Consider the following 285,450-nt stretch of genomic DNA (forward strand, 5'->3'; position numbering starts at 1 on the left):
GCTCTAATTCATACTCTTTCATGTTATATATTCTATATCCAATGGAAAAGGCCATTAATAAATAATAGACTTGGAGTAATTTTTAGGGTATTAAAAATCTCACGAATCACTCATTTAAAGATGACACAAACCTCTAAAAAATCATGATAATGTTACTAAATATTCACTTTCCATACTTATGGGCAAAACTGGCTTTAAATGATGAATTCAATAACAAAGTAAAGCAAGGCTTTCCCACGATTACAAATTGCATATGTGTACTTTTTTTTACTGTGAACTAAGTGCAAGTGTGTACGGAAGCCCTTAACCATGTTCAAATTCGACAGTAGTCGAGAGTTATATTTTCTCTAAGAAAAACCAACTAATATACTAACGAGTTGATCCACAGCTCATGTGCACCACAGAAAGGAAAATTAAGTTGTTTAATTAAACAACTTTTTGCCCTAACTGATATGGAATAAAGTACAAACATTTAAAAATATTTATCTATTAGCTAATAGAAACGCGAATGTATGGTACATTCCTGTAGCACAGAGGTGTTGCAGTTCAGTCCCTTAGCTTCAACTAGGATGACACGTATTTCTATGGCCACTAAGACAAAGTTCTTAAGATTTCTGTTTGAAAATAAACTGTCTTTTATATCTCACATTAACTAGCCTAAAATTAAGTGGTCAAAAATACTGGCCAACTGCTATGTTTTTTATCCTACCTCTTGAGAGAATACGGATATATTATGTTCAAGATCTAGTATGCTATCATTCATTGTAAGTTTCAATGTAGATCTTGTGTCTACACCTTAGTCAAAAATTCTGCAATTGAAGTTTAGACACAGTTCATAATTAGATGGTTTATTTCTGTACAGCAGCTTCCTGCTCTTTACCAACGTTTTAGATGTTTTTGCAGTGTGCTATAAATATTCAATAATTGTTTAAGCATCTGATCTTATACTGTATCTTCATGCCCCGAATGATTCTGATTTTGCAAACAGATAGTCTGCTATCTCATATTTTGCTCTTCATATCGGGGCATAGGTGACTGTCAGGGGTTTAAAATTGGGTGACATTTTTGAGTTTGATGGTCAGCTCATTACAACATACATTGTTTGCATCTCCACCTGTAATCTTTTTAGCATCACCTGAAGAGTATGATTATCTTCACTAAAAGTAATGACTTATCTTTTATTAAATTGTTCGAGCCACTCCTGGTTTGGTGCAGCTCTGTATTTGCTCTAAGGATTCTCTCTACGAATTTTGTCTTTACTCCTGAGATATAGACTATGCAATCTCAGTTGTTGTGCGTCATATGATAGCTATGAAATACATTAATTGTACTACCTATGCTATCTCAGTTGGCTGTTTGATGCTTTGAAACTACTTAGTATCAGTTCTCGTCTAGTTCAATTGTATATTAAGAAATTTTATGTTATCATATTTTTGTATTCAGTTTTCAGACTCCTCTCTATTACAATATTTGGTGAAATAAGTTAGTTGACAAAACGGTTAGATAGGTCTCTAATGATGACACGTAGACCCTTTTCTAGTGCATATATGGATTTATAGACTGTCATAAAGATAAAGTTTCGTGTTCATTGTCATGCGACTTTGGAAAAGTAACTCTGGACATATTTTTCCAGATCAGAAGCTATAACCTATAACTGGAAATCTAGTTTGTTTAGCAGTTGGAGGTTGGAAGGTATTTTAGTAGGCTCCAACATTACCTACAGTCCTTTGACCAATCGTTTGCCCCTGCAAGGTGGTTATTTGGTAATACATGAACGGTGTTACAATGAAGTCGCAATTACCTACATCCTACTCTTGTACCATTGATATAATATTCAGTGAGGACATTATTATAGACATTGACATTTGAAAATGTCATTGGCAAAGATAGTATCATCTACAATGAACACATATTAGTGTTTTATTACAAGCTATAGCTTCTTTATCCTATTTAATTCTTTAAACTTCTCTAATTATTGTTGTTTGTTGTTGTTTTGAATTAAGCACAAAGTTCACAATGGGTTATCTGTGCTCTGCCTACAATGGGTATCGAAACCCGTATTTTAGCGTTGTAAGTTCGCAGACATACCGCTGAGCCACTGGGGGTAACTTGTTTAAAAATACATTAACTGTACAGGTTTTGTTATCTGTACGTCTAGCTAATCTAATAGCTTACTTCATTTCATCCCGATTTTTTATTATTTGGTCCAGATTGCTCTGGTTCATTCCACCATAAACCCTTCAAAAACAAACTTCCTATAGCAACTTCCATGTCTCAGACAGGATGTTTATGCTTGAGAGCTCTTAAGTAGTCAATCATCATGTTTAATCTTATTGTGTGTATAACTAATGAGTATTAAAAGTTTAGAGAGTTTCTTCCTCTAAACATCCCTAGACCCATGCAGCGAATTTTCTACATATTTCCAAGAATTAATAAATGGGCCGTGATGGCGTTTTCATTGACTTAAGTTTCAAGGTTCCATGCGCCTTTTAAACGAAGGCCCATAATGATGACCTTAGTGTACTCAGATTTAGACATCCTACATAGCACTAAGAGGAGAGTATGGATGATGTTTTCGACGAGCCTTTAAAGATCACACACAGTTATTAACAAATGATTTGTAATGGTGTTCTTAATAAACTAAAATTTAAATACTTTACATAATTATTAATAGAAGATTCATGATAATGTTCATATTGAGTTCAGACTTAAATATTACACATAATTATTAATAAAAAACCTATAGCGGTGTTCTTATTGAACTCAGATTTAAATGTTATACTTAATTATTAATAGAAGGTCTGTGGTGGTGTTCTCATTGAACTCAGATTTAAACGTTGTACCTAATTATTGATAGATGATCCTTGATGATGTTCTTATTGAACAAAGATGTGAAAATTCAACATAGATGTTATTAAAAGACCCATTATGGTTTTATTATTCCGATTGGGTGTAAAGATTCCACATAATTATTAACAGAAGATCCGTAATACCATCACGGATCTTCTTTCTAATCTCGCAAAATTACTAAAATATCTGTTGTGTTGCTTTTACTAGCTCACAGATCCAGATCCTTGCGATCTACTTATCCGAGAAGTTTAAATATGAAAGTTTCATGCCTTCAGTGTCTGAAATCTATCCTGAATATTAAATAATTAATTATTCAGATTCTCATGAGAGACTGTCTGCTCAGTTCATGGGTTGTTTCGGATATTTATATTTTTATATAACGTTGTAAATATTTGAAAGATCAAATTCATAGTGAATGGCTATTATTGGAAAGATGTTTGAATCTTCCAAAAAATAATCAGTTTTCAAACCAGAACAAAGTGAGTTAATATTGAACTTATTTCTAGTCCTAAAAGAAGGATTTTATTAATTTTTTACGATTTGTTGATAAACACCAAGGAAGTGGTAACTAAAGGAGAGAAACAAACAGAAGAGGATATACTCGTCTTTACGATCAGCTTATATATTGGGTATCACTTTTAATCAAAGTGAGCTATTAAATAAAATACATTCCTTATAAATAGGTTCCTGTTTATTCCGACAAGTGTAAGGGTGGTTATACTGATGATTTTAGAAATTATTTAGTAATTTTTGATGAAAGTAAACGTAAAAGAGATGAAATCTTAGTTAATAACTGTGTATATGCCTTATAGAAAATGTGTTCTCGTATTTTTTACACAAACTAATTATGACATTAAAATTTCAGTCTTTATACTTTACACTTTATAATTACAGTCTGACTATTTGTTACATTGTCAGAGAATTTGTTTGTTGTTTTTTTAATTTTGCGCAGAGCTACTCGAGGGCTATCTGCGCTACCCGTCCCTAATTTAGCAGTGTAAGACTAGAGGGAAGGCAGCTAGTCATCACCACCCACCGCCAATCTTGGGCTACTCTTTTACCAACGAATAGTGGGATTGAACGTCACATTATAACGCCCCCACGGCTGAAAGGGCGAGCATGTTTGGTGGGACGGGGATTCGAACCCGCGACCCTCAGATTACGAATCAAACGCCTTAACCCATATGGCCATGTCGGGCCTTGTCAGAGAAACCAGTGAAATTTTGAAACTTAATTCATTTATTACAAGGTTAAAGATAGATTTTTTTTAACCTAAAGGTAGCATAAATAAACATCTTAATTGCAGATTATGGACATTATAGCACCAATATTACATGTCATGCTGTTTTAATCAACTTAGTGCTACTTTAGGAGCTCTTACCGTAATTTATAAATACCTCTTTTTGATCATTGGTTAGGTGATTACCTGATAAAGTGGTTAGGACGCTTGACTCATAATATAAAGGTCGAGGGTTTGAATCCCCTCCAACAAAACATTCTCACCCTTTCAGCCATGGAGGCATTATAATGTACGGTCAATCTTACTATATGTTGGTAAAAGAGTAGTCCAAGAGTTGGCAGTGGGTGGTGATGACAAGCAGCCTTTCTTCTAGTCTTACATTTCTAAATTATGGACGACTAGCACATATAATTCTCGTGTAGATTTGAGCGAAATTAAAAAATAATAGGTCATTCGCTGACTAGGTCTCTAACGTCAACAAGAAATGGAACATCCTTTTCTGAATGGTCACCTCCTAGTCTTTCATTCCTCCATCGTTTGAATCATAAGTCATCTTCTCATCCTTTAGATAAACCAAGTTTATCATTCTCCTGAGGCAGGGTAAAAATTTAAACATCAAAGTTACAGTTATGGGATGTGTAGTTGTGTTTTTTGTAGAACGTGAAAGGACAATAGCAAGTGTCAGCAAGCTCATTATTGTTGAAATGATTAATAAACAACATAAACTTCTTAGAATAATTCAAATTATCAGACGTACACAGCATAACGCAAAGCAAATCAAGCTATTTTACATTTGTGAACAATGCTGTATCCATCGTTAATGAAATTTAAGAATATTCTTTGTTTTCTGAACTTAGAGGACAAATAAATACCAATACATAGAGAATATCTTCAAAACAATTTAAAATTAATTTCTGAAAATGTGACAAAGATTAGCTATAGCAATGCTTAACAAAAAGGGATAAAAAAACAACTGTAAAAGCCAACTCTGCTTAAAATATCCAAGATAAAATTAGCACAATATTTTCAAAAAAGCAAACAAACTATTATTTCGCATGAACTAAGTAAGATCCTGAAAAATATGTTAGTTCAGACACAAATGAACTACCAACGTTCCATGCAGCACACAGTGTTTGAAATGTTTACGCTGAAGGTGACTAGCATGAGTGCAATAGTAGGATCCATTTCTATTGGCATAATAGTAATAAACTCTTATTGAAGTTCAGCATTATTCGTCTCTACTGTTGCCTTATGTGCATAAGAGAAATCGGCTGTAAGCCAGCAGAACGAGCACTTGGATGCCTTTATAAGATCCAAAATTGTAATGTAGTTATGCTGGTGATGCAATATTTCAACCGTAAAACCACAAAAGCACCAAACCTGCACACGAGTTTTCCCGATACAAATATCAACAAGAAGCAAAAATGAAACGGAACAAAACGGAAATTTGGTACTGCCCTTTTGAAGGGAATAAATTGAAGATTTTGTTATTACTTACATGTTTTTTACCACTACTTCCAGTTTTATTGGTTTTTAAACAACGTTTTGAGTTCTATGTTGACTACTTTGTCATATTTAACATACTGGCTAAACCTAATTTAAAAGACAAAATGCCGTATTTCTTTAGAATCTTGTCTTGTTGATGTTTATTTATTTTATGTTTTTTATTTTATTTCAATTTAATTTATGTTAATTTTGTTTATAATTTTATAATTGTAATATTAATCACCAGAGAACCACCTTAAGACCATTTTGTTACTTAATGATGCACTCACTTTACTTCGGTTATCCTTTCTGTAGAGCATTATTAATATTAGTAATAGAAAATACCCCTTCTCTAATGAGGAGTTCAAGAGATCCCTCATGTTTTGCAGAGGATTCAGTATACTGCTCAAGCTCTTCCATTATCTATAATTATTTCTATAATTCCCTTATGTGGTTAGTTCTCAAAAACAAAACCTGTTAGGACAGTCTAAACATATGTGACGACACCGAGATCCTAGAAAGCCTAAAAAACAAATTTTAATGACGAATTCTCTTTTTATGACCCTGAAAACGTACTCTTAGACTTATGTCATGCGTGGGTGACCTTGCAAGCGCGTTTTGGTCCCCTTAGTTGTGAATGAAGCCAAGAACACAAATTATATAGTCAGAATTTATTTCTGTGACTCTGAAATCGTACTCTTAAACCCACATCGTAAATGGGTGATTCTGAAGACGCGCTATTGTCCCCAGATTGCCTTTCAAGTTGAGTCTTGCAAGCTTCAGAACTGTAGTATGTGATAAACATATATAAGTTTGTATTGTTAAATCAAATTTAAGATTTGTAAGCGATACGTAGGTTGAGTTCCAGTTTAAACACTTTTAGTTTTCTGACAAGATGATTGACTTATGGCATGAGTTGACATCGGCAGTAAACTTTGCAATAGTTTACGAAATAAATCGATGATTATTGACAAATAAAGGCTGGTTTAGTTTTTACTTTTTCTCGAATAATCTCTTATTGATAAAATGTGCTTCTAGTAAACCTTCTGAGGCTGTATGTTGCTTCTCTTTATCTGGAACTGCCACAAGGAAAGCAATCTACATGCAGCTCCTACGCTAACTATTGGATTATTCGTTTACCAATGAATAGTGGGATTGATTGTCACGTTATAATACCCCAATGACTAAAAGAGTAAACATGTTCTGTGCCAGGTCTACATCTCGCAACCCACAGATTACAAGTCAAGAGCCCTAAACACCAGGATATGGAAGGCCTCGTTTAAGCTCTTTATTTTGTTTTATTATTTTTATACTACGTTAGTTCACGATATTTGAATTTCTCGTTCCACTATGGTTTAGGTACATTTTCGAAGTTGTGTGTTGGTAATCTTACTAGTAAATAAAGTAGTTTCCAAATGAAATGTTAAGAACCTAAACAAATTTAACAGATATCTCTTAAATAACTATATATGAGACTAGTGTAAATTATGTCAAAATCATTTCAATCATAGTTTAAATTCATGGATTTCAAAAACTATTGTTACCTATGTTTTCTGATGGGTTGTCAAGCAAAGAGACAAAAGTATTTTTGATACTTTTGCAAAGAAAACATGAATAAAATTTTCGGCAGTAAAGTGATAGGTAAATCGTAATTTGCATGCTCATTGTACTGTATTCTTTACGTAATGTTAAAGTAACTGTAGTACTTTTCAGTGACAAATGAAGTTTTTTTTTTAATTAGGCCCAAAGCTACAAAATGAGCTAGCTGGGTTCTGTCAACCACGTGTATTCAAACCTAGTTTCTAGTGTTGTAAGTCCGAACACATACCTTTGAGGTCTTCCAGTGCCTCTATGTACTCAGTAATTGAATGTAGCCTAACTGAGGATTTAGGCTTTAATGTCACGAATAGCATCTCTAGTGTCAAGAAGGTTTGGTTAAATTTGATACTTCTGAAACATTGCTTCAAACAATAACAGATCTTTGTGTTAAGGAATTCAACAGATTCGGTTAATATATACTTGTATTTTATTACATGTATACTAGTTAGGATATTATTTGAGGCAGCAGAAATAAGAAAAATATAGTATAGGAGTAAAAATAAAGGGAGGCATGGATTTTGTTTTAATTTCTAGGTAAATCATGGAGCCAATGATCATCCTTGAAAGGTCTACATACATTATTTTCTTACAGCGCGTGTCATAGTCAAATATTAATAAGGGAAAAATGCGTGAAGTTTGTAAACAAGATATAGAAATACTAAATCAAGCAGCAGCCAGAAGAAAATCCTCGACATGACAAATATAGGTAAGCTACTTGCAGAAGATAATCCATCTTTGTTTATAACATTCAACAACGTTGCTATGACACAAATATTACGAAGTCCAATTCAAGAATAAAAGCAAAATACAGAAACAGTAAATGACCAGAATATATATATATATGCTTATCAGGGCTGGCAAATTGTATTAAGTACCACAATTAAGGTATTACGATTAGTATAGTTCTGTGAAGTCTGAGGATTGGCAATGCTGCAATTATTGGTGCAACTCAAAACCTGGTCTATGGAATGAATGGTGAAAAGAAGGCAACACCAAAATCTGTTGACCTCCATAGCACACTCTATGAAGTTAGGTAGTTTGCTCAGAATTTTTTATTGAGTTGGCTACTGCCTTAGTAAAGAGCAAATAATGTCATTGGATATCTTTCTGGCTGTAAAATCTCTATACGCTTTGAATATTGAAAATGCATTGTTACTTTTTCTAATCTGATTCATGGAAAGTGTGTTCAGTGTGCAGTTGACGACATAGACATTAATGACGGTACACTGAAAGACAGGAAACATTCTTGGCAAAATGCATCACCGTCTGACTCATGCTGAATTATCTGAAACCATTGATGAACATTATGTTAAGTCTTTCTAAAGAAAAGGATAACATCATACCAGTCAATGTAACATTTGGTCAGACCAGCCAAGTATGAGGAAGTGTACGAATCTGCTGTTACGTTATATGAAGCTGAAAGAACTGAAGATCTTTAGCAGATTTTTAAGTATAAATTGTTGGTAAATCTTTTGATTTTGTCAGAGAAAGATGTAAGCGTAAGTACAGAAACAAAGTCATTGCTAGCTGCTGTGCTGACAGGTTATGCCTACGAACTGTCGGCCTTGCTTGTAGTAGATGTTTTTTATAGATACACAAGTTATAGTAGAACCTATAGATAAGTTATCTGGAGACAAAACGTATTTAGAACTTGTATACTTAGTTTCTACATGAATTCTTAGAACAAGATCAGACAACCAATGAGCAGATAGTGCATTTGAGTGGTAATATATAGATTATATTAAAGAAAGTACAAATTAGAAATTATTAATTGACAAAGGATCAATAAAAATAATTATAAAAGACAGATATGTACACTTTTCAAGTAATTGGATATATGTTGTCTGACTCCCTCAAAATAAAAACAAACGTGCAAGACTTCTATCTGGAAAAGTATGGAAAATGTTTCTCGTAATAGGACCTTAGTTGTAACTGGTGGCTTTTAGGTTTGTTTGTTTGTTTACAGTTAAGCACAAAGCTACACAATAGACTGTCAGTTTTCTGCCTACTGTGGGTGTTGAAACCCAATTTCTAGTGTTGTAAGTCTACAGAAATACCGCTGAGCCACTGGCGGGCAGCTGGTAGCTTCCAGGATGATATACACCCTAATACTAAACAACATTTGTTAACACAAGTTACTAGCGATTCCATCATCAGGTGGCAGACACTGATTTTACAACGTATTCACAGCAGTATTGAAAGCGTAGTTACTACACTCAAGGACACTGATGTACGTATTATCTTGCTGGCTCAGTATAGAAAATAACATGTAAGCAGCTCTAAATACTAACTAAATAATCAAAAGATTCAAAGAATATACCAATTTTTGCAAACTGTAAGAAGTTACAAAATAAACATGAACCTTCTGTTCTGAAAACTTTACTTCAATTTACTGCAATGACTGGTGGTGACAAAACTCTTACTCAGCTGAACTCAGCAAAAGGAAAGCGTTGAAATCCCAAGAACGTAGGGAATAGTGGTCTGTAGCCAAAAGAGGTGAAAACTGCAGAATGATTAATTTGTAAATTAAATAGCATATCTATATATGTACTGCAAGCAAAAAGCAAACATTCGTCTAGTAGAAGGCTAATCAGATGCTTTTAGCATAGTGTATGACGAGATTGCATACTTTTGCCAAAGCTTTTGAACCTTTGTACATAACAAGTACGTACGAAGATGGATGAAGGTTAATACAGCGACACTGAAATACGCTGACCACACAGTGCTGTGGCGGAGTTGGGGAAGCATTACAAATGGACTTAATGAATAGGGTAAATTCACAGTACGCACTAAGGATGAATATAAAGAAGACAAAATAAGCATGCTTTTGAGGAGAGGTGTAAAATAAATAGTTAGAGTCAACATCAAAGTGGTTAGTCACGCAATAGAACTAGAGAACAAGTTTGTCTACTTGGGACAACAGATAACTGAAGATGGTAAATGCGACGCAGAAGCCAAAAGAAGTATGGAAATGACAAGAGCAAATTTCATTTTTATGAAAGATATATTAACAAGAATAAACATTAGGTAAATGATAAAGGAAAAACTTATAAAATCTTATATATTACAGAGACTTGAACACTAACCAAAGGACTCCAAAACAAAATAAAAACGATGGAAATCTGCTTTGAAGAATATTGAAAATATTATATACAGAGTGTAAAACTAATGAGGAAATACTAAAAATGACCAAAACAAAACAGACATCCAAGAAAGAAAGTGTCAATATTTTGGACATATTATCAATACCACTGAGAGTGATTGAATGTAGAGAAAACGAGTCGCAGATGTGACAGAACAGTTGCCTGTCTAGCTAACGTAATTGTGTGAGGACACACGGACACGGCGATCGTTGACAGCTAATCTTCTGGGTGGAGCAACAAGAAGCAGGTGACGATAACATCCCAGAGATTCAAACACTGAAAATATATGTAAGATTACTAGAAAAATCGTTTCCAAAAAATAATACCCACATCTTACACATCGAAATAGCTCATTATCAAATTAAAGTGTAAGGACTAGAACTGTTTTACTTTTTCCCACGACTCTCTAATAACAGAAAGGTTTGGTTGTTTTTTTTAATTTTGTGTACAACTATACGAGAACTATCTGCGCTAGCCGTCCCTAGTTTAGTAGTGTAAGACTAGAGGGAAGACAGCTAGTCATCACCTACCACCCCAACTCTTGGACTGCTATTTTACCAACAAATTGTGGGATTAACCGTAACATTATAACGAGTCGAGCACTCTAACCACCTATCCATGCCGAACTTAAAATAAAAGGAAGGAAAATTAGTATCACAACGTATGTTTTTGCCAGCGATACTAGAAGGGTGCTTTAAAGCAGAACAAGTAAACTTGACAAACTTTTGTTTTATTACAAACACGTGGCTTTGGAAAACTTCTTTAGCATTCTTTGAATAGTTAGGAATGTAATTCAACGTGTAATAACTTTTTATAGTTTCAACAATAGGTATATTAGCTCTTGTAAGCTCCTTTATTTAACCTTTTAACATCACTGTAATAAAGGGTTTGTTTGAAGAGCTACTGATGTTTACATCCTAACTTCATGTCCTTTTCTTAATACATCAATTCTGTAATAAATCTATCAGAAGAGCTGCTAAAATCTTACAGTAATAAATACAATCAATAAACAAAAGTCTTAATTTTGACTAACATACAAATCACAAATAGCACATATGACCACTTTACTCGCGGTCATTAGTCGAGTACTTCGTCGTTAGTGGAGTTTCTGATCCTTAATCTGACAGCCCTTGACGAGATTAGGTCATCTTAACGATTTTACTAAACATCTAAGTAGAACTGTGACATGTATGGCTTCATGTACTGTGCCCGTAACATTTGGCCAGTGCAGCTATTGCTCTTTAAAAAAAATCACATCATATATTCACCTAGCTAATAAAAGATATATCGGCAGTCTTTTAAGAAAACACTGTAAATTATTAGAGACTGCAATATATATATATATATATATATACAAACTTACTTGTTATTTAGTTATGTAGTACGTTCCAGGTAGAAGTCCACAGAGTAATAACGCAGCCTGTGTAAACATATAACCTAGTTCTACAATTTTCGGTCATTATAGCATCCAAGGATGACATCGCGAAAGAAAGCCCGCTCAACAGCCAGGACTGCAATAAGGGGAGAAGGTATCTTATAAAGGAAACAAATCAAAGGTGAAGAGGAGAATACTTTAAGAAAAGTTAGAATAAAATCTGAGGAAAATCGGATATAGAGGAAACAGTTTTCAGTCGCTATAGTATGATAAGACCCGTGAAACATTTGCACTCGGATTAGTATTCCTATTGCAACTCGTCAGACCTGGAATGGCCAGGTGGTGAGGGCTCTCTACTCGTAATCTGAGGGTTGCGGGTTCGAATCGCCGTCATACCAAACATACTTGTCCTTTCAGCCGTGGGGGCGTTATAATGTGACTATCAATCCCAACAATTTGTTGGTAAAAAGAGTAGCCCAAGAGCTGGCGGTGGGTAGGGATAAATAGCTGCCTTTTCTCTAGTCTTACACTGCTAATTTAGGGATAGCTAGCGCAGAGAGCTCTCATGTTGTGCGCGAAATTAAGAAAAAAACAAAGAAACTTGCAACTGTACTTCTTTAAACACGGAGTTAATAGGATGGTACAAAATCGCAGACACTAAAATATATAAGACCGCTTGTCTTAGGCCTAACTTCAGATAAGCCTTTATTAAGTTCAACTTCCAATTAGATAATGAGATAAATTACCTACATACTTTTGATTTAGTATGCTTAGGACTAAGCCTTACCTTACTTAATAACATCAATAAACAAGCTTATAATGTTATTCTACGACCTAATGTTAGCCCTTTTTAAAAACTTTGATAGGCTTTTAACACGTTATTGTACAAAACGTCTACTGAAGTACATTTACATTCACCTTTTATTTCCATTCGTTGAAATGAAGTGTGCATTCACACGCATTTAAATAGTTAGATGCACGCGCATTTTCAAGACAAAAATTAGAACAAAACTGAGTATAATTAGAGTTTGTAACATCCATATAAAAAAAGGCTTGAACAGAATCAATAACCACACCATGGTAAATAAGTGACCAAACATAACTTTTGGTGGAATTAAATTCTGAAACTTGTATTAAAGTACGTATGTTAGAGTTGAATAAAACTGCAGCTTTGAAAGATGGAATGGTTAGGTTTGAGTTAGATTATGTAAATCAAGAATAAAGATAGGTCTGTATAACTTACAACTATTGTGTTAATTTATAAAAGCAGTTTTTATAATATTTCTATCAAATATTATTTGAAGGGTCAACGTTACACACTTTAGTTAAAAATTGTATTTACAACAAGTACCTTGTTGTAAATCTTGTCATATCACAGTAATCCAAGGCATGTCTTGAAGAGTTGTTTTTAATTTTATTTTAAAAAGTGTGTACATACGTGTTTTTATAACAAAGCCACATCGAGCTATCTGCTGAGTCAACCGAGTTCTCTTCAAAATCGAACTCCTAATTTTAGCGTTGATTTTAAAGAGAACAAATCAAAGGTAAAACGTTCTTAAATGCAAAAAGATAATTTATGCATTATTTGTAATATTTTAACATAGAACTGGGGGAAGTTTAGAAATATTGTTTTATATCGTTTTGATGTGATAAACTCTAAGATTTATGAGTTGGAGGATATATTGTTATGATAAAAGATATGTTAATATCTTGTGGCAAATGTGTTAATAATATGATCTATGCTGAGTCAAAGACTACACAGTGGGAAATATCGGTTCAGAAATGCCTTGGCGGAGGCTAATGAAAAACTAGATGTGGAAGGTTAAATGTTATGTGATGGAGTACAGACATCTAGGATACATAAATTTATATTATTTGGTGTGCTAATCATGAGATCTATTATCATTTTTTGACTCATGCGATTTAAAGTATTTTAGTACACAACGAATATAATTTTATTGTTTTATTTCAAATGATGAAGTGTGGGTGATTGCGTTTTATGTGCGTTTATGCTGCAATAAATAAATATCTTACGACAGATATTCCATATTATCTGAAAATATTCACGTGAGATTATCGTAAGTTACGTGATGTTACTAAAATTATAATTTAGTTTAATTGTAATCTTCTGTACTTAACACTAAATATAAAATTAGACTGTTGGTAAGTGCAACGTGTATTAGATAATCAGATCGTGGTGTAGTTATTATGCCTTGCCTTCAGGAAAACCCACATACACACATGATATATACATAAATATGTCAGAAATTCAAACGGTAGTGTGGTTAACAGCACACATATAAACAAGTAATCAATGAGCAGTGCGATTAGATATCCTGCTTCTTGGGAATTCTGTATAAAACGTAAAATAACTTGATTAATAGAAAGTAAAATCAGCAGATATCAATCTCTACAGAAAAGACTGATCTATCTCGCTATTATCAAATAATATGTATTCTCTGATGTTCGTTGTATCAACAACTGGATAGTTGCTGATTGTTGTGTTTATTTTTAACTGCAGTGTTGTTTCTATATCAACCAATGGCACCACTTGTTCCTGTTAAGTGAGAAAAGCAATGAAATTGAAAACAGTAATTTTATTTTTGATAAAAAAGATGTTTTAAGCGGAATATTAATGACAAGTAAGCTAATGTGCACCCATGAAACAGGTAAATAATTGTAAACACAACACCACCGAAAGAAGTACAAGACATGAAAGAAAAGTAAGAGAAGAAAATGCTCTTTCAGCAAGTGCACTGAATACATGTTAGACAGGTTATCACGTTTCAGAGATGATTGAGTTGTTCGATATCTCTTCAGAGTCATTCTGTAAACAAAAATTCAACTATTCTCAAAATAAAGTCAAACTTTACACAAACAAGTTTCTCTCACTAATTATGTTATCTTGTTTATTTCTTTTAATGACTTCATTTCCGTTTGTAAAAGCCATGAAGAATAAAAATCACACCAGATGGCACGTTTTACTTTTATGATTTCTGTCAGTTATCACATTACAGATTTTGTATCAGGGATGTGTAAGGAAATAGCATGATATAGCTGGTTCTGAACATAATATGCACCTTCTTTTATATGAGGGACGTTTAGCTAATTGATATTTTTAACATTTTCAAAATTTTGCGTGAACATACGATTGTTAGGATATTGTTTTAAAAGTTATTGTTTTTTAGGCACTTTTATAATAATCTCGGAAGGGTTACATTTTCAGTGTTGGCTTTTGATAATAACTTACTTAATATAATTTAAAGAAAAATTTACCGCTGAAAAAATTTGGTTGATAAACTTTATATGGGATAGCTTTTATCAGATACTTCGTTTTTACTATCAGTGGCTTAGCGGTAAGTCTAAGACATACGACACTAAAGATCAAATTTCGTTACTTGTTGTGTGACTTTGTGTTTAACAAAAACCATATCAAATTTCGTTACTTGTTGTGTGACTTTGTGTTTAACAAAAACCATATCAAATTTATCTTGGAGACAACAGCTATAGTGTATCGGTTTGTTAATATTATAGGACTTTGAAACCTTCTGACACATATAACCGTATGTGTTATATCCGTTAAAATCGCTGCCAGTGTAGTGTGGAGCATCGGAGAAACATAATAAGACTAAAAAGAGATGTAAGTCATACAGTTGAAGGCTTCCAAAAATATAATGTAACTCTGCATTGCCAGTTTACATTCCTTGTATACTAAGAAACGTATACTAACCTATATATATATAAGATATACAACAGAAAATTAAGCTGGTATTTGACTGAGTAGCTTGGCAGTAAGTATACTGAGAAATGCATACTAAGCTATATATGTATAAGACATACGATAGGAAGCTGGTATTTGACTGGACAGCGAAAGACATGACAGCTACTAAAGCTGAATTTTTCTCGTCATTTACAACTTAACGATGTGTTAATGAAAGAAACCACTAGTAAAGCCAAAGTTCAGTGCATTATTTTCATCATTTGAAAGTTGCAATCCGCCGCGTGGTGGCGTGAGTGGGGAAGCAAGGATTTAAATCTAGTTGTGTGCACGCTCCTCGAGTCTGTAGCTCAAAATAGCAGAACTGATGTAACAAGTTTCTCTGTAATGTCATAGAAAATGTACTTTGTACACTAGTGCAACTTATAAAGATTAACATCTTGAATAGAAACTCGATTAGTTAACACTTCTACCACAGTTAGGGCTTAGTTGACAGTTTCAGTATCATGAGTCGGTCACGAGTAGAAGTTCCACCGGAACTAACAAGCCTGCTTCTCGAATTCACAGTGAGCATTCTTACCGAGAAGCCTGAGGATATTGTAGACTTTGCCGTGAACTACTTTACAAAGATTCGCGATGAAAAGCGGAAAACGAGCTCGGGTTTTGTTCAGCCTTCCTCGTCAATTTCTGTAACAACTCCACTCATCGTAGAAGATGTAACAGAAGGAAATCAGCTTCAAGGTAAGAATGAGAAAAATAACTACAGTTTTACTAATAACAACTATTTGTAGTACTCGTATTGTATGGAATAATGTCGTAAGCTAGTATTAACAATAAAATGATGTTAGCATTTTGCTTTTATGCAATATTAAACTCAGTTTAATAAGCAGCAATAATAATATGTAGAATATAAAGGTCTTTATTTAAATATTATAAAAATATTAAACAATCGCTAAAAATATTAATTGCGATTAGCCAAGAGATATTAGCCAACTTAAAGTGGTGTTTATTAATGAAATATTGTTGTTTTGAATTAAGCACAAAGCTAAATAATGGGCTATCTGTGCTCTGCCCACCACGGGTATCAAAACCCGGTTTTTAACGTTGTAAGTCCGCAGACATACCGCTGAGCCAAAGGAGGGCATATTAATGAAATAATCAGTACAGTAGTCAAAAAATAGTTTACACAAGTTTTACAAAATAAAACATTTTATTTTACCAAAAAGAAAAAAAAAGTCAATTATTTTTCAATAATCACTTAATTTATCGTGTGAAATTATTAAACATACATGTGAAGTAGATAATAAATGTTAAGTTATTAATCACAAGGCAATAAACCTTTATAGGAAATTATTGAATTAAGTAAACTCGAGTTTATAGACTGTACGTCGTATTAGTATTCCACTGACGAAAATAACACTGCAGTTGGTATTTCACCGATCACAAGTAAAATTTGATAATATTCCACTTGTCACAGGTAAAACTAACTAGATAGTATTCTGTAGTAGTCATAAGTAAAATAAGAAATATTCTACTGGACAAAAGTAAAGCTTAATAATATTTCACTAGCTATAAATAAAAGTAGGTAGTATTCCACTAGCTACAAATAAGTCCTGGTAGTTTATTCTTGGACATTAGAAAATCCTTTTAGTAATCTAATGACTACAAGTATATTTTGGTAGTGTTCCAGTGGCCGTAAAGAGATCTTGACAGTATTCCATTGAAGACAAGCACACACTGTTACTATTTTACTGGCCAGCTTCATAGTATTCTATAATTTTAGAAACGTCTCAGAAGTATTCCACTGGCCATAAATAAAACTTGCTATTTTAAGACTAGCCTTAAATGAATGCTTATATTATTACACTGACTACAAGTCAAGCTTTTTTCTCTGATCATGAGTGAAACTTGGTGATAATCCACTGGCTACAATTACAGCTTAGTTGTATTCCACTGACCACCAGTAACGATTTGTAGTATTTCTCTGACCACAACTAAAACGTAGTAGTATTCCAGTGACCACAAATAAAACCAAGTGGTGTTCTACTGGCTATAAGTAAGAGAAGGTGGCCACTAGCCCCTAATAACGTTTTGTAAAATTTCCTTGAACATTATGAAAGCTTCACAATGACTACAGGTACATATTGTTAGTACTAAGCTCGTCACAGTGAAATATTGACTATATTCTACCAAGAGCAAGTACATTTTGATAATATTTCACTGACCACTAGGAAAGCCTGGCAGTATTACATCAATCATGACTTAATCTTATTTAGTTTTTATCCTTTATATGGGTAGCTGATATTATTCCACTAAAAATAAAGCTTGGTATTATTCGGATTGACCACAAGTAACGCTAGATAATGTTTCATTGATTGCAAGTAAAACTTATTAGTAGAAATGTTTCGTCAAATAAAACTTATTATTATTATACCTGTCACAAGTTAGGCTTGGCAATATTCTATTCGTTTCAAGTTCATCGAAGTAGAATCATACTGAAGGCATATTATTCTCGGTAATATTCCACTGACCATGAATACATCTTGATAGTATTCCACTGATCAAATTACGTGATTTTAGTATTCTGTTGTTACAAACACATGTGATAATGTTTCCCTGGCCGCAAGAAAAGCCTAATAATATTGCAATGATGTCAAATATATGTTATTATTATTCCGCTAACTGAAAGAATATGCTGCTAGTATAACACTAATTGCAGATACCTCTTTTAAATATTCTAGTAACCCATATTATTTGAATAAAGCATAAGTAGAAAAATATATATTAATTCATTGTTTATATTGTGCATTATAGAATAAATAATTTTATCTTGAACGCACATGGTGATTATGAAACTTCAGAACGTGAAAAAAACAACCTTCTTCGTGTCATGTGTTTATGCTCTGGATTCTAAACAAAAATTCAGCAGTCTGTATTCTGTGGCTGGGTTCTAACTTATAATAAAGTAATAAGGAAGTAACTGAAAAACAATAGAAACTTAAAGCTATATTAATTGACACGCATCTCGATTACAAACGTGGAATGAGGCGCCATCTTTAGTTTGGGGTTGAACATACCATCTGTGGGAGTAACTGTATATTTGTTTGAAGGACTGTGATAAATTGCTGACATGATGTATTTTCACCAGCTTCCAAGTGAGTGGCGTGTCGTAATTCACGAAATTATTATAACTGCACATGGTTGTGTGTCTTAATAGTGATTAGCGTGTCAATTTATCTTTAAAGATGCATATTAAAGGTCTAGAGTACAGCGGGATTTAGATTTGTGAATAGTTTTTCTTAGGAGTCTTAAGGTATCAAAACGTTTGATGTTTCTGTTGAAAATAAATGTTTTCATTCGAATAGTGTGAGCTATTCTTGTTTGAGTATTTTGCATCCTAGGAAAACCTTACTTTTAAGCACCACTCTTAAAATATACCAGCAATCATAATTTGAAAGGCTGTATTAATTTTAAAAAAATCTAAACTATTATTTGACGAAGGCTTCTGTGTGTGTCCACTTAAAACAAATGAACCTGACTTATATGATTAGGCCCTCACTGGTACTGACGTATGAGAGTTAGAGTTTAGATCTAATCCAAGGTTCCAACTGTCTTCCCAATGCACTGAACTGTCTCGTAACTTACACTTTCGTAGCTGTTTAATTAGTTTTCATTCGTGAAAAGAAGTTTTTAGACCTTATTCTAAAGACAGCTGGTATTGATATTTAAACTTTATTCAAAATAAAGTACAAAACAACGTTTTGACCTTCTTAGGTCATCTTCAGATTAACAAAGGAGATGACCTAAGAAGGTCGAAATATCGCCCTGTACTTCATTTTAATTAAAGTTTTAATACACATTCTAGTCGTCTTTAGAATACATTTTTACTTCAAGTGGGTTTCTTGTCATCATGAGTTGTTGGACCAGACTGTACTGCGTAAAGCGTTGTGTATAATTACACTGATGTCAAGTTTTTTTATGGAGTAAACCCAAAGTGTTTATGAAAGTTATGCACAGTTCTTTCTCTAATGCTATTTTCGTTAACGATGTTGGTTTGGATATTTAACATATTTAATTCTGTTCTTTAATTTTTTTATTATTGTATCTTTTATTATGAAGATTATTATGTATTGTTTACTTAGTACATAGTTTTATTACTGATCCAAACTTCCTAAGTTAGATAAACATTGTGAGATTTTATGGGATTACAGTTAAAGTATCATTAACCGCGAGGGTATATATAGTAATTAAAACAATGTATTATAACTTTTAGAAGTAAGAACAGTATATCTAATTAACTAAATTCATTAATGTGATATTTTTTTAGTTATCGTCCATGTAACTAGTTAGATTTGAACAAGATAACGTTAATTTCTAACCTTATTACAAAATATTTTCTTTAGTTATTTTCATCTCCTGTTCCTCATTATCTTCTCGAGTTAAGCTCTCCCATTTATAAATATACATTTCTTTAACATTTAACTGCAGAAAATTACAATATATGAATACTTAATCAAATAGAACGCCTCCTCTTTACGCTGTTTCATTGCTAAAGCTAGTACGAATAAACAACATCCAATGACATTTCTTATTTAATTGTAATCTAAGGGAAGAGTGGAATTTTATTATCATTCTTATGGCACACCCGTTGTTTAAAAACTGCGGAGAGCGTTTCTGAGGCAACAGGACATGAACCACGACTTCTAGGATTAACAGTTCAGACATGATTATCTTAGTACACGCCTAGCCCACTCTAAATCATTATTGTAAACACTACATTTCCCCTGTAGAAGGAAGGTCTACCTTTCGAAAGCGCTCGGGTTATAGTATTTTGATTCATTTCTATAAACACTACCGTTATTGACGAAAATGAACCGTAATCCATGTAAGATTTTTTATCATGTTCCTCATTTTATCTCGGCTCATTTAACCGTTGACAGGAGCTTTAAGTAAATGACGTATTTTGAATCCACTAATTTTGTACCTCGAGCAATACAGCAGCTAACCGAACGTATGTCAGTTACCTTGAAGCTGGACTGTATGGCGTTGCAGTTGCCATGGGTTACAATGCGTAGGTTGGCTTCTCGCATACCTCACGCGTGCGGAGATTTGATTGAAAACAGAGAATCCCTTATCAGTTTGCGTCTTCTGAGATCTGTATTACATACCTGTGTTACAGGAATTATTATAAGAAGTAGTTCAGATATTCTACTTCTGAGATCCATGTCAAATGCTTCTATTACAAGTGTATTTTACGAAGCCATAAAATATGCGACTTACGAAACATAGTTTACATACTTCTTTTACAAGAGTATTTTACATAATACTAAAATGAGAATTACAAAGTTCAGTTACGTAAAATATAGTGTACCATGTAAAAATATCAAGACGTAGGTTAGTAAGCACAATTGACGCTCTAGAAACATCACAGGAATTTAGAGACACAAAATTAGTTAAGGTTTTAGGAATATCAGGTTCTGTAATACTGGCCACATTGTGCTGTGCAAAATCTCCAATATCTACGTCAATAAAGACAATCAATATTGTAGAAAGGTCAGGGTCTGTAAGAGCGGGCCGTATAAAGAATTTAAGGCACGAGTTAGTTAAGATGGCCCCTTCTTATCTCACGAATTAATGTCAAAAACACTCCCAAAAGATATTTCTTGTATATTTTTCTTTTTCAATTTCTGCCTTTGTTTCTAATAGAACAGGCCCGGCATGGCCAGGTGGGTTAAGGCGTGCGACTCGTAATCTGAGGGACGCGGATTCGCATCCCCGTAGCATCAAACATGCTCGCTTTTCCAGCCGTGAAGACGTTATAATGTAAAAGACTAGCCCAAAAGTTGGCAGTGGGTGGTGATGACTAGCTGCTTTCCCTCTAGTCTTACACTGCTAAATTAGGGACGGCTAGCGCAGATAGCCCTCGAGTAGCTTTGCGCGAAATTAAAAAATAAACAAACAAACAATCTAATAGTAAACTCAGAAATCATGCCATCTGTTAATACGAATCTTTAACGTTCATTAAAAATTACCCGCGTTTTTGAAAGTTGGCTTTCAGTCTAATAGAAAACTTATTTAAAAATGTTTTAAGAAGCTATATGATAAATCTGAGCTAGTCACCATAAATTCTGTTTTACTGAAAAATATCGTGATAGCATTTGACGTTTTCCTGCAATGTGAAATCATTTTAAATGTGTGGGAGTAAGGGGTTGGATATATAGATATATCGTTTTGTTTATTATCTTTACACAGATTCCAGATAGCAACAACTGCTTGGCTGTTTATACGTTTCTTTACTAACCGCTCCAAGTTCTCCTCTTTTATTCTTGTGATATCTCTACATTGGAGTAAAAGTAGAGACTAGCAATAAGATGAGTTCATAAGTTCTTGTTTGTCTCATCAGAGAGGTAGATGTTTTGTGATTTTTAAATGAAATAGACGGTACCAATTTTAGAAAATTCCTAACAGAAGCATAAGTAATATTGTGAAATCTAAATATGGAAGGTTAAAGTGCTGAAACTACTTATGTATGATTAAGTGAATAAATGTTACTGATTTATTTCATATCCTGTATTTTAATATACACAGCCTCCATACTTGATACAGCTGGTAAAGGAACAATATGATCTAGCCTTTTAATTCAGTTGAAATATGATTTTCTTTTCACTTCTCCAAATTTTAATTTGTATTTCTGAAGTCAGCATTAAGAACTACGTTCATTTTTTTTTTTTTTTTGTATTTGAACGTACGTGGTGCATGAAAAGGAAAAGATCCGAACATTGTGAAAGAGAAACACAACCTACTCATTTTTATGTAGTTTAAGATATTTCAATAAGAAATGCTATCTACTCTTTTGACGTAGTCCAATACCCGTGGTGAAGAAATGTTAACCATCCTGTTTATGCAGTTTAGTACTCGAGAAGAAGAAATATTACCTGACCTTCTGTTGTAGTTCAAGGCTCGTGAAGCAGATATGTTATCTACCATTTTGATATAATCCAAGGCTCTTGTAGAAAATGTTATCCAGCCTTTTGATGTAGTTCGAGAGTGTAAAGAAGAAATTTAACTTTCCAATTTTATTGACTAAGTTAACGTAATGAACATGGTAAATGTTCACATTAAGCGCATTTAAATTATTACTTTACTAATGAAAGTATATTTAACGACGTGTATCTGTTTTAAAAGTATAACGATATACTTGCTATTTTTGTCTCGTACAGATTAACTTGCATCTTAGCTAGGAAATATTTTTCAAAGATAATAACGAAACGATAGGCACTGTATGTGTACTGACTGCTCTTAAATAAATGAAAATGTAAAAACAAAGGCTTTTCTTTTGATAGTAGCAGGAAGAACCTTAATTGTTGTGCTTCAACAAATACAAATCGTTGCTGGTAACGTATAAAAAATATTATAGTTCCAATAGTATTCCTCATACCAATATGCACAAAATATAGAGGTCCAGTTGAGTACGTCTTAGCAACTAATGGAAAATATAGTAGTCCTAATGAAAATTATCTTAGAAACAGACAAGGATTATAGTATTTTGACGAAAGTACCTGCTGTGCACAAATAGAAAAAAGGTAATATGGTAGCTCAACTGGACAGCCCTCAAAAGAAAATAATCTAGTAGTTTTACTGAAAAAGCCCGCAACAGTAAATAACGAATATGGCAATTCTACAACAGCAGTCCTTAACAATAGGTAAGGAACATGATAGTTCTACGAGAGCAGTCATTAACAACAAACAAGGATGTGTTAGTTCCATCAGCTCATAAAAACGAATTAACAATACAGTAGTTCTACTGTAGCAACCTTTATCAACAAATAAATAACATGGCAGTTATACTGGAGCACCACTTTACAACAAATAATGATAACGGTAATATTAATGGAGCAGCTTTTAACCGTAAGTAATGAATATACTAATTATACTGGAGCAGTCTTTAACAGTAAATAAAGAATATGGTAAATGTATTAGAACAGCATATAACAATAGATATGTAATATGGTAGTTCTACTGGACCAGCCATTAACAATAGAAAAGTAATATACTAGTCCTACAGAAACAGCCCTTAAGGATAACTAATGAATATAGTAGTTCTATTGGAGCAATCCTTAACATAAATAATGAATACAATAGCTCAACTGGAATAGCCTTTAACAACAAATCAGGAATAGAATAATTTTCCTGGTGCAATCCTGAACAATCACTAAGATAGATGGTAGTTCTACTGGAAAACTCATTCACAACAAACAAGGAATATGATAGTTCTACGGAAACAACATTTAAAAACAAATTAATAATATAGTAGTTCTATTGAGGCAAACCTTATCAACAATAAAGAACATGTTAGTTATGCTGGAGTACCTCTCAAAAACAAATAATGAATATGGTAATTGTTCCGAAACTGTTCTTTACAAAATGTAAGGAAAATGATAATTCTACCGAAGCAGCCCTTAAGAACACATAATAAATATGGTAATTTACTTAAGCACCCTTTAACAAGTAACAAACATAATAATTGTACTCGATGACTCATTAACAACAAATAAGAACTAAAGTAGTCCTACTAGAAAAGCTCTTAAAAACAATGTTGTAGTTCTGCTAAATAACAAATATAGTAGTTCTATGATTAGTCATACTTGCAAATAACGAATTTCTCTGGAACATCTCTTATCAATATATATTAATTGTACTGGAGCAGCCCTTAACAACAAATTATGCATACATTAGATGTACTGAAACTGCACATAACAATAAATAAGGAATATAGTAGTTTTATTGAAGCAGCTATTAACAACAAGTAAGAAGTATGGAAGCTGTACTGGTGTACCCCTTAGCAACAAGTAAGGAATATTATAGCTTTACTGAAGCAGGCTTTAAGGAAAAGTAACAAATATCGTAATTTTACCGGAGTCGCCATTAACTGCAAAAAACGAATATGGTAATTCTACTCGAACTTACTTTAGCAACAACGTAAGGAAACGGTATTCTATCCTATCAACAAAAAAGAACCATTATAGTTAAAGAATATGTGATTTGTTGAGATAAAAAGCAATTATCTAGCTTGTAAACCTTCTATTTCGCTTAATATTCCATTTACTTTCTTTGTTTTTCTGTTTGTTTAAAAGGAATGACTTCTACAAGTGACTCCAGAAATTTAATACTTAAATTTTGGTCGTTATTTGTTTTGGCATTCATATTTCTTCCTATGTTTTAGTTTCACATCAGGCTTAGTGGTTGGAGCGTTCGATTCACAATCTGTAGGCCGCGGGTGTGATTTTTGTCATCGAACATGCTCACTATTTCTACTGTTGTGCCGTTATAATGTGACAACCAATCCCACTTTTAGTTCTTAAGAATAGCCCAAGAGCTGGTGGTGAGATATATTTACTAGTTATCTTCTCTCTAGTTCATCACTTTTAAAATAAGGATGCCTTGCGCAAGGTTCAACAAAACAAACAAACTTCAGTTGTAGGACGGTGCACTCTCACTCACTTCTCACACTCGTATTTCACTAGAACACTTTTTAAGATATCTTCATTGTAGGTTGTGTTCTATTGATCATCCTTTATGTACGACGCCGTTATATTTTTCCTCTAGTTTGAAATCTATGTTCGTTTACTTTTTTGCTATGCAATGAATTATTTGTGCTTACAACAGGTGCTGAAACCCGAATTTTAGTGTCGTAAGCAGAATGAGCTTCTTGGGGTGGGCTTTAAATTTAGAATAATGATTTAGGTTTGGAAGATAATGTTATGGTACGTTTACCTTTCCTTAGGTATTAAATTAAATTGTGTTATTCCCATAAAATATAAACAAGTGTGCAGAATTAATGTGAACATATCCACGTATTTAAGATGATTATACCTTAAAAACTACTTATACTAGTGGGACATAATGTTTACAGTTGGCATGTTGAAATCACCAGTTTTAACGGAATTAAGTACAAGTTTAACGTACTATATACCTAACCCGTATTTTTTTTCACACGGTTTTGCTTTTGATTATGATATTTTTGAGCAACAGAAGGTTGGTAATAATTTGAATATAACACGTTTTGGTTTTAGAGTTGCGATATTTTATGTGTATAAACTGTGTTGAGTCCTTTAGGTAAGCAACTCCAAACGGTTTCAAATAGTTAAAAGATAAAGTTAGCATTTAATGCAAGAAAACATTTTCGATTATATTTTGTATTTGAGTGAAATATCACGAATCATTATATTTTTATTATTGTAATTATCCAATAACTTCTTTGTATCTGTCATATACTCTGTTAATTTACAGCTAACATAAGATTACGACATTCAATGTTTATCATATTCTACAGTATTTCATACCTAATACGATATATATTACCATACTATAACAATATGGCTTATACCATACAAACGTGACAATCATACAGTTTGCAGAGTATTGCGGAGATCAAAGAATGCTGTCCAGAACAGATGATACTTGCATTACCTTCAAGCTCGACATACTCAGTAAGAATGTCGGAGAGCATATTGAACACAAACTATGACAGTTTTGAAACCCTGTCCAAACTTTACTTGATAAAACTACACTTCTCAAAGTGTTTTTGATAGGCGTTTGTTTCCTTAAGACAAATAGTTATTGAGATATATTTATTGTGAGTTTGGAATATTCGCTATAATCACTCTGTATGTATAAAGGCAGACATTCTTATTTATAAATTTTTGTTATAGCTTCACCAGAGCACCGTGAATATGTTTCATAATTCTTACTTCAAACTATTTAGGTGGTCGCCGAGTCAATGCTGAACCTTTCAGTGCCCTATGGTTGCTATGGGAACAGACGTTAGTTCATCACTAACGACATTTTCACATAGTAAACAGAAATATATGACTCATACTTTGTTATATTTGAAGTTTTGTGTTGTAAAATATGTCAACAAATAAGCGATTAATCCAAGTACTTCACATTCCAACTTTTAAATAAATGACGAGGTAGTACAATCGTTTTCACTGGTGTTGAAAAGTAAAAAAAAAATATGTAGCTTTCAAAACCTTGAATGTTAGTTTCACTTTTTATTTCATCTTTGTATGAGCTGAAGGAAGAGACGAGCCCACAAAGTCAAAACTTTAATTATTGCGTGTTACAGACCTGCAACAGCTATTGTTAAAATTACCTGTTTAAGCAGAACGGGTATTGTTACAACTGTTACTATTTTTGGTAATACTCGTTTGGATTATTTGATAAAAGAATAATGAAAAATCAGTCCATTAAATGATAACGAAAACGTTTTATTTCTTCAACTACAAGTCCTATAAACTATGTTGCTATTGTTCATTGAATGATTTAATTCACAATAGATGGTCATACATCATTTCCCATCTTGCAAATTTTCCACGGAAATATATTCACCTGTGACGAAACCCAAACTCGGTAACAATGGCACCTAATCAATGAAGAGAATAACAAGTTCAATAAATAATAACTCAAAGCTTTAGACTCAAAGCAACTAACTAACAAACTCGAATATCAATACTCATCTACTCTATCCTAAATCGTGTATTATACTATTCAAACTGTTCTAAAGCTTAGGAGAATACTCTAGATGTTGGACTATACGCTCATCAGGTTACAACAAACCTCCCTCTAGCTGAAAAACAACGAAGACTCCTAAATTGGAGACGAAACCTACAAGAGTACACTGACTGTGAATATTCAAAAATCTTCCACAGAAAATATCTTTTAGATTGATGTACAGAAATGTTGAAGGAAATACATACTTGAACTTCTTATTAAAACTGTGCTAAGAGGTTTTGCAATTCAATATGCAATGTTTGGGACAATAACGGTAAATTATTATAATTTGAATATATGTTTGAAAAGGTTGTTGTTGTTTTGAAGTAAGCACAAAGCTACACAAGTGGCTATCTGTGCTCTGCCAACCGCAGGTATCGAAACCCGGTTTTCAGCGTCCACAGACGTACCGCTGAGCAACTGGGGAGCATGTTTGAAAAACAATAAATATTTAAATGTGTTAAAATTAGTAACTATCGTTCGGTCAGAAGTATAACACGTAAAAATATAGGTCTTCAAGCTCCTTTGTATAATGACAAAAATAAGACGTGAAAAGGATTGTATATTTTTAAGTTCTTTGTGCTTGCTAAAATAGAGTAACATGAGAAAACGATTACAGACCTGAAGTTCCTTGCGTTTTGTGACAAAAATAACACATGAAATGCATTGTAAGTACACAAGCTCTTTTGTGTTTGAATAATAATAGCAACGTATATTTAGATATATTTATTTAAAATGTATGAACTATCTTCTAGTTTGGTTATTTTTGTATCCATATACTCTTATAAACGCTCATGTTATTATAATTTAAGAACAATAGCCATCAAACATTTTAAAAGTAAATTCTACAAATCATCTTATGAATTTCAAATTAAATGTCATCTTGTTATGAGAACTCAAGATCTGCCAATGAATGTTGTTATAATGCAAGATAGAGATGAAAGGTGTAGCTGATATGTCAGTTGCAAAAATGAGATTTTTTTCTGTTATATATATGCAAGTCATCTGTAGGTAATTAGCAAAAACAGTATTTAAGGAAAGGTTTAAAAAAAGACTAACATCTAAATGAATAATAAGAATTACACATTATCGAGTTAGTCAACGTCACTTTTTCTGATGCTAAATCCTTGTCATCCCTTTACAAGACACATCAGGTCAATGACTTTTAACTACAGCTACAATGGCATTATTGGACGAGAATAGTGGTCGTTTCACCCTGGATGGGATGCCAGTAAATCGTAATGGTAAATCAGAATGGTTGAGTTGGTTAGCGTCACTTTTCTAAGAACACTGTTTCAAATAAAAACGTGAGTAAGTTTGTCAGCGTCAATTTTCTAATGAAACTGTTAAGCAAAAACACTGTTGTGTTGGCTAACGTTACTCTTGTAGCAATGCTGGTTAAGAAACGAATTTCTAAAACTTTAACAAGTTAATATGTACTACGTTTAAGAAACTAAACTGTTCTTATGTCTATCTGTTTGTAATCAAAGAGTCGTCTGAAACCTTCTCTTGTCTCTGTGAAGCGTATCACAGTAGTCTAATTCTATAACATAGAAAGCATTCTAATGTTTGTTTGTTTTGAATTTCGCGCAAAGCTATACGAGGACTATCTGCACTAGCCGTCCCTAATTTAGCTGTGTAAGACTAGAGGGAAGGCAATTAGTCATCACCACCCACCGACAACTCTTGGGCTACTCTTTTACCAACATTATAACGTCCCCACGGCTAAAAGGGCGAGCATGTTTGGTGCGACGGGGATTCGAGCCCCCGACCCTCAGATTAAGAGTCGAACCTCTTAACCCACCTGGCCATGGCGGGTCACTTCCTAATGTCAGATACAAAATAAATGGAAAATAATAGTATCATGTAAATGATGATTATCCATTTATCTTGTGGATTTATTGCCTGGCCAGTGTAATTCTGAATAATCTTAGGATTAGTGGAAGAAATATCCTGAAACATCTACCTAATTCATGAGTAATTTGGACACTACTTGGTGTAAAATTCTGGCTTTGTGAAATTCCATTAGGGAAGAATGAGAGAAATGTTGACGGAAGACAGTTAAGCATTATTCTAACTTGCTTGTTGTCTGGACTCATTGATCAATATTAATTAGTAGACTGGTTAGCTGGAATAATGAATAGATGTATTGATTTATTACTGACTAATTTTGGGCTACACTGATCAATGCAAAAATTAGTGACTGGCTCGATTGATGGATAGACAGACCGGTTATTGGCTTGATTGTTGGATGTACATAAAAATTGATAGATTAGTATCCAAGGTTAACATATGTTTCATATTTTGCGGTAGCAAATATGCACTAAATAGAGTCTCTATAAATACTAGAATTTCACAGCTTTACTTATCCTTATAAAATATTCATCTTCAGCTTTTGTGTGATATCTTCTTTCAGCAACTAATATATGTTTCTAAAACTATAGATATTTACTCCTTAGTTTCACGTTTGAAGGAGACATTAAATAAGGTCCACCACAGCCTCATCACACTGAAGATACAACATTATTTCTTATTATGTTTTTATTGTGCTGTATTCCAAGTAATTCGGCACCAGATTATTAGAATTATTTTCACGATCGTCCTTTCGATTTCCACAGAAAAAGAGCAGCCAAGCAAGGTATTAACTTTTTGTGTTTTTATAACTTAGTTTTGCATATCACTAACACGATTGCTTATACTTTATTGGGTCATATGACTAAGTTCTAGACAATGTTGTTGTTTTTTTAAATTTCGCACAAAGCTACTCGAGGGCTATCTGTGCTAGCCGTCCTAATTTAGCAATGTAAGACTAGAGGGAAGGCAGCTAGTCATCACCACCCACCGCCAACTCTTGGGCTACTCTTTCGCCAACGAATAGTGGGATTGACCGTGACATTATAACGCCCCCACGGCTAAAAGGGCGAGCATGTTTGGCGCGACCGGGATGCGAACCCGCGACCCTCAGATTACGAGTCGCACACCTTAACACGCTTGGCCATGCCGTTTGTTTTTTGAATTTCGCACAAAGCTACTCGAGGGCTATCTGTGCTAGCCGTCTCTAATTTAGCAGTGTAAGACTAGAGGGAAGGCAGCTACTCATCACCACCCACCGCCAACTCTTGGGCTACTCTTTTACCAACGAATAGTGGGAATGACCGTCACATTATAACGCCCCCACGGCTGAAAGGGCGAGCATGTTTGGCGCAACGGAGATGCGAACCCGCGACCCTCGGATTACGAATCGCACGCCTTAACACGCTTGGCCATGACGGGCCTCTAGACAATGACATCAGAATTACTATAATTCATACACATTAAAAGTTATAAGAGATGATATTAAAATAATGTTAAGAAATAATTAGCTATGCGCTAGTAGAAACATTTCTTTAATACGAATTTCCAAACGAAGTGATTGTGTGAGGAGATTTTTTTCAATTTTTATTCAGAGTTTTGTTTTAACCATAATTAGTCCCGAAAAAGAAATACTCAAACGCTATGCTTACTTAGTAATAATTCTACCAACAAACATAAGTATTTGTTACTTAAACAAAACCAGTTTTAAGTATTGTGTTTTATATGAAACCGATTGTTACTACGTTCACTATAATGGTGGATGAATACACTGGTTTACAAAATAGGTCACGTGGCGAGAATATACTTTTTCTAATTAAAATGCATGTGCGAGAATGTATGTTATATTAATTTAAAGGATTAGGAAAAATGGAAAGACTGAATTCAGTTAATTTAGAAACAAATTCAGCTGAAACCTAAGAATCGTTAGCTGCTACTCGCCCTCAGTTCCACTAAATATATTGAAGTTGTTGTTTGTGACATGCGAAGCTATATATACTTTAAGACGTGTCAAAGTTGATTACTGTTTTCGGCTGTGTTCTGTCGTTCGGTAACATATCTGCACCAAGAAACTCCACTGCTTCAAAGACATACAGAGTGGGAGATATTTTACATAGGTAAACAACTGTCTACTTGAATTTGTAGACAAGAACCAAACTTTTACTAAAAGTTGATAGCCTTAGAATTTCGTATAAGAATAAAGTTTTAAATGATAACGTATCCTTAAAACTATAGGTTTCTGATATAACTCAATCTAGTAAGTTTATTGCTGAGTTTGTACTAACGCACTGAAAAAAATGAAGTTTAACAGGAGTTGCAGTGAACTGTTAATTTTATATTTAGGTATTTGTTGAGCAAGTACTTCAGAAATTCATTAATATATATTTTTTTAGAATTGAAAAAAGTGGCAAATGTTTTGAAAGAATTTCACCAATAATAAAATGGTTAAAAAAGAACAAGATATGTTTTCTTATCATCATTTCCCACGAGAACGTATTAGCCACAGGAAGCGAAAGGTTTGATCCCATTTTGACGTCAATAATAAAGCTAACTAAAGCTGATAACATAAAACGCAATCCTTTAGCTGGAAACGGAATCAAACTTAAAAAAAGCAAAAACTAAACAATTCACTCTGGCTGAAGACGAACAAATTAATTCTGAGCACGCGCCAATATTTTCTGGATCATTGAGACATAGGAACTCCCCATTAGATATGAATATGGAAGTTCAAGTTTTTTACGTAATCAGAAAATTCACAACTGCCTTTAAGAGAAAGATGGTCACCTCAGAAATCCGAAGCTTTCTTACTGAGCTGCTCGACAAATGATCATACGTAGCCTGTTTGTTAAGTAACGAATAATTAATTGTGACGGCATGTCACAATTACCTACACAACCAAGTTTTTTCAGGTTTCTATTGGTGTGTATAAGACAACATATCCAAACCAACCAAACTGCTTACATTCTATTATTGTAGAAGGCGTACTTTATTTATTTATTTCGCTCTACCAATCATCGCAAATGAACCCTGAATTAAACGAAACTAGTCTGTTCCAGCGGGAGTAGCGAACCGAATAATATATTAGGTCTGTACATAATACTTTTATATTCACTGAAATTTGTGATTTGGTAAAATAACTAAATTCACAAATGTTTAATGTTATTGACCTTGCACATCGATCTAGTTTACCTATTTTGAAAAAAGCTATATTATTCTAGCATAAAAACAAACCGGTCTAAATGAATTTCGTTTTATACACTTCCTGATACAGCATGTATTTCTATAACTGTAAATATTTGTAAGTTTACTTGTCTTAAATATGTTGCGTCTTGTTTTACATCACTATTTTTGTCAGGCTGTTGCACATGAAATGTCGGATTTTTAAAAGGAAAATGTAAAACATCTTTTTGTTGTTTAATCAAATAAGCTCATTTAGATTCAATATACTTATGTCAACGGATTGTAAGTTTGTAAATGCCATTTTTAAAGAACTGGACGTCGTTTAATGCAATGAGATGTTCGAGGAGACTTTCAATTAACCTTTGGTCTGCAAACGTTTTTTCCTTTAAAAATGTTTAAAAAGTGATAATCTGTAGGGGAAAGATCTAGTGAATATGGCGGATGAGGTAAAGTTTTATATTAAAATTAATTTAGGTTTTGAACAGTAACGTGTGAGACACGAGGCCGAGTGTTGTCATGAATCAGTATATGTCCGCTGATTGACTGTTGCTGGATGTTTCCATGACAAGTTTTATTGCATAATTTCAAGTTCACAATAATATTTCTCTGCTGGGTTTAAGAATAAATAATGGATCACACCTGCTAGCAACCACCAAACACTGACCATAAGCTTCTTAGGGTGAATACCTGGTCTTGGCATGTTTTGGTGCTTCTTTATAGTCAAGTCACTGTTCGCATTGTTATCTATTGTCGTAAAGAATCAATTTTTTATCACTGGTCACAATTCTATGAAGAAACGGGTCGTTTTTGTTGCGAGTAAGGAGTGAGTAACAAATTTCAACTCGTCTTATTTGATGGGTTTTTTAGTCAATTTGTGAGGTTCCATTTATCTAGCTTTTTCACTTAACCTGTTGCTTCAGGATGTCGCAAAACTGTTGAATAACGAACATTAAGTTTGTATGCAAGTCCTTTCTCGGTTTGCCTGGTATCTTATTCATATAAAACTTTCAATTCTTTCTCATTAATGTCTCTCTGAGAGCGGCTTCGAGGTTCATTTTCAAGGTTTGTGTCACAAGAGCGAGATCTCCTGAATCAACGTTGTGTGCTATGTGCTCATTAGTTACACCATCACCAAGTGCATGATTGATATCACGAACTGCTTTCGCCGTATTATGACCAAGCTTGAACTCGTACAAAAATTACATGAATATCAATTTAACCATGGTGACAAACATCAATATAAATATGATTTAGTTTTTAAAATAAGAAAAATAAAGTGAGTTTGAAATGAACCAGATAATATATTATATTATTATGATAAATTTACAATTGTGCTTCTCTTTCAGCCACTGAAAATCGAGTTTCAAATTTGCGCATGAAAATCCGATATTTCACATGTAACAACCTGTTCTAATTTACAATTAATTTTGCTGAAATGATTCTTTTGTTTAAAATTGCAATTTACAATAATTATAAGCTTTTATTATATTAATAAAAGAATATTTTCCTCAATAAGAGTATTACTTTCTGAATTATACGTTTAAATGTTATTTCTAATGTATAGTAACGGCCAGAAACCAAAGCAGGTCTGTCTGTATGGATCCTCAATAAACGAAAAGTCTATTCAGTTTAAAAAACTACAAAACATTTTAGCTGCCTCAACAAAGCTGCAAAAATCAACCAAACATCAACTGCAGTGTTTTCGGCTAAAGAGTATCTAATACCCTAATAATATGTTATTAAAATCATTAGGTTGATAAGACAAAAAGCAATAGCATAATCTGTTTAGCTGAGGAACGAATTCTCCTCCATTCTGACAGAAAGAATCCGATTCAATTCAAGAGATAATTCGCTCGATATTACAAAAGAAAACTGTTATTTTCAGTAAAACATTATAACAATTTTTCTTACCGATAAAACATTATTTCAGTTATTATTGAAAGCATTTTATTATAAATTCTGGACCAAACATTATTATTTTTATTATAGATAAAATATTATTACAACTTATTCTCGTTAGAACTTTATAACAAGTAGTTTTTGACATATTTTTAATTAATGAAATTTGATTTAGCCTTTCCATGTTGTTAAAGTTTTTTGACTGCAGACACAGAGATATAAAATCCTGTGTTTCGGATAAATTTTATCTTTCATGATCTGTATTTACATTTCATTATACAATCTCTGTTGACAAATTATATATGAATAAACTTTAACATTTTAAAAATAAAGAATATATTTGAAAATTTATGGATAAAATATCATAAATAATGAAGATTTTCTTGTAAACAGTGAGATGTTTGTTTTGTTTCAAAGGTCAACAAAGCTTGTAAACGAAGGTTAACAAAGCTTGTGAACGAAGGTTAACAAATTTTGTGTCACGTATATTTTATTTAAGCCCATAGAATAATGATTTATTTTAAAGAAACCTCAAGCAAGATAGAAGTCGAAAATTTGAAAATTCATCGTAAAATATGACTAATTGAGTAAAACTGGTAACCATAAACATACAAAACCAATTAATATTTTCCTCGCTTTTTATACACTCTGTTGTTGACCTTTTGGTATAAAAAATATTAGACGAACAAAAGGATAGCAAGTGTGCTGTTAAAAACCTTGTCTGCAGTTTAGTAAAACCCATTAAATATGAATGTAAACTATTATCACATATAGTTATCAAATATAACTCAACATCATTTCATGAAGAGCTCCTTCCTCCTTCAACAGCTTACCTAATCCGTTTTTGCTGCTATTAAGCACTAAGTGCGATATTGTCGTCGTTGTCATAACTTAGCTTTGAATGGCTTTAGAGTTATGTTTTTTAGCTTCATTGTCCGACTCAGGATGTGACTTGAAACAGCTGATCTATGTGTAATAGGACAATTTAATAAGGAGTAATCTTCTTTGGTAACTCACTATTAGAGCAGATGCATAACAAGCTGGTTTTTAACTCGTTTTATAATAATTTTATCAATAATGAGAGAAATAAAAATTTAGTTTTGTTAACTTTAACTCTTTATAGTATAAACTACAAATATAAATTAGGACATACAAGAGTCTAAGTTTATTCATAAAAATGTTACTTGCAGAATTTGTACCACAAAATGTATTTACACATTCCACTACATGTCAAAAACGAATAGTCAACTGTACACTTTTCAAATGTGAGTTAACATATTGTAATAAGACTTCTCGTAAACATCTATCACTGCATGAAAATGTTTTTGTACAACACACACAATACTTCATTGTCGTTTTGCACTTTCTATTTCATTCCAATCATTTTCAACAACTTTTCAAATACTGTAGTGAGAAATTGGTTTTCCATTTGTCATATTAAAATACCGTAGGACCTATAAAATACATCATTTTAAAGCGCCATTGGTATATTAACTTCATAAATTACATGTAGCACAGCTTTTTTTTTATCTCTTTCTTTCTACACATAACTTCGAAAGTGTTTCGTTTATTGCATAGGGAACATAGGACATATGTCCAGGTTTTCAATATCAGATGTGGCCCGGCATAGCTAGGTGGTTAGGGCGCTCGATTCGTAATCTGTGGGTTCGAATCCCGTCGCATCAAACATGCTTGCCCTTTCAGCCGAGGGGGCGTTATAATGTAACGGTTAATCCCACTTTTCGTAAAAGAGTAGCTCAAGAGTTGGCGGTGGGTAGTGATGACTAGCTGCCTTTCCTCTAGTTTTAGACCCTTAAGATAGGGACGGCCAGCACAGATGGCTCTCGTATAGTTTTGATCGAAATTCGAATACAAACAATCAATGTCAAAAGTGTTAGACAACATACTACCAGACAAAATTAAACATACAGCGAATAACGAATTAGAAATTGATTCATACAGTCAAATAATCATGGAGTGCCTTCTAAAAGCAGCTACGGACACGGTACCAAAACAACAACATATAAACGCAAACAATATATGGAAATCAACCAAACAACTATTAACAATGATAAAAGAACGAAGACAATTAAGAAGATTATTCATGGCAACAAGAGAACAAGAAATAAAAACTCAAATTAACAACATTAGAAATAAAATTGGAGCAGAAATTAAACAACTAAAACAAGAAAAATGTGACAACTTCTGCTCCCAACTAAACGAACAAACCAACTCCAGTAAGTTCTGGCTACACTTGAAAAGATTCACAAATGAACCTACGATAAAAAATAACCAACATTGAATATAACAACATCTTTGCACAAACCAACAAAGAAAAAGCAGAAGCCTTCAAGCATCAATTACAAAACACATTTAAAACATATAATGACATGGACATGAACAACTATTACTACAATAAAATAAACAACCACGTAACAAATAACATAGAATTATATAAACCACACTTTCCAGTCAACATTATGAACAGCAACACTAATTATACATATGACTACAATACACAACTTCTCATCAAAAAAATCAAACTAAATTAACTTGAACAAGCAATCAAAAATACAAAAACAAAGCATCGGGAAATGATGGAATACAAACAATTCTTCTCAAAAAAGGCACTCCAAAATTATTTGACCACCTATTAAACATATTTAATTTATCTCTATACTCTAGATACATCCCAGTTTCTTGGAAGCAAGCTAATATTTTAATGTTCCACAAAGACGGAAAACCAGCCAATAAACCAAACAGTTATCGATCGATCAGCCTGATCAGCTGTGTAGGCAAAATTTTTGAAAGAATAATAAGCAATAGACTCTCCAAATTTTTGGAGATTAATTCAAAATTACCAGAAAAGCAAAACGAATTTAAAAAATATAGACAAACAACAGATCATTTAATTAGATTAACTGAAACAATAATAAACAGCTTTAATAAAAAAGAATGCACTGTTGCCTGCTTCCTTGATATCGAGAAAGCATTCGGCACTGTATGGCACAATGGTCTTCGGTTCCGTATGTATGAAATGGAACTACCGCGTGAAATTATTGGCTGGTTATCCAACTTTTGGGAAAATAAAAAATGTAGAATAAACGTAGAGGGAACTTTCTCGGAGTTCTTCACTTCAGAAGCTGGCGTCCCTCAAAGAGGGGTGGTTAGTCCTATTCTCTTCATCATGTATGTAAATAATATGCCACTCAAAGACCCAAACCATGGATATGCGTCACAGTTCGCTGATGATGTAGCAATTTGAAAAAGTGCACCTACATCAGAAATAACAGCCACTGACTTACAACTACTACTAAACACATTAAGTGAATACTGCCAAAAATATAGAATTAAAATAAACACAGCGAAGACACAATTAGTACTATTTTCAAAATCAACGAAACATCAAAAAGTTCAACTTCAGATCTACATGAACGGAGAGCTTCTTCAAACTGCTACATCTGCAAAATTTTTAGGGTTAATATATGATTAGAAACTTACCTGGATAAAACATGTAAATAACATAAAAACAAAAATTTGCTGAAGAATAAACTATGCTAGGAATCTAACTGGTAAAAACTACGGAACAACACCAGAAAACATTAAAATATACAAGACATACATTAGACCAGTAATAGACTATGCAGCTCCTGCATGGATCAATGTAAGTGAAAAACAAATACAAACCATACTCCATACATTACAGAATACACTAATTACATCAGCATAGACAGTACCTAAAACCACTTCCTCAAAGTTCATGCACAATTATTCAAATACACAAACAATACCAGATAGACTTCTACATAGTACAATAAAATATTTTGATAAAATTGGCGAAAAGATGAATTGTTATGCGAACTAGACAGATATTGCATACATGATGAAGAGAGAACTAAACACCTCTCCCCGTTAAATTTGTACATCAGATCATTAAGATAAAATCATTTAAAATAATAATAATAACAGTAATAATAAAACAGGCCATCTACGTTCTAGACTTATTAAAAAATGAAAGAACAATATAAATGGGCATTGCCCTGAAAAGAACCAGACTAAAGTTATAATATTACTTCAGCCATTTTGTATTTACTCGAAATATATTAATCAGGCCATTCCAACTAAGTTATGAAAGGAGGAAGATGTCCAGCGTATCTGACCCTCCTGGGTATAAAAATAAATATACCGAAACACCTAGAGAGAGAGAGAGATGTCCATACATGATGCACCATGAAAGGGTGCACAGTCCCTATTTACCTTGGAGGTAACTCCAATGACAGGAGGTTACACAAAGAAGAGATAAATTATTATCACGCCTTTGACTAATTACTATAGTCATTTTCATTAAAGCCTAATTGTCACATAATATTTAGTATTTAGGATGTGCAGCAAGCATAAAGGTTTTAAAACACCACTGGAAGGCACACTTCCATAATGTGTTAGACAATGCTGATAGCTCTATGAATATCTCGCAGTATTATGAAATTGGAAGAAATAGCTTTACCTTTAGGTTATTTGTTTACAAGGTAAAAAAAGAGTCCTGCCTAACTTAGGTTAGTATTTTCTTTTATATCTTGATCCTTATTATACTTTGATAAAATTATTATAAATGTGTTAAAATAACAAACAAAAACTTAGCCTTATCACTTCATCAGTCAAGTAGATTAAGTCGCTGAGGTTTTGACCCATTAATCGTATTACTTTCATGTGTATTACAGCTAAACTAAGTAAAGATGAAACTGTTTCCAAAGTCAACGCGATTGTTTCTAAAATTAAATTTTAACAACTCTAAAAATAACGTCTTCGTCAACGACAGTAAGTCTAATGAGAACAGTGAAATGGCTAAATGTGTTTTTCACTTATTATATATTTGTTTTTACTGGTAGACTTATAAAAATATGTAAGCTAGAAGCACCAAGTATCCGATAATTAAAAAGGCAGAATATGGAGGATGCTTTGAAAATTCTGAGTAATACATAACATGCCTATTGCGATGTACATGGAGAATTTAATTACCTTATTCGAATGGAACATTCTCAGAACTTTAACAAAGCTGTCGAAGATCAAGAACTATGCATAAAAAACTCTCTATCCTTAAAATCAAACCGGAACTTTAGAAGTATATGTAAAAAAATATTGTTTTGCGTGCACAACTCGAACTGGATTTTGCTCAACGAAATTGAAAATAAAACAATAACGGATAATGAAAAATAAAACAGATAATGTATTATGAAATCATTACTGATTTGTTTTAGCTTAAAACTTTGAACTTAATCACGTAAAGTTGTTTTAAAGCACGTTCATTTTTCCTAGTAGCGTTCTTAAACTTAATTGTAGTCGTTATTTGCAAATAAAAGAAAGTTTAAATTATACAAAAAACGATGCAGGTCTTAAGACAACATTAGTGCAACGCAACTGCTTTTAATATATTAATAATAATAGAATGAGCTTAGATCTAATAAAAGTTTCATACAACAAAGTGTTGATCAACATAGTCTGTAAGGTTATATAATCAGTGAGCTAGTTTTCTGATTCATGCTCAGATCCGTGACGTTCACTAATTGAATAATAAATTACAAACCACACAAAAGTTTTGACACTAAAATAACTATTGGAAAGAGAATAAACAGAAACAAGAAAAAAAACCCTCTGAAACAGACTTTAATATCATCTAGTTGTTATACATGTTTCAGACTATTTTTAATTTTATCGTGTAGTTAACACGTTAATGACACGTATTATACACCCTTTTATTTTAAAGTTAACATGTTCACGTTGATGGTTGTTTTTATCATCTAGTTATTATGTATACGTACAAATTATTTTTTACTTGTATCGTCTAATTAACATGTTAATTACGCATATTTCTCTAAAAAGTTGACTTACAATTATAATTTAATTAACTCGTTGATGATACATACACACTGTTATTATTTTTGTGATCTAGTTAATGTGCTAATCATAAATTTGCTCTATCTTTCATAATCAACTTAACTGGTTACTGTTAATATGTTGATATTACTCTCATCATATAAGTAGAGCCAATTGCTTTTATTTTATCATCTATTTATATTATCCAGTTAATATGTTAATGATTGAATTACTTCTAAATTTTCCTTAGCCAGTTAACGCGTTACTGTCACATATTGTTCTTTCTTTCATCATCTAATTGATTTCAAAATATGTTATTTCTCTTTTTTTTTTGCATAATGCATTAATCACACGGATTACACTGGAATAAACTAAGAAATATTACAGTCACTATTTTAAAAACTCATGCTCAAAAGTGCTTGAGTATTAATTCTCCTTAAAAATCTATTAGAAAAATAATTTTATAATAATGTTGTGAAGGAAATTATTGAAAGTTGTTCGCTTTTGTTATAGATTCATATATAGTCGAGAAACTGTATGCTATTGGGTCGCGGTTTGCATAACCCCCAATTCTTAACCGCCGTTAGTGCTGGGTAAGTAAATGATGTGAGATGATTGCACGCGCTGGCATTAGACGAAGAGACAAAAATAGCTTTGTCGTTGTTATGACAACGCAGTAAAGATGCTTACGGTGGAAACGTGTGGAGTGAAAGGAATATAACGAACTGGAAAATATACGCTGTATTTAGCTTTCTCTTCGTGATTATTTTTAAAAGTATGGGAAACAAGGGCATTCTGCAATGACTAAGTAATCTTACTGACAAAAAGTTCTCTTTTGGTGGCGTTATAATGGGACGGTCAATCCCAATATCCATTCGTAAAAGAGTAGTCCAAAAGTAGACGGTAGGTAGCATTAAATGAGCTACCTTTCTTCTACTGTATAATTGTTACATTAAGGATAGCTATCATAGATATCCTTCGTGTAGCTTTGCACGAAATTCAGACAAAACTAATCCATTGAATACACGGCTACGTAACAGATCTGTATATTGCTCCACCTAGTTTCAAGCGTGTTCTACATTTGCTGCTAGTGGTAAGAAATTTTCCAAATATCCCTACTGGTACCAGAATGGATAATCAAAACAATGAACAAATAAACAGAAAAACAGGCATACAGAGGTTTATAAATTTTCGTCATCAGGCTACTAATCTATGATAACTTCTTTATCAGGTTAGTATATTGATGACTCCTTCATCAGACAACTAATGAACAGTAACTACTTTATCAGGTTAGTATACTGATGATTTTATCATCAGACTATTAGTTAACGATAACCTATTTAACAGGCCAGTATACCAATGGTTCCGTCATGAGACTATTAGAATGACTCTAGAGTTTCTATTCGAACAAACTGTTTTGTTCTGTTTATCTAGGTCTTTGTTAAGAACTTAGCGGACTGACATTTTTAATAGTACTAAAGTTTACTCTGAGAACAATAATTTTCGACTTTTAGCATCTCTATTAATCAAAGGGTAGAGCAAAGATAGCCGGTTGTGTAGCTTTGCAGCCAGCCAGTAGTCAATTAAATGTTAAGTTTACACATTTTTCTTTTAATATACTACCATTATCTGTATTTTAAACCATTTATACTTAGTGAGAACTTTTTAATGGTTTAATGTCTCCTTATTTTTAACAATTATTCTATATTTTTTATTTTATAAATGTACGAGGGCTGTTCAAAAAATACGCGGACTGTTTGAATTGCGCGGCTCCAGTTGGTTCCAGGGGAATCCGCTTGGTGTCGCTAGGTTTGCACAGATCAGCTGATTACGACGCCATTTCCCGATTGCAGATATCTTCATTTGTGTATTAGCTACGCGGTTTTAAGTGAAATGCGATTTTTTCGTTTGGCGGATTTCAGAATGAATGACCTGAAGGAGCAACGACTTGGTGTGAAATTTTGTGTTAAACTTGGAAAATCTGCGACTGAAACTTTTGCTATGCTTAATACGGCTTACGGTGATGTTGCTATGAAGCGTACGGCATGTTTCAAGTGGCATGAACGTTTTAAAAAATGGTCGACAGTCCATTGAAGATGATGAGCGTCCTGGACGTCCTTCCACGTCAACTGACGACCCACACGTCTACAAAATCAACACCCTGGTGCGGGCAAATCAACGTCTGACTGTCAGGGAGCTTGCTGAAGAGTGTGGGATATCAGTTGGATCTTGTTACAAGATTTTGACCGAAAAATTGAAGATGCACCGCGTTGCTGTGAAATTTGTGCCTCAGAACTCGTGCGTTTTTGGCCAAACACTCAATTACTGTTCTTCCCCACCCACCCCTACTCACCTGACCTTGGTCCTTGCGATTTCTTCTTGTTCCCCAAACTCAAAAGACCCTTGAAAGGAAGAAGATTTGAGACGATTCCCGAGACTAAGGCAAATGCGACAAAGGAGCTGGAGGACATTACAAAAGAAGCGTACCAGGACTGTTTCAACAAGTGGAAACACCGTTGGGATAAGTGTGTTAGGGAGGAGAGTACTTTGAAGGGGTCCCAGACCTGTAACTTCTAAATAAAGTACATTTTGTTTTATGACGTCAGTCCGCGTATTTTTTTAACAGACCTCGTATTAATATATGCTTATAAACAGTACTGGAGAAAATATTCAAACTAACAAATCAAATACACACAGGAGTCACGCGAGCTATGAGTAATTGTAACTAATTGGCTAAACAGTCAAAAACATTTATACAAAACATTATTACTGAAAACACACAATAATAAGAGGTACAATATACCAGCATTTTGTGTTGGGTTTAGATAGGGAGCACGCCTTGTTTCATGAAACCATAAGTTTATCAATGCATGATCGTGAAATACTTTTTTAAAATGTTTTGTAATACTCCCATACACACATTTTACGAATTTGTGTGGCTGCCTTTTACCTTCTCAGTTTTCATTTAAGCTCATATAGACTTAATAATATTCATATCAAAAATTTGTACAAACCAAGCCATAGCTGTGATTTGCGAGAATTCCGTGCGATAGCAGATTGCATGTGCCATTTATAGAGGCGACATCTCGTGGCGTGAGGCACAGAATGGTTCAATCTGTTGTTTTTCATCAATAAAAGGCCTGGCATGGCCTAGCGCCTAAGGCGTGCGACTCGTCATCCGAGGGTTGTGGGTTCGCGCCCGCGTCGCGCCAAACATGCTCGCCCTCCCAGCCATGGGGGCGTTATAATGTGACGGTCAATCCCACTATTCGTTGGTAAAAGAGTAGCCCAAGAGTTGGCGGTGGGTGGTGATGACTAGCTGCCTTCCCTCTAGTCCTACACTGCTAAATTAGGGACGGCTAGCACAGATAGCCCTAGAGCAGCTTTGTGCGAAATTCCAAAACAAACAAACAATCATCAATAAAATTTCTGCATGTTGCGACGGAAAGAGACGAGAGGATTCTAACCTTTTTTATCACATTTAACAATGATTTTAAGGCCAGTCACACAGTTACCAGAGGTGATGAAAATATAGGTTTTACAAACAACCAATGAAAATTATTTTTAAATAAGGTTTGCAACTATGAGGAGCATGAAAACTTCTTAAGGTTACAATTGTTAAGGGCAGGTACATATTTAATGATTCTGTGATTATTCAGTGTTTTAAGAATAAAAGCAATTACAAATGAGTTTCGTTAAGTGGCGTGATGTGATTTAGTTAAAGGTTAAAACGTTCGACAATATAACTTAATTGTTTAGTTCATTTCAGAGTTTTACAACTAAACAATAGTTAAACCTCGTCTGGCACGATGGTGTTAACCACGTCAATGAAACTATTAAAGACAACACGAATGTTTCGTACAAATGAATCTGGTTGTCTAAAGAAGTATTCGTTTTACTATTGTATATTTAGTAGTAGAGTGGTGGGATTCTCATCAATATTAACTACGAGCCGTTACTAGTTTCATAAGCATTAAAAAAAATTCCATATAGTGCTTCACACTACTTGTGCATGTTTGGCATCACTGTCTTTTTTTTTTTTTGCAAGATCTGTGCTTGTACAACACGTTTTGTTCATGAAGGAATATCATGATCGATAAGAACTTGCTCATACATGCCAGCAGACAGGGTGCCATCAATCTCTTATAAATTTCGTACTGGCTGAGATATATCCTGCACTGGTATTGGTCTTCCAGCATGATTCCCTATTGGTGTTGTTTGGTGATCACGGCACTTTCTCCTCTCGCCATAACAAAAATCAAGATTGACCGTTGCCAAACAATTTGAATTTGGATTTTTTTTAATAAAATGTCGTCCTCCAGCTTTGCTTATCTTACTGATTTAGGTTTGAGGCGCATTTCAGCTTCTGGTGTGGTTATCTCTCTTAAGCAATGGTTAGTGAGCAGCTACATATCTATGGAAGTCAGCTCGTGCTACTTTTAGTGTTTTGGATGGAAATATATTCACTTGTACTTAGATTTACGTCACTGGCAAGATTTTCACTAGATTGTTGTGTATCACGTAAAAAGAATATCCTCAGCTACTTTACGTCACTTTCGAACAGTTTGTGATTTTACTTCGACTGCTCTTATTATCAACAGTGCTTTTGTTTAGTTTTTACCGAAAAATGAAATTTTGCCTCATATGTCAATTAAAATAACTTTCGCCAGTAAAAAAAATTGATTTCTTTACATTTATAATGTGGCGTTTAAGTCTTAGGAGCTGTAAGTGCATTTAATATAACGTTTTCGGACAACATAGGACCTATTGGTACATTTCGGCTGTTCCGTCCTGCTGGAAACTATATGACTGTGAATTTATTTATATATACCTATATTGAGAACTTAATTATCCTGATATATTTACATATCAACGTTTCAGATAAAAAGGCCAAAAACAAAAAGTATTGAACAAAAAAAATTAAAAAAAAATTGATAAAAAAGCTGAATATGACATGGCACTATAGATACCATATCATAGCGGTGTGCCTCTAGTATTGACCTCTCCCTAAACCAGTATTCCACCACTGGCATATCCGGGTCTTTCCTCCGTACAGTTGTACTTGGACAAGTTCCCAGCCACTCTCCACGTGTCTTGAGAATGTAATGTAAAAGACTTATTCAGTTGTGGGCAGGAAATCCGCCCACAGATTGTTTAACCTGTCCATTCACATCATTGACGCCAATGAAAAGAGGATATTTTTTTCAGTGATGGTTTACGGATCATGTTACAGGTTATCTGGCATAGAGGCCAACTCTTATGAAACCTTTTTTTTTCTCCTTCTCTTTCTTTTGTAGCCGTTTGCATACTGATATGCCGTCCTTTTTTTTTTTCTGAACTCCTGGTCAGTTGATTTGGTTTGGTTTGTTTTAAATTTCACGCAAAGCTAGCCGTCCCAAATTTACCAGTGTAAGATTAGAGGGAAGGCAGCTAGTCATCACCACCCACCGCCAACTTTTGGGCTACTCTTTTACCATCGAATAGTGGGATTGACCGTCATATTATAACGTCCCCACGCTTGGAAGGGCGAGCATGTTTGGTGTGACGGGGGTTTGAACCCGTGACCCTCGGATTACGAGTCTAGTGCCTTAAACACCTGGCCATGCCGGGCTTCTGGTCAATTGAAAAGCTAAGGCCTGGCGGTTACTTTAAGTTAATATTGCCAAATAGCTGTTGTTATACGAGATTGCCAAAGTTGTTCTAATCTGTACAGGTCTACGGCCAGTTTTATTGATAGTCTGAGATCATATTGTGCTGCTAGCACTTTGTGAGACTACACGTTAATATGTTTTACTAGCTCTAGAGCCCACCGATTGCACTCATTACCACTAGTTTTAAAGTCCACCTATTGAACTCAGTGCCACTACATTTCGAATCCACCTACTTTACTCAGCACCAAAGAAATATTCTAATGTCTCAGTTGGGGTTTTGGTATGCTTCACTCTTTATATATTAAAATTAATGTACATATAAAGGGAGAATTAATCGTTGTTATAGATATAAAAATATGTTTCATTGATAATCGACACAGAATTTATTGCATTTTTAAGCGTTTATTAGACTGAAAGTTGAGTTACCTACGAAATTGGTCCTGATTCAACGAAAACATTATGAAGTAAAAGTCATGTGTACATTTCTTTCTTATATATGTATGTAAACCCATGAAGTAAATGGAGTATTTGTTCTAAAATATTTCAATTTTTTTTATTAAGTAATGCCAATTTTTGTAAGGCTGCAAAAATGAAACTTAAAACTAGCTGTGTTAAACGCCAATTGTTTTCATCATCGGGTGAACCTCGTCTAACAACTCCTACTTTATATTAAATGTCTAAAGCACACTTGTTATACTTTCTGTCTTCTGAGATTCGAAAGTTTGATATTAATCAGATGATTGTAAATTTTGATTAACTACAAAAAGAATTAATTTTTTGGCATGTTTACTAAATTTTTACTTGGTACAATGAAAGCTATGACTCTAAAGCATACAAATAATATAGAATTACAAATGTCTGTTTATTCTCTTCTCTAGTAAACGCTTTGTCAATTTGCATTTCATATTAGAACAATTTTATGAACTCTCTTAAAAGAATGCATTGAATGAGACAAAGTGATTTCTGTTGTTTGTTTAGAGTGCTGTATAAAAAGGGTTTGCAATCTTCATTAAGACAATAAGGTGGATTTTGAAGTCAAAGAAATAGATTAACTACAACCTTTTGTCACCTTTGACATTTACTCATGTTTTCTAGATTAAGCGTCTTAAGGTACGAGTGAGTTTCTTAATTTTTTAATAATTTAAAGATCACAGAGGAAAATTGAATTTTTTTTAGAAATATAATAATAGATGACTTCTTATTTAGTAACTGTGACATGCTTGCTCTATAGAAAATTAAAAATGTTTTGTCCTAAGTTGTGTCTTTTATACGGTTCAATACCACATAACAAAATTAACTTATTTGAAAGCAAAATGGAAACTTAATGGGCACCCTGTACACTTATTGTGTTTTAAGAAAGAATAAACAATACACAAGGTACTTTTATACTAGACGTTGTTAAATAATAGTGAATACACACAAAGAAACCATGAACAACGCACTAGATATTGTCATGGTACACATTTTTAGACAAACAATTGGCTACGCACTAGTTACGATCATGGTATTCATTGTTTACAGTCCGACATATCCAAGTGGTTAGGGCGCTCGACTAGTGATCGGAGAGTCGAGGGTACGAATCCTCGTTATACCAAACATGCTCGCCGTTTCAGCCATGGGGCGTTATAATGTTATCGCCAATTCCATTATTTGTTGGTAATAAATAGTCCAATAGGTTGCGATGAGTGATGATGAGTAGCTGCTTTCCCTCTAGTGTTTTCCTGCTAAATTAGGAATGGCTGACTCATATAGCCCTTGTATGGCTTTGCGCGAAATTCAAAACAAACCAAAACTACCTACGTTAAGCAAACAATGAACTATGCTCAATGTACTCTCATGGTATACGTTTTTAAAACAAACCATGAACTACGCACAAGGTACTATCATGGTACATGTTGTTAACCAAACTGTGACTGACGCACGTTACTCTCATGGTACACGTTGTTAAAGAAACCGTCTAAAACGCGCTTGGTACTATCATTCTACACGTTGCGAAACAAATCGTGAACAACGCACTAGGTATTATCATGGTACATATTATTAAACAAACAGTGAACTACGTTTCTGCATATCATTGTTTTTCTTAACTTTGGGGGGAAAATGATATTATAATAATATAAAGAACAACTTACTGTTAAAAGTTTTCATCTCGTCACCAACGGTATAAACTGTCTTGTAATATGATACAATGTAATAGTACAACTAAATAGCCAGACGGATGAATAAGTAGATGAGTTCTCTAGAGCTATAGTGAAAACATCACTAATGTCTTGAGTGTTATCCTAGGTCATCTCGGTTCTGTAAGTGCTTTTCAAGGTTGTCTTGACTGTTTCTAAGTGAACCATTTCTCCACTTGGAGCTAAAGAAAGCAAACAGTGTCAAGCTTAGAAATATCGAAACAGAAACGCAAGACACGAAATAATATGCAACTTGTTTACTTTGTTTTTAAACTGTAAAGTTACTTCGTTATCAAAATTGTCAATATTGAATTATATATTATTTCCAAAACATTTAAAATAAATGCCACATTCTAAAGCTGTTTGGTTTATATCACTTAATATCATGGTTAATTTGCATTGACTTCAGAAGAGGTAGGTCTCCCGTTTATCTTATATTAACTTGACTAGAAGTAGGTCTCTTGTTTATCTTATGTAGGAGTAGGAGAAGGACTGCTGTTGATCTTACGTTGACTTGACTAAGAGTAGATCTGTCGTTCATCTTACGTTGACTTGATTAGGGGCAAGTCTGTGTTCTATCCTTTGACTTGATAAGGGGTATGTCTATTGTTCATCTTACGTTCTCTTGACTAGATAGAGGTAGGTCTGCTGTTCGTCTTATGTTGATGTGACTAAGAGTAGATCTCCTGGTTCTTCTCATGTTGGCTTGACTAGTGGTAGATCTACTGGTTCTTCTACGTTGACTTGACTAGAAGCAAGTCTACTGTTTTTCTTACACTAACTTGTGTAAGATTAGGTCTTCGTGGACTTGATTAAAGGTGGGTCTACCGTTCATCATATACTGATTTTAGTAGATATATATTTTAAAATCACAAATTGACTTTACTAAAGATAAGTCTTTTGTTAATCACTCATTTCTTTTAATAAAGGATAATGTGTTTCTTTTGCTTTTGTTTCCGGATATTCGTGTAATATTAAAATACAGCTATCTCTTTCAGTCGCCCCTAATATTAAAATGACAGATTAGAGAGAAAAAGCAGTTTGTGAACAGCACAGTCACCTTTATCTATTAATGTGTGAAAGAATAGTCGGCTTTGACCTTTTATATTATATCCAAAACACAAAGTGTAGAGTGCGAGAATGTGGCACAAGCTTGTACCTTCAAATCCAGAGTGTGTGACACGTTTATCACTAAGTCATGTTCGCCGTTCCGTTCATCATGAATTGACTTAACCCAACAAGAACATCCCCAGCTTGTAAATAGACGTATAAATCTGTTCAATAGTAAATCCCTCTTGTCTCTTTTTCCGGATTTAACACTGTTTCCGAGAGCAATAATTAGGGATGTTCTTCACGTTATGTGTCTAGCAGGTAGTTCATTAAGAGAGGACCGGAATTACACACAGTGACAGGGGAATGCATTTCCTCATATCCGAGGATTAACGGAAACCTACAGGTCAGTGGCTCGATTTAGCTGACGTTCGATTTCAGTGCAAAATGTCATTATCGGTGTTCTAGTATCCTACCATGTAATACACCTCCTTAATGACGTGTGGCTTAAGTATGTAGCCAGCTAGTGAAGTTGTCTCATTAACTTATTACAAAGCTCACTACAAAAACGTTTTCACATCATGCAAGACCCACTAATATAGTTTCCTCAAATTCATTAAGTATTTTTTTTGTTACAAGTAGGTAATGGGGATTATATTTTCACTTGCTATCCCATTAGAACTAATATGATTTTAAAATGGTTTAAACACTTCATAACTTCAGGTTTTAAAGAATAGTGTAGTAATTACTTCACTATTCCTCATAGAATTTTGACCCTGCAAATGAACTAAATGCATCTAAAAATATATAAACAACTGAAAAAATGATGTCGGGAGATACTTGGCTAATACGCACTGCCCTTTAAAATACGAGTACAATCAATAAGAGAGTACAAAAGTATGAAAAGGAATAAAAACATCAAGAAGTACATAAACTTGTGGCGGTCCAATTTCAATAGTTATTAATTAATGAATAGACTTAATGATTCTATAGATTAACAACCATGATAACAAGTACTAACAGTTCAGAAGTATAAACAAAAGAATGAAATAATATTTTCTTAAATGTGAACAAATGAGACAACATATTGGGCTTAGAGAAAGGAAACGTTAAAACACGTTAATAAATAGTGAATTTCATCTTTTACAATAAGAAAACTGTACAACTTCAACAGTAAAGAAGCAGCAGAGTGAACACTAATCACGTTGCTTTGTCGTTAGTACTGGAATTGCAATTGGAATATTATTTGCCTGTGAATAGTTATGGGTTATCTGCAAGCTAGGAAAATTATGAACTTTACCGAATGGTTATCTCCTCATCTGAGGATACTATTACTAATAACCAAGCTCACCACTCAAACGAAATGGTCGTCTTACATAACGAACTGCCACATTACCATGTGACTACTGCTTCTTCTGAAAATACCACTGAAGTTATTTCTGAATTCGTCACTTTACACCACAATGACTGTTTCTGTTGAGAGTGTGGTTTAACATAATAAGTTCACTCTTCTACAACGTGATTATTTCGTTGCGCTATTTGAAGATTGACTTGAAATAATGAATTCCCCATTTACAACATTAAAATTGTTTGCTTTGAGAAGGTGAGTTCAAGTAATGGTTTACTGCATGTCGATTATTCCTTGACCAAACATGGTTGTTGTCCTTCACTTGAATTAGTCAATCTCACTATTTCACCAAATATGATTGCTTCTTCTGAGGACATGACTTTAAAAAAATCACATTTTACGCACAACGTTTGTTATTGCTGAGAATGATTACGCTATATACGAAGCTTTGTAAACTATTTTATCATTTTATGCTTTAATATTTACTGATACTACGCAAAATGAATAATGTGGGTTTTATAATAACCATTTTAAATATACAAACAGCGTCTTTCTTCGTTCTCAAGACAAGCACCAGCAACAGTTTCCAACTAAAGCTGAATGTCTATTTGGATAGAAGATACTTCCACGTGCACATAGAATTACTGAGTACAGCTCACAAAAGAACTGTCAACAGTAATAAAGCAAATCAATAGACTTCTAGTTCTAGTTATACCCTGTCACTGCTCACTATAACTGATGCCACTGTGACAATATATTTCTACAGAAACGAGAGTTTGTTCACTATTTCAAATGCTACTATAGCATTATATTTCAACAGAAAGGAGAGTTCTTTTAAAATGCGCAACTTTAACAGTTCTAGGAGTGAAAAACCCTTAATTCTAGACATCAAATGACAGCATTTGTTACATTATTATATTATACATTAGTTTGTTCAATTAACCACTGAATAATTTTTAAGATTAAATGTTTAAGTTCAAATACCACATATTATTCTATGCATTTCTTCTATTTCACACAAATAAAAAGGTGAAAACCCTCATGGTCAAATGTTATGAATTATTTTTGCATATTTCTTTTATCACACAAAAACAAAAGTCCCCAAAAATTCAAAGAGCTGACTGAAGTATGTACAAAAGGTATTTAAATTAAAGACAAAACATTACATTTCATTAATCTTTTCATCTGCTGCACACCTTATCTTTCTGAGGAAGATAAAACAATCAACAGACAGTCAATACCAGTATGTCCTCTGAAGCTTGATAAGATACATCGAGTGCAGTCGTAGAGTTTGAGCTCAAACGGACTGCTCTTGCCTGTCTATCTGCTAAAATTATACCGTTGAAACTACACATAGTGTAATCGGTTTAACTACAGCAGCAACAGTCAATCAATTTTATTTTCAATATCGCACACTTTAATCATTAAAGAATTTATGTTTGGAATGTTTTTTTTCACGTTCGAATGTTGCAAGTGCTTTCTTCAGACGTGTGACATTGGTAAGTTGTGAAACACACTTTTGGTTATGTGTGCGTTACATTTTCCTGGTTAACAGCCACTTGTGGTTAAGTGTATACCGAACTGTATTTGGTAACATACATTTCTGATTATGAGTACGTCACATTTTATTGGGAGGCACAGTAACCTGTGTTTATATGTGCTTTGGATTTTTCTTGGTACACCCACTTCTGATTACGTGTACGTCACATTTTTTAGGTCATGCAGGACCATCAAGCACGTTTTACTGTGTTACACACACACGGTAATTGAAAACTATAGAATAACTGTATGATGAACGTCATTTAATTCATCACGATTTTAGTTACGCCACTAGAGCAATAGAGCAATCTATAATTTGTACAGGTTTGCAGACTTATCAGAGGAGTTCCAATGGGACTTATATTCTGGTAACTGTGTAAAAATATTTATTATACTGTTAGAAAGAACTCCTTACAATTTATCTGTGCACTTTAAAGTTATTCTCTTATTGATATGATAACAAACGGAGGTGATATCCAGATAATGTCAATGTGAAAATTACAAAACGAGAGGATTATAGAAAGCTTGTAAACAGTTTGAACAAAGAGGATTGGTTACTGACGCAACTTGGAGCTTATTACATTTCCAAACTTCAGGCTACACCGACAATGAGATGAATATTTGCTTCGCAATGTTCAAAGAATATGGAAATATCGACTTCAAGGCTGTTTGGAGAATATGGCAGAATACATTCTTAAAAATTCGTTGAAGTGCCCATGGTACCATACTTTTTGGTCACCATATATGATCATATATATAAACAAACGAAGGCTGCGCCTCCGTAAATTGTGTTGTTTTTGCCATATTAGTACAAAATACCTCGCTGTGCAGCAGGGGTTCAAAGATTTACTCATTCTTCCATTATCTTTAATTATTATACTTCGTGGAGGGGTGAATACCCGCAAAAAAACACCGTTATTACTTCTCTATGAAGCCTAAATATGTGTGTTAACTTTGGTTCGCTAGCTTGTGAGTCGAAAAATAAAATAGTTTCAAACATAGCATCCCCCAAATCGCGAGAGGACTACAAAACGCAAAACTGGATGTTAAATTAGGTTTCATGCCTAGCTGATCTTTGGGTGCATTCAACCTCCTTTGTAGAGGTTATTTCATACATACACTGCTGGCCAAAATCTTAAAGCCAATGAACAAATTTTGCGTTGTTAGACTCAACCACTTATTTGAGTAGAGCTTCGAAAGATGAAAATAAGAAAAGGGAAAATAAAAAATAAAAAACCTTTTGGAATTTAATAGGGAAAATGTAAACACTATGAAATTAGCCTAAATGCTAGCTGGTCAAAAGATTAAAACCATACTGAAACGAAGCGTTAATCGATAAACACGTAACGAAATTTAGTAATTTGTGTTCAAGCATTAGCGTTGTCAACACCTCCCACTGACATCTCCTGTGTTACATTAGGTAAAAACACGGCAAAGGCTAAAAAGTTAACAGATTTTGACCGTGGCAGAATTGTCAAGCTGCAAAAGTAAGGTCTCTCTCAATGTGCCATCGCTGGGCGTAGTAAAACTGCTGTTGCAAATTTCTTAAAAGACCCTGATGGATACGGAACGAGAATTTGAAGTGGTCGGCGCAAGAAAATTTTGTCCGCGTTGAGCAGGAGGATTCGACGGATTGTCCGGCAAGACACCAGTCGATCGCCGAACCAGATTAAGGCCCTTACGGACGCAGAATGCAACTCAGGAACAATAAGACGGCATCTACGAAAAAAGGCTTTAAAAATCGTAAACGTCTTTAAAGGCCACGCCTCCTTCTACACCATGAAACAGCTCGGTTAAACTTTGCTGAGAAGCACCAAACATGGGACGTAGAAAAGTGGACGAAGGCTTTGTTCTCCGACAAGAAAAAAATTAAGCTGAATGGTCCAGGTGGCTTCCAACGTTACTGGCACGATAAGGATATCCCACCGGAGACATTTTCTACACGACACAGTGGAGGAGGTTCCATCATGATCTGCGGTGCTTTCTCCCTTCATAGTACAATGGAGCATCAGGTCATACAGGGGCGTCAAACAGCAGCCGGCTACATTGGCATATTGGAGAGTGCATCCTTATTGACTGAAGGTCCACGCTTGTGTGGAAATGACTGGATCTTTCAGCAGGACAACGCTGCAATCCACAATTCCTACAGGACAAAGGACTTTTTCATGGCAAATAACGTGATTCATTTGGAAAACTGTACCCCATTGAAAATGTTTGGAGGTGGATGGCAAGGGCAATCTATAGAAATGGACGTCAATTCCAAACAATGCATGATCTTCGTGAAGCCTGCTGCAAACGCTTATATCGACCATGCCAAAGCGAATGTTTCGAGTTATTCGAAATGACGGCCGCGCAACTCGCTACTGAGACTTTTGTTGGGCATTTCATACCCTGTGTAGGACTTCTTTTTGGTATGGTTTTAAACTTTTGACTAGCTAGTATTTAGGCTATTTTCATAATGTTCACATTTTCCATATTAAATGCTAAAAGTTTTTATTTTATTTTCTCTTTTCTTATTTTCATCTTTCGAAGCTTCACTCAAATAAATGGTAGAGTCTAACAACGCAAAATGCATATTTTTTCTTTATGTTCATTGACCTTAAGATTTTGGCCAGCAGTGTATAACTACACTACCAGGCCATCCAAGTCCGTCTGCTAAGTTTGGTTTTGCTAGAGTTAGCTGTACAAAGATAGATACATACAAAACTAGTTGAGTCAATATAATATAACAACGTTTAAAGCTAGAACAACATCTGTTATAGTGTAAACGTAATTTTAAGTTAACAAATCATTATTGTAATCAAATATATTTGCCACAAGACACCAATACTAGGCCTATTATATTTTCTAACACTACACTCTATATTCGGTTTCTATGGATTTTTCAAGAAGAAGGAGTTTGTGTAAAGATTTTCATTGATACACTGTCAGTTATATATCACATGGCTTCAAAGACCGAAGTCTTCATTCTTTACTTTAAGCAAAACTTTAAGTTTGGGTCTCTTAGTTCTGTGCTTGTAGTAGTTCGGTTTCGGCATTTTGTACATAGATTAACAACTTTAATACCACAAGTTTTCACAATTGTTAGCCCCAGTTGTTTTTAATGCTTCCACAGATTTTTTTTAATTTAATAGCAGATGACAGGTATTGCCTTTAAGAAAGTGTTCCACAGCGAAACGAATTCGTAGTATTCAGTACATTGTTACCAGATCAAGATGGGGGAAAGCTGTCAGTTAAAGAAAAATGATTTAACCTAGAGAACAATTCGTTGATATTTTTTTACATTATGTTTAAAATTCGTAACAAACACTAGTATATTTCATATGATTGAAATGCTATGTTAATCATTAAAACAATAATGTTTCAATTTGATTTTGGATAAAGGTGGTTCGAAGGCACCGTAGAAAATATATGTGTATATGTGTAAGTTGTTCAAGTTTTGATACTTAACAGGGCATAAACATTTCTAATTTATACAAGTTTTTATATGCGTATATCGACATTGTATATTAATAACACAAACAAGCAGTCATTTTTATATGCATCCTTATGCCTAAAAATTTTTGAAATGAAAAGAATAGATTTGAAAGGTACAAGCAGTAAAACTTTTGAATTTATTTATCGAGGTCACAGATACATTAATTCTTGCCATGGATTCATGATGGGGAAATCTGAGTTTAATAACGAAGATGAAGACAATTGACAAAACATATTTTATTTTATTTACAAGGTTAACTCAGCTGTTGTGTAATATATATACATAAAAATTATTTTATCCGCTAATTTACTGCATTTTTTTTTAAAATAACTAAGCAAATTAATGATCATGTCAATATATTATAATTGTAGTAATAATCTTATACAGTATGTAGCACAACTTTCATATTTTGCTGAAGATGGAATAAGTTATTCCACAACATTCGAATCTGGTAAATAAAATGTTTTATCAGCCGTCTACATTTTCATTAATTCTTAATGAAGACATTTTAACATCGACAAAGTGAAAGTACAAACAAGTATACAAGTCTATGAAGAACTTATAGCCAAACTATTTTAATTGCAAGAATAATTTCCATAAATGTATAACGGTAAAATAAAAACAAAGTTACGAATGTATAGCTCAGTTTAAGGTGATATGTAAATAAGTGAAACTGTGTAAATGTTAGAAATAAAGGTGGCGGTAGTGACAACATGAATTGTAATTGAACATTAATAAAATATAATTAACTCGGAGGAAGCAGGATTGATTACACGTTGAAAGGGTACGTGATAGCTACGTGGTAATAAAGTGTCTTAGCATAAAGAATAAGTTTAACGTGTAAAACATATGTATTAGAGAGCCAGATTAAAGGAAAACTAGAACACATCTCTAACATACTTAAAATAAGGAATAACAAATAGCACATATTCTTAACACAGTTATAATACATACATACAACAGTAATGTCTGTAACATTAATTATAAAATAATTCTTATCTTCGTAGACAGTTGTTTCACAACGATATTAAATTTTCTTTTTCTACGCGAATAGCTGTAATTTTAAACTCCAAATATTTCATGAAAATAAGTAAAGATAAGTAAAAAATACCCTCATTTGACAGAAATGCTAGATACAACATTCTCATTAAAACAGGGTTTGTACATCGAAAAAATGTTTATCTCAATACGCATTGGTTCGTTATATTGCTAAATACAAAACTATACAATAGGTTGCCCAAGCGTGGGCAGGTGGTTAAGGCACTCGGCTCATAATTCGAGGGTGGCGGGTTCGAATCTCTATCACACCAAACATGGTCGTTCTTTCAGCCGTGGGAGCGTTATAATGCTTCGGTCAATCCCATTATTCGTTGGCAAAAGAATAGCCCAAGAGCTGCTAGTCGGCGATAGTCTTATGCTGCTAAATTAGGGACGGCTAGTGCAGATAGCCCTCGTGTAGCTTTGCGCGAAATTCAGACCCAATTAAAGCTGTGTAGCAATACACTGTGTACTTTAATAACACATATGAATGTGCCGAGTGTTTCAATCGCTTTGCAAGAATACAATAGTGTACCTATTCTATATTTACTTTTGTTTCTTAAAGAAGAAGCACATAATTGTCAAGTTTCTTTACGAGATGACGATCATATGTCCATTCTGTGGTATTTTCAGTTACAATATCACTATTAGACCCTTATAATCAACTGGAAGACCACTAATATTCTTCATATGATGCATTATTATTCTATATTCTGTAATTTATTAATTATATATTCTTGTATATTTAATTTTTTTATGAGTGAAATTTTTTGGTTGTTTAATATTAAGCGCAAAGTTGCACAAAGAGCTAACTGTGCTCTGTCCACCACGGGTAACGAAAATCGATTTCTAATGGTATAAGTCCACAGACATATCAATGTGCCACTGGGGTAAATTTTCTGGTTAAAATATATGATTATTCTAGTAGATTTAATTAACACTAATAAAAATTACACGATAATATTTCAATCATGACAAATACTGAAATACGTGAGACCATCTAATTAAAATAAATTACATTATATGAGTATATTTCATTGACAATAATTATTAGCTTGCTTGTTTTTTGAATTTCGCACAAAACTACTCGAGGGCTATCTATGCTAGTCGTCCCTAATTTAGCAGTGTAAGAATAGAGGGAAGGAAGCTAGTCATCACCACCCACCGCCAACTTTTGGGCTACTCTTTTGCCAACGAATAGGGGGATTGACCGTTATATTATAACGCCCACATGGCTTAAATGGCGAGCATGTTTGGTGCGACCGGGAATAATTATTAAACACAACGTTAACGAAAACACTGTATCATATACAGTATATTAGCGAGCATAGTATAATTGGCCAAACCGAGTCGAACTTCATACAATAGAGACTGACCACAAAACAGCAGCATAAAAACGTTATTTCAAAGAGTAAAAAAAAAAAAAACTTGTTAAAGATCAGTTTATACGCTTTAATGGATTATCCAATGGATACGATACCATATCTGGAAATCAAGCAATTCACTTTGAACAGGTGATTTCATATTAACGTAATCTGTGTGATTTATTTCACTGATTTCTCTTCATAACATTATATATCACCATAAAATGAGCAATATCACGAAAGAAAATGGATGCAATTTTCAAGGGATCAGTAATAAAAAAGACAAATCAATGACTTATCTTTTCGATCTTCTTCAAGAAAAGCATGAAGCTTGTAAGTTGAAATCGTTTTAAATTGTTTTTGAAATCAACCATATTCCATTAGGCTTCATTTTTCTACAAAAAGTCATTCAACAATAAATGTAACGTGTCAGTGAAACTGTATCCCATTGTTATTTCTAAGAAGCTCAGTGTTCTTATTAAACTAGCCCAAGCATTTGACTCTGCTTGTATTTAGAGAAACTTCAGTATTAATTCGAAAGTCATTTTCATCTTCTTTGCCTTAATGACATAAAAACTCTTGGCGCTTTCTTCACTTTAAGAGCCGGCATGATCTAGTAGCTAGTGTGTCTGTCTCTATGTCAAGGTATCAGCTATAGACGTACAAATAGTTCATTTTAATTCCTCTTATTCAGTTAAAAGAGTTAAACAGTGTCATTATTCAAAAGTTTCTGCTTACTGGCCACCTTCCTTATGGTTATTAATTAATTAAAGATAGCTATACAAGACCCTGTCACACTAAACATGCTCACACTTTCAGCCGTGACGCTCAATTCCACTATTCGTTGGTAAAAAAGAGTAGCCCAAGAGTTGGCAGTGGGTGGTGATGACTAGCGGCCTTCTCTCTAGTCTTACACTGTCAAATCAGGGATGGCTAGTACAGATAACAATTATCGTGTAGCTTTGTGCGAAATTCAAACCAAACCAAACCTATACCTCTCATCTCGCTGTTTAATTCGAGTGCGTATTAGGTATCACTCAATTTGGAAATTCCGGCTTTTTACTTCAACTGATTTTCCATGCTGTACGTCTTCTTCACCTTAAATTATCAGTAACATTTAATTATGTAAAAATATTACATCTGTGTCATCTTAAATGACCATCTAAACATTACGACTTATAAACTAAACACATTACACCTTCTTTAATTTATATTATTACTTAATTCCAATGTTTTACTGTGTCTTCCTAATGAAAACCTGGAGTCAAATTACAAGTATCAGTCATTTCAAAAAAAAAAAAAATTCGGGGAGAAAGAAAAAGGTTTACAAGTGCTTTTGTATAAGGAGTCTAGACTAGGTTTTACAAATGTTAAGATATGAAACGTCAAGGGAAGTATACAAATGCTGAATGTAACGGGTCGAGATTAAAATTCACTGTCGTTCAGATGTATAGAGTCGAGATTAAAGTTCAAAAGTTTTAAGGCTTATAAGTTCATAAAAAGGTTCACGAGTGTTCAGATGCAAAGATTCTAAATTTGGGTTCACAGATGTTTAAATATGATGCATCGTGATTCATGGCATTACGAAATCAAGAATAGAGACAGAAAAACGATTAAATACAAGTTGAAGATGCTTGTATTTTCTTGAGTAATAACAAATACGTTATCTTTATTAATTCGTAATAAATATATATATATTTTAAAACATGTTTGCAGCTCTTTCTTATCGTAACAAAATAAGATACTTTATTTTATAGATGTGGCTAAGCGTATGTTTGTAATACGTTTCAAGATCTTTACATGACCATGAGCAAAATGTAATAAAGTTTTCTCCTGCACACTTGACATAATACAGGTACTGCATAGCAATACGAAACAGATAAACATTTCTGATCAAAGCCAGCTATCTGTGTAGTTCATAACTAAACAAATAACCAAGTATGAAGTAACCTTGTTATCTATAAAAACTTGTTATTACAGTTACACAGATATCTACATTAGTGCTTTTCATGTATGTTGTATTTTTTTTACCATATAACGATGACAGTTTGTTTTTCTTAAAGATGTTCTCTTAGGCTCATTACTAGTTTCGTTCTATTTTCTTTGATGTCGTTAAATAATGAATAGTTAAGTTATGTTCTTTCGACTTCATCATCAATTTGTCTTTAACTTTTATCTTTCTAATTAATGAATATTTTGAGCTATGTTCTCTCTGTTTTGTCTTCAATTTATTTAATTTTTAATATTTCTAATTAGTGAATATTTTCAGCAATCTTTCTTCGGTTTCATCAACAATTTGTTTTTGGTTTTTGATGTCTCTAAATATTGCATATTTTAAGGTTTGTTCTATTAAGTTCACTCTCACCTTCTTTTTTTCGAGATTCATAAATAACAAGAATTTTGATATCTGCTCGCTTATGCTACTCAATAAGTACGCAGATGTAAATTAATTTTTAGTATATGAAAGTGAGAGGTGACTTGCGGGATCATTAGTTGTTCCATTACACACGTGTCATATTAGCTTAGAACTGTTTCAAGAGCTTAGCACTGTTGGAGGTAAAGATAGCTTTTTTACTAGTTCAGTGCTGGTGAAAACCGAGCATGCTCAGTATTGATTTAGCATTGCCTGTCTGTTTTCTCAGGGGAACACATGTCTTTGTTAATCGGTTTCAACATGAAATGTGAATTGTTACCTTCGCTTTGTTCTTTCAGTAAAATATAATCCCCTGGGAAGGCAGCGAACGCTGTTAACAAGAATAATTTGTCAGAGTAAATAAATGCATTTGACCTGGATCATTTTAGTGTTGTTTAAAGCGTCAATACCTTTATGTCACTAGTAGTTTCAGACGTCATATCCCCTTCGATTGGTGTGTTGCTGTCAACTTATATCGCTGTTCGAAAAGTGTGAGATTCTCTGGAGTTGTTCTACAAGATGTGGATGACGCACGTGGCATAGAATGCCTGAATGGTTACATCTGAAAGAAAAAAATTCAAATGTGTAATATATTTCCCATCAAATTACTGTTATTTCGTTTAGTTTGCTCGTTAGTTTTAATCGAATCTATTGTACCATATTACATCTATCCAAAGCATCTACAAAATATAAAAGCTAATTAGATTTGATGGTTGGTTAGTGGAATTCTTTGGGGGACTTTTTCACCGAAAAATGAGCGACATTGCAGGCGGCGAATATCTACGAACTCGTCGGCATTCTACTTCTCACCTTGAGCCTCAGATCGGCAGCGTTTCTTGGGATATATCGCCTTCTCTAGAAGGTAAAACTAAATTCCCTAAATGTTTAATGTGTTTTACGAGTTTGAGATATCCATGAAAATTAAATCTGTTTTTTCATGCCTATCTTTGATCCTAAATTACTAATCAAGTTTAATATTAATAAAACAGAAGAGTGAGTCATCTTGATTTAGATGTTATTTTTCTTCCTGCCCCATAAAGTTCATAAGTAACAGTAACTTAAGAAGGGAAACCGTGTCATTAGCTGATAAACTAATATATGTTACACGAAATGTAAAGCAAAAATAGAGGAGTTAGGCGTCATACCTATATTCTCATAACATATCCACTGCCCAAAGGTGCAGAGTGGATTTTCTTTCCTTTAGGGAAACGAGATGGTACCTCTGAATCTTCAGATCCGTTGTCTGATATACTAAACAAATACTGGGCCACTCTCAGTCCTGGAAGAAGTAATGGTTTTGTCAAAATTAATAATATTTTTCATCACAACAGGATCTTTTCTAATTGTTTGTCTGCTTATCCACACTTACAGAAAGGTACTTTTCTTTGTCTCTCTTTTACCATTTCTTTCCATACAAGTTGTATTATTATTTTTCTGAAGTTGCCGTTCCGCAGCACGAAGGGGTATGCTGTTTCTTTGTATAACAGATATAACACTAGTCCTTTATCCAGTCTTGTTCTACTCTAAAATATTAAGTAAACGGTAGAAGTGTAACGTTTTAGTCACTATAAAGAGAAACGGATCGTTCAATAACTCCTGGAAAAATCTGAAAAGGTTAAAGACATACTGCATCTAATCACAGTAATTAGAAACTAAAACGGTTAAAAACTGAGATTGTTTAACATACTACAACAAAGGAAAAAATTAAAGATATTCTGTATCATATCACTGTGCTTAGAAACCAAAAAGATTAAAAGTAAGACCTTTTTAATACGTTCTGACACAAAACTGAAAAGGTTAAAAAAGAAAACCTTTATTTAAATATGCATCGAGAAGCTGGAAAAGTTAAACATTAAGACTGTTTAGTATAATTTAGCAAGAAACTAAAAAGGTTAAATACATACTCTCTGTAATCATTGTGATGAAAAGCCGAAAAGGCTAGAAATTAAGACTTTGATACCCTATAACAAAAAAAAAGAAAAGGTTTAAGATATAATATATCTAATCACACTGATGAAAAACCAAAAAAGGTCGAAAATGAGGACTGTTTAATAAAGTATGATGAGAAACTGAAAAGGTTAAAATGAGGACCTTTGAATTACAACAACAGAAAGTCTAAAACATTCAAATGAATGCTGCATTCTTACTGTGGTAAAAAATCAGAAAATTCAAATATTGAAATATTAATTACCGTATGCTATCTCCAAAGAAAACAAAACGTCAAGATATTCACGTGTTAAATATCGATATATTATTTCCAAATAAGTTACAAAGTAAAAGCATTCATGCATTAACTACCGCTATGTTATCTCCAAAGTTATCAGTATTAAGATATTCACTATTAGATACCAATATCATATCTCCAAATAAGCTACAAAGTTAAGGTATTTAGTATTTATTACCGCTGTATTATCTCCAAAGGGCCCGGCATGGCCAAGCGTACTAAGGCGTGCGACTCGTAATCTGAGGGTCGCGGGTTCGCATCCCCGTCGCGCCAAACATGCTCGCGTTTCAGCCGTGGGGGCGTTATACTTTGACGGTCAATCCCACTATTCGTTGGTAAAAGAGTAGCCCAAGAGTTGGCGGTGGATGGTAATGACTGGCTGCCTTCCATCTAGTCTTACACTGCTAAATTAGGGACGGCTAGCACAGATAGCCCTGGAGTAGCTTTGTGAGAAGTTCAAAAAACAAACAAAACAATTATCTCCAAAGAGACCATAAAGTTAAGATATTCAAGTATTAGATGCCAATATTTTATCTCCAAGTAAGCTAGAGCATTAAGGTGTTCCAGTACTGATTACTGCTGTATTATATCCAAAGAAACCAGAAAGTTAAGGTAATCACATATTAGATAGCAATATTTTATCCGCAGAGAAACCAGTAAGTTAATATATTCCAGCGTTAATTATCGCTATGTTATTTCCAACACCATCTCATGCTTATAATCACATGTTTTTCATATATCAACCCACTTGTAGTTTCTGACAAAAAACACCAGCTACAAAAAGGATTACAGTGAAAGTTTAGTTTATTCTAGTTACATATAGGAAATTTGATTTTATAGCGTTATCTCAAAATAATCGACATTAGAGAGTCCCAGTTGCTCTAAATTACAACTTTGCAGCAAGTGAAACTAATTGATCGCAGCCTTGCTCTGTTATCTAATGAATTACCTCGCGTATCGCATTACGTCAGGAAATTAAAATGATATCACTTGAAGTGACCGTTTTCTGAAAGGTTGAAATACATATTGTAACCTCGCAGCTTAACTATAGATGGTTTTAATGAGAATAACTACTAATGTTCGACTCTTTAAAAGTTCCACTTTACTGATGTTTTTCAGTGTGTATTATACACTCTTCTGCTGTTATCCAGTGTTTATTATACACTCTTCCCCCCTCGATGTGGATTGCTGTACATGGTGAGGAAACCTTCTAGAAAAGGTCCTGTACTTTTAATTTGTTTAACATCCTCATGTTTTTGGCTGAACTTCTTGGGCTAGGGTCGATCGAGTACAAGTGTTGGACGTTCTCAACAAGTGTTGTGAACATTGTATCTAATGTTCGTTTTTGAGTATAGTGCTCACGAAACCCTTTCAACAGTTTTCTTTGCACAGAAATGGCAGATTATGTAATGGGCAAGTGAATGCAGGGGTGGCACTGCTTGTCGATCAGCATGTGCCCGCTCTGTCTTTGCCACTCAATATATCCTTGGAGGTTGTAACCATCCGTGTTTACTTGGGTAATCACTGTTTGCTCTCTCTACCTCTCTCTCCTGGAGAGATCAACGATCAATCAGACCTTGATTCTCCCGTTGAAAAGTTGCTGTCTCTCTTTTTAATCCTGGGAGATTTTAATGGATATAATCTCCTCTGGGGTGGTGTTGATATTGATAGAGATTGTTCCATAGAAGGCATGCTTTGGGATCACAACCTTTCTTTCTTCAGCACTGGTTCTTGTACTTATTTTTATGCATCTAGTTAGTCTTTTACTGCTATTGATCTCTCTATCTACTCCCATTCATTTTTCTCTTACTTTTCATGGAAAGTTGACAGTGACCCACGAGGCTGTGATCATTTTTTCTATCATTTTGAGAGAGAGTGGCTGTGGTCGATACCATCCGACTCGCGTCCCTTGATAAAAGCTGGACCATTCCAACTGGCTCTCTTTAACTGCTTTCTCGGAACTTAATCCTGCCATCATCTGGGAGCCACAGATAGATGGCTGCGTGGCAACAGTGATTGACTCTCTTGTTTAAGCAACTGCTCAATGCATTTCTAAACAATTGGCACGTTTCTCACGATATCCCCGTCCTTAGCGGAATCCTGCCTGTCACATAGCACGAAAGGCTCCAAAACGGACCTGAATACCTTTTGTAGGTATCCTATACTTTTAAACTACATCGCGTTTTAGCGGACCCATGTGCATGCTCGGCAAGTAAGACGTCAATGCAAGAAGGAATTTTGGATTAAATACACAACTAGCATCTCTTCTACCACCAGTTCCAAAGTCTTAAGGGACAAGATTTGGAAGGTCAGTGGGCAGTATACTTCCCCCCTTTCGATCTTGCTCTCCAATGACCAGGAAGTTGCTGGTACCCATAGTATTGCAGTTACTCTTGGCCAAAGCTTTTCTGGTGCTTCTGTTACTTCTGCTTCATCCCCATCTGCCATCAATACTCGGGCAGATCGATCATCTGTTTCCTTATGAGCTTATCGTCTCTATGACTATAATCGCCCCTTTATACTGTTGGAATTAAAGTTTGCTTTTCATCGGTCTGACAGTACATTGGTTGGATCTGATGATATTTACTAAAAGATGCTGTGCCATCTCTCTCCTGCCTCTCTTGCTATTCTTCTGGTTGTTTTTAGCGGGATCTGGCAGGAGAATTCTTTCCATAATGCTTGGTGCCAGACCATTGTCTTCCCTTTCTCCAAGCCTGGGAAGGATCACAAGACTCCTTCAAACTGCCGTCCAATTGCTTTGGAAAGTTGTCTCTGTAAAACTATAGAAAGGATGGTCAATACTTGTCTTGTTTGGTTCCTCGGATCAAAAATCCCAGTGTGGGTTTTGGAGACAGTGCTCCACTCTAGACCACCTGATTTGAATTGAAACGTTGATCAGAGAAGCCTTTCACAAGTTACAACTTGTTAGTGTTATTTCACCTTGAGAAGACTTACAATACTAACTGAAAGTAAGGCATTTTGTGAGAACTCCACTCACATGAGTTGCGTGACCATTTGCTCATTTTATTAAAAACATTTTAATGGACTGGTGATTCGAAGTTCATGTGGGATCGACACTTTCCCATTCTTTCCCTCAGGCTGTGTTTTGAGTGTCACACTCTTCAGTATAAAGATTAATGCTATCATTGGACAACTCCCCATATCCATGCAAACAGGCTCTGTGTCGACGAGTTCCATAACTCGTGTCAGTCATCGAGCATGAGGTTTATTAAGTGGCATCTACAAACTGCCCTAAATCATTTACTGAAGTGGATCACAGGAAATGGTTTAATCTTTTCTCTCGCTACAACCATTTATATGCACTTTTGCTGCCAACAGGATATTCACCATGATTCCAAACTCTGTGTAGGTAACGTTGTGCTTCCTCTGGTCCTTAAGGCGAAGTTCTTGGGGCTCATATTTGATCATAAGCGGCCCTTTATTCCACATATCAAGCAGCTATAAGTCAAGTGTACAAGGGCACTGAACATTCTCCATGTCTTCTCTTCCACCTCTTGGGGAGCGGATCGATGTTCTGTGCTAAAGATCTATCGTGCCCTCATTCAATCAAAATTGGACTATGGGTCTCTGGTCTATGGCCCTGTCAGAATCTCAGCCTTGAAGTTGTTGGACCCCATTCACCATCTGGAACTTCAGCTCTACATAGGAATTTTCTGTACTTCTCCAGTCCAGGGTTTGTATGCTGAGTCTCATAAATCTCTCTACATCCCCATCATTTGCAACAGTGTTTACTGTGTACTTCAAAACATCGATATTTACTACAGCATCTCACTTGAGGTTGTGTTTTCCTTCTTGGTGGGCGATCTTTATCAGAATAGATGTTCTGCTAAAGCCATTGGCTAAAGGAGCCATTGCTCCTTCTGGTCTTTACATCCAGGCATAGCTGGCTTATTTAGGTCTGTACTTGGATGCCGTTGATATCTTGTCAGCCCATTCCACTGTGACTTATTACCATCCCCAAGTGTGACCTTTCTTTAAGTCATTTGAGGAAGATGGACACTCCCAATTGGAAGTACCGTCTTCTATTTGCTGAGCACCTTTCAAAACATCCTTTCACTTTCATTTATACAGATGGTTCGATATCAGATGACTCTGTGGGCTCTTTCATAGTTTGTTGTGGCTCAGTGGTTGCACAGAGGATCCCCTCTACAGTTTCTGTGTTCGCTGCCGAGTTGTACGCCATTTCACTTGCCCTGAATCATGTAGAAACTAAACCTTACACCAATTGTACTTTTATATGAACTTGCTTTGCCCTTACCCTTACTGGCCCTGGAATCACTTCACGTTAGTTCTCACCTTGTTCTCCTTGATATTTAAAACCGACTGGCCCATTTCTCTTCAGTTATTCTAGATACGGCACTATATCGATATTCGCGAAATGAGTTTGCTGACACCGCAGCTAAATCTGTCTGATCTGGTGCTATCACTGCCGTGCCTGTCCCACACATATTCAACGGTCCTGTATTCAAGGCTCAGCTCCACGCCGGTTGACAGTCGACTTAAAGTGAACAACGTGACAACAAGTTTTTCCAGATAAAACCTTCAATTGGCCTTTGGCCGTCTTGCTTCCGTAAGGATCGGAAGGAGAAAGTTGTCCTGGACTTGATTACGTATTGGTTACAATTTCTTAGCTTATCACTTTCTTTTATCTAGGACTGATGCACCAATGTGTGGCTTTTATGACACTCAAGTCCACCTTACTAATGTTTTTTTCATCTTTAAAGGCCATTGGCCTTTTAAACTCTATTTATTTTTCTACCAGCTGCTTCAGGTTTATTTAATTTTATTTTGATTCATTCTTACATTTTATAACAATTTTTCTTTTAGTTGTTTACCGTTTGTTTGGTGCATGTAGTTTAGTTGCTTTGCGCCAATAAACGCCAACCAACCATACACTCTCCTGATGCTTTTTAATGTGTATTATACACACTCTTGATGCTTTTTAGTATGTATTATACACACTCCTGATGCTTTTTAGTGTGTACTATAATCTCTACTGATGATTTTACAGTGTGTAATTTATACTCTCCTGATGTTTTCTATAATGTAGTAACAACACGGATCCTCTCTAGGGCGAAATAAACACATTTCTCGTGTTTTGTGTTTTTTCTAGTGTGTAGGGTAAATGATCCTGGTGTTCTATGGTCTGTATTGAACACCTTCATAATGTGCTCTGCCGTGTAAGTATACACTTCTGGTTTTCTCTGTCGTCTAGGGTGTACCCGTCTGATGTTTTTCAGCGAGTACTATATAATCCCCTATTGAGTTCTAGTGTATTCAGTACACGCTACTTATATTTTATAGTGTGTACGTTGCACCCATTTGCACCCATCTTCTAGGTGTTTTTGTTGCGTACTCTTCAATCTCTTGATATTTTAAGGTGTTTGTTATATAGTATTTTGATATTTTTTGTACTGTTTTATACACTCGTCTGATATTTTCTATAATGTACTAAATACACATTTCTCAGTTTTTTTTAGTGTGTAGTATACACATACATACATATGTACATACATCTTTATAGCATTTACTCAATTTACTCTCGATGTTCTCTAGTGTGGAATTTATATTATTACAATTTTTGACACGTGAAAGTGATTTACATTACAGTCGCAAATCTCAAAAAACTACTCACTTCTAAACATTTTTGTATAACTTTAGTATAAATACATGTACATCTTGATTCATATTTTGTTTTATTCAGACCTTATGTAAATGAAAATGTGTAAATTTGCCCGTTTTTTACATAGAAAATAGGTTAATTTCTAAATTTCATTATGCAAGTAACAACAACAAAGTTTGAAGGGAATAATGGCCATTTTCCGTACTTTTACAACATAAGTAATTAAGAAATAACACATATTATCCAGGAACAAAATTTGTGTTACATAGTGTATTTTAATAACTTTGATTAATATGTAAAAAAGATGGCAAGCAATTGTATTGAAACTGTAAGAAGCCAAAAATGTATTAAAGTCCTCATAATATTTTAACAAATCAAAAGGTAAACAAATAACAAAGTTATAATGATGATATGGATTTTGTTGAATCCCTAAAAAACATGACAGTAAGGTTGTCATGAACATTTAGGAAACCAAATAAGTAATAGAGATGACGACAGGCGTAGCAAAACTTTACTAGGACAGAACCCGAATTCAACTTAAGTCCAAGTGTTTGGATTCAAATTGAAAAAAATATATATTGAAAAATTTGAGCTTCACGGTGAATAGAAGTTGTAATAGTTTCATTGCACATTTTTCTTTTGTATTAGAAAATGAGCGTTTTCTATTGTGTCCTCGTTTCTTTGTTTTATTTTAAAAGGATTAAAGGTATGAACGAAAAATAACATTGTTGTTTCTTTACAGAGCCTCCTAACAGATTTGTTAGAAGAAAGTCGGGTAAGTCTAAGGAGCTATAGTTATGTTCAATAGTTTTCTTTTTGTGTATCCAAACATCAGTTATGATGCAAGTCTAATATTTTTATCACTCATTTAAAACTTTGCATGTATTTTTAATGTAAATATATAACTAAAACTATGATATTAAAGTGCTAGTAATAAAGTTTAATACATGTGTTTTGTGGCCGTGGTTTTATTTATTTTTCTAATATTGGAGATAAAAATGCGAGAACATTATTTTTGGTTTTATATTCTTATGTCTGACAGGCTGAAGACTTGGCATGTCGATATAGAGGTGTAGTTGTTTAATGAGTCTTTTATACAAAAACATCCAATATCATTGTTACAACTCGTTGTCTAGAAACGTTACTACTTCCACTTCTATTTACTGGCATCTTGTGTTTTGTATTATGGCCTTGCCAATACAACATGCCCAGATTTAGAAATGTCAAAGCGCTATCTATTGAGTAAAAACATATAAATTACTAAACAATAAATGTGTTACAATTTATTTACATAGTCCATTGAAACGTATCAGAATTGTGAATTGTAAGAGCTAAATTTAATTTCAAATAGATGAGAGTAGAAGAAATCTTTGCAGCTATCACGTTCACTTTCTAATAATTTAAAATCCATTTATTCTCACAAATTAATGTCTTGGGCCATAACAATACACAGACCGCAACTTATTATTAACTTATGACGTTAGTTTGCATTTGATATACTGAAAAATGTGTTGAACTGTTTTCATGATTCATGACAATAGGGTAAAATAAAAACGTTATTTACTTCTAACTCGCACAACGAAGATATACTCTTTAATAGTGTTGTTGTTTGTTTTGTCAATTATCTGGTGCCACTACGCCAGACGGTGTTCCTAGTTTTAAAACACAAAAACTAAATTATATTTTCAAGAAGCTTAATAAATACATTACTTACTAAATTCAACAAAACAACAAGAACAAAACTATAGTGACATTCACGTTTTGGTGATCTGTTAGTTATGAAGTTCTAATCCTTTAAGTTTCTACTTTTTTAAATACGTATTTAAAAATATATTTTTTAGAATATTTTTGACTACGTCTTTGATGAAAAGTATCAGCAACTAGGGTTTAATGTGTGATGTCGGTTGAGTATAAATGTTTGAAAAAAAAATATGTTTTAGGGAATAGTTTCGTTTTATTGCCATCAACAAATTACACACACACACACACATGCCCAGATCGACTCTGATACACTCTTCGATGACGACAGCCAATTTGAGGCTTACAGCGACGAAATTCGATGTTCATATTTGGAGTTCGATCCCTGAAGTAACACAACAAGATAAACTGTTAAGCAGTTTTGTGCTTGAAAGTAACCAAACAGTCATTTACAAAATATCCCGTTATTTTTGGACATGTTTAAAAGTTCTGTATGAACTTAGTGCTTCTGATCCAAAGGTACTTTTTATACAATCTTGAAATATCTTTAAAAAGAATTTCGTGCTTTTACACTTACGCCATGTGTAATTTTTTTACTCATTTTCACGGCATTGTCTTTAGGCAGCTTTCACATTTCAGAGATGTAATTCACGTGTATCAGCAATACTTTGATCACATGCTAGGACAATATCGTGTTTTTATCACGAATGGAAGACTCAGTTTCAGGAATGACGTAATTCTTGTAATAGCCGTCAATATGTGACATCTTGCTATGACTTTTATTTTTTCGTTACTCCACCTTTCCTAGAAATAAAAATCGATATAAATACAAAGCAGTTTAAGGTTGTGATTGCAGATAAAGGTACAAAATATCTAGGGTAAACTTGATATTTATATTATTAATACTTTGTGGACTATACTTTGGTGATTTTGAACAGCAGAGCGACAGGTTTGTGTCATTTAGAAGACCTATGTATTGATTTGCGACTCTTGTATATCATTTATAGTATTTTCCTGATTATATACAGATTGTGTCACTTATAATCATATATTAACTTAATAACTTATATTTTTTATAAGAATAGTATAAAAATGATAAATATGAGAAAAGCACTTACATAGTTGTTTTAAACTGCAAATTCATATTCCTGAAAGGCTTAACAATTACGTTTTAGCTTTCTTTTCAACTCTAAATTATACAACGTTACTTTACTCAAAAGATTGGAAACTATTAGTTATTTCCTTCCAAGGATATTGCAATTTCATTTATTTTCTAGTTTTTGCTGAGCAGTACGATCCGGCAGAAGATGAAGATGATGATAATGAAAAGGCAAGGTTATATTAAACATTTTTTAAGACACAGATACCATCCTAGGAAATAGTTTTAAACAGCTGTTAATAACATTATTCCTAATGATTCACAATGTAATGATTATGTTTCCAATATATCAGTAGCTTGTACAAACTCATTCTACGTGTGAAAATTATAAAACTTAATGTTTTATAACTAAATCGTTTTCCAAACTAATGAAGAATAGAACTGAAATCTTGGGTCCTTATTATGTACTGAATTCATAAAAAAGAGCCCATTTGATAATAGATTGATAAGTACAATCTATGTAATATGAAAATTATATTATTCCAATTAATCGATCTCAGACACAAAGAGAATTAGATAAAAAGCAGAAAAAAAAACAACAAGTGTCCCTTGTTCCATCTTAGGAATGGTAAAGTACTTCCATCTGCAGAGCATAATTTGAACGTCATAACATGAAGCTTTCTGAACTTCAAGTAGTGAGTTAAACCTTCACTTATCCAATCATATAAATAATTACATTTTTTATGTACACTATGTTCAAGGAAGGAAGTTATAGATGATCTATGTGATTTCTTTACATCATCACTGTCTGAGTTCTGTCCACAGTAGGGATTCGTGCTCAGGATTTTAGCATTGCAAACCTTTGACCCAATGATGGCATAACGAGATGAGCTTGTTATGACAATATAGTACAAGCTCATTACGATATCTAAATAGACGAATTTATTACGATAATGTAACCAAATTATGCAATATTCTTTGTTTCGCGAAGCCTTTAAATAGGATTTATTGATCAAAACTTGTTTTTTAATCGCTTTATATAGATTTTCAATTATACTCGTTGGTTTCAAATATATATATTTTTGTTTTACAAAATAACGAGTCAGTGTGTCAGTGGTACATTTCACATTTACAGTACAATAATCCGAAGTTCGACCTTCCGCGACCTGGCATGGCCAGGTGGTTAAGGCACTCGACTCGTTATCCCAGGTTCGCGGAATTCGAATCCCAGTCGCACCAAACACACTCGCCCTTCAAGCGTTAGTAAAAGAGTGGCCCAATATTTGGTGGTGGGTGGTGATGACTAGCTGCCTTCCTTCTAGTCTTACACTGCATAATTAGGGACGGCTAGCGCAGTGAGCCCTCGAGTAGCTTTGCGCGAAATTCAAACCAAGTCGACTTCCCGCAATGGACAGAGCACAGATATTCTATGGAGAAAATTTGCGCTAAAAAATCCGACATTAACCACATTTATTGTTTACATTATAAAATATACATCAACGTAGTTCTGTATTAATTTTTAGTAAAATCCATATATATACACCAGTATTGCCATGATCGAATCATCCAAACATATTGCTACTGAGGTTTTTATCTCTTCCATTTTATACAAGTAGGTCGTATAAAAGAAACATAAAAAGATATTTCGATATATTATTAAGATTTTTAAAAGAATAGTTATATTTTATGATAATTTGTTTTCAAAACATTTTTGTTCTAGAACAGGTAGTTCGAACATATTTTGAAATAACTGTTATGAAGGATTTCTAAAAAGCAATTAAATATATAATGAATATGTTAACACATGTGTTGATTGAAAATCTCAATAATCCAAAGGCAACTTTATACAAACAATTTGCGAGATTATAATGGATATGAAAAATGCGTAATTGGAAAATTTACCAAAATGTTTATCGCTTTCATGGTTGGCGAAGATTATGAAAATGAATATTACGAGAATAAAAATGTTTTTCTTTAAAGTAATTTGAAAAAACGAAGTTCTTAACGCCATTTCGTTATTTATTCAGAAATAATAGACGCAATAATAGTTGTCAAATTGCTTCAAGCGACTTGTAACTTTGTCTCATAACAACAGCATCTTGACAAACAAGTTATTATTAAACATAACACTAAAGACATTTGATTGCGTTTGTATAAGCAAAAAAGAATGATATACTTTATTTACTTTTTAGAGATATTCTGATTTTGTTTATAATTTGTTACAATATTTATTTATTGACACGATTATTATTGTTTAAAATTACCGAAAACATTATAAAGTTTTCTTATAAACAATTACTGCTTTGAGTCTGGCTTATATGAAAAGAACTAAAGCTAGGAGTTCTTAATTACACTTCTATCTTTAAAAAAATACAGTTAGAAGTTTTAAGTTACATTCGATTGGTTTGAAAGACCTATGGCTTGTATTTTTGAATTACATTTTATTCATGAGATATATTTTTATTAAAGTCTATAAAGGCTTAAATATTTGTTTAAAAAAAAGAACGTTTCGTAATAAGGATAAAAATATTTAACATAAAATTTCTTTTAGGCTGTATATCCCAAGACAGAAGAACAGAGACAGAGACTGGAGGAATCTGTTCAGAACATTTTGTTGTTTAGGTCCTTGGACGAGGTGTGTTGGTATAAGTTTCTTTGTTTATTTACATTATTGTATGAAGGTTTTAGTTTCGGTAAACTGTTGGACATAAGTAATATTGTATTATTGAAAAAAAAATGTAAAGAAATTTATGAAACTATCAAGGTACCGGCTTTACAACTTGTATCCAGAAGTGAAGGAAAAATTCACTTGGTTACTGATATTCCTCGAGTCTTTTATCTTTTAGTATAAAAGCAACAAATATTTTCAACAAAAGGTTCGAACTGAAATAGAACTGTAAACTTTGGTGCTGTTTAAACCTGGTTTAATTTCGTGCGATACAACGAAGTGCCCCTGATCCCACTTTAAGCTACGGATGTGTATAAAAATAGTAGTCAGTTATTTAGCATGTACTGTGGGTGGTGAGTTTTTCTATTGACTGGCTGTCTTCCTTCTGATCAGTAGTAAGAGATGGTGCCAGATAGCCATAAATACAAAATATAACTATTATCTAACGCCATAAAAGGAATGAAAATATATATTTTCTAATATATTAAATATAAACTTTTAAATAACATGTTTTTATTTCTTCAAAGTGCTTTTCTATTAAGAACTATTTTTTTTTTTTAAATCTTATTTTCCGGAACATAATTGCTGATTTTATTTGTACTGTTTAGACCCTTTTATATCATTACTTATAACACTAGTACCAATTATTGTTTATGATATTAGTACTATTTTAATCAGTATATACTAGTATTTATAGATTTAGTACGATTCTAATACGTATACGAGTATATCACTATTTAAAAAACAATAGGTGTGTTATTTACATATACGACGATTTTAAATGTGTTGCTTTATGCTTTAACTCAAATGTATCTTTATAACACTTTTCATTAAATTTCAAATTAGAAATTTTCTTCTTCACGTTTATTTATAAGTATCTTTGATACACTTGTTATAATCACATTATTGTATTATGTTTTCTAATTAAGTTACTGATTCTTTAATACATTTCTTAATGATATCGGGAACGACCTAAATGTGAAATATCGACAGCCGATTTTTTGTGTTTGCAAAATACGATTATCGTATTTGAATACAAAACGTTTTGAAAAAAAAACACTTTAACACCTAAATCAAATTAAGTGTTATAAACTGGCTGACTGCAAACATAACTATTTCACAAGACACAGTACGATTAGAGTTAAATATCATGGCATAAAAGTAGGAGGTATTATATAGACGGAGAGTTACATTATAACAACTGCTTTAAAAGTCCTAAAGTCTTTTAAAAAACGTATTAGCAGTTTTAATAAGAGAGTATTATAATTACTACGTTAAAATTAAATAATATACATATATTTTTGTTAAAAATCATAAATACACACATACGGAGAAAAATATATATTATAAAGGTATTGTAAATTGCACTCGTAAAGATAAGTATTTCAAATTTATGGTATTTTTTACTTCAGCCGTTTTAATACAATTAAACTATTAAATGTAATTTAGACTAAATATATAAAATACGGTATGTCCAAAAAGTCTGTAACCATAGACACTTCAACGAATTTTATAGAACGTGTTCCACATGCTGTCGTATTAATTCAAAACTAGCTTAAATCAAGAGAAGACTTAACTCGACTTTCTTATTCTATGACAGCACCATAATCAGTCACGTATCTGAAATAAAGACAAGCTGCAAATAACTTATTGTTCCAGACTTTTCGGACGCACTGTTGGCTCTGTTTTTAAATATGAATAATAATGTGGAACATTCTAATTTTTCAGCAACAAATGAGGAAAGTTCTGGATGCCATGTTTGAAAAAAAAGTGAGCTAAATCAGATATTTTCATATTTATGTATTTACAAAAGTGCTTGTTGTATACAGCTTGCGTACAAGATAGATAATCAGATGATAAAGGCACTTACTGTTTCAGAAGGAAAATATAATTACAGCTAGAAGAATCAAAGTTATAAGAGATTTAAATAATAACCCTATCGACTATAATATGAAAGAAATAGAATAGAAAAATCATAAAGATCAATAAGGTTTCATTTGATTTTATGAAACTTAGTTTGAATGAGGAAACTTTTATCTACATGTTATGTGTTGAGACTAAGACAATTTTAAGCAAGTCCATAAATTCATCGTATATATAAATACATATATATATATATATATAATACATTTATTTTATAATATGAAACATGTTCCTCTCAATAAGATCTACAATCAATATAGATGTAAAGAGGTCGCCTTAGATTTCTTTTTATTAGTTTTTCAAAAATAATATCAACTAATCTTTGATTGCTATACGTCTGGTTTGATTAAAATCTGCTTCAAAGTTTACTGATACGATTCTTTTTATGAAATAGACACATGTTAAACTAAAAATAAAACATTGGATGAATATTTTTGAATAATCAAATCAAAAGATACTTATTTTGTCACTTTAGAATAATTAAAAATATTAATTACTTATTTTGGTGTGTATTTTTGTATTTATACGAATGTATCACATTTAGTGTGAAAGAAGAGCTTCTTTATCATTTGTCCAAAGCTGCAGAAATGCGATCTACTTTGTAGCTGTAGGTGCGTTATATGAGTGACAGTCAGTAACTAGTTTCAATAAAAAAAAAAAAAACATTGACGGTAAGTGCTATTCACAAGTAGCCTTCCCTTATACACCTTATACGCCATACACAAAATTATGAAGGAAAAAAATCGTTACTAATTTGTAAAGCTGGACAGTAAAATTAGATTAAGTAATATATATTCTCTATCAATTCCAATATATGTACAATGCGTTCATTAAGTCTGCTCTGCATTCAGTATCTGGTTTACTAAGTTCATTAACAAATTTATGCTGACTTCAACAGCAAATGTACTTTGCGTTCCTTAACAATTATAATCTGAATTTACAAACAAGTGCGCTGAGTTCTTTGATAGGTTTACGCTACATTTACTAACAAATGCACGTTATATTCTTTCATGAAATATTAATAGTATTTCTACGCACTTAAGCTTGATGTACTTTCTAAGTGATTTTTATCAGCATCTGGTGAAACAAAAACATTAAAGCATTTAGTAAGCCTTCAAGTTTCTAAATTTTGACAATTTCAGGGAATGCTTCTTATTGTAAGCAACTGTAGAATGTAAAAACTTTATTTTAATTCATGCTCTTTGCTGTCTTATTATAATTTTTTCGGTTTTTTGCAGCAATTCAAAAATCAGTCAATATAACAGCAACCGATAACTCAATAATGTTGACAAGATATTACCGTTTACAAAATTTATTTATATTTTCACCTATGTTCTCCGACTAGAAAGAGATAGTTAAAGACATGTTACATCTTTTGTTTCGCCATCTATTCTACATCAAATGGGCATTCTGGAAATATTATCCCTGGGCTAAGCCAAACAAAATCGGGGATACTATCGTTCATCTGTTATCCTGGGCTTGACTTTCATTCCTCCAGATTAGATAGACGTTGCGAGAACACCATCCTTCATCAGTAGCCTTGGGCTAGACCAAAACAAAATCGGTCAATTTTTTTACTAGTAATAAATATATTTGAAAAATATCATTCCCCAAATACCCCTATACCGGGCCAAATCCAACTGTTCAACTTTTCTAAATTTCATATATGATTGGTAAATGTTATTTCTTGTCAGTAAATCTTAGCTATGCTATATCAAATAGGTCATTCTTTGTGAGTTGAAAAATATTTGGAGCATACCATTTATCACAAGTAATCATAGGCTATACATACACACATATCTATAAGAGCCAAACCAGAAAATAAAAATAAAACTTTAGTTTAAATCGAAGTTGGATATAACATCTTCACTATTATAGAGTAGAGGTAAGAGACTTGTACCTGATTCAAAACTAAGAAAGAAGAAAATGTTCCGTGTTGTGGATTTCATATAACTATAATCTTATTCCCGACGAAATTGTTAGCGAGATGTGCTAACAACTAACATGTGTCAATCGTCATAAACCATTATAGTACAAACAATAAACTAACAGGAGCTTAACTTTACATGTCTCAATAATAGGTTTTAAACGCAAAAGGTTCAAGAAACACCTTTTTAATCTTATTTCTACAGCGTCTCAAATAATCGTTTCTTGCCAGATGGCTGTATTGTTTTTTTTTGTTTGTTTTTTTTTAATTTCGCGCAAAGCTACTCGAGGGCTATCTGCGATAGCCGTCCCTAATATTGCAGTTTAAGACTAGAGGGAAGGCATCTAGTCATCACCACCCACCGCCAACTCTTGGGCTACTCTTTTACCAACGAATAGTTGGATTGACAGTCACATTATAATCCCCCACGGCTGAAAGGGCGAGCATGTTTAGCGCGACGGGGATGCAAACCCGCAACCCTCAGATTACGAGTCGCACGCCTTAACCCACCTGGCCATGCCGGGCACCCAAATGGCTGTAAAAAGACACCATCAAGCGAGTTAAAGAAGATACACATTACATTTTAAAAGTAGCTTAATATCCAAATAAAATAAAATAAATGTTATTGAACAATAAGGACCAATAGCACCAGTGGTGAAACACATCGAATAATTTTGCTGGATAGCTTTTATTTTTTATCAACAACATCTTTAAACTAATAATACTCGAGCCTTTGATAATGACCATTTACTTCTGATTAAAGCAATCTACTTTGATGAATTAAAACTAAAAATTAGTCCCATTAATTAATACAGCTAATTTAACAAAGTATTGCTACAGCGTATATACAAAGCTATAAATCAAAATCCTAAAGGAATTTTCAGTAGCAGTTCAAATAATATTTTACGATTTCGCCTGCTTAGGAGATTTAGGATAGTTCAAAAACCACATACTAGGTTTACAATATAGAACTATTATGATAAATAATATACAATGTAAATATATACATATGATTAGATATAACAAAGACGCTTAATAAAGCTTATAGTGAAGGAAGAATAGACTACAATCCTCTTACAATACACAAACAAGTTGATTGCTTCGCGAACTATCAATTCATGTTAGCTACTGTAAACATTTCAAAGAGTGTTTGCTGGTGTCTGTTCTATTTTTTCTAGGTTGAACCAGGTCAAGTGGTGATCAAGCAAGGCGATGACGGGGACTATTTCTATGTCATACAAAAGTAAATATACGTTTATTCAAGGACCTCTAACAGCGTAATTATTACCATCTCTGGTGTTACCGTTTTGATACACAGTATTAACGTATTTGAATAAGGCAGATGATTTAATGCAACAGTTTCATTTATGGCCCTATTTCAGCCTGTAAAGTATGAATTTAATATCGGTTTGTTCTAACAGATTTAGTTCAGAACATTGTCTGAGTTGATCTCAATCCATTAAAGAATATCTCTATTGTTTTTCAACAATCAGTGTTATTTACACTAACACTATATGTGTCTTAAAAGCAGTGCATTTAGATACGGCTAGAATATAGGAGATTCCCGCACTTACTAAGCTAGGTATATAAATAACGTACCCTTATAGTTAAAGTATCATAAGTTATTATTGTTAAAGCAGCATAGGGTTATTGTTAAAATATGTTAATATGTTACTGAGAATATAGCATGGTGTTATTACTGAAATATAATAATATATTATTGTTGAAATATCGTAGTGTTATCTGTATAAATAAAGTAGTAATGTTTGTTGTATGTCCATGTAACTACTTCGCAAGATGTGATTGGATCTTCACCGAATTTGGTAGAGAGGTTTCTTGCGGGGGTACAAATACAAACTTTCAATTTTGCATTTTGTGATTTACGATTTTTATGGGTATTTTACCATTTTTTGCTACTTTTCATCCCTCGTTGATGGATTTTACGAAATTTGTCATTAAGGTTTGTTATGTTTATGCGAAGATACATGCAAAGTTACCGTTTTCACAATTACATATAAAGGAAGCAACTTTTCATTTCCTAAGATAATCATTCATTAATCCCGAATTTGTATAACTTTCATCCAGGGGAAGAGTACTCCAGTTAGTCTACATAAACATAATGGTACTGTATGTTTTCTATTGTTTGTCCATCTAACTACTTCGCAAAGTGTGGATGGATCTTCACCAAAATTGGTATGGAACTTCACTAAGTCTATGAGGAGGTGCATACAGTTTTGCAGTTTTTATGGGCGTTTTTACCATTACTTCGATCCCGCCCCCTTTATATGGATCTTCACCAAATTTGGTATGGAGGTTTATTGGAACCATGGAGAGATACCCATATATTTTATGTTTAGCATTTAATGTTTTGTGGTTTTTTTGGACATTTTTGCAGTTTATACAACTACGTATAAGGAAAGCAGCATTTCATGTTTTTAGATAACCGTTCATTAATCATCAACTTACATAACTTCCGTTCAGGGACGGGTATTCCAGCTAGTTGTAAAATAATGTGATTTCACTTTGGCAATTGTCTCTTCACTCACTAACTAAGTGATCCGAATATTTTGCATGTGGCTATATTTGTATGTTACTTTTCATAGCATTCGATTGTTTATAATAATTGTATAAAAGTTGTTTTATGCCACTAGTTCGGATTGTCGATATAGACAATAAACAACTGCAACTATTAAAATGTAATTTTCTTTTTACCCTGGAATGATTTACAAAAAGATCCTTTATCACATCGTCGATATCAAACCTCTACTTCAATATTCTCAGGACGTCTAATAATGCTACGTCTTCATTTAGTGGCGTTTACAGCATATACGTTACTACGGAAGAAGAGGATCGCAAAATGATCGGAACGTATGAAAACTCTGGTAGTTTTGGGGAGCTTGCTCTCATGTACAACATGCCAAGAGCTGCCACGATAGAGGCGATAACTCCAGGATCTCTTTGGGCAATGGTAAGACCACCATCTTTAAAATATGTATATTCCTCTGACGACAGTTAACGTTCATAATACTTATCCTTTATCACATGGAAATTTAGAGCATACACATTCAAAGTAATTTATATATCGTGTTCAAAAGATAAACTAGTTAAAGTCCTCTTTTCTTGTTACGTTTAGTTTTACTGGTCTTTCGTCTCGCAAGTGGACTGAGTAAACTCCTTTGGATAGCATGATGAACTGTGGAGCTGATGTTCCATGGTTACGTCTTGTTACCGCAAAATAAAATCCAGATCCACGGTTTGGTACCTTTGATGCGTTAAAAGAATAAGAGTCAGATCCCACTATTCAGTCTCAGAGGAAAAGTTAAAAAATCAAAATTAGGAACATTTAACGCAGATGTATCTTGTGTAGCTATTGCGTGAAATCCACCAAGCAGACAAGCAAAAGTGTCGCAAACTTACTTAAAAATCACATATAGACAAAGTATCGTTTAATGCGATATGTATACAATAAGCTGTACTTTATATCTTCATTCAAATGTAACAAGATTATCTGTCAGAGCAACTGTATATTTGAATATTATTGAGTGTATAGGCATAGAAGATAAAAAATGTTTTTAAGACTAAATTTGCCTAATATTTTATCGCTTTTTAGAACTTAATCCCCTGGATAATGTTAATACTTAATCTGTCTAATATTGTGCCGTTTTTGTTTTTTTGCTCTCTTTAATATTGCTTCTAAGACTTAATACGCCTGATCTTGTGCTGCAAGACTTCATCTGTATGAGATTTTATCATTCATTGAAACATTTTAATGAATTTGCAATGGCTTTCTTTATCATATCAGTAAACACATTGTCATCAATGTTTCTAAAGCACCACATAAAGTTACGAAATAGTTTAAAAGGTAGCTTGAGACCTGCCACGCAAGAAAAATACTTCAATCAAAACATCTTCCTAAAGCACCATCAAAACATTGTTAGTTCACAACTATAAACACATGTAAGATTAATTCTACCATCTCTGATGCACTATCATAGCGTATTACAACCTTGTAATATTAATAAATAAATAAGCAGAAACAATGCATCTAAGAAAACACTCAGTTTTTCTACACTTGTAGTGCGACTGAAAGTTTGTACTGACATGGGTAGTGTGCTGTGTGTGTTTTAGTGCATGACACTTAGTAATGAAGCTGTGTGACACAGTTAATTGAAATGAGTTGTATTAAAACGCTCGTGGGTTGTATATAAATACACCTGCGGTGTATATAGCTTCCTATATTGGTAAAACTACACGTTAACTACATATGCGTGCACATGAGCACGTGGAAAGTTCAGCAAGTTTGTTCAATTTATTCATCGGTTATGTAAACTTGTTCATGAAAGTACACGTGGAAATGTAAAAAAAAACAAAACAGTATTATAGTAAGCTTTTGAATAACGAAATAAAGAATGGATAATTATTTAAAAGGAACCGTTTCGTTGTATTTAAAAATATGATAATAAAAAACAGATAATTCGTGTGTCTTACGCAAAACAAAATAAAGTCAAGAAGTCATTGATTGGTATGTGCTTATCACGAATAATATAGATAATTATTTGATTAAAACTAAACTGCAGATGTAGTATTTAGTCATACTGATGTAGTAAACCAATATTTCAGGGGAAAAGCCAAGGAACGTGAACATTTCATTTTTCTGAAAACAGACATGAAGAAAACCTTAAACATATTTCCTTAAATGTAGACGATGCCCTTATTAAATATGTCCATATGTTTATCGAGAATTAATTATCAATTAATTATTCTACATGATTAATGCATTAAAGTTTTCTTTTCCCTGCATGAATGTATTGAATAAACGTATTTTTTTACATGGGGACACTAAGAGCCGACAAGTGTTCAGAAAGATAGTCTTGAAGAGTGCCTTCAAAAAGAGAAAGGAATATGAAACACTTCTTGAAAAGGTGCCCATGTTAGAGTCCTTAGAGGTAGGTTTGATCTATTGCACAGAAAAGCTTTATCTTATCAACAAGCAAACTCTTTTACTATTGCTTATCATCAGCATTTTCATATCATTAGGTTAACAAATGTCTTCTGTAGCTATGATATACATTATTTTGTTCATAAGTCATCTCCTCTAATCCACGGGTAACTTCTTTCTCCATCAAATCCTTTAGCTTTCCTTGATCCATGAATAATTTCTCTATCAGTTCTCTATAATTCTTTAATTCAAAAGTTAACCGCTTCACTATCAATTATCACAACATCACTAAAATTAACAACTGGCCTCTCTTCCCTCTATCAACTTCTTACATTTCTTTCTTATCTGATAGTAAACTGTTTCGTAATCAACTATCACAACATCACTAACATTAACAACTAGCCTCTCTTCCCTCTATCAACTTCCTACATTTCTCTCTTATCTGATAGTAAACTGTTTCATAACCAACTATCACAACATCACTAAAATTAACAACTAGCCTCTCTTCCCTCCATCACTTTTCTACATTTTTCTCTTAACTGAAAGTAAACTGCTTCACAATCAACTGTCACAAAGTCTCTCAGAGCCATTCTCTCTTCATAAACAAGTTCCGTTTCCCTCACGTAACCACTATTTACTATAAATGTTTTTTTTTGTCTTTTATTCACAAGACACCTGAAGTGTTTTTTCATCTACAAATAGTTACTTACACCATCGACAATTATTATATTTCTCTGATGAAGAATACCTACGCTCTCTTTTACCTTTTATAGGCTCTTCCTTATTCACAAATAAAACCCCCTATAGCAATGTAATATTATTTCATTTATATGTCCCCCTGTGATTCCACGTTAGGTTTGTGGACTGACATCGGTAAAATGAGAGGTTAAAATAGTGAAGATAACTTGTAGTGTGGCTTTTGTATATAAACAAGATTTCACTTATTCACAAGTAATTTGTCACAATTAACTATCATAAATGTGTTTGATCCACATGTGCGTTATTTCATCATGAACAATCACAGTTTTCCTCCACAAGTAATCTTACTCCAAATAAATATTCATTACATTTTTAACAAACGTAGATTACCTCAATTACCATCAGCTATCATAAATATTTGTTCAACCACCACTAATTTCTGTCTGCCCTCCAGATGCCGTAAATTTTCTTTCATTCACGTGTACTTTCTCTCACTATAAACAGTCATAATTGTTTTTCTAAAATGTAAATAATATCTCTTAAATATTTTGTCATCCTCAATAATCACAAGCACTATTGTCTGTCATAACATAATACAGTCAATAGATAACTAATTAATCTCGACATATGCACGAAGAGCCTTTCTTTAAGTTTCAGGTAATATCATTAACCACAAACAATCATAAACTTTTCCCCAATAAATAGCTGTAGTCTTTCTTATTTAGGCCTGGCATGGCCGAATGTGTTAAGGCGTGCGACTCGTAATCTGAGGGTCGCGCGTTCGTATCCCCGTCGCGCCAAACATGCTCGCCCTTTCAGCCGTGGGGGCGTTATAATGTGACGGTCAATCCCACTATTTCTTGGTAAAAGAGTAGTCTAAGAGTTGGCGGTGGGTGGTGGTGATTAGCTGCCTTCCCTCTAGTCTTACACTGCTAAATTAGGGACGGCTAGCGCAGATAGCCCTCGAGTAGCTTTGTGCGAAATTCAAAAACAAACAAACAAACTTTCTTATTCCATAAATAGTTGTAGATTTCTTTCCCAATGAATAGTTGTAGTCTTTCGTTCACAATAAATAATGTAGGATCTGGCTTGTTTGTATTGTCAGTATAAACGAACAATGTAAAAAAGAGAGGAAAAGTTTAGCATAGGAAATAAATATAGATTTAGTTTTAAGGATAAGTTTAGCTGTTATTATAGTAATGCTAGAAGTATAAAAAATAATACAGATTACTTTTGGACACTGGTAGGAATGTGAACTTTCGATATAATGGGATTAACTGCAACATGGTTAAGTGTAGATGATTTTGATGACAAAAATTTCTTTCAATTACAGGCATATAGATTATTTAATATGTAAAGAGCACTTTAAAATGGGAGAGAAGTGGCTTTATATGTAAAATGTAGCTACACTCTGTTAAAGTTGCGGATATGAAAGATAATATCAAGAAAATTGAAATCATTTGGGTTTCTATCAATGGATGTAAAAGAAAAAGGCTTTTAGTGGGAATTTGTTACAAACTTTTAGATGGTACTGATGAAAGGGATGAGAAACTTTACAATGATATTAAGATTGCAGCTGTTAATGAGTTCATAATTATGGATTAATTTTATTTCAGGTATATAGATTGGGAAATGTTAGAATCAAACCATGAAGTAGAAAGGTTTATGGAAACTGGTCAAGATGGTTTTCTTCACCACTTGTTTATAAAGCTATTTTATACTTATTGTTATCTTCCAATATAAAAACTCTTTTGAGGGTTGAGATTGGGGAATATCTGGGTTCAATTGATCATTGCTATATTAGGTTTGATGTTTTGACGCATATGGAGATAAGGAATATTTTGGTTACAAAGTTTGAACAGATTCAAGAAGAATTATTCGTAGTAAATTAAGCAGCTGAGTTACTTGGAGACACTGATCAAATATGGAAACATTTTAAGGATAATTTTGTTAAATGTTCAATATAAATATTCCTTTTAGAAAAAAAAAAGGTAGCTGCAAGTAAAAACTCATGTTGGCTCATAAAGAGTTTAAGAGATAGAATTAAAGAAAAGTATCACAAATTTGATAAATTTAAACAGACTGGTATGACAGGAGATTCAGAAAATTATAGAAAACTAGGAAAGAAAGTTGTTCAAACAGAAAATTAGAACATCAAAAAGGATGTATGAAAAGAGGTTGGCTAAAAATGTAAAAATTAACCATAACGATTTTAATAAGTACATTAAGGGTGAACATAATTTTAGGATTGGAGTAGGGCCAATGAAAAATAGTAAAGGAAGGCTTGTATCAGATGATTGTGTGATGGCTTCGGCTATTAAATTCTGTTTATTTCTTTAGTTTTTACTAATGCGAGATTTCAGCAGTATTCTTCATCTTGAACAATTAACAGATGGAATCAAGTTCAAACAAGATAGTTGCATTAATTCTGAGCTTGTTAAAGGAAGTTAAGGATTGGATATATAAGCCAGTTATTTTTTTAATTTTTTGTAAGTCCTTGAATAGTGTGCAGGTGCCAAAATATTGGAAGTTAACTAATATCACTCCTCTTTCAAGAGAGGCAGTAAAAATTGTCCCATTAATTATAGGCTTGTCAGTCTCGAATAAATTGTGATAATAGTTCTGGGAAGTCTGATAAATCAGGTTTTGCAAAGTCATTTAACCAAATTTAGAATTTTATTGGATATTAAATTTGGTTTCACTAAGATAAAATGTTGTCTTAAACATCGTTCAACATACACAATAAATAATTACAATCTTTCTTTAACCATAGATAGTTGTAGCCTTTTGTTCACTATCAGTACTTGAGGTTTTTCTGTCATCAAATATAGTTCCAGTCTATTTTTCATCATCGATATTTGTACCCTTTGTTTCATAATAAATATCTGTAGTCTTTCCTTTGCCATAAATAGCTCTAGTTTTCTTTCACAATAGATAGTTGTAGCCTTTCGTTCACCATAAATAGTTCAAGTCTTTATTTCACAATAAATAATTACAGCTTTTCTTTCATCGCTAATGCCTATAGTCTTTCATTTACAATAAATAATTGAAGCCATTTTCCACCGTAACCAGTTGCAGTCTTTTTTTTGCCAGAAGTAGCTGTTGTTTTCTTTTACAATAAATAGTTGTAGCCTTCCTTTCAACTATAAGTAACATCTTGCACAATCAAGCTACATAAATATTTTATTTTCATCAAAAATAGCATTTTTTATTAAAAACAATAATCGCTTTTTTATTCACTAACTTACCTCACAATCAGCTATCGTAAACTCTGTATAATCAAGAATGTACAACGTATACCTCAATTTACCCCTTTAAAAGTAAAAGTTCCATGTTTCGAAAGCACTAGGATCATAGGATATTGCATCTTTGTGTTAAATTGACTTCTTCAATTTACATCTTCTTCTAATAACAATTTCTATTTCCTTTAGCTATCTAAATGTCTTTCTAATACACTAAATTTCAAAATTGTTGCAAGTAACCATTCCCACCATAAATTGTTATAACATTTTTGTCATGGATGTGTAACTGTGAAATGCTGTAAATATTCTGTCATCAGCTATCGTTTTGTTCATCATTCATAATTACTTTTTACCGTTAACTGTCTTAAACTGTTAATCACAAGTAAGTAATTTCTTTCCACTAATAAGCCTTTTCATCATAAACAGTCATAAATTTTTCTCACCCACAAATAACCTTACTCACCATAAACTGTCATAAATTGTTAATCATAATTGAGTAGCTTTTCTCTACAAGTAAGAATTTTCGTCATAAGCGTTTATAAGAACAAGCAACCTTACTCGAAATAAACTGTCATAAGCCTTTAATAATGAACAAGCAACTTCTCCCACTATAAACACGGCCTTTGTTATCATCCACAATTAGTCCATCGCTCGGATACGGGTAAGTCGTCGGATTTAGAACGCTAAAATAAGTGGTTCGATTCTCCTCGGTATACACAGTAGATACCCTGATATGTATTTGTTGTAAGAAAACACACACATCCACATGTAATCTCACTCACAGTTTGTTGTCTTAAACGATTTCTCGTCAACAAGTACCCACTAGAATCGTCAAGTATTACAGTTTTTCCTCATCTACAAGTAGCTTCGCTTAGAATAAAAAAATACGAAAGCCTTTCCTTCATCAACATGTTATTTATAATTGTCAACTATTTATAAAATGTATTTAATTTATAAGAAGATCTGAATCCCTAAACAGCCGTGAATTTTTCATCCAAGTAGCCTCATTAGTACCAATTGCCTTAAGTTTTCTCACCCACAAGTAACCTCTTTTAACATTTCACGTATAACTGTCATATCCCAAAGTTCATAATTTGACGATAACGACTCGCACTTTCAGCCTTAATGGCCAAATGTACTGATTTGTGTGTCTAGCTTGGTCAGAGTACTGTAATATATAATTTCCATGATCCCAAGTGTCTTCTCATACAAACTACCTTCATTTATCTTAAATTGCTGGTTGTTTACCTGTGATTCCTATGTTAGATCATGTACTTCTATAGAGGATGTTTTCTTCTTTGTTGTGATTTCGTGCTTTTTTGTATCATGTTTCAATTATTGTAGATGTTAAACCCACATAACATCATTCACATCGAGGAAAGCTACACATATAGATGATATATGATCGTATTATAACAGAAATTCAGTCCTTAATTCTAAACAAAACTCGTAGTTCTGAGTTTCAAAAAAACGCGTCAATTTAACAGTATTTTTTTATAAACAAGATATGTTAGAACGAGAGTTAGCAGACAATAAATAACAATATTTATTGGTTTTTGTTTATTATACTGTTAACAACTTTCGACAAAAGGATTTCGTTCATTAGTCCCTCATGACAATATTTGTGGAACAGAATGAAAACTAATTTTTCTTAAAACTGTATGGAATAAAACTCTCGAAATTAAAATATAAAGTGGTAAATACGAGCCACATAATCTAATGTTAAAAGTGCCAATATGAGATATATTAATAAATCATATAAAATGATAGAATGTTATTATACTGGTGTGATTCTATAGGAAGCCTGGTTGTTGGTAATTCCTTTTTAAGTGTCCGTAACTTGTGTTCTAACTGTGGAGTCGCCCGTTATTTTTTCTTTATTTAACATATTTAACACTTTTCTAACACAATCACTCTTATTTAGTAGGATAGCAGTATTACCTTTAACAAATTTTAATATACCTATATTTTTATAAGTTTTTAAAGCTTATCTTACACCTTCAGGAATATTATAGAGTTTAGGCTTTTCGTTGAGCCCTTTGAAACAATCCAAGACATTGTGAGATATCATTCTACAAATATCAGGAAACTGTAAGTTGTTTCAGAAGATTGGAAAATCTTCTCATTTTTGAAGACAGTTTTACATGAGAAAAACATCCCAGAAAATAAACTTTTTTTGAACCATAGTGGCCAAAAGGTTTCTATTTCTCCTTTTTAGAAAAAAAGTTTCTTTTGTAGTATTATTTTCACTCATAAAACTTTCTATGATAGAATTACAAGATTTTCCAGTTTTGTCAAAGACATTTAAATGTTCCTGATATTTGTACTAGCTAGTATTGACCTGGATTGTTGCCGAAGGTAAAAAAGAAGCATTAATGAACTTAAGAAAAAGAAAATCGAAAACCACAGTTGTTACAAAACCTGATATAGGTAATGGTATTGTTATACTAAACAAAAGTAATTATATTAAGAACGTTTTAATACTTTTAACAACTGGAGTTTCAGATACACTTTTTGTTATAGATTGAACATTTTATGATGTAGTTTTTGAGGTGCGTTTACTACGACATCATTTTACCTAACAAAAAAACCAAACTGACATGTTAACAAAGTTTACTAAAAATGAATAAACAATTAGCTACTTGATCAAATTTGATTCAATGTTGTTCAGCTTAACCAATAAGCCTTTAACTCACAAAAATTATCAACTATTCATAGTTAGTGTTTCCAATTATTACTATTTTCTATTATGTAAATTATACAAGTTTAATGTGAGAATAATCCTTTAGTTGAATGTAATCGATTAATGAACCTGCAAACTACCATTTTATTTTCAATGATGAATTTTATTATCAGAATGACAGTGTTGAAATGAGGTAAAGGTTTTGGCTAATTTGTTATTACGTGGAAATGAAATGATTTGGTTATAAACCTGTCTTAGCAAATTCAATACCTCTGATTTATCAAAATATATAAGTAATACTTTCACAGTATTTTATCAGGACAGTAAAATTATTTCAGTCAACATCGTGAATGTATTAAATTCACAGTATAAGAGAAAGTGAATTACAAACTTTCCTTTATCGACACAAATATTAGAAACAAGAGTAAATATTTTTTGAAAATGATTTTTTTTTCACAAAAAGCGATTTTACTAGTCTATATTATAATTTTGAAAGCTTTATTTCAAATAGCGTTATAAATAATTTAGTGTTCATTCTAATCCAAAGGGCTTTTCAGTTGTGCAGTAATATTTTATATATATTACAACTCTCAACAAACGAAAAGCAAAATGTATTACAAAAGAGCGACTTTTTATTCAAAGATGTAAACAGTATAGTTTGTTTGTTTGTTTTTGAATTTCGCACAAAGCTACTCGAGGGCTATCTGTGCTAGCCGTCCCTAATTTTGCAGTGTAAGACTAGAGGGAAGGCAGCTAGTCATCACCACCCACCGCCAACTCTTGGGCTACTCTTTTACCAACGAATAGTGGGATTGACCGCCACATTATAACGCTCCCACGGCTGAAAGGGCGAGCATGTTTGGCGCGACGGGGGATGCGAACCCGCGACCCTCGGATTACGAGTCGCACGCCTTAACGCACTTGGCCATGCCGGGCCCGTAAACAGTATAGAGCTAGAAAAATGACACCACCAGTGCAATCGTTTGAAACTTGTCATGTAATTCGCTGTCCTACCATATCTAGCAAGACACATAGTTATGATAACATATTATTCCCAAGTCCACTTGAAAGCCATTTTCACGTCATAGCTAAGAATTCAGATGTTTTGAGCTAAGGACAAAATTCCTGTTCTAAGACGATGGTATATTATCTATAGGCCCTCAGCTGGCACAGTGGTATGTCTACGGACTCATACTGCTAGAAACCAGGTTTCGATACCACTAATGGGCAGAACACAGATAACCCGTTGTGTAGTTTTCTACTTAATTCCAAACAATCAACTAATCAATTATCTATTTGCTTAATACTTTTTCTCTCATCCTCATGTAGACACTCTCACGACTTTCAGCCATGGATTTTACTTAACATGAAGTGACCTCTCCTATCACATCCAGCCATGGCTGTTCTTTTGTCATCAAATGGTCTCTCTCACCACATCTAGCCGTAGCGTTTCTCATCCTAAGAAAATTCTTTCATTACCATTGACCTTAGTTTATTATTTTATCCTCAAGTAGTCTCTCTTATGACCAGCAGCTACGACGTTCCTCTCAATCCCAAGTGGGTTCTCTCACCACAAGTAGCCACCATTTTCCTTTAATCATGTAGTTGCACTTTTCGCCACTATAGACTTTCTTTTATCCTCAAGTAGTCTTCTCATCACAAGTAGCTATGACCTTTGTGCAATTCTCAAGTAGCCTCTTCTCACGACAAGAAGACATGGCCTATCTCTCACTCCCAAGTAGCCATGATCTTTCTCTCATTTACAACTAGCGATGGTCTTTCTTTCATCATTAAGCGGTCTTTCTCACTATAAATAGTCATATTGATTCTCTTATTCACATATAATATGTCAATGTAATAACCCTTACTTTATTCACAAATTTATCCTTCACCCTAAACAGTTCTAGCTTTTTTCACATCCATAGAAACTCACTCACAAACAAGTGATAATAGTTTTTTATCCCCAAGTTACTCTACTCACAAATATTGTTATTTTCGCATCTACAAATGATCTCACTCGGCCCCAATTATCATATTCTTTTTGTTATAAACAGATATATTTTCTCACCATGAAATATCATAGCCTCTCAAGGAATTCCAATCCATATAAACATTTTTCTCATTCACAAGTAACCTCTCTCTCTACTTCAAGGGTAATACATCCTAACTCGCAACTAATATTTCTCAAAAAAAACTTCCTTGATGTTTCTCTTATTAACTAATAATATCTAATGATGTTACCTCTGAGCATTTATTCGATTCTAAAATAATATCTCTTTTTTTTTTTGACTGGTAAGCTAAAACCACCTACCTACAACTGACCACTCACATGATCATACTCTCGAGAGAACCTCCCACAGAATTCTACTCTGTACTTGTAGATTAAATAGGAAATATTTTCTAAAACAGATGTTAGCTTACGAAGTGTCAAAATTATTTTGTTACTGTATTACGTTGAAGCTGCTATGTTGTAGGAATTTTGTGCATAAGAGTCACGCACTATTAAAGAAAAGATTAACATACAACCCATCGCATTGCTTTAATATATCTTAATTCAAAGCAAGCTCCCCACGCTATAAAATACTTCTCAACTCCTATGTGTTTTTGATTAAGATGTTTCTTTCGTCTAATTTCGTAAATAAAATACGGTACCATTCTCTCTAATTAACTCTTATGAAATTCTAACCTTATACGAAGTGCATTAAGACAGATTCTCAAAAACCTAGCTAATGAGCAGCTACCCGTTTAGGATTTGTGATTCAACAAAATTGCGTAGGTAGAAGAAAGCGTTGCTCATTTATAAAACATAGTAAATTGAGTCATTACGAATGGATAGAACATCCCTTCTCTCTTTAGGGTTTGATTTTATGAATTCAATTGTATAGAGGGGAAAACCTGCTTTCCTTTATTAAAATATATTGAAAAATAAACGTTTTTTTACTGAATTATTTATTTAATTAGGTCAAAAATATAAATATCTAAACACAACAAAAAGTATTATTTTATGTTTTAAGAAGTTGGTAAATATTCATATTTTTAATTTTATTGTACAAATGGAGTTAAGAATAAGAAAAAGGCATTTAAACTGTGCTTGTACAAAATTAAGTTGAATCTACATCGAATGTTTTAAATAATATGTAAAACAAACTGAATGTAACAGGAGGTTGCAATATACATAGTTTGTTGAAGACATTTATAGGCTTAGGTTTTAAAATTAATTTTATTATTAGACTTAGATTAATAACTCAGTCTTTTCAGCCATATGAAAGAATGAACCTCTGTGATGCTTTGATGCCAAAAACATACCAAGATGGAGAACTTATTATCAGACAAGTAAGTAATAATCATTATTGAGCAAATATTTTGTAAATTATTGCTTAATATACACATATAATACACCATTAAATGTGTAACAAAACGTTTGTTTAGAATAGCTAACAAACATTAATGTTACTTTCAAATATTTAGTTGTGCGATACAGCTAGGATGCTCCGAGTAGCTGTTTTAAGGCTTTAGTTTTACTTATTAATGTGTGTAAAATGAAAATCAAACTTTATTTAAATATAATTATGTTTCATAAAAAAATTATAACACATGTTAAAACGTGTAAAATATGAGAAAATAAAAATATCACAAAAATGCAGAACTTTTCACATGTATTTATCTGACATCAGAAATAATATGATAACGTTGTTGACCAAAGTACTGCCAGTAATATCATGATGGAGTTGATGATAAAGTATCACCATGAGCTCCATGACAGTATGTTTATAAGATGTCACCATAAATATTATGACGATGTTTTTAACTAGCTTTCACCAAAAACATCATGGTGACATTGTTTATTAGTGATCATTAGTGGTACATCATGATAACGGTGTTATAATGTGTTATAAGAATTATCATGATTACTGATCACATTTTACCAGGAAGATCATGATGGTATATTTGTTATGCATCATTTCAAATATCGTGCAGGCATCAACAGGAATGTCATTACAAACTTTTTCAAGCACTATCAAGAACATCGTGACATTATGTTTGCTGCTCATCTCTAAGGATGTAATGATGGTGCAAGTAAACGTGGTATGTTTTAACTTAAGCCTAAGCGTGTCTTTTAATAATTTTAACATCAGAAAACTATCATTCATGAACTATTGGTCATTTTGATCATCGTAATGTTATATGAAAGATAGCAAAGCATTACTAGTACCTTCGAACAACAATTTAGTATTAGAGCTTTCGAACAATACAACTTTAGAGCTCATCGGTTCATCTCTTGTTCGGACGTAATTTGAAAAAGAGTAATTCTGCTTATGTCAAGATTCTGATAACAGGCCGATGTCTTTTGAAAGATATACCTACAGAAAACCTGCTCTCCCTAGCGAAACTACTCAATACATGTTATAAATGTAGCTGTTCGTTTATCGTGCAGAAACAACAAGGTTACTATTAAAAAGGAGAGGTTATATATATATACACACATATGTTACGAGAGATTATAAAAACTGAAAACAGTTTAATGATTATTACGAAAGGTTAAAGGTCTTTGTACTTATAATAACTATCTTTGTTAGAAAAAGTGGTAAGTTTTTCATTTGGTATAAATTACACCACCACGCGTATTACTAATTTTAACGCTTATTTTTACAAATATAAATTTATGATAAGACATCCAGTTTTGGTATAGTTACTTTGATATATTGTACAACAATCTAGTTCCACACCAAGTACGATTAAAACATCAACGATACTTTCGACTAGCCCAAGAAGAACAAGTAATCTCTGGAACAGTTTCTTAATTAACGCAAAGACGAATAACACAAGACAGCGAATAAATAGGGAACAGGCGACATTCACGTGCGAAGTAGCAAATCCAATCACGTACCTGTAAATTAAGTTGTACATGATTAATACCTACACAACTGATAGTAACAAGAACTACTGACCCATAACTTCTCTCTTAAGTTGGCAGTTAAGTACTGATACACCGCAGCTCAGCAAACGTCGATGTCTAACGTGTAAATTTATTAACATACATCACAAGTCACCTAACAATAAATATTTTGTACAACCAATATAACGTGATTGTTTAGGTACATCATGCACTGTAGTTTCAGTTTTGACAAGGTGATTGCAGAAAATGTAAGTAGGAAACTTGTAAGTGATTATTAATACAAGATACATATGTGTAATGTTTTGAATATGTAACGATATAATATACATAATTATTATGTGCTAAGAGATGCCTGCATCTGCAAGAAAAGAGAAGGAGTCCTCAATATCCGCGTTACTTGAAATTCCTTTTATTAAATGTATCTATAAGACCTTCCCCTTTTTTCATTATATATATATATATATTTATGAGACAGCAATATCAAGGGTGGGGCGCGATGTTATTATTCATCATGATGTCTACAAGCCTACCCTCGAATTAAAGTTATTTCAGAAACAATTAAAGTTATCTATGATTGATGTCTTGGGTGTGATCAAATACATCAATCGAAATGATTTGACTTCCTGTGTTTAAAATTGTAATTAATATTTTTACCTACCTTATTTATTCTTTGGAATTACAAATACTAGAGTTTCTCGTTCTGAAGCACATTATTATGTTTGTTTTTTTTAATTTCGAGCAAAGCTACACGAGGGCTATCTACGCTAGCCGTCCCTAATTTAGCAGTGTAAGACTAGAAAGAAGGACACTCTTGGACTACTATTTTACCAACGAATAGTGGAATTTACCGTCACATTATAACGCCCCAACCGCTGGAAGGCGAACATGTTTGGTACCACGCGGATTCAAACCCGCGAACCTCGGATTACGACTCGAGTGCCTTAACCACCTGGCCATGCCGGAACTGTACATTACTTGCATCTTGAATTTAGAGTAGTTAATACGAAATTGATGTCAATATGTCAATAGTTTCAAAGTTCTCTCTTAATAGTAGAGAATAAATAGTAATAATAAATAGTATAGTAGTATTAAAATGTTACATTTTATTTAAACAAAGATACTATACATCCACAGTCACTTTGATTTGCAAAACTAAAACGAAATATTTTATTTTCAAAGAAAATATTAATTATGTAATGAGTATATTAGTCCAAAAATCGATACTGAAATCAATAAATTTTAATTATATACCTCAAAATATTTAACAACAAACTGATATGCCTTTTCTTTGTTCGGATTATGAACTAAAAAACTGTGTGGGTGGATGCGTTAATAAATAACACAAAAATTCCAGTTTTCACACTGTTATTTATAAAATAACATATAATTATTGTATTCATTATTACCACCACCAATAATTTTGTATAAGTCCTAAGAATTCATTATGTATATATCACACTTAGAATATGATATACACTGTGCGAAGGTCAGGGGGACTTTGAATAAATAGATAACGGCCAGACTAGCGGTAGTAGGGATGCTTTCTTTTACTCTGTTAATATTTACCTTTTAATTAATGTCCTTCCACAGCGTCTCATGTTAATAAATAATTGACGATCATTGGTCGCGGAAGTTTCTTACAGGCCGAAGTTGAAAAGTCACGGGTCAAAATAGGAAGTGGGTAATAACTTATCAAATGGCTCTTCGTATCAACCTTACGGTGGCTGTTGGAGTAGAGACTTCAGCTCAGTTTATGCATTATTGCAGTAGTCAGTGTCATTTTATTTATTGCATTCCACTGTAGAATGCGCTAGAACACTCTGTAAAAGTTATAAGACGTTTATCTGCTCCCCCACTATACTGTGTGTATGTCGCGTTTTAAAAAATTTTAAGAAACATTTTCTCCTATAAGACGTGGCGCCATCTATGAATTTAGTTAACATTAAAGATAATGAATATTTTTTAAAAGATATAATGTGGTGAGGGAATTATAACTCCCCATTAACAGGTCCCTTAGTTTGGCTGAGATTAGCCCAGCGATCTGTAAGTAATTACATAAAGCAGAAAGAGACACACATATTTTTGTGCTTTGTGTATATATATATATATAATATTTTGTGCATATATCAATCATAAAATATTATAATTTGAGCAATTAATAATAATTCTCTTTATAATAAAGCTTTATAATTTGAAAATTCTTTGTTCAGAGGTATGAAAACAATTCATAAATACTTGCATATACTTAAAAGATCATATAACTTATAAATGTTGGAGTTATCCCACACTACAAAATTTAAAATTCAAAAACAACTGAAGCAGGACAGAAAAAATGCATCATCCACTAGAGGAACGTTTAACTCTAATCCAGATAAATTTATAGTCTGGATATGAAAACCTAATGCAAAACAGGGATAATGTGTTATAAAAAAACAGAACATTTTGCTAAATTATTAGATACATTTATTCCTTGTAATTGTTTAGCCAGTGGACAAGCATCAACAGATTAGAAACTAGCTAATGTCACTCCTATCTTTAAGGAAGGTAATAGAAGTTGCCCCGGTAACTATAGGCCTATATGTCTTACATAAGTTGCATAAACATTTTTTGGAAAGTTTAAAAATGAGGTTTTGCAAATTTATTTAACAAATTTTAAAATTTTATTGGACATTAAACAAGTTTCATTAAAGGAAAATCTTGCCTTACCAATCTTTTGTCACTTTTTGAAAAGGTTACTGCTTATGGAGATGAAGGTAAAAAGTATAGATTCGGTGTATCCAGATTTTAAGAAAGCCTTTGCAAGATGCCACATAAAAGGCTTGTAAAGAAATTATCTCTCTAAGAGTGGGGAATAAGGTAAATAATTGAATAGAAGAGTGGTTTGATGGAAGAAAGCAGATGGTTGTTATAAATGGAGCTCAATCAAACTGGATTAATGTTGCAAGTCGTGTGCCTCAGAGCTCAGTCTCTGAACCATTACTCTTTTTATATTTATATTAATTACATAGATGAAGGAATGGTCATTAAATTACTTAAATGTGCTGATGATATCAAGGTCTCAGGTGTTGCTGGCTATGAAGAGGATGCTGCTGTTTTACAACAGAATTTAGATTATTTAGGAGTTAGGTAAATAAATGGCAGTTGGGTTTTAATATTGATAAATGCAATATATTGTTTGTGGGATATCATAATTTGAGTTATAAGTATAATTTGGATGGGAATATCTTTAAGAGTATCATGAAAGAAAAGGATCTTGGTGTAACGGCTTATCAGTCTTTTAAGCCATACAAGCAGTGTGCTGTTGTTAGTGGTAGGGCAAATAGGATTTTAAGTTATATGTACAGGAAATACATGGTATTTTTGGAAATAGTTCAGAGAAGGATTACTAAATGGCATCTGAGATGAAGGAGTTGTCATATGAGGAAATATTAAGATCCTTCAAATTATTTTCTCTTGAAAAAAAAGTTAGAGGATATCTGATTGAAGTGTTTAAGATTGTAAAAGTAATTGATAATGTTGATGTATCCACATTTTTCATACTTAAAAGTGAGAATTATAGAAGAAGGGGACACATATGTAGGTTTATGCATGGTCATAATCCATTGTCAGCTGAGACAATTTTATTTTTCAACTACGGTGGTTGGTCTATTCAATGAGTTGCCTTCGGATATTGAAGAGGCAGTAAATTTTAATGAGTTTAAAATAAAGCTTGATAGATATTTGAATGATGAGGGCAGGCTTTAATTTTCGTTATCTATTTATTTAATAGCTTTACTTCGACTTAGAGAATGGGACAGCCGAGGTGAACCAGTAGGTCGCTTGTTGTCCCTAAGCGTTTTGTTATTTCATCATTTACGCAAGTACCAGTCAACAAATCCATTGATTGTGCTCTTTCTTCTTTTATGGTGAGACTGAAAGATTATTTGTTTGTTTCTTGAATTTTGCACAAAGCAACAAGGACTATTTACACTAGACGTTCCTAATTTAGCAGTGTAAGACTGAAGGGAAGACTAGTGATCACCTCCCACCGCCAATTCTTGAACTACTTTTTTTTCTCAACGACTAGTGGGATTGAATGCCACATTATAACTCTCCAAAGCTGAAAGGGAAGCATGTTTGTAGAATTGGGATCCGAACCCATGACCCTCAGATTGCGAGCCTAGCTCTCTATCCACCTGGCCATGCCGGGCCGCAGCTTGAGGGGCTAAGTATGAGAAGTCCATTAGTCCTTGTCCTGGCTTACATCTCTGATACGGTTAATCTAGGATTATATTGTTTTTTGTCACATAGTTGACGACACACTTGCCGGCTTTGTTTCTGGACAAATAGTTGAAGAGTTTTTAATGTTTTTAAATTCACTACATCCTGATATTAAATTTACCCATGAAAATGAGTGTGAGTTATCTTTTCTCAAACATAATGGTTAGTAGGGTTAATAATATTTTTTAAAAATTAAGGTGTTTAGAAAGAATTCATACTGGTTTGTACTTGAACTCTTCATCAACTCATCAGAAATTTCAAAAAACAGTTGTTATAAAAACGTTATTGGCAACTGGAATATCACCACGGATAGATACATTTTATTTTTCACCCAAGTAGTTTTTGTTTTCAGTGAAGATAAGCCATTTTCCTACAACTGGTTGCAAATGGTTGTAGAAAGGTGTCAACTATGTGTGATTTTGTGAGCTGGAGCATTCACTGCTTTTCTTTTCTGTTTAGGAGTTAGGCTTACGGAGTTTAAGTCTGATAGATAATGTTCATCCAATGCTGTAGGGGTTTTCCTTCCCATACACCTGCAAGCCCAGCATACGTTTTAGATTGTACAAACATATAACTCGTATCTTAGTGTTAGGTTGTTTGGTTACTGCGATTTCTTTAATTTAGTTAGAAACGGTGTTTTTCCGTAAGTTAATAATTACATTAATATATAGCTAGTTTAATCGGTTATATATGCACATCTTATTAATATAATTTCAAATACACGAATTAATTAACGTACAAACATTGTCTGTAGTAGATATGAGTTACATCACATGCAATATCAATTAATTAATTATTTCCACGAATAACTTATATCTTTTTGTCTCTATATTAAATAAAAAACAATATATGAATTAATTGTTCAATAAGTTTTATTTTCATCCGTTATGGCCTTCAAAATTTGAATTTGTATAGTTATGACAAATCCCGCGAATGTGTAATAGAGATTATTTATCGTGCTAGCTATTATCAAGTATAGTATATATGTTTATGGGTATTTTTTATAGCCAAGTCATATCGGGCTATCTGCTGAGACCACAGAAGGGAATCGAACCCCTGATTTTAACGTTGTAAATCCGCAGGCTTATCGCAGTAATAATAATAAAAAATTAAAATTTTATAAACATAAATAGGTTTTGTTTTTTGAATTTCGCGCAAAGCTACACGAAGGCTATCTGCGCTAGCCGTCCCTATCTTAGAAGTGTAAGACTACAGGGAAAGGAGCTAGTCATCACCGCCCACCGCCAACGCTTGGGCTGCTCTTTTACCAACGAATAGCGGGATTGACTATCTCATTATAACGCTCCCATGGCTGAAAGGGCGAACATGTTTGGTGTGACAAGGATTCGGACCCTCTACTCTCAGGTTGTGAATAGAATGCCTTAACCACCTAGCAATGCCGGGCCTAAACAAATAGAGATCGATATATACATATATGTAACCTAGCTCAATATAGTAATGTAAAAAGTTTTAATGCTACAAAAATATTAAAACAAGAAAGTCAAATCTACAAAAACTGATGCATTTAAAAGTTAAAAAAAATTATCTTTATTTTGGTTAATCACTGTAATTATGTCAGCATGAGGCTAAACGGAAATAAATGCTTTTTGGTTCAGGGACTTTGGAAGCGAAAGATTTTTGTAAAAGAATTAGGACAATGAAGTTTATTACTTTTTCTGCACGCTTATTTGAAAAAGCCATTTAATTACTTAAATGAAAATTTGTTGCAATATTGGAATTTTTATTTATTCCATAAACACTTTTACAGTGACTGAAGCGACTTTATAAGTGCAATAAGCTTTTGTTTTTCTTAGTCAATATTGTGAAACAGTCATTGTTAATATTCAGACATTTTAAAGATGGTTTTTAAGTGGGCAATTTTTATGGTTGTCAACTTGTTTTTTTTCCCGATACCTATTATTAAGTACTACTGTACGTAATGATAAACTGTTGAGTTTTGCTTTACTGTAAACACGTAGCCTAATTCAAAGAATTATATAAAAGACTCAATACAGAGAGTTGGAAATAATCCCACCCATACGATCGTAGTTGCAGGTGTCTTTAAGTTTGTTTATTAAAAATGATTTCAGTCTCTTTTGTTAGATCAAGAAAAGAAGCAGCGAAAGAGAGAAATAATTAATTATATTGTTTAAATACATGACTATGTAGCCTGATTCATTATATTCATTTCGATCCTTGCAACGTTTCATCGTTTGTACTTAGAGACTTTATCATTCATTTTAGATCGAACAAGATCTAATAAGAAAGTTTCCAGAATGTGGTGGGAATTTTGAACAGCAGTTGGAGCGAATACTTTGTACATATTTTAAAATGTTGACTATAAAGGTGCCTCAGGCTCTTTAATGAAGCCAAAACTTATTGCTTTACAAATATAATCTTCCAAATTACTTCTACACAAATTATTTTTACTTAAATGGCTTTGGTTGTTACTGGAATTTTAAATCACAGAAGTTATATAATAAAACCTTAAAACAAAAATTTTAATAACATTGTTATATGCTATATTTTAAATATTTTAGTTCAGATGCTTGCTACAGGTAGTTTGACAAGATATAATTAATGACACGTATTGTTCTAAAAGTTTTCTGAATGTCTAATTTTGATATGAGGTTTCAAATATTCTACAGTTATGAAGAAAACAAGTATTATATACACGAGTGGATTGGAAAGATAAAGAGTTAGTTAATCATAATTCAGGAAACAGTGGAAAGAAGAACATGAAAGAGAGGGTACATTGAAAGATAGTCGAGAAGAAAGAGATAGGAAATTATAAGAAAGAAAAAGATGCAGGAAACAAGAAGTTAAGAGTTAAAAGTTTGGAGAATAACTGAAAACAAAAGTGTATTTATTTATTATTAAAGATGTGCAAAGAGAATAACAACAGCAAAATCGAAGTGATACAAAACACATCAATCGAGTAGAGGAAGATTACAAGAGCAAAATTAATGAGGCACAAAATAACATCTATAATAGAATAGAACATCAGAAATGTTTCTCAGAACATCATCAGGAAGAACATTAGAAAAATTAATTTGAAAAGTGAAAACCAATTTAGTCACTTTTTTTCTCTGCATCTGCCTGAAATTTTCTACTTCAAATAGCATTATCTTTAAAACATGGAAAAAGGGAACTATTCTGGTCCACATCTGTTATCACTACGTTGTACCAATTATGACTGCAGAATCCTACTTGACTACTTCAGTTATACCATAATCAACAAGCTGAAATTTTAACTGGTTTGTTCAATAACCAGTTTCAGTTGAGAAATCAATATCCGATGATGGATAAAATACCTGGGAGGGAGGATATCTGGTTCAGTTAAAATCATTTGTAAAGTGAAAGAGTGGCGAATATGATATAATTGGAATGCTATTATTATTACATACTCTTTTAATTCTAAAACATCTCTATGTAGCAAGATAAAGACTGAAGTGTTACAAAAATATAATAGGCCTAGCACTAATGCATTATGCAAACTTATTTAAAGTTGATCCATGTTTTTAAATGCTATGATATACAAGAAACATGGATGAAAATACTTCACAACTAAAGTGCCAAGCATAGCTTTTATTACAGATTTTTTAGCCGCACAATTATATTTTATTTCGTTGTTTTTCAATACATGACACCGTATTGCACCTCGTGTGCACAGGTCTAGTATAAGTGATTCAAAAAGTGAAAAATATTCCAGTAAATCCATTTATTTATCAACTTTAAAATAGAATTTTATAATCTTAAGTATTCTTTTTTATATATCTACTTGAATGTACTCCTATAGGTGAATTTTTAAATGCACAGATATTTTTACAGGTTCATAGTTTGTGATCAATGCACACTAAGAAAACTCCTGATACCATAGAAAATAAATTACAATAATATCGTGTTGAATTTTCCTTCATGCAAAGCTACAAAGCAGTCTATCTGCAGTCTTCCAATTACAGGGATCAAATTCCTAAATTTAGCATTGTGAGATCATAAACCTACCTTTGCCTCACCGATAGAAAAGTACTGTCTTTACATACAAATTTTATACATTATAATAACTACAATGATTTTGTTCAACAGAAACAGTACACACTCATGAAGTTTATTTAAACTTTGGTCTGTTATTATCATTATATCATAATTTTTCCCATCACGTTTCTTATTTCGAGGTTCAATTATTTCAAGTCAAAAGTAATCATCATTTTACAGAAACCATATTGCAGTCCCATGTGCAAGCGTTTCACAGAATGATATCGTAGTAACACTTTTTGTGTCATGTCTTCATCTTCATGATACTTCGGACCTGTCATAGTCTGATGTTTAGGGCTCTTTGCTTCACAAACTGCAGATCGCGAGCTCGGATGCTTGTTGTTTGTTTGTTTTGAATTTCGCGCAAAGCTGTTAGAGTAGACAACTTTTAACATATCTGATTTATGAACGTTATACAGTAGCTGATTTATAAGTTGAATTCTCATAGATAGGATAGTTTCTTTGTTTTGTAGTTTGTTTTAAATTTTGTGCAAAGCTACTAGAGGGCTATCTGCGCTAGCAGTCTCTAATTTAGCAGTGTAAGACTAGAGGGAATGCAGCTAGTCATCACCACCCACCGCCAACTCTTGGGCTACTCTTTTACCAACAAATAGTGAGATTGACCGTCACAATATAACATCTCCACGGCTGAAAGGGCGAGCATGTTTGGTGCGACCGGGATACGAACCCGCGACCCTCGGATTACGGGTCGAACGCCTTAGCGCGCTTAGCCATGCTGGACCAGCTCGGATGCACTCACCATACATGCTCGTTCTTGTGGCCGTGAAGATGTTATAATATGCCATTCAATTCCACTTTTCATTGGTAAAAGAGATGGCTGAGGATGATGATGACTAGTTGCCTACCGTCTTGTCTGACACTTTTGAACTAAAGTCGTCTAGACAAATAACCCTTTTGTAACTTTGCGCGAAACTCCTAAAATAAACAAGCATAATTTAAATATGATGACAACGAACCCAATTATTAAAAATTAAAAAATTCGAAGATGACTTCAATGTTTAATGAAGAAAACTGAAGGTTCGACAAGTCTGTTAAATACTTGATGAATATGAGATATATTAATCAACTGGATGGGTGGGGTATGATATCCTATATTTGTGCTCCCCGCTAGTACAGCGGTAAGTCTACAGATTTACAACGCTAAAATCAGAGGATCGATTCCCCGCGGTGGGCTCAGCAGATGGCCTGATGTGGCTTTGCTATAAGAAAAACACACAAACACACTCCTGCATTTGTAAACAAGTAATGTACGTTTTCTGTACTTCATTATTATTGTTTTATTTTCAGGGTGATGTGGCTGATGGGATGTATTTTGTGGAGGAAGGGATGGTTCGAATCGTTATGCAGTCAGACGTAAGAAACAAAATTATTTTATGTGAAAACTCTTACTTTAAACTTATTACATCTAATTAGAAACTTATTTTAATTAGATTTGTTAAAACGTATATTACACGAACTCTTAGAAGATAACGGTTACTTGAAATAATTTGATAAAAGTTTAACGTTTTATTAATTTAATTTGTTTGCTTGTAATTTCATCTTCTAAAACAGTCAAATTTTTCATTGGAATGTGGCGGTAGGTGTAAGTTCTAAAACGTTTCAATGCAAAATCGTACTTTGAACTTCAAATAACGAGGAAATATAACACTTGAGCTCGTGAGTCTGTTGTATCATTTGATCATGTGTAAAAGAAAGTGAAGAAGTGGTTGCAATTATTAAATAATCTAGACAGTGGAATGTTTTGTTTTGTGTCAAATTTGCAACATAGTATACGATTTAATATGAAATTGTATATTTTTTTATAGTCAGACGAGGAGAAAGAGCTCTTACGTTTAACTAAAGGACAATATCTTGGAGGTATGTAAATCAAAGTTGCATTTAATATAGTTGAGTTATTTTAGCTATAGACAAGCCTTACCTTTTTCTATAATTTCGTAAAAGAAGTCTTTTGTCTTAGTTTACGTAAGATAAGGTACTTAATTGTTTATTTAAACTACTATGTTTTTAGTTGTTTAGCTTTTCATTCTCGTATTTACGCTACATCCTTCGGAAATTTTAAAACGAAATTATTATTAGAATTATTAATTGAAGAAAATTTACAAACAAAAGAAACAAAACGAGAAAACAATTACATAGAGTTGCGCTAATTAAGTATGTGGAAACAATACATATTTGTTTTTATATCTAAGAAACGTTTGCTCAAATTGTACCTTAAGAGTATTGTTTGGTTCTAAGGATTGTCAAAACGTAACTTTGTAAGCAAACGCTTATGGATAAAACTAACCAACTGAGATATATTTATCCTATACTAAATAATTGATTAATTTGATATGGTTTGAGAAATAGAATGTTGGGAATTGGTTTGGTTATTACTTTATTCTCTAAGCAAGTGGTTCTCGATGGCCTTTTTCCAGTTGTCTGTGGTACTTGATCTCTCACTCGCACCTCAAAATCATACGCACAAATAAAAAAATCTAATACACCACTATCGCTAAGTCTAAATACATATGTGACAAAATTAATGCATCACATCTTCAAACAAACCTAATGAAATGTAACTTTTATATGAAAAACTAATTATAAAACTTCACGCTTTATGATACGCCGAAAACAGATAAAACAGCTGAAAACCAACAATTCTAAGTTTTAGGATAAAAGTCACTTAAACTGTAGACGTTTTTGTCCAGTATATGTACCCTAATTTGTTGACTTTGGATTTGTAATCAGAGGGCTGAAAAATACAATTTAAAAAGTATAGTTTGTCTCCAAGTATTATCTACCCTACGTCTTTGTTCAGTATCAGGACTTTTCAGTTGAGCTGGTCAGTAAGAGATCATTTTGTTTTGCTTCTTTTTAGTTTGTCATTTCATCCCAGCCTGGAGGCTGTTGGGCTATCAGAAGGTTATGCCCTCTCTATAGCCATGAGAAAAGTTTCATAAAGGACAGCTTCATATATAATGGTCATATAGGAGAAACAAACCAATTCCAGGAAGGATAATGTAAAGTAGTTTCTTTGAAAAAGGGGGCACCATTACGGTCAGGGTCCTTCTACAGAAGAGACATGAATTATAAGTTAAAACGATGTTCAGTAGGAAGCATGACCTCCCTCGGAGGATGAATATTAACAAGCACCACGTTCATAAAGTGTGTTTGCATGTTTTTTCTTATAGCAAAGTCACATCGGGCTATCTGCTGAGTCCACAGAGGAGAATCGAACTCCTGATTTTAGCGTTGTAAATCCGTAGACTTGCCGCTGTACCAGCTATGGACGACGTTAATAAAGATGTCGTGATGCTGAAGCGTATATGCGATGATGATGATGAATTTCTTGCAGAAAGTATGTGTATGCATCGTATTCATAGAGCGGTTACAAAAAGAATTGGTTTGCAAAAAATAACAGATGTCAAGAAACAAGAGTTTAAAAAAAACTGCCACAACGGTACCTGGTCATCCAGAGTTTATAAAATGCCAAAGTTAAAGTGAGTGTTGAGTCTTTAATAATTGGCCTACGTATACTGTTGAAAAGCTGTTCTTCTTGTTTTTGAATTAAGCACAAAGCTGCACAATTGGCTATCTGTGCTCTGCCCACCACGGGTATCGAAACCCCTTGTTTTAGCGTTGTAAGTCTGCAAACATACCGCTGAGCCACTGGGGGCGTTTAAAAGCTAAGCTACCCTTTTGTGTAATTCATACTATTGTTTACATCAGACATAATTTGAAGGATATCTGCTGAAGTCAGTAAAGAATATATAAAGTGAACAATAATTCATCGCTTGAGTTGAAGTTGTAAGAGGGTTTATGGTGAAGTTGCACAAGAAAGAGGAAGTTGTATTGGGAGTGGCAGCTGGTAACAGGATAGGTGAAAAAACAGGAGAATAAGGTGTTACAGCATTATTAGGTTAATGATGGAAAAAGAAACTGTGGGTTAATCAGGATCTGCCAAAGTAACTCATTAGGAAGGAATAGTAGCTGATATTGACTTCTTAATATTTGTACTGGACCTGGAATGGGATGTAGGCTGAGGACGGCTATGTGACAAATACTGTAGATCCGTAATGTTTAGACGGTCGATTGTTACTGGTAAGCAGTACACTCCACAACACATGCAGAGTGATGTTTAACACCCAAACAGTATAAGGAAACTAAACGAGCCAAATTAAAAATCAATATAACAAAGGATGACTCACCAAACAATCTAAATAGTATACTTAATTACAACAACCGGCAAAGTTTGACATCCACAAAATTTTCTGAAATGTTATTTATATATGAAGTACAAGGCTAAAAATTACGGCTTAAACGCGAAAAGCTGTTGAAGCACTGGAAAACAATGGGCTTAACTTCTGAGCTAAGTCACTACCCAGGAAGTATTTATTTTAACACTAGAATCCATCAGGTAGGCTGGACTATAAGAGGCACAACATTTTATTAATCATCGTCATCATTTCATTCCAATCCGCTGGTTGATGAACCATCAAAGGGTTATATTCTTTCTTCAACCGTGAGAGAAGTTTGATAATGGACAGCTGCATATATAATGACTGATAGAGAAAGAGCTGCTTGCAATTTAAGCAACGGATAGTGCAGAAAGTGGGTGGACAGGGAATGTTTAATGACGCCATCAAAGATTTGAGGTGGAAGTAGCTTGTTACGGAAAGAATAAGGTGGTACGTAAGGTGTTAATCTCCCATTTTGAAGAGACATGAAGTATAAATTTAAAAAAAATCAGTATAACCTCTCTTGGGAGGTAAATATTACCATGCAATAAGACCATAATATTCTTTGGCGATGATTTTTTAAAAAGAGGTAATGGATATTTGCTTAGAATATATGAGTATAGAAAAATATGCAAGAAATGAATGCAAACCGAAAGATTCTTGTGGGGAGTAGATAACTTAATATGAAAAACTGATTGGAGTGCATGGCAACCAAAAGCCTATAATTTACTGTAATAGGATGAGGGAGTAAGAATCCAGTCAGTATACAAACATCAGAATAAATCGAGCGAAGACTTTCTAAATGTATAAAGAAGCAATAGAATATTTAATATCCAGAAGAATCCTGTCAAACACTAGACGACTTTTAGACACTGAGTCATTTTTTGCCGAAAAGTTCATATTTGTTGGGTGCTTATGAAAAACGACACCTAAAATTTAACCATATTAAAGAGCCAAACTGAAACTAAATACATAGTAACATTAAAAGAAATTTGTCGCGACCAAGGTTTTTCTGAAGTACCATTTATATATCTTGTATAATACTTTAATGGTTAGGGTTTAAATGCCGAAAGCTGGAAAAGAATTGAAAATCCACTTGTAATAAGCGTCGGGTAAACTGGAGATAGGTCTAGCATGGCCTGATGATTAGGGAGTTCGACTCGCAATCTCTGAGTTGCTAGTTCGAATCCATTTGCCAAACATGCTCACCTTTCCAGCAGTGGAAGTGCTACAATGTTACAATCAGTTCCACTATTCATTGATGACAGAGTTGGATATCGGAGGTGTTACCTATAATATTTCACTGCTAAATTAGAAAGGACTTCATAAAGATAAGATGGACGCCACCAAGTAAATTTACATGAGAATCAATGATGATACGTAAGTATCTGAGATGCATCAAATGTGGTAAGTGGTCTTTGGACTCAAAAAGGAAAAAAAACAAGCTTAGAAATATCCTATATACATATTTATCTTAGTTTGTGCATAACGAATTCTAAGTCAGAAGTATAAAAAAATATCATTTCGAAAGAATCGCTTGTATTTACAAGTAGAAAACGCTTGTTTCATATCTTCTAGCCCAGCTTACAAGTTCTGATACTGACAAAAAGCCTTTGGATATTGACTAGTGTGAGACAAAAAATAGCGCTGATTTTACTTCTGATGTGGAATAAGGAATGGATAAGTGAAGAGAAAGATAAGAAAGAAAACACAATTAATGTGGTTCTAATTTGATTACATATTAGTAAGAAAAGCACGTATGTTTATTGGATCACAGAAATTCCATTCAGAGTTTGATAAATGACACCAAGTGAAAGAGGACTTATCATTAATCTGCAACCTTAAAAAAATGGCGCTACTAAGAGGTTTATGTTGTATGAAAATACTTCAGCAGTAATTTCTGCTTTATCTTAATAATTAGGTTTACTATCTCAGTATTTCTTTCATGTTTCTTCTCACACCAGTTTAAGGTACTTTAATTGCCCCTCAGCTTGAGGACCTATGCACTAAGTTACTTGCAAAAAGAACAGACTGGACATTGACATTTTAACTTGTAGAACAAACACAAGTAATTAAGAACTCATATAATCAAATATTAGTTACAATGTGAAAAAATACACGATAAATTCAGCATGACCAGGTGGTTAGGAAAGTTCGACTCGTAAACTGAGGGTCGTGGGTTTGAATCCCCGTCCCACCAAACATGCTCGCTTTGTTAGTCGTAAGGGCATTATAATGTTATGTTCAATCCAACTATTCGTTAATAAAAGAATAGCCTAAGAGTTGGCGGTAGGTGGTGATGACTAGTAGAATTCCATCAAGTCTTACAGTACTAAATTAGAGACGGCTAACGCATATGACTCGCGTAGGTTTGCGCAAAATTAAAAAAAAAAACATAAACAAAAAAAATAGTCATATTACTTGAAAAAGGAAATTAAACAAAATTTGTAACGTTAGGTTTTACTGGTGATATGTTAAGTTTTACTGGTGAAATGTTTTCTTCCAGAACTTGCCCTTGTTACCCACAAGCCTCGAGCTGCATCCGCTTTCGCCATAGGAAGTGTTCGATTAGCTTGTAAGTATATCTGTAACTTGCAATACCTAGAACTGTGTAGTCTTTCATTATATATTACTTGCTGATGAAAAGAGAAAGTGAACTAACCGCATTTTAGCAGAATGTAACGGTTTGTTTTACTTGCTTTACAACTGATTAGGGTATTTACTTCATTTAGAATTACTAAAGGAGCTTCAAGTGAAATATTCTGAGATGTGTCAGAGTTGCTTTCAAATATCCCATTCTGATTATCAGAGTAATTAGATTTTAAGTTTCTAATGAATTAGTGTGTTGGAATAGAAGCAATAATATCTTAAATATTATATTAATGCCACAGGAATATTAAAAAAAATACAAACTTAAAGAAGGCAACTATTTCTTTATATTTCAAGTTTTGGATGTTCTAGCCTTTGAGAGGCTGCTCGGACCCTGCATGGACATCATGAAACGAAACATTGATCAGTACGAAGAACAGCTTATTAAGGTGTTTGGATCGAAAAACGACATAAGCGACCTGCGGTGAGCTGTCTTCAACAGGGAATGATGAAATCTCCTCTTCTTCCTCACTCCTACGTTCTTCTCACCTTTACTGAACTGTAAAGACAGGCTTTGTCTAAACCTGATGCTATACTGTTAGGTGTTTGGTGTATTGCTCAGAATAGTCGTAATTTGTTTTATGTTACACGTTACACACGCACAGTAATAAGGAAATGAAAGTTAGTATAAAATTATTTGGTTTAGCTGTGGTTATACAAACATATTTATTGCTCGATTTTAAGCATTCACTTTATATATTTTACGTTTGTACTTTCCTTTGTCATCAATCAGGTATTTGTTATTTCATTTGTTATTTGTTATGTTTTTGTTATTTTATTTACTAGTTAAATTTAAAGGTGAGCTGTGTGTTTACAAGATGAAAGTTTAGTTTAGATATGCTAAATGTCGATAATTATATTATTATCTATTAGTACATATCAGGGTAATTTCATTGTAGACCCTTCGAAGTAACTGATCCACTTTATTGTTTCGCTGCACGATTTTCAAATTCGTTTCTTCTGTCTAATATCAGGTGGCATGACTTGTGTAAAACCGGAGCTTTCACAGTTGGTAAACAAGGTGAACTCACTATCACCTGGTTAGTCCATAAATGTATCTCGTATAACAAGAAGTAATTATGAAGTATGTCAGAGCAGAGTCTTTTAAAATGTGAAGACGTTACACTCATGTTAGAAAATTTTTTCGTAATTCTGGACTTAAAGAAATGAAAACAGAAGTCACCACAACATTCCATGCTAATTCTACTTAATTTAAGAAATATTTCATAACCTCTATTTATAGCTAAACACAATAAATCAAGTGTATGCAACATATCAATCTTAAATGTAATTAATCTCGGGAGACAAAAATCTCGTAACCACATTCTTTTTTATTGGAATCTCATTAAATTGAATACATCACAACACAACAAACTTAAGTCCATCTAATGTAGGAAAATAAACACGTTGTAACTAGCTATTTATATTGGAACCTCACTGAAATGTATTCTATTTGATAAATTACAAGTATTTAGGAAAATATGTACTCATTATATAATTAACTATTTCTAGCAGACCTTCACTAAAGAGAAAGACATCACAACAAATACGAACCACAACACACCAGTCTTGCATTTATTTGACTGAGAAAAAACAACACATAACACACAAACATTAATGTAACTTGAACAATGAGAAATATGCACCTGTCATTCAGACTGTAAGGTAGGAAAAAATACTAAAATATTTGAACCTCATTCCTTCACAATAACACAAAAAGACGAATACAGACCAAGCGTCTCAGAACCCAAAAATAAAACACGCAAATAAGAAATAAATAAGGATAACATAACATTAAACATATATGCGAATATACAAGACAACTAACACAAAACACCTTCAATAGTAATAACTACAATTTTTTGACATCCATAAAATGGAAGAAATAAAAATGCGAGGTGTACTAAACAATAACTTTAAGTAAACTTAGCATTCCGAAATTTTTTTTAATTTCGAAGTCGAAGTTCAAGGGAGGTTCATTTTAATCTATACTTTTACCAGTGTGTGTTATTGGGTTATGCTCGTTATGGAGAATTCCACTCCTCATCAGTAACACTGAACTCAAGTTAATCAAAGAGAGGGTTACTGATGAGGAGTGAAATTCTCCAAAATTAGTATAACCCGATAACACCCGCTGATCCAAGTTAGATAGAAATAAACTTCCTTTGAATCTGGACTTCGAAATTCAACAATTTTCGGAATGCTAAGTTTATTTATTATACTTGCTATTGCGCAGTTATATAATATGAAGAACTTAATAGTGGCCAATGAATGCTTTTTCACTTCATTTATCCAGTGTATGGACCTTTCTCATAATGACTACAAAGCACGTTCACACTAACAGTAGGTTTAATAACTTTAAAATACAAAAACTAACAAACATGAGATTTGCCAAACAATAGCTTTCTGTTATTATCAACTCTATATTAACAAGAAGGGATCTAATGCAGCAAAATTATAATATCAACAATCCTAACTTATCATATACTAACACATAAATATTAACATCAGCCAACAGAACCTGTCATCTAGCGCTACCTGTCCGAAACATGGTGTTATACACTAAACCTAAAATTTTATGTTAGATTAATATAGTCATAATTTTTTTTAAAAACTAGGAGAACTTAATATTAATTATCAAGGAATAGTCTTATTCACATAATCATTTTTTTATTTCATTTCTTATTATTATATTTTTGTATAAAATCTATTACTGACTCCTATAATTTGTCAGAAAATAATCTATTTAATACCTATTCTAAAGTTGTTGTTGAGCGATTTATTAACGCCTGTTCTGAATGGGTCAATAAGTGATATACTGACATATGTTTTGGTATTATCTGAAAATGATGTATTATTTTTGTTCGAACTGGTCATTGTAGGATTTGCTGTCATTTGGTACTTAGTATCGTTGTAGTGAGACATTTTTTTCCATGTTATGAATTGAATGAAGGTCGTAACGTTGTGTTATTATAATAGTATGTGAAATGAATGAAATCATTAAACATAAATGTTGTTTCGTGTTCAGTTGTGCTACCCCACGTGAATCGGTTTCTAATTAGATATCAAGTCTGTTTGTTTGTTTGAAATTATGCACAAAGCTACACAATGGGATATCTGTGTTCTGCCCACCACGGGTATTCAAACCTAGCTTATAGCGTTGTAAGTCCATGCCGCTGTGCCACAAGGGGACGTAACTATCAACAGTGTCTATTGCACTTAGTTTAGTTAATTTTTTTTAATTTTATTTATTTTTTGTTAAGCACAAAGCTACACAATTGACTATCTGTGTTGTGCCCACTAGGAGTATCGAAACCCAGTTTCTAGCGTTCTTATCGCTGACCCACTGGAGGCGGGCAGCATTTATGAGGTTATAGTGTTATAGCTTCAGTATGTCTTGTACAGAAAACCACTGTTTTCAAATTTTTATACAACAACAAATTATAACATGAATTTGCAAAATGTATGAAATAGTGTAATATTCATATGAACTTAAAATATTTTTTATTATCACATTATTTCGGGCAAAAAGACCTTTCTCACATGCTTAAAAGACGAAAACACGTGGCGTAAATAGCGTTACGAGACCTGTTACTCTGATTTAATGTATTTCGGGGTTGTTACAGTGTGACTCCGCATGAAAAAAAAAAAAACGATATCCCAGTTTTAAACCCAGGAATAAACTAAAAGTTCTATTCCGTTATACTAGAACAATGCATTGATATTAAAGTATACGCTTAAAGAAAAAGTGAAAACCTAAACTATAACAATTAGTACTGTTCTGCCCAAAACGTCATGTCTACGAAAAATGTTTCTGGGTCATTTTGTTTATGTAATTACTACTTACCACGCTGCTCGTTCAAATCTTATTTTGTTGTTACCACTCAATATAAAACGTAACCTATTACGGTAGCTAGTCCTCTGAAGAAGTATAATACGCCATCTATCATATTTAATTTCTGTTCGTAAGCCTTGCATGTCAAAAGAAGAAAAAATAGCACAGAGAAAATAGCATATGAGAACTCAAGTCCAAATTCTCTAGCATCTAAAATTACCATCCGCCATGGGAAGATGTTGATTCAAATGAATTGAAATATTATATAGATATGTATATTGTAGCATTTTAAATTCGTACCTGCTCTTAATGTTTATTTTTTTTTTATTCTGTTCACAATTCTAGGCTTACGAACAAAAGTTACATCCTGTAATATACCCATACTTGACTGGACAGTGATTATAGCACGCCGGGTTTTGGATCTGCTATTCTAACGTTTGCTTCCCGTTAAAAATAATTTAAAAACATTCTCCACGGTTTGGGACCGTTATAGTATTATAAAATAATGTAGTAATGTCCAAATCCCATTCTTCAGTCAGGCAAGAATAACCATCGAGCTTCCAGAGAGTGTTGTTAATTTAACTGGCTTTCTTCTAACCTACAATTAAAAATTAGGAACGGCTAGTGCAGAAAACCCTTGAGTAGCTTGACAGACAGCGAATATCCGAAACAAATAAGCACAACAAATATCCTAATTTCATTATGAGTCCTGCATTCGTAGGTGATGCTGTTACGAATATATATTTTTACCCTTACCATATTGTAGTTTTAATCCTATAATTTTACTTGGCTATCTTTTGATATTTTTGTTGTGTGTTAAAATGTTTTAGAACAATGTGATAGATAAACATACGCCGTTGTTATGCTGTCATATTAACATATTTGAAAACCAGCGCAGCTTTTCTTTATTATAAGATTGACAAGAGACAGGAAAATCTTAAACGTAGCATCCCCTGTTTGGATGTTGCTAATCATAGTAAATTAATAACATATTGTGAGTGTAAGGTAATAGTGTCATAATAGATCTTAGATTCAGCGATTTGAAGTGTTAAGTATAGAAAAACTTCAAAATATTTTTTTTTCGTTTCTAATAATATTTTCCAATATATTGGAGTTATTCCACTGTTTAAGTTAAATGTTCATAATTGTTAAAATAATAATGAGTAAACATATGTCATAGATGTTTGAAGTTTATTGTAAATGAATGGTTGGTGTTAAAATTATGTACTTAATAACCAATGTTGGAAATTAAAATATTATTCAATTTGGTGACAAATGTGTGTTATTGTTATACATATGATGTGATTGTGACAAATCGAAAGCCTGATTACTCAGTAAATCTACTATAGTTGTCGATTACTCATCTTAGTTGGAAACTTCGAAGAAGGCTGAATTATAAACAAAAGTCCAATGAGATTCAAGATGTTTGCAGTTCAAGAGATGTAAACAAAAAACTTTCTCGACCAAATGTAGCCTGGTAAACAGATGCAAATCCTCAGATGACCAAATGTAATCCCGTCAACAGATGTAAAAAGCTCTGCCTACCATTGATAGCAATTTGGGGCGAAAAACAGATCAAATGCAGTTTAAATCGTTTTTAATGGACAAGCTTGTTACACTTACAACGTCTCGTTGTTTAGAGAAATTATCAACGTATTTTGTTATGTTACATTACTGCAACATTTTAGGATATTTTACATCACACAAACGTCATTAATGTGTTTGTTTTGCACTTATTTTGCTGTTTTCATTTTACAAAGGTCAAAATGTTTCTTTACTTTCAAAAATATTTCTTAGAAGACGAAAAGCAAATTACTCGTGTAGCATTATAACTGTTAATAAGATGTTAACCCTCAAAGTCAGGTTACTGACCTGTACCTCTGTTTCTTTAAAGACGAACCCTTGTTTCCAAGTTACGAATCTGTACTACAATTTCTAGGAAGATTCACCCTTGTAACCAGATTACGAGTGTTTACACAGTAGATAGGTTAGAAGGCACTATTCCTGTTTCTAAATAGGTGAAACCTCGTATAATATGCATTTCGAAAATGTATAAATATACCTTAACAAAATGTATTAAATTTTGAGGTGCAAGAAATGGAGATGGATTATATGTTTTCTCAGTCTCCTTGTACAAAAATATTAAAATTAAATATTTTTACGTTTTCTTTGAAAGATGGCAGCACATTTCATACTTGTTAGAACAAATTTTCTGTTCATTGCTTATTAAAACTTCATTATTTATTGTCTGAAGAAATAAGTAAACGTTTGTTAATCAGAAGTAAAACCTTTTTATACACTAGGTTGTATAAAACGAGTCTTAAAACCGACTTCTAACTGCAAAAAAAAGTCTAGGTTCGATCAAGTATTTCGTTTTTTTGAATTTGAATTCAGTTTCAAATGTTACCCGGTGGACTCAGCGGATAGATCAATGTGGCTCAAATATAACTGGTCTGCTAGAATATGGTGATACAGAATCACTTCTACACAATATTGTTAAACACAAAATTACTTGTTTTAATAATTAACTGAAAAATATTGATTTGACTGTAAGAAATATGTATTTTGTTACAGAGTCTTTCTAATGGCGACATTTTCTATACATACAGAATATATGCCGAGACTATAATGTTTTAAGCCACTCAACTAACAACATTCAAGCACTTTTTTGTGTAGAATATATTTTTATTATTTTATTTTTAAATAATTTGAGTTACAAATGTTTCAGTAAATATATCCACACTACAACGTTTCAATTCATTGATGTTACAACGTTCTGATATTTTACAAAAAACACAGTCAAAACTCTAACGTTTCAATTCATTCTCTTTGCAACATTCCAGTATTGTATATTCAGAATATATCCATTCTATAATATTTTATTTCACTCATGTTACAGTGGTTTAGTATTTTACATAGCGAATAAATTTTAACTCTAATGTTTGAATTAATTATCCTTGCAATATTCCAGTATTTCACATTCGTATTATATTCATTCAATAATATTCGAATAAGTTTGGTTTGGTTTGTTTGGAATTTCGCGCAAAGCTACACGAGGGCTATCTGCGCTAGCCTTCCCTAAATGAGCAGTGTAAGACTAGAGAGAAGGCAGCTAGTCATCACCACTCACCGCCAACTCTTGGGCTACTCTTTTACCAAAGAATATTGTGATTGATCGCACATTATAACGCACCCACGACTGAGAGAGCGAGCATGTTTGGTGTGAGGGATTAGAACCCGCAACCCTCAGATTACGAATCGAGTGCCTTATCCACCTGGCCATGCAGGGCCTAATATTCGAATACATTAAGATAACAACGTTTCATTATTTTATATACATAATATATCTTTATTTTGGTTTTTGAAGTAATTTTACCTACATTGTTCAGACACTTTTCGTGTATAATATATCTAATCAAAAACACCCTTAGTACGAAAACAAAATTGGCGGCCAAGCTGGTAGCCACACTTATAGCACGGATGCTCAGCTTGGGGCATGATGGTGAGTAAGATAAAATATGCAACTTAGATAACTAACGAATAAATACTTGCTGTAAAACTATTACCAATGTTATAAGTGTAGCTACCAGTTTGGCCGCCAATTTTGATTTAATTTATTTAAGTCAATAATATTACGTGAAGCTAAGTTTTCTTTAATAAGAAAAAAAATTGCAAAATTTACAAATTTGTGCTTAAAAATTGGCAATGAATAATAACCTTCCACCCGTACGATTCTTTTGAAAAGTTGAGTTAGAAACTGCTACTCTAATTTCCTTGGTCTAACCAATACTTGCGTAGCTGCATTGCCTTCACCCTATAGTTTTGTTACTGTTGATCAGCCATCTATAACCAAATTTACAAAAAACTAAAAACTGTTCCATTTTACGCTTAGGTGAAGCTGTAGTAAAAACATTATACCGATAGCTCGAGTGATTCTTTGTGTCACATTTGCTTGCACAATATTTCTGCTCAACTTTAAGAAGTGTTTATTGAATGACTTTGCAGTTGTGGCATATATTTAGACCAACATTTTGTTTCGAATAAAAAAAAATGTGAAATTCAATCAAAATTGGAGATTTTATATCTCATGTATTTCTTAATAAATTGCGTGGAAATTTCATATTTGAAGTAAGGGCTCAGTAGAACACATCCACTGAAAATATGTAATAGTTTGAGCTACCACAGTCTGAGCTGTAAAATGTGGAAAATCGCTAAACTATCACTTCCGTTAATAACAGCACACAGTGTGTCTTGATCTGTACTTTAGTATTATAAAGTACTAAAATTATAGTGCCCCATTATTTTACCTACATAAGATATTTACAGTGTTATTTAAAGACATTGGAGGGATACCACTCAAATAGATTTTTTCCTCACATAATTATGTTATGTTATATATCATTAACATTTTGTAATAATACTTTCATGCGAGCTAGCCTTTCTCACACATAAAACAAACGTGTTTTAAATATATAACCCAACATATGAGATTGACGGGTTCATGTCGTATTGACTTGCACATACTTAATTATTTCATATATTAGTTAGTTCTAAATCGTAGTTTATAATAAAAAACACATCGTACTAGACATTATTTTCAACCTTCCTTACCGTATAGATGACAGACGTAAAATGGTTTATTTTTAAGTAGCTTAATCTTTTTACCTGCTGGACAAATAAAATTAATTAACCTCTATAGTTGTGAAAGACGTAATAATTTTGCTTTATTCACATAACTCTTGAACAATATTGTACCAAATATGTCAGGTCTACTTTTAAATATTGACTCACTTAAGTGTACAGGACCATAAATCTTGACTGATGTAACTGGACAGTACCTTGTGAATGTGTTGACGAGAAATATTTTAAAATTTGGCCAACTTAACTGAACAGTACCATATCAATACGTCGAGAAGTCAGTTTTTAAATCTTAACGGTTGTAATTGAGCAGCACCACAGAAATGGGTGAACGAGTAATTTTCAAAATCGCAACTGATGATACTGAACTGTGTCTTATAAATGTTCTCAGTCTTCCTTTAATTTTATACGAGAATAACTCAGCAACACTACACGAATGTATATAATGTGCTGCTACTTCTTTGCCAGCGTAAGTGAACAACGCCCTGCGATTGCCCAGAACACTTATTTACATCTTAGCTCATTTACCCGCAGATCATCACGTGATTATCTGCAACTTTGTTTTTAATACAAACCAATGAAACTTAATAATTTTATACAAATTCAATGAACGAAGTAAGTGATTCAGCATTGCTTAGTCCACACATAGTTTTGTTATATTCACAGAAAGTTTAGTCCTTCAATCACAAATAACAATCAATGATAATCAAATAGCTTATCAAGAAAACAGTTAATACAGCATAAACTTCAAAACATTTATGTTTTGTCTGGCATGCAACGAGTTGGTTGTATCCTTAAAAGCTTTTACTCTTTTCCTGTTTCTGAGATGAACATAAACACAAATATAACTTGTATCTATTATAATATTAAACTATATTATTGTCCAACCCCGATGATTGTAGTAATTTCAAACAGAGATTCAGAAGGTTGTTAGCCGGTTATACTTAGAAGTTATACATTTGGTAGAAAATCATGTACATTAAAAACATGTGAAAAACAAATACCTTATTTTTAATGCAAACACGAACTGAAAGTTCATTAGAGTATTAACAGGGGAAAATGTTTTGAATAAACTTTTAAAACTTTACTCTACACGCTTAATAAGGGAACTGAATTCTTTCCAAGTTTTACGTAATCAGGATTACTTCAAAAAAAGGTTATCAGCTGTAAAGAAAATACTATTGCCATCTGGTGTTTAATAGTGCTACTAAATATAATTCTAAGATATGTCAGATCAATACCAGATAAGATAAAGTTCATAGTTCTGAAAATAAAACAGATATGCTGTAAAATAATTTCACAGTATGCTGTGTGATAAGATCTGTGTTAGTTGGGCCGCATTCAATGCATGAAAATCGACGGTAGATGGAACTTCACTCGAATTTTGCTGTTGACCTACACGTTTCGACTTTCTCCAAGTGATGTAAAATACTGCAGTCCCAATAGCAGCAAAGAAGTAACCAACTATCAATGCAATTATTCCATTAATTAACATAGGATTTCCATCTGTGTCTGAAGATATGTGTACTGTAAAACTCAACGCCAAACATATGTATCCCACTGTCACCCATATCACAGCAAAGATGAAAAAGAAGAGAATGAACTTCGATGTGACTATACAACTAACCCTTTTGCCGTTTTTATATAAAATTCCATATCCAGCTGATGAGTACACAACGACAGTCTTTTCATCTATTCGTATCAGCACCTAAAAAAAATCACTGCATATTAAAAACTATTATAATTCTATATTCATCCAACAGAAACACAAGTAATGATGAAATAGAAAGATTGGTTAAATTATCAGCCTTACCTGGTTTCCAACAGCCTCAATTGAAAACTTTCAGTCTCACCAAGTAAGTAACAGCCTCGGTACAAGACTGACAGTTTCACCTACTAACTAATAACTTAAATTGAAGATTGGAAGCCCATGCAGTAATCGCAAACATGGGCTAAAGACTAACAACTTTATTTCTTGACCAACGATTTGCAGCCCCAGTTAAGTACTAAAATTTTATCTCATGTCCAGCAACTTCAAAAGAAAAACCTCGTTAGAGGGCTAAAAGTGTCACATCATTACACGAAACCTCACTTAAAATATTAAAAGCCTCACGGGATGACCAGTATCTTCTCTTGAAAACTAAAAATATCTCATTGTGATGAATAAACTCTTTTAAAACCTAGGAGTATTCCTTGATTACCAATAATCTCGCTTTAAGACTAACATTTTCACCTAATGATTTGCTACCTCAAGAAATGATAAGCATTCTAAATTATATAGACTAAGACTTGCAAAAATAAACGTCACTAAATAGTATACGAAAACAAACAATAAGCATTTCTATACAAGAATATGGTATAAAATATGGAACAAAGCAATCTATCGTTTGTTTGTTTAGAATTTCTCGCACAGCTACACGAGAGCTATTTGCGCTAGTTATCCCTAATTTTGCAGTGTAAGATTAGAGGGAAGGCAGCTAGTCATCACCGTACACTGCCAACTCTTAAGTTGCTCTGTTATCAACGACTAGTATTATTGACGATCACATTATAATGCTAAGACGGCTGAAAGCACGGGCATGTTTATTGAGACGGGGATTCGAGTTTCCAACCCTCAGTTTACTACTCGAGTGCCCCTAACCACCTGGCCATGCCGAGCCCAAAGCAAACTGACACAAATCTGTTTGTTTTTGACAGATATAGCTTAAGATGACATTAATTTATTTATTCAATCTTTGTTAGAAATCAAATTGAAGAAGAAAAATTTTGTAGAAATTTAATTACTCTTATACTAACGTATACATTTAAGTTTGTTTAATGTGAATAGTTCTGAATTTCGGAGCAGGCGAGCAGCGTTCGAACTCGTGCAATAATACAAAATACTCATCAAAATTGAAGCTTCGGGTACATTGTTATAGCAATAGTCAATTTCTAAGCATGTGAGGTAGGGTGTTACTGACTGACTGCCTTTCCTCGAGCCATTAGTTCAACATTTAAGTTGATGGCAGATAGTTTTAGAGTAACTTTGCCATAAATACAAAATACAACTAGATGCTTAGTATTTTAAAAGGAAAGTAAAATATATGATTTCTTAAACCATCCAAAACAAGAAAAAAACATCGAATTTTCTATGCAAAAAAGCATAATTAAACGTAATCTGTTAAAGGTGAGGGAAAGTACATATTCTAAGAATACAACTACATTAAATTACGTTTTAACCATTAAATGAATTAAGTTAAAATTATAATTTTAAAGAAAAAAGTATAAAATCTACCACGAATAAGTAAACGTAGATTTATTTTAACATTTAACTACTCCACAACTATCATAAACTCTATGATCGAGTATTTCAGTAATGTTATAAAATCCCGACAGAATGGTATTATTCAACAACACAGACAATATGTTTTTCAGGATGTTCTCTGATTTCCAAACACTATAGATTTTGTGGTTCAGGATTATTTGAGTAGTTAAGATTTCAGTGCTGTCTACCTAATGATATCAGATAACACAGAGCATATGGGTGAGTACGTTATTTTAAAATAATTGCAAATATCCAAATTATCATGTCACGTAACAACTAAACTTGAAACAAAGTCGTGGTAGAACAGGATGTATCAAAATAACATTTGGACATTGTTTTCCGTTTCGTCAGTAGTGTGCTGTCATTGAAAATCGATCGTTTTTAAGGAAAATATGTAGTAACTCTTCTGACACAAAATATTCACACACTCACATTATAAAGAAGTGTTCAGTTCGTGAATGTAGACTACGTGGACGCATTTATCGGAATTGGAAGATAACGAAATGAGTTTCGATTTGTCTTGAATTTCGCCCAAAGCTACTCGAGAGCTATCTGGGCTAGCCGTCCCTAATTTAGCAGTGTAAGACTAGAGGGAAGACAACTAGTCATCACCACCCATCGCTTACTCTTGGGCTACTCTTTTACGAACGAATAGTGGGATTGACCGTAACATTATAACGCTTCCACGGCTGAAATGGCAAGCACGTTTAGTGTGACGAGGATTCGGACCCGCGACCCTCAGATTACAAATCAGGTGCCTATCCACTTGGCCATGCCGAGCCTAACGGAATGAGTCATATCTATCCAGCTTCAGACATAACCTCCCATTAAATCATCGCTTATCTCAAGCAACTGGTGTATGAAAAGGGTAGGTATGGTATTTCATAAAGTTACATAACGATACAGCCATCAGGCCCTTCAGTGGCACAGCAGTATGTCTACGGACTTATGTCTCTAGAAACCGGTTTTCAATACCCGTGGTTGGCAAAGCACAAATAGCCCTTTGCGTAGCTTTGTGCTTAACTACTAAAACCAATCTAGGCACCAGACTGAACTGTCGAAATGGGTGGTGTGGAACCGATTTATTCGTGCAATAGATAAATTATAGAAAACAAGGAGGAAGAATTAGTGTGTTGTGGAGATGACAGCCTCAATACGAAGTCTTTTCAAAAGAAAACTATGCCACAGAGCTACAGTCGTCAGATAGAACAGCAGTTTGGTGAAAAAGTAAAGTTTAAATTATCGTATTCTACTTCTGTATCGTGTATTCCAAATTTACAATTATTTCAAACTCTATAATTATTAAGTGTTAAGCCACTTATTATGTGTGCTTGTCATCAGAACGCTTACGTCTTTCTAGAAACTATTCCCCGTTGCTTAACCTGCTGAGACGAAACGTCATTTATGATGTTAGGAGACTCCTATGTTCCATTCCTAAGCGAAACAGAGTGAAGAAAAGTATTCTGAACATTCGTCTGTTTCGTAAGTGAAACATTATATGCCAAATTTGAGTGCAATGTAAGTCCAGCTTTCTGCTAGTCATTGAAACTGGCAGATTGTGTTTGGCTTTGTTCTTTGTTTCACAGCAACGATAAACTTTATGAACATTGCAAATACAATTTGTTCTTTCCGCTATTAACTGCTTCAATACTACACATTCTGTAACTAAGGGTTATTGGATTTAAAATTTCTCCAACAAAAAGATGATTTTATGATACTGTTGCCTCTTTTATTTATTACAATCGAATCTCAGGTTCAGTGATTTTCTAAAAAAGCGTGACTTTAATATTTTGTTATACATTATTAAAGTCAGGTAAACAATCTAGTCAGAAGTGAGTGATTCTGGAGTTCTGTCAACCATTAGAATAAAAAATATGTTATTGAAATATGTTATCTGGGCAATAATAATAGACTTTCTAAATTAGGTTTATTTCACTTCTGTGTTTTATTGCTGCCCAACAGAACAATAGCAATCTTTACAGATATTTCGTCTTCCCAAGTATAGAACAGGACTATATCCCTGAGTTTTACTTCACTAACATGCACAGTTACGACAGAAAGTGTTCTTACCCCTGCGTCTCAAGTGGTTTGTGCTCATAACTCAAAAGGTATCACGATTAGGCTAATAGAAGTATAGTATATTATAAATATTATACTAACACACATCTACATAAATCTTTATTTAAATTAAATGACAAATAAACTGTTTATAAACAAATAACCAAAACCAGGAGGAACAGAAAGTGTTCATACATTTCAGAACGTGTGAAAAAATTGATATTCCCGTAAAATTTTGTTTAGTTTGGCGAATAAACTACGTTATACCATTCCAGAACTAGACACTAGGTTCATAATTATTGGAATTTAACCAACAAAAAATGTACTTCCGGCAATTTAGCGCCGTCTCCGTCATTATCCGCTTGGTCATCATGGCGAACAGGAAACAACTATCCAGTGATTTAAAAAACCGAATTATTGTAAAATACAAGACTCGTGTGTCTCTTTCCGGTATTGCTACACAACTTAATGTGTCAAAATCTACTGTTCAAAGCATAATTGCCAAAATTAGGCTTACAGGATCAACTGCTAACCTCCCTCGTTCTGGACGCCCCACCGAAATTCCAGAGAGAACCAAGGGGAAAGTTCTCAGAGAAGTTAGTAGGAACCCTCGTTTAACACGTAATAACATATAGAAATTGGTAAGAGAAACTGGGGTTGAAGTAAGCACCTTTACAGTTACGAACATGTTACACTCTTCTGGGTTCAAAGCATGCCGTCCTCGTAGAACTCCATATTTAAAGCCTGTTTATTTAGAAGCACGATTGAGGTATGCAAGAAAGCATGTAGGTAAACCTATTGAAAGAGTATTCTTTGGTCAGACGAGACTTAAATCGAGCTTTTCAGCCACAATGATGTTCGCTATATTTTCCGTAAGAAGGGGGAACGAAATCTTCCAAAGAACACCGTCCCTACAGTTAAACACGGAGGTGGCTCGATCATGCTATGGGGTTCCTTCAGCTTTTCCAGTGTAGGCAGCCTTCACCGCGTCAACGGAATCATGAAAAAAGAAAAGTACGTTGATATATTAGGCACTTATATCGAGAATGATGCTCCGAAACTGCGGCTTGGGCGTCGTTGGATCTACCAGCTCGACAATGACCCTAAGCACACATCGAAATATGTGCATTTCTGGTTGCAGAGGAACCATATAAGCGTTCTGGAGTGGCCATCGCAGTCACCCGATTTCAACCCAATTGAAAACGTTTGGCATAAGTTGAAGACCAGGGTTCATCAGCGTCATCTGAAAAACTTGCAAGAGTTGGAGGCCTTCTGTGAAGAATAATGGAAAACAAATACCAGTCGAGTACTGTCAAACGATCATGGAGGGCTATGAGGAGAGATTGCGCCAAGTAATTCACCTGAAAGGCTACACAACTGACCATTAAATTAGACGCACGAACATTTTCTGCCTCTCCTATGTTTATAAACAGTTCATTCGTCGTTCATTTTACATAAAAATTTATGTAGATGTGTGTTAGTATAATATTTATAATATATCATACTTTCATTATCCTAATTGTGATACGTTTTTAAGTTATGAGGAAAAAACTACTCACGACGAACGGGTACGAACACTTTCTGTCGTAACTGTAAGTCAGTTAATGAATGCCACTTTTTTCCCCATTAATCTGTTACTCAAGTGATACTCTTACTCTTACTGTTGTAACTGTAACTGTAGTGATAATTTTGTTACCACAAGAGTGTATCTAGTATTGTTACTCATAATTGCCAAAAATATATATAGTTAACATATTTTCTGCTTCATTTGTTCTGCAACCACTGTAGTCAAAGTAGCATGTAACTCCATTATTCTGTCATTCATCGCTACAAACAAGATATTTTGAAACATTTATTTTTTTAACGAGTGCCATGAATTCTGTGACAGAGATTTAATTGGTTAACACCTCACCCCAATTTTGTACAAATAATGTGTCTTTTACATTACGATCTGTTTCACAATTAAAATGAATTCCGTGACCGAGCCATATTTAAATAACCCCAGAGTTTTTTAGGTCAGACTAGATATTTTTGACACTGTTGGCTGCTTCATAGTTGCCAAAACTCCTATAATTGGGAGTTATTTGAATAATGATTGTGTTTTTAAAGCAGACTGGAAGTTTTGAAACTCTAGCTTGTTTCACAATTACAATGTGCTCTGTGTGATGCTGGTGCTGCGTTATTTATAAGAGCAACCAACACAAATTTACACTGTTTGTTTTATTCACATTAGAATTTATGATAAAAATTTTAAAACAGTATTCAACAAGAAATAATGCTTTATAATGAGAACGAACAACATATTCTTTTAACGCTGTTGTTTGCTTCACAAGATGACTAGAAATTATCTAAGATATATGTATATATATATGTGTATTTTTCAATTTTTTATTGCTTACCGTTATTTGAACGTGGTAACACAATCGTAAATTTCACGCAATGACGTTACACTTAAAAATTTTCCCATCTGTTACTTTAGAATTGCTCCCCACTAGTACAGCGGTAAGACTACGAATTTACAACGCTAAAATCAGTGGCTCGGTTCCACTCGGTGGATAGCCCGATGTGACTTTGCTATAAGAAAACACACACATACTTTCGAATTTCTCATTAATCTTATCCTCAATGTTGCCTTAGGTATTCTTTCTCGGCGTTTATGAAAAATATTAGACGTTTTCATAAATTTGTAATATCCCGGTTTCTTACCGGCTTTTTCGATATGTGTATATGCGCAGCATTATTTGAGGTCGTTAAGACTTCTAACATGGCTCTTTCGGTTTCAATCTTAAAATATAACCCAAATTTTAATTACGCCCAATCTGTTTTGAAGTTACCGGAAATGTATAAAATTGTTTAAAAGTTTACAAAAGCTTCTATTACAGTACAATAAAACGTATTTGGTATTTCACGACATAAACCTCTTCGGTGAATCAGCAGGCTTACAACATATTTTAAATAATGAAACAAGTTAAGATGAATATTTCCTACAACAAACCTCATGAAACATAATATTATGTTATGCATCTGTATGCCTCCCCAAAAAAATGCAATGCATTTTTATTTATTACGGTACATAAGATGTTATAACGACATAGCCTTATCAGAAGTTGATTACTTTTGAAATATTACACTTTAATAAGACTGATTAAGTTTACCTCAAATGTTTTGTTTCTTTCAGAATTTTCACGTTTTTAACTTTGAACAGTCTGTTTTCTGTAAACAAAAAATGAATAGTTTGCAGAGATTACGTTCTGGTTACTCCGTACCTTTTAAATAATTCTTTTCCGGAGATTGGAGTACAATGTGCGTCTTTTCTACCTAGACATTAGTCTTTCTACCAGGTAATCCACATTATGCAGAGAATGGAGGAGATAACTTCGTTTATTTGTGATCTACACTAGTGCATTCAAAACGGTTTGATATAATACTCTTCTATGGTTTGACACCAATATGAAAAACAACTTCTCGGAAATTGTTGACTTACCTTTCTTCGGCTTCGTCGTGGCATATTTCAACAAAAAGGAAAATTCAAAATCTGACTTCCCTGTAACGTGCTTATATTTTTTCAGCTTTTCGAAAGAAACCTGAAAGTTAACGTAAAAATGGTAGTGAAATAATTTGTAAGAAAAAATACAATAGATGAACATTTTTAAACTTATATTTTACCCACGGAACCATAAATGCACGCATTTCACAAAATTAGCAAAACTTGTATGTATATTATGTTTATATAAATGAAAAGTGATATATGATGTATGAGATCCTGAACATATTAAAAATGTAAGTTATAACAGTCACATTAACATAACAAATATATGACAGTAGTAATAACGCTTCTAAAAAAACATGTGGTAGTGACTTATATACTTTGAAGATAGACAAGTGAGTAGCATTAACACTTTGAAAAGCGAAACTTTTTCGGGCATTAATATTTATTAAATAGACGCAAACGTAACTTTAACATTTCAAAAGGAACAGATAATTATGACATTACTTGGATACGAATATATATTGATTACATTATTACTTTGGAGATACATACGACAGTGGTATCTTTTCATTGCACGAATGCGTGACAATGGCATACACTCAAATAAGGATATAATAGTGGTATTATATCATCAGAGAAAGCTATAGTAATGACAAACATTTATTCGGAAAGATACGACAATTACATCAACATATTTAAAAGACAAATATGACAGAACTTTTAACATACTTTAGAAAAGATAAGAGAATGGTATTAATAAAGATTTCATTAGGCACATCACTTTTGAAAATGTGTAACATATCGAGGAGTTAATCTAATAGACCACAATCATGTGACTCCAATGGAGCCATCTCTGTGTGGTGCTTCAATTATCGATCAGCAACTTAGCACGTTGTTGCTCCTAGCAACGAACCTTATACATCAATGAAAATATAAACGAAAAGACAACGTATTTAAATGTTGTTCCATCTTCTATAAGCTACGTATACAACACATATATTGTACGTGAATCTGAATTTTATAAATTGGATGTCAGTCTTACCAGAGGGATTGTTTCCTGTCATGGTGTGGTATTATTTTCGTGATCTATAATGTTCTATTGCCACACCGTATCTACGCTTTTGTTATTTATCTAGTTTACATGACTTTTCTAACAAAACTTATATAAACTGTCTAGCAAATTGTATATAGTAGTAAATATCGTTTTAAACAGTAAAATAAATTGTGTTGTTAACTGTCATTAACTTTCTCGTGAATAAAGCGGATGATTTGAAAGGCTACAAAATAGGAAATAAAATCCTTCATAAAAAATGTTAAAAAGTCGTAGTTTGTAATAAAGTTAAACTCGTTGTAAATGTTATCATGACACTAAGTTATATATTATAGTTTAGTTACAGCAAAAGCTTAGTACCAAAGAAATCATAAAACGTAATCAAACAATGTAGTAAGAAACAAAGTAAATAATTTTTACAAAACTTTATAAGACACAATATAAAAATACAGCAAAGAAACATGTTGTGGCAAATGTTTCGTAAAATAACATTCATAAAACATTTGCCACAACATGTTCTTTTGCTGTATTGTTAGATTGTGTCTTATATAGTTTCGCAAAATAACATTCATAAAACGTAATCAAACAATGTAGTAAAGAAACAAAGTAAATAATTTTTACAAAACTTTATAAGACACAATCTAACAATACAGCAAAAGAACATGTTGTGGCAAATGTTTCGTAAAATAACATTCATAAAACTTAATCAAACAATGTAGTAAAAAAATAAGTTAAAATAAATGTTTCTTACAACAAATCTCATAAGAGAAAATCTAACAATACAGTGAAGAAACAAGTCGTGGTAAATGTTTGGGAAAAATAAACAAAACGAAGTTGAATAATGAATTAAAGTAACAAGTCGCCCTAAATATTCTTAAAACGGGTTAAGTACCTCTTTTTAGGTTTTCTGTATAGAATTAGCTTGATTACTTTACAGGATAATTTCTAATTCTGACTACAGAGATAATTTACATGAAATTTTATTGATATGTAAAGTACAGATACCAATTTTAATAAAGATTTTACTCTAGACATATACTGAAATGAACTAAAATATTGTAGATAAATTATAGTTTTAGTAACTGTTTCATACTGCGTTGGTTTGTTTTTATGGACAAGAAGTTGAAGTAGTTTACCATGAACTTACATTACCATTTATAGAAACTAAACACAAGGAAAGTGTAGCTGAAAATATACACTTTTATGCAGTCTTTTAAAACGCCTTCAGTTACGGACGTCCATTTAAAAAGTTCATTTCTGTGATGTAATAAGAGTTCCATTTTAATTTCATTTACCAATCAAAGTGTATCTCTAGTTCCACTTATTAATAAAATACAGCTCCTATTTTACACTGGTTCTGATTGTTAATAAAATACAGCACCTGTTTTATATATTTAAAAAGGTGACAGCTCTGCTTAGAATAAATACCTGGGTTTTCTAATTCGATTTTTTTATTTGGATATAATAACGTGGTATAGATCAATTAATATTTCATTCTGTCTAAGTGTTCAGTAAACATGTAAAAAAAATTATATTTCGTTTCATACTGAAGCTACATTTCTATAGATTTTAAACGTACTTATATATAAGTTCTTACTAATGAACCTACTCACTTCTACAACTTTTTGTATATTCTACAGGCCTACTTTTAGGTGCTCGGACTGTGAATAAGTGAGTTCAACGTTCACGTCTTATTGCTACAAAAAACATGCTAGTGTGGCAGTCAGATTTCACTAGCTGGTTAGACGATAGTATTCGAAGAACCGACGAGTTGACGATTGGTACTTTTGACTAATAGCTTCCTCTCTATATTTTTCAGTTCAGAAGTAATGTCATCTATGCACCGACAGTGTTTAAGTAGACTTGTGTGGACAGGTCTAAAACAGACTTTCAAGCATCGTATGTCGAACTACGTATTCTACAAAAACAACGCTAAAACACCCTAGCTTTTAAGCTGATGTGTAAAGCAATAAAAATATCACATCATAATATTCCAGAATCCAAGCCTCAATAAACCAACAGAAACACTGAAGTTGCTTTAACTATACGATAGGGAAGTATGTTTGTTTGAGGCTCATGAGCTCTAAAATATACCTCGTGCAAACGTTGTCGACACTTTGTGATCCCAGATCAATAAACAGAAGTAGAATACTTTGAACTTATGCTGACTCTAACGTTGTTGTTTACAGCTGGCCCTCGTGTACCTGTTACGTCTCGCTACTAATTACCACAATTTATTTCTGTGATCACTGCAAACATTTTCCAAGAAGGAAATTGTACAGATGGTTATTTCGTATTATTACTGTCCGTGTTTGTGTACGAAGAAACGTCGTTTCCAAAGTCATTTGTTAAATTTTTGACACAAAACAATATTTCACTTTTTTTTTTTCTACGACTACTGCAAAAAATTTATAAGACGAAAACTGACCATGTCGTTACTGCGAATATTTCTGTACAACGATGAATGTAGAGTTCGTTATTCCTGTAATTGCTTTCTGGGATTTTAAAACATGGTACCTGGTGTTTCTGTCATTAGTGTCTGTGTACGAACATAGCAGCAACAGACTAGGGGGAAGTCAGCTGTTCATCACCACCCACCGCCGTCTCCTAGGCTACTCTTTTACCAACGAGTAATGAGAGTTACCGTTATATTATAACGTCTTTACGGCTGACAGGTTGAGCATGTTAGATGTGACGGGGATTCGAGCTCGCTACCAGCAGACTGGAAGTGAAGCGCCCTAACCACCAAGTCCACTGACTATAGAGATTGTTATTTATATTATTGCTACTTACACTAACTATAGATATAATTATTTATGTTACTACTACTTCATGGCCTGGCATGGCCTAGCGCGTTAAAGCGTGCGCTTCGTAATCTGAGGGTCGCGGGTTCGCGCCCGATTCGCGCCAAAACATGCTCGCCCTCCCAGCCGTGGGTGCGTTATAATGTGACGGTCAATCCCATTATTCGTTGGTAAAAGAGTAGCCCAAGAGTTGGCGGTGGGTGGTGATGACTAGCTGCCTTCCCTCTAGTCTTACACTGCTAAATTAGGGACGGCTAGCACAAATAACCCTCTAGTTGCTTTGTGCGAAATTCCAAAACAAACAAACTATATATACACTCTTAATACCTTTGTTTATATACGACAGAGAGTGTAGAGATAGTTATTAATGCAATTAAGGCCTATTTTGATACATGGCAGTGTCTAATTATTTATGTTATTAAAGCCTATACTTATGTACGCTAGTGACTTTAGGGGTATTTATTTATGCCTATACTGTCAGTGTTTAAAAACGACTGTGACTGAAGAGATGGTTCTATGTTAATAATGTTTGAAGTTTTAGGAAAAAAAAAATTAAAATGGCTGCTTCACTCACTAGTGTATACATTCAGTTAAGAGTGACATGAAAATGTAAAGACATTGTGCAAACCAAGCGAAACTATCAACTGAAAATGTTTCTGTGTAGTTTTATAACTAGTTAATTTTTAGTAATATAGCTCTGAAAGAAACTTGTTCAATGTGCTTTATTTAGGTGACATTTGATCTCTGCTTTTAATGTAAAATGAAATTGAGATGTGTTTTGAAATTGTGTTCGTACAATTAGTTTGAGAATAATTGTTGTACTTGGATATTTTAGTATTTACGGTTTTATAACTGGACTTAGCAAAAGTGTTAACTGGACATACAGTAACCTAGTTAGTATGGTTACACTATAGAAGATTTATAGGATAAGTCGAACAGTGGACGTGTCATAGGGCAGGCAGTTTATGAAAGCTTCGGAGCTTTGTAACTATGGCTTACTGGCTGGGCATACTGTGGATTCACAGGGTGAGCACAGTGTGAATAAGTCACAAACTGGTCACATTGTTCCATACTGCGAGTTATTCACACTGTCATAAATTCTGTAAACACATTGAAGAGCCCAAATTATTGTGTATGCCGTCGACTATATGGTAATAGTGTATTTTACTATGAAAACTATTTGTGGAAATTCTGCAAGCATTAGAAAACGTTATTTTTTGGGTTTGCAGAATAGTGAACGTTAAGATACCTAATTACTTCACTGTTGCCTGGAAAGTTACGGAAGGTTTTTTTGCCACTGTTGCTTGGGTTTACAAGACAGCAAACGTAGAAAGTTTAAATCCTTGGCGATGATGACTGAAATAATTAGATCTACAACTGCCATTTTGGGAAACTCGGTGATGATGATAGATATGACCATCTCTAAAATTATAGACTTCTGAAAATCTAGGTAGAAAGTGACATAATTATCATCTCTATAGCTACTTTCTTCGAAAACAACGACACAGAAGTAATTAAAATAATGTTGTATATTTATTCTGTTGTCGGCAGAAGAGATTAGAATAACCTGTTTTGTAGTTATATTAACTGACTGAAAGATGCACTAACTCATTTGAGTCTAAGGTTTTTTTGCTTTTATATAAATATATATAACTGAAATTATTTTGCACTTTGTTGAAAATATCAGGAATAAAAATTCTTACTTCACATAACTATACTCTTTGACCTTTTTAGTTCACCAAATATTTTGGTAGTGTTTTTTCATGACTTACGGGATCATGTTTGGTTCTTTATCATGTCATACACTTTTGTCACTTGATAATTTTTTTTTCACACAGACGTTCAGGAACATCAGCTGATGGTTCCATCCCTGTTCATACACTAGAAGTGAGAGGAACTTAGGTGTTGTTCAATTCTCTACTGTCTGTATACATATACAATAAAAAGCATTTTTTCAACGAAAGAATTTACATTTTTATGAGATTCAGTTAAAAATTTATCTTTTCTTACCTAATCAAGTGTATTCTTTAGTCAAACAGAAGTATCAGTAAAGGTCTCCTCACGTGTGATTATGTTAATCCATATAGATGAGTTTATCATTCCAAGACAGTCCACAGAAAATGCCTTTCATTAGACTCGAGTATAGGATAGTGCAGTACATAATCCAAATGGAAACACAACAAATTGCTGCTACCTACTTCCGTCATTAAAGACTGTCTTTCCTTCTTCTTTTTTTTTTTTTTTGCTCTTTCCAGTATCTACTTTTATGATACGATGTTCAGAACCATTTTCACTCACATAAAGCATCTAAAGTAAATTACTCCATGATGTGGGTGGACATCTTTCTGTATAACTTCTGCTAATCCACACAAAACCCTGTGGATCCATCCTTCTTGCCAAATACATTAGATAATACGCAATGACATGTAGTTTGCTTTATTACTTTTTTTAACTAACCCCTTATTAGACAAGTAAATGTTATTTACAAGCTTTAGTTTTCATTTTACATTAGAAATGATAGACCAAATTGCACAAAACTTAGTGCAGACTTACTAAGTAGAATATATTCGGCTTAAATAATTTATACAATTTATTTTAGTTTTTCTATCATTTTTAGGTTTTGAAAGTTACAAAACTATATTGTCAAACTCTTAAAAACATTTAGAAGAATTGTCTTTCATCCTAAAATTCCAATTTTGTTTATTTGATTATTATAAATGTGCTGTCCATTGGCATAAGTGGTGAGAGGTAGGGTATGTGATAGCCAGCCTTCCTTCAAAATTTGGAAGATGGTAGGACGTAGCCATAGTAGCTTTACCATAAACACAAAATACCAGCACAAGAGAATTAAATTGCGAATAAAAAGATACCTTATTCTTATAATTCCGCTTGAGTTGCAATTTTCTCATCCGTGTTTGATTAGATCCTAGTATTTTTAGGATCCTTCTGTTTGCTTTAATTTCAAAAGAAGCCCATTGTGATTTCAACCACGGTATTTACATGAAATGTAAACATTACAGCTTTCAACTTTGCACTCGCAACTGCTACTAGAGCATGTAACCTTCAAATATTCTTCCAATATGCAATGACTACTTTAGCAATGAAATAGGACTTATATAGGTAAATTACTTTTCAAAAACCAATGGTTTTTACCTGACAAAATGGTTGGAAGGAATATTTCGCTTTCAAATAAAAATTTCACTACATGATCTGTACTAAAGTTATATTATTAAAAAACTTTAACAGTAGATTAACATTAAGAAGGAAGATTTAATGGTTTTTGCCGTTTTTTAGATATTTTATTGAATAAAACAGATGCCAATTCCTGCACTATCGACTTGCGATTTTATAAATAAATAAACACTAATTTTCCCTCGGAGCAGAAAATATGGTTATTAACCGTTAAAATCAAATATACTAACTATGCTTTTTTTTTAATATTTGTTTGTTAGTACACTACATACTGAGACTCGGATGGCCAAGTGGCTAAGGCACTCAGCTCCTAATCAGAGGGTCGCAGGTTTGAATCCCCGTTACGCCAAATGTGGTCGCTCTTCTAGCTGTGGGGACTTTATAATATGACGGCCAATCATACTATGCGTTGGTAAAAGAATAGCCCAAGAGTTGGCGGTGGGTAGTGATGACTAGCTGCCTTTTCCCTATTTTTTACACTGCTAAATTAGGGACGGCTAGCACAGATATTCCTCGTGTAGCTTTGCGCGAAATTCAAAAACAAACAAACAACTATATAATGGAGCCTGATAAACCACTGATGGCTAACTGGTGATATTATAAATGGATCTCTAGTAACTAGAACAGCAAATCACAAAGAGCAATGTGAAAGTACATGTTTTCAGTAGTCATTTACTAAAATCCTCTGAAATTGACAAACGCTCAAGAATTTGTTGAATATTATACGAATTATTCCAGCAACCATTGTGTGTGTATGAAGTAGAAGCCGATCCTCTAACCGGCTTCGATACGTCGCCTTTTCGCTTCAGTAATATGCAGGATTCAAAGTTTTATGAGTGAAGTGAACGTTGAAACGATAAAGAAATCGATTGTTTTCCTATTAAACTATTCATGCATCCCATGCTATTCTATACCAGTTGCTACTTGTACGTGTATTTTGTAACGGTTCCTCCAAAAGGCGGGCCAATTTGTTGTTAAGCACAAAACTATGTCGACATCTTCTGAATTGTTTTATTCATTGAGTTTAAGTAAGAAATTATACATAAGGAGAGTTTACAGAAATTCTCCTCCTAATTATTAATCAACGTCAACACTTTAGCCTTTATGTTTCGTGGTACCATATTTTGGAAGAAAAAATTAATCCATAGCGATACTTTATCAATCAAAAGGTCAAAATTGGTATCCGTTTCAGCAAATCACAGAAAAATGTTACCCAAGCAATACACGTGTGGCCAATTTGTCTCATTAGAAAAAGAAAAGCTTGGACATTTAAAAGTATCCTAGAGACAATTCAGTAAATAAAAACCATTACAAAGAAAGAAAGGTTATTATAATGTGTCAGTTGAAAAGGAGAACTTTTTGCCATATCGATATATACAAAACCATCTTTTGTTGCCTGGCAGCTACATTGTATCACTTCCTTTGTTGACAAGTTGCCACACAGAATTCTATATTACACATGATACGGGTTTTAGACAGAAATTATAATAATTATGTCGTAAATTATAAATGTGTTAATGGATTAAATTAGAAATGAATAATAGTACTAATACGATGAAAATGTGCTTTACGTATGTTAAATCTGTTTTCACACAAATTGGGAAATATTTTAAAAAGCTTACAGATTATCGGTTAATCGTTTCTTCTCGTTTTAAGAACTTTTTATAAATGGATCAAAAGATACAGTGAAACAGAAAGATCTGACCGTTATAACATTCTATATATATCAATCAATTAGAGTATGCAGGACAAACATATGAGACCATAAACTTTAAATTGAAAGAGCATAAAACTGCAATAGAGAAATAAATAAATTAAAGAGCCTGCATTAGCCTAATGATGGCAGACTCGGCTCAGCGTAGCCAGTGGTAAAACGTTAATCTTGTTAATTATATTGATCACAGAGATAAATTTAATGCTAAGTGATCATTACAAATTCAGAAAAAAAAATGATTAAAGATACTAATTCAGGCATTATATGAATTAATTTTCATAATTCAGTATTGAAACGTTGGTGGCGCTGCAGGTCGAACTTTTGTATGATGTTCAATGTTGAGATATATATGTACACACAAACTGCATGGCGAAAAATAAACCTCTCTCTCTCTTATGGCATTCCGGATAGTGTAGCGGTAAGTCTACGGATTTACAACGCTAAAAACAAGGGTTAGATTTCTCTCGGTGGTCTCAGCAAATAGCCCGATATGACTTTGCTATAAGAAAACACACCCACACTCTCTCTTAGGGTTAACTCGTGGTTTCTCTTGATTATGACAGGATAGAATACGCAGAATTGTCCGACTAGTCTGAGACTTTGATAAATTACCAGCTTATGTATCAGTTCAACTTACTGGGAAAACATAGGATCCCCTCCTGGGGTCTCAGATAGAAACGCCGACTGGCTCTAAGGGTACATGCTAGGTCTGGTGATAATCCATCCAGCAGTCCGCCAGTAAAAATCAAACAAACATACACAGACCTTTGTCAAATATTGATTAAGACTGTTTCTTTAACGTTGTGGCGACTTCAGTTTATTAAACTTATGCACAAGCATTTTTTTAAATATTTACTTTTGTTTTAATTTTCTAATACATCACTATTATATTTACAAGATGTTATGTATAACGATCTCGTAAAATCAATTTATTTATATACGTTATCTAACTGATGTCTTTATTTTTATACCAGAAGCGAATTGTGTAATTACATTTTTTTATCATTTTATATGTTTACATGTGAAGTAGTAACAGAAAATTGTTTGCCTTTTTGGGTGTAAAAGTGATTTGTGTTAACATAATGAGACCTTATCAGAGGGTCGCGGGTTCGAATTCCCGTGGCACCAAAAATGCTCGCTCTTTCAGCCGTAGGGGCATTATAATGTGACGGTCAATCTCACCATTCGTTGGTAAAAGAGTAGCCCAAGAGTTGGCGGTGGGTAGTGATGACTAGCTTCCTTCCTTCTGGTCTTATACTGATAAATTAGGGATGGATAGCGCAGAGAGCCTTCGAGTAGCTTTGCACGAAATTCAAAACAAACCAAACTAAAACTCGCGCTTGAGACGAAACAGCATCACAAAGATACGAAATAAAAATACAACTTTCAACATAAGACACTCCTTTACATGTACCTCTGAATATATCATTCACTGCATAATTTGCAAAAAATATATACAATAGTTTACACAATTGACAAACACACTGCCGAGAACACCTAAACGATATCAAATTAAACTGGGGAACCAAGATACATGTATAAACAGTGTTGAGTTGAAGATGAATGAAACAGAACACCATTCCTGTTGTTAAAATACACAAACAGGTTCTTGTAGCATGGAACTAGTGTCCGCAAACCGCATACTGAATATCAAACTTGAATGTTCCACTCGTTATTTTTTTACAACTTAAGCGCTGCTTACAGGCAAACATATCACCTTTAATTGGTATTGTTCGGTTTTGGAATTTTTGAGCAAAGCTACACGAGGGCTATCTGCGCTAGCCATCCCTAATTTAGCAGTGTAAGACTAGATGGAAGGCAGCCAGTTACCACCACCCACCGCCAAGTCTTGGGCTACTCTTTTACCAACAAATAGTGGGATTGACCGTACTTTATAACGCCGTCATGGTTGAAAGGGCGAGCATGTTTGGTGTGACAGAGATTCAAATCCACTACCCTCAGATTACGAGTCAAGTGCCTTAACCACCTGGCCTGGCCGGTCCCTCACCATTAACAACCATAAACTTGAGGAGTTTTCTATTCATTAAAACATTGACCATATGAAAAGGAGATTAACGTGCAGCTCTACAAACTATCTGTTTTTTATCTATTTTATTTTACCCTATACATTCTTTTTTAAACATTATGTTCAAATTTTGAGTTTAATTTGCTTTTTCTTCTCATGATTTGTTATATTTATATATGAGATGTAACTTTGTAGAGAACTTTTACGTTCAGCATTCAAAATACTACGTACGCAATTTTTCAGATTCTGCGCAAGCACCTTTGCCGTTAGCTATAGCTATACGAAGAGCGCTAGATCGAAAGGTCATACTTTTAAAACAAAATCAAAACCGAAAATGTACTTCTTAATTTCTTAATTTTATGCCTTAATTAATTCAAAAGGTTTTCTTTGTTGTTAATAACTTCGGCGATATAACAATAAATTAATCTAATTCATTTCTGAATTAGGTTTAAAATTGAATCGACATTTTTACTTTCATGAGAAACTTTATACACTTGACTCCAGTCTGGGTGATTCCACGCCATAGAGTAAAAATACTTTTCAACTTCAAGTTTTTGAATTTCGCACAAAGCTACTCAAGAGCTATCTGCGCTAGCCGTACCTAAATTAGCAGTGTAAGACTAGAGGGAAGACAGCTAATCATCACCACCCACCGTCAACTCTGGGGCTATTCTTTTACCAACGAATAGCGGGATTGACCGTAACATTATAACGCCCCATGGCTGAAAGGGCGAGGATGTTTGGTGTGACGGGGATTCGAACTCTCTACCCCCAGGCTACGAATAGAATGCCTTAACCACCTGGCCATGCATGGCCAAGACTTTTGTGACCTTGAGTTGCAGACGAAAGCAAAGTAACCAAGTATTCAATTGAAGTAGTAGTTTTAGAGAGCTATATCAAGAGCAAAAATTTTACTTCTTAATTTGTTCATATCGGCATTATGTACATAATTTTACCTTGTCAAATTATCTGCGGCTAGTTAACGAACCCGAACACTCTGTTGTGCTGGATGCCTCCGTTACATCCAAATCCAAACATGTTTGCCAACATTGTAGTCATTCTTCTTTGGTTGCAAACAAACGTAATATACTTAGCGGATTTCCCGATGGGGCTTTGCTATAAGAATAATCATATTGCATTTTCCGCTATGATCCAAGGCATTGCATTTATTGCACATTTTATATATATTTATCAGTTTTATAAAAGTTATCGTGAACTGTTTCAACAGGCATTTGCTAGTTAAAGATATTTTCTCATATTGCAAGACAAATGTCATGTAATGACCAGCTAAGTACTGAAGCTTCAAGATTCGCTTCCCTCAACATGAAGTTTAGATACGGAGCTTTTTTATATTTAGGTGTGTAAAACAACCTTGGTGTAGTTTTTTTGTTCGTAAACATGTTTGTCTGTTTTTATTCTTTTAAATCAAAACTACTTAAATAACGTCGCTACTAAATTAAGTACATAGTTTTGTTCACTTTGGAATGATAGATATTTAACAGTAAATGATGTTGGCCTCTATTGATAATAAGGACAGCAGTAAGTCTACGAATTTACAACACTAAAATCAGGGGTTCGATTATTCTTGGTGGACACAGCAGATAGACCAATGTGTCTTTGCTAGAAAAATGCTATTAATATTAATTTCTAACATCCTTGAGTTTTTTTTCTTATTTTCGCTTTAAGCTACACAAAGATTAGAACGCTTTGTATTTCAAATCGTTGCTTAAGTTGTCAATCAATATATATATATGTGTATATATATATTTATATATACTGTAGTTAGTTTGAAAGAAATAGCAGAGAAGTTCAAGTCGAATAAAGGTTTTAATTATACGAAGTCGTGTTTTCTTTACGAGTTACAACTAGGTAACATTTTATGTCGCTTTACTAGTCGTTCTTGTTAGTAAGGTGGTCACGTGATCAGATTGAAGCAATAGAATGTGCAGAACATTCGACAGTCAGAACAAGACAGCCCAGCGCACGAGACTCACGGTGCCAACTTGTATTCTTTGCCTTTCACTCTCTCTCTCTCTTGCGCGTTAGTCATTATTATGAAAATCTAAAAACAAATCAAATACAAAGGACCTTCAAGCGGATTTTCCTCCAATTCTTTCAAGTAACTCAACAGAACCTTTGCATTTATGATTCTAATTCACAACTGTTTAAAGTAATAGTTTCTTTGCTACGTCATTTGTTTGCAATCCAGAAATGAAATGGTAAGCATTTGTGTGTGTTTATATATATATGTATAGTCTATAGCAGATGAAAATACTACCTCAAAAATAAAACTGAAAACATGTATCGTGAGGCGAGGGTTTCATTAAATGATGTATTGTTTGTTGAAACGTCTGTTCTGTGTCGTTCTCTCAACTAGCAAATTGTAAGGTTTGGCACTGTATTTTGAAACACAAACTACAATCAAAAACTGTTAGCTTTTCACTGTATTTTAAGGTACAACCAAAAGTCAAAATTAAACAGTGTATTTTAAAACTTATTCTCTCTTTTCATAAAAAAGTCTAAACTGAAAATGGAAAAAACGTGTTGAACATAAAGTTTATTCTATTGCCATACTTACGTTTAATGTCTAAACCATGGAAATTACAAAATATTTGAACTATGAAAACACATTGTCGTATTTAAAATACATAGTAAACTGAAAATAAACTGAGTCATTGTCATTGCAAAATGTTAAAAGCTACTTGGTTTTGATTGCGTTTATTTAATGTGTGCTCTTAAATAATACAGGTCATACTTAAATACATTTTTATTTGTGAGAACTTTATAAAGCAGTTAGTTTTAGTTCAAACATATGCCCTATTTTTAAGCAATTATTTATCTATTTTTTTATACAAACTATTTTAATTTCAAAAAATAAATCTTCAAGAAAGTTGTTAACTGACTTAGTATATTTTAAGAGGTAAGCTAAACGCTGACTGCCTTAGTTTAATAACACTTCATCTACATCTGTATTTATTTAGTTTTTCAAGTAAACTTGATGTTAAATGTCATCTTACTATTTGTTTAACTAAAGCATCTTAATTATGTAAATATCATTTTTGCAAGTTTCACCAAGTAAGTCAAACGTAGAGCATCATGTCGTGCTTTTATAAACTAAAATATTCTATTTATTTACGTGTGTGATATGTTACCTAGTAGATAGTTCGTTGAGCTGCATATTTAAGAGATTAGGGTTTAAACATCGTGTTTTTGACCATACTTTACACATTGAAATGTGGCGCGTTATAAAAGCGACAATTTATTCCTGCTTTGTCAATGAGTTCAAAGAGTCGGGAAATTTTAGGTTGCTAACTCTTGTCAGCATTTCAAAATTAGGGATCTAAATGTTTGTCCACGTGCATAAAGGTGCCATCTAGATTGAAAATTCCAACTGTAATTTGAAATAATTTGTATGTCACCAGATCGGATATACTTAGAAAATCAATGGCATTTCCCTGTATAAATTAAACACTTTATATACATATATAGTTTGTTATAAACAAAAACAAACCGAAACAAAATACAAAACGCTGCACCATCATATACCGCATATAAAGACTTGTTTAGAATATGAAAATTGATATTTACAGTCGATTCAATGGGTGATGTTTGGGAGTTATACTAGTTACTTTAAACAACTGGTTGGGACCCTTTATACTAGTATAACTCGTCTATTGAACTACTAATTCGTGCCTTACCACCATAATGAAGACTGGGATGTTAACTTCAGGTGGTACGTTAACTTCTTTGTCTACAAATGGTTGTACCTTATTTTCATTTTTTATTTATTTCTTCATGTAATTAATTTTTTCTTCTTTACTTTGGAGAGCACTCGCCTTCCTGCAACTGTTTGCAGAAAGAAAAGTGTGATATAGATGAGGAACGTTGTAGGCTTAAGCACTCACATCTCGTTCTCCTCATTTCTATTTCTATTACTTTAATTTATTTCTTATTGTGAGAGTACCGAGCGGAGGTTAAGTCTGATAGACAGTGTAACCCCACTGCAATGTGGGGATTCTTTCAATTGCTTCAGCGTTTATTAATTGTTTCGGCTTGTTTTTTATTATAACAAACTAACATTAGTCAGAGGTTTGGATTTGGTGTTTTTAACGCAGTCCTTTCTTTTCATCTGGTTTATTTTACCTAACTCTTCAGTATTAATATTATATATACACTGCTGGCCCAAATCTTAAGGTCAATGAGCATAAAGAAAAAAATATGCATTTTGCGTTGTTAGACTCAACCACATATTTGAGTAGAGCTTCGAAAAATGAAAATAAGAGAAGGAAAACTAAAAATAAAAAACATTTTTAGCATTTAATAGGGAAAATGTGAACACTATGAAATTAGCCTAAATACTAGCTGATTAAAAGTTTAATACCATATCAAAAAGAAGTCCTAAACAGGATAGGAAATGCCCAACAAGAGGTCTCAGTAGTGAGTTGCACGGCTGTCACTGCGAATAACTGCAAACATTCGCTTTGGCATGGTCGATATAAGCATTTGCAGAAGGCTGGTTGAAATGTTATTCCAAGTTGTGAAGATAGCTTCACGAAGATCATGCACTGCTTGGAACTGACGTCCATTTCTATAGACTTCCCTTGCCATCCACCTCCAAACATTTTCAATGGGGTTTAGTTTGGGTGAACACGCTGAATGGTCCAAAAGAATCACGTTATTCGCTATGAAAAAGTCCTTTGTCCTGCGGGCATTGTGGATTGCAGTGTTGTCCTGCTGAAAGATCCAGTCATTTCCACACAAGCGAGAGCTTTCAGTCAATAAGGATGCTCTCTCCAACATGCCAATATAGCCAGCTGCTGTTTGACGCCCCAGTATAACCTGAAGCTCAATTATTCTATGGAAGGAGAAAGCACCTCAGATCATGATGGAACCTCTTCCATTGTGTCGTGTAGAAAATGTCTCCTGTGGGATATCCTTATGGTGCCAGTAACGTTGGAAGCCACCTGGACCATCCAGGTTACATTTTTCTCATCAAAGAACAAAATCTTCGTCCACTTTTCTACGTCCCATGTTTGGTGCTTTTCAGCAAAGTTTAACCGAGCTGTTTTGTGATGTGGAAGGAGGCGTGGCCTTAAAAACGTTTAAGGTTTTTAAAGCCTTTCTCTCGTAGATGCCGTCTTATTGTTCTTGAGCTGCATCCTGCGTCCGTAAGAGCCTTAATCTGGTTCGACTATCGGCTAGTGTCTTGCCGAACAACCCGTAAAATCCTCCTGCTCAACGCCGGCGAAATTTTCTTGGGCCGACCACTTGAAATTCTCGTTCCGTATCCCTCAGGGTCTTTTAAGAAATTTGCAACAGCAGTTTTACTACACCCAATCTCACCAGCGGTGGTACGTTGAGAGAAACCTTGCTTTTGCAGCTCGACAATTCTGCCACGTTCAAACTTTGTCAACTTTTTAGCCTTTGCCATGTCTTTACCCAATGCACCACAGGAGATGTCAGTGGGAGAAGTTGACAACGCTTATGCTTGAACACAAATGAAGCTATACTCAAATAAGTGGTTGAGTCTAACAACGCAAAAATGCATATTTTTTATTTATGTTCAATGGCCTTAAGATTTTGGCCAGCAGTGTATGTGTGGGTGTGTGAATGCCATTTTACATCTACATCTCGCGCAGACTAACGAGGGAATCTGGTGGCACGCCCTTGTTTTTCAACTGAAACATTTTAACATTCTTATAGTTTATTATGTGTAGAATGTCATGTTAATCCATTGTTTAGTACAGTTTATCTCTATAATATCATTTTATTTGGCTTTTCCTGATGAACTGATAACAAAATATTATATTATTTCCTGTAAAATCAAAGCTTTATATTGTATATTAATATTTATTTGATCCTTCTCTTATATCCTGTGATGCTAAAGTGTATTTTTTTGTTTAAAGAAATTAGTTTTTAATATGTAAGTTTACTAGGTTCAATTCTTATGCAGATTTTTATAGTCTGTTATTAACGTTGATAAACTCTTTTAGAACACAATTTTTCCGAAGTTATAGTGGTGGTGTTTAACTAATTAACAACCTAGAAAGACCTGATTGTGGAGGTTTTGAGTGATAGTTTAAAGTGAATACGTTAACATACTTTCAATTTTTTTATACATTTTAAATTTTTGTAGAAGAACATTTTGGAATCTTTAGGTCTCTACAGTGGTCTAAGTACATAAGATTATTGACTTGTATTCAAAGTCTACGTATATAAGTCCTCAAAACGTTTTAAAGTACTTAGAAAAAAAATAAAAACAAACTTTGTTGTTCCACTAAAATCTACATTCATCTACTGAGATCATTTCAAACAATAACACTGTTTCAAACTTACACCATAATATATTCATCAATTAGACGTTTCTCTTAGAAATGTTTAACACAGATATAAATAAAGTTATTCAGTTTTATTTCTGTTAAACATTTCCTGTAGAAATGTCTAACTGATTAATAAATTGTGATCTATAAATCAGACAACACATTTTCTTATCATTATGCAATTGTTAATGTAATTAAAATCTAAGGTTTAGATCCTGTTGGACAGTTTTTAGCCATTGTTTAGTTAATTTATTTTTCGATTTCATCTTGTGTATACGTTCAGTAAGTATTATGTTTCTCTGTAATTTATTGAGATCATGATTATCACCATGATAATGTTATCCTTTTTGTATTTAGAATTTTCACGAAAAGCTGTACAAAAGCTTTTTGTGCACAGCAGTCCATAATTTTGAAATTAATAGAGGTAAGGCAGCTAGCCAAAACCACCCACCGCTATCTCTTGGAATACATTTGTCTAATATGAAGTTGTTCTTTTAATACTTTTATCACTTATCTTGTTACGGAACGCTACTGTGTCTCTACTCAGTACTAAGTTTTAAATTACAGAGAGATCGTTCGACTCTTCCAGAAGATAAACGACTTTCAGTGTAAGTCAGAAACGGCAAAAATATAAAAGCTGAACCTACCAGTTTTTTTTTTCTTTTATTAAGCACTAATTTACACTGTTGAAGGAAATAAACTGTATTCACTTTCACAGTATCCAAGTTTTATTTAGCACTTGCACTGTAACCTTTAACATTTCACTACAAAAAGTGTAGGGTTTGGTACAACGGTCTGAAAGTCCGAAATGCTTATGGGATCAATTTTGAAGTATACGTATATATTTATAAATTAACTGGGATATATATCTTTTGTAATATTACTGCTAAGAATGTCGCATTTGTTCGACATTTATCTGTCTTCGCTAATCGATTTTGGAGGATCGGCTATACATTTTGGCGAAATTTACTGTAACTGCAAATTGGGGATACTCTCCTAAATTTCTTCCGGAAGAAGATTGTACATAGCGAAGTGAAGCTTATGATCATATTACAATATGATGATGTATCTTACATAATGAGTTTCTATCCTTCAGTCTGATATTTATTTTCCGTACAGTACGACTTTGAAGTTTAGTTGAGGTTCAGAAATATTTATTTTACGATTATATTTTCTGTTGAATTGTATTTTCACACAATATGCCAACATACGCTGCACATACAGTTTGTCTAACATTCATGTTAATATCAAAAAAGCTCAGATAGTCCTCGTCTAGCTTTGAACGGAATTCAAAACAAACTAAAGCAATCACTATCAAAGAAAGTAAATGTGTATTTGTGTATCTCTTTTAGAAAAGCCACATTGAGCTATCTGCTCTGTCCATCGAGGATAATCGAACTCCTGATTTTAGCGTTGTAACTTCGTATACTTACCGCTGCATCAGCGGGGGATAAGAAAATAAATACATTATAAAATGTAAAAGAGTTACTGAAGCGCCACCAAAATATTAAATTAAGAAACTCAAGAATTCTTTGACAGGTTTTATTCTTCAAAATTATAAATTATTGGAAATTAGACGCGGGACAAAAGAAATATAAACGATTATTATGTAAATTTTTACCACAATTCAGAAAAAGTAAAAGTAATGTTATTTATTAACTTTACACGAAATTATTTTGAAAAAAACAAACATCACTGTTTTCAGGAATCTTGAACTCAAAATTTTGTTTATCGCATTATTCTTGATTTCAAGGACTTGGAATTTTATAGAATTAAAAATATGTAATTAATTCGTCCTGGTGTTGAATAATATAATACGGTTTTTTGTTTTATTGTTTTTTTGTATAAAACATTTCTAAAGTATCAAAAATCTTATACTTGTGTAAAGACACTTCCCAATTTTAATAATTTTATAAACTGATGTAACCTTATTAAAATTGAATTTTTAATACACGTCTACATAAAACACTTAGTATGAGGATAGCTGAACATTAAGTATGTAGGTAACATAATATTGCTCAAGCTGTAATAAATATCTAAATTTTATAAACATAGCAAATAAGTTAGTAAAACCATAAATGTTTTTAATTTTCGACTTTATAGTAGATCCAGTATCACAGAACGCGACATCAAATATTTATTCGTTATTGCAACTGAATTTTAAAATGTGCTTAGTCACAAGATACGGTGCTTATAACACAGTCTAAGTACATGGGCTTATAATTATCTTAACACATAACATCTCACAAAAGTCTTTGGAAAAAGAGATAGCTGGTTTTGATTAGATTAGATTACGTCGGAGTAAGACCGTAGGCCATTATTAGGAGCTGACAAACGGATAAGCTGATTTTACTTGTCTTGAAATATCTAGACACGTTAATAAAGTTCTGAAGATAATATATTATGTAAATAAGATACTTAGTATCAAGATTAAATGTGACGTCAAAGTATAAATCTATTTATCCTTATGTAATAGCATACACTGTCGCTTATAGTTATTTCGATTAAAATATATCTGGCTTCTAAAGTAAAATGAAGTACCTTTCTGATTTCAGGAATATATAATATCTTTAACATGCACTATATTCCTGAAATCAGAAAGGTGCTTCATTCTACTTTAGAAGCAAGATATTTTTAATCGAAGTTACTATAAGCGACACAGTTGAAAAGTTATCTAGCTTCTAAAGTAGAATGAAGCATCTTTCTGATTTCAGAAATGTATAATATATTTAACATATTACTAACGTTTCAAACTAAAACCATTGAAGGATATTTACAGAAATTTAAATAAAACATGATCCTTTATTAATTTGAAACATAAAATTTCAACGAATAATTTTTCATTTTTGATCTACAATGCATGACTTAAGAATGATGTCTTTTTACCAAAAATGGAAAATTCTAGAATTGTAATAACTTTTTATAAGATTTGGAGTGTTTTGGTAAATAAAAATTGTATATATATATATATTACAAACATTTTGAGTTATAAGTTGTACATTTTAAAAGAAGTTTTATTTTAAACATTCGGAATACTCCATTTAGTAACAAGTGTGAAAAATAAAACAATATTAACAGTTTAAAAGGTTTGTTTTCGAATTTCGCATAAAGCTACTCGAGGGCTATCTGTGCTAGCCGTCCCTAATTTAGCAGTGTAAGACTAGAGGGAAGGCAGCTAGTCATCACCACTCACCGCCAACTCTTGGGCTACTCTTTTACCAACGAATAGTGGGAATGACCGTCACATTATAACGCCCCCACGGCTGAAAGGGCGAGCATGTTTGGCGCGACCGGGATGCGAACCCGCGACCCTCAGATGACGAGTCGCACGCCTTAACACGCTTGGCCATGCCGGGCCCAGTTTAAAAGAAAAGAATTGACAGTTTCGTAAAATAACCTTGTTATTCCCAAACGAGCCCTATTTCACTAAATAAAGACCCGCATGGCCAAGCGCGTATTCAGGTAGTGTCTATTTTGCCCGAGAGAATAACACGGTGAGGTACAGTATAAGGGTGAAAAAAATACTATGGCAATTGAAATAATATCTTTTACTAGTCGGCAATACATTCCCTTTGTACTATATTCGACCATGTTGTGAGAAAAAGCAAGTTTCACGAAATGACGATGTCGACAAGCCAAATAAGTCTAATTTACCTGTTTACTTTTTCAGTCCACTTCTATCAATAGTTATTTGATTAAAGATAGAATTTGAGAAATTAATAATTATTCAGTGCAAGTGGCTGTATTTTCATGTGCGCAAATAAACGTGTTCTGTGTTCTCTTTTTGCCTGTTTCCTAACAAATATTGTACACATTTTTAAAATTTGTCTAATGTCATCATTTATTTATAAAAAAACAAACTCTATCAAGTTATTAAATAGAAATTACTCTCCTTATTTCTTGTTGTTAGCGAGTCAAACTTTCTGATGCTTATCGGGAAATCAATTTCTACCTGACAATGCTACAAATGCAGTATCAGTCATGCCTTACAATCAATCTATACTGTATGAAAAAGTATCTAAATTGTTTTCAATAAACCTTATAACTAATCTTTATTATAGATTTATTTAACATAGACTTAAGCAGTTAATCTCTCCCTGGCAGATAGTCTAAGTACCTTTGACATAAATACAACTCTTTACTGTCTAATATATTGTTAATACAGTTTCTATCTATTTATATATGTAAAAACGGCTCGTTTGGGTTGAGAAAATATTTTACGTAGAGGAGCGAAAAACGTTTCGACCTTCTTGGGTCATCGTCAGGTTCAATTTTCTCAACTCAAACGAGCCGTTTTTACATATATAATTTTTCTACAAGTGGGTTTTCTCGACATCACTTAGTTTCTATTTATCGCCTAGCGGTAAGTCTAAGGATTTACAACGCTGAAATCAGAGTTTCGATTTCCTTCGGTGTGCTCATCAGATAGCCCGTTGTGGGTTTGCTATAAGGAAACACACAAACACATTCTATCTATCATAACACTAGCCTGTATTATAAAACACGAAGTTAGCATACTGCTGTGGACTATAATATTATTATTTTAATGTTTTATTCAGTAGAACAAGTTTATAACATGATGTAATGATTGTATGAAGTCTCTAAATTTCATGAACATTTCGACATCTGTGAAATCTCGTAGCTCTCTATAGTACATATAAAGAAAACTTTAGCAACATAAGGATGTTAGACTGGGTGAGTTAAATTAATGTGTCGTTTTAGTGTCATTTAGTGAGCTGGACGGTGAACGTTAGTGCGTCTGTTCGTTAGTAATTAACTTAGTAACCTAGCCAGACAGCGCGTTTGTTATCGATCGATCAGGGTGGAATCTTTGGAAGTGATTGAATAGATTGAACATTGTAAGTTAGGCGTGCTTTAGTTTCCAAAGATCATTTGGTTGAAACATTGTGAACCTAGATTCTATGATATAGCGTGATTAAAAAAATAGTCATCCGTTATCGAAAAGATCTATAGAACCTATCCAATGATAAAACGCATTAAAACAATGGTTTGTTTTTCTATCTATTATACGATAATGTAAATAGTGGTATATAATGTTAATGAAAATTTCATCTTTTGTAACACTAGTCTATGTTGTAAGACACAATTGTAACACTAGTCTGTGTTGTAAGACACAATTGTAACACTAGTCTATGTTGTAAGACACAATTGTAACACTAGTCTGTGTTGTAAGACACAATTGTAACACTAGTCTGTGTTGTAAGACACAATTGTAACACTAGTCTATGTTGTAAGACACAATTGTAACACTAGTCTGTGTTGTAAGACACAATTGTAACACTAGTCTATGTTGTAAGACACAATTGTAACACTAGTCTATGTTGTAAGACACAAAGCTAACGTGTCTTTTTTATTTATTATAATCCTAAAGTAGTTTTAAGATATTAGAACAAACCTGTATTGTGAGATATATTATTAACTTAGTTTTACATGCTTATATCGAATTATGTGATGTTAAAAAAAAAGCAATTTCCATTGTTTTGTTGGCTAGACTGAAACATAGTTTCTATCAATCACAAATAATTTGTATTGTAAAGCCCACTGTTGCCAATTACACCCGGTTTACATTCTGAGTATAGTTTTAATATAGTTCTCACGTATTATAACAATAACCTGTATTGTGGGATGTAGTTTTTGCATAACATTACTAATTTGTATTGTTAATAATGTTATTAACGTATTTAACATGTTATAATTGTAACAATTATTGTCAAATCGGATGTTAACATTATTATTCTATAACTCTAATCTGTATTATGGTAAAGCAGTTTTTTATTTTTCTGTTATAACACTAATTTTTATAGCATGAAATTGTTGACTTAATTTAGCCAATTAATACTAATTTGTAACTTGTGATCTACAACTAACATAGCTTTTATCCGCTATAACGCAAACTCAAAGTGAGACGTATTATAATTTAATAGTTACATTCAATATTTCAAACCTTGTTGGTGGATATATTATTAGTATAATTTTCTGTATATTACCATTTTATCCTGTGTTGTTGGATATGCGAACAATTGAATTTTAACTATTATAACATAGTATTTATTATGGAATATAATTTTAACTAAATTCACATACTGGAACTCAAATGTCTGTGGTGCAATGTATCTTTAATGCAATTTTCCTCTTATTACTGATTGATTAGCGTGATCTTGTTTGCAGGTTAGGTATATTTTAGCTTCAGAATTTCTGTTGAAACATTATTAGTGAAGTTAGGCCTACCAGACAACTTAGCCTTTGTAATATAACGCGATTGAAGAAATAAATTAATTCGTTTTAGAAAAGTCCTAATTGTTTCTTTTGGAATTTCACACAAAGCAACTCGAGGGCTATCTGTGCTAGCCGTCCCTAATTTAGCAGTGTAAGGCTAGAGGGAGGCAGCTAGTCATCACCACCCACCGCCAACTCTTGGGCTTCTCTTTTACCAACAAATAGTGGGATTGACCGTCACATTATAACGCCCCCACGGCTGAAAGGGCGAGCATGTTTGGCGCGACTGGGATGCAAACCCGCGACCCTCGGATTACAAGTCGCACGCCTTAACACGCTTGGCCATGCCGGGCCGAAAAGTCCTAAAGAACCCGTCCAATGACAAAACACGTTATAACGATGGTTTATTTTATATACATATTACCAGCTGGAATACCGGCCTCCTGGAAAAAAGTCATGTAAATTCATGACCAATAAAACCTTATCTTAAAACATGAAAAGTTGCTCCCCTTCTGTTTAATTGTAATTGTAAAAGCTACAAAACACAAAACGTAAGCCGCAAATTTGCATGACTCTTCGCATGGACTCAACAAACTTCATACCAAATTTGGTGAAGGTCCATCAACAGGGTGCGAAGTAGTGGTAAAAAAAAAAGACGAAAACGTAAACACAAGCATAAAAACGATAAAAGTAAAATGTAAAACTGAAAGTATGTTTATATCTTTCCATGGACCCAACGAACACCCTTACCAATTTTGGTGAAGACCACATCTACACATGCAGCAAACAACATACTATTATATTCACATAAATATGATAATATGGATTATCGTATATCTTAGTAAAGTTTTTTTTCATTGTACCACTAGTCTATACTATACGTAATAATGATCGCACCAGTGATAGAAACGCCGCACCTATTCTAAAAAACAACAACAAATATTACTTACTATAAGATCGGTAAATTGTAATAAAATACAGTTTTTCTCTGTTGTCAGAACTATATTGTGTATACAATACAACTAGTCTGTATTATGGGATGCACTCTTAACTTTCTGTTGTATTAAATATTAAGATTTATAACATTTTGATATTTTGCATGTGATTTATTTTGCATTGTCCTTTGAAAGCAGCTTGAAATACATTTTTACTTTTTCATGATACTTTTACACAGAACTGTATTTGTTAATCACCAATGTTCTGTGCATATACTACCAACATGCTCAATAAGGTAGTTGATATTAGAGATACTGTAAAAATAGGTAAACTTCACAAACATTATTATAGCTTTTTATCATGAATATACTGTTAACGTACAGTAATGGAAATAAAGAAATATTGATGAACCACTCTCTTTCTCAGAAAAATTATTCTTTTTTACATAAATATCCAACATCTTTTTAGGTCTACAGACTTACAACAGGCTGAACCTTAATTACAACATATGAAAATGTAACTACGTACTTTAAGTCTTTGCATGTAAGCTCTTTGTTCTTTTTAGATCAGGACGTCTAACATATTGTCACAGAGTTTGTTGATGAACGAACATGGAATGTTCATTCAAATATCATGTATTTATAACATTTTCATTTGTTGATCGATTACCTATTTATCCCTGTAGATCCAAATTTCCTAATTGATATTCAAACCTGAACTCTATACCAGTTCCTTTTCCTATGAGGTTTTCACATTATTGACAATGTTCTTACAAATGTTATCCTGGTGAGAAATAAATGTGTGGAAAAATTAAGTGCATTCTTAATGAATTATCATACTGTATTAATATCTGTCAGTTTTTCTGTACTGTAGGTGTCTCCAATTTTTACTAATTTTTCAACACTAATGAAGGCCCTGCTACACTAAGCTGCATACATTCACCCCATGTACTGCTGAATATTCTAAACTTGCAATCATTAGCAAAATCATCTTCTATCAGGCCCGTTTATCCAACTATTTCTTTTCCACTGCACATTTCAGCTGTTTCTTTTAACTGCTTCTTCAAAGCAACCTGTTGTTCTCGAGGTCATTGAGCCTCTGGTACATAAAGCCGGGTTATTGGTCAGATTTCTGCAGGAATATCCACTTTGCTGATTTCAGTTCTAAACTTAAATATTAAGAACAGCTCTTAATTAGAACTAAATGATAAACTGAACACTACAAACTACTTAACAAAAACCTTGAAATCTAACATCTGCGGCATAATACATTTTTTTCGAAACAGTTAAGCCCATGAATTGAAACCTCGACTGACTTCATAATTTTCATCTAAAATTTTAATATAAGCCCAATTTTTTGATAATAATATAGAAAGAGCTGCTCCAGGAAACAAACTGTCTTTACTTCAGTGAATCATTTTTTTAAACCACTGTTCTGAATGAAATCGTCATTTTTTTAAATAACGATTACAATAGATTATTGTTTTCTTATTGGGAATATACATACATATTAATAATGTTTGTTTAGTAAGCACAAAGTTCTGAAAGAGTGAATATAGTATGGAAAAATAATCTTATCTATTATAGCTTTCATAGTCATCCAATCCAGTTATACAGTTTATCTTCACTGGTTATAAAATTTACAGTTGTGTTCTGATTTGTAATGTTCTCTTTTGTTAAGCCTTTTTCAGATGATTTCCAGTTGATACGAAAGTTGTGTACTAATGTAGATTAAATATTCTACTTTTCATGCTTTTTGTAGACGATCTCTAATCAAAGGAACTATAATTTAAGTTAATCCTCGATATGAAGTCGTCGGTTCCGCAAATCCGGTGTTCGAAGTCTTCAAACGAAAGAATGACCAGTGGCATTGTCATCGCAAGTGCATTTGTGATTTCTTTTACATTATTCGGTGTCTTCAACCTTATTGGTGGAAGCGTGCTTGTTTCAGTAGCTTGTAAGCAACAGATCATTCTCGACAAAACCCTGTTTCATGACTTTCCGAGCCTACGTCAGCTTAACCAAAAATATGGAAAATTTTGGAATCCTCTTATGGTTGTCGGTCCGACTCTCTTGATAACAGGAATGATGTTGGTGATCGTAGGATTTCTTTTGGGGATTGTCGCCTGTCGTTCTTCAACTCGCTTGAAAAAACCCCTTTCTTACGTTTCGTCCTTTTCTTGTGTCCAGCTTTCTAGTGTTAACAGCAAAAACCATAAGAAAGAAACCAGTAAAGACCGCTCTGCCACTGAAATTACGAACATTTTGATCAGCCACTCCGAAAAAAAGAGTAATCCAGATTCTAATCCTGACGATCTCTGCTCTCAGCAAACAGTTGTTGTGGATATTCATATTCCATCAAGCACGAGAGAGAATTCAAAATCTAAAGAACGATCTAGCAAAGCATCTACAGCCGAAAGAACTACCAAGGAAATGAAAATGACGTCACTGATTATACAAGATATTACTGATGAAGCTGAATATACCAAACTTACTGCTTAGTATTCCATGTTGTTACTGTGCGTATATTGTCAGTTTCTATTTTCAAAAAAACACGCTAATTAAAACTTTGTGAAATATCAATATTTAAGCACTTTGTCAATATTAGTGTGTAGAAATCAAACAATATTGCGAGCTTGGTATGAACATTTTCAGAAAGTATGTCCAGTGGCTAGTATGCCTAATGTCCTGTTTACCTCGACTATTTATATTGTGAAAAATATTCTTCTTATCATTATTTTTAATATTAACTTGTTAACTCGTTATTAAATGTAAAATATCACGTGATTTGAGCTTCCAGTTTAATTCAAAATTGCTAGACAACTGTTGTGAAACAAAAAATTCCTTTATCTGTAAACAATAAAATCATACATGGTTTACCTTAGTATGTCTTGTATTTTTTACATGGTTGTCGAAACGAACTGTATTATTGTGCATTAACTGCACCAACTTGGGTTTAGTGACTTATTGAATATGGTTAATATTAATTGTCTACAAACGACTTAACTGGAAGTGTATTTGTTTTGTTTAACTTTTTTAACAATCGTGTTAATTCAACTTTCTTAACTAACTAACTCTAACACAACGTTTCAGTTGGTAATCTTAAGCTGTCTTCACGTGTTTAGTTCTGAGAAGGTCTTTGTTTAATTTGAACTCGAAATTTCAGAAATATCAGTTGGGGCCAACTATAATTAAAACATCAAAGAATACCTTAACCAAGGCTTCTCCCAAAATTATACGAAACCTGTTATATGTTCTCTGAACAATTTTGAATTGCAGAGACATAACACCTAAGTAACACCTCTTTATTATTTCACGTACACAAGTCTACCAATTCCATCAAACAATATAACTTACAATACAAATTAACCTTAATAGATTTTATTTAACCAACCTATTCAATAATGCACGCGCTTTAGCATCTTCTGCTGCTCTGACAAATGCAAGAAACTGGTCAAAGTTTAACAGGTCTCAAATATTCTTATTTTAGCATGTCTACCAGTTGAAAGCAGGCGTGGAAGTAGGACCACCCCTATCACAGGTACTTAAAGAGTTGTTAGTGGATTAACGTAACGGTGATCCCATTCCAAGATCTCTACTTTAACTGAAAACTCAGTTGTTCAACTTTAGTGACGGCCACACAACAGAATATAGCCCATGACTTTCCAACACATATAAATAATAAGGACTCAGTCATCTAATTCCACATGGTAAGAGATTTAGCCCTCTTCCCTTTCCGGTTGCATCGGATATATAAACAGCCTACCAATTTGCCATTGGAGTGTACAGAAAACCAAGCAGTACCTGTAAAGAACTCGACCAAGAACAAACTATATGAAAACAACAAGCACTGAAAATAGCAGAACATGGAGACCACAATATCGGAAACCAACTTTAATGGAATCACAAAAAAGGAAATAAAGAACAAACGTCAGAAGAAACACTAATATACAATGGTTATACACAAAAAGTAGTACTTGTTTTAAATTAAGCACAAAGCTACTCAATGGGCTGTCGGTGCTCTGCCCAACACGGGTATCGAAACCTGGGTTTTAGCGTTTTAAGTACGCAGAGATACCACTGAACCACTGGGGGACTAAGAAGTATTAATTGAACAATAATGGTACATATAAAAACAAGGAAAAATAAAACAATTTCTTATTTGCTGTTAACGATTAATTCAGAAAACAGGAAAATTTTCAGTAAAGCAGTTCACACCGCCTGCAACGAGTATTTTCATTTTTTTCGTATAGCAAAGCATCATGAGGATATATACTGAATTCACCAAACGGAATCGAACCCCTAATTGTAGCATTGTAAATCCGTAAACTCCCCGCTGTAGCAGTGGGGGACAATGTTTTCACTAGTTACCATTATGGAAGAGTGAAACCAGTTATGTGAAGTTTTCTCTCAAACCACTTAGCATCTAGGAAATACCTCCTCTTAAAAGAACTTCAGTAAGTTTCTGAATTAGTTATTCCTCTTTGTAATTCAAGATGTATATATTTGAAAAGAAAATTTTATTTTGTGATATATGTTTGTTTTGACCTTACGAAATCAATTTCAATAGAACAACTAATATGATATTATTTATAAAATACTAATACTAAATCAGCTTCCTTTGAAACATTTTTGTTTGATTTTATGCTTCAAAATGTGAAATAGTAAAAATATCGATAGCATTATATGTTTTTCTTTAAAATCTCATATATTAGAAATTATAAAACAGAGGCTATTAAAGAAAATATCACGTAAGAAATGATATATTCATTTATTATTAGGCGCAGAGCGACACATTAAATTATTTGTATTGTCTCTGACTTCAGATTTATCCCCCCGCTGGTAAAGTCTACGAATTTACAACGTTACAATCAGGCGTTCTTTTCCCCTCGGCGGACTCAGCGGATAGCCCGATGTGGCTTTGCTGTAAAAAGTACCCACACACATACTTTAGATTTACTGTCGAATCACCAGTTGGAAACATTTTGAACGAACTGCTTGCGGAAGGTCACGGGATTCTTCACCCGTTGTAATCAACAAAATAAAAAAGTGTAAAAGTTTGAACAAAAATTACGAAAGAGAAAAACGTATAGCAATAGCCTCGAAAGCTTCCTGGTACGATAACTGAGAGTAAAATGATTTTAAGAATGCAGGCAGTAAAACCTTTCAAAAATGTAAAAACAACAAAAAACAGAAAGTATGGATGTTTATGATACTTTTCGAATAACGATTCTTACCTGAAGAGTTAGAGGTACTTATTACAAAACAAACAAGCTACGACTAACCAATATTTTTTTAAAAAATAGGTACATTTTAAAACCTTTGAGTAATTCCACTGTAAAGGCTACTTGTTGTTTGTTTTATTATTGTGAGCTAGGTGTAGTCTAGTGGCTTGTCCCATAGATGTAGCTGCGTTTACAAGAGTTTGAGGTTCATGATGTACTTTATAGCGTAAGAAAAATTTGACATTGAGCAAAAAAGTCAAATATATTAACTTTGATCATAAAATATCTTGAAATAGAATCTTCACAGCATTCAGTTAATTCAAGTCTTTTCTCCTACTTTATATTTTTATAAGAATTAAACAATTAATCTCCTTGAATTATACGAATTATCTAATAAAAATTTTATTATTTTATTCCTACCCTCTAACCGTGATATATTCCTTTAATTCTCTGTTAATGACTTTTTTAAGAAAAAACGGTATTATTTCCAGATAAACGAATGTTACACAGAATACTAACATGCAAGCTTTCTCTTTTTTTCTACCGAGCAAAACAGCTGAAGTGTTTGATGTCTATTTCAATTTCTTCTCAACTGCCAAGTGTGAAACACGTCAAAAGAATATTTTTATTACTTCTCTGAAGAAGAGTTAGGAAAGAAGCTCAAAAGGTTAAGATAATTACACCATCGTTGTTTTTCCTTATAACATTTTGCTACTAAGTTCTATTTCACTTTGATCTGAGCTTATCTTTTACGTTGAACTGATTCTTAAAAGTATAACAGAAATATTAAAGTTATATAATTCAATATTGTGATTATTACACTTGGTTTGTATTTACTTTACTACGTTTTAACAGCATCTAACAAGCTTTTACTGAGCAAATAAATATCTCCGAGAAACCTAAGAAAATTTGAAATGAATCGAAATATATTTTTAGCAGTGTCTTGGAAAAAACAGAAATTCGAGGAGAAAGGAATTTAAAAAGCCAAAAATTAAAAATGATTTCAAACTGTCTGTTAATTCGGAAACAAAACAAGTATTTCTACACAGATTAAGAGTGTAGCAGTAGAATGTAGAAAACATCGCGGATATAAATGTTACCATGAAGTAACAGTGGAATGTATTAAAAACAGTTTCTAGTACCTTTTATGGTATTTCCAGATCTCCTTTGGCCTGTTATAAAAATTACATGAGCCTACAATAGATTTTTGTTTTAAAGTTTTTTTCATGTTCTATAGTAATTCCTTGTCGCTGAATCCGAAATGATATCCCTTTTTCTCCAGCACGTAAAGATTTTTCACAAAATGTCATATGTGCTCTTACAAAAGTGAATCTTTTTTTTTTGCAATCGGATCACATTGTTGTACTCAAAAGATTGACAACCACTGGCTATGTATTTCTCTTGATGAATCGCGATGTGAGAGTCTTCTCGATCGTTCTAGAACTCATGAGAAACACACATATCATTTCTGGATAGTATTTGTTTTTACGTGCACTTTAACATTATTTTTTCTTTTCAATGTTATTTATTCGTCGTTATGGCAACAAAAAAATTGTGTAAACGTACTAAATATGTTTTGTTATATCTACGGTAAATTTATTATAAATTTGATCCAAGTAGGAGTTATTTTATCCTTTGTAAAAAAATCCTTACGTGATGGGAAAAAATGAATGTTATTTTGCAAGTATATGTAGCTGGGTTATAGCAAATCCATTATTAAAACTAATAAAACTTTCATGAAGTTTAAATTCGCAAGTCTGTGTTATCGAAGTGAATAGCATGTATCAGAAACTTCACACGCGTGAAACTTCACTACATCAGGTTCCTTATAAACATGATAATACGTACTTAAACAGGTTCATATAAATGTATACGTTTACATAAGATACGTGCAAGAAAATCCAAATAGTTAAATTTCTCATGAAAGACACAAGAAATAAAAACATCCAAATTTGTTGGGCACTTACAAGTTCCTAACTGAATACCTGTAATGGGAAAACTGCGAAATCAGTGCACAAAAGTCTGAATTGATATCCTCAATGTTTTCTGTTTTTAAAACAGAGAAGATCTGCACCAGCATTTCAAAGAGCCATCCAAGAACTTCCTAGTCAGATGCAGTTCATTAACACCTTTCAAGTAAAACAATGTGCATATATATGTTAGTTAAGTATACTTAACACATTTATCAAACTATGTGTTGTTATTTTCTCAATGTGACAGCAGTAAGTCTAGGGACGTAAAACGCTAAAATCTGGGGTTTGATTCTCCGCAATGGACACAGCAGATACTCTAAAAGTGGTTTTTCTCTAAAACAAATAAATCTACTATAGCACATTTATCTTCACAGACAAGACAATCCGCAAAAAAAAATATTTTCTGGTTATATAAAAACATTTTAATATATATATATATATAAATTTATTCCATGACAAATAACTTACTATTTTATGTTTGCAACACATCTGGTAACTATGTATCTTGTGGAATGAAATGGTTTCATGTTGTTAAGATATATGAGTCAAGATAAGGATACTTTAAAGGTATAAAAAGTTTGTTGCTGTTAATATGGTATCGTTTTTTCCGAGCTACAAATCAAATGATAATTCAACCCATTACTACAAATATGACACAACAGAAAGTGTCCGTGTTATATACATTTGCACAATTTAACTACTCTGCCTAATATTTCTTAGCATTCCATTGCTAAAACAAAAATATACCTTAAGCCTCGTTTCTCTGACACAAACTAATAAATTTATGTTGCTTCAAGGGTTTCTAAAGCGATATAGACTTAGTAGGGATTTGGCTTTAATAAATTGCTTCTATACGTTTCTAGTGTGATGGGGACGTTTCGATCTCTATGTTAAAGTCATCTTATTTTACTCGAAAAAGGCTCTATTATAGAGACAGAAACACTGTCCTATTCTAAAGCAGGCAGGAGCTGTCAATTAGTCAAAACTTTAACACAGTTCTGACACTATATGTCTACAATGTTTTCCCCAACAAAACAATGAATTCCTCAAGCATTTAATGCACAGTTACTTTAAAAAAGTTACTTTTTTTGGAGTGTAATTTTCATTTGTAATTAAAACTAACTACCTCTAATTCCTTTTGATTCAAGAACACATTTAGTAGTGTAAGACTAGAGAGAAGAGAGCTAGTTATCACCATCCATCGCCATCTCTTGGGCTACTCTTTTACCAACGAATAGTGGGATTGACCGTCACATTATAACGCCCCCACAGCTGAAAGAACGAGCACGTTGGGTGTAATGGGGATTCGAATCCGCGACCCTCGAATTACGAATTGGACGCCTTAACCCACCTGGCCATGCCGGGGCCTTGTTAGATGTATCATTACTAACACAGTTGTGCAAGCATAACTTTTTATACCTGAATACATTTCTCTGGTATAGCTTGTTGCATATTAGCAGATGAGAATAGTTTGTATCATCAGATTTCTTACAAGCGTCGTTTTCAGTCACGTTTATAAGGCCATCTGGATTTCCTTGGAGTAATATGGTACATAGAATTTTTAATACAGTCATGCAGAACACAGGCAATCGACTATTCCTGTCAAAGAAACTGAAACTTGATGCCTTCCGTCGAACTTCTTCATTTGGAAAGTTTGATGTCGTTGTGCATCATGTAGAAGGAACTGTCGAATTGGATAGATGTCGTTCCCGCGCCATATCGGAGAACTTCAACAATTCATACTTGAGTGTTTCAGTGTCATGTAATCAAAGTGATCTTCAAAAGCATCACTAGACATTTCATCTTCATCAGTCTCTAACGAAATAAAGTAACCAACCTTTCTTTTTTCTTAATTTGCTTTGTGGCTGTTTTACACTTGTTGTTATTTTGACCTCGGGGTCTAAAACGTTGCATTCACACTAACATTGAGAGCATTTCTCACAAGTACTATACATACTCACTTAACACTTAGAAACCATTTTCTTATTTTGTATTTTCCAATAAAAGATCAGTACATTTACTCACTGAATGTCGATATATATTTTGTGGCGAGCAGTGGATCAGGGAATCTCCTGTTGTTTGTCCAATCAGGTTTTAGTTTGTTTGTTTTGAATTTTTGCGCAAAGCCATACGAGAGCTATCTGTGCTGGCTGTCCCTAGCTGTATAAGAAAGACTAAAGGGAAGGCAGTTAGTCATCACCACCCACCGTCAAATCTTGAGCTACCATTTTACCAACGAATAGTGGGACTGACCGTCACATATAATGCCCTCACCACCCAGCGTCAACTCTTGGGCTATTTTTTACCAACGAATAGTGGGATTGACCGTCATATTATAACACCACCACGGCTGAAAAGGTGCTCATGTTTAAAATGATGGAGATTCGAACCCGCGACCCTCAGATTACGAGTCGAGTGCCTAATCCATCTGGCCATGCTGGGCCACGTATTGTTGAAGGAAATTTAAATCAATGTGATGACAATGGTCTTGATATCCGAAATTTTCTCTATAGTCTGCAACGTGATCCATGTATAAAGAAAGTAATTAAGTCTGAAGTAGTTAGTGGATTACTGAATGAGCTAGATTGTTAATCAGGTAAGGAGTGATCAGGTAAAAACTTAATCAGATTGTTTGATAAAACAACTAGCTCACTAATTCAAAACTCTGAATATTTGAGTGTATTCTTCATTGCAGAAATAGAAATACAAAATTATCAATTAAGCTGAATTTCTCTTAGATGTAATTTGTTTGTGAAGTTAGATTTATTGGTGTACCTTGGTAACACTAAACTTGTAGCTTTAAATTAAAGGAATAAGATGTTCTTTCATTGTAAGGACTGATCTTTGCGTTATTTCTTTTTTAAATAACCAATAGAAACCATTACAACATGTTGTCCACGATGCGCTTCCAAAAAATTCCTGGAACACTTTAGTTTGATTGCACTATTTTTCACTACTTTCTGTTGATCTGCAACTTATCAACTGAATCATGCATTTTATTTTGTTACAGTTAGCAGTTAAATATTAGAGTAAAAAAGAACTGTTTGTTTATTTTGAGCCCCCCGTTAGTACAGCGGTATGTCTTCGGACTTACAACGCTAAAATCAGGGGTTCGATTCCCCTCGGTGGGCTGAGCAGATAGCCTGATGTGGCTTTGCTGTAAGAAAATCACAATCACATGTTTATTTTGAATTTCGCGCAAAGGTACTCGAGGGCTATCAATTATAGCCGTCCCTAACTCAACAGTGTAAGCAGTTATTCAACACCATCCACCGTCAACATTTAGACTAGTCTTTTACTATCGAGTAGCGGGATTAACAGTAACTTTACAACGCCCCCTCACCGGTTGAAAAGGTGAGCGTGATTGTTGGGAGAAGTATTTGAAAGCATGACCCTCAGATTGTTAGTCTAACCTCCTGTAGTGTAATACTTTCATACATTTCCGTCACATTATAACTGAACAGCAGTATGGTGGAGCGCTCACAATACTAAAAGGCCCCGCTAGTACAGCGGTATGTCTTCGGATTTACAACACTAAATTCAACGGTTTGATTCCCCTCGGTAGGCTCAGCAGATAACCTGATGTGGCTTTGTTATAAGTAAAACACACGTACACAATGCTAAAAATCGTATTTCGTTGCCAGCGGTGACCACAGTAATGTAGTTTATTATATAGTTTTGTACTTGTCAAAAGAAATACATTTTTGCTTTCAAATCATAGACTACTGACTACATAAAGAGTAAATCGTACATAAATATAACGAAAATAATTTTAGTTATTTTTTTTGGAATGTTTTAGTCTAAAATTAAAAACATTTGTAAAATACATTTTTGTGACCAAAATGGTAAAATGTTTTATTTCACAATTACACTTTTGAAGGTTGTGTAAAATTGATTATATGATATTTTACACAAGGAAATAGTTTAAAAACGAAATAATACAGCTCATTAAAACATTCGTTGTCATGTGCCCCACAAGTAGGTCGTAGACGATTACGTTCCCAAGCTGAATTTCTCTTTTGACATGTAAGTTTGGGACCTTCAGAATGTTTAATTTTATTTATATTTTCTTTATTATGCGGCAGCGAACGTGAGAAGAATGTTAGTATCTTACTTAAGTTTGAGTTAACTCAGCAAAATATTAATACTAAGTAAGGTTACAGGATAAATTAAGAAAGTATGTTGACATGTAACGTAAGTTTTATAGTTACTTAGCTCAAATTATCGTGAAAACTATTTGTACTAGTTGGGGTACCCCTTCCCTGAACGAAAGTTATGTAAATTTATGATTAATGAAAGATTATCTTAGGATATGAAAAGTTGCTTCCCTTATATGTACTTGTATAAAACGCTCATAAAAACTGCAAAGTACAAAATGTGAAACCACAGGTTTACATACATTTTCGTATGAATCTAACATATCTTCATGCCAAATTTGGTGAAGGTCCACCAACGTGGGGTGAAGTGGTAGTAAAAACGCCCACAAATAGTGCAAATTGCAAAAATGAAAATTTCTATGTACCCCACGCACGGACATAATGAATCTCTAGACCAATTTGATGAAGTAACTACATGAAAAACAGTACTATTATAATTTTATAGATTTTTTTCAACATTCGTATGAGTGGTGAAATAAAATATCGTAAAACTTCTTTACAGTTAAGAATATCACTTTTAACATACACTTACAGATTATACAGTCATTTTTAAACATATATTTCCAGATACAAAGATCACTTTTAGCCTAAATTTACATATGAAAGGATTACTTTTAACATAAGTTTACACATAGAAGGATCACATTTAACTGATGTTTATAGATATACAGAACGCTTTAAAAATTTATATAGAGAATAATCACGTTTTAATATACGTTTGCGGATAAAAGGATCACAATTATCATGAGTTTGTTACTTTTTTCTAATGGAATCTAAAAACATTTTCATATTCTTAAAACCTGGTGTTGCGAGAACTTACAATAAAAGTAGTGCTTCCATCCATAGAAATATGTTAAAATCCCCCAGCAGGATGGTGATAAGTTTACGAAATTACAACGGTAAAATCCAGGTTTCGATCCAGTTTACCAAGTAAGTTTCCTTTTTTTATATATATTAGCCACGAAGTTTCATTTAATCGCATTATAAAAATAATTTTTTGGCATGTATGAATGCGATCACTAAGTTTTCGTAAATGTCATAAAATAACATTAATGGTTCATAAAAAGAATAGTGAAATAAAAAACTAAAACCTTAGTCGAGAAGTGCTAAAGTCACCTGAACTTATTAATGTTTTTATTGCCAGCTGCTCATAAAAAAACTACATATGTGTGTACACTTGGTTTTTGGTTATTCTTTGTTTACGCAGAGATGCACAATGATCTAACTGTGTTCTGTGTTCCCAAGCAACCAGTGAGCAACCCTTATAAAATTCACTGCCGCCAAAATTAACTTTTAGTTCAATAGCCAAAACTATCTACAAATTAATGGCCTAAGTACAGGGAATCCTGTGTCACCAGTTCTATCCAACATTTGCATGACACAGATTGAATTTCAAGCGATCAATTCAGAGTTACACCCACCACTATACTGGTACAGGTATGTTGATGATACAGTTGCTGGAATCACATCTACAGAACACACACTTAGTTTTTTCAATCACGTTAACTCGATACACCCCAATAACAAGTTCACCTTTGAACAGGAAAAAACTAACCAAATGAAATTTCTTAACCTTAAAATTACTAGAACTGATACACAATTCAAAACAGAAATCCACTAAAAATCACCCATACTAAATTATATGTTCCCTGAGACTCGGCAAATGAAACAAAACGAACACTCTATATATTAAGAAACCAAATAAACACAGCCACAAATCTATGTTCACCAGATAAAATTAACGATGAAATCGATAAAATAAAACAACACTTCATCAACATGAACAAATTTCCTCAAAAAACGGTGGAAAAAATTATACGCACACACCTAGAGCAACAACAGTAAATCCCAAGATACAACAAACTACAAAACCTTATACTGCTGCATACCATATATTCCCGACATTAGCGAAAAAATAACCAACATTTGGAAAAAGAACTTATAACAAAACACAACATTCTAGTAAACACCGAATTTATTCAAAAACCAGGTATGAAACAAAAGTCCATACTATGTAAAAACTACACTGACGTACACAACACTCACATAATTTATAAAATACAATGCAACAACTGTCACGACTTCTATATTGGAGAAACAAGCAGAAAAATGGAAACTAGATTCAAATAACACAAAAAACACCTTCACACGTTTTTTAACACTACAAATCAAGTAAACAGAAAATAACCATAGAAAACACCCAGATACTAAGTAGTGAAACAAATATAAACAAACGCAAAATGAAAGAAGCCCTACTTATACAGCAACTAAAACCAAAATTAAACCAGTATGAAGAAACAACTTTATACTTACACTAATTAATAACCTAACATCCAACTGTAGCGCCTCCTACATTCCCGTACCCGTTTATACTCTCGTCCATTAGATATGTGTTCGGCAACGGTTAGTTGCAAACTCTCTTTGTTAACCTGCAGATGACCTAGGAAGATCGAAACGTTGTTCTCTCCTTATCAATAAAAGTGTTAATACCCATACCAGCCGTTCTGAGATAACCAGACGATGTTTTTGATAACTTTCTGAGCCCTAGCCTAAGAATTCCTTGTTTTCTTTTTCAAAATAAATTCATTGCATGCTGCTATTACTTTCTGATTATGTCAATCAGGACGCTCTGAATAAATATGAAGTGTCTGGCAGATTCTAATAGTTTTAGACAAGGAGAGTTTCAGATTAGTTCCTGTTGCTGTATCTTCTTGTTTACATTGCTGTCGTCCTAACGATATACTTCTTTCGTTGAACCTTGTTATTTCCAGAGTTATCGTCCTAATGATATTCTTCGGGCTGCCACATATTCTGTTTCCCTTGCCATTGTACCTGTGATATCTGTCTTTCATGATGGTATCCTTGTTATTTTATTCTACTACTTCATCGTGTTCTTCCCTGCCGTCATTCTAGAGATATTATTTTATTGCTAAATATTTATATCTTTCGCACCTAGGTACTTACACTTTCTAAGCGACAATACATAATTATTAAACCTGCTGATAAAATGACACTATAGTAGTTTGTTTTTGAATTTCGCGCAAAGCTACACGAGGGCTATCTGTATTAGTGGTTCTTAATTTAGCAGTGGAAAAGTAGAGGATTAGCTAGCTAATCATTAGCATCCACCGCCCACTCTTAGACTACCCTTTTACCAACAAACAGTGGGATTGACTGCCACATTATAACGCTCACACGGCTAAAAGGGGGAGCTCGTTTGGTGTGACGGGGATTCGAATCCGCGACCCTCAGATTGAGAGTCGAGAGCTCTAACGACATGGTTATTCCGGGGCACCTAGTTGTTACTATTGTAATTCTAAAATTATAAGAAATAAAATAAATGACTTTAGAGAATCAGTGGGAAAGGAAAATCTTGGATAAAACTGAAACATGGTTAAACAGACAATTTTTATGACAGATGTTTCTTTGAAATGCAGAATTACAGGCTATTTAATAGGAATAGTGTGTTAAAGATGGGGGAAGGGCTTTATATGTAAAAGGTAAGTTACATCCTGTGTTACGTATTATAATTTATCTCAGACGAGTCTCCGATTTATTGTTTGTTTGTTTTGAATTAAGCACAGAGCTACACAATAGGCTATCGAAACCCGGTTTTTAGTGCGTAAGTCCGCAGACATACCACTGTGCCAGTAGAGAACTCTCCGATTTATTAAGTTAACTATTACAATTTCAAACAGTCGGAATTTTAATTTTAATTTATAAATTAATGGATTATCGATATGTATCAAATTTATGGCAATTGCGAAAATGATTGACACACAATTTTCTTTCTCAACACAAATATATTTTAATATACAAAAAAACAATAAAGACAATACAATATAAAATATTAATTATTACAAGTATTTGTTTATATACAACAGTTTTACAAACTTACAAACTACAATGAGTCTTCTATCTGGTCTAGAACTGAATATCTTATTGACGGTAAAAGTCCACGATGATCAAATTAATTCTCAGTCAATATTGTTACACTTCACTTAAGCTAGTTAGCTCAGTTGGCCTCACGTCGCTTATAAGCCGACTTTTTACCAAGGAAAATATCTAATGTACTTATAGAAATAATAACGTCAGAAGTAATTCATTGAAGTTCAACGGTTTGTAATGTTCGAAATTTATAAACGTACCAATGTAGTAAAATTCTATAGTTTTCAGATTAACGATCGTTAATCACAATCATAGCTTCCAAGGCTTATAATATACTGACTGTAGCTAACCATTATTGTATTTTGTCTCTTGGCGCGTTGGTTTATATAGTTTAAAAAGAGAGTCTCAAACGTTCAAAAATATTGAAATGTTGTTGATTCTTAATCTAAAGAATTTTCTACAAATTTAGAGAACAGGCAAAACTTGCGCAATGCACATCCAATAATATACTTCACATGCATCAAACTGAAACACACATAGGTATTAAAATGTACATATAAAGATAAATCCGTTACACCTCCCTCTTTAAAGAATTAAAAATTAGCATTATTAAAAAATTTAACTAAAATAATATATACATGTGTGTGTGTGTGTGTATTGATAACGATACATTAAATACATTATGCTATCAAATAATTATACAATTTCAAAATTCATGAGAGTTCATAACACAATCAAAAAACTTAATTATTATAAAATTACACAGCTCGTGTAAGTGCATTATCACGGATGTAATCAATACCTTTGATATGGATTAACTTCAAAGCATACTCTTGTAATGCTAAATTCCAATCTTACAGTCGTCTGTTTTCCACCCTTTATTTGATTCAAAAACATCAGTGAATTTTGATCAGTGTAAATGACAATAGATTGTTGTGATGTTGAAATGTTCTAAAGCTAACTCTAAAATCAATATTTCTTTTTTCACAGTTGGGTAGTTTTTATGGTTACAGTTAAAATACTTAGAGAAATAAAAAACAAGGTGTTCAATACCTCTCTTACCTGACTGTAACAGCCCTATCGACTCCTCAGCTGACTCGAAAACAGCAAATAATAATAAATTAACTTCTTTGTCCCTATTCTACTCACTATCAAGACAAAAAGTTCTTCAAATTAGAATGAAATCTCTCATGAGCACCTAGCAATGTGGGATGGTATGCACTAAATTTGATCTGTTTAGCACAGAGCCGGTAAACAACCTGTTAAAACAACCCAAACATTAAATACGATTCCTTATCAGACTGAATTGTTGGCAAGCCAACAATGGTAAAAAAATTATTCAAACCTCAGAAATTTTTGGTTGAAATGTTTCTTCAAAGGATAGCTTCAGAAAATCGAGTGAATACACATATGATAGAAAACAGATATTGTTTTCCTGACCTAATTTTTGGTAAAGAACCAACACAGTCAATACTCACACGACTGAACGATTTTTCAAAAGCTGGAATAGGCTTCAAAGGAACAACAGGAATTTTTTTATTGGATTTCAAACAGTTGGCAAGTGTGACAAGTTTCACAAAACTGGGAAACATCCTGCCTAATATTTGGCTAAAAGAAATGTCTCATAGTTTTGTGATACATCTTGTTGACACCTAGGTGGTCTTCCATGGGAAGATCATGTGCAACTTTCAATATTTCAGAACGATATGCTTTTGGAACAAAATTTGATAAATTACAGCCTCGATGTAGCTTTGTTATAAGAAAACAAACAAATTACAGTCCAATTTTTTTTTTAATGTGAAAGAATAAGCATATACACAAATATTTTATAGTGAGCTCAATTTTTTTCATGAACGCAACACTTGTGAAGAAATGAATCTTTCTTCATTTGATTCTTTCGGAATGCATATTTAAATAGTGAAGAAATATTTGGATTCTTTTTTGGCCCAATTATCAGTTTACTTCTAGTAAAAAGAATTTCACAAGGCAAACAAGATTTCTCACGTCCATCACTGTCACTCACCAACGAATTGTCAGCAGGACGATTATTAACGATATTCTCGTCTGGTTCAAAAAGTGAACAAATCTGATGCAAATCTATAATATCTTGTTCTGAACGCGTCTCTATCGTTTGTTTTTGGCTTAATTTTTTATCTTGATCTCGAGTCTCAGCACACTAAGAAAATATGTCTGGATTCTCCTCAACTGTGTCATCCTTAGATAAAACAAAGATCAGCTCACTAACCATCTTGAGTTCTGCAAATACTTTTCCTCTAGCCAAATCGTTTCCCAACAATATTGATACACTGTGAATTATCTGAGTAGGACTTGCTTCAATGTTGTGAATGGGAACATTAACAAAACCACATTCAATACCCTGAGCAATAAGAAACTCACCAGTAGCAGAACCCAAACCTATAGGAACTATAACTTCTAACAAAATTACTGATTCACCCCAGTATCACGTAAAATACTTATAGGTATGGCATTAGCAGTGTCATTTGTCAAAGACACAGAAAAGACAGACACATAAGTTTTAAATTCCTCCCTAATTACATCAGTCTTTTTATCAGTGGCCAACTTAACTACATCTGGTGAAAGTATGTCTATATGTGGATACAAACGCACTGGGTATTACCTCCTTTGTTTTCAAACTCCACCAATCGGACATAACATGACCAGGTTTAAAAAAAAAAAAGGCAAACAAAATTTAATGAAGTTTTATCCCGTCTGTAATACAATTTCAAACTAGAGAAGTTGGGTTTTTCAAAAGAGTCCTCAACCTTAGTGGATTGAACAGGTGCAATTTTTGCTGGATGGCAGGATTTGCACAATACACATTCAACAATATACGTCACATGCATCAAACTCAAACAAACGTAAGTATTAAAATAAACGTATAATGGTAAATACGTTACACCCTTTGAAGTTGAGAGTATCAAAGATAAAAGCAAAGAGATTAAATCCATTTGGTTTTCTATTAGCGGATATAAAGGGGAAAGGCTTTTATCGGGAATTTGTCACAGACCGTCACAATGAGATGATACTGATAAACTTAGGGAGAAACCTTACAATGAGATTAAGATTTCAGCTGTTATTGAATTAATAATTATGGGTGAATTTAATTTCAGGTACATAGATTAGAATATGCTAGAGTCAAACTATGAGGAAAAAAAGTTTCTCGAAGCTGTTCGGCCCGGTATGACCAGGTGGTTTAGGCACTCAAATCGTAATCCGAGTGTCGCGGTTTCGAACATGTTTGCCCCTTTAGCCGTGGGGGCATTATAATGTGACAGTTAATCCCACTATTCGTTGGTAAAACGAATAGCCCAAGAGGTGGTGGTGACTAGCTGCCTTCCCTCTAGTCTTACACTGCTAAATTAGGGACGGGTAGCGCAGATAGCCCTAGAGTAGCTTTGCGCAATATTCAAAAGAAACCAAACCAATTGAAGCTGTTCAGGATGGTTTTCTTCACCAATTAATCAAGTAATCTAAATAGAAATAATACTACTTAAGATTGATAGTGTTGATGTATCATCTTTTTTTTTCATATTTGACAGTGAGTATAGTAAGATTAAGGAGCACAAGTATAAATTTTAGCAGGTTAAGAGTCATAAAGTATTTAAGAATGTTTTATTTTTCTAACAAGGTGGTTGGCATTTGGAATAGGTTGCCTTCACATGTTGTAGAGGCAGTAAATGTAAATGAGTTTAAGAAAAAGCTTGATAAATATGTAAATGATAATGGATTGTTTAATATTTTCTGTTACATAATGGGTTACCTTTGCTCTGCCCACCACGGGTATCGAAACCCAGGTTTTAGCAGTGTGAGACCGCAGTCATACCGCTATGCCACTCTGGGAGTTTTTTAAGTTAAGTTAGTTTCGAGTGTAAAACAGCCGAAATGGACTAATAAGTCCCATGTTCTTTTTTTGTTGTTGTTTTGTTTTCCCCAAACGTTATGCTATGTAACTTTCTTTGGCTGATTTGTGACTTCGGGAATATGTTCACGTGCTTTTTGTTCTTTCAGCCTAACCCTTATATTAACAGTTACATTGGCACAGGTAACTTGATAAAGGGCGTTTGCCCGAAACGTCGTCTTATTGTTTTATCAGCAAAGTTATTTTTATCTGTTGAGCATTTTACCGCTACTTTATATTCTATTTTGCATTTTGTACAACTAGCTGTTCACAATGCTTCAGATAACGGTAAAAAAAGAATTACATTATTATCATAGAAATACTCCATACGAGTACTGAATTATCCAACATCTGTGCTTCAGTTTCTTTCAGAATTATTTGGTTGAGCTAATCCGGGTTCTGAGTGCACCTGTATTGATTTAATACAAAATAGAATTACTCAAGCATGTAATGTTAACAAAAGATATTAAATAAAGATATTGAAGATATTAAATAACGCTGTTTAAAATTGTAATTTATATAAGAAGCCTATAATTAATAAAAATAGTACTTTAACGTATTTAATACTGTACGTATATAGCTACATACAAAATGTTGGACTGCTAAACATTATATATATACTACTTTAATGTTTCAAAGTCTATTAAATTCAGATTAAAAGTAACATATGATATAGTATTAAGTTAATATTTTCTAGATTAAACATTACTTGGTTTCGTTTTTATCATCACCTCAATAGCGCACGTGCTTTTCATATTTAATCGTATAATTTGAACGAAATGCACTTTACTCACGCCATACTAAAATATTGTATTTGTAAAATAATTGCCTTTAAGACGTTGAAACTTATTTATATTTTATATTTTAAAACATACATCGGTGAAAGAAAAACCGTTATTTTCTTTAACAACGAGGTTCTATTCTTCAACTTTGATACGTGAATATTTTTGCATTCAACATATAAAATTATTTCAATGATGGAAAATGTAGTTGGCATCAGAGGACGACGCGTTTAAAGCTAGAAACCTCCTTTGAAATTCCTTTTTGGTTATTTTATGAGCAAAAAACTAGAGTTTTCTATTCAAACATCCATTACTTTTTCATTGAATTATGCTTGTATAAAACACCAGACGTGAGACTCCGAGAGACAGAAAACAATATATCTTCTAGACGAAAAGCATATTCTTCAAACCATTAAATGACAAAAAAGGTTAAAAATTGAAATAGGTTAAATTACAAAAAAGTAAGCTTTTGGAAGTTTTCATCACTACAAAATATCATGAGACAAACAAGAATATTAGAATTGTATTTTTTAAACTTGTATTGATTTAATATTTCATCTTATGCATGATGATTGAAATACATTCTGAATTTGCAGTAATTGAAGAAAATTCTGATTTTACAGTAAGTGATTAGAGATTATTTTCATCTTCCTTTCAGTATATTTTCGTACAACTGTTCTATAGTTATTCTTTCATTGTCGGTTTCCTTCAAATTATGGCGAAAGTATCAACATTCAGCCCATTCCTTTTTTAACATATTTACAAGATTGAACTCTTGTACACTACCGTAAACTGTTGTAAGTCTACGTTACAAATGATATTAAGTTTTATTAAACAAATCAACTTACTTGTACAAGATAATTCGGTAAGCGCTGTAGCAATACAGATCCAAATTCTTTATTTAAACACATTAACTGATTTAACTTTCCAACTTAAAATACTATACTTGTTAACAACTATCTCGTATTTATAATAGAGCATCGAAGATATTAGACAAAAACTCATTTTCCCATTTTTAGAGCTTTCAAAGTGTTTCACGCTCTATGCCCCAGAAGCTTAGCAAGCTTACGATGATAAAATTGGGTTTCGAAACCCGTGAATGGCAAAGCACAGACACCATCTTTCCTTGTTTAAAGATTATTTTGATCTTATTTTCAATGATTAAATATCGTTCTTAAGTTACAATGAACAGATCAGTTTTAGGAAAAAGTGTTATTTTAAGTCAAGTACAAAGCTACACAAAGGGCTAGGTTATCTGTGCTCTGCTCACCATGAGTGCCAAAACCCGTCTATAGTCTTATAAAATCGCAGACACACCGCTCTGCCACTGGAGAGACTTTAGGAGAGAGTTGTCAAAGTTTAAACTCAAAAATCACTTTGATGTTTGACAGTGTTTCATGCTGTTATATTTTTCAGAAAAATATTCTGAAATTTTAACTTTAAAAAGGTAAATATTATGCAAAAAGAACTCAACAACATAATAGGTGAAATATTGTGTAAGGAAAAACAAAAAAATAACACATGGGAAAAATTATGTGAGGAGAAACGGAAAATGTTAGAAAGGAAGTTTTGTCCAAGGAAAAACCAAGAATATAAGAATGGAAACATTGAGCAAGGAGTTTGTTTGCTTATTGTTAAATATACAGTTAAACAATAGATATCTATATTCTACCAACAGCTGGTATCAAAACCAGATATTAATATTTAGCATTATAATTCCTCAGATTTGGGCACCAGGAGTTTTACCGACAATATTGGTTATATCAGAGAGATAAGTTGGGCATATCTTTCACGACCTTTATTTTGAAAGTTACTGATGTATTATGATTATTTTTATTTTTACTGTTGAATATATAAATAACTGTATTATTTTTAATAATCTACAACTTATTAAACACTATCTATTAATATAGCTGAATGAATGTCATATTTAAAATAATCTAATAATATGGCTGAACGAAGGAAAAACTTTCAAGATTTTCTCACATTATATTTAAATATTTACATTTATTTTTTGTTTTCTTGATAACAAAAATCAAAGTACTTTTATCGTAACCTATCTTTTGTAAGGTTGTGTTCATACAGTTATTTTTCTGTTAATATTCTGGATTATTAATGGCGTTTCCACACAAAACTAACGTTCTTGATTGTTTGGAAACTGTGGTTTATTTGGCCACTAAATCAGTTGTAGATTTGATACCGAGCACTAATTAGATTCTATGTATAAGTTCCTGTTAAAGTAATTAGTTGTGTTATAGTGCTTTTTTATCGGGTGGTCTTCGGATAGTCTTTATTTACTTGTTTCCTCCTGCTTTTTAAAGTTAAACTAAGTACTTCGTGTTTAATTGTTTTTACAAATCGAGCGAACATTTGAGGAGGATATATCAGTTCTTGAAGTTATGTCAAGAACATTTTTTGTAAAAGTGTGTAATATGTCACACATGAATATTATGTTCATAGAAGTCAGCTTTAGCTTTGCAAATGAGCTATCCAATTTGGAGTCATTATTACGATTGTACACTTTATATCAGTTGGTAAGTGATGAAACAAATGTAAATATAATATCAGATCGGAGGTTAAAAGCTTTAGAAATACTTCCCTTGAACACTGGAAAGAGCAGATTTAACTTCACCTATTATTTTTATCCCACTGTTGGTGGCAGGTTCTCTATTATAAAAAAAACACAGAATCACTTTTTGATCCGAAGAAATATGTAGACTTATCAAAGTTTGTATACGTCTTTTATTTCATTGGTTTGTTTTGCTTTGAATTTGCGCAAAGCTGCACAAGGACTATCTGCGCTAGCCGTCCAAAAGTTAGCAGTGTAAGACTAGAGGAAAGGCAGCTATTATCGATTGTACGTAAGTGATTACAAGAAACTGCTAACCTAAATCTCATGGTGTTACTGTAAAGGTTTGATTTGATTTGAATTTTGCACAGAACTACACGTGGGCTATTTGCTCTAGACGTTCCTAATTTTGAAAAACTAGAGGAATAGCTAGCTACTTCTCACCACCCACCGGCAACAATTGGGCTATTCTTTTAACAACGAATAGTTGGATTGACCGTCACATTATAACACTTCCATGGCTGAAAGGGCAAGCATGTTTGGTGGAATGAGGAATCGAACTCGTTACCTTCAAACTGCGAGCCAAGCAACTATTGTAAAGGAAGCTATTAACACTGTTATTAGGAGGAAAAATCAACCATTATATATTTTAAAGAATATTTTTGCTTCTGTTCCAAATAATAGAGTTGCCATTCTGAAGCTAATGTTGGCTACTATTCAGTAGCATTTTCTGACTTGACGTAATTTTTGGTGTGTATTCACAAAAAGACATGATTTCAAATAAAAAACTGTAGATGCAACCAGAAAAGGATTGAGTATACGACTTAAACGAATAATATCAAAATTGGCGGCTAAACTGGTAGTTAAAAATTTTACAGCAAATATTCATTAATTAATTAGTTAGATGGCATATTGTTATTCACTGTTATACTCAAAGTTGAACAAAAAGTGGGACTGGCTAACTGTTGAATGAATATTTGCTGTAAACGTCTTATTAATGGCTGTTGGAGAGTACAGGTGTCCCAATTCGTACCTTTGTGCTTAACGACAAACAAATAGACGAGATTCAGTTATACTAACAAACCAACGTAGAAACCTACGCTTTCAGAAAGGAATTTCTTCATAATCTACATGTTATATGAAATTACAATTACGGCATTACCGTTTCTGAATTAATTTAAAAAGGACGCGTCCAAGTGAAAGTAAAAACATATAAAACTTCTGTAAGGTGCATATCATAAATGAATGACGTACTAGAAACTAGGAAACATGTTTTAAACATTCTGCAGAGCACGACACATGCATTACACTTGTTAGTACCAAACAGCAAACATAAAACACAAAAACATAACATAAAACAAAACTATTTCATTGTAGCACACCACCTCACAGTATTAAAGAAAGTTTAAATTATGAGATGGAACCGAAATGTCTATACTAGTATTTCAAAGCTGAACATATTATAATATGAGAATAATTTTTACAAAATATTTTCCTAACATTTTGACACGTACTGAACAGATGAAGCTGGTATTACAAAGCTGAAAAATTACTAACAAGAATTTTGGAGACATTGAAGGAAATGATATCGAACTGTGAGTTTAATCCGTTAAACGAATAAAAGGCACATTTTGTAACTAAGTAAGAGACAGCGTTTCTCATTATTATATAATTAAAGTAAAAACCTTCATTTCCTGTAAATCAAAAACAACAATTAAACCTTTGTATGTTTAGAAACAAACTGGTATTAACCTCTTGAAGTTCATTAAAGTTTTGTGTTTACATTCTTAATTGTAAAACACAACTTGTTCATCTACTCATCCACGGACATTTCATACATAATTAAGTAAGAGAAACGTTTCAATAAATAACTTCAAGCACGTCACCATCTACTAGAAATGACAATTTTAAAAACATTCAAACAATGATATCGAACTGTGAGTTTAATCCGTTAAACGAATAAAAAAGCACATTCTGTAACTAAGTAAAAGACAGCACTCTTCGTTATTATATAAGTGAATTTGCAGCTATACACATATTTACACGTGTAAAACTATAAATGAGGTAATGCTGTATAGAGTTTGCTAAATTAAGCATCATGTGAACTAATCGTGAAGTACGTTCCTTGTGCCAAATCACAGCTGATGTAATCCTATATTGAGTTTTCTAAAGAAACTCAGTTGTTAATTCTATATTCAGTTTTCGATACAAAACCACAGCAAATGTAATGCACTATTAAGATTCCTACATAAAACCACATATATATAGTGTTACGTAATGAAAAAAGGTCCCATACGAACGTAAAATTAAGTAATGAACAAGCATTTTAATAAACATAACAAAATAACACCGTATTCACAGTTTTTCAAAGTTTCCATACATCATGTGATAATTAGATAGTTTAATAGGCTTCTCAAAATACCACTGTGCATATATAAATTATATACTCAAGATAAATATTCCAAATAGAGATGCTTACAGAGACACAGTTCAGAAGCCTGTCTTCTATCTTAGTGTAATGCTACCATGGCCAACGGCTGCGAGTTAACTGTACGGAAAACAACCAGTTATTTCTTCATAGAGCAATGAGAGGTTTTAACCAGACAGAAAAATTCTGTTTAACCACTGTGTGCATGATATAGAAATAATAGTTGTGTAGAGCTGCGGAAGGGAAGGAAGAAAGCTTCCACAGCACCTGACATTTCTGCTCAGAAACACATAAGTCTGCAGAATTTTCAACTGTCGTCCACAATCCTCGAAAGAGCATGGCAGGAAATTCAGAGCCACTGTCATAGCGCACATCATCTGTTCTCGCCTGTGTTTAGCTGGTTTCTCGGTAAAATAGCTTGAAAGAAACCCTACCTCAGCAACAAGATGAGGCTCAGCTGAGCCAAATAGCATGCTGACTGAACCGAAACAATGTAGAACAAAGTGATCGCCACAGACAGACCAAAGTTTAACTTGTACGGTTTTGATGGGAATCACTTTGAACATTGCCGATGTTGAAGAGAGTTTCATCCAACGTGTTTAAATGTAGCTGTGAAGCTGCTGCAGGTTCAGTTAATATTTGGATGCATCTTTGGTCAGGGTGAAATGCACGTGAATTTTATTAAAAGCTTTGACAATGACGACACATACATTGAGACACTCGAGTCCCTGTTAAAGCTAACAATTCGTAACAACTTCGGTGGAGCTGCTCAGCACCACTCCAGAGATGACTCTGCTCGATGCCACAGGCCTGAAAAGCGTGGTAATGTTCATGCACTTAATAAGTAGATGTGAAATAAAGAGGACATTTCACTCTACGTCTGTTAAAAAAAATCTAAGATGTGCTTCGATTCTTTCCTATCGAATATAGTACTATTCTGGCCATACAACAATCCTATCGAAAACTAATGTAAGATAATGGGTAACTAATTGCAAAAGAAAAACACAGAAAAGCACCTTGGAACTGTAGAAAGTTCTAATCTACATATGATGTCGTGTGATACAAGCATTTATGAAAATAACACAACCAAATATTGAAAAAAGGAACATATTCTGTGACTACTTTTGTCAATTTCTTTAGTGACATTATTTTTAAATCTAGACTCTTTATTTTTACTCGGAGAATACTCTTGTATTTGCCAAGTGTTTGTTGTTACTCTTCTGTAACATGTTTGTTCCAATTGATTTATTAATAAGGATGTATATATGTTTGTTTTGATGACTGGGATACGAATCGGTTTACATTGTGCAATGCCCATAGCCATTTTAAATTAGTTCTAACACTTCCATAGTGCACAATCTCGTAATTATTTATAGGAATCAAGAAAAATATGAAAATATTGAATGATGCAAAAACATTTTCTACCACTATAAGCGTCTAATGCAGAAAGTTATTATTAATGGATGTTTGAAGTGGCAGCTTAGACATTTTATAATTGTTGTTAATAGATGTTTTAGACGTATGCTTTTACTAAACTAGTGAGAAATCGATAACTCCTAACAAAGCAGGTCCGGCGTGATCAGGTGGTTATGGCGCTCGACTAGTAATCTCAGGGTTGAGGGTTCGAATACCCGTCCCACCAAACATGCTCCCCCTTTTTTAAGCCCCCCAGTAGCACAGCGATATGTCTGCGGCTTTGCAATTCGAGAAATCGGGTTTCGATATCCGTGGTGGGTGGAGCACAGGTATCTCATTGTGTATCTCTGTGCTTAACGTCAAAATAAATAAGCCTAACGGAACTATAATGGCGAAATATTGAACTTGTAAAGTTAGTCTGGAGATAGAGGTTGTAATATTATCTACATTTATAGAAATGTTTCATAATAAACTCCACGTTGCGTTAAACAAAGTTAAGAATGAGAATTAATGTTTATTATAAACAGATATTTTAAAACCTGAAAGTTAAATGAATAGCACTGGTGTTTATTATAAACAGATATTTTCAGACATGACCTTCTGGTGATGATAGCTGATGTTCGTTATTAACATATATGGTTGATCTGCCTACCACGTGTATCGAAACCCAGTTTTTAGTGTTATAAATTTGCCGACATGCCGTTGTGCCACTTTGAAACAACACATATTTTACGACGTGAAGTGCACTGATGCTTACTTTTAAAAAAAGTTTAATGACCTGCGTTTCTGATAAAGTCGATGCTCATTATTAGAATTTATTTTTACATGTTAGTTTGATATGAGTAGAGGGAGTATTTTTAACAACACTTCGTTTGTACTACATGATATCAAAGTCATTTGTCGTGTAATGTTATACTTCATTAACATACTTCACAATATATTGAAGTTGTTCAAACGACTGATTCTTAGTACATATACTGTATAAATTTTGATTATTAAAAAACTTTACGATTTTATCACTTATTCATTTCAGGCCAGAACGGCCAGGTGGTGAGGGCACTCGACTTGCAATGTGAGGGTCGCGAGTTCGAATCCCATTCACATCAAATATACTCGCCCTTTCAGCCATGGGAGAGTTATAATGTTAAGGTCAATTCCATTATTCGTTGTAAAAAGAGTTGGCTGTGGGTGGTGGTGAATAGCTTCCTGCCTTCCTTCTAGACTTTCACTGCTAAATTAATTATAGCTAGCGCATATAGCCTTCGTGCGGCTTTGAGCGAAATTCCAAACAAACAAACAAACAAATCCATTCATTTCAATTAACCTTATTTGTCCTTGGCAGTATTATATTTAGTTTAATTCCAAGGCATTGTACGTCTTTAACATTTCATAATACACTATTTTATGTTTAATAAAATGAGATAAAGACAAGATTTCTGAAAGAAACGGAAATAGAAACTCTTTTATTCTTCGAGTTTAATTTCCTCTAAACCCCCAAAGAATTTTCTGATATTGTCTTTTTTATTCCTCTCTTTTGATAGAAATATTACTCAAATAACTGGTTTGCTTATTAATATTATGTCTACGTAATATATACCTAACCACGTATTACAAGTTACATACTGTTCCATTGAAATGGTATGAAAAATGTTTAATCTGTTAAAAAGAGACCAGTTTTCCAACTGAATTTAAAAAGGATCAGAATCATGCCTTTTTCGTTGTTCATTTTCAGGCCTGGCATGGTCAGGTAGGTTAAGGCGTTTGACTCCTAATCCGAGGATCAAGGGTTCGAATCCCGTTCGCACCAAAGATGCTTGCCCTTTTCAGACAATATAATGTGGCGGTCAATCCCACTATTCGTTGGTAAAAGAGTAGCCCAAGAGTTGGCAGTGGGTGGTGATGACTAGCTCCCTTCCTTCTAGTCTTACACTGCTAAATTAGGGAAGACTAGCGCAGATAGCATTCGTGTAGTTTTCCACGAAATTCAAAAACAAGCAAATTGTTCATTCATACGACACAGAATCTATAAAATCCTTTTGATGTTTGCTTACAATATGCTTTCCTTTAAAAGAGAGCGTATAGAATTCCTTACATCTCACTAAAATAAGCAAAGTTTACACCATGTATTGTCAAATTCATTTGTTTTATATTCTCGTATATTTCTGTGAATTCAGAAACAAATTGTTTTACTATTTGGTCTGCCTATTTGTCTGTGCTTTACATACGAGTCTCCCGCTGGGACAGCGGTAAGTCTTCAGATTTACAATACTAAAATCAGGAATTCGATTCCCATCGGTGAACACAGCAGATAGTCCATTGTGCCTTTGCTATAAAAAAAAAAAAACACACACACACTTTCTATACTAAGCCGTTCATTATTTTTTTATTATAGCCAAGCTGCACTGGGCTATCTACTGAGTCTATCAAGTGGAATCGAACCCCCGATTTTAGTGTTGTAAATCCGTAGACTTACCACTGTACTAACGGGCGACCCGTTCACTGATACATTAATAGATTATGTAATACATCAAACATGGTTTTTAAAAAGAAAAAAAATCGCGGTATATAAAAAATCAGAAAAATCTGCTTTAGGCAATATTTACCCACATGGACGCCTGCAGGAATCTGAGTGTGAATTTAAGCACACGTAACACATTTTCTTTTAGTCTGTTAACTTCCATTGTAAAGACGAATCCACTACATATATATTTTACCATCTTGAAAATATTTATGTAAGCACCAATGTTTACCCATTGCCAGAACTTATGCATATTTAAGGAAAACGACATATAATGAAGAATTACTTCGACTGTAATTAGTAAAATTATGTACTTCAAACAATGCATAGAACTAAAAAGATCTATTTTACTTATAATGAATAAAAATTTACTGAATTGAATTTTTTTAATGATTATACCTCTTACAAATCACTGCCAAGAGGCCATTTGTTAACACCACAATTCGTTCTTTTGACTGAACAATAAGTGATAAATATTTACCTGAAATGCTGTTGTTATGTATTATAATTTATTTCAGACGAGCCTCCAATTTCTTACGGTATTACGATTTCAGATATCCTAAAACTGAGTTAAATTGTAATTTAAATTTAGAAATTAATTAAATGTCTAGATATATTACGTTTATGATGTTTACCAATAAGATTGAAAAACACAGTTTTCTTTCTTAACACAAATATATTCTAATAAACAAAGATTAATACAATTTGTAATAACGGCTATTACAAATAATGACTTATGTACAAAAGTTTTATAAACTTACAAACAGTATTGGGTCTTTTTTTCCAAACCCAAACTTTCTTCATATCTTATTGAGGATTCGTGACGAGCAAATTAATTCTGGGTTGATATAGGCACAATTTACTTAATAAGGTACAATAAATGAGCATTTATTACAGGTATAGCTTCCAAGGTTTATAATATACCAAATGTAGCAAACCTGTAATGTAAATTTTCTCTCGACGCAGCGATTTATAAGCGTTAAGACTAGGTTCTAGAATTCTCAGTTGGTTTAACAATACGTTAGCGCTTTCGTAAAAAAATATATTATTGATTCTTACACTTGAGAATCTTCTACAAATTTATGAAATAGACGGTAATTTCGCAATACACCTTTAGCAGTATAAATTTCATGCATTTATAACATATATTTAATTTAAAAACCATCGATATCAAAATAAATATATACTGGTAAACCCTCACACTATTTTTAAATATGCAGTACCATACTTTTAAAATATTTGACTGTAGTTTCTCGTTTTCTATCGGCTTTTAAACTGTAATATACCCCAGGAGTTCGCTCACAAATAAAAAGTAGTAAAGATATGTGTGTGTTTGCTTTAAACAAAGAACACCTTATACAAAATAAGATAAAAATATTTACTCAAATATAATATAAATGGAGTTATACATTGCATATAGTATACACCTAAATACAAATGCCATTACATACCTGCCCCCCAGTAGCTCAGCGGTATGTCTGCGGACTTGCAACGCTAAAATCGGGTTTCGATACCCCTGGTGGGCAGAGCACAGATAGCCCATTGTGTAGCTTTGTGCTTAATTCAAAACAACAACAACAACCATTACATACCAGTAGTATATCTGTCCTATCTGCGTCTATGGAATGTTACCCAAGTGGAGGTTCTTCAGGGAGTGGAAATTGAATAATAACACCATCAAAGATCCTCATCTATCAGAGATCAAAGAAACCGCCTCAGTGAAAGCCTTACTTAGGATAGAAAACATGTACTAGCGAAATCATCAACTGATAAAAAGTTAATGTTAAGATACTCAGAAGAGCGTTAGTTTCATAAACTGCTGCTGGTTCACGTTGTGTCCACCAGGAGACGAGATGGACGTTTCTGACGCTCTCTAAAACGTTTAATAATATAATATGTTAACCAAATCATAATGGTTATATTATCAATAATCTGTATTTTAATTATAATATTGATTTTTAATCAATGGTTATGATACATAGTTGTACCTTAGTGTATGATTATCCATACGCTAGTTTTCGTTTTTGCTTTTTCCTTAAACATAAAGTTATTCAGAGGGATATTTGTGCTCTGTCCAATCCACCATAGGTATCAAAATCTGACCTTTAGCGTTATAAACAGTTAGATTTTCCACTGATTCATAGTAGTTGCCAGTTTAATTAACACTCTAATCTGTGTCGCCGTTAGAAGAAATGTTTCCACTCTTAAGTTAGCATTCATACAAATGAGTTAAGCTCTATGTATCCTAAGTAAATATACAGCAATAAGTAATATAGTACATTCAAACTAAAACGAACTTTTATATTCAGTATAATAATTTTAACTTATATTCAATTTGTCATGATATAGAGAACCATGTAAAAAGCTATTTTATTTCTCGTGTGTCATTAAAATACTGTTACACTTAACTTTTTAACTGTATATGCTATATGAAATGTTTTATGCAAACTCAACAGTATGAAGATTGACAAAATAAAAACCATAAACCTTAATGTTTCTTGACATTACAAAAATGGGGAACCATTGCTGAACGGTCAATGAAAAGTATACAATTTGACTGAAATAAAATTCACCTACTTTTCCCTTATTTCATCAGTCTCGAAGTAATTCTTTAATTACGATATTTGTAGTGAAGGTTACAAGAAAAATGAAATGTTACCGTAGACAAAAATACGTGTGCACACGGAAAGAGACATTAATAACACTGTTAAACTTTTTCACTGTATTCTAGGTCGGGAAGTAGAAACACAGCACGAACATTCCGACACAAATGTTTAGCACTTTCGACAGTACAAAGAATAAAATATATTTTGTAATAATAAACGTTTATTTTTCTTAATGTTTGAGCCAAGCGCATAATATATGTGTTAAAATACCAAAAGAATATTTTTAATTAACATTTATTCACCACATAAAACTCTTTAAGCACCAATACAAATGTTCATGAACTGATCACATCCCTTGGTATAAAATTCTATGTAAATGACTTGAATCTCTCAGTTGATTACTAGCTCTTTAGAAGAAAAGTATTATGTATGCTTAGCCTTTAAAATACCAAGTACAGCCACATCAAACTCTTTTTCAAAAATTTCTGGCCCGGCATCCCCGTCGCGCCAAACACCCTCGTCCTTTCAGCCTTGGGGGCCTTATAATGTGACGGTCAATCCCACTATTCGTTGGTAAAAAGAGTAGCCCAAGAGTTGGCGGTGGGTGGTGATGACTAGCTGCCTTCCCTCTAGTCTTACACTGCAAAATTAGGGACGGTTGGCACAGATAGCCCTCGAGTAGCTTTGTGCGAAATTCAAAAAACAAACAAAAATTTCTTTAGAGGTTAAAAGAGAGGCAGAAAAAGAGCGAAATTAATCACGAGAGAAAAATAGCTACAAGGCTAAAACCTGATAGAGAAGCAGACAAGGGAATAACTAAACCTCAGAATTAAAGAGAAGTTAGACTTGAAACTGAATAAGCTGAAATACCTGATGAATTAATAAATGAAAGACGTGAAGAAATGAGGGGTAACTGTAGCAAGAAAGTTGAAAACAACTGAAGGGGAAAGAAATAGAAGAAGAGAAAATTGTATGAATTTCGCGCAAAGCGACACGAGAAACACCTACGCTAATTTAGCAGTGTAAGACTAGAGGGAAGGCAGCTAGTCATCACCACCCATCGCCAACTCTTGGGCTACCCTTTTACCAACAAATAGTAGGATTGATCGAAACTTATACCGCCCCCACAGCTGAAAGGACGAGTATGTTTGGCGCGACGGGGATGCGAACCCGCGACTCTAGGATTACGAGTCGAGTGCCTTAACCACCTGGCCATGCCGGGCCTTGTAGTTCATAAACAAAAATTATATAGATAAGCGGAATGTAATATGAATGACCAGCTAAATAGATTATAGGTGTCCAAATTACTTCAAATATGTATTTAAAAATACAAAGAAATTTATTTTCTGAACTTTTACTAAAAATAGCCAGTTTTCATAAGGTTAATTTCCATCTAAACCTTTCATTTTGTAAACAAAAATTACAAAATCTGAATTAAGGTTTTTTGATATATCACATTGAGAATCAGAATGATGAACTGTCAAATGTAATCCTTGTCTTCTTTTCTTTCTTCCTTTTCTTCAACCCGGCATTTCAATAATGTAACGGTCAATCCCACTATTCGTTGGTAAAAGATTAACCCAAGAGTTGGCGGTGAGTTGTGATGGTTAGCTGCCTTCCCCCTAGTCTTCACTGTTAAATTGGGGACGGCTAGTGCAGATAGACCTCGTGTAGCTTTGCGCAAAATTCAAAAATAAATAAACTGAAAACATCTTTTATAATTCAATCATCTAAAAGCTTTATTCAATAATAAAATCCAATATAAGTTGATCCAGACTACAGAGATATAAGTATCAAAAGTTTGATCCACTCTACAGAGAAATAAGTATCAAAAGTTTTATTCCTGATGCTTTTCGAGGGATTAGTTGTGATGACGGTTTAATTTCTATTTCACCGAACGCCGCGTCAATGTTGTTGGAACGCTATACTATAGTTGTTATTAAAGCTTTACTGTTTGTTTTTGAATTTCGCGCAAAGCTACTCGAGAGCTATTTGTGCTAGCCGTCACTCATTTAAGACTAAACGGAAGGCAGCTAGTCATCATCACCCACCGCAAACCCCTGGGCTACTCTTTTATCAACGAATAGTGGGATTGACCGTAACATTATAACGCCCCACGGCTGAAAGGGCGAGCATGTTTGGCGCGACGGGGATGCGAACCCGCGACCCTTAGATTACGAGTCGCACGCTTTAACACGCTTGGCCACGCCGGGCCGAGCTTTACTGTCAGGACCTGAAAAAATCTAGAATGTTTATTTTTATCTGAAGAAAACGTTGTAAGTATATTATGTGACATTTCTTCAAACTATTTATCTGAATGTATACTCATTTTTATAACACTATTGTATACTGTAAATCAGAAAGTAGGTTCTTATTGAAGAAAGATATATATATATATATACATATAATGGACTTAATGGACCTCACATCACTTACGTCTGGTTTAGTTTATGTTTTTTTATTTACCAGATTTTCTTAAAAATTTACAAATCCATAAAATTACAAAACTTGCTTATTTCACATTCATTTGGTAACGCTCAAAAATGTACGTCATCGCTTGGCAACAAAACTATCACCTGGCTGTTCTTAGACCAACTTTGGTGTTTGTTCTGAAATGCTCAATATACATATTGATTTGTTACAAAGGTTTGTTATTTATTCTTTATTTTTTGGTAGCATCGGTGATATAACAGCCAAATTGTTTAATTAAGGAGTTTTATTTACCAAGTAGTGTTTCAGCTAAGCCTTACGTTATGTTTATATATTCGACTACGAATGGGCCTATTAGTAATGTAAAAGAGTTATCATTTAGATCATTTTAAAAAGTGAGTAAGTGTTAATTAATAATTTGTTTTCGTATTTTAACCCATATATATCATCTCTTTGGCCTTAAAACATAAAGAAAAATTTATTACAACAAAATATATTTTATCCTTTGTACAATCAAAACTGTTGAAAACTTGTGTCAGGGTGTCCGAACAGTTTTTTCTATTTCCTTATCTCAAATGTACTCAAAAGTGCTATTTAATTCTCTTACAGAGTGCACACGTACTTTGTTCACGATAACATTTCATTTTTCTTCGTAGTTTGTACAAAAGATGTGGTGATTAAACAATTACCTCGAAACAGTTTAGATAAATTATATAATTTTATGTTAATCATTCAATAATGGTTTCCTGTCATATTTGTCGGACTTTTATACTAGTTAATAACATATTAATCTTACCAACTATACACAAACACCATGCAATAGTTTTCATCTTACACCTTATCACAACATCTTGTTTCCTAAAAATCTAAAATGCGTGTGATTTGTCTTAGAACATTTATTGTGGTAAAAGTAACTATTCAAAAACAGTTTTATATTGTACAAAATGGCTGAGCGTGGCCTTGTAGCTGGCATGCGTGACCGTGGATTAGAGGGTTCACCGTTTATATTTTGTTGGTGCAAAATAAAAAGAAAAGGTGCTCAACATTTGGATCACAAAAGTGACGATCAAATCTGGTACCCGATTACATTTGCCCAGAAGTTTACAGTAATGGCTAAGAGAGTTTTAGCCTGACAGGAAATATTTTACACAAGGCTGTTGTTGGAAATTAAGCACAAAGAAATACACAATGGGCTACCTGTGCTTTGCTCACCATTAGTATCGAAACCCGGATTCCAGTTTTGTAAGTTCGGAGACATACCGCTGTGCCCCTGGTGGGGAGAGTTTACACAACCTAAACTCAGTAATATCCAGATTGTAAAACTATAAAGAAGCAAAGGTTAATAATTATTGAATTAGTGTTTCTGAAAACGGACTTTTTATCCATAAAAAACAATAAATAATGTACTAAAACTGTATGATTTCCTAATGTTTTGATTTATTTAAAATTAAATTAAAATGAAATAGAGCCATCTTGCCAATATTACTTTTTGTATATCCAATTTCATTTGAAAAATCTAATAATAAATAAAACATGACGGAAAATTAATTTTTTTTTTACATGAAGTTAGATACAATTTTACTTTTTACGTATATCGTACTTCAAGACTTATGAAATACGTGCCTCTCTCTCCAGTGTCCCAGCGGTACGCCTGTGGACTTATAACGCTACAAACCAAGTTTCGATACCCATGGCGGGCAGCACACAGGTAACCCATTGTGTAGCTTTGTGTTTAATTAGAAACAGAAAATCGTTTGCCCATATAATAGTTGTAATCTGAAATCATGAAATATATACTTTTAAGAAGGGTTGTTTGTTCATACTAAGTTGATTGATACCTAAAATGTACAAACTATTCGTGTCTAACGTCTTCAAGCTGTACAAACTATACCTGTCTAACTCCTACAAGTACAACAATTTAGTTTATATTCAGTTACTCCCAGAATGATGATTTTAGCCTTATATAACAGTACATAGTACTTTATATACGACTTATTAAGCACTTACTTGTTCATTTCAGATATTCATGTTAGGATACACAAGGACCATGATCACTAGACTTATTCAATTTTAAAGTGATAGATTAAAGATAAACCAGCTATTTAACATCCACCTTCAACTCTTCTTAAATATTGAGACTTAATCATTAATTTTATAATGATATACGAGTACAAAGTGAAGAGCTCGCCGTTGCTGCAATAGAACACTAATCATATATCTTCTACATTTACAGTGTGGCACGCTAAATCGCTTGGCTACAGCCAGTTCGAGTTAGCTCTATATATTCCATAAGAGAAACTGTAAGCTAACTAAATATCACTGTGTCAACTTTCTTTAAAGCGCCAATGAATGGCTTTCCAGATTTTTTCTGTTATACAAATCAGATTAACTACGAAATAACACATAATAGATCTGACATTCTCAAGAAAACCTTCACAATTCAAGAAAATTGATGAGGAAGATGAACACCTTCCACACGAGCTAATCCGTAATCTTAATGCAGATAAAAGGAAAAAAAAAGTCATTTTGGAAAAGATTGGACTGATTTGATTTGAAGAAAAAAAGATGTTAGGCACTATTTTCGAGGCCCAGGTCGCTGGATCCGTGACCTGACCCAGACCTTGTGAGCCAATATGGAGTAGTTAATTTGCAGATTTTATGTAAGAAGATTTATCAATGAATTATATTTGAAATGTTATAGATGTGGATGTGATGGCTTAAGTACAGCGACAAAGCTAAATCATTGATCCAGAACGGATGATAAAAGAACTTAAAACATATGCGAATCGATTTGACATACCATAAAACTCATATTCTTTAACTGCAATGTTTTGAATACCCCATTAAATGTTTTGTCATCTTCTTATGTTCCTTAAACAAAATAAACAAAAGTATTACAGACTTTTATATAAAGATTACTTCATGATATATTAATCACCCAGTTGGAAACAAACTTAATTTGGAAAGTAATGCATTTTTTATGCTATTGTACAAAAAACAGAATATTAAAACGAAAGAAATGTGCACAAAGTTACTTGAGTTAAAAAACCCAGAGAAGACACAGAGTAATGGAAGTAAAACTCGTTAGGAAGACTCAAATATTTGATTACACAGAGAACTCAATATACAGAGCATTAATGCTATATGTAAAGAAACAAATACGATAGAAAGATAAAATATCCAGAATATTTCTAATAATAATCATTTATGAAGTTCAAGAAAAAAGTTAATTTATCGAATACAAGTGGGATACTAGCTATAAAGGAAATTTTACTTTACAGATACTAGAAACAATAAAGTACTTTCATATCAGTTTTAGAAAAACGGAAGTCAGAAATATATCTGTTCATTTTATCCGGAAAGTCTTAACAGCATGCAGAGTGTTTAAAGAGCTGTCACAGAAGGTGTTTTATTCAATAAATTTTCCGTCATTCTCGGTCAACATATTAAGCTCATGTCTAATAAAGTCACTGAAGGCATCATATGTTCTGGTTCGTATTCCTTTATCTTCTCGTATTGTTAAAAATATATATCTATAATAATGTAAGAGCTTGTCTCTGGATATGATATGTTTGTGACCGTTATAACTCCAAGAGAAAATAACTTAAAAACCTGAAATTTTGCATACTCATACTAAGTGGACCCTGAGAGTGTGATACTGGGTATTGTTACCTAGCTACATGCGTGCGTGCCTGCATTTGCGCGTCTTTTCATGAGAAAGCTAGCAAAACAATTTATAGAAAAGAAGCGTTACCGCAACAGCTCCAATAGAAAAGAACCTAGAAACCTATAATTTTGCATCCATACTCAAGAACTACTTAGTGTGGGCGCATTTGACTGTCTGTTTGTCTATAGGTAATTTATATTTGTAATATAAGGTAGCATTTATTTTATATGTTGTTTTCAGCTATTTTGTCTCATTAAGAAGATGTCCATGCGCACCGTGTACACCTGGGTATTACTATTTATCCATGTGCGTGCATCAGCGAATTATTTTCTGTGGCAAGCTAACAAAAAACACATAGAAAAGAATATGTTACGATCATAGCTCGAAGAACTAAAAACCTAGTAAACCGAAGTTTTGTACTCATACTAAGTGGATTCTAAGGGCATTATTACTTATCTACGCGCGTGTGCATCTTTTAAGTGTTTTTTTCTTTTAATTATACGGAATGTTGTAAACTAATTTATTAAATTATTATGAGATGTTATAGGGTAGTTTTAATTATTATGATATTTAAGAGTTTTTAATTATAATGGGATGTTATAGTGGTTTTGACAACTATTATGGAGTGTTATATAATATTTTCTAACTGTTATGTTATAGTTTTTTTAGCTATTATAGAGTATTATATAATGTTTTCTAACTGTTATGTTATAGTTTTTTAGCTATTATGGGATGTTATAATTGTTTCTAATTATTATGAGATTTTATAGCGTTTATTTTAACTATTGTAAATTGTTATTGTGATTTTTAACTATTGCTAATATATAGCCCGTACTAAATAACAAGACATATACTACAACCCTCATCCTATAGTATACCATAACCTCACATTTCATGGCTAACTGAAATAAATAAATTTTGTGAAATCAAGCTCGACCAACAACGAGACAGAAAATAGGATGTTTTACTGGTGATGATCAACATTATATATCGTCGCTTAGTAACGAAACAATTATGGAATGCTATAGAGTGAGTGTTTTAACCATTGTAGGATGTTATAGGGTAGTTTTAACTACTATGGGTTTAGCGTAAAGCCCCGTCAGAAATAATGGGAAGAGTACTACAATCTTCACCTCCATCCCATAATATACCTTAATCTCAGAGGTCGTAGCTAACTGAAATAAATAAGTTTTTCGAAATAAAACTTGGTCAAGAAATGGCAGAAAAGCGTAGTCGAGGCATACAAACGTCGGTAAAAAAACCACATAGAAAAGAAGTGGTGCCTTATATAACAACTTCCAATATATAGAAAAGCCAGTGCGTTCCAACGATGACTTTCATGCCATGTTGCATAACAACAAACGAATATAGGTTACACTTTTATGCTAAAATTGGTTCAGAATACACTGTGAACACGAGAGACGTTTGGTACTTTCGAATGTATATATATAAGAGAAGTGAAGAGCTCGCCGTTGCTGCAATAGAACACTAATCATATATCTTCTACATTTACAGTGTGGCACGCTAAATCGCTTGGCTACAGCCAGTTCGAGTTAGCTCTATATATTCCATAAGAGAAACTGTAAGCTAACTAAATATCACTGTGTCAACTTTCTTTAAAGCGCCAATGAATGGCTTTCCAGATTTTTTCTGTTATACAAATCAGATTAACTACGAAATAACACATAATAGATCTGACATTCTCAAGAAAACCTTCACAATTCAAGAAAATTGATGAGGAAGATGAACACCTTCCACACGAGCTAATCCGTAATCTTAATGCAGATAAAAGGAAAAAAAAGTCATTTTGGAAAAGTTTGGACTGATTTGATTTGAAGAAAAAAAGATGTTAGGCACTATTTTCGAGGCCCAGGTCGCTGGATCCGTGACCTGACCCAGACCTTGTGAGCCAATATGGAGTAGTTAATTTGCAGATTTTATGTAAGAAGATTTATCAATGAATTACATTTGAAATGTTATAGATGTGGATGTGATGGCTTAAGTACAGCGACTAAGCTAAATCATTGATCCAGAACGGATGATAAAAGAACTTAAAACATATGCGAATCGATTTGACATATCATAAGACTCATATTCTTTAACTGCAATCTTTTGAATACCCCATTAAATGTTTCGTCATCTTCTTATGTTCCTTAAACAAAATAAACAAAAGTATTACAGACTTTTATATAAAGATTACTTCATGATATATTAATCACCCAGTTGGAAACAAACTTAATTTGGAAAGTAATGCATTTTTTATGCTATTGTACAAAAAACAGAATATTAAAACTAAAGAAATGTGCACAAAGTTACTTGAGTTAAAAAAACCCAGAGAAGACACAGAGTAATGGAAGTAAAACTCGTTAGGAAGACTCAAATATTTGATTACACAGAGAACTCAATATACAGAGCATTAATGCTATATGTAAAGAAACAAATACGATAGAAAGATAAAATATCCAGAATATTTCTAATAATAATCATTTATGAAGTTCAAGAAAAAAGTTAATTTATCGAATACAAGTGGGATACTAGCTATAAAGGAAATTTTACTTTACAGATACTAGAAACAATAAAGTACTTTCATATCAGTTTTAGAAAAACGGAAGTCAGAAATATATCTGTTCATTTTATCCGGAAAGTCTTAACAGCATGCAGAGTGTTTAAAAAGCTGTCACAGAAGGTGTTTTATTCAATAAACTTTCCGTCATTCTCGGTCAACATATTAAGCTCATGTCTAATAAAGTCACTGAAGGCATCATATGTTCTGGTTCGTATTCCTTTATCTTCTTGTATTGTTAAAAATATATATCTATAATAATGTAAGTTTGTTTGTTTGTTTGTTTGTTTTGGAATTTCGCACAAAGCTACTCGAGGGCTATCTGTGCTAGCCGTCCCTAATTTAGCAGTGTAAGACTAGAGGGAAGGCAGCTAGTCATCACCACCCACCGCCAACTCTTGGGCTACTCTTTTACCAACGAAAAGTGGGATTGACCGTCACATTATACACCCCCACGGCTGGGAGGGCGAGCATGTTTAGCGCGACGCGGGCGCGAACCCGCGACCCTCGGATTACGAGTCGCACGCCTTATGCGCTTGGCCATGCCAGGCCTATTAAAATGTCATCATCACCTGGTATTCCCAGGTGGTCACCCTCCCAAAATAATGTAAGAGCTTGTCTCTGGATATGATATGTTTGTGACCGTTATAACTCCAAGAGAAAATAACTTAAAAACCTGAAATTTTGCATACTCATACTAAGTGGACCCTGAGAGTGTGATACTGGGTATTGTTACCTAGCTACATGCGTGCGTGCCTGCATTTGCGCGTCTTTTCATAAGAAAGCTAGCAAAACAATTTATAGAAAAGAAGCGTTACCGCAACAGCTCCAATAGGAAAGAACCTAGAAACCTATAATTTTGCATCCATACTCAAGAACTACTTAGTGTGGGCGCATTTGACTGTCTGTTTGTCTATAGGTAATTTATATTTGTAATATAAGGTAGCATTTATTTTATATGTTGTTTTCAGCTATTTTGTCTCATTAAGAAGATGTCCATGCGCACCGTGTACACCTGGGTATTACTATTTATCCATGTGCGTGCATCAGCGAATTATTTTCTGTGGCAAGCTAACAAAAAACACATAGAAAAGAATATGTTACGATCATAGCTCGAAGAACTAAAAACCTAGTAAACCGAAGTTTTGTACTCATACTAAGTGGATTCTAAGGGCATTATTACTTATCTACGCGCGTGTGCATCTTTTAAGTGTTTTTTTCTTTTAATTATACGGAATGTTGTAAACTAATTTATTAAATTATTATGAGATGTTATAGGGTAGTTTTAATTATTATGATATTTAAGTGTTTTTTAATTATAATGGGATGTTATAGTGGTTTTGACAACTATTATGGAGTGTTATATAATATTTTCTAACTGTTATGTTATAGTTTTTTTAGCTATTATGGAGTATTATATAATGTTTTCTAACTGTTATGTTATAGTTTTTTAGCTATTATGGGATGTTATAATTGTTTCTAATTATTATGAGATCTTATAGCGTTTATTTTAACTATTATAAATTGTTATTGTGGTTTTTAACTATTGCTAATATATAGCCCGTACTAAATAACAAGACATATACTACAACCCTCATCCTATAGTATACCATAACCTCACATTTCATGGCTAACTGAAATAAATAAATTTTGTGAAATCAAGCTCGACCAACAACGAGACAGAAAATAGGATGTTTTACTGGTGATGATCAACATTATATATCGTCGCTTAGTAACGAAACAATTATGGAATGCTATAGAGTGAGTGTTTTAACCATTGTAGGATGTTATAGGGTAGTTTTAACTACTATGGGTTTAGCGTAAAGCCCCGTCAAAAATAATGGGAAGAGTACTACAATCTTCACCTCCATCCCATAATATACCTTAATCTCAGAGGTCGTAGCTAACTGAAATAAATAAGTTTTTCGAAATAAAACTTGGTCAAGAAATGGCAGAAAAGCGTAGTCGAGGCATACAAACGTCGGTAAAAAAACCACATAGAAAAGAAGTGGTGCCTTATATAACAACTTCCAATATATAGAAAAGCCAGTGCGTTCCAACGATGACTTTCATGCCATGTTGCATAACAACAAACGAATATAGGTTACACTTTTATGCTAAAATTGGTTCAGAATACACTGTGAACACGAGAGACGTTTGGTACTTTCGAATGTATATATATAAGCAGTAGAAGTTTCCAAGAAGAGGAAGTAAGCAAACAGTACCTGACCAAAACATTGTATATATATATATAAGCCTAGATAGAATAAATGTGCCAGACACATAAAAATGGAGTATCTACAAAAATAAGTAAAGTTACATAAAATATCAAGCACTGTAAAAGGTTATATAAACTATATAATGATGTAATGTTGAAGTGCCTATGCCAAACAGTTAGCGACATGAATGAACAGAAATGGAAAATCAAACTTATCACAGTTGTTGTTTGTTCGGTTTTGCCATTTCAATGTTACACTTCTATATAACGTAGCTTTCTTTTTAGCAAATTACATTTCAAAGAGCTTTTTTTTCACCTAATTTCACTTTTTTTTTTGTAGAAATCAGAGCTTTATATGTATTATACTTTTAACCAAACTTGGCGAATTCTGCTACGTGTATATGTTTTAGCTCAGATATCACTATTTTACCTTTTCAATTACATTGTTCTGCAACAATGATACTTATTTTTAGCTATGTCTTATTTATATGTATTTTTGATAAAGCTTGCTTTTAATAACATGTGAACTTATATTATCAATTGAACTAAGTGGTGAGATAGTATTAAACTGATTTCCTCATGCCCATTTGAGTTATGATGAATTTTCGCTTTATTATAATGCGATAAAAGTCATATACAAACATTAGTTACAGTTATCTATCTATCTATATATATAAGTGCGAATGTCTCTCTATATATATAAAAAGATAACTGTCTAACTGGTTAAATCTTATTATCTTAGAATAAATAGTTTTAAGATATAAAATAAAAAGATATAAGATTTAAAATATAATATTTTTTAAGATAACTCTGTAGGTATGTATATTATTTTACATAAAAAGCCGAGCTCTAGCGATGTGGCTGCAATACAAACCAATAATAATGGCTGTACCCACCGTAATCATGTTCAGCTTAGAGCTAGATGTTAGTATTACCTCAGAATGGACCTGGCACGGCCAGTTGGGTTAAGGCATTCGACTCGTAATCTGAGTGTCGTGGGTTCGAATCCCCGTCACACCAAACATGCTCACCCTTTTACCCGTGGTGGCGTTATAATGTGACTGTCAATCCCACTATTCGTTAGTAAAAGAGTAGCCCAAGAGTTGGCGATGGGTGGTGATGACTAGCTGCCTTCCCTCTAGTCTTACACTGCTAAATTAGGGACGGCTACGCAGTAGCTCTTGTGTAGCTTTGCGCGAAATTCAAAAACAAAACAAACAAACAACACCTCAAAATGTATTTAAAAACTTGTAATATAAGAAACCTTTTCATGTCTTTACCAATATATTGTCTTAAATGTGTGGCAGTGACACAGCATCTTACAATTGTACTATCCATGAACATGTGGAGATTTATATAAGAACTAGTCTATAATTTAACACATGAAAATCTGCATAAAAACTTCTCCAAAATTGAGCCTGTGGAGCTCTACATAAGAACTAGATAAATTTCAACAAGTCAAGATGTATATAAAAATTAGCCAAATTTTAACATCTGGAGATCTACACAAAAATTGGTCAAAATTTAACACTCGAGATCTAGATAAAAACTAGTCAAAATTTAACACGTGGAAATCTATATAAGAACTAGTATAAAATTGAACACTTCCTTGTATACATCAGCGTTTTAATCAATCTATTACTTTTTACTGCAGACTTTAACGTTTTAATTACAACGCACTAAAACCTAGAACTTTTTCAAAAAGGTAATATTCTGGTTATATGTTGTTATCTTTCAAAATTAAACTGGCTTAACAACAAGTTATTAATTGGCTTCTAGAACTAAAATTAAGACAGAAAGATTCCCATTATATTTCCTATTTCTAAGTATAACAACGTTACAAGGTTTTCAGATAAGTTCAAATGGAGAGTGAGGTTTTAAGAAAAGTACTACAATGAATTGCTGGTTCAGGAAATATTAGGCAGAGAATAAAACAAAGATTAACAGCGAAACGACAAATAAATAAATATAATATTTATTCACTTGTAAGCTGTTATTGACTTTTTTACGTATCTGGCTCTCAGCAATGTTCTGTATCGAGAAACTTTCTGGCTGCTGGAGCTTAACAAACCATTCCTGCTAAGACGATGACAAAACTATACTAAACTTTCAATTCAGACAAAAGTCCTCGTGCGAAATCCCACAATTTCAGATTACGTATATCAGCTGTCACTTCCGTTATAGTTTCAAGAAAGGTAACCTGGACTTTCGCAAATCTCTATCATTATTTGAAATAATTCAGGAGTGCAAGACACAGAAATAGGCTTCACTGAATAACCGGTACAATATGTGCCATTTACCTAAGCCAGCAGCTTTTTATTTGTTTTGGAATTTCGCACAAAGCTACTCGAGGGCTATCTGTGCTAGCCGTCCCTAATTTAGCAGTGTAAGACTAGAGGGAAGGCAGCTAGTCATCACCACCCACCGCCAACTCTTGGGCTACTCTTTCACCAACGAAAGTGGGATTGACCGTCACATTATAACATTTTTTTTCCTTCTTGTAAATAATTTTATAAAATATTCTATACGTTGACTTGTTTCACAACCTAATCTCTTCCGCAGGTCGAGAAAGACGTGCATGTATGAAATATTTCTCTGTAGTGTAACAACTCAAAACATTGTATACTCAGCTGTTTTTATTATCAGAATACACAGAATACAAACATTTGAATGTTTGTTCAAATCTTATTCTGGATTTGGACAAACAATTGTAATCTTCCAGACCCTTTTCTTTGTCATTGTGTGATTTCGACTCCAAGTACACGATATTATTACATTTCACCATATTGTTAGTCGTGACGAGTTATTTTAGAAGTCTTCGCTGATGACAAAAAGTATTCAAAAAACCCAGTACCTTTCATGTGGTCTGTAACAAGGGAATTTGACAATACTTGTTTTATTTTCATCATAGCTACATTTCGGAAAAAAACTTCTGACAATAAATAATCTATCATATTTTTTCTTCTCGCTTAAAATAATTTAAGCAATGTTCACACTAACTTCACAAGAAAATTCCTTTTGGAAGTGGAATCACGACGACAAGTTAGAATAGCTCAAACATATTTCACGTAATATCTAAAAGATGGTTGTCATGGTGTCGACTTCAACATCACACGTTTAGCTTGGATAGAAGATTGATTTTTCCACAACTAAATAAAGGTATTTGATATTCATATCATAAGATTCACTCTTTAAATTCAAATCTTACAGTTACATATTTCTCCGTAAATTGTTTATGTCATTTAAACATCAATAAGATACCAGTGCACACGTACATTAGGGATAAGAAATAGATTAAAAATACACTCTTTTTTTTTTGAAGGGACATCAAAATAACTTAACCGTATTCACAGCTGTAATTTCAAAAATTCGTTCTATCTTTTTTTTTTCCTTAATATTACTTTCTTTTTGTTTGCTAGTAAAGAGCATAGTAGTAAAAATAAGTTAATACACTATCACTAGAAATTATTACTTTAAAAGGGGAGGAATAGGGATATTAAAAAAGTTACACTAACAAAACAGGAAACTTGAACCGAAAAAAGTAAACAAAGAAACTTAAGGTTTCATCGTGTTGACATTATTTACTCAAGCTACAAACCTCTATTTTGACTCTCATAAATATTACAGCTTTAACACATAGAAAAGAACTGTTTCATACACTTCCCACAAATGACCAGGTTTTTAAGGCGTAACACTAACCTTCGAAAGTCCCAAAGAAAGTCATAATATAGTTTGATATATTTCATACCATCTCTACTATATATTAGCTGTGGTTACATGTAAATTACTAATTTAATTAATATAACGTACTCAAATCCCTGCTGTATTAGTGAACAAGCTTAGCGTTGCATACAAGTTACATATTATACCACTCTTATTTATATATTATCGGCTTACTGACTCTAGGAAAGTAAATACATGAATTTGCATACAAATATTGAATTGAATATAGGACATCATTATAGTGATGGCATATATTCTTTTCTATATTCTTTAGTGAGATATTTACGAGGAAACCATAATGAACAAGTGTTTAGTTGAGACTGACTCTAGTAGAAAAATATTAGAAAGCTGATTTACAAAAATGTGCTATTAAGCGGCATTTTATAAAAAATATTTTCATAGTTCACCTTTAAGAATGTTGTTGTTAATTGAAATACAGCAAGATAAAAGATTCAATTCTCAAAATAACACACTTTGTTCAGCATGGTTTAAAGAAAGAATGGTTAAAATACGTAATAAGATTTAGCTATAATGATCGGTTAATGTTTAGTTTGTATGTTTTGTTAAGTTAATGGGTGTACTGGTAATTTTTGCAATTCACTAAACACTGATATACATGTTTGTGAAATGTACTTATTTTTTCCGACTTTATTTTTTGCCTCAACAAAAATTATTCTTAGTTACTGAAGACTATGGAAAATCTCTGCGATGGTTAAATTAGGATTTTGAAGAATGCAAAACTCTTTTTTTTTTTTTAATGGTCTGAGTTCACAATCAGAAGACCAGGAATGCTAATTGGCTTGAATTCTCAAGAGACATGACTCTTGTTGAGACCAATCAATCTAACTTTAACCCTGACGAGGTTTGCAAAGTCTTCGATTTTTGTCTTTGTATCAGCTGGTACTGATTCTATGTGGATTTACACAGTATCCTGTAAGACAGAAGTGAATATCATGTTGGTTTGAGACAACTTCATTAAGCACACCGTGCTATTCCGTAGTTACAAATACCCAACTTTGCTAGTAGAATATTCAACCATCAATAATCGAAAAAACTAGGTCAATAACCTAACTAATCTCGCTTCAGGCAACTTTGTGTTTTGTCCACCGTGTTCTAAAAATAGCGACTGGGGAATTAAAATCTTATCATGTGAAATCACGTACAGATCACAAAAAGTAAAAATAATGGAATACAGTAATTCTGCTCTTAGTGAATATTAATAAACAAAATGGTCTAATGCTAGGCTGTGAGCAAGGTTTACAAATAAAGAAACGTATTTTATTTTCATTAATTCACATATAAAACTTAAACAGAAACAAATGATACGAAAATTGTACAATAAAATTGTTTAACTCCAAATAAATAAGAAATGATAAACAGTGAACGAAACTTCTACGTTCAGAAGAATAAGAAAAATATATAATATATATATATTTGGTAATAACAAAAAAACTTTACGTTTTTTCTTCAATTACACTAATTTTTAAAACTTTTGCTCAGAAAGAAAGCGTATTCAGTTTGGTCAAGGTAGAGTGTGTGTGGCCTAGTAGCAAATGATTAGCAAGCTTCGCTGCGTATCAGAAAGTGCATAATCGGCCATGATACCGCTAAACATAGTCCATAATTTAAACTATGTGTGTGCTATTAGAATCTCAGTCTATTCCGTTCTTCTATTCAAACCATACGGAAGTTGGACCTGATGCCTGACTGCATTTCTTAAATCAGTAATTTCAAATTATAGACAACTATTCTTAAAACCTAATGGGTTTTTTGATTTGGCCCTAAAGAATAATTGCACATAAGATGTCGTTCCAGTTTAAAATGTTAAGTTTATATCAGTTATAGATTTTCTGGGGTTTAGGAATTGGAAATTCCAAATTAACTTTATTCATACTATCGAATAGATATCAGGGAAGATAGTTAAATCACTGTATAATGGAATATCTTTTGAAGTAATTGCTTGAGAATGGTAAAAGATCATATTTTTGCATGAAGACTTCATCCATATAATTTATTTAGTAAATATCAAAAGAAGTAAGGTAGCAATAAATAACGTATAAAAACACTCTTAATGGGCATTTCTGTGAAGCATCTGGGATTATATTGTAAATAAACAAGAATAATTGTGACATTCATTGATAAAAGTTGAACCAACACAGGTACTAAGAATCGCAATAATGGTAGGGTTGAAATGTTTTGTCTTACAAAGAGTAAAACAATTCAAACAGCGAAGGAGAGAAAACACAAACAAGTTCAAAACAAAGAAATAACATTATTTCCCATGTCATTTTGAATTTTCGAGAACTGCTGAGGCATTTACGCAATAATTACTAAATTTTAAGATTTTTCCTCACTGCTATAGCAAAAGAAAATGTAAAAAACATCTTCATTCGACAAATACTAACTCGTGATCTAGTCCTCCATCATTTATTACCTATTTTAGTAACTACTATCATTTTGTAGTTTCAAGGGGAGATTAACTTTTATATCACATCAGCTTCTGTAAATCTTTGCACAACTCTTTTGACTAAGTCTCACCTACAAACCACAGGAAAAAGGACACAGGAAATTGACCAATCAAATATAAGTTCTAGAAACGATCACCCTTTAGTTAGTAAATCTGAGATTTAATCCCAAGCAAATTATTTTATTTTTTATTTTGGTACAACTCTTTACAGAAAAGGCAGGTGCATCTTTCATAGTATAAAATGTTAGAAGAAATTCAAATGATAGAACATATACAATTTGTGGTGAATCATTTTTCCTAAAGAAAAAAATTGAAGAAAAGTGGAAAATTATTACAACATTCTTATATCTTGATCACTTTCCTTGATGAAGGGTCATTTGTTTTGAAAAGATCTATTATTAACATATTAAACCTTTAGTTTGGTCTTTGTAGTAAAAACGTTTTTGTGGGGGCAGTAGTTCAAATGTATAATAAAATAGTATGAAAGACTGGATCTTGCATACAGTTTTGACACCCAGGACTAGTTATAGACAGTATTCGCTTGTGTATAAGTTTGTTTTCAAATTATTCTGTATTAAAAACATTTAGTCAGTTCGAGTGTCTGTTTATAAATAATTACCTAAAACAAATATTACATTATCAGATTTTTATATAACTATTCGTGGTACTTTAAAAATATTTTAATACAGAGATTAATTTATTGAAATGTTTTTTTTTATCTTGAAATGTTTTTTTTTATCTTGAAATGTTTACATGCTCTACAGTAATTCTTGTACACTGAATCCAAAACGATATTCATTTTTCTTCATCTTTTACAGATTTTTCATGGAACATCTTATGTACTTTTACACAAATAAACCATTTTCATTAAAATCGGCTCACATTTGGTTAAGGTTCAAATGTGGACAAATACTGGCTGTAGATTGTTCTAGCCCAATTGCGACGTAAGTTCTTTTCGATCGTTCTTGGCCCCACGAGAAACACACAGTGTACAAACGGTTAACAGGCTGCATGATGTGTCATTTTTGAACAATAGGTTTTATGCACATACTTTGAGATTTTTTTTTAGTATTATGTATGTATCGCTATAGCAACAAGAGGTAGTGCAAGTGACCCAAAAATACTCTGCTATAATCGTAGTAACTCTGTTGTAAAGAAACAAAGGTAAAACATTATATAATCCATCAAAAAGTATTGTGGATATTTTCGAATAAAACAACCAAGACAAACCATGTGTTCTGACAAATTTTGCACCACTTGTGTTGAAAAGTTGAGACAATTGACTACAGATAAATAAAGTCTTTGCCTTTTGGAATTTCAATGGTTTGGTGTGATCCTACAGACCACAGAGATGACTGTTATTTTTGCTCATGTAACAAGCAAGGCTGCAACTCTCAAAGCAAAAAGGAAATTTCTTATCCGAACCTTCAATATGCTATAAGACCTATTGCTCATGGTCTTGGTGTATCTACACGTACTTCACAGGAGATTTTTGATATATTTTCACCTGAGTCTGAATATGATATCAACAAAAATGATGATATGGATTGTTTTTAACCTAAAACGTCTGTTGAATCATATCTTTTCACACAAGGTGAACTTAATAGTTTGATGAGAGATTTGGACCTTCCAAGAAATTATTCAGATATTCTGGAGATAAGACTTCTGGCTAAGAACTTACGCTTTCCAGGGACATCATTTCACTGGTACAGAAATTGTGAAAAATAGTTTATACCACACTTTTCGGACAAAGGCTTATCGTTCATTGCAATAATATTGCTAAATTAATACCAATGCTGGAAGCTGCAGTCTGTCAGCCACTAGAATAGCGATTGTTCATTGATTCCACCAAACGAGATCTAAAAGGTGGGGTAAAATATGTGCATCTATTCCTAGTTCTCATTTGGTTTAGTTGAGAAAAACGTTCAAAAATCTCAAACTTCTTAATAAGATCAAATACAAAAGCATTGTTAGCTACTTTGTGGAACAGCAGATGGCCTGATGCGGCTTTCTTATAAGAAAACACACACACCCATACTTTGTGGACACTTAAAAGTATTTTGTATGTTGTTGGGTCAACCATCCGGTTGTACAAAGTTTCCATGTTTTTTTGTATAAATTGAATAGCAAAGCAAGAATTCAGCACTGGATAAAGAAGCAATTGCCACTTAAAGTCAGTCTGATACCAAGACCAAAAAACATTTAATGTGAAACTTTGGTTAACATAAATAAAGTCCTGCTACCTCCACTTTACATAAAACTGGACTTGATGAAAGCAGTTCTCAGGTGCTTTAGACAAAGATCAAGTATCGAAAGTGAGCAATTCCCAGCTCTTTCAGAAGCGAAACTTAAGAATGGGATTTTTGTTAGGTATCAGATTACGATATTAGCTACAGATGAACAGTTCGAAAGGACAATGAGATAAGTTGAAAAAGAAAAGTGGACTTTCTTTAAAGTTATTATTAACATTTTTTAAGAAACAATAATGACACAAATTACGATACTGTTGTAATAGTCTGCTCGATAATTTCAAAAAGTTGGGTTGTAATATAAACCTGAAAATTTATTTTTTGCGCTCAAATATTGTAATATAAACCTGAAAGTTCGTTTTTTAAGCTCACATATTAACTATTTTCCTGAAAGTCTCGGTGTTTTCAGCAAAGAACAAGGGAAATAGTTCAATCGCGACATCAGGGAAATGGAAAGAATGTATCAGCAAAGGTGGAACATCAGCATGGTGGCTGGTTACTGCTGGTTATTGAAACGAGATGCTCCAAACGCAAAATATAAAAGAGACTGCAACGCGTAGTTTTGAGACTAAAAGACGCAGAATTCACACACACAAAAATCAGGACGAACGAGAATACATATTCGTTTGGCATCAGTGTTCTTCCCTTGTTTTAAGTTTGTTTCTATTTTTGTTAACAAATATAATAATAAAAAATGTTCTTTATGGTAAACGAAATAGTAATTTGATCTAAGTAAGAGTGTTTTTATATCCCAATTTGTCAAAATTCCTTACGTAATGTAAAAAAATGTATTGTTTTCAAAATCTGCGTAGCTGCATTATAAAAAATCTGTTATTAAAACCAAAGTAACGTTTATGGAATTTAAATTCACGGGCATGTGTAATAGTAAACATCTTCAAAATCAGTGTCTTAGAAATTCGTAATTCTTTTCTATATCAGTAAATGTTATTTAACTACTTCTAGTGTGAGGATTTTTATAACTAACAAACTTTATATATCTCTTAGTTTGTTTTTCTATTAAATCAATTATAATGACTGCATTTACTCTATGTATTAATCCTCTGGGTAATGAAAAAAATTACTATTGTATTATGACACAAAGACGTAGAAGGGATAAACCAAGCCAAAGTAAAAAAGATATGACAGCATTTTCGCGTTATCTGGTAAGAATATATACAAAGACTGTAGAAAACGATGCATTAGACAACAAAGTATAGTTATTGAACTAAAACAAGAATCATGTAGCCCTGATATTGAAACGCTGCCAGAAGGTAATTACTGCAGCAGAGGGACCTACAAAAAATACTTCATCACTACTTAAGTATGGAATATACACTGATCCACCAGCTCTTTCGGAGATTCTATTTCCCTGAGGAAAGCAAGAAAGAAGCATATGTATTTGGAAAGTTATTAACGTAGAATCTGTTGAGCCCTCTACTTAATACATAGTATGCGTTCCTCACGGTGGTTCACTTTCTTAGTGTATTTATTACAGATGCAGTAATACATTTACTGTCATTTCTAATGTGTATATTGACTTTGCAAAACCAAGGAGGTATGTAAACTGTACTTAATGGCTACAAAGACGGCCCATCTACTAAAGACATTGCCCATGATAGATGAACAGTAGAATACACTGAGACAGTTGTCTAGATTTCTGAAAATATGGTTCTTACTTTAAAAATAAATAACCAATTTTTTGATAACAAGTCAGGTTAACAGAGAATACCATCATTATTCAGTGATAGACTACAATGTAGTGGATATGAAAAGAAAATATTCAGATAAATATTACGGTGTTTTTCCTATTATCGATTCACCGAATGATCAAATTATTGGAACTAATGAAAATGAATCAGTATGTTATATAAGTAAAGGACAAACAAGTACTTAAGTTTTATGCACTATAATATTTTTGGTGATAAGGCGATATCAAGTGAATCATATGTCAAAACGAATATATCGCTCCCAGTATCTGCAGGTTCTTAATATTTTAACCTTTGAGTGTATTATAAGCTAAGGCAGTTGATGAAGTCAGATGGAAATGTGGATTCACGAGAATGAGAATGAAGTTTCTGTGGTGATAAAATAATAGCTCAACATTCTAATGAGACACCTGCACCAGACTCACTGTTTAATATAATTAAATATAGTTGTAAAGTGGTTTAAATCTAATACGTACTTGGCAGAAAACACTACTTCTGTTTTTACCAGCTTGCAACGAGTATAATGTCTAGATCTTGTTACCTTATCCAATGACACAACATGTGTTACAAAAACTATAACTAAACGCAGAACATATGAAGGAAAAATAATATAAATATTCCTGAATAAGTCTGAATAAATATAATTAAATGGCTTTTAAAACTCAGTCTGTATGTATGAGAGAGAGTGTATATGCATATATATATTTGTTTTCTGGAACAGTGAAAATAAAAACAGTAAAAACTTCCATTAGAGCAAGTAACAGGAAAATAATAACAAAATAAATTACTTGAAAACTCATTTCTCTCGAAATTACGAAAGAAGAAAAAATTAAATAAAAATATAAAGTTTTCAAATTACTTAATGTTTACTGAAAAATATATAATATGCGTAGTTATAAATAAACGAAACGACTGTTAACTCTAGAGAACCTTTCAATTTTTTGTTTCGTTTTTTTCAACGTTTCGGTTTAAAACTTCATCATAAATGTTCTATAACGACATCTTTACTCAGATTAAGGCCGTTTTTGCGAGAAGATTGTATTAACTGAGACCAGAGAACAATCACTATGAGACTGATATGACGATAAAGCTAGTTTGCACAATCTTCTCAAAAACAATGTTAATAATAATAAAACTTTGAAAGATTCTCTAAACTTCGTGATCGTTTCACTTAAGCAGGATAAAATCTCATTAAGCGAATGCTTTTTGAGCCGAAATTTATACAGTGAGGAAATGTAAGATAACACCAACAACTGTAATACAAAGCATGCAATTAAGGAATTAATGGGTATGTATGAGAAGTAAACAAAGAAGTAAGTATATGTACATAGTATCCGTACATACTCATCAAGATTGGTTGAATGTTTTACCTCAAACTCTCTTACAATGAATGACACACGAAGTGCTATTTTCCTTAACTTTAATCTCAAGTATGGTTGCACCTTACTGAACAGCCATGTGGACTCTAGTCTGAATTTGGGAATGCATGATCATTATCTTGTTATTGCAGAAAGCACCCTCTGCACTTCGGAGCCATGGCTGCGCTATAACAGCGACGGTTGAACCAAACAGATGGCCTCTGCTTAGCTTTGCGTGAAGTTGTGAAGCGAACAGCGTCATAAAAATGAATGAACAGAATCGACAGAATTATAAGTGAAAGTGTTAGTTCCTTTGAATCTCAAATAAAACTACACGAGAACTATTCGCATTAGGCATCTATAATTCTGAAGTGATAGATTATAGGGTTACTCTTGTCAGTCCGAACAGTGAGATTTACTGTCAATCTTTTAACTCATTCAAAGTCTCAAGCTTCAGAGAGTTATTAGGACCATGCAGTGATAAAACATGAATTCAGGATATTCTAGTCTTCAGTCCGGTACGCTAGCAACTGAGCTGCTTCGGCTTCGAAAATGATAGAGCTCTCTTTTTCGTTATCTTTTGTTAAGCTTGGCTCAATAGGTAGAGAGCGTCTGAATATTAGTTTAGTTTATCCTACATCATGCCATACAAAATACACACCTTTTATAAATCATAATTTGGTTTATTTTTAAGAAAATTAGAAGTTTGTGTTCTTATTGATTTCGGTTATTTATCTTCACTAAATTATATCACACCTCAAGAAAGAAGTGCAGTGTCTAAACAACAACACTGAACAATTATAGAAAACTTGCTTGCAGGTGCGTGTGTGTGTGTGTATATATATATATATATACATACATATATATATGAGTGTGTATATCCTTCAACATTTTAAAAGGATGGTAAATCCACGAACGCAAAGATGTTTTCTCTTCAACCATCGAGCTTTAGAAACGTGTATCTATGCACGTCTTGATGTTGCTATGGTCACATGAAAGACTACTAGTATACTACCATGTCTATTAAATACGCCACTAATAAGAAATGTTTTATGTTATAAAATTTAATATCAACACAAGCCATTTTGTTTAGTTTTCTATGGTTGCCTAATAGCTACAGTGTTCTTTTTAATTCGTGTGCATTATTCTTGTATTAAGTAAGTTGTAATTAAGTTACACGCTCATTATATCAAATCAAAATCAAAGATAATTCTTATATGTCCTCTCGTCTTCATACTTGTAAATGTATATAAGAAAGTCCTTATCGCTCGGCGATTTTGGATAAAAGCAGCATAGTGAAAAATAATATATTAATAGCTAAGAAGGGAAATCTTTAAATTTGAGATGAAAAGCTTGTAAGTAATATTATAAATAGATAATCAAATAAAAATGATTAACTGAGAGGTAAGGAAAAGCAATTATGCACAAATTTTGTAGTGAAAGCGATTAAAAAGATGCCTTTTTACTTCGCCATGACAGACGTTGCCTATGTCTACATATAAAGCAGTAAAGGGTAAAGCGCCCTTTGTATTATCTTCAGGCCCAGCATGGCCAAGCGCGTTAAGGACCCTCGTAATCTGAGGGTCGCGGGTTCGCATCCCCGTCGCGCCAAACATGCTCGCCCTCCTAGCCGTGGGGGCGTTATAATGTGACGGTCAATCCCACTATTCGTTGGCAAAAGAGTAGCCCAAGAGTTGGCGGTGGTTGGTGTTGACTAGCTGCCTTCCCTCTAGTCTTACACTGCTAAATTAGGGACGGCTAGCACAGATAGCTCTCGAGTAGCTTTGTGCGAAATTCCAAAAACAAACAAACTGTATTATCTTCAAACCTAGGGATTATTAAAAAAAATAAACATTATATTACCAAGAAGTGACCCCAGCTCCGTGTCTATATAGCGAACACCAAAGTCTATTGTATCATGAAGAAGTGATCTTAGCTTTGGTTCAAGGTAATGATTAGAAATTGTCTGTTACGCTGCCAAATAATAATCTTATCACATCTATAAGTTACAAGTAGAAAATTTATATCATATCATAATTATTTTACAATAAAGCCATCGTAACTTCATTTTTAAGTAAGTGATTACAGAGACTATTACATTGCAAAATAATGGTCTCAGCTATGCCTACACAATAGTGATTAGAAAAGTGTTTTAGCGCATGTAGACGACCTCAGCTAAGCTCTGTTGTCTTCGATAGTTGTGAGTAATAATACTTACTTATTTAAAATTACCTATAACAATATTTGTAATATATGAAAGAAATAGTAATAGTATTATGGCTGATAGCAGAAAAATACTACAAAATGTTAAGTCTATTATATTTCCCTTTTTGTGGGTGTTTAGTAATTAAGAAAATATCGTAACGACATTATTACACGAATGAAATTATCATTGTTATAAATTCAGAAAATTACAAAACTTAGCTTATAATATGAATCAAAACATCACTAATTTAAAAAAATTGATGAAATCAGATATTACAATAATAGTTCAAAATAGCGCTTGTAGCATTTAGAAACTAATTTAAGGAAGTTTAGAGTATGAATACCAAACATCATTAGCAATTCATAAACAAAGGTAACGTGGTTTACAATATGAACCTAAATGTTATTAGTAATTCAAAGGCAAAAGTAACAAGTTTTACGACATGGACTTAAATGTCACTGGTAATTCAGAAACAGAAGTGACAGAGCTTATAACATTGACCTAAACTAGGTTTTACAGTATGGACTTAAATATCACTAATCATTGACAAGTAGAAGTAACATGTTTTTAAGATATCGATTTAAATATTACTAGTAACCCAGTCACAGAACTAACATGTTTTACAACTTGGACGTAATATAAAAAAAAGTATTGTTTTCAAAATCTGCGTAGGCGGATTATGAAAAATCTGTTATTAAAACCATTGGTAATTCAGAAGCAGAACTAACGGATTTAAATTTGAACAATAATTAAACTCACTTCTCGAAATTGTTTGTTTGTTTGGGAATTTCGCACAAAGCTACTCGAGGGCTATCTGTGTTAGCCGTCCCTAATTTAGCAGTGTAAGACTAGAGGGAAGGCAGCTAGTCATCACCACCCACCGCCAACTCTTGGGCTACTCTTTTACCAACAAATAGTGGGATTGACCGTCATATTATACACCCCCACGGCTGGGAGGGCGAGCATGTTTAGCGCGACGCGGGCGCGAACCCGCGACCCTCGGATCAGGAGTCGCACGCCTTACGCGCTAGGCCATGCCGGGCCTCACTTCTCGATATACATTTTGATATATACTTTGGTAACCTGGAGAGATTTTGTATAATAAATACAAACTGGGTGGATTTTAGAACATCGTGCAATTCTTCCTTTTCAACTTATATTAAAGAAATAACGTGCACCACATAGAGTTCTAATTAAGTCATATTGCACACACGTGATTTTTTCTTTCATTTCAGTGTGTAGCATGTGTTGTTGATCTTTAGTTAGGGACGAGCGTGGTCAAGTAGTTACTGCGACTGAACCGTGAATCTTATAATTTATTGTTTGCATCCCGTTTCCAAAAACAATACGCTTCCCATTTTGCGTCAGTGGATGTACTGTAAAAGTGACAGTCAAATCCCGTTATTCAGTTAGGCAAGTGTATCCCAATAATTAGTGGTGACTGATGTGCACTAGTTGTCTTCCTTCTAATCTACCGGTTGAAAATTAAAAGACGGCTATGTGTAAAAAGCCCTTATGTGGTATTTACGAAGTTTCTGAAACAAATTATTCCCCATAGGTACTATAATAATTAATAGTTCATAGTCAAATTTAGTTAATGTATTGTTAAATGTCATCTTTATGAATACTGTAAGTGACCTGCAAGTACATTGCTTTGACAGCATACGGTGCGATTTCTAAAATTTTTGTAAATTATCAGTTAGCATCCATATCATAGTTTGAGTGGAATGAAATAATTCTGAAAACAAACCATATTTGTGTAACTGGTTAACAACATAACTGTGTAAGTATTAGAATAGTATTTCGTCATATTGATTTCAAACGTTTTAATTTGATGAATAGCTCTTAAAGTATGGAAACAATTGTTTCAGATAATGTCCTTGGAATACCAGACATTGTTGGAGAAATGTGGAACTCAATGTTGGATCGAAGGCAGCCCTAATTGTTATTTTTACTTCAAGCAAACAGCACTCAATTAGGGTTTTATTTTGGTTACAACCTAAAGTGTGACTATTATTCTAACCAGTGCGTTTTGAATAATTTTGTAAAATTATCAGCAATTAATCGTTTCTCAGACAATAAATTTAAAGAGTTCATGTAATACCTAACAATTTCTAAAAATGTTATACAAATCTTATTTTTGCTACACGAAACAGCTAAAGATTAACTAAAGTGTATAATACTATGAGTAATAATAATGCAAAATTATTGCTAATAATAGTTATATCTCTGAAAAGGAAGGTCTACCTTTCGCAAGATTTTGGTGATTTGATATCGAACGCAGTAGTTATTTCTAGAAGTAATGATACTTTAGTACTAAATACCTTATCATATAATACTCATAGCACTAAATACCTTACCAGGTTATGCTTCAAACACCACAAACATTGTTAAACGGTGTTTTTAGCACCAAACACTCTTTTAAATACTGCTTTTCAAACAAAAAGCTTGGTTAATCATTATTTCTTTGCTAAAACTTTCCATAATACAATTAGAAATATGTATTGTGTACAAAGTAGTAAGTGAAGATATATGCACACCAAATTGTATAACAGGTTTAAATTGCTCAGCTAAGTGCTTATGACACTCTTTGTATCTTTTAACGGTTTATTTTATATCATTATTAACAAATTGAATACCCTTGTTATACATGCTAGCTATTTTACTGATAATAAGTGGAAGAAACAATAACCAAACCAGGAATGGCGTTATGTAATAAACGTGTGTAATTTAAACAGCGTCATACTTGGTGATTCCTTTTGTTCTAGAATAGTAGTAGTTCGTCGAGGAAAAATAATAAAATTTAAAGGATAAAACAATAATAACATACAGTTTAATTTGTTTTAATATTATGTGATATAATGAAGAGAGTTAGCTTTGCCGGGCTTTAAACTAAGGCGATGTTGTTATAAGGCTTAGAAAATATGTTATATATTATTTTCTGTTTAAACATATAATGTACATTTTACTCACACAGTGATCCTATGCTTATATAGGAATTTCACGAATATACGACATTAACACTATTAATTATTTCTAGATTGCTTCAACTGTTCTATTAGATATAATGTGACTAGTTGTTTTGCAACAAATTACTCATGGTGGTATTATTGTAGACATAGTATGTTTGGTGTTTTCAAATGTTCTTTTACTGATTGTATAATCCTTTGTTTATACAGTAATTTGAATAACATACAGTATAGATGCTACTAACTTATTAATTTGAATTATTTAGCCAGAATAGCTGTTTAACTCCTCAAACATTTTTTTTTGAATTTGTATTTTAACCTTCCATTTGCTACTTGCCACTGAATTCTGTTGGTTTAGGGAAATTCCGCCACTCATTAGTAATTTAAGTATTTCAAATAGTCTGTCTGGTTAAATAATTTACAATAATAAATTAATAACGTCAGTTCTTAATATTCTTGAAATGTCTGTATAAGTGTATCAGCACTGTGCTATTAAAAACTTTTCGTAACACGATACGTATTATGTACTAGCTGAAGAACCCGTTCCCTGTATGAAAGACATGTAAATTCGTAATTAATAGAAGGTTGTTTCAGGACACGAAAAGTTGCTTCTCTTATATATAATTGTAAAGCACAAAAAATGACAATTTAAACCGCAAAAATCAAAATACATTGAAAATTTGTATGTGGTCAATGAACTGCCACACCACATTTGGAGAAGTTTCATCTAAAAGGAGGCGAAGTAGTGGTTAAAACGCCCATAAAAACGAAAAAGCGTAAATTTATTTGTAACCACGCATGGATCTAATAAACTCCACACCAATTTTGGTGAATATTCATTTATATCCTGCGAAATAGTTACATGGATATACAACAGACAATTCTTTTGTGTTTATAGAGATACTCATATAGTTTCGAGATATTGCTTGATCTCTAAGCACTCCTGCTTTTACGTAAGCAATCTATATGTCTATCGAGAATTAGAACGACTGGCACTCGTTCAGAGTTGCTGTGTTAAATACCAGTATAACTGGTATAACCCAATGAAAAGTGGTAAATCGAGTGATACGTTAGGCTTATCCTTTATTTATTTTTGTAGTTGTAAATATTGTTGTATAGAATGTTCCAAATAGTCTTCTGTCCATGCCTTTGAAGAAGATAGGTTCGTTAATAGCCTCAAAGCTGAATCTTAATAAAGTGTTTTTATTATTTCATCCTCACTGTTTTTTAAGCTGTGTAGCTGACGCGTAATTTGTAATTCTTTATTTATTCGTTTCTTACTTTTAAGTTGGTTTTAAACGCTTGATTATGTTGATCGGATTTAATCTTAAACCTTTGTTATCGCGATATTCATTCAGCTAATTTATCATAAAAAGAACACTGTTACTTACTAACTATTTTAAAGTACCAAGTCGTGAAAAACCGACCCAAATTTAGGAAAGAAACGTCAAATCCAAACAAAAAGGAATTGTAGGCGTCAGACTACGAAACCATAATCCAATAAAACAGTCTAAAAACGTTTCTTCTTCTGATTGAAAAAATATATTGATAAGTGAAATGAAATGTGTAGAATGCCTTGCCAAGAACATAAACATCGAAAACGAGGAAACTGTTTTGCCTATGGCATTTGTAGGTGCTGTCTGCCTTTGAATTCATGCTTGTTTAAAATAAAGTATGTTGATTAAATGTGAATAAGTTATGCTAAAAGTGAAGAAAGAAGAGTTATGAAAAGGACAAGCGATCTGAGAAGTGAAAATCAATTAAATTAGAAGAAAGCAAGATGTATGATATTGATTCTGGAGAATATGGGAACGCTGAAGCCTCTAAAACCGTTACTGCTATATACAACTATATCTTTTTTATATTTCATGGACTTTAAATCTGAAAACATACTCTGAAAAGTAGAATCAAGCAGTTTATTTGTACCAATAAGCGTCTTTTTAGACTTAATATTTCAAAACTTTGGTGCGACGCCTGGTGAAGTCGGTCTTAAGAAGACTAAACAGAACTAATTTCACTCTAAGCATTTATTTTCCAATTTTTGTGTTTACAACCCTAAAGGATATAACTGTTTTAGTAATGTACGTTTTCTTGCTCCTTTGACTAGTCGTACTTGTACATAACTTGAATGGAAAAAACGTGCAGTTTGTATTCTATGAAATAATTACAACTGTCAATTTGGAACACCAGAAAAAATCTTGAAATCATCGGTGAATATACTGAAAGCTTTCTATCTCTCTGAATTTGTCTTATTATCTGTCATTCTACATCATGAAGACCGATTCACACTACAGAACTCCAAACTGTTAGAGTGTCTTATATTTACAAGAAAGAAAAAAGGATTAAGAGATGGTATTCAATCAACACAAAAATTATTATGGCATTTAAGCGTATAGCGTTTATTGTGAAAGTAAAATACGATTCGCTGAAACTAATAGTACAAGGATAATAATAAACAAATTCCTGTAAGGATAATAATAAACACCTTCCTGAGTTAGTCACTACAAGGATAATAATAAACACCTTCCTGAGTTAGTCACTACAAGGATAATAATAAACACCTTCCTGAGTTAATCACTACAAGGATAATAATAAACAACTTTCTGTAAGGATAATAATAAACACCTTCCTGAGTTAGTCACTACAAGGATAATAATAAACACCAACCTGAGTTAGTCATTAGTTTCTTTTTCTGTTACGAAATTAAACATCTTTTCCGAGATTTGAATCTTTATTCAGCTGGAGCTATCAAACTTAAATTTCACAGGACATCGATAAATTTTTCAAAGAAATCAATTTGGGAGATATCTTTGAAGGAATAACTCAGAAGGCTTCCATTCAGATGTTCGAGTAAAATTTCGCTGGCCATCTCTCCACAATAGAAAAATAACAACTTTGGATACCTCAGTTGAGTTTATTTCTCGATCAGTGTGTGCTCAAATTAACGAAAATATCAAATGTAGGGTGATGGACAACATAATACATTATGAAAGACAAACACCGTTTTGTTAAGGAACAGAACTGGTACTGTTATTGAAACTGCAGATAAAAATGATGCTGCTGATGTTATGAAGGATTATTTACGCAAGGGACTACGATAGCTTGCAGAAATTAGATTTTATAAAATATTTAAACAATGAAAGTATTGTCTGTTTTTATTTAGATCTCTTCCGGAAAATTACTATATCTATTTAAAAAGAAAAGAGTGCAGGATACGTTTAAACGCCACATAAGGAAAATATCAAGAACATTTTATTACAAAAAGAATAGGATTAAAACATTTTTTCACTTCTCCAAAATCCAAAAACTTGGAAACCTCGAAACATTGGAAATATAGAACTGGGTGGTTAATATTGAAACATTAGTAGATAAACTAATCACTAGCTACAACCACCAGTGAGAAGATCACCTTCTTAAACTCAAGACACCACGGAGTTTTTTGAAGAAGCAGTCAGTCGTAAAGTAATTCTAACTGATAGAATACTTGTAACGATTGATGCAGTATCGTTGTTAACAGATATTTTACGACCAGAGAGTTTTTCTACTTCCAGAAACTATTTTAATAAAAGAGTTTGTTTGTTCGTTTTTTTGTAAATTCACGCAAAAGTATACGAGGGTTATCTGCGCTAGCCGTCCATAATTTAGTAGTGTGAGACAAGAGAGTTTGCAATTATTCATCATCACTTACTGCCAATTCTTGGTATACTCTTTCACGAACGAATAGTGGGACTGACCGTCACAATATGACGTCCCCACTGCTGAAAGGACGAGCATGTTTGGTGTGACGGGGATTCGAACCAGCTACATAATATAACAGAGATCTGCCAGCCACCTACTGAAGAATCCATAAATCTCGTAAATTTATTCTGATGAATAACTACTTTGAACTTAACAACGGAACCTATCTACAAGCAAATATGATTGCTGTGGGCACAAGTATGGTACCAGCATATACTAATTTAATTGTGGGAGGATCAAGAAAGAAACACATAAAGATGAACAGTTCTCATCTGTTAACATAAATGAGATTTATTGATGATATTCTTCATACTTGGACAGTGAAGACTTCATTGTTGCTACAAATAACCTACATCCATTTTATATCATTAAAAGTCATTGAGAATACCGAAAATAAAATGTAACGGACTTCTATACGAAATTTTTAGCTTCTGACTTTGGATGTGCGAAGCAAAAACCTTTTTTTCTTAATTTTGCCAGTCCTCAGTCTACGAATTTACAACGTTAAAATCAGGGGTTTGATTCCCCTTGGTAGACTCAGCAGATAGCCCAATGTGGTTTTGCTATAAGAAAATAACAAACAAAATTCCGTCAGATTGTTATTGTATTACAACTGTCGATTTTTAGTGAGATTAACTAATAGCAGCTCCATTGCTAATATGTTTGATAACAATTAGTTGTTCAAGAAATACAATAAAAAATTATGAAAGGTTCACTGGAGCACGACAGAAGATTCGCTGCAAGGATTCAATATCATCATTGACAGTGTCAAGGAACTTCAAAATCACTGAAGCAGGTAGTGTTGTAAGCTTCACATTTTTAATGTTATATTTCATTTTTTAAAAAGAGAGCACATTATTAGGAAACTTCAATTTGATATCATGTTTTAATCTACCATTTTATAACGTACGTTAAACACAAGACGTTCCATGAAGTATAAAGTTAGTTTAGTAGAATTAGTTGAAATAAACGAAAGCTATTTCAGAATAGAATATAGTTTTCAGTGTTTGTTATCACGCTACACTAAAAGCAATTTAACTGCATGGCAACGAACCTCCACGCTGAATATGATCATTTCGTTTCTCAGACCAAAAACAAAAATAGCTTATTTTTATCTGTCATAACTCTTGCGAATCATTATTTATAATAAGCCAAAAACCTATGATGGCTCATACTTCAAATTACTTTCACGTGCGTTCTGAATAGTTACATCTACATACACAATTTATTCGGTATACGGTTCGCATCAAAGATAAAAATTTTGCATTAACCAAAACGTATATATGTGAAATAATATTCTATAAACAACAAAACATGTTTTACGTTTTCACTATTTAATATTGTTCTAGTTATCAATAATAAATAGACAACAAGCAAGTTTAATTTACATAAGAATCTCAAAATTTATAACACTGACGTTAATGTTATAATTTTCTCCATAGCTTAGTACGTTTAATACTAAGAACTAATGATATATAAGATGGATGCAACCAAAATAATTTTCATAACACACGTTTATTTTAATATATAATTTTTTTAACGTACCCCACTTCATGTTGCTAAAACTAGCCTAAGCCCATGCATACACAGGAACAAGGTTTTCTTTGTATAGTGTCCGAAGGTCGTGGCGAGAACGAGGCTTAACATTTTTAACGAGTAAACAAATCAGATTCTTTCCAGATTCTCAAAATACACAGGAGTACGGTTTTCCTTATATACATTACACCTGGTTGTATATGAACAAAGCTATTCAATATAGCTTGAGCTGCCCATTCTTATTACATGCTGATGTTTATGTTTCACAATATATATTTAAATATATACTTAGAACTTAAATAGGATAAAATACAATTAGAGGAAAAGTTACTACTTATATAAATGAAGATAAAGCTTTAGATTTGGTACATTTGGATTTTTAGAATTTATCTCGGACGAGCCTCCAATTTATTATGTTACGTATTACCATTTCAAATAGCCTAAAATTGAGATTACTTTGTAATTATTGTTGTTTTGAATTAAGCACAAAGCTACACAATGGGCTATCAAAACCTGGGTTTTAGCGTTGTAAGTCCACAGACATACCGCTGAGCCACTGGGGGCACTTTGTAATTAAATTTATAAATTAATTAAATGTAAACAGAATTACGATTTGAATTTAGAATGAATTTTGTCTATGATTGAGAACTTGGACATGAGCTCACAATTTATCCCAGACGAGCTTTCAGTTTATTATGTTACGTATTATAATTTGAAATAGTCTAAAACTGAGTTTACTTATAATTTAAATTTAGAAATTAATTAAATGTAGAGATGTATCTAATTTACAACATTTTTCAACAAGATCTACACACAGTTTTCTTTCTTAGTACAAATATATTTTAATATATAAACAATTATACACTTTATAATAACAGTTATTACAAATAATGGTTTATAAAGAAAACAACATTGAGTCTTCTATCCGATCCAGAACTTCCTTGATATGTTATGGAACGTTCACGATGAGCAAATTAATTTTGAATTCACTTAACGAGTAGCTAGCTCGCTCTTCACTGATCACACGTGATTTTTCTCTGTTGAAGATATGTTGTGTCTTCGTAATAATACTAACGCCCAATGGTAATCCACTAAAGTTAAGCGGTTTGTATTGTTTGAAATCTACAAACGATATTGGTCAAATATCTACAGTTTCTCGACTAATAAAGGTTTATAACAGTTATAACTTCCAAGGTTTAAAGTATACCAACTATAGCAAACCAACAAAAAAAGCTGTTTCTCTGTGTATTTCGATGGCTACCTTTTATAATCATTAGACGAGACTCTGGAAATTTCAGCTACAGCAGCAATACTAGCAATCACTGGTACTTACACACACACGTAGTACATTGTTAATTCTTACACTGGTGAATCTTTTACAAATTTAATGAACGGGCAGAAGTTTTGCAATGCACATTTGAAAGTATAATCAAATCAGTGTGTTTTGTCCATAAAAATCTGTATTTATCAAATTAGTTAAAACTCGAGTATTATTCTGTTGTGTTCCTGATATAAGAATATATTGAATGAAGTATATTTCCTTAATTATATTCCCAGTTAAATGATTATTAATTATAAAATACCAAAATGTAAAAGTTATGCAGAAACTTGCAATTTATTAAAGCAATATATTTATTCGTATTCAGTTACTTTCAATAAGGAATATGAAATACATCTGAAAAGGTATACATAGAGTTTCAAAAAGGAGTAGATAAGTATTTTGAATAAATATTTGTAAGCTTTATAATCAAATGCAATACGGAACAAAATCTACTTTATGAAATTACTTTTGTACGGTCACATGTGAATAACGTTTACGCCTGAAAGCATGTTTATATTTGATTACTGTTACTTTTAGTAAGTGTCAAATATATTATAGTGTTTGGCGAATATTTTTTTTCATGCAGGTTTTCTGCACGTAGTTATCGATGTCCTTATAAACAGCATATAAAATATTCAAACTTGAGCTTAGCTGCTGGCTTAAGGTCTGGCATGGCCAAGCGCGTAAGGCGTGCGACTCGTAATCCGAGGGTCGCGGGTTCGCGCCCGCGTCGCGCTAAACATGCTCGCCCTCCCAGCCGTGGGGGTGTATAATGTGACGGTCAATCCCACTAGTCGTTGGTGAAAGAGTAGCCCAAGAGTTGGCGGTGGGTGGTGATGACTAGCTGCCTTCCCTCTAGTCTTACACTGCTAAATTAGGGACGGCTAGCACAGATAGCCCTCGAGTAGCTTTGTGCGAAATTCCAAAACAAATAAAAAGCTGCTGGCTTAGGTAAATGGCACATATTGTACCGGTTATTCAGTGAAGCCTATTTCTGTGTCTTGCACTCCTGAATTATTTCAAATAATGATAGAGATTTGCGAAAGTCCAGGTTACCTTTCTTAAAACTATAACGGAAGTGACAGCTGATATACGTAATCTGAAATTGTGGGATTTCGCACGAGGACTTTTGTCTGAATTGAAAGTTTAGTATAGTTTTGTCATCGTCTTAGCAGGAATGGTTTGTTAAGCTCCAGCAGCCAGAAAGTTTCTCGATACAGAACATTGCTGAGAGCCAGATACGTAAAAAAGTCAATAACAGCTTACAAGTGAATAAATATTATATTTATTTATTTGTCGTTTCGCTGTTAATCTTTGTTTTATTCTCTGCCTAATATTTCCTGAACCAGCAATTCATTGTAGTACTTTTCTTAAAACCTCACTCTCCATTTGAACTTATCTGAAAACCTTGTAACGTTGTTATACTTAGAAATAGGAAATATAGTGGGAATCTTTCTGTCTTAATTTTAGTTCTAGAAGCCAATTAATAACTTGTTGTTAAGCCAGTTTAATTTCATTATTAAAATTTGAATTTCAATTAAAATAGTTTTCTGGCTTTATTGTTGTTGTTTGTTTTTAATAAAGTGTGTGAAGTAATCAAATGATATTCTTTGTACACAAACTCAAACTTATTATGCATGTTTGTAGCACATTACATTATTTTCAGTGAGACCCTTTCAAAGATTTATTAAAAATTAATAAGGAATTGGAATACACCTTATGTTAAACCAAAAATGTCTACTTCAAAACAATGTTATTGTAAAAAACAATATCTGATATTGAGCTTGAATATGTTGTTTTGAACACACTTCATACGATATTACAAATTACTGGTATGTTATTATTATTTACTCTAGTTTCAGTCTAATTTCTCCTACAAAGTTTCATTTAAACTTATTCCTGTACTATGTAAAAATATCTTAAATTTTTCTTCATTAACTGGCTTTTGATTCACACTTCATCCGTTAAATATGAATCGCTCAAGTTTGAGACATTTAAATTTAATATCTTTAACATTTTCAGAGATTTACAACGCTAAAATCAGGGTTCGATTCCCCTCGGTGCTGAGCAGATTCCTATTTATCTGTAGACTATTTTAAAATGTAACACACATTTAAATTTAATATCTTTAACATTTTCAGAGATATTGCCGCTTACTCTTCTCATTTCTGTGCTAATTCCTATTTATCTGTAGACTCTTTTAAAATGTAATGACATCTTCATTATAATTAATTTTCTGTTGATTGTCTTGAAGGCGCATCTCAAGACCTATCTACAGTGAAAATAACTGTCACGGTTTGGTTAAACAAATGTCTCTATTAAGAAATGTGTAATCATAAAATTACAAAATAATTACCACATAGGCGACTGGCCTGAAAAATAGGTGACTCGATATTTATCAATATAATTGCAGAATTTTTGAAAAGGAAACAGACATACAAGCAATGGTACAATAAGAAAAATAAGTGTTTATTTTTACAAAAGACTAATGTGAAATAAGAAAAATAAGTGTTTATTTTTACAAAAGACTAATGTATAGAAACAAAGACACTATAACAAAATAGATAAATCAAAGGATCACTTTGAAATGAAATGAAATTATTCAAAATAGTAATTAACAACAAACAAACTGTAAATTAAAAGGAAAATTTAATTTAAAATAAAAATGAGCATTGACAGGTACAAGTATAACTGCTGGAATACCTCTCAGGTTGGTTTCACGTCTCAAATATCAAACTGTAGCTGAATATAAAAAACTCTGAGGAATTATATTCCCTTTTATATTTGACTAATCACCCCCTGGTAGGCATAGTTTACAGTACTTTTATCTTGTCAGGTTGGAACTTTACAATGCCATCTCGTGCTTACCTGGTTGACTCATTTCTTAAAGAAGAGACAATTGGCAGAAATACCCTATAATTATTTTAGGTAAAGTAAATAAAAATATATAATCCTTTCTTATATAAATATTCTACCTACACATTTTTGAAACACATTAACTCTAAAACCATTTATCAATAGTCATACAAACATAAATGAAGTACTTGAACATAAAAAAATTGAAGTGAGGTTTAACGTTCATCATAGATTAATAATATATATTGACTACACAGCTAGGAATCTACCATAAAAAAATCACGTAGTGTAGTGGCTTTAAAACGGAAAACAAGATAATTATTGTAAGATGCAACTAAGTATAGTTTCAATGTCAAAATATACAATATTCCATTGTGTGGCCAAAACTGTTATTAACTGGAGGGATACTTTAGCGATTTTCTACTTTCTGTTTCTCAGGCTTTGGTAATCCAGACTATCACATATTTTCAGTGAATGTGCGTTACAGGATTCTTACTTCACATACCAATTTTCAAAGTAATCCAATAATAAATACCTGAGATATAACATCTCCATTTCTGATTGAGTTTCTTACTCCTTTTGTTTCTTCGCACCAAAGGTACAGAAACTTTATTTGTTATAAAACATACTTTTAAGGATTTTTTTTTTCAAACTTGGTGCACTGATGGATCTTCACGACCTACAATTATAAGTCTCATTTGGTGTAAATGCAAGCCACGTGTGCTAAGTTACTCAACAAAAACCGCTCAAATTTCACAAAAAATGTTTATCAAAGAGTAAAAGTGGACAGATTTTATTTTTATATCATTCGGATTAAATAAAGCTGATTTAGAGCAACAAAACTATAAGGTGAAAAGACATTGAAATACATACATATTGATTAAGCCAACTAAACTAGATTAGCAGTTTTTAACTTCAGTTTTTGAAAGAATCATACGATCGGATGGTTATTACTGATTATTTATTACCAACTTTTCAGCACAAATTTACTAAGATTTATTAAATTATCTTAGTCAAGGAGCGTTTTGGTGCTACGTGATATTAGCTCAAGCAATTAACATAAATAATGATGCTTGATACGGTTCTACCGCTTGTATGAGGGTGTAATGATAAGAAATTGTTAATCTAAATTCCATGTGTTTACTACAGAGAAAGCTGTTAACACTAACAGAGGAAAAACTACGTCATATATTTTAAAGAATTAGGTTGGTTCTGCAAAGCAAAGGTATGTTCCGAATAATATGGTCACGATTCCAAAGCTAATTTTGTTACTATCCAGCGTAACTTTCTTACTTGCTGTAGTATGTTAGTTTGTATTCACAAGACGTCATGATATCTAATCAAAAACACCTTAGGTGTGAAGAGAAAATGTGCTTCCGAAAAACGATCGAGCGTGGAATTTAAATGGAATAAAACTTGGGATCTAACTGGTAGTTACACTTATAGCATAAAAAAGAATTTAACCTCAAATATTTATTTATTAGTTAGCTAAGTCGTGGTTTTTGTAATACCTTCCATATGCCCCAGTTTGATTGTTTTTGAATTTCGCACAAAGCTACTCGAGGGCTATCTGCGATAGCCGTCCCTAATTTAGCAGTGCAAGACTAGAGGGAAGGCAGCTAGTCATCACCACCTACCGCCAACTCTTGGGTTACTCTTTTACAAACGAATAGTGGGATTGATCGTCATATTATAACTTCCCCACGGCTGAAAGGGCGAGCATGTTTGGCGCGACTGGGATGCGAACCCGCGACCCTCAGATTACGAGTCGCACGCCTTAACACGCTTGGCCATGCCGGGCCCACCTCAGTTTGAAAAAAAATCACAACCTGTTTAAATATGATCTTTTGTGCTGTCATATGGTGGTTTAACTTCCCCTGTCTTCAGTATAACTAATAATGACGCTCTTTTACCATCACCTCCATCCATGATTCTCTGGTGTGTTTTTTTCGTTACTTACAAAAAAAAAAGAGAACTGGCCGAATTATATTTTTTATCTTAGAAAATATGCATATGAAAAAGTATTCCTTTGTTTTTAAAATATTCTACTTATAACACATTACTCCAAAAGACATTGATCAACAGCCATGCAACCACCAATAATTTATATAAACAAAAAGAAAATCAAAGTGAGATAAATTTTTGTTTGTTTGTTCATTACAATAATAGATATAAATATTTATCTTTAGAGGTACAATTTACAAAGCATTACTTACTTGGTGTTTTAATACTTTATTCACTTGCGTATTTCATATAAGGGTTCGATTCCCCTCGGTAGATTCAGCAGATAACCCGTGTGGCTTTGCTACAAGAAAACACCTACCCAGCTATTTCTTATAAATTACCTTGAAACATACCTCAAGACTATTATTTTTCGCAAGGATGTTTCTCATTCGTTTTTTTCAGCTATGGAAACGTCAAACGAACGACCCTAAATTATTATTTTGTAATACACAACCAATGGAGTGTAGCACAGTATGTCGTAAAAAGAATGTAAGAGACCAGAAATCACCACCGAGGACTTCACTCACAAAGAGAAAGTTTAACATATGGAATTTATGTCTTTGGTACATGGAGATATAGCGATTAACAGCCACAGGAGTCACAATAAAAAAAAACAAGTAGTAAAACACAGAGCTGATCATATGTGAACTGGATGTTTACAAAGTTAAATATGTATATAAAGGTAACTGATATTAAACAAAACCTGAAAATAATATGTAAATGTTATCATTGCGATAATTAGCTATTCCAGTTGAAATCTAGAAAACAAAAATAGTTCAATGTTGTGTTGTTTAGAAAAGAAAAATTCATAACAAATAAACCTGTACTACTCATATTAAAATGTTGACTATTCTTTTCAGATTTTTATACTTCTATTGATGTTTTTAACCTGAAAGTTCTTTTCCAGAAAAAAATCTAAACCAACTTATGAAATTCACTATAAAATTACCTGAAACATTGGGGGGTTAATATGGTTTCGTTTATTAGCAGCTTAGTTTTAAATAATAATGTTATTGAAATCACATTATATTTTATCTCTAATTAGTTTTCATTAGATCCTATGTACCACATTTAAATGAAAACTAATTTGGAGCAACAATTTTCATACATTGAAAATATATGGAATTAATTCCGCAAGCAGATTATATTCTTAAATAGACTGAGTAATGATGTATTTCACTTCAACTACTTTGTATGGATAAACAATTTGTGATTTTGGTAAAATAAAATAAAAAACGCAAAAACAAAACTGTTACTACAACAAAAACTTCGTTTTTTTTCAAGGTTTGGGAAGTGGTGACTATTGTATACATTTTTGCAACCTGGTAATTAGCATCGTTTTTCCACGTATCTGATGCATTTTTGAAAGCAGTAACTTTTGTTTCAAATAAAATATTTATCTTAAGATAATTTAATAGATAGTTATTGCTGTAAAAAGTCTTCTTGGTCACGCTCTTATAACAATACTTTTCACAAGTGTTTAATAGTAATAGTTGTACTTGTCATATGATGAATGCATTTTAATCAGTAAATGAAAATGAACTATAATTGTTCTCCGAAACTAAGTCAATTGTATCGTGTATAAAATACAATTATAGAGTAAGGTACTTTCGTAAATTTATTTTAGGTGCATATTACCATAAATATCAGTATGATTGTTAGTATTTTAAAATAGATTTGAAGTTTTAATATTTTCAGCTATCCTTATATCACTGAGATAATTTCACATATGTATATATATATCACTTGTTTAACGTCTTACCTAAAAATAACATACTTAAAACTTCTTACAGAACGATATGTTAACAATAAATACAATCTTACTGATTAGTTAAATTCATTAAACAAATAGAAGAATGTAAATACAATAACAAAATATTATGTCTATGATATAATTTACCGTAAAAGTGCAATGTTGCAAGCAATGGACGTAAAATATCTTAAAACAAATAATATATGGCTCTAAATCAAAACATTTCAGTCAGACACTGAATACAGTAATTCAAATATTTATTGTGCCTGACGAAGGACGACTGGCTTAAACATTGCAAAATAATAGTTTTAATATAGAAGCGTGTAATAGCATATTGATTAATTTATTTTAATTATTTATTTCCACGTCTAGCAAAACATTATACACTCACGAAAACCCTTAGAACTGAATATCCATGAAATAATACATTTTCATGTATATAGTTCTCTATACGGCACGTGTCGATTAATACTATCTACCTATAGCTAATTTTTTTCTATTGTTTCCCAAAGATCAATAACTAAATAACATTTCAAAAAATAAAATTTTACTAGAATATATTCTTATTTTTCTACTAAGGAGTACCACTCTTGTTGTAATAAAGCAAGGTTTTAGTCCATAAGGCATGGATAATTTCAGGTGAGAGATTGAAGTATCCAAACGGTGGAGGTAGAGAAGTGTCATTGTTCTCAAGCCAGCTCGTAACATATTCTTTCTTGACAGACATAGGAATGGTTATGTCTATGTGTTTTACGCCTAAGAGTTTTACAAGCGTTCCTGTTACATGGACATCATCCACCCAAAAATAAGGAACGCGGGAGGACTGACGATAAAGGTTATAGACCATAAGAGGGGACATCAGAACTGCCCATCCAGAGCAGTATGATGGGTAATACGTTCCTGGATATTCTGAAAAACTTACACGCCACTTACTTCTTTGACTTCTTTTCACGTAAGGTTTCTTTAGAAGAAAACACACAACCAAACCTTCTCCATGACACACTTCAAAAGAGACTTTTATATGCCGAACCAATTGATAGATATCAATAAAGACATCATCATCTGTTTTTAAGACATACCTAGCTTGACGACAAAAATAGGTAACCCATTTTAGTCCCATTACGTATTTATATGAAAGATTTCGATAACTATCAATGAAATTTCCTTGAATAATATCCCGATTTACTTTGTTTTCTTCCTCCAGTATCAACTGAACACTTTGCTTCTGTACTTCTCCAACCAGAAACACTACACGGAAAGAATCGTTCCCAAGATTTGTTTCTAGGCCCCAAGTCTGGCGGATTGTCTGGCGGTTATGATAATGTTCTGGTGCACTGTGGATAAACACTAACATAAAAATATCACTACTAGTATCACACTGTTTATTATTCAACAAAAAATTAAAATTTAAGTGGTCCACTAGCCTTCCAAAGTCTTCAGAATCGTTTAAAAAGGACAAATTGTGTGTTAATTGTGGAGCTGCTTCAAATAGCTCTTCTTGTGAGGACGAAAATCTAGATATATAAAAGTTGACAACCCAAAGAAAATTAAGTATTGAGAGACTTATCACAACTAACCCTAGTCCTCTTCTTCTGTCATGCCGACGGTGGACTTTCATAATCAATATCCTCTGTATAAGAAAACACAAGAAATCATTTAAGGAAAAAGTACTGAGATAACAGTAAGAACAGACAAGCATTTATGACCTCTCTAATATAAAAAATACGCTATTGCTAAAAGTATAATTATTTGCATGAAATGCTCAAAACCATTTAATATGTAAAGCAAACTGTAGGTTCTAATTAGACCTAACAGATTTATTTTTGACAGATCACCTAAATTTTTATCGCAGTGTATGCATAACATAATCATTGTTTTCGATATCCAGTAGCCTTAGCTTCTAAACTACTAACAATAATGAAAAAAAAGCATAGTTGTAACAACATATTTTATTTCTCACAAACATTAGAAACAATTACATCGTTTATTTATAAGTTAAATTATGATTTAGTATGATATTAAATAAAAAGTAATAACAGTAATATTATCTTCAATTTGTACCTATCAATTAAAGACGCTCTTGTGAATTTAAGTTAGCTGGTGTTGTCCCGGATATAAAGAAAGAGTTAAATAAAAATCCAAATTAATGGTAAAAAATTAATTGATAACATCAAATGAATAGCTTTTTAAAAATAATATGTATGATATGGTATTGTAAATAATGACGTACAGCATAAAATAGTTATGTGGCCTGGTATGACCAAGCGTGTTAAGGCATTCGACTCGTAACCCAACGGTCGCAGGTTCGAATCCTGGTCGCGCCAACAGGCTCGCGGTTTTTAGCGGTGGGGGCGTTATAATATTACGGTCGATCCCACTAGTCGTTGGTAAAAGAGCAGCCTAAGAGTTGGCGGTGGGTCTTCCACTGCTAAATTAGGGACGGCTAGAGTAGATCACCCTCGAGTAGCTTTGCGCGAAATTCACAACGAACAAATTCAAAACAGTAATAAAACAATTAGCTCATACTGGAAAACACTTTATTTCGTAAAATATGAGCACTCTTTGTTTAATTTCCCTCTTGCGCTTTCACGACTTTAAGGAAAAGAATAAAACTTTCAAATTAGAATATCACGACAACAGCTGGTACACATTGAGTGCTTAACTGGTAAATGGTCTAATGTAATCGATACGAATACTCTCACATGCTTAAAGTTAACCAATTATCTAAGCTCAGTATCTATTTAATAGATATTGTTTAAGGATATCTTGAAACTTTTTGTTAAAGTATACTGTTCATTTATGAAAATTTTATAAATTTCTGTCCTTTAAAAAATAATATTTCTACTGAATTAAATATATTTAAAACCAGTATTTTAAGTTTGTGCAATAGATGGCACCACACTGTTTACATTATCGATTCGCTTTGTGTGTAACTAAACATAAAACTACACCATGTGCTTGCTTGCAACCTGTGCTCTGTCCACCATGGGTATCGAAACCATGTTTCTAGTATTGTAAGTCCGCATACATATCGCTGTGCCACTGGGGGAAGCTATAGTTTTTAATTGTTTAGCATTTTATATAAACTGTAAATATCTTAACAACAAACAGAGTTTTGTTGTTTTTATTGTAAATAAGCACAAAGCTTGCACAATGGGCTATCTGTGCTGTGCCTACTATAAGCATTGCAACCCGATTTTTAGCGTTGCAAGTCTTTTAACAAACAATATTTGAAGTCTTAGGTTTGATTTTTAGTGATCCCGAGCAACAACTAGAAATATGTGATATATAGGTTAAAATTCATTACTCAGTCCGTAAACAATCAACTAATAGCTCCTTCTTGTGTGTAACTGTAATTTGTACTTTGGTCTAATCAACTGTTAAAATGTCACTCTCACACTTCCTTCGCACACTAAAAATCATAATTGCTAAATTGATACATTTTATCACGAGTTTTGGTAATCATGCGTGATATGAATGTATGTTCTTATAAATCAATCAAAATTACCTCTTGAATCCTTTAAACCCATGTGGGAATGACAACAATTTTGGAACGTTACCACAAGAACATCAGAACGTTTTACACTGTTGTAAGCTATATTTTTAGTGTTCAAATTTAACTGATAGATAAATGAATGCTGCGGAACTTAATCGTGATGTTGAGATCAAAATGTTTAATAAAATAAACCAAGAACATCTAAATAATTCAAAAAGTGTGACGTCAATATTTTTCCTATTATATTCGAATCTAGATTACAAATTCAGATAGTAAAATGTTTAGAAATTTCAAGATAGTACAGTGAATACGTCAGTGTGTTAGTTACCATAATTATTCTGTGCGAGTACATTGGTTTGATTTTACGCTAGCCTTAGTAACGTAGGCCAACAATAAGTTACAACAGTGTGCAAGTGTTCAGAAAACGATGAGATGTACATTTTAAAAGAACTTTTACAATTTTATAAGAAAGTTATCATTTTGGTGAAACATAAAACATAATTTTGATTAAACTCCAATTGTTGGATACTGCGATCACAAAGTCTAAAAATTGAGACATCACTTGAAATCGAAGATAACGAAATAATTATGACAAAATAAGAAGTTTACAGAAAATTAAAAAGGACCAAGAAGAACGAGAAAGAAAATTAGAGAAAAAAGACTTAAAATTATTTAAGGAGTTTGTCTGTTTTCATTTAGCAAAACGAAATCGAACTATCTACTGAGTCCATCAAAGGGAATTGAACGCCTGATTTTAGCGTTGTAAATCCGTAGACTTACCGTTCTACAAGCGGGGTTCAAAGAAAAGAATAGTAATTTAAAAGAGGGGTTGAAAGATGAAGCGTATTATTTAAAAAGTTAAAAATTAAAAATAGCTCTGATTGAAGAAAATGTTGTTGAAGATAGCAGAGATATACAGAATAATTATAACAAGTTTGAATAAATGCAAAAGGACACTGACAAAGTCAAAACAAAGCGCAAAATCACGAACAAAATAAATAAAGATGAGGTATCAAATAGTACCACTGAGGCAAATAAGAACATCAATGACAAAATAAAATATCTGCAAAAAAAGAATTATCATTAAGTCTAAAGAATAAACAAATCACACCTCCTAATCGAAAACAACGTCTACTATAAGGTATGGAATTTATTTGATCTACCCTTATTACTCGTTTACTGAAGGACCTTCCTGGACAACTCCGGTCATAACTATTAGATACATGTCTAGAATTTATCAAATCATCCCTTAAGTAATGTCCGATTTTAGGTTTAGAAAAAGAGAAAGGATTTCAAAGGCTTTTAATGTTAATTAGTCAATAATATATGTTCCATCATTACCAATTACTTTCTGCCAACGATTCACAAGCTTCTGAACGCCACTTCTATAAAATTTTTGGGGTTTGGATGAAAAGAGTGTAGAAAGGGTAGTTTGACATCTTCATATGTTCCAAGCTCTGCTCCATCAAAATAATTCTGCAAACTTCGGAATAGATGATAATCATATGGGGCAAGGTCTTGAGAATAAGGAGGATGTGGAAGTTTTCCCAGTCTCACTCTTCAATCTTTGCAGATGTAATCCTTGTTGTATGGGGTCGTGCATTATCTTGGTGTAAAACAATACCTTTACGATTGATCAAGGCAGGCCTCTTTTCTTTCAGTACAACATTCAAGCGCTCTAACTGTTGGCAAGAGAAGCCTGGTGTAATCGTTACTTTGCGTGGCAGCAACTCAAAGTGGATCACGCCAACAATATTCCATCAAACACTCAACAAGACTTGCCTAGGGTGAAGGTCCATTTTGGGGCTGTGCTTTAGGCAGTTTACCTGCACTGAGCCATTGTCTGCGGCGTTTAACATTTTTATAAAATATCAATTCTCATCTTCAGTCACTAACTTGTCCAAAAAAGGTGAGTTACGTCCACTCTTGCTCTAAGGTTGGCTTCTGTCAAATCATGAAGGACCCACTTTCCAAGTTTTAACACCTTTCCAAGCTGTTTCAGATGACGGTAAACTGTTGAATGGGTTGAATTAAGCTTCTGTGATGGTTCTTCAACTGTTACAGCACAATATTAATCAAGTGCAGTCAGCAGCAAGTCATCATTAAACTCAACAGGACGACCTGAACGTGGCGCTGTAGTCACCTCATCTGAACTTTTGAAACCACCTTCAACGTTTTCTTTCATTGAGAGATTCTGCACCATAAACACTTGAATGTTTTGTGTAGTTTCTGCTGCACTATTGCCTTTTTTACTTATAAAGCATTATATGCCTAATGTGCTCCTCAGAACATTCATCTTCATAATGGTTTATTTGATTAATGATCTGAAAACGTGGAATTGGGTTAGTTTCTTTTATTTGTCTGAACGTTTTTGTACACGTCCTACTACATATTTTAGTCATTAAAGCCTTCTACAAAGACAGAAATGATGATGCACTTTCTCAATTAAATTTTCAGACATTACTTATGGGATGACCTGATAAATAACCAGTTCAATATCGATCAATATAGAGACCAATGGGCTACGATGGGATGGTGCCAAGGGTATCATACCCAGTATGGTTTGAATTATGTCCAGAGTAAATAGGTAAAAAGAGAACAACAAGCCAGTCATCTCGCTGCCATTTAAAATGATCACTTTTAAACAATATTAATTAACCTTTCATCTGATAGTCATAACAACTTTGGTAACCACCTTAACCAATAGTTTTGAAGTATTGCCCCAGAAAGACATACAAAAAGTAAAGTTATCAAACAAGATATAAAGGAAAGTGTAGAACTCAGCTGAGCTTTCAGAAGATTTGGAAAGACTTGATCAAGTATCTCACCCAGACGCTCCTCGTGAAATGATGAATTCGTTGACACATGACAAATATACAGTCTCCAGAACAGACAAACTCATAAGAATTAGGCTGAAACAAAATACTTGTACATTTTAAAGAAGGATCTATGGTTGCAATAGAGCTATGATCCATTTATTTCATAGATAAATAACTAAAGTCACCATATCGAAGTTATGCAAGCGTCAGATTAAGTTATAATGAAACATCAACTCACAGTAATAACAGTCTAGAATTAAAAGGATTGATCAGAGAGCTAATTACACGAATGAAAGAAATAAGTCACACGGACAATAGGTACTTCATGTACAGCTTTACACATATTTCCAAGAATTGCAGATAAAAGCCTATAGGTCACAATAACTCCTCATAAAGAATACCAGAAAAATAAAATTGTTACAAGTGTAGGAAACCTGGCCATTACAGTTGATACTGTGAGGAATAAATACCTGTTAAGGCACTACTGAGATAATACCTAAAGGATGACACTTTAAGCCCAACCTGATCGAAGGAACAACAAAGAGGTAACCAGACATCGAGAAAGAGGAACTAACCGGACTTAGCTAAGAATACTCTATGATTCTCAAATGAAATAAACAGTTCATTGTTTAAAGAAACCAACCTACGAGTTTATTCATTAGAAGCCTTGCAGTATGTTGATTTATTCAGATTATACGGATTTGGTGATGCAAGGTGATAAGATTAGCAGCATAGGAAACATACCATAATATGTATATTTTCATTTTGAAATCTAATGGTATACCCCTAATTTAGAATTTTTAAATTTACAAAACTGTTCAAAAAGTATACAAGCCTATTCATTTGTGAATGACAGATATTCCTTTCTCTTAGTAATAGTTTAAAATTTGTATTTTTCATTGTATATAAACTACCATAAGTAATAAATAAAACATCTGCAAAACAAAACAAAGTCACCAGGGCCGAGTCTATAATGTAAGGTATAAGATGTTTACTGACTTACTGAGGCAACTCCAGAAGGAGGGCCCACATAGCAGTGGTGATAAAACATCTCTCAGTCTTAACCTCTGTTTGCAAAGCCTCACATTTAAAGAAACAAATTAGGAGAGAAAAAAATAAAGAAGAAAGGGTCTTATCATTGACGTTCTAGCCCCCATTATGGTAGTAAAAACTCAAATTGGTAAGGTAATATTAATAGCACAGCATAAAAACAATACTAGAATAAAATCCATAGCAAGTAGTCTTAACTAGTATGATACACATCCTCCACCCATACAGTTAAGCCTACTGTAATTACTTATTTTTAAATACTTTTCTACCTTTTATGTTTGTTTGTTTTGAATTTCGCGTAAAGCTATACGAGGGCTATCTGCGCTATCCGTCCCTAATTCAGGAGTGTAAGACTAGAGAGAAGACAGCTAGTCATCACCACCCACCACCAACTCTTGGGCGACTCTTCTAGCAACGAATAGTCGAATTGACCTTTACATTATAACGCCTCCACGACTGAAAGGGCGAGCATGTTTGGTGTGATGGGGATCCGAACCAGCGTCCCTCGGATTACGAGTCGAGTGCCTTAACAACCCGGTCATGCCGGGCCTCAACCTTTTATATGAGCTTCTGTATCCATGTGTGTGTGTGTTAATGATGTTAAAACACGTATGAAAATAGAACCAATAGTTTATTGTTCTTAACTGCTTAGAAAATGCTTTCGTTCACATTATATATGTCTTTAAATTATATTTAATCTGTTACGAAATTTTCATTGCTAAAGTTAGTAGCAAGTTACAATTATAATTTTTTTTAATAAATGATCTAAATGTAAATTCTGCTTTTATTCATCGACTCATTATTCATTTTTGAAGTATTGCTTATAACATAACTCTGACCGTAGCCTAGAGGTAGTAACACAGGGTTTAATTTTCGAGACGTACCCTCAGCTGCGAATGCGTTATAAGAGTGGCAGCAAATATCGCGGGTCAGTCAAAAAATATCATTTTCGGTGGCTGATGCTACACAGTAAATCATAAGTTCAACGTTATGGATGGCTACATCTGAAGCTTTATCTGACTTGGCCGTTAAATCTCTTACGTACATAAATATCATTGGTATAAACAAAACGTTATTAATATAAATATTACGCATTTTTATTAGTTCTTACATTTTATATAATTGATGAATCTTTGATTTACCATCAAAGACAGCTTTAAGTTAGTAACTTTAGACCCAGTTCTTTCTTAGCATTTGTCATTCTCAAAATGATTTGTACATGGAATCAAAAGTAAAATAACAGTTTTGCGAAAATAATATTTACTTTTAACCCACTTTCAAACGACAAGCAAGTTAGGAAAAACAAGACCGTTGCCAGTTGACACCCAGAATTTGCGGTTAGTTTAAAATATATATCATTTGATTGAAGGTACTTAATTCTGAGTTGCAACATAAGCCTCAAGACGTTAACAGCAAATGTTTTCCAACCAACGTTAAGCCAATGTTGATAAATAGGCCTAACATTAAATGCATCAGTGTATTAGCACAATATTTGTTAAACCTAATATTCGACTAAATTAGTATTTAAAATAATTCTGCTTCTTAAAAAAGAATAGTACTGACTAGATATGTTTTAACTGTTCGGTATAGAACTTGATCAGAAGGCTATTCATCCCAACGAAGTCATGGTAAAATAAAAAATTCTAGAATAAAACCTATTTATTTTAAATTTGTTAATTATGTTATAACAACGTAATCTTACTCTTACGCCTAGCCTTGTCGTCTGCATAATTTGCCTGTAAAATTTCTTTTTTAAAGTATTCTTACAGCCCTATACCTTGTCACAAGAATGAAATATGTATGTGTTACTGTGTAAAGTTTGGTTACAAGCATTTACGTAGAAGTGGAACCAATAAATGTACCTCTTTTCCTGGATAAAATATACTAGTATGCTAGCGTCAGGCTTTTCAAGCACTCCTTCCTCCAAATGTTATAAGGAATACTATATCAATATCACCGTATTCTTACATTATGAGTGTAATGTAACAAAAGGCAACAAAATTACAAAGCGCCATCAAAGTGATTAATAAATAAGTTATAATATAACGTATATTACTAACTAAATTCATTTGAAATCATACATCCATATTTTATTTTATTTAGATTTTTGTATTAATATAAGAAAGAAATAATTTAGATATTACGTGATGAATGCCTAGCTGGAGTTTTCTGGAAGTTTAGTAAACATTTTGTATTATGTAAATCACATGTTTGGTGAGATAAGATGTTATAGATTTATTTTTAAGACTATAATCGCGGTTGGTTAATTAGTAATTACTGAGTTAACGAGTGTATTGCTATATTTACTTGACAATCCAATCTCGCGAATTTTAAATTTGTTTTTCGAAAAAAAAGAAATAAAGAGAAGTGCCGCAGGTACGAGAAAATTAACAAGTTTAGCATAGGATGAATAGACGTGGAGTATGGTCGGCACAGTCCCAGTGTTCTGATAATTTTATTCAGAACAATGTACTGGTTTTCAATTTTGTCCGTGTTTTATAACTTTTTTTTACATTTATATTCAGTTCTTTGAGCTCTCCACAACTATAAATTAACATTTACGATTTTTTTAACTGAATAGGATATTTGTCAAAAAGCTGGAAATGACTCAACCTATCCTTTGTTGCTTTCTTTGAATTAGCTGCAACAGATGATATTATGCCACTATAGCAAGCTTAAGTAAGTTTGTGTTTTCTTCATTTGCCAAAAAGGGGAAGACGATCCACAGACGATCTTCAGTTTTCAAGTCGTGAAACATTTACTCAAATTAATTTAAGGATGATTGTGAATGCAAATGCTTAGAATTTTGCCAATAAGAAGCTCCTCGAAAAAAATTGAATTCCAACTTTAAAAGTGACACACCCGACGTTACGAAAAACGTAAAGTTCTGTTGTAGTTGTTTGTTTCTTTAAATATGATCCCGATCTGTGAATATGACCAAAAAAAAACAGAAAAAAAACATTGTTTTTGCAATCAAAACCCGATCATTCCAAAAAAGGATGTCTTTTAGGTGGTGAAGAAATATTGGTTTTTACAGTTAAGTCAACAAATTATCCTTAATAAAACTCACCTATTAATACAATAAAACCAACTAGGTCAAAAAAGTTGTATGTGAAAATATACAATCAACAGATAAAGAAATACTTTGGGGTGAAACTTTTATGAATGTTACCTCAACATGTAAACTGGTAACGTATATCAAGATTAAGAGTAACTAATCGCACATATAAATAAAACATATACAGTTGTGATCATTGTTGTTTAATAAGAAAAACTTATATAAATCAGTAGAAACTGATACTTCAACTGATGAAAAATCCATAATATTAAAGAAACAGGATAAGTTTTTACCCAATATTTCGAAGATGGAATTCACGATGTTTAATAAGAGTGAGTAGGACTTTATTAAATAGAGTGTCACTTCGGACTGCGCCACTATAAAAGTAAATAAACTTATCTTTTATGCGTGTTATTTAATTTCTACGTATTTGGTTGTCTATAATTTTTCCCGAGAAAACGAATATGGAATTCTGATTTTTAAGGTATTAAGTCTGAATGAATCGTATTGTTATAGTTTGAAAATCTGGCCAGCCTCGTTTAGCGTTATCTGTGAAGTAATACCTATCGTCAGTTCCATGTTAAACTATTTATTTGTATGAACAAACAACTTAAAACAATAAAATTCAAGATGTTAGATAAAATTAACGTAATTCCACCAATAACATCCAACTTAGTACTATCATTTTTATGACGCATATTTGGATTTTACAAGTCTTTGATAAGCCATTAATCAGAATGTTTGTTTAAAAGGGATCACTTGTCAAGCAATGAGAAACAAGCTAATTCATAACTAGATCAAAATTAAAAAATCTGGTGATATTAACCTATGCTTTACTTTACCAAGTCTAGATATTTAAACTTTAATTATGCATGTGCTGTTAACTACTAATTATGCAGTCATATGTAAACTACACAAAACAATGCCATGACCAAGTAATCGCATTTACAATGAGGCTTGCAAAATGCCCATCAGTGGCACAGCGGTATGTACTTGCAATGCTAGAAATCGGCTTTCGATACCCGTGGTGAGGAAAAGCACCGATAGCCCATTATGTAGCTTTGTATTTAACTTCAAACACCTTAAAAAATGAATAGTGGGATTCACCGTATTATTACAACGTCCCCACAACTGCACAATGGCAGAATTAAAATAGGCAACCTTCAGTTTGCAAGTCGAGTACTCTATCCATTAGACTATAGTGAACATATTATCAATACTTTATCGTTTTATCTTAATTAAAAGTACATTTTTTCCTTTGGTCTAAAACGAATTAGTTAATATAAATAAAGTTCATGGAACTCTTTTAAGATTGTATGTTTTAAGATTTCGTGGACGTTATTACTTGATATATATAAATTTGTTGACATAATCAATCACAAAATAAAATAAGAAATATTCAATATCAACTTAGAACGGGGCAAAGTTAGTTTAGAAAGTTCATAATGAACTGTTATATGTATCATTCGACAATTTTGCGTGAACTGATAATAGTCTTGTAAATTTGAAACTGATGTACACCCATATGTAATTTGGTGTACACAAGAAGCTAGCGTATTAGAATTACATGTGTAATGATATCAACATAATGATTCTTACTTGGAATTCTTTTCTGAGCGTGATTTATGAATAGTTGTGTGTAAATATAGCGAGGAAAATTATTTTTGTTTTTTGAATTTCACGCAAAGCAAGTAAGAATATTTTTTATAAAAACACCTGTTTTCTCCTGAATCACTTTGTATGTAAATAAGTGGAGATTACGAATCCACTTCTGAAATAGTCACCTGTTTTCCCTCGAAATACTTTCTCTGTATATCAGTGGAGATTACTGTTTGTTTTTGGTTTGAATTTCGCGCAAAGCTACACAAGGGCTATCTGCACTAACCGTCCCTAATTTTACAGTGTAAGACTAGAGGGAAGACAGCAAGCTACTCTTGTCATCACCACCCACCGCCAACGCTTGGGCTGCTCTTTAACTAACGAATAGTGGGATTGACCGTCACTTTATAACGCCCCCACGGCTGAAAAAGCGAGCATGTTTGATGCGACAAAAATTCGAACCCGTGACCCTCAGATTACGAGGTCAAGCGCCTTAACCACCTGGCCATGCCGATCTGCATGGAAAAATTTATCTTAGATTTCCATATAACTATAAAGTTGTTAACATTTCCATATATATAGCTTCCCAGAGGTTGCTTTAATGTAGATTGACACTATTCTCTCTTAGTTCTTTCTGTCTTGCAGAGGAGGGAAAAAAGAAATGAAAAGAAGAATGAATGGGAATATCTTACTCTCATACAATAAACAAGTTCAGAAGTTTAAAATGTAACAGCTAATGGTTAAATGTTCTATAAGCAATTAAAAATACTACAGTAAAATTATGTAACTACAATAAAACTTATTTAAAACACAAATACATATATATATACTATCTTAAATATATTAAACGATATTAAAAAGTAATGATGGAGAAAAATGATAAAAAATTGTTATTCGAAACTTAATCTTTAATTCTTACAATTGCAACACGGATTTTTTTTTTAATTATATAAAGCTATTAAATCAATGTGAATGACTAGAATAGAAAATACTTACAACTGGAAAGGAACAGCTTTCAAGATTATGAACATAATTTTGTTGAAGCTTTATTTTATATCCCTTACATACAAACTTTCACAAATTTTATAATGTTTAAAATAAACGTCCTTTATCGAAAACAATGTCTACCCCCTGCAGATCCTAAAATTGCTTTCCAAGTTAGGGGTTTTCACTTGTTACACACCAAGTTTTGTTTTGTTTATTGCTACAAGGAAATATATACTTTTTCTGAATTTCTTTGTAAAGTATCCAATGAAGTTATAAAGCTTAATTAATAAAATCTGAGAAACATAATTATTGATTTTAAAAAAACTCTATTATGTCTGTTTCTGTATAAAATTTAGACCTTTGGTTTTAAAAATACTTTACTACATATTTTTTGTGTGTATACACACACAAATAAGGTCCGGCATGGCCAGGTAGTTAAGGCACTAGACTCGTAATCCGAGGGTCGCGGGTCCGAATCCCCGTCACACCAGACATGCTCGCCCTTTCAGCCGTGGGAGCGTTACTACGTGACGGTCAACCCCTCTATTCGTTGGTAAAAGAGTAGCCCAAAATTTGGCGGTGGGTGGTTATGACTAGCTGCCTGCCTTCTAATCTTACACTGCTAAATTAGGGCTAGCGCAGATAGCTCTCGTGTAACTTTGCGCGAATTTCAAACCACACAAACACACGTGTATACATATGTATAAACTTTCGACACAGACGCGAAGGTGATGACAAAAACCAAGAAAATTGAAATACTTCAACAATATAGTCATATACATTCACAAAATGGGGCATTTACAGCTAGTACTAACTTGATTTATTTTTAATTATATTACTATTATTAGTTAATTAGTTCAATAATTTGTAAAGAGAAATACCTAAATAAAAATATATAAATCAAAATATAAACACACATAATAAATTGACCGAACTCAAATTAAACTAAAACGTTTCCACAATCGACAAAAGCTTTTATTGTTGTATAATGGATTTATCTATGGGACCCCTTATGGTCATCCATTTGCTGGTTATGTTGGAGAACAAACGTTCTATATCTATATTATACAAACATTGATATATAAGACTCACCAAACCGAGCAAAAGCTCGAAAATAAGGAAGAGAACCTTTCCACAACTTCCAAAGATTTTCAAAAAGGTTGAAATTTATCTTTACAGATAAATATTAAAGAAAAATCATCAGAGGTGTCGCTAGGCACTGGCACACGAGGTCGCGCCCCTACTCTATTTTCCAATGCCCAAAACCGCAGTTAGTGTCATGAAAAGTCAGAATAGAAAACCATGGTCGATATCCTACTGGAATGCCAGTAAGTCCAGTACCTGTAAGCCCAAACCCCGAATTTGTAAAGCACCTAGCGATGCCTCTTCTAATCACAGTTTGTAAATGCATGAATTGCAGGTAATGCAACGCATAACGAGTAACCCAATTTACCATCAGTCTGGGTTGAATCAATATAGACAATACAATACTTGTGTTTGGCCCTAACGTAATTTTCTGAAACTTTCTTTAACTTGTCTGTTTGTTTACAAGCAAACTATTACACATTGCTTAAAAAAGTGTGTCTGTTAAGGATTAATAATATGAATATATAATGCCACACTATGTCTATATTATTTATATGACAATCCCAACCTTATCCAGAATTTTTTCAAACTTTTTTAAAGTAAGTTTATTGTGCTTGCTCTTTGGAAAAGTTTTAATGATAGTGTAAACGTTACATTTCCAGAATTTTATTTCGAATTAGTTTGCTCTACTTTAAAATTTTACTCACTGCGTACAAATCATGTTGAACATAACTTCCCTGTCGAGACAAATAAAGCCTGTGAATCAAGAAGTCATAGTATGGACACAATACATTTATTATAGGATAAAAATATTAATTTAAAATTGACAGTTAAATATATCATATATCATACTTTTAGTTGACCTTTGACTTTACAGTACGAATTGTACTGCATTTAAGATTTCAGGTAATTGTGGCACTACCCATACAGTCTATATTTTCTACTTCTAGACGCTCTCGCATATTCCGGCACGTGTTTCAGACTCTTAAACAGCTTGTGCAATGAGCAACGAAAACTGTCATTTTCGTATTCTACATGAAAGTTTCTATAAGCTACAATTCAAATCTTTTGGTCTCAACCACAAATGTAAGCCCTCCATCTGTAACCAATGGATATCTCCCCATGTGGTTTGGCTGATGGAGTTGTAATAAATAAACTAAATTCGTAATGACGAGAATCCCACTTGAAGTAAAAATGTATTCTCAAGACCGCTGGTTAACCTGAAGATGACCTAAGAAGGTCAAAACGTTGTTCTATACTTTATTTTAATTAAAGTTTTAATACCCATACCAGCGGTGAATACAAATAAAGTAAATTAAAATTAAAGGACAACATTTATGCAAATGAATCCCAAAGTCAACAGATGACAATAGGAGTTGTGAAAACGGCAAGCAAATTTGCCAATCTATAGACAATATATGCCTCTAAACGATCCAAATAAAGGTTTCGGCTCACAGTTCCGAACGAGGTTAGAATTGCAGCTCAACAGAATATGCCAATACAGTTAGAAATACAGAATTAAACCAAACGTATCAAAAACACAACTACGTTTCTACACAAAATCAACCAAAATGTCATAACACCTTCCAATAGCTAAATTTGCACGGATTTCATCTCCAGAATATCACACCAGCAAAATTTTTAAGAATAACATATTCAAAATGAAATTGTTCCCAATATGTAGATGATGTAAGAAACAGAACTTGCAAACGCGTAAATTGTATTAGAAGTATGTCAGAAAAAACAAAGGTACATCTGCAAAACACTTCCCCAAATTGCACACAACATAAGTCAGACCCGTACTGGAATACGCATGCCTAACATCTTTCAGTATTTCACAAAACGTAATTAAAAGTAAACTACAAACCATTCAAAAATAATTCCACGTATCAAGAAATAGATCAGCAAAATGTCTTCATAATTATGCAAACATATATTACATCATATGACAATCAAATGTTTCCGTAAAAATCTGTATTAAAACGACTTATTAAGCAAATTAAAAAAATACGGGATACTTGATGGAATTCTAACATTTACAATACATCATTAGAATAAAATATTACGAGCATATTAAAGGGTATTTATGTAAATATACTTCATGTCAGCTAATCTAGTGAAAAGTGAGCGATGAGCAATGAAAATGTAAGCAAGTGTACAGGACTATTGCTCGAATGTAACGTCAGTGAACTGTTAACAACGCACAAATGTTAATACATAAACATGGCTCTATGAAATGGTCGGATGACGTATTCCAAAGGATGCAAAATCCAGCCCTCATGGAAACTCAATATTGTCATTTACAGAAGCTAAATACTGTGACCATTAACAAACCTCTGTACAGGAAGGGGAAAAAAAGGTCAAACTGAGCTTGATCTCCCCCTGGAGTCGAGACTAAAAACTAAAAGTGAAATGAGCGAACGAAAAAACAACAAAAAACTAGCAGCTCCTATCCATTCTCACTGTATTTGGGCTAGACTATGATTTTAATTACAAACACTGGTGGGAGAGGTTAACTTAGAAATGATTTCTAAAGGTGTTTACTTGTTACAGATGATGTCATGAACTTTCAAGATGTAAAAAGTATCATACTTACATATAAAATGATAATTATTTAATATGTGCAACAATGAAACAATGGGTAAGAAAAATAACAGCTAACATTATCTACTTTTTTTAAGTTACTATACGTGTATACATAATGCAAAAACACCGATTTTTCAAGTATAAAATGTCATACAAATTTTCAATTATTCTTTTCTAGTTATATCAGGTCATCCCTTAAGTAATGTCCGATTTTAGGTTCAGAAAAAGAGAAAGGATTTCAAACGTTTTTAATGTTAGTTAATCAGTTATGTATGTTCTATTATTATTAATTACTTCCTGCCAACGATTCACAAGCTTCTTCCCACCGCTAGTACAGCGGTAAGCCTACACACAGACTGACAACAATAATATCAGAGGTTCAATTCCCCTCGGTAGGCTAAGCAGATAGGCCGATGTGACTTTGCTATAGGAAAACACACACACACAAGCTTCTGAACGCCACTTCTATAAAATTATTGAGGTTTGGAGAAAAATAATGTAAAGAAGGTAGTTTTGAAATTTTCATGAATTCCAAGCTCTTTTCCATTAATACAGTTCTGCAAACTTCGGAATATACGATAATCAGATAAGGCAAGGTCTGGAAAATAAGGAGGATGTAGAAGTTTTCCTAGTCTCCCTCTTCGATCTTTGCAGATGTGATCCTTGTTGTATGGGGCCGTGCATTATCCTGGTGAAACACAATACCTTTACGATTGATAAAAACAAGCCTCTTTTCTTTCAGTGCAACATTTAAGCGCTCTAACTGTTGACAATGGAAGTTTGATGTAATCGTTACTTTGAATGGTAGCAACTCAAAGTGGATCACACCAACAATATCCCACCAAACGCTCAATAAGACTTTCCTAGATTGAAGGTCCATTTTGAGCTGTGCTTTATCCAGGTTGCCTGCACTGAGCCATTGTCTGCGGCGCTTAGCATTTTTATAATATATCCGTTTTCCATCTACAGTCACTAACCTGTTCAACAAAGGTAAGTTACGTTCACGAAAGTGTAGAGAAGTGGAAATGTCTACTCTTGCTCTAAGGTTGGCTTATGTCAAATCATGGTGACCAATTTTTAAAGTTTTAACACCTTTCCAAGCTGTTTCAGATCGATGAGCTGTTGAATTGGTTGAATTAAGCTTCTGTGCTAGTTCTTCAATTGTTACAGCACAATATTCATCAAGTGCAGCCAGAGGCAAGTCATCATTAAACTCAACAGGACGACCTGAACGTGGCGCATCACTTAAGCTGCAGTCACCTCATCTGAACTTCTGGAACCACCATTGACATATTCTTTCATTGAGAGACTCTGCACAATAAACACCTTGAATGTTTCGTGTAGTTTCTGCTGCACTATTGCCTTTTTTTACTTATAAAGCATTATATGCCTAATGTGCTCCTTAGACACATCCATCTTCATAAGGGTTTATTTGATTAATGGTCTGAAAACGTGGAGTTGGGTTAGATTCTTTTATTAGTCTGAACATTTTTGTACATGCCCTACTACATACTTTAGACATTAAAGCCTTGTACAAAGACAGAAATGATGATGCATTTTCTATATTAAATTTTCGGACATTTCTTATGGGATATAAAAAATGCCTAATAAAAGTTCATATAATACTGATTTTATACATTTAGGCCATGGATAAGTTTAAAGCAGTAAAAGTTAAAATGCCTTTCTTAAGAGACTTACTACGTAAAGTATTAAACTATATGTATCCAAAACAAAATATCTTATATAAGAGATTAATCGACATGATTTGTATGGATTTTAATGTGCTTTATACATTTTATCATGTGTAATTTCAAAGTATCTATATACATGTAAATAATACTCTTGCGTTCGTCTATACGAACATTTTCTCGCAAGTTTTTCGATCAAACACTACAGATCTCATGTTGTTATAAAGGCCTTTGTCCGAGGAGTCCATATTGCATATGTTATATTTTCCAGTTACCTGTTCTCAGTTTAGTCAAACATTTAATACAACGAGTATGCTACATGATATCTTCGATTTCAACTTTAGTTATCGTTTTTTTTATTTCCAAAGTATGTCACACAAACAACACTCACACTGTGTGTAATTTCTTAACAAAATTAGTATTACACTAAATAAAATTACTATGGGCTTTCTTGACTTGTTTAGGTATAAAATATGCATGTCTGGTTCCTTCAAAACCATATGCTTATAATTTTGTGAATACACACTCGGACATTTCTACATATTCAACTAAGTTTGCTTTCATTACGACTTTACATTCGCTTCGCTTTGCAAGAATTTAGCTTTGATTTGTTTCATAGACTGATAATAAACACACTTTATCTTCTTTTTTCTTGAGAACAGATTTTATTATTTTTTATTATTTTCTTCATTTCAACTCATAAAACCGTGTCTTACTTTGAAGAGTCAAAACTTTTTCATACTGTACATACTATTACTATTATAAACACGTATAGTTTTATTAAATAAAGTTACGTCAACGTGAGTTAATTTGTCTAAGCAAAATGTCGGCAAGAAAGTGTAGATTAAATGCAGTGTGTGAAAATAAGGAAAAACAAATTCATGTATATCCTGCTTCAATAACTCGTCTTGAAATCAGTTGATCTTATCCTTGTTCTTATCACATATAGTCTTGGCCAGAATGTTTTCATATTTTCTAATTAGTAAGTCCATTATTATTAAGATCAAAAGCAAATACACTTTGTGCTATTAAACTGAGAAATGTATGTTACAGTAAACATCTACATGTGTAATTTGTATAATGATACAAGTTCTATGGACATCATGAACGATTTATTAGAACAACAAACAATTTCATAACACTCCAAAATCAAATTATTGTAAATAGCGTTTGTAACCTAAAAAGCACTTCATATTAAGCTTTTAGTACTTGGTTTGTCCTTCTCGTACTCTCAAAATCTCTGTAATGAAATGTAGCATGCTTTTGATATGGTTATTGATGTAATTCATCGTGATTTTGACCCAAGTTGGCACTAGAAGGCGTGGCAACTCCACTACAATAGTTAGTTTAGAGTCATGATTAGTCAATATTTTGGTTTCTTTCTTCTCAACAGTTCTTAATGGGATTACAATATAGAGGTTTCGCTGGTCATGGCAATCTTGTAACGTCCTTCTGGTACAGATAATCCTGTACAATATATGCACTGGGCAGTGGCATTGTCGTCCTGGAATGCAAAGTTATTGCCAAACCTTACCGCTCTAGTTATGACAAAAATATTGTTTTCATGTGATCCCTATAGTATGTGCCATTGCTGTTTCACTGAAAGATAAGAAGAACGATTTTTCTACCATGATGAATAGCTGCTCACACATGTACTGCTCCACCTCTATGTATTCCATGTAGGAAAAGCAGTCTTTCCTCACTCTTTCTTTAGGTAAACAACGAACAAAAATTCTACCATCAGCTTTAAAAGGCCAGAAATAGAACTCATCTGAAAATCTGACGTGTTTCCAGTGTTCTAACTGAAAGTTGGCTGCTATCTTGCATAAGTAATGCGGTGAGGACGGTAAAGTTGGTTAATATCGGTTTGCAGATAGTCATACTCTGTAAAATAACTTTGGTTTGTCAGTCTTATATCGCTAATCTTCTGTACATCCTGGAATGAACGTGTGCTCATACCATTCCTGTCGTACAGTGTTGCAAGACTTTTTTCAACCTTGACATGTTAATTTCATAAAAAGACTCTCATCTCGGGCAGTAGTTTTCGGCGTATACCACTAGACTTTCCTAGAACAATGGTGCCTGAAATTACCAAAAATACTACACCAAAGTTACATACTTTTATATAAAACAGGTATGTATGTGTGTTTTGTTCAAAATAACTTACAAGCTCAAAATAAAAACTCTTAAATATTCGTCCGATCATACTTTACCTTCTCTGTTACTACTCGAGGATTTAATACATAACTACTTCATGTATGTAGATAAGAACATCAATACAGAACAGTATATAAATATTTAGCACAAACTGTATTACCCTTTATGACGTTAGAAACTCATGATTTATGAGAAAATGTAGATGCTGTCTTCCCTTTTTCTCACAGTACATTTAGAGAGGGTTAACATGTTCAAGTTTTGTGTTTTGCAGTTCAGACGATATTGATTTTTTAGTAGCTGCGATGTCTAATGTACTCGTTTTTAACATTAAGTTACTGGAGCGTTTTAATGGTTTGCCTTTTAGAAATAAAATGTTTCATTATTTTTTCCTCATATTCAATTGAGTCAAATACTGATGTGCGCACTGCGAAACATTTCTTGATGAATATTTATTAGACATGCTTGCTAAACTTATTGGTAAGAGTTTGTGTGCTTGAAAACACCGCATAGACATAGTTTTACATGATAGTATAAAATTCATAAACAGTGTGTCTAAGATAACTATACAGAATAAACTTTGTAAGTCTTCAATTATAAACGAATATTGTTTAGCAACTATATCCTAAAAAATTCATAATCCTTGTTTCTTCCTGAAGTAAAGAAATATGAAATATACGACTTTTAAAACTTCAAGCATTGCTTGGTAATTACAATATTAAACTTACAATCTACCAATTGTTGGTTCGTGTACTTTCTTTGAACTTTATCTTCTTTTGAGTTGTGATGGTGTTGACTCTATCATTTCAAACACAGACAACCCTCGAGCAGCTTTGCGCAGAATTCAATAAATAAACAATTCTGAACAGCTAGGCACAATGTTTATTCACTTACTTAATCTTAGGTGAAGATTCCAGCTAAAAATGCACTGTATATGCTAATTCTTGATTTATTAGTATTACAAATTGAAAATCTCTAACATATTCTCGTGGCAGGACTATTTTTGCTGCGTATAAACCTATTTCAAATTAATTTTTGAAGCTGTCTGAAAATTTCACCGAATATCTGAGAATAATTCTTATTCCTCGGAATTTTTTTAGGTTCATTTAATTAAGGAAGAAAACAGTTTTTTGAATAAAGAGTTTGACTGAATTGAATAAAAGAACCTTTTTAAGGAATTGTTAAATGTCAAGAAATCACTTTCAATATCACATTATTCAGTAAGCCTTTAACTATTACATTTTTTTTCTTTGTTCATAATTAACTAAAAACCCTGAAATGTGAAAAATAACGCTATCAAGAAGTCAGAAAACCTCTAATTCCAAAAATCAAACAAATAGTTAACGAATCTTAAAGGGCTAAGCAGGAATATTTTTCCTTCATAAAGGTGTAAATATATGTTAATTTTTACCTGGTATTTCACATAAACTTCTAAAGAGAAAAACAAAAAGTCGAATTATTTTACTTTATGTCGTACAATCAAAACTGAGCTAGTGATTGCATATGTACAACTTGGGCCCAGTATGGCCAGGTGGTTAAGGAACTCGACTCGTAATCCGAGGGTCGCTGGTTCGAATACTCATTACACCAAACATGCTCGCCATTTCAGCCGTGGGAGCGTTATAATGTGACGGTCAATCCCACTATTCGTTGGTAAAAGAGTAGCCCAAGAGTTGGCGGTGGGTGGTGATTACTAGCTGCCTTCCCTCTAGTCTTACACTGCTCAATTAGGGAAGGATAGGGCATATAGCCCTCGTGTAGCTTTGCGCGAAATTCAAAACAAACAAACAAGAGGGTCACTCATCACTGACTTACAAAAATCAAACATTTAAAAAAAGCTTACAAGTTCAATCAGTCGTCTTTATATTTATTAAGTATTTCCTTGAGACTGATTTTCCTTTAGTAAGACTCCTGAAATAAACTCTTCAAAATTATCATTTTATTAACACCACAACATTCTATCACTAAAGTGAAATCGCGAGCATTAATTTTCGTTGTTACAATATGATTTTTAGTTCATAAACTCATGCAACTTTGTAGTTATATTAATGCGTTACGTTAATTGGTGAACACGTTAACGTTTTAATTTATCACAAATTTGTATTAATCAAACCAAGAAAATAAACTAAGTTTAGTAGTCTTTTTCTTCAATAAGAAAACCTTTACGTTTGATCAAAATATTATTAGCTTAGCTTTATACTTTAGTGCTAACATAAATTATGAGAAAATTGTAAAACAGCGAATATTGTATGAAATTTCATTATTTATTTTAAAGGTGATTTTACAAGTCAAAATATTATGATTAGTAAATAGTGATATGTGCATTCAAGCCATTCTTTTTTATTAAATTCGATGGTCCTGGACCTTTGTTTCTAACTGAATGATCAAACAGTAACATTTTCTTCAAAGTTAAGTACCCACCACTTTACCCATCTGTTGAATACATAGATACTGAATTCAAAATATTAGGCAAAAAGTTTGTGCTTATGATAATGTAGAGCTAATATTGTGTCTGAAGTTTTCACAATCGAGCTCAAAGATGGGACACATTATATCGATCGAACTTTTTTTATGTTTTCTTGTGGCAGTTTATAGAATTCTGTTTAACACTATTGGCAAACTAGTTGGTCTCTGGTATCACGCTATGTAACTTTGACATCACAAGTTATGTGATCTCGTGCAAATAACAACTGCTCTCTTTATTGTCTCAGGCAGCCAATTAGTTTTACGACATCATAATTCCCACGGTCACTATAAGCCAGTCAGCGTTGGATGGCATTGCTCGGTTAAAAACAAAGTTATATAACTACTCACCACGTCTTGGGATACTGTTGTAATGTTTCTTGTATGTTTACGTTTCTCTCTCTGAAGATTAACATCCAACTTCCCAGAATGATGGTCTTCACAGTCTAATATAGAGTCGAAACTTAAGCATTAAGCGTAAAGAATAAATGAAGGATATAAAACTGCGAGATGAGACGTTACTGTAGACTCTTAAAGATATCTTACACCATGTATAAAAATATCAGTAACCAATGGGAAATTTGAGATCCTACTAGATACTGTAAAGAAACACACAATGGCCTGGATCGGCCACCAAACAAGAGCTACAGGCTTGACTATCGTCATTCTACAAGGTTCAGTCGAAATAATTATCTTAGACAGACGGGAAATTAATTTTATTCTCTCATGCAACACTATGAATGTATGTATGTGCGGTAGTTTCGGGCACACTAATCCATACCGGGAGGTTTAGTAAGCCATTCTGATAACTATTACTCAGCAGGTAGTCCGATGTGGCTTTGCTATAAGAAAACACATACACAGACACTGATAAATAGTCGCCAAAAATGTATTTTCGAATTTGATTCGACTGCATTTAGAGAAATAATAAATAAACAATATTTACACCATACAAAATACGAAAATGCTACAAAATTCAGTGTACAAAACGAAACAATCGCAATTACACCTCTTGGAGTCTCATAGGTTACATCTTTTAGGACAGAGGTCAGTCTACAAATGTACAACATTAAAATCCTAAGTTAGATCCCAACGGTGGACATTGCACAGAGCCCAATATGTCTCTAAAACAAACAAAACCTCATGGGTAACATTCTAACACTATTAAACAGTAGCTAAAAGTATCAAGTTTTTATGATTGCAATATGCAAAATTTGAATATGCTCATTCTCTGTAAGTATGTTGTCATGTCATTGGCTATCTCCGCTAAAGAAAGACTGTATCCGGCATTTATACACATTCACATGGCATAAGAGATTCAAAAACCTTAAAGAAATTATAGATCTATGAGAAGTACCAGAATGAAACGACGCAAAACAATGTGTGTGTAGAACACAAGTTAAAGCTTGATTATCTAAACAATAAAGAATTTACAACTTCTTTAATGTTCGATTTTCTAAGCTAAAACGCTAGACACAACAAATATATTTCATGTCATACATTCCTCGTTCCCTTTATCTTGTGGTCATCCCTGTCTTTAGTTTAAATCATAAACCGCAAAACGTTTTAACCTGTCTTGAAAATGTCCCCCCTCGTGGCACAGCGGTATGTCTGCGTATTAACAACGCTATAAACCGGGTTTTGATACCCGTGTTGGGCAGAGCACAGATAACCCTTTGTGAAGCAAAATCTTCAAAATGAACAAGTACATAAAATCTTTCGACGAATTAAGCAATCGATAGCTTTTAATTAAGAAAGATTCATTGATACCTTAAGCATGTAAAAACAACTTTAATAGCAGTGCTTATATATATGTATGAAACAGCTCAACAGATTCTTACGTTTGTAAGCTACAATACTCCTTAAGTATCTACGCTCTATAGCTTGCCTTTAGTTTAGCAAACTTTTTTTCATCTTACATTTTATATTCATCAGTAAAATAATGCACCGTGTTACGTATTATAATTTATCCCGGACGAGTTTCCGATTTGTTATGTTACGAATGTTTACGTATTACTATTTCGAATAGCTGGAAATTTGAATTTAAAAGTCAATTAAATGTTAATATGTATCAAGTTTATGGTATTTGCCGACAAGACAAGATGGATACACACAATTTTCTTTTTTCAACACAAATATATTTTAATATACAAACATCAATACAATTTATAATAAAGGTTATCACTAATAGTTATTACAAACAATGGCATATTTACCAGAGTTTTACAAACTTATAAATAATACTGATCGACGATCCTGGTCCATTCAGAGCAAATTACTTCTGAGTTGATATTATCATACCTCACTTAAGCTAGCTGGTTCGGTTGGCCAAATGTCGCCTACAAGTTGACTTTTACCTATAAAGATATTTAATGTCCTCGTAGAAATACTACAATCAGAAATTAACTCACCGAACTTGAACAGTTTGTAATGTTCGAAATAAATAAACGTTCCTAGTCTAATTCTGTGGTTTTCGAGTTTAATAGGCGTTAATCACAATTATAGCTTCCGAGGCCTATAGCACATTACTCTAGCTATCCTATAATAATCTTTTTTTATGTCTAGCTTAGTTTCTTTTATACGAATCACTCGTGTTTCTTGAAGTTGAACAATGTTCTAACGCGTTTTCGAAAAACAAATACTGTTAATTGTTACTTTCAAGAATCTTCTACAAATTTCGAGAACAGGCGGGATTTGCACAATACATAGCTAATAATATATGTCGCATGACAAAAAGAAAACTATGCCGAAATAAACATATACCAGTAAATCCGGTACAACCATCATCATTTCCACTCTGGAATTCTACATGTGTTGCACATTGTATTCTCTAGGTAACAAATCTATCTTTGTTACTTAATGTACATAGAAGTCCTTCAGTTCTCTAGTTGAATGCTCTTACTTCTAGTTAAGAGAGTCTAAATCAACTACTTAATTATTTGTCTTTATTCTTCAACTGCGGAGTGTTTCTCCTGGGTAATGTACCCAGTTACGGCTTCCCAAAATACATTTCACATATGTTTTGTATAATATAGGCCTAGTTAAGTTAGACATTCAAAGAAAACATTTTCTTCGCTGTAATTTCGTACAGCAGAAAGTTAAGGAAGTAAAGAAATGTTTTAAAACTAGTAAAAATCATATAATATCAATCTTACATCTTATGACTCCGCATGGCCTGGTGGTTAGGGCGGCCGACTCATAACCTGAGAGTTGTGGGTTTGAATCTCTGTTACATCAAACATGCTCGTCCTGTCAGCAATCAGGGCATTATAATGTGACGATCAATCCCACTATATATTCATTGGGAAAAGAGTAGCCCAAGACTTGGCGGTGGGTTGTGTTAACTAAATGCCTTCTCTCTAGTTTTATACTGCTAAATTAAGGTCGGCTAGCACAAATAACCCTCGTGTAGCTTTGCGCAAAATTCGAAAAGCAAACAAACAATCTTACATATTCCAGTTTTTGTTTGTGACAATTAAAGTTCAGTACTTTACGTAATAATTCTTTTTACATAAAAGATTTTAACTTTTATCATTTGAAACGTATCCATGATTATTATAAGTTCATAAAAATCAGTATTTTATAAGCTCTCTATTTATTGTTTTTATTTCTTTTTGAATTTCGCCCAAAGCTACACGAGGGCTGTCTACAATAGTCGTCCCTAATATAGCAGTGTAAGACTAGAGGGAAGGCAGCTAGTCATCACCACCCATCGTCAACTTTGGGGATACTCTTTTACCATCGACAAGTATGGTTGACCATCACATTATAACGCACCTACGGCTGAAAGGGCGAGCATGTTTGGTGTCGATAGCGAGTTGAGTGTCTTAACCACCTGGCCCTCTATACATGGTAATTTTTGTATAAAAAGACCGTTTTCTAATTTGTTTTACATATTTTATATATGAAAATCGGCGTTTTGGCATTATGTATACATGTGCAGTAATTTTTAAAAAGTAGATAATGTTAGATGTTTTCTTTTTTCTTACACATTGATTCATTGTTGCACACATAAAATGATACTCATATTTCATATATACATAGGTATATCTTTTACATTTTGAAATTAAAGGTATCATGTATTACAAGTTGCCTCCTTGTGGCACAGCGATATGTCTGCACACTTACAACGTTAGAAACCAGGTTTCGATACTTTTATGGGTTGGGGGCCTCAAACGTTTTTATTCATATGAAGAGAAACTCAGTTATTGTTATTGTTTTGAATTAAGCACAAAGCCACACAATGGGCTATCTGTGCTCTGCCCACTACGAGTATCTAAACCCTGGTTTTTAGCGTTTTAAGTCCGCAGACATACCTCTGAGCCACTGGGAGGGCAGACAAGCTCAGGCTAAAAGAGTTTTGGAACCACTACTCTGTACCTTACATCTAATAACATCATCTGCCCTAACTGTGTATAACAGATAATCCATCTTGAAATGCAATTACAATTTTTCAGGTGGAATAAATTATTACTACAATACATCCCGTTATCAGCCAATATCAATCTAAATCTCTAAAAATAAGGGTCGTTCTCCCTTATGGTTACTGATTCTTTTCTAAACTGACCACCCGAACTATTCTAGCATATTGTGTGGACAATCTGTTGTGAACCACCACTTAATAACTCAGAAAATAAGGAATGATACTTTGTTTTAGTCATTGATTCCTTAATCAAATGACTCCCTGAACTATTTGTCTCGCAATTAATCCTAGCCACACTGATTAGAAAGCCAACATAAGTTTCTTGGCCAATTACCAACACTGTCAATTTGCTTATCTACTGTCATTTTCTCATGTAACTCATTCTGAGTTTTCAAATGTGTGCTTCCAGCAGTTTCCTACTCATCAGTGAGATCTAAATCTTATTTGATAATGCTTTTGACATTATAATCAACTTGCTAAGTCAGCCACAGCAACTGGAGCAATCAGCTTTATCTTGTTAACGCATTCCATACGTTTGTGTGTGTTATGCTACTGCTACTACAGATCATAAGCTACCTTATGAAATTGTAACCAATTCAGCCATAACTTATTTACATACTGTAAACATGTATCATAGCTTTACTCTGTCACCAAGCTCATATTATATTTTTGTTCTATTACTGTTTTATAACAACATCAATTTAACATAAAGCTGCTATTGACATGCAACTTTATATGCATCAGCTACTGTAGAATGCAGTCATTCCACTTACCAGCCTGGAAACTGTGGTGCATCTGAGGAAAGCCACATATAAGAACCATTAAAAGCTGTGCTTTTCATACAAACATTATGGATTTCAAAAAAATTCAGTCAGTAAGTTCTCAGTACCACAGTACATCACTGTGGTTCATAGTAGTCGCTCATCACAGTTTCTTCATTCAGTGTAAACAAACGGGAACGTATTTGTTTCACACGTGTATCATTTATTCAACCAAGCCTCTAGACTTAGACTGATATGATGAAGTCAACCCTGGATACAACTATGCGAATTGCTGGCTGTTAAAGTTGACTCCTTGATCCCTGTAGAACTGTTCAGGTGCTCTTGAGTCACGTTGTGCATTATTCAGCAACTGCATAATTGCCACATAATGAATGAGTATCAGCTCATTTGGTGAAGTAATCAGTATTGACTAATACATGTCAGTTACTCTTATCAGTCTCCAAAATAGGACCAAATATATCTAGAGTTATTCTCTGTAATAGATAAATATAACTCCTTATTTTCCTCACATGATAGGTTTCAGCTTTTCATGACACCTATGGAATAGTGTCTACACCAGCCTCCAACATCTTTATAGAAATCGTAACAGGAAACATTTCCATGTTTACAGAATCATGAGATACTTTATAGTACACTTCAGTTCCTGTGTTGTGGAAAGCTCATGATACATCATAACTTAGAAACCTGGAAGGGTCAGTATACGAATCAGTGGTCTAACTATTGTATCTTAATGACTCATACCAACAGTACAAAACACCATTCCGCACTCGTAACTAACCATGCAAGTGTCAAATATTATATGTAAATATCATTTTTGCCTACTTGTAAAAGTCACACTAGATCTTGTTACACTTGGACCTTTCAATTACTCTTACTGAAATTTCTGTTTAATAATTCATGTTTCTCAATCTGACATTATTTCTGCAATAGCTTTTATCATTGCACAGCATCCAAGTATGTTCTTACTAGTTGCCCAAATAACTCATGCTACTAACAGAAGAAGAAAAAAGTAAAATAAAGCACAATAACCTTCCGAATTAGCTATTTTAGAGACACATAGTCGACTCAGATAGCGAACATACAATATCGTACAAGCAATGGTTGTAATATAATATTTGACGAATACTACAACAGCTAGCTATTCCTTCTTATTAACATTCAACAGATGATGGGGTAAATTATACATATGAGATTACACAATCCATGATATTATAAATGTATAACAGTACTGAGCTCCACTATCAGTGCTGCTCAGAAGTAATGGACAGTTTTGAATCAAACAATCCAACACCTGTGCTACGACCAAAACAAGCTTTAAGAAATGGAATATTTACTGATGTTCTTAGATCTACCCAAAGTGTGCAACTTTTTCTAAAAAAAATGGCTATAGACTGTCGATAATATGGCTCAAAGGCTAAAAATCTGTAGAAAGCTAGTACTTTTCCTTGATATTAAAACTGTAATCCTCACCTACTATGTTACCAACAAATTCCACTTTCAAGTGTATTAATAATTTTAAACCAATATCTTCGACAAAATTAAATGCTAAATGCAGGCTCTTTATAACCCAAAACTTAAAGCTATCCAAATATATGAGACATGTTTCCTCTTTGCAGTCGAACCGTCGTGCTTACGACGAAGAAAGATTTGAGACAACCAGTAAGTAGGTGGGTAGATGTTTTTCTCATAGAAAAGCCACATCGGGCTATCTGCTGAGTCCACCGAGTAAGTAGGTGGAATTCTATTTTACGTTTTTCATTTGAGAAATTAGGCTCTTTGTTAAATAAGTAAAATCGTAAAAACTGAAACTTGTAGAAATCGAATAGCAAGCCCACAAAAATTTACTGGTTATTCAATACTTAGAAGAATAATCTAAAAGTTAAACAAAGATCAAAATAAAAAAGAAACATCGATATGGCTCACAAATTCATTTCTCAAATATAATCTTATAAATGCACAAAATGATTTAAAGATTATTACACTGATTGTCACAAAATCATTCCGTGTTAGTAAAATAAACGCTTAGAAATTCTTTCCATTTTTATATAACACTGCTTCCTCAGTAACCGCCAAGACCGATTAGTAATAGAAAGATCCAGAAGAAAATCAGGAGCTAACACGCATGTACGCTCGACAACAAATGTAACTTGACTTTCAACACTCGAATGAAATCGAAAACAAGTTAAAAGAAATTAGCAAATTTCAACAAACCCTTTTGTTATGTTTTTTGGAATTTCGCACAAAGCTACTCGAGGGCTATCTGTGCTAGCCGTCCCTAATTTAGCAGTGTAAGACTAGAGGGAAGGCAGCTAGTCATCACCACCCACCGCCAACTCTTGGGCTACTTTTTTACCAACGAAAAGTGGGATTGATCGTAACAGTATAACGCCCCCACGGCTGGGAGGGCGAGCATGTTTTAGCGCGACGCGGGCACGAACCCGCGACTCTCGATTTACGAGTCGCGCGCCTTACGCGCTTGGCCATGCCGTGCCTTCAACAAACCACTCAATCATTCGGAAAACATTCGATGTAAAATAATAAGCACATTTTTAGCATTTCTGACACAGAATCTCACTTCTGCTCACCATCCTTAATGTTTTAGTGGATAAACTGAAAACGTATTTGACATTTGAAAATAAAATTAATAATACTTCGACTTGATACTGAACGAGCAGAGTAGAACCTATTCACTGAAGCTAACTTATTTTAAATTAAATATTACATTTTTCATATCATGTTATTAATCTAAATACGTAACATTCTTTAATGGGTGTTGTTTAAAAATTGATCGCAAACTTTGCATGTAATGCACATAAAATGCATCAATCAGTATTTTCACTTTTTAAGTGAAACTTTTGGTTTTATTGTCATTTCCTTTTGCTAAGTCTATTGATTCTTTTGACAAGACGATGAACGCAATCTGTCGATAGATCAACATATCTTTATTTCTACAAAATATGAAGATTTATATAATGGTGTAACCTTCAAATTCCTAATATTGGTGATTTGCAATAATTTTGTTTGTTTGTTTTTGAATTTCGCGCAAAGTTACACGGGGTCTATCTGTGTTAGCCGTCCCTAATTTAGCAGTGTAAGACAGTTAGTCATCACTACCAACCGCCAACTCTTGTGCTATTCTTTTGCCAACGAATCGTGGAATTGACCACACATTATAACACCCCCAAGGCTGAAAGGGCGAAGATGTTTGGTGCGACGGGATTCCGAACCTCCGACCCTCAGACTACAAGTCGAACGCGCTACCCACCTGGCCATGCCAGCCCTTTGCAATAAGGACCATTGTTTTTGGTAATTATGCACATATTTGTTAGTTGTATTGTTAAACATAGTCACTTCGAATAACCTTCATTTTCTTACTTAAGAAATTTTATGAATTCAAAATGCTTCTTGTATAAACGTAAATAAAAATCAACAAAAACTAATTGCTTATAGAGAAAACAAGGTTTATCGAAATTTTGGTTAAAAACATTAATCTGGTTTCATCGGTTAATTGGGAGCACTGGTTTCAAGGCAGTGAAAGCAGCCATTGAAGCTGCAAAACTATTCTTTAAACTATATGTCAGCTTAAATCTTTCACGGAAATTAATTTTAGAATAACTATTGCTAGTAAAGATACTTTTCCTGTGTCACCTATCAGACATTCCTCCATCATGTTTATCATCCCACACGGTCCAGCATGGCCAGGTTGTTAAGGCACTCGACTCCTAATCTGAGGGTCACGGTTTCGAATCCCCGTCACACCAAACATGCTCGCCCTTTCAGCCGTGGGGGCTTTATAATGTGATGGTCAATCCCACTATTCGGCGGTGGATGGTGATGACGAGCTGCCTTCCCTCTAGTCTTACACGGCTAATTTAGAGACGGCTAGCGCAAATAGCCTTCGTGTAGTTTTGCGTAAAAGTCTAAACAAACAATTATCATCTCATCACTGACAAATAATCAACTCTTGTACATTAGAAATGTTGCTCTTGATTGTGTACACTTTGCAGAAAACCAAGATAAAGGTGTGGTTTAAAATTTTGTAAATACTGTATGCCCGTGTTTAAATATATGTGTATATTATAAGTATAAATCTAGTCTTTAGAAAATACGAGAGTTACGAGAAAATATCTTCTTTTCGATCTTGTATGAAATACGATGTCTGTTCAAAACATACGCGGACTGTTTGAATTGCGCGGCTCCAGTTGGTTCCAGGGGAATCCGCTTGGTGTCGCTAGGTTCGCACAGATCAGCTGATTACGATGCCATTTCTCGATTGCAGATATATTCATTTGTGTATTAGCTACGCGGGTTTAAGTGAAGTGCGATTTTTTCGTTTGGCGGATTTCAGAACGAATGACCTGAAGGAGCAATGACTTGGTGTGAAATTTTGTGTTAAACTTGGAAACTCTGCGACTGAAACTTTTGCTATGCTTAACACGGCTTACGGTGATATTGCTATGAAGCGTACGGCATGTTTCAAGTGGCATGAACGTTTTAAGGATGGTCGACAGTCCATTGAAGATGATGAGCGTCCTGGACGTCCTTCCACGTCAACTGACGACCCACACGTCGACAAAATCAACAACCTGGCGCGGGCAAATCGACGTCTGACTGTCAGGGAGCTTGCTGAAGAGTGTGGGATATCAGTTGGATCTTGTTACGAGATTTTGACCGAAAAATTGACGATTCACCGCGTTGCTGCGAAATTTGTTCCTCAGAACTCGTGAGTTTTTGGCCAAACACTCGATCACTGTTCGTCCCCACCACCCCTACTCACCTGACCTTGCTCCTTGCGATTTTTCTTGTTCCCCAAACTCAAAAGACCCTTTAAAGGAAGAAGATTTGAGACGATTCCCGAGATTAAGGCAAATGCGACGAAGGAGCTGGAGGACATTACAAAAGAAGCGTACCAGGACTGTTTCAACAAGTGGAAACACCGTTGGGATAAGTGTGTGCCTTGGGGAGGAGAATACTTTGAAGGGGTCCCAGACCTGTAACTTCTAAATAAAGTACATTTTGTTTTATGACGTCAGTCCGCGTATTTTTTGAACAGCCCTCGTAATAATTCAATAACAATAATATTTTTAACTGAACATCAACTATCTTGAACGAGCTTGATCACCTATAGTATATATATATATGTGTGTGTGTGTGTGTGTGTGACCTTACCAACTGAGGCCTTGAATGTTCCACAAACAAGGAGACGCAACTATGTAACAATACATTAATAGCGTGTAAAAAACTGGTTTCGAAAATGATGATGTCAACAATACTACAACAATTGAACTACACGCACAATGTACGACTCTTACCAAGTTTCGTAACAAAATTTGTCATAACTATCGCATTTAAAAAATCAACTTTTAATACTATTGTTACGAAAACTAAATAATCATTAAATATTAGACAACTAAATAAACTAAATAAAACTATTAAGATAAAACGTCTGGTATATCCGATAATGTGATAGTTTTGGGTCACATATTTTGAAATGTTAATAATTTAATTTACATTGTAGAATGCTTATATGTCTTTGACATATAAACTTACATACCTTTATATGAATACAATTTCAGAAACTATGTTTTTTACACAATAAATTGTGTTTAAATACTCTTTCATTTGCGTATATATCACCATCAAAAATATAAACGAGCACATTTATTACATGTATTATATCAGTTGAGTGTGAAATGTGAGGGGGAGAAGATAGTACCACTAGGGGTTTGTTTTGTTTGTTTGTTTTTTGAATTTCGCGCAAAGCTACTCGAGGTCTATCTGCGCTAGCCGTCCCTAATTTAGCAGTGTAAGACTAGAGGGAAGGCAGCTAGTCATCACCACCCACCGCCAACTCTTGGGCTACTCTTTTACCAACGAATAGTGGGATTGATGGTCACTTTATAACGCCCCCACGGCTGAAAGAGCGAGCATGTTTGGTGCGACCGGAATCCGAACCCGCGACCCTCGGATTACGAGTCGAACTCCTTAAGACGCTTGTCCATACCGGGCTCTCCACTAGGGGTTCTGTACTTATTGCTTGCAGATAGAATTCTTGCCATCGTCTTTCTAACTTATAAATTAACAATTCTATTTTCTGTGATTTTGAATTTATTGAATAGGATAAATTTTCCGTCCCCCCCGATGATCAACAGTCTTTTTAGTCTATGCATAAAAAGTAGCCATAATTGCAGACTTTTTCAAATGATAATTTGTTAAAACTTAAAACAAGCTTTAGGTTGGTCCTTTCATTCAGAATGTATTAAACATACGTTATCTTTAATATGATTTCAATGTATAAAAAACAGTGCATTAACTATAATCAGAGCATATTTTTAAAACATCAACAGGGGACGCTATTTGTAAACAATACACTCTGCCCTCTGTCGAGAAACAATCATTTATGTACACATTGAACAGGCTTACAAATGTTCTGGAGAACTACCGCAAGAGGTTGGCTTAAAAAAGACTACTTATTAATAAAGATTATTTGGTTTCACTTGGCTTGTCAGATGTGTTCCTTCTAAATTCAAGAAATTTACTAACAGGAAGCCGTGTGGTTAGTCTTAGGTATAAATATTTCTGTTACCAAACTATCAGATCATCCCATAAGTAATGTCCAAAAATTTGATACAGAAAGTGCATCATCATTTCTGTCTTTATAGAAGGCCTAAATGACTAAAATGTATAGTAAAATGTGTATAACAATTTTCAGACAAATAAAAGAAACTAGTCCAACTCCACTTTTTCAGATATTAATCAAATAAACCCTTATGAAGATGGATGTGTGAGGAGCACATTAGGCATATAATGCTTTATAAGTAAAAAAGGCCATAGTGCAGCAGAAACTACACGAAACCTTCAAGGTGTTTATGGTGCAGAGTCTCTCAATGAAAGAAAACGTCGGAGGTGGTTTCAGAAGTTGAGATCAGGTGACTGCAGCTTAAGCGATGCGCCACGTTCAGGTCGTCCTGTTGAATTTAATGATTATTTGCTGCTAGCTGCACTTGATGAATATTGTGCTGTAACAGTTGAAGAACCATCACAGAAGCTTAATTCAACCCATTCAACAGTTCACCGTCATTTGAAACAGCTTGGAAAAGTGTTAAAACTTGGAAAGTGGGTCCTTCATGATTTGACAGAAGCCAACCTTAGAACAAGAGTAGACATTTCCACTTCTCTGCACCCTCGTAAACGTAACTCACCTTTTTTGGACAGGTTAGTGACTGAAGATGAGAATTGATATTTTATAAAAATGTTAAACGCCGCAGTCAATGGCTCAGTGCAGGCAACCTGGATAAAGCACAGCTCAAAAATGGACCTTCACTCTAGGAAAGTCTTACTGAGCGTTTGGTGGGATATTGTTGGTGTGATCCACTTTAAGTTGCTGCCACTCAAAGTAATGATTGCATCAGACTTCTATTGTTAACAGTCAGAGCGCTTGAATGTTGCACTGAAAGAAAAGAAGCCTGTTTTGATCAGTCGTAAAGGTGTTGTGTTACACCAGGATAATGCACGGCCCCATACAACAAGGATCACATCTGCAAAGATTGAAGAGCGAGACTAAGGAACACTTCCACATCCTCCTTACTTTCCAGACCATCTGATTATTATCTATTCCGAAGTTAGCAGAACTATATTGATCGAAAAGAGCTTGGAACACATGAAACTGTCAACACTACCCTCTTTTCCTCCACACCACAAGAAATGACATTCAGAAGCTTGTGAATTGTTTGGAACACATGAAACTGTCAACACTACCCTCTTTTCCTCCACACCACAAGAAGTGACATTCAGAAGCTTGTGAATTGTTGGAAGGAAGTAATTAATAATAATGGAACATGCATTAGTGATTAAGTAACATTAAAAGTGTTAGAAATACTTACCCTTTTTCTGAACCTAAAATCGGTCATTACTTAAGGGATATTTTAGCTTTTCAACGATGATTGGATACATCTTTAATAAAAGGAAGTATACAGAAGTAATTCGATTGAAATAAGACGTCATATTATTTCAGGTCATACGGCTATGTAGGTTTTAATTACTACTGTTCGCTGACTCGCATGATTTATAATACAGATTTTCAAGCCTAAGTGACGAGTTTCATAACGAAATAAATAAGTCTGTTCTATGAAGATTATAACTAATACTTTGTTTATGATCTGGATAGAAGTTGCCTTCGTTTCTATTTGGATTTAAACTTTGATTATTAAAAAATGTTGAGTTTTTATACCAGTTTCGCCCACATTTGTAATCGTATATTCATGTTCAACATGAGTGCTAAGTCCTTAACTTCATTATTTTTGAGTTGATGAAACTTAAAGTTACGATTAAAACAGAGGTGTTTCTTGTAAAACCAAATCAACAAAAGGAATTTGCTTCTCGTTTAAAGCGCAACATATACACACACACAAATGATACAAAAACATCTTCAGTTATTATTATAAATTCTATTATAAATAACGTTATAAATGTTTCTTTTGTTTTGTTAAGTGTGTTCGTTTGGATTATTCGATTTAAAAAAAAGAAAAAATCCTGTCTTCTTAATGATAATAAAAGCGTTTTATTACGACGTCTACGAGTTTTAAATTAGTATGCATGTATGGTTTTTAGTTTTTCACGAAGCTACAAATGAGCTATCTAATTAGTAATGATGGGCTAGAGAGAAAATAGCTAGTCAAAACCACCCACCACCAACTCTTGTTGTGAGATTGGTCGTCACTTATATCACCTCCACTGTGAGCATGCTCAGTGATAGGAATTCGAACTCATGATCCATGGATTGTAATTTAAGCCCCCTAAACACCAGACCATGCCAGGCACATGTACGTTTGTGTATTGCGAAAGCCCTGTCTGTTCTGTAAATTGATAAAAAATTATCTAGTGTAAGAGTCAACAGTGTATGTTTTACGAAAGCACTATTGTATCTTTGAATGTTGTTACCAATGAATTTTCGATAATCTTCCTTAATAAGTATAAAAGCTAGCTATCGCAACACGAGGAGAATTTGTTTGTTGTTGAATTTTGCATAAAGCTATCTGATTTAGAACTAAATAATTTATTAATGGTCCAGGTGCATTACAAACAAAGTATTTCTGAATACTTTTGATAGTGTTACAGTTCGCTTAAGCTACCTAGAATTTTTTCTTGGCTGGCCTGATCGCTTGCAAGCTAACTTTTTACCGATGAAGATATTTAATGTCTTTCTCGAAATACTAACGTCCCAAATTAATTTATTGAAGTTGAACGGTTGCAATGTTTGAAATCTATGAACCTTCCTGGTCAAATTCTGAGGTTTTCAGATTAATAAGCGTTAATTACAATTACAGCTCCCAAAGATTGTCGCATACTTACTGTAGCTAACTTACAATATTCTATTGTTTTTCCTCGTGTAGGCCCGGCATGGCCAAGCGTGTTAAGGCGTGCGACTCGTAATCTGAGGGTCGCGGGTTCGCATCCCCGTCTCGCCAAACATGCTCGCCCTTTCAGCCGTGGGGGCGTTATAATGTGACGGTCAATCCCACTATTCGTTGGTAAAAGAGTAGCCCAAGAGTTGGCGATGGGTGGTGATGACTAGTTGCCTTCCCTCTAGTCTTACACTGCTAAATTAGGGACGGCTAGCACAAATAGCCCTCGAGTAGCTTTGTGCGAAATTCAAAACAAACTAAATCAGATAGAAGACTCACTCTTTGTTTCTCAGAACGGCTGGTATGGGTATGAACACTTTCATTGATAAGGAGAGTACAACGTTTCAACGTTCCTAGGTCATTTTCAAGTTAAGAAACAGAGAGTTTGAATGTAACCGTTGCCGAACACGTCTTAAGGACGAGAGTATAAACGGGTACGGGATTATAGAGGGTGTTGCAAGTGGATGTTAGATTATCAACTAGTATAGGTATAAAGGTGTTCTTTTGAAAAACAAATATTGGTTTAATTTTGGTTTTAGTTGCTGTATAAATAGGGCTTCTTTGATTTTGCGTTTGTTTATATCTGTTTCCATACTTAATATCTGAGTGTTTTCTATGGTTATGTTGTATTTATTTAACTTGCAGTGTTCAAAACGTGTGAAGGTGTTTTTTGTTGTTGTTTTTTGTTCTTTGAATCTAGTTTCCATTTTTCTGGTTGTTTCTCCAATGTAGAAGTTGTTGCATTGTATTTATAAATTATGTGGGTGTTATGTTTGTCAGTGTAGTTTTTACATAGTACGGACTTTAGTTTTGTACCTGTTTTTTGAATAAATTTGGTGTTTATTGGAATGTTGTATTTTGTCACAAGTTTTTTTCCAAATGTTGGTTATTTTTTCGCTAATGTCGGAACACATGGTATGCAGCAGTGTTGTATTTTTTCGTATCATGGGATTTATTGTTGTTGGTCCAGGTGCGTGCGTATAATTATACCATCATCATACCTGTACCAGTATAGTGATGGGTGTAAGTCTGAATTGATCGCTTGTGATTCAATCTGTGTCATAAAAATGTTGGCTAGAACTGGTGACACGGGAGTTTTCATACTTAGACCATTTATTTGTAGATAGCTTTGGCTATTGAACTAAAAGTTAGTTTTGGTGGCAGTAAATTCTATAAGAGTTGCTCACTGGTTACTTGGGATGTGTATCAATGGGTTTGGGTCTTGGATACAAAGATCTAAAGCTATCTTGCAGGCTTATGTAGTTGAGACCTCTGTAAAGAGGAAGATTATATCAAAGCTGGCCATTAAGGTTTTATGATTTAGTTGATTAAGAATATATTTAAAGTTAAAAGAGTCTTTGAAAAAGGGGCCGTCTGATGTTACATATTTAGAAAAAGCCCACGTTATGTATTTACCGAGGTTATAGTTAAATAATTCATAGACCGACATTATGCCGCGTAGTGGACAGTCAGATTTGGGAGGTTTGGGGGTACCGTGTAATTGTGGTGTGCGTGAGTCGGTCTTTCGTATGTAAAAATAAATGTTTTCTGAAATTGTGTTGTTTTTCTCATTTGTAGTACTATTTTGTTTAATTGGTTTTCATGTGTTTTTGTTGAATTTGTGTTTAGTAGTTTAAATGTTTGTATCTGACAAGATGTTTTTCATTTTTTGAATGTATTCATCTGTGTTCATTATAACTACAGCATTGCCTTTATTTGCTTTTAGAATTTTGATGTTGTTGTCTTGTTTTAAATGTTTAGAGAATTAATATCTTTTTATGTGAGGTTATTTTATCGATTTATTTTCTGTGAAATTATATTGATAGATTTATGTGAAAAGTATTTGAAAAAGTTGTTTAAGATACTGTTTTGAAGTGTTTCAGGGAAATAGATATTTTCAGTTCTATCTGGAAAGATAGGTTGATGGTTATCAGTGGAATTGTTGTCGAAGTTGTCTTCTTTCTGGTGCTTGTTTTCCCTTGTTTTGTTGGTGTTTTCAGTTTGTGTTGAGTGGATCACCAGTCTTCTAGCTAGGTCTTCCAGGCAAGCCTTCATTTCGATAGATGGAATATTTCTAGGTGTTACTGCAAAGTTGAGTCCTTTGTTAAGTAGATGTATTTCTTCACTGCTTAATTTTCGGTCGGATCTGTTAATTAAGAGGTTTGCTGGTGGTTCGTCATGTTGGCGTATTTTTTGTTGTTGACACCTTAGTTTATCTAGTTTCTTGTTGTGGTGGACCTTCTTTTCCTTGTCGTTCTTACCATTGAGTTGATTGATGTCGCGTTGTATAAGTCCATAAATTTATGGTTGAATGCAGGAGGCCAGTTGATTAATGTTTTGTTTATGTAGGTCATTCAGTTCTTTCTATTTCGAGTTTAACATGGCTTTTAGTTGGGGTTTTTTTCTGTAAATTATGGATAATGTTTGTATACTGGGTAAAATTCTTTGATAGTTTTATCTTCAGAAAATTAGGGATTAGTTTATTTAGTTCTGCACCGTTGAATGAAATAAATGTCATTTCTTACTGATGATTTTTTTATCATGTTTCTTAGTTTCGTTAGAATTGCACGAGCGTGTACGGTTAATAATGGCATAATGTAGGTGAGTTCAGGCATAATGATGTTTAAACAGATAACACTGTACACAAAAACCCCAAACCTCACAAACCTGGCTGTCCACTACGACTCATAATGTCGGCCTATAAATCATTTAACTAAAGCATCGGTAAATACATAACGTGAGCATTTTCTAAATATGTAACATCAGCCGGCTCCTTTTTCAAAGACTCTTTTAACTTTAAATATATTCTTAATGAGCTAAGTCATAAAACCTTAATGGCCAGTTTTGATGTAATCTTCCTCTTTACAGAGGTCTCAACTACATAAGCCTGCAAGATGGCTTTAGAATTTTATATCCAAGACCCCAACCCACTGATACGCATCCTCAGCAACCAGTGAGCAACTCTTATAGAATTTACTGCCACCAAAACTAACTTTTAGTTCAATAGCCAAAGCTATCTACAAATAAATGGTCTAAGTATGAAAAATACCGTGTCACCAGTTCTAGCCAACATTTTTATGACACAGATTGAATCACAAGCGATCAATTCAGACTTACACCCACCACTATACTGGTACAGGTGTGTTGATGATATAATTGCTAGATTTACAGCTACGGAACACACACTTAGATTTTTCAGTCTCGTTAAATCGATACACCCCAACAACAAGTTCACCTGTGAACAGGTATAAACTAACCAAATAGCATTTACTAACCTCAGAATCACTAGAAATTTAAAACAGATATCCACAGAAAAATCACCCATACTGGGACTCAGCACATGAAACAAAACAAAAACTCAACATATTACGAAACCAAATGAACACAACCACAAAACTATGTTCACCTGATAAAATTAACGATGAAATCAACAAAATAAAACAACACTTCATTAACATCAACAAATTTCCTCAAAACATCGTGGAAAAAATTATACCAACACACCTAGACCAACAACAATAAATCCCAAGATACAATAAACTACAACACCTCATACTGCTGCATACCAATGTTCCGACATCAGCGGAAAAATAATCAACATTTATAAAAAACTTATAACAAAACACAACATTCCAGTAAACACCAAATTTATTCAAAAACCGCGTACAAAACAAAAGTCCGTACTATGTCTTTTCTTATAGCAAAGCCACATCGGGCTATCTGCTGAGCCCACCGAGGGGAATCGAAACCCTGATTTTAACGTTGTAAATCCGGAAACATACCGCTGTACTAGCGGGGGGCTCCATACTATTTAAATACTACATTAACAAACACAACACCCACATAATTTATAAAATACAATGCAACAACTGCCACGACTTATACATTGGAGAAACAAGCAGAAAAGTGGAAACAAGATTCAGAGAACAAAAAAAAACAAAAAACACCTTCACACGTTTTGAACACTGCAAGTTAAATAAATACAACATAACCATAGAAAACACCCAGATATTAAGTATAGAAACAAATATAAACAAACGCAAAATCAAAGAAGCCTTACTTATACAGCAACTAAAACCAAAATTAAACCAATTTAAAAGAACACCTTTATGCCTACACCAATTAATAACCTAACATCCACCTATAACACCCCCTCCGTACCCGTTTATACTCTCGTCCTTAAGACGTGTTCGGCAACTGTCACATTCAAACTCTCTGTTTCTTAACCTGAAAATGACCTAGGAAGGTTGAAACGTTATTCTCTCCTTTCCAATAAAAGTGTTCATATCCATACCAGCCGTTCTGAGATATATTTTTATTTCAAGTGGGTGTCTCGTCATCAAGAAGACTCAGTTTAGTTGTGTAAGCTTGTACAATTCTTATATATTCCCCAGTCTTTGCAATAACATTATTATAAATTAGATTGTTGTTTATATATTCAAATACATTTGTATTAAGAAAGAAAAATTGTGTGTTTCAATCTTGTTGACAAATATCTTATATTTAACACATATCGACATTTAATTAACTTATAATTTAAAGTTTTCGGCTATTTGAAATCTTAATGGTTAGTGTAAGCAACATAATAAAATCGGAGGCTCCTCCTAGATTATGATAAGCAAAAATAATTTCCCATAATTTTGTATTGATAGACTGAAAGAGAAGTAATTACTACTCATCTCTAAATTATTCATGCATGACTAAACCACGGAGCGAAATTTTGCCACAACAGGACGCAAACTTAGAACTATTGATTTCAAATGCCAAGTACGATGACCATTAGGCCACCTCCAACCTTTAAGTAAACACTCACTCGTGTATAATACAAGGAATATTCTGGATTATCATTTGACTGTATTCAGATTCAATAAACAGATTTCTCATAACGTTTAAATATACATTATTTTAAAAGCTGTTAATATCACTGCAATATGCAGATGTTAAAGCTAATTCAGACCACGAAATTTCTTATTAAAAATTATATACATATACTTCAAAAACTGTAAACGTTTTCACTCATCACACACATACCACTTTCACAAAAATTGAAAAAGAGTCCATTTTAACAAACGTATTTTTTTTCCGTTAAAAAAAATACAATCTAGAAGTTACTTCTGCAATGAATGCAAACACACCAGTTTGTATGTATATTTTCTGAAGAAACATAAACTTAATTTTCATGATTCCAAACCTTAGGCGTGAGTGGACATGATGGAGAAACATTCATTTAAATAGCAGCTTGTTAACTGTTGTCACCTTGTTAAAATTTGAATTTTTTACTAATTTTTTAGTCTAAGACGAATGTATTGGATCTTCCATAGTAGCTGATGTTTAAACATAAGAACAGAAAGCAGAAACAAATTAGCTTGTTTGTTTTGGTTTTGAATTTCGCACAAAGCTACTCGAGGGCTATCTGTGCTAGCCGTCCCTAATTTAGCAGTGTAAGACTAGAGAAAAGGCAGCTAGTCATCACCACCAACCGCCAACTCTTGGGCTACTCTTTTACCAACGAATAGTGGAATTGACTGTCACATTATAACGCCCCCACGGCTGAAAGGGCGAGCATGTTTGACGCGACTGGGATGCGAACCCGCGACCCTCAGATTACGAGTCGCACGCCTTAACACGCTTGGCCATGCCAGGCCAACAAATTAGCACAAAATGTATATCGAATCCTAAGTACATTATTTAATAGGGAGTCCCATTTAAAGTTAAACGTTGATGAGTTTTCAATGAGTTTTAACTTTTGTTTCCAGGGACTTAGAAAATATGCTGTTGTAGCTAGTGCAGTAGGCAGGTAGTCCAGTTTTAAACTCTAACACAAAAAGCTTATGATATATAAGATTTTAAATCCCATCCCCCGCAGAAATAGTATCATATTTGTTGACGAAGGGTTTTGAAAAACATTATTGACAATTTATTGTAAATAACAACACAGATAGTTAGAATGTACTTAGCACAAGCAAAACAAGTATAATCAAATAGAATGCAATCAATTTTACTCAATGAAATCAAATCAAATACACTTAACAGAAAATCACATATTTTTCAGCGCAAAAAAAGGTAACAATATCTTCGAAATGCCTAAACTTCAGCATTCCAGATATATCTATAAGTAGTTAAGGTTTAAAACTCTTTTGAGAACGATGTGGAGCGTTTATCATTCTGTTAGCTTTGTTACTGTTTTAGTTCGTTGAGTGACATTTTTTATACCTCACTGAAAACTTTGTATTATATGAATCATTACAAAACATTTTGTTTTTTCTTTGAAAAATAATATCTGTATCCTAGTCTTACCTGACTTGCTAGTAATTGAACTGTGTGGTAGCTTTACAGCGAGGTCAGCAATTTAGATAATGCATTATACTGATTTATCGAATATAGTGGAAAATTACAAAATAGCGCAGTGAACTATAAATAAAACTTTGCAGGCTGAGATGCCTCACGTGACAAACAGCCGTGTCGCGTGGCGTTGGTGAGGTACTGGGCATCTCCATGACAACTACAGCCTTGTGTCTTCTCTCGACCAAGACGACTCCTGTTTTCCAAATCCTGAACTGTCTTTCTACAGAGTGAAGTTGACAGGTGTACCTTCAGCTGCCGTATTTTTGTTAGCGTAGCCGGAACAGTGAAGTTTATATCTTCTGACGTTCTCTTACGTCTATAAAATATTGTATTAATGTTCCTTAGAATCAAAGACACTCAACGTTTATAACATTAAGAAAAAAAAATGTTGATGTAAGTTTGCGAAAACAAAAACAAAAAACACTACGGCTTCTGTGATGAACCAGAAAAAAAAACCTGTGTGAGAAATAGCTCAACTGGCATTAGTTTCATAGTATGGTACTAAGCCCTGTAATAAAAGACTCACAGCTACCATTAGTTTTTGAGTAAGGTTCTAAATACTGGCCCCTAGCTAGTACAGCGGTATGTCTCCCGATTACACCGCTATAATCACGGGTTCGATTCCTATCGGTGGGCTGAGCAGATAGCCCGATGTGGCTTTGCTATAAAAAAACACAAACACGCACTCTAAATACTGTAAGGCTCAGAGTTACCATTAGTTTCTGAGTAAGGTACTAAATACTTTAATAAAAGACTCATTCTATGAATAAAACATTAAGTTCCAAAAAGAAACATTATTTTACTAGTGCCCCCGCTTACGATTTTTTCTAAATAAATCATTTTACAATAACCACTACTAAAAACCTCCAGAGAGTAAAACAAATGACTAATTGATAAAGTTTATTACAATGGTATAAGATTTGCTAAAGTTGCTTAATGGATATCTTCCAACAGTCACACATTAGCTGGGGCCATTTCCGTCTTTACCAAGTCACTGGTGCTGAAGAATGCCTTAAAATTTGTCTTTGTGATTTGTTAAGCCTCGTCTCTCGTATGAAGTAACAGAAATATGACAAATTTTGTTCCATTTTAATAATTGGAGTAAAGGAATGACATGAAAGACATTCCAACCTATGAGAACTAGTTGCATCTGAGACTGGACATTACTCTAAGCAAGTTTAAAGTCTTATTAAAAGAGTCAGAGAGGTCTTCTTGTGCAAGCCTTCCACTTCACCACCCAGATGTGACCGCTAGAGAACTAAATTTAGATAACATATTTACTGTATACTGTAGCTAATTAAAATGTTTGTGTGTTTTCTTATAGCAAAGCCACATTGGACTATCTGCGTTGTAAATCCGTAAACTTATCGCTGTACTAGCAGGGGACAGCTAATTAAAGGGACCTTTTAATAAAATATTCTGAAACTTTGTATTTCAGCATTTTTACTCTAGATTCAGTTGAAGTAGTATTAAAGTTACCTTTCACATTATACTCACTAACTATCCTCTTGTTTGAATACTTCGTCTATCAATGTATCTCAGAACGGCTGGTATGGGTATTAACACTTTTATTGATAAGCAGAGAACGTTTCGACCTTCACCGTCATCAAGAATTATTTCATCTATCAGTTTCCTATGTTGTTGTGAGTATGATAGATACAAAGGTTTGCGTAAATTTCTTTCAGTGAGTAATAATGTAGTTATCAACTTATTTATCATTAATTACAAACACCTATCGGAATAAGATACAATTAAAACACTCTTCTAAGAAAAACAGAGTGAATTCCATTTTCGTCACAGAGAGCCTCCCCCAGAGGCACATCGGTATGTCTCCAAACTCCCACTCCTAGAAAAGGGGTTTCGATACCCGTGGTAGGCAAAGGACAGATAGTCCTTTGTGTAGCTTTGTGCTTAATTCCAAATAATCTATCACTCAATTCGTTACAGAGAACAATTTACACTTAGGCAATATATTGTAAACAGTGAATACTGGCCACAATGAAACATCGTTTGTACTTCCTCAAGGGTAACTAATAAAATAATCAAATAATTTTTATGGCTTAAAATAAATTTTAAATTATAACTTCTTTGAATTTGGCACAGTCACACGAGGGATATTTATGTCAGCCGTCCGTAATTTGTGGTGAAAGACTTGAGGAAAAGCAACTAGTCATCACCACCCACCCCCAACTCTTGGGTCACTCTTTCATTTCTCCGTATTCTTATAACTCCCCCACCTCTGTAAGAGCGAAGATGTTTGGTGGAACGTAAATTCGAACCTGCCACCCCTTAAATTGCAAGTGAAACGCCCTAACTATCTGGTCATAATTAATGGTTGTTGTTGCTTTTTCTCACATTACTACATTTTATTGCACTGTTAAGCAACTTTCTGATTATTTGTTTCATACTTGGATAAAATTCAAAGAAACTTTCTCAAACTACCCGTTGACAGTTATTATAATTTACGTTACATAAGATGGTTTTGGTTTGGTTTGGTATGTTTTGAATTTCGCGCAAAGCTACACGAGGACTATCTGCGCTAGCCGTCCCTAATTTAGCAGTGCAAGACTAGAGGGAAGGCAACTAGTCATCCCCACTCATCGTCAACTTTTGGGATACTCGTTTACAAATGAATAATGGGATTGACCGTCACATTATAACGCCTCCAGGGCTAAAAGGGCAAACATGTTTGGTGTGACGAGGATTCAAACCCGCGATCCTCAGATTACGAGTAGAGTGCCTTAAGCACTTGGCCTTGCCGGGCCGACACTAATCAAAATATTCTATCTGGATAAATGCATTTTGGCTTTTATGACTCTTCTTAGTTCGAGAAATCAAGAGAAACCAAGGATGATGTGATGTGACACATTCTAGGTTTTATATAAGTTAGATGTTTATATAGTTTAACTAAGCAAAACTAGTTCTATGTTTTTAGACTTAAATTATCAGGGTTTTATATACTCTGGCTAAGAAAGAGCACAAATAATGTTTATGTCAACCTGGGAAACAAGTGTCAAGGATCCAGTCATATGATTTGATTGGTAAATGTCAATAATTAAAGTCTATGTCGGCAAATGCTCATTTGGTGCTTTAAACTCTGAAGCCATAAACTGATTATAAAATGTTTCTTAAAGCATAATATTACTTCAAAAATAATGCAAGTCGTAATCGACGGAGAAAACTTCAATGAAGTGAACAATGAGCTGCTCTACTCATTCCTTTATCATAGAGATTTTATGGTAATATGACTCATTCCTTTATCATAGTTCAAGTTTGTCAACAATATTTCCAGGTTAATTGTGTGCTGCAATTTTTCTAATCCATGTTCTAGCAGATTCAAGTTTGGTGAACATAATAATCAGTAAATAAACTCATACCTTTTCTTCTAGGATGCTGCTAAGCAGTTTAGTAAATGGGAGTGCATTTTGACCTCTTGTATGGTAACACTGATGGTTGTAAGGTGTACGGTATTCATAGTACTATTTTATTGAACGTAACGTTTGACTAGCTTCTAGCTAATCTTTTTCACCCTACGTTATGGAAGGTTCCAAATGTTTTTGTTAGAGTTTAGACACACTTAACTATCAATATGAATCTGTGTACAAACTTTAGCGTTATTCAAACTACTAAATGAGAAAACAATTTGTTTCTTATGCTTTTCAACACATAAAAATATGTGTAAAATATGCATATTTGAGCACATGGCAGACTATCTGACACTTTGTGGTTATGTTGATAACACTCTATTTAGTGAAAAAGTGCGTGATTTACTTAAACAACGAGATAAATAAGATAATGATCAGATTCAAATAATCCCTATACGTTCCAATTGGGTCACCAACTCGTCCTCACTAAAACAATAAATTTCAAACTCTGCTTTCTTTTCTCGGTTAATATGTGTAATAGATATGATTATTTATGTCATGATTATGTATGTAAAATGTTATTTCCAAAGACCACGTACAAAAGTCGAGTGCGTAAAATTGAAAGATTTGAGAGCCTTTTTATATTTTTCCAGCTCATTTTTGCCATTCCTGGTCATGCTTTATCTGACTGCCCTGTGACTTGACAATAGCTCTGCAGTGTAGTGCAAAAGGCTTTATCGTAAGGTTGTCATGGTCAAAACACATCATTATTTCTGCCTCCTTTTCCAAATCCATTCGGCGTAAGAGGACGGCAGTTTTTAGTGCCAATTCCAACAGCATGATAAAACAAAAATTCCTAGACACTGTGTCCAGTAACATGAAGTGTATATTTTCATATGGAACAACATATATACCCATTTCCTCCTGCAGCTGCTTCAGTTAAATAGGTATGTTTAATATTATTGTCCTAGGAACGTGGACGGCTTTTGTCGTAGATTCTCGTCTGTTACAAGATACATAACTTTACTTATCCTATTTGGGTTAGGGTTTGTTGCAGGTATTTTTCCATATTCCTAGTTCCTCAAGATGGCCCATATTCCTTTAGTTTTTAATGTCATTAACCACACAGAATATCCCATTTTTTAAATTATAAATTCCTAACTGAGCACATCTTTATAATATAAGTGAATAATTACATTGTGTCAGAAAGGGCATTGCATATCCGTCTCAAAAGTAATCGCTGTCTGATGATGCACCATCTTACCTATGACACGCTAAACAATGTCAAAATGTAGTTTTGGTTATATACTGATTTGTATATTCAAATTTGTTTTAATGTAATGTATTCAACCCTCTATAAAGCACGCTAACTACAGGAGAAAATTGTTGTTTGGGTGAGCATACAAGTACAGAAAGACAGGGAAAAGCCACCTTCTGTACCATCAACTTTTGACAGCTATAGTAAACTGTTTTCTTGTTCTTTATCTTGAAGGATCCCTAGGAAATATCTTTGCTGCTACAAATCAACATCTACTAACTACCTCTTGATAGTGGAGTATAACAATGTTAGAAAAGATTATAGTAACAACAGCCAGTCTGCCAGTCTGGTTAGTCAAGATTAATCAAGGTACTTCTCTGCCATCTCAGGAATAGCAAAACACAGGCCCAAGTCATTTATGGCCTAGAAAAGTAGTGGGATTCATGAAATTATTGAATTCAGCGTCCAGAGCAGCCATAATTTTTCTGTCTCTAAGCAAATATGAGTATTTTTAGCGCAGACTGAAACTTTGCTAGCTGGATAAGTTTCTAAAGGTAATTTGACATGTGATAACTATAAGGATCCTTACATCTGCATCGTACTTCAGATTTTGTTTGATGACACTGGATTCACTGGGATACTTTTGGAGAAGGAGGAGAGTCCTCTTTAGATAGTGATTGAATCTCTGTTGTAATCATTCGAAATGCTCATATCAAGTACCTGTCTGCACCAATGTTTCGAAAAGGTAATGATAAGAAGTAAGTTATCCAATTGATGTTCCAAGGTGACGTGAAGGAGAATCTAGGACATTTCTCTAAAAGTTTTAGATAGAGAATTGGTGGAAAAGGAAATAGTTCGTCCAACATTCTGTACTTGATATCTCCCGCTGGGACAGCGTTAAGTTTACGGATTTACAATGCTAAAATCAGGGATTTGATACCCCTCGGTGGACACAGCAGATAGCCCGAGGTGGATTTGCTATAAAAAACACCGTAACTAATTATTTTTTTTTATGATATTATTTGAATTATGATTGATTTAATACTTAAGACAGTACTTCGAAAGTCACACACACTTAAGCACATGGAAAAATAGTGACCATTGTTGACCTCATGGTGACCTCATCATTACAAGTACATAATTAGCGAATATGAAATGTTGACAAATGTGTTTGTATATGATACCACTTGCATATTTCTTGTTATACATATGTATAAATCAATTGCTGCGTATTTGATAATATACACAAACGTAAAATATAGAAGAGCACACTTTTCTGTACTTGGCTTGTATGTTGAAATGTATGTGTGTGTGTGTGTATATATATATATATTTCTGGTAAACACTGCAGTGAATAATTTGGACCACATTGAGAAAGCGAGAGGGAGAAATATGATGTGCCTGTATATAATTGATGTGTCAGTAAAAATATTTCCAGTTTTATCCAAAACTGAAGTACTCGCTGATAGAGATACAATGTTTTAAGATGCTTTACACAACGGAATGTGAGAAACATGGTGGACACATTGCTCTTAATCATATTGGTGTAAGAATCTTTGTCAGCTGTAGCAAATGTAATACTGACAGAGTTTAAAGTTTTTGTCTTAATAAAGTGAAATCATGTTGTTCGTTAAGAATGAAAAAAACTTTTTTCATTGTAAATTTTGATGAGAAGTAATTTTAATTTATAAAGTTAAATTTGGAGACATTAGTAGCTGTTTTATGTCAGTATTATTTTTGAATTAAATTTTAAAGAACACATAAATCTATGAGCATATTCAGATACACAGCACAAATAATGGCTAAGCTGGTGATTTGTGACATTAACAAATTAATTCAAGTTTCAAAACAATCAACTTCAGTTTGTTCAACAACACAGCAGAAAATAGTATTAAGAGCTATGGACTGAAGCATGATGGGAAAACATAAGTTTGGAACTGTATCTCGGCCAGTGGTGTTAGTTATCTACACAATATAGATGGCGTCCTTACTACTCACAAGTTTAGGCAAATACTGATGTATCATGTCATTCCCTTATAAATGAGAACGGTTGATTGATTGATTGATTGATTGATTTAGTGTTTTATGGCACAAAGCAGCGAGGCTATCTGCGCCAGACATTCGGTAAATGAGAACGGTGATTCACCTTCAAGCAAAACAATGATGGAGTTCATTGGTCTGTTATTTGATTGGTGTTTGTATTTGTGAAGGAGAGAGATGGTGTAGAGAGGTCTGTCGTTTGTTTATTGGTTTTGATCCCTCCTAGTATGTAAAAATAACATGGTTTAACAGCACATAGATGTTGAAATGTAAGGATGCCCTTTGTTTTGTATGTTTGTTTGTTTTTTGTCTGTGGTAGTTCCCGTGGACTTTTTTTTTGTTTGTTTCTAGTATAGAATGTTTGAAGTGAAAATCTGGCGTTCACCTATCAGTATATAGGGCGGTTATCAAAGTTTGATTGATGGATTGACTGAACGTTTGGAATTAAGCACAAAGCTACAAAATGGCCGAGCTGTACTCTGCCCACCTAGGGTATCGAGAGCCGGTTTCTAGCTGAGTAAGTCCACAGATATACCGCTGTGACACAGAGGGGCGATTATAAAAGATCCCTATAATTAAAATGAATATATTTGAAATATGCTTTTTCTATGGGAACTAAGTTTTATCATAGGCACATAGAAAACTATGGATTTTATTCAGAAAAATATGGGCGTGGCTCTTAGGTTTCAAGGTTGTCACGCAAGGTGTTTGAAACACTTTCCGTCATTCTTGTTCTGATGAAACTGTTTTTATCATCTACTCACTATTTTTTGCAGCATCCGATACAATGATCTGCGTTTAATTGATTCACTACTAATCTGGTACTGTTGATAAAAAACAGCAGAGAAGAAAGAATGATGTCAAATTTGCGAGTCCCTTCCCCACTGGCACAGCGGTCTGTCTGCTTGCTTATAACACAAGGAACTGGCTTTCCATACCCCTGTAGGAAGATCGTATATCATTGTGTAGCTGTGTGCTTAACTACAAATACACATTTCTGTAAACACTTTTCGCTCCCTTCTCCAGTGTTTCGATACCTCTGGTGGGCAGACCGATTAAGGAATGTAGTATAATAAATAATTTGTTACACATTGTAAACCTCTCTAAATAAAACTTGGCTTTCAGTGTGTCTGTGATGATATTTTCATTTTACATATACTGTTTTTGTGTCTGTTTATTGTTCATTTTTTCGAAAAAACCCTTTTTAACAGTATTATGTTAGCACGATTTAAGGCTTCAACGAAGCCTTTTGCGTACAACGTTGTGACTTAATTTCATTTTCAGACAGCAAGTTCATTATTAATTTTTTACACTGTGTGATGCCCCCTAATAGGCTTCACTTCTGACAAAATCTGTGATTAAGTAATTTAGTTTGTTTGTAGTTAAGAGCAACGCTATACAATGGGCTATCGGTGCTCTGCCCACCAAGGGTATGGAAACCAGATTTCTAGCGTTGTAAGTCCGCAGACTTACCGCTGTGCCGTAAGGGAGCTAAATAATTTAGGATGCCAAAGCAATATAAATGATAAAATATTAGCTTGTGCGTAAAGACGAAAAGCACTAATTACGTAACATTTCACGAAGTCCTCGTAACTACAAACTTGTACGAACTTTATTAACCATTTAGAAAATATTTCATCATTTTTTATAATTTATAGTTCTCAGTCTCCTACTAGAATTGCAAATAGAATTTGTTTAATAAACATCACAACAAGATACGTGTTAAGGTTTCTGGCAGACAAGCTCACTGAATTTCTATGATAACTTTCATGATTTTTTTCATGTGTGATTTTTTTCTGGCATCTTCGCTGAGATCGCTATCTTCTTCCTGGGAAGTCTCATAAATAATGTCCTTGCTTCTAAATTTTAGTTTTATTTTCCATTAATTTTGTTCTGTATTAATCAAATAATTTATAATACTGTCAGTGATTTCTTTTCGACGAATAATTTTACAAATCGCTAAACTTCCTTTGAGAATGTTTTAGTGAAAAAACAACAAAAAACTATATCATCATTCATATACGTCTGAAATTGAACTTTCAAAATATTGAATAGATTTTGGTTTTGTTTTCACGTAGAAAAGAAAGTTGAATTTCTTAAGTTTATCGAAATTATTTCTATACAATTCTATATATTTCCATATAACTCACAAGTTTCTCTGGTATTTAATTCTGTAAGCCATTTTGAGTCAGTGTTCCCTTTCGTGATTCTCGGAGAAAATACAAGAGAAAAGTGAGGCTTTTCCGAGGCTTACAATACAATATCATAAAATTTAAAATTACGAGGTTGTTCGTTTCGAAAAATATGTAATTTTAAAATAAAATAATCTGCCACAGTGATAATTCCGCAATAATTATTTTAACAACTGTAAACATTGTTTCATCGGTAAGCTATCTCCATTTCTGACAATACTAATTAATAATAAAACTTGCTTTTAAGCCTATAGCGACTCTTTCAACGCTTTTCTATTACTCACAGTTGTATACTAAAAATTTTTATATAACAATATAAGTAGTCTTAAGCACTTTAGTATAAAAACCTCATTGTATTGACATTGAAAAAATGACACAATTTCGATATTATGGGTTAAATTTAGGAAAAGTAAAAAAGAAATTTAAAACTCATGGGCATATAAGCAAAGGACTTGATTCTTTCAACTGCGTAAAAGCGCTTCTGTTGATACAAAACTATTATGTTATTATATAAGTATGTTTAATTTTCAGTGAACTCTAGTGTCTCGCTGGTTAAAATAGTCCTTTGATTTTTTATATATAAATTTAACCTTCTGAAGTTGGTATGTTTTTAAACTATGTGCATGAAATGCATATTTAAAACCGTTGTTAACATTTAATGAACCTTAAGTGCTGTGCGTTACTCAAAAAAAAAAAAAAATACTCAGCCATAATCAATGTGAGTTTGATAGACGAGTTGTCAGAAATATTTCACTACTATTAGTTAGAATCGATATTTTATATCATTTTTTAAGTTAGTTTCACGTATAGCAGGTTAAATTCAGCTTTTCTCTCCACTATATAAAGCAAAGTTAAAGTGGTTATTTTAAGTGTATACTGCTGATCGTTCGTTGGTAACAAAATCAATAATTCATGTGATATGACTGTTCTGTTTCATCTAGACTTGAGTGTGTGCTTAGTATAAAATCACTTTGAATCGGATAAATTGAAGCGTGATTAGGTTAGACAGAAGACAAATATTAAAAAAATGTTATCGGTGTAATTTTGTAAAAGTGGATCTGTTACTGCAATCAGGATATTCAAACATGGATGAGTATAGCAGTACAAGTGTTACATAGGTGTGATACAAGTGACTGAAAATGTTAGTAGTGATGTTACAAGCATGCTAGTAAGAGTTATTTATATGTCACTCGATACCACATACAAATATAAGCTATAATAATACACTATTCAAAGTGAACGTGAAATCAATCCAAACGTATTTTGAAAGCTTAAGAACTGCGCAAACGCGTTTTTTTTTTTTTGTTGTTTTTTTTAGTTTTTCAAATCGTGTATCAACAGTTAAGTAATATTTGTTATAAAGTATTTTAAGGTAAAATGTGCTACTGTATACTATAAATAAAGAATAAAAATGCTATTTTAGAACAATGAATGATGAACTCTTTACCAGCTGTTTCATCCGACTTTTGGTAACATAGTTACAATCATCAGAGGTGATAAATACAGCGTCAACTTAGCGTATACTAAACCCAAAATATTGATAAGTATGTTTACATTGCAGAAAACTGCTCAGTCATTCAGACTAAGGCGTTATAAAGTAGGCTTCATTCCTCAAAATAAAACTGCTAGTTATCCGTACAACTTATACTGCTGATCGATTCAAAAACTGAAACAAAATGCTAGTTGACACAAAACACTCTTTGACTGATTCGTTCTACTGGCTAGAAACAACCCTATTTCTTTTTCGATAGTTCACTAAACTTTGTTCCTTTATAAATTACTCATTAAATTTACTAAAACATTTAATGTAAAAATGTTTAGAACTTTATAGGCCTACATTATTCAACTTTTCGAGTTTAACATCACGTTCCTTCTAGCTAATATCTGAATTACAACATAAAAATTATAGCTTATAACAATGCACACAGATGAATAATCTCACTCCATCTTTGAAGTAGGCTCTATAGGGAGACCAACGACTTTTCTTTGGTTGATTTGTTTCTTTCTTTCTTTTTTTAGAATTTCACGTAAAGCTACAAACAAGAGAGCTATCTGCGCTAGCCGTTCCTAATTTAGCAGTGTAAGACTAGAAGGAAGACAGTTAGTCATCACAGCCTACCGCCAACTCTTCTACCAACGAATAGTTGGATAGATCGTGGCTGAAAGGGTGAACATGTTTGGTGTGACGGGGATTCAAACCCGCAACACCCTTAAATTACGACTCGAGCGCCCTAACCACCTGGCCATGCAGGGTCCCTCTTTAACTGATATAGTTTAGTTTATGATGATATTCTTAGCTTTTGCCAGATTTTTCTTGATTTCAACTATCTTTGCACAAATTTATTATACCATCTTGGACTGGTTTAATTGGTCCAGATTATTCCATTTATTTTATTTTTGACCTATGACACAGGCTTCTATTCATTTAAATAGTTTGTTGCCCAGGGTACATATAATAATGAATATTAGGGTTCAAAATGTTGAGCAAAATTAATATGGATCAACATCCTAACTTGGTTATTTGCCAGAGCTGTGTATGGATTCTGCACCATTGTCTCCATTAGTGCAACTGTCTTTTGATTTTGGGGATAGTTTGACAGGCATATTACAGCACTGGAAATGTCTTTCTCAGTGTCCAGGTAATAATCCAGTTGAATATGTACATATTATATTTTTTAGTGGTTTATAGCTCAAATTATCCTTCAAAGGAGCAATTTATAATGTGCTGTAACTGCTGCCTCTCCTGTTCAGTAGCACTAAAGTAAGGATTACAGATGCTTGCGTGAGCTGCATGACTTGGCTTACCTTCGTTATTGGTTGATTGACAATGGCAATCAATGGCTGAGCATTTCACTGGGACCTTTGTTAGCAGTGTCATTGGCTTCAATATTGTTGTGAAAGGTGAAAGTTTTCACCAGCAAAAGACTTTCCCTCATTGGTTCTTCGTCTGCTGTAAGCGTTAGTTGGCTTTTCATAATTAGGACATTTTTCAACACTCATTGGGAAGCTAGAACAAAACAAAATAACCAAAATGGTCAAAAATGTAGTTTTACATGGCTAAAGTTAAGATATAAAACACTTAACTAAATTGAATTATGATCGGTCAATACTGTAAGGTTACAAGTTGTAACCTAAATAAACAAAACTTTCCGCTATGAGTAGATTTTAGGTAACGGAAGTTAAAGCATTAGCTAGAATAAAGAGTTTTTAAAGAATCATGTGAATGTATAAGTATTTCAGAAACTTCTCACCAAGCAGTTGAGATCGTTCTGGTTCAACAGATTTCATTTTTAATCTTTACTCAACTTACATATTGCCATGCTTCCTGCTGACTGACTGATGCTGATAAAAAGTATCATATTATAACACGATTACCACTCAAATAAACGTGAATCTTCCACCAATTCTTAATTATTGAAAAAAGAGCCCAGATTTAAAAGGAAAATTGGCGAAAACTAATTGTGCTATGTTCCTATATAAGTAACTGAAATCAGGCTGGCTTCTCCCGAACACGAAAAGTTATAGCCGGATGCATCATACCCAAATCTGACTAAGATTTTAATATTAATTCAGCAGAATTTTATGGATCTCAAAGTAATTACACACCGAAGCTCAGACTGTACCATTACACTAAACAGCAAAGGGTGATTCAAATGTGCACAAAAAATAATGTTAATAAAATAATCTATATAACTAAAAGTTTGTAAAGTATTTCAACATGCATGATTCAATATCTTACATCAGTATTAATGAAAAATTAAGTGTATCGTTCTTTCGATTAGTAAGACACAAAAACTAAAATCAACAGTTGTGTACGTAATTTCGCTTATTTATAATTATTTCAAGTTTACGTAACCCATGTATCATTCAGGAAAATTAATGAAAATATTATATATTTCTTAATGCAGCGTAAGATTATCAGTTACTTCCAGCTTACTCGTTAAAGACTGGGGGCTCAGAAATATGTCTGCTATAAAAAAAAATATTTTTATTGCAGGGAGACTCTTGACCATTACAAGGGACATACCAGCTCCCTCTAGCAATGCACGCTATCTGTCCTAAACAGAAATTTTTACATACGACAGATTTGATACCACATTAGTACTTCCGGGTTTCTTCTGTCCAAAGAGACAATAAATAGTAGTGAGACTCAACTTCTCAAATAAGCAACAACGTGAAACCTTAGAGACCTTTTCCATGGTCTCAGAACCTTCAAACTCCAAGTCTCTGTGCCAATATTTAGCCATCCATGTTTCCTACTTGTTAAAGTTCTAGTTTAGCAGCAGAAATGGTTGAGCAGTTCAGGAATTTCTGGAGTGTCTTATTTCATGAAAATAAATATATTGTTAGAATAACATAAGCGACAAAGATATCGAAATAAAAGAATAGATTGAACAATCGCAAAAATATAACAAAAACTTAGTAATTGCCCAACCTATTCTTTTATTTTGTAGCCTTTCATGAGTCTCTGACCAGATCAAGATTCTGCGTATGATCTTTCACATGATTAGAAAAAAATAGGATCCAGGAAAGATGCTCCTAGACTTTAAAAGATTTCTGAATCATGGTATTCCTTCACATGGCAAGTTCTTCTCTTACGATTAAGCTCTTTGTCTGCTAAATGTCATTTACTAGAGTTCAAATAAGCATGTAAAGTCATTACTATTAAGATGGAATACAAATATACTTAGCGCTGTCAGACTGAGAAACGCATGTTATATTAAACATTTAGCAAAGTTCTGTATGATGAAACAGGTTTTATAGACATCATGAATTATCTACTAGAACAGCAAACAATTTTATCAAACACAGCTCTATCACAACAAAACATATATAATGTCAAAATATAACCTCAAATTATTATAAATAACGTCTGTAACCTAATATCAGTTCATATTTAACATTCAGTACTTGGTTCATCCTCATTTTACTCTCACAATCTCTGAAAAGCGACGTGATATGCTGTCCATGAGGCTAATGATGTAATTCACTGCGATTTCATCCAAACTTTTCACTAGAAGGCGCTGCAACTCTTCTGTACTAGTTGTTTTCAGGGATGACTAGACTTTTTTTCTGACTCAGTTCTGCCCAACAGATCTCAATATGATTACAAACTGGGGATTTTGCGAGCTGTGGTAACCTTGAAACGTCCTACTGGTCGAGATAATTCTGTACCGTACTCGCTCTGTTGACAGTACATTGTTATCCAAGAACAAAACGTTATTGTCAAACATTACCAAATCATATGACAGGAATACCATCACAGTATGATACCTGTTGGAAGCTCCATTGACGTTTCATTGGAGGATAGTAAAACAGTTATTCTATCATGATGGATAGCTGCCCAAACATGTACTGTACCACCCTGAGTATTCTTTGTGGGAAAGACTATCTTCCAGTGATGACAATGCGTTATTTGTCATTTACTAGAGTTATTAATAGCATTAATAGCAGGGGCGTAACCAGGGAGGTTGGGGGTCAAATCTCCACATGGACCCAAACTTTTTAGACAAGTTCAGTTGCCACCTGTGAAGTTTCATAAAGATCCGTGATTGCATGGCAGATAATTTCACACACAACAAATAGTCAAATGAAAATTTCTGATTGAACACTTTTAATACAGCAAGTTTTGTCAGAACTAGAGAACAATCGGTTTCAAGATAGCTCTCTTTGTAAAATAACCTAGTTTAGTCAGTCTCCTATTCATTATTCTTCTGTATTCTCTGGACTAATTGTGTTCATGCCATTTCTGTCGTAAAATGTTGCAAGCCATCTTTTTCGACCTTGATGTGTTAACCTGACAATAACACAGGCAGTAGTTTTGTGGCATCTACCAGTAGATTTTCCAGGAACAACGTTTTCTATATTCCAATGACGTTTCAGGATTCTGGATACAGTATACTAGGGATGTACTACTCTTGAAATGTTCGTTTGCTTTATACTATTTCTGGTCAGTCAAACAATTTCATGCCTTATAGGTTTTGGCACGTAAGGAGGCACGACTTTATACCAGATACAGAAAAATTGTCTGAACAAAGCGTTGATCTGTTCCGGTAAAGATTATGCCAAAATCACATCCTTTTATATCGCATAGGTATGTTATGTATGTATGTTTTGATGACGAAATGCTCAAAACTACTCGTACATGTTTGTCCAATCACACGCTACCTTCTCTGTTACTACTGCAAACATTTAGGCCAAGACATTGTATCAAACTTCAGAAACTCTGTTTGAAACAAATTCTGTGAAAACAGTGGCCACGAAACAGGTGTCAGGAAATGGATTGTCAAATATACTTTTACTTCAACATAACTTAATTGAAAATAAAAATGCACAACAAATTCTGACAATGTAAAATACACGTTATTGAGTTCCAAGATGAGATGTATGGAACAGCACGATGATTCAGTGTACAAGTGTAAAAATATTTAATGTGTTTCAACTCATAATGATCTTTAGAGGTTGGAATAAAATGTATATGTATCCATACCGGACTAAAAAACAACAACCATATATACTTAATAGCAGGGGCGTAGTCAGGGGGTTGGGGTCAAATCCCCCCCGTGGACCCAAACTTTTTAGACAAGTTCATTTGCCACCTGTGAAGTTTCATAAAGATCCGTGATTGCATAGCAGATAATTTCACACACAACAAATAGTCAAATGCAAATTTCTAATTGAACACTCTTTTAATACAGCAAGTTTTATCAGTACTAGAGAAATACAATCGAATATCTATGAAAGATTCAAACGCCTGTTCGTTCTTGCCAGGACATCTACAACACAGTTTGGTTCAACTTTAATATCACGGTGAATGTATAATAAGGCCAGGCCATTCAATCGATCTTTAGTGGTGGTATTTCTTAAATACGTTTTGAGTCTTCCGAGAATTGAAAACGAACGCTCCACTGAGCTCGTTGACACAGGCAGCGTGGCAAATATTTTCAACAGTCTATAAATGACTGGGAACATTTCTGCATTGCACATTGCATATGCATCTATGACATTTTTTGGTCTGTTGTTCGCAAGTGATTTGTACCAAACCCTAAGTTTACCTACTGCAGTTAGTGAAGTGCTGTCAATGTCAGCCTTGTATATATTGACCAACTCTTTAATTTGGTCACATTGTTGTGCTGTAGGTTCTGACCGTTCTGTGGTAATCCTGATGGTAGTAGATGCATGAAGTTTGTAAGGATAGTTTTGTGACTGGACAGACGGTCACATATTTGTGAAAAAGTGATCAACAAATGGTACAAATACAACAATACGAAAGTACTCCTCAGGGCAAGTGGTTTGTAGGTTAGCACGGAACATTTGTCTTTTAGCCTGCCTTGGCATTATGATGTTAATTTGAAGCTCACTACACAAAGTTTGAGCCTCACAAGAAATGTTGTTAAATTCATTCACAGTATTATTTCTGAGTGAACGGATTAAATCTTCCACTATTTCTGCGTGATGCATTGCAGCACCTAAATCAATGTTCTGTTGTTGCAGTAAGTTGCACGGAGGTAAACTAAAGGAAAACAATTTAGCAATGGTAAGTAGAGTGGTAATGAATTCTGACTGTGTTATAGAACACAACAATTGGTTGGCTTGCATGGCAGAATCTCTGTCTTGCCAACCTGATATGGTCTCAAGGGCATCTGCAACTGCATGTATTAATTCTAGAAAGACAATGACTGAGTCATGCCTCTGAACCCACCGGGTGGAGCAGAGACCTTTCAAACTTTTTTTTCGATTCAGGTGCTTTATTCTCCACCGAAAGAGCCAAAACGTGCTTTCATTTGGGTGTATTGAAAAAGTTTTCAATGCTAGAAATTACTCCCATGCAATTTCGGACAGGAACTTCTTTACTAGCATCAGAAATTGCCAAGTTTAGGGAATGGGCACTGCAATATACATAGGGTGCAAGTGGAAATTTATCAGTTATGTGTCTCTGGACACAGTGCCACCCACTGTTTATTTGTGAAGTTAATTCTTGAAATCCAGGGAATCTCAACATTCACTGTCCATGATATTTGAATACAGATTATAGACACTATACATATATTTTGCACTCTCCTAAGTGACTCTATATTTTATATGTTGATGACAGGACTGTAGGACTATTTTTTTGGGCCTGATAACTTTAAGTTATATAGTAATTGTATATATATATAGGCCTATATATTTATTTATGATTAAAAAAATAAGACAAACACCTCAGTGTGCCATTCTGAAATTTGCCAAAAAGGTGGTCTCAGAATGCATAATTCAAGTTTTTCTTGTATGTTTTTATTAAAAAATTTCCCGGGGGCATGCCTCAGGACCCCTAGCATGGCTTTGCGCCTGTGGCGCTTGCATCAAGCACTTAAACTAATCTCTCACCCCCCCCCCCAATGGCCATTCTGGCTACGTCCCTGCTTAATAGAGAACTAAACTAAACTAACGTGGCAGGGGTTCAGTTTAGAGAGAGAGAAATCCGAAGAGTTCTTTCTCCAACTGGGGTGTTCAGGAACTTTGTAATTCCTCTTCGTCCCCTTTCGTGGATTGTTATTAGGATTAAGTGGTGGGTTTTTTTTTATTATTATTATTTTAATAAATTAATTATCGTTATTATTCTTGACTTTTTGGGTGGGGAATGTCTCACTAAATGGTCTTTTGGGTGGAGGCAAAGGCAGCAGTGGAAAGAAAGGCCGGGACCTGTCTCGAAAAGAAAAAGTTGGGTAGATGTGAACATGAATGTAATTCATTCAAGTTCAGATCAAATCAAACGGCCCGATTCTGGGTCTGGCAAAAAGGTTGCCTGGGCTGGGATCTAGAAATCCAATGCCTGAAGATTATTTTGATGTGGGGGGGAAACGGGAGTACCCCGAGAAAACCCACTTTCACACGACAGGCGCCGAAAGTTTTGCCTGTCGTGTGCCCTGTATCTGAAAAAAAAAAAAAAAGGAATTCATGTTAATAACATAGTTTTTATGTATTTAGACTCTTTGTTGAGTGGATTGTGATTCTTGAAATATGTTGTATGGTGATATGTATTTTGTTGGTGCACTTGATAATTTGTGTAGTGATGCCGTTAGTTTGTTTCTGTTTTCTGCTTTTCGATAATATTTCAGAGAAAGTTCTGTTATTCTATCTCTTATAGTTGATAAATTACTAATTTGGTGTAGATAATTTGTTGGTGTAAAAGATGGTAAACTGAATGCGGATTTTAATATTTTGTTTTGTTGCACTTGGATTTTTTGGAGTGTGTTGTTTGACATGTTGTATGTTACTTGACATCCGTACTCTATTAGTGGACGGATGTAAGCCTTGTATATTTGTATAATGGTGTTCGGTGCGCATTTTGATTGTTTACCAGTTATAGTCTTTAGATATGAAATCCTTTTTCTGATTGATGAGTGTATATTGTTTATGTGTTTTTTCCATATTAGTTTTGTGTCGAAAGTGACGCCAAGGAATGTGATGTTTTTGCTCATGTTAATGGTTGTGTTTCCAAGTGATAGATTTATTTTTTTCTAGATTTTTTCTTTGCTTCTTTAGTTTTCTATAGAAGGTGATTGCTTGTGTTTTTGTCGGATTTAACACGACCCTCCACTTGTTGCTCCATGTTGAGACGTTGTTTAGTGATTCTTGTAAATACAGAATACTATTTAAATGATCCGCAATAAAAGTTGACCTCCACTATTCCTGGGCAAGTTTATAAACTTCAGTCTTCTTCAGTCCAACTTTATTTTACAATATATTATTATTCAGACAAAATATGTGGTACTTCGAAACCTTATGCCTTCATGTGACTGAGGAGAACAAACACCAATTATATTTAAGCCTTGAGGGACTTTTCAGCCACTTTGACCTGGAAAGATCTATAAATCCCAAATACGAGAATGATTTATGACAACATGCGATTGAGTTTAGAAAAAAAAACAACTAATAAAATCGCTGTGTTTCTGTGAAATTGAATACAGGAAGTAAAAAAACAAATGTTACGAAAAATGTATGTTTATTTGAAGTTAACCACAAAGCTACATAACGGGCTATTTGTGCTCAGCCCATCAAGAATACTGAAATCCGGTTTTTATCATTAGAAGTTCACAGACACACGAAAAATAGATGTTAACTTCTTAGTTTAAAGTTACAAAATCTGCTAACTGCATTCTGTTTACCACGAGGAATC

The 285,450-nt window shown here is 33.4% G+C and overlaps 4 protein-coding genes and 1 long non-coding RNA gene across 7 annotated transcripts; 2 read left to right on the forward strand and 3 right to left on the reverse strand.

Annotated features, from left to right (window-relative positions):
• Window positions 1-15,565: 15,565 nt before the first annotated feature.
• Window positions 15,566-110,428, forward strand: LOC143225750 (cAMP-dependent protein kinase type II regulatory subunit-like). 3 transcript variants are annotated; one of them, XM_076455691.1, is made up of 13 exons: window positions 15,566-16,151; window positions 68,433-68,465; window positions 70,666-70,718; window positions 73,039-73,122; window positions 74,884-74,925; window positions 78,184-78,248; window positions 79,739-79,973; window positions 81,850-81,951; window positions 91,827-91,901; window positions 103,069-103,134; window positions 103,587-103,638; window positions 108,505-108,573; window positions 108,945-110,428. In XM_076455691.1, exons 1-13 carry the CDS (start codon window positions 15,917-15,919, stop codon window positions 109,073-109,075), a joined length of 1,242 nt encoding a protein of 413 aa, XP_076311806.1. In that variant the 5' UTR covers window positions 15,566-15,916; the 3' UTR covers window positions 109,076-110,428. The 3 variants fall into 3 exon arrangements, with proteins under 3 accessions (XP_076311806.1, XP_076311807.1, XP_076311808.1); XM_076455692.1 differs by having other exon boundaries at window positions 15,576-16,151; window positions 79,817-79,973; XM_076455693.1 differs by lacking the exon at window positions 15,566-16,151 and adding an exon at window positions 60,059-60,684.
• Window positions 110,429-115,198: 4,770 nt separating this feature from the next.
• Window positions 115,199-129,143, reverse strand: LOC143225752 (uncharacterized). The gene is made up of 3 exons (XM_076455694.1): window positions 128,637-129,143; window positions 125,967-126,066; window positions 115,199-118,828 (listed from the first exon to the last, which is right to left on the reverse strand). The coding sequence occupies exons 2-3, from the start codon at window positions 125,988-125,990 to the stop codon at window positions 118,418-118,420; spliced, it is 435 nt and encodes a 144-aa protein (XP_076311809.1). The 5' UTR covers window positions 125,991-126,066; window positions 128,637-129,143; the 3' UTR covers window positions 115,199-118,417.
• A 9,593-nt stretch (window positions 129,144-138,736) lies between these two features.
• LOC143227186 (uncharacterized) lies at window positions 138,737-153,127 on the forward strand. The gene is made up of 2 exons (XM_076458681.1): window positions 138,737-138,978; window positions 152,014-153,127. Exon 2 carries the CDS (start codon window positions 152,058-152,060, stop codon window positions 152,751-152,753), a length of 696 nt encoding a protein of 231 aa, XP_076314796.1. The 5' UTR covers window positions 138,737-138,978; window positions 152,014-152,057; the 3' UTR covers window positions 152,754-153,127.
• Window positions 153,128-223,070: 69,943 nt separating this feature from the next.
• Window positions 223,071-224,114, reverse strand: LOC143227431 (beta-1,3-galactosyltransferase 5-like). Its single transcript, XM_076458879.1, has one exon. It carries the CDS (start codon window positions 224,112-224,114, stop codon window positions 223,071-223,073), a length of 1,044 nt encoding a protein of 347 aa, XP_076314994.1.
• A 16,523-nt stretch (window positions 224,115-240,637) lies between these two features.
• LOC143227187 (uncharacterized) lies at window positions 240,638-266,746 on the reverse strand. The gene is made up of 2 exons (XR_013014926.1): window positions 266,389-266,746; window positions 240,638-242,947 (listed from the first exon to the last, which is right to left on the reverse strand). It is a non-coding gene; the product is annotated as an uncharacterized LOC143227187 (long non-coding RNA).
• Window positions 266,747-285,450: the final 18,704 nt, after the last annotated feature.

This window comes from Tachypleus tridentatus, chromosome 9 (assembly GCF_004210375.1).
Source record: "Tachypleus tridentatus isolate NWPU-2018 chromosome 9, ASM421037v1, whole genome shotgun sequence".
NCBI lineage: Eukaryota > Metazoa > Arthropoda > Merostomata > Xiphosura > Limulidae > Tachypleus > Tachypleus tridentatus.

Bases quoted from the DNA above. Each gene is read 5' to 3' on its own strand.
- LOC143225750 (XM_076455691.1), top strand. From the start codon at position 15,917: ATGAGTCGGTCACGAGTAGAAGTTCCACCGGAACTAACAAGCCTGCTT. The intron at 68,466-70,665 runs GTAAGTCTAAGG...TTTATTTTCTAG, and splicing joins ATTTGTTAGAAGAAAGTCGG to TTTTTGCTGAGCAGTACGAT. The intron at 91,902-103,068 runs GTAAGTAATAAT...TTTTATTTTCAG, and splicing joins GAGAACTTATTATCAGACAA to GGTGATGTGGCTGATGGGAT.
- LOC143225752 (XM_076455694.1), bottom strand. From the start codon at position 125,990: ATGCCACGACGAAGCCGAAGAAAG. The intron at 118,829-125,966 runs GTAAGTCAACAA...GATTTTTTTTAG, and splicing joins CACGACGAAGCCGAAGAAAG to GTGCTGATACGAATAGATGA.
- LOC143227186 (XM_076458681.1), top strand. From the start codon at position 152,058: ATGAAGTCGTCGGTTCCGCAAATCCGGTGTTCGAAGTCTTCAAACGAA.
- LOC143227431 (XM_076458879.1), bottom strand. From the start codon at position 224,114: ATGAAAGTCCACCGTCGGCATGACAGAAGAAGAGGACTAGGGTTAGTT.